Raw genomic sequence first — 288,358 nt, forward strand, 5'->3', positions numbered from 1 at the left:
TACATATATTTTCAAGATGGAATTAACAAGACTTGCTGGTATTTGCAAGACGTGGGATGAAAGAGAAGTAGAAGAGGCAAGGATGACTTGGGAGCAATTGAGTGAATGGGGCATGCTCTACTGCAATGGGGAAGAGTTGGGGAAGATCAAGTAGAGGTGGAACAAGGAATTCATTTTTGGCCATCTTAAGTTTGAGGTGATTATGGAAGATTCATATATTGACATATTGTGCCTCTCAATAAATACTTATTTTATTTGTTTATTGTTTTATTTTACTTATCTACAAAAAGAATATTTGGTAGCTTACATTGAGAATACTGGTAAAACCATTAACACAACAGGATCCGGAGGGAAAATTATTTTGAGAAATTCTAGCAGAGGAAAACTGCAATTCAGTATAATTAGTTTTGAGCTTCTTGGTAACTAAAATGAAGAGGAAAAAGCAGTGAGTTATAAAGCTTTCATTTTCCAGGGCAGTGGTTCTCAATTTCGGCAGCAGAGTATTTTCGTGGAGTTTGGCCAAGCGCATTGTGCATGGTGACCCCTCGAACTGCAACTCAACAGCTCCGCCCAGTGCCCATCCTAGAAATTAGAATTTTACTGGTCTGCAATGGAGCTGTGATGCAAATATGTTCACTATTAGGTGATTTTAATATGCAGCCAGAATTAAGAATTAGTAGTTTTGTAGGAAAAAGTGTACCCATTGACATGGAAAGATAAACTTGTTTTGAGCTCTAATTAAATTTGTCTTAGGCAAATTTTTATGTAAGGGGTATTGAGGTGTGTAATGAATAATGCTATAGACAGCAGTTTCACATGAGATACAGAAGTTCTTCCTTTGCAGATTATTATATGCACAGTGAGAACTGTTGTGATGTTAACATTATGGTTGTGTAAAATGAGTTCTCTAGGAGAACACAGAGTGACAGGGTCCAGTTATATAGCTTTCTGGCAATTTGGCTTAGCACAGTATTAAGCTTAGGGAATCATGAAGAAGAAAGAGTTAATGGAATCCTCATGAACACCAGAAGTTTTGTCAAGACTTTGCTCAGTTTGGCCATCAAGCCATTCCAGAGGATTCCTTAGAGGGCCAAGCCTTCTCGCTGGCTCTTTCCCCCTCTACTGAGGCCTGCCTGTGGTCGAGCAGGAAGTGGTTTGTGCTCTCCTTTCCTTTTAGTTTTGTCACTATTATGCTTTCCCATGCCAAGCAGGTTTTTCCTTTGAGGGAAGACACTTAGGCAGAGAATGAAATTAAGAAATAATGTAATGATGATGGCAGCAATTCTTTGCACAGCCTAAGAGCAGTTGGCTGCTAATTGTGGAGTGGTAATAAGGGGGGCCCTGGGCCATAAGGTTTGCATTTGGAACACCTGTAGTTTTCATTTAACACCATGGATCATTAAACAGCTGCTCAGAATGGCCTTATTAAAACAAACACAGTTGCACTGTTTTATGCATGTTATATTGTAGTGAGCACATCAGATGCAAACAGAGGGATCTTGTTAAAAAAAAGACACCCTAAGCATATTCTAAAGGTGCTTTCTCATGAAGACAAATGTAGTTGAGTGTTTTTCTGCCTTAGTGAAACTGAAAATGATTTAACTTGTTGCATTTTGCTTTAAGACCTCTTGCTGTGGTTGAGGGTCATGGAAAGCATGGTGATGAGAGTCTTCTATGGGGAACACCCTCATGGAAGTCACTGGCATGCTCTAAAACTCACCTGTCATGTATGTTCTTCACAACTGAAAACAGCAATATGTGTTGTCCTCTGTAATGTGAAGATGACATTCTAGGACAAAAGGGAGATTTCCAGAGGTATTCCATTACTGGGGATGTGTTTTTTCTATGTTACCCACACTCTCACACTGATATCCCCTTACAAGTTTCATCAGACATTTGTGAGATGGCTAATTAAAATTAGGTACTGAGTTTGGGCCCAGAGTCAGGGTGCAAACTAAAGTTGGGATGTAGAGTTTTTCTTGATTTAAAATTATTTGGCCTTTGGTGGAGATATTTTTAAATTATTTGTCAAAGGATGTTTTGGATGTTTCTGGATGAAAGATGTAGTTTGGATAGGGAAATTGTGTTTTTTTAGGCATATTTTTTATAAGAATGACAGTGTAAAATATATGAGAAAGGAGTGTGTGTATATATATGTGTGTGTGTATATATATATATATATGGAGAGAGATAGAGATCCATCAATAACATACTCCAAATATGGATTAATCCTAGAAAGCATTTGATATATCGACATCCAAATATGAATTAATCTCTTCTATAATGACACAAATTTATGACCATAAGTGACACTTTATGTCTTACACTAATCTGTGCAGGAAGTCCTTTATAGACATTATTTGTGGCCTTGATTTCATTAAAGGGCAAGCGTTATACTCCATGTGCCCTCCTGTTTTAATAATCACATTCCCAACTGGTCTTCAGACTAGAAAAGAGATCTTGGCAAGGGCAGTTTCTTGGTTGTCCGAATGACAGTTGCCATAAAGAAAAGTAGGAGCAACCATGTGAATTTTGAGCAGATGAACTTGGCTGTCAGTATCTTCCATGTACTCATTTGTCTCCTTTCCCGTATAGGTACCCCTGGCTCAGGTGTTCTGCTGCCCCAACCCATTTCCTGGCTCTGGCCTCTATTGCTAAGTCAACCCTTGCAAAATTGCTAAAACTAGCAGTTTTTTCTTGGTGTTTTTCGTCATCAACTGCTGCCTTCATTCCTTTTTTCCCTTGGTGGGCCAACTTGTCCTCCTTTTCCCACTCCTTTATACTCCCAGATAGGTTTCCAAATCCCATCAACTTTCTTCTATTCCACCCTTATCAAATCCTGCTCTCAGAGAGGATGGGGAACTACTGCAACATGAGGAGGAAATGGCTGATGCAGCTCAGAGGGCCACTGCAGCAGGGAACCTGACCTTTAGCTAATGAGTACTAAAATTGGATGTTTAGGCATCTGCTAGCTGGAGGTGAGGTCAGGAACAGGGGTGTGATAGGACAGTTTAGTTTCTTCCTATTATATTTTGAGATCAAATCAGAACAAACAAGTGGTCCTTTTTGTGTGTTCTTCTCTCACTAAGCTCAGCTTTGTATCTCCCAGGCAAGAGCCTGGACCAATGGTAGGGTGTCAATACATATTTTTGAATGAATGAATGAGAAGGAGGACCTTTTCCAGACCTCTGCCAGATCTCTGCTACATTTCCCAGTAGCTCTGCCTACTTCATAAGCTAGACCCCATACATAAAGAGCAGTGCCTCCAAGTAGAGGAGTAGTATGCTGAAAAATGCATTGTCTAGGACTCCAGCCCATAGTCAGGGTTCAATGAAAGACACTTCTTTGCTGAGCCTTATAGCCCAAAAGATGCATCTGATTCCTCTTCCACTGTAGTTGAAAAAGAATTGGCAGAAGCAAGCTTTCCCTACCTCTAAGGAGAAGCAACTTTTTCTTAATCCCACTTTCAGATTGCCTTAATCTAGCCTTGTCAATAAAGAATCTAATTGACCTAGTCTATTTTATTTTTCAACAGACTTGCTAGAATTTCAGATATAATGGAAGGAAGAAATCATGTTAGTTTCAGTTCTGATTTTTACTTGCATGGAGACTTATTACTTTTAGGTTTATCCTGTTTTTTTTCAAGTTCTGAGTCTTTGGTTTCAAGCTAACTTGCATCGTTGAAAATCCAAAGTTTACACATACACATATACCCCTCTCCCAGGCAGGCCAGGCTCAGCTCCATGACTTTGCTCTGGGCTTCTAATCTTCAAGGATTGATTTGGCTGCAGGGATAGCTGTAAAAAGACTCAATCCATTTGATATCCCCTTCCCCATATGCTCCTAATCACTTCTGCTTGAAAAGTTCTAGGCCATTTGGGAAATGCTAGGTTGACCACTGAAAAAATCCTGCTCCGGGACTTACTGAAGAACTTTCAGGGAGACATGTAAATAAGGTGTGTATGTCCCTAAGGAGTTTCTTTGATCCTTAAAGTATCATAAGCAGGGTTGTTTTTAAACAATGCTCTATAAAGAAAATTAGTTATTAGCTTATTTATTTTCTTTCACTCATTTACTCACTCCTGCCAGACCCAAAGTTGAGCACCTAGGTTATAATGGAGAACCAAGCAAACATGGGTTATGCCCTCAGGCCCCTGGGGTTGTCTGTTCATTCTCTTCTGCTTTGGCAGAAAAGTTTGAAAAGCATTTCCACCAAATGCATGAATTCCCTCTAAACATGCATACTGGCTTCAAGTTATTCCTTAAAGAAAACAAATGGCTGGAGAGAGAGAAAAATTCAGATGTAATAGCCCATCTTCATTTGGAATAATTAAAATGGAAGCAAGTTGTTATTGGTGACAAGGCTGATTTAGGGTATAATTTTTAGAGAGCTACATTTTATTTCTTTAAGGTGTATGTAATGGATTGACTGTTAAAATAATATGGGCAGGTAGATGTCCTGCCATATCTGTGATGGATAGGTGATTAATAATATTGTGATATTTTATAAAAAAATATGTACTGTATAGAAAATAATATAAATAAAAATAATATATGTACTGTATAGAAAATAATATATGTACTGTATAGAAAGTATACAACAAAGTTTGACATATACCTACATGATGGGTGCAACGCGCACTACCTGGGGAACCGACACGCCTGGAGCTCTGACTTGGGGGGAAAGGCGGTACATGGGCAACGTATGTAACCTGCAATTCTGTATCCCCCATAACAATAAGATGAAATAAAAAAAAAGAAATAAAATGTATGATTCCAGCACTCAGAGACAACTGCTTTTAATACAGATATGATGCATTATCTTATCCTTGGGGCCAATTGTGTTTTGGAATTCAGAGATTTTCAGATTTTAGTAAGGTAATCCAATGCTTATATTATAGATTTTATGATATCCTCAGTGGAGTGTGAGGCAGTGCTTCATAATCAAATGCAGTAATATTTTTGCAACAAAATGTGTAAGTATTCACTCTAAGCAAGATAAAGACTATAAATAACCTCACAATTGTTCACGTCATATTTTGATACCAAATGAGTTATAAAATATTTCTATTTCAGAGTCCTTTGTATTTTAGAATTGCATATAAAGGATTGTGGATTTGTATTTTAGCACAACATTTAGACGATTTCTAAGTACTGATGTGGGGTTGGGGCAACAGGGCACTTGAGCAAGTGGTACCTACAGGGGAGAGGAGACAGATAAGTACATGGAGGATACTTGCATGCCAAGTTCATCTGCTCAAAATGTATGTGGTTGTTCCTACTTTTCTTTATGGTAACTGTGATTCAGACCACCAAGAAACTGCCCGTGCTAGGCATCATGGGAGGAGTTTAATGTATACAGAGATTTGTGCTCTTCATACTGATACAGGTATATTTAAAAGATTGGGGTCTTGGCCCTTCAAAAGCTACCTGATAACAAGGAAATGCTGCCCATAGGGATTTTTCTGTATCCACCCTTGTTGTCAGGCCTTTGATAGCTTTGGCCTCAGTTTTGCTCGTGGACGTTGACTCTCATATTCATCCACTTGGATCTGTCATCCCCTGCTGGGGGTGACCCTACATTTGATCCTAGCTCTGTTCCCAATTCTCTTTAGCTCAAAGGCCAGATTGTGGCAGCCTGCCCATGCTCTCCAAGCAAACAAATCCCATCCTATCTCTGGTTTCACTTTAGCAAATCTGTTTTGGCACTGACATTTCACAGTGACCCTTTCCTGCTCTACTTGGTCAAGTTAAGACAAGCATGACCTGAAAAACGGTTGAGAAAAAAATAAAGATGAAGGTTAAGTGCATGCAGCATCTGTTCAAATTGAAGAGATAGCTTGAGAGGCAAGTGTTAGAATTAAGCAAGTAAATAACAGAGCGCTGTGAGTCATTGGTTTGTAACTTGACGGCTGCCTGTCTGTGCCTCTTACTGTGTCTGTGCTCTAGATTTCAGCATTCTACCAGATAATGAGTATTTTGCAGAAGCGAATGTCAGAACTCTTTCTTCTATGCAAACGAAGAGAGGGAATTTGGTGAAATGATAACTAACGGATGAGAAAATATTGAAAACCTATAATTACCTGTGATAAACAATATGTTATGCTTTCTTTTCTCTGTTCTGAATCTGCCACTGCATTTTTTTCTTGTCTAATGCAGTATTTCAGGCAGGCATTGCTTTTCAATTATATATCTCAAGCTGAAGTTCCTGCTGTCAGGTAGAATGAAAGAACATTTAGGTTATTATGTTTTCCCTCCCTTCCTCATGGACTCCAAGTGCCTATATGCTAATATAAGCCCCAATGACAGGAAGTCCAAATGGAAATGTTATTAGAAAGCTATGGATATGTAGTTAATGAAATATGTATGGTTACAATATTGCAGGACATGTGTAATATTGATGGGAACTCAACTGATCTCAATATTTAATAAAGGTTTAATTGAAAATGTGGATATTTGGGGGAGTGAGTTGTTTTATTCTTTTTGTGAATGTGGCATATGTTAATTTCTTGCTGAGAATTTGTCTGGTGGATTCAATTTCCTTCTGTAATTTCTCATTTTGAATTTCCCTTTTTTGGAAGTGTATTTCTGTATGCTGGTCTGGACTCTGGCATTCCTGAATGTCCTAGGGTGAGAGAAAGAGTAGTAATATGTTTTGAGGCACTCTGGAGCAGTTAAATGGGCCACTAATGATTCCCTATGGTCTATTTTAATTGGCACTTGAACCTACTCTTTGAAAATTTGGGCCAATAACTTAGCCTTAGACACTGTTCTTAAAGAAGACTGAATGTCTAGTTTAGGCATTGGTTAAAATGGTGGATTCTAGGAAGTGGACTTATGCAGACTGTAATTGCCTGTGTAATTACTAGAGATTGTGCTTGTAGTTTGGTTGAGCTCTGGCCTTTTATTGAATGCCAAGAAAATCACAGGCCATATATAATAGATCATTCATATTGAGCAGTGGAGAGTCATATATAGACAACTGGAAAGTGTAATCTATCAAAGATACTGTCTCCTTGGATTTACAAGATTATTTTATTATCATATCTTATTTCAACTATTTGTCATTCTGAGAATTTATACAATTTAAAACAAAATGATATATTATTTTGCATCTTTTTTGCCAAATGTTTTATTTTATTTTATTTTTTTATTATTATTTCAGCATATTGTTGGGGTACAAAAGTTTAGGTTACATATATTGCCCGTGCCCTCCCCCCGCCCCGAGTCAGAGCTTCAAACATGTCCATTGTATGCTCATTTTTTTCATGAAATCTCTTGTGAAGAGAGATATGTGTTCCCATTTTAGAACTGAGAAAACTGAGTCATAGAAAGGTGAAGTAATTTTCCCAAGTTCACCCATGGAGCTAGGAAATGGCAGAGCTGGGATTCTAAGTTAGATCTATCTGTACAAAACAGAAAACGAAAAATGGTTGGATCCTCAGGTATACAATATAAAATGATATAAAACAAGATAAATAGAAGAAACATTTTTTTTTGTTGAGACAGGGTTTCACTCTGTCACCTGGGCTAGAGTGCAGTGGTGTCATCATAGTTTACTGCAACCTCAAACTCCTGGGCTCAAGCGATTCTCCTGCCTCATCCTCCTGAGTAGCTGGAACTACAGGTGTGCATCACCACGCCCAGCTAATTTTTCTATTTTGTGTAGAGTCAGGGTCTTGCTCTTGCTCAGGTGGGTCTCGAACTCCTGACCTCAAGCGATCCTCCCACCTAGGCCTCCCAGAGTGCTAGGATTACAGGCATGAGCCACCATGCCTGGCCTAGAAGAAACAATTTAAGAATTGGTTAAAATTTATCTTCGAGATTTATTTACCCTTTATGGCCTATTTCATTGTGAGACTGACTAAGTTTTGGATTAGAGTAGAGAATATGGATGACTTGGCATGAGAAATCTTTATGTTGGAGAACCAACTTATAACACCCAGTCACAGGGATCATATCTAGTTGTGGGGCATAGCACTTTTGTCCTATGAGCCAGACTAAGTACTTTAAACCGGTGCTGAAAGAATTATTATGCTGCCCATTCATTTACTTAGAGTGAAAGAACATATATTTCCAATCAAACAACCTACTTATTTGCCCATTGGGGAGTGGGATGGAGAGACAAGTTCACTAACAGGTACATTTTATTTAGCCTACTTTCCATGTTGTATGAAGATTGCCTGGAAGGGTGTAGGCTGTGGTGCAGTACCACTCTTGGGGACTCTGGGAAGCCAGAGGTGGGATGCCAGAATTAGGATGTGTATAGAAAGCACTCAAAGTTAGGAGCTTTAGCTCTGACATCAGATTTCCTGGGTTGGAATCCTGCCTTTGCCACTCACTATGTAAACTTTCTGAACCTTAATTTGCTCAATTGCAAAACAGGGATAAGAAGTGCTTTCCTAATAGGGATTTTGGGAGGACTGGATGTTTTGTTACGTATAAATACTTAGAATGATATCTGGCTCATAATAATCCCTCAATAAATGTTAAATGTTGGCCATTATTCCTTTTAGCTCCTATGTGCTGGTTTGGACTCCGGTATTCCTGAAGTATGGCCCAAAGTGGAATATAGTTGTCCCTTGGTATTCATGGGTAATTGGTTCCAGGACCTCCTGTGAATACCAAAATCTGTAGATGCTCAAGTTCTTGATATAAAGTGGAGCAGTCTTTGCATATAAACTATGCACATCCTCCTATATGCTTTAAATCATCTCTAGATTACTTATAATACCTAATATAATGCAAATTCTACATACATAGTTGTTATACTGTATTGTTTAGGAAATAATGATAACAAAGAAAAGTCTTCACATAGTCAATACAGATGCAATTTTTTTCTCAAATATTTTCTATCAGCAATTGGTTGAATCCACAAATGCAGAAACCCATGGATACAGAGGGCTGATCGTATATGGTCCTTTAGAAAAATGACTATGATCTAATTATATTGAAAGCATTTTGGGGAGTGTTTTCCTATCTCTGGGAAGCTAGCCAAAGAGATGACTGATATCTCCCGTGACATCCAGCTGGGTTCTATATTTATCCCATTTTTGATGTTTCCTTTCCTTGGGTTTGTATGTGGTTGTAGCACTCCTACTGCAATGTGTCATTTCTGTCCTGGAACTGATGATGAACATGTTCACTAAATATGCCCAAGTGGAAGCAGGTTTTCTAGAAGTGCAGTAACATGCATTGAGAAGGAAATTGATTAGCCAAAGAAGACTTTAATTGACTTGTCCATGTGAGTTTGTCATTTTAATTATTAGGTTTTTAATACTAGCAAGTCAGTTAATGGCATCAAGAAAACAACTGCTATTGTCAGAGAATAAATAATGGTAGTATAGTCACTCTAGTGTGAAGGTTATTTTTGTATCACATTTCATTGTGCTAGCCTGTCTGATTTATGGCTGTAACTAACTGACCCTGGCTCTGGCCCTATCTGCTCACACAGTAATTTTAAGCACGTCTCTCTCAAAAATACCCTGCCAAAGTATTTATGGGAGTTCCCAGGGGTTATCTTATATGAGCTCTGAATTAGCCAGACCACCATCACTGCTGCTGATACTGTGCCCCAGATGCTCTGTGCTGCTGCCTTGCCAGCCTGCTGGGTCCTGATGATTGTCCTGGCTATTGATGTTGTCAATCCTCGTGGAACAATGAGACCTTGGCAGTCAACTGCAAAGTCAGAAGGGACATAGGTTTCTCCTTCCTGCATTATGCTCCCTTAGGGGAGTCTCATAGCATGGTCATTTGGGCCCTGAAGTGTTACGAAGTTTAGTCAGCACATTTTTGGCCATTACTCACAGTCCTTGCATACCAGAGCACACATTTGCCCAGTCAGAGGAGTTGGATTGAGATGTCTGAGAGTGTTTTGAAGGATACTTCTGTTGAATACAGGATTCTAGGTGTTTTGTTTTTCTTTTAATACTTTCAATATTTCACTCCACTGTCTTCTTGCTTGCCTGGCTTCTGATGATAAGTCGATGTAATTCGTATCCTCATTCCTCTTGGTTTCTTTCAAAATTTTCCCCTTGTTTTTGGTTTTCCTCAGTTTGAATATAATATGCTGAGTTGTAGATTTTATGGTGTTTATCCTGCTTGGTGTCTTCTGAACGTCTTGAGTCTGTGGCTTGGTGTTTGTCATTAATTTTGGAGAATCTCAGCTATTATTATTTCAACTATTTCTTCTGTTTCTTTCTATCCAAATATTTATAATTTTTTAGCTTTTTATTCTTGAGGTTCCACATTTCCTCTTGGTGTTATTTCCCTTCTTTTTTTTTTTTTCAAAATTATCTTATTTATTTATTTATTTTATTGCAGCATATTATGGGGGCACAAATGTTTAGGTTATGTATATTGCCCTTGCCCCCCGCCCCGTGTCAGAGCCTAAAGTGTGTCCATCCCCCAGATGGTGAGCATCGCACCCATTATGTGTACATATACCCATCCCCTCCTCCTCACTCCCATCTGCCTGACACCTGATGAATGTTATTCCTATGTGTGCACTTAGGTGTTGATCAGTTAAAACCAATTTGATGGTGCAAAGTAGTGCAACCTCTGTGGAAAGCAATATAGAGATACCGCAAAGAGATACAAGTAGATCTACCGTTATTTCCCTTCTTTCTGAAGAAATTTCTTTAGCAATTAAGAGCAGGCCCCCTACTTATGACTTTCTTTTTCATTGAGAATTTAAAAAATGTTTACCTTCATTCCTAAAGGATATTTTCACTAGATACAGCATTTGAGATGACAATTCCTTTCTTTCAGCACTTTAAAAATGTCATGTCACCTCCTTCTGGTCTTTGTCATTTCTAATAAGAAATCTACAGTCCTTCATAACATTATCCCCTATAGCCAATGCATCATTTTTCTCTGCTTGTTTTCAGGATTTTTTCTTTGTTGTTAGTTTTCAAAACTTTGAATATGGTGTATTATATCTTGGCATGAATTTAACTGGATTTATCTGAACTTGGTTCTCTTAGCTTCTTGAATATGTTGGTTTATGTCCTTTTTTCTTTCTTTCTTTCTTTGTTTTTTTTTTTTTTTTTTTTGAGACAGTCTTGCTCCATCACCCTGAGTAGAGTACAGTGGCATCATTACAGCTTAATGCAACCTCAAACTCCTGGGCTCAAGTGGTCCTCCTGCCTCAGCCTCCCAAGTAGCTGGGACTACAGGCATGCATCACCACACCTGGATAATTTTTCTATTTTTAGTAGAGATGGGGTCTTGGTCTTGCTCAGGCTGCTCTGGAACTCCTGAGTTCAAGCGCTTCCCCACCTCGGCCTCTCATAGTGTTGGGATTACAGGCATGAGCCACCACGCCCGGCCTGTAGGTTTATGTCTTTTGCCAAACTTGAGAAATTTTCAGCCATTATTTCTTCAAATATTTTTGCACTCTACTATTTTTCTTGGTAAACCTTTTGTTGCTGTTCCACAGGTCTCTGAAGCTCTGTTCATTTTATTAAGAATTTTTTTCTCTGCATTGCAGAGTGGCTAATTTCTTTAGACCAATCTTCAGGTTCACAGAATCTTCTTTCCTCTCCATTCTGCTTTTGAGTCATCTAATGAGTTTTTTAAAATTTCAGTTATTGTATATTTTAGTTCTAAAGTTTCCACTTGGTTCTTTTTTATACCTTTTATTTCTTTGAAGATATCTTTGTATTCTTCTGTTTGTTTCAAGTATTCATAATGGTTCATTTGAGCATTCTTATAACAGCTTCTTTAAAGTCTTTATCAAATAATTCCTAGGCCTTATATTTAGGATTTAGGATTATATCGTGGACATTTTGAATATTACATTATGAGATTGTGGGTCTTGTTTAAATCCAATGAAGCAAGTCGATTTTTTATTTTTATCAGGCAATTGATGTGGTTCAGTTCAAACCACAAGTTCTAACACATCTGTGTGCTGAGGTTTCTATATCAGTTTTGTTTCAAAACTTTTGCAGGGCTATTTGAATGTTTCCTGCATGTGTGCTACCCAGAGGCCAGACTGGGACCTGGGTAGTGGTCTATCTGTTTTCTAATACCTGCCATGCCATTGCTACAGGTAAATGATTGCCTAGGGGCTGGGGCACAACAGAAATGAGAAAGAAGGAAAAGAAACCAGGGGTTTTCCTCCATTTTATGAGTGTTAGGAGTTTCCTTTCCTGTTCCTTGAGCCACAGTTAGAGAGCTGCTTCTGGGGCTTTCTCTATGTGCCACAGTACTTACTTTTGGGTTCCTGGCTGGCTTGATTTCTAGCCAGGGGATACAGGAGGGGAAAAAATGGTAAACTCACTGCAGGGTTGGTGATACCCCAAATTCTGATGTTCTTACTATCCCTGCTGTTATTTACTTTTCAGAGTCCTTGAATAGATGCTTCATGCATTCTGTCCAGGTTCTATGGTAAATTTCAGTGAGAGAAAAAGTCTAGCATGTGCTTATTCCAATTTATCTGGAGCCAAAACTCAATTCTGCTCTTTAGAGTAATTTTGGTTTGTCACAGGAAATGATTCATTTTCTTTTTGGGAAAAAGTTTAAAAAGTTAAGACAATTAACTGGAACTCTTTGGTACATAAAAATGTTGTTTCTTCTTGGCTACAGCAATTTTAAGTTTTTTTAAGGGGAGATGCCTTAAGTTCAGCAACTGTTCTCCCTAATTTTGACTATAAGCTCTCTCACCATTCCCAAGATTGGAACATAAAAGATGGTGGTTGGGCATATAAAGCCAGTATATTAGCTGGAAAAGACAAGATTTGAACTCAGGTATGCCTAATATCATAGCCTAAGATTTTTACCACCATACTCTGCTGCCTTCTTAAGTTAAATACATGCTACCCTATACCCACATTTTTTACTGACTGATACATAATTGTTGTTTGGTCCCTTAACCCTTCCCCTCAACCTCTATGGGAGGAATATACTTCTCTACCCCATTGATGATGGGTTTGGCCACGTGATTTTCTTTGGCCTAGAGGTGGTGGATTGTGGTTCCCTACCTTTTGACTTTGGGCTTGGCCATATGACTAAATAGACCTGGAAAAAGCAGAGACTTGGATTGTGATTTTTGTGGTGGCTTTGCCTTCTTGCCTCTCTGCCATCATCATGAGAAGAACATGCCCAAGGGATCCTGCCACTTCAAAGAGGATAAGCGACATGTGTGACATACCTGGACCCAACCCACAGCTTGGAGCCAAACCCATCTGCATCTGACCTAGGTGAGTGACATATGAGTAAATAAAATAATGATTGTTGTTTCAAACTTCTGAGTTTGGAGATGGTTTGCTTGGTTTGCTATGCAGAATTATTGTGGCAACTGATAGACTGATTATGACCATGTACATATTTAGTTGAGAATTTCTTCTGTTTTCACATGAAATTTAAATGAACATATGATTTTGCTTTAAATCCAAATACGTAGGAATAGATGTCTTTCTAATCTCTTCTGTCTTCATTGCTTATTCTATTTTCACCTAGAAGACAGCTCTTACTAAGGAAGGAGTTTTTCTTTAACTCCAGCTCTGCTGGTTCTTCCAAATTCTGCCAGGTCTATTTGGGGCTTCAAAACATGGTGGGGACTTGCTGTGTGAGGAATCAAAGTTTCTACTTCCCCAGCCTGGACTTATTACTCTCGGTCCCCTTTATAAATGCAGCGCCAGCATTTCTGTAGGTCTCTCTGCGTGGCTCTTGCTGACAAGGAGCCACAGATCATAGGGCTGTGTTCTGGTGCACTCCTCATGACTTTGTCTTTTCCCATGTGATGTAGTGAACTCTAAGATTTAGACAGACTTAGGCTCGAATACTATTTCTATCCTTTAATGTCTGTGGGACTGAGGGTAAGCTACATACCATCTCTGAGCCTCAGATTTCTCAAATGTGAAATGGGTGATAATCTCTGCCCAACCTCCCTCACAGCATCATTATGAGCTTCAGGAGCTCTGTAAAGGTTAAGAAGATCTTATGATTTTTGTTATTTACCTTGGGAATGTTTAGCAAGCTAGTAGCTTGTAGCACTCACCCCTAGTATTCTCTTCTTTATCTTCCTTAGGAGAGGAAGTTTTCAGAGAGCTGGAACTTGGCAGTTCCATTTTACCATCTCTGGCTTCTGACACAGCCTGGGCTCAGCAGTCTCACTCTCCCTCTGCACCCTTCTTCCACCATCTGAATAGGAGGATCCTAGCCACTCTCACCATATGCCTAGGACCCAGAGAATCCTGTTTCCTTGACGACAGGAATGAGGGTGTCAAAGTGAGTCAGCTTTGGGGAGCTGAAGCAGTGGCAGGGATGCTGCCCTTGGCTTACGTTGATTTTGGCTTCTTGGGTTTGTTCCCACTAATTTTTCAAATGCAGAATGAGTATGTGACATAAGGACTAAAGAAAAAAACATGTAGCCTACCTGCTTTCTTCCAGCTGCACAGGCCCTAATGCTGTTTTGCAAAAATAGGAAGCTTTTCTATCACATTCTTGGTGGTCTTTTTAGAACCACACAACCTGTGGAGCCTGAATATAATTATTATAATTGTGATCGCATTTACCCTTTGGTTCACAAGCTTAATTGATAGGGCTTTACAGTGGAAGGGAGCTCTCTTGTTGTTATTTACCAAGTGTCAGGTGGTTTACATCTTTATATCATTTGCTCTGATTTAGTCCTGACATCAGTTCTTTCATTCCCATTTTACAAATCAGGAAAGTTAGGGTTAGAGTTAATAATTACCAGAGTCAGAAGTTATACCACATCTGTCTAAATCCAATGTTTTTACTTTTCATGACACCACACAGCCAGTGCTTACATTTTGCTTAGTTTTGGTCATTCAGGGAGGATGGTAATATGTGCTCTACCATCATTTTGATAAGCAGAGGTTAGAGCCAGGATATGGAATCAGACAGCCCTGGGTTTGAATTTTGGCCCTATCATTTATCTGCTGTATGATCTTAGAAAATTTTATTTAACCTTTCTAAGTCTCAGTTTCTTTTGTTTATGATTGCCATTTTTTAAATTATTTGTGCTTTAATTAGTGCTCACTGGGTGCCAGATGCCCTCTGGGAGCTTACAGTTATCACTTACTGTGTAATTTATTATGTTCAACATGCCCGACACTTTCATTTCATGGTAAGGATTGAAAGCTTTCAAAAAGTGGATAGGATTTAAGGTAAGCATGCAGAGTGAGGGGAGATTTGCCATGGAAAAAGGTAGAAGGAACATCTGGCAAGACTACATGATTGGCAGAAAGAACAGCATGTGCAAAGGGTAAGAGACATGAGTGAACTTTGCAGGGTTTGTGAGCAGTTCAATTTTGCTAGTGCAAAAAGTGTGATATGGGAGTGGTTGGGAATGAGGTGAATACCTAGGGAAGGCAAGCTTAGGGAAGACTTGTTAATACTATAGAAATGAGCAGATCTTATCCTGTAGGATAAGAGGGATTTGGTGCTATCACTGAACCATCCAAACAACTCTGGTGCCTATTGGTTCAGCCACCTTTCCTTAGGTCAGCTATTATTTGCAGCTGAAAGCATTCTACCTGAGAAATATCCCATGGCCTACAGGACAACCTTTCCAAGTCTCAGTTTCTTTATGGGAACAATAATAGTGTTTCTCTCATAGGGTTTTTGGGTGATTACATGAGATGATGCATGTGAAGGGACTTGTGTAGTGCCTGGCATAGTGTCTGGAGCATAGCAAACACTTAATAAATATTGGCTTACAAACTATCTGTCTCAAAGTAGAAGTATCATTAGAGCCAAAATCTATTCTGTTTGCTTTTACAGGATATCAGCAGGTTCTTGAGAACTTAGTTATAGGAGGTTAGAATTAGAGGGGGTCTTAGGATTGGTTAGTCCAAGCTCCTCATTTTGCATATGGTGAACTGAGCTTCAGAATAGGGGAGTGACATGTATTTCTGTTATCCTCCACTGCTTCGGATTGCAACTCACGAGGTTTCCCGATAAAGTCAATGACCTTGGACAAAGGATTTCATCTATCTTGGCCTTTCTTTATCCATTTGAAAATTGGCAGTGATCTATCTCTGTCTTTCTACTTAACAGGCCTTGGATTTATTTACTAGGAGAAAATGAGATTTTAGGTACTTGTGATTAGAAAAGCATGCACTTCCTTGAGTATACTCCTGTTTCCCACACTCCATGTACACTCATGCTTCCCAGGCCAGGCCTTCAATTCAAGAAGTGTCTTCTGTCTCTGGATATCTCTTTACCTGCTTTGCAACAATTATTGCCCAAACTTCCTTGTCCTGTGTTTCATTCCTCTTGGGACCTGTTGTTGTCTATCAAACTCATGTGATAAAGTAAAATATAGAATAAGGTGTTAATGGTTAATGTATTACCTTTCCCATATATTGTATGTATATTACCAGAAGCCTTCCATCATAAGAATGTTTTTCAGATGGATTTCATGCATGAAATTGTAGACTTATAAAAGAGAGCAATTTGAGTAAGTGGCTTCTCTTCTCACACCACCTGGATAGCCACTTGGAAAATATTCATCCTTTTGAGCATCCTTAGAGAAAAATGGAGAATCTTCTTAGGGCTACAGTGAGGTGTGGCCTTGCCTTGGTATCCTTTCACAGCAGTGGATGGGTAGAAGTAAAACTTACCTCAGCTCTTACTGATGGGGCCTGACCTGCTTGGGTTCTGAGGTTGGAAGTTGGTATTTGAGATCTTTTAAACAGTATTTAACAGGATGAGGATTGAGATATGTCTTAATCTGGATAAAATCAGCAAGAGGAATCCTGTGGGGATCTCCTGCCATTCCTTTGAAGACAATCAAATCTAGACATCACAAAATAACTGGTGCTCATTTTCATCATCCTCATTAGTAGAGACACCAGCATACGGACTGATCATAAAAGCTGGCCCAGCCCTGGTAATTGGAATGGGAACAAATTATTTTCAACCAGTATGTACAGTGAGGTGCTGGGACAAAAGCTCTTCCTGCCTTGCCATTAGTGCTATGTCTTTTCCTATTATTAGTCTCAGCGTATAAGAGGAAGGGTTTGTAAGCATCATCTAGTTCACCACTGGTAGGGGTGACTTGCCCAAGGTTGCAGAGTGAGTTCATGGCTTAGTGAAGAGTATAGTGCAGGGCTCCTGATGCCCTACTTTGTGCTCTTTCTAGTGTACCACAATGTCTCTCTTGTATAGGTTAAGACAGCACAGATAGGCACCATGGTCTCCAGGAGACCCCTGTCTAATATATATGTATGTATGTGGGTATACATGTATACACATGACATGTGCATGTAGTTATTAGAATAATAGCTGGTGCATAGTTATCCCTGAAACATTTTAACTATTGTTATTATTACTGATGACATTACATACATATGCACAGCATATGTGAGAGCCTTGAGACTCTGTAGCCCACTCTTCTTAGTTCATTGATGAAAGTTTTAAAAATTCTTTCACGTATTTTAAATCTTCATAACAATCACATGGGGTTAGCATTCTTCTTATTGTTGTTGTGGTTTTTGTTATCCCCAAGCCACAGATGAAATAATAGGCTCAGAAAAGTTGAGTAGCTTGACCAAGACACACAGCAAATCAGTGATGGAGCTGAGTTGACCAAGGCCAGTGGTTATACTCCTACACCAGAGCCTCCTTTCCAACAACTATAGAGTAAACCTGGATAGCTCAGCCAGTAGAGCCTTTGACATGTAATCTGAGGGCCAAGAGCTATAGAAGAGGTATCAGAGCAGGCTCAAAGTCCTGAACACAGAGAAGGTCAGTAATGTATCTGCAATAGCAGGTCCAGGGACAAAGAGGAGCTGTTGTGTACGTAGCAGATGCCTGAGAGTAGGAGTTGAGGGGCAGTGGCACCTAAGATAGACCTTTGCTTTTCATCCAATTCTGTAGGATCAGCCATGCTCGTGAGAGTATCTCTCCTCATCTCAACTCTCTCTCCATTGTGCTCAAGAAGTGCCATCTAACATTTAGTAATAACATTCATCGGGTGTCAGGCAAGTGGGAGGGTGGAGGAGGGTATAGGTACATTCACACCTAATGGGTGCAGTGCGCACCATCTGGGGGATGGACACACTTGAAACTCTGACTCGGGTGTGGCAAAGGCAATATATGCAACCTAAACATTTATACCCCCATAATATGCTGAAATAAAAACAACAATAAAAATAACAAAAAGAAGTGCCATCTAATTGGAATGCAACTGACAAAAATAATGAACTCAGATCAATTTAAGAGGCCCAGATCCACCATGAGAATAGAATACAGCAATATATTTGAGAAACAGAAGGTAGAGGAAAAGAAAGAGAGAGAACATGAGAGAGGGAGGGAAAGAGACATGAAAGCATTTTACAGGCAGGATCTAAATGTATAAAATATGGAGGTAAAAAGCAAGCAGCTGTGTGAGAACAAAAGAATATTCTGCTGCTCCTTATTCTGCTTGCTGCCCAGACTCTTCAATTGCAGCTCCTACTAAATAATAATGTGGGCTCTCTCTTTTCTCCTAGCTCAAAGAGAATGGTAAAACAGCAAAATACTCAAAGTTACAGTACGGCCACAGATAAAAGTTGATGACAGATTCCCCCCACCCCTTACTCCCACTTTGGCAGCCCCTAGTAGAGACACACAATGATAGTGACTATATTGGACAAAGAAGGAAAAGAATATTGAGCCAAGCTGGGGAAGGGAGCATTTCTTTGGTTCCCCAATGGGGTATTTTTATGATTGCTAATGTCTGTAGTATTCAATTTTTTGGCAGAAAGTGAGGGTGGAAGGAAAGGCTAGTTACTCTGGTTACTCTCAGTTCTCAATAGGACACATTATCTTAGATGTGAAAGTCACACGTCAGATAGGATCATATACATTAATTTCTAGATTCTTCTGCAGATTAGGAAAGTTAAAGAAGAAGTTGGACTCTGAATTCTACCCATGTACAGGAAGACATGAAATGGTGAAATGATATTCCATGTTTTAGAAAGGAAGTAATGCTGGATTGCATGAACCATAAACTGACAAGCTTGATGTCAATCTTAGACAATGATTCTAGAAATTGCTATTAAAAGATGATGCAAGGGGGGGGTGGGGAAGGGAGGGATATATACCTACATGATGGGTGCAATGCGCACGACCTGGGGAACAGACACGTCTGGAGCTCTGGCTTGGGGGGAAAGGCGGAACAGGAGCAACGTATGTAACCTGAAATTCTGTATCCCCCATAACAAGATGAAATAAAAAAAAAAAAAAAAAAAGATGATGCATAAATCCAAAGAAGAGTTAGCAGTGATTAGTGGGAGTTGAAATGGATTTACTGAGAAGTCTTATAATGTTAACATCATGCACTTATTTGATAGGGTTGGTTGAGTGAGGGCTCTGGGGAAATGTAACATATACTATGTATGTAACTGTCATTCTGGCATTTATCAAGACTTTTTATGACATCTTTGTGGAACATATGAAGATCTGTGGACTCACTTATACAATCACATCAATTAGTTTATTGAGGTAACACACCCAAAAGGTATGGGTACAGATCTGAATATTGTTAATGACAGTTTCTACTAACAAGTCACAGTGTACTGTCTTTAACCCTGTCCTATAAAACATTTTTATTAATATAATAACTTGGCTGAAGTTATAAAAAACCCAGGCTCATTAGATTTATAAAGGGATAGTAAACACAATGGATACCAGAATTAGGAGTCTACAGATTTTGACAGGTTTGGTGAATGGGCTGAATCTGCAAGATGACATTTAATAGACATATGAATAAAATACTATTGGGGTGGGAATAATTAAGAAACTGATTGCCAAAATACAGAGTGTGGCTTAGCAGACACCATGTAAGAAAAGTTTAGGGATTTTAATGTACAATGAGGTGAAATGTAAGTTAGTTGTGAGATGTGGCTGTGCATTTTGAAGCCACATTATTATAGTGATTCACACACCTGGTTTCCCAGGCTTTAACCCAGATCAATTGCATCAGAAACTCTGGGAATAGATCCTTTTGTAGTTCCTAAGCATGATGGTTGGGTTTTCCTATGTCTGTGTGAGATGTGTCTCCCTCAAACCCTGTTATGACGTCAGCATGCTACCCATCTGATGTGGAAAAAAAAAAAAGAAACTCTGGGGGGTAGGGCCTAGGAATTAGTATTTTAAAGCTCCCTAAGTATGTCCAATGGGAAACCAAGGTTGGGAACCACTTGATAGTAGAATCTGAGGGAATTGATCATCCCGTGGTAATGGATATTGGTCAAACTATCCCTGGAATATTTCAGTTAGATAATACCTTTTACAAACTGGAACCCATTCATAGCAGAGTGACCAGCATGGTAAGGGGACTTGAAGTCATGCAAACTGTGCCATGTGAGGAATGTTACATGCTCAATCTCATGGAAGACACAAAAGTTGTCCTCAGGTGAGTGTTTCAGAGATGAGAACTAGAACAAAGAAAATGAAGTAACATGGACATAAGGTTTAACTCAATAAAAAGAATAACATTTTATCAGGACTGTCTAATGATTTAACGGTCTACCTCAGAAATAAATGATTGCCATATACTTTGGGGACTCCAAGGCATTTGACTGGTTAGCCACTTGGTGAGGAGGGTGTGGAGGTTTATGTTATTCATGACTCTTTTGGTGGCACATGAAAGAAACCTAATTCATACAGCTTAAAAATAGAGTTTATTGTTTCATGTAACAGGAAAGTGACTTCAGAAAGGGATGATTCAAGAGATTAATATCATTAGGCTTTGCCTCTACATTTTTTTTGACTCTGTTTGCCCTTTCTTTGCTTTATTCTGCATGCAAGACCTCTCTATGTGATGCCACCCATGGAGAGAGGATATTTTTTCTGATACTTCTCAAAAAAAATTCTTGGAGAAACATTGATTAGCACAATCTTAAATGGATCAATGTGGCCAGAAAGAGTGTGTATGTGTGTGTGTGTGTGTGTGTGTCTTTTGGGAGCAGCGTGGGGGAACTAGATAGGCAAAAATAATAGGGGCCTCAGGCATTGGATATGGTTAAATGAGGATCCCTCCCAGCCCTGGAATTTTAATAATATTTGATAGTATGGCCAGAATGCAGCAATAAATATAGAGCATGACACTTTCTATGGCTCATCAAATGTACTCTTTTCTCTAATCAGGCCCATCTGTCCTTTGTGTCCTTCCCTGTCTTCACACCTTTGTTTGTGCTGCTTAATCTTTTTGAAAAGACCTCCAATTACTACATCATAACCCATAGTTCAAGACTTGTCTCAAGTCTTGCCTCGTCCTCTGCTAGCCTACACTGATCTGTGCCTCCTTTGAACTGCTACAGCAGTCTGCACAGTTAAACATTTCCTTATATCATGTCTTGAATTTTTTTCTATTTCTCAGTATGAGTTAGTCTTGTAATTGTAACTAACTTTATTGCAACTGTGAGTTCCTTGAAAACAGGGGCAATGCCTTATTCTCCCTGTGCCTGGCATAGAGTTGAGGACACTGTATGGGCTTGTTACCTTTATTACTATGTATAAAATCTCTGAACTAACAATGGATTAGGTGGCAAAGACAGGGGTATTGCCATCAATAGGTCTCTGTGGAAAAAAAGTGACACTACGAAAGTGAGCATTGGAACCCTTTCCCACTGGTATAAGTTCTGTCCCACACTCATGCTGCCAAACGTGTTTCCTTGAATTTTGGGCTCTAGGAATGGGTAGATTTTCCTTGTTACTCCTTTACTCATTCATTTATTACAGAATAATTTACTAATTGCTAATGTTATGCCAAGCTCTGTTCTAGGTGTGGGGGATACACAAAACCCCTGTTCTCAAGGAGCTCCCAGGAGGAAATAAAAAAGCAAAATTAGATACTTAAAGTGCAGCATCAATCATGGGGTTACAGTTCTGGATTAGATGGAGTAAGCACATTCTGCCCTGTCTCCTCCACTGTATACAGCTATAAAACCCAATTAGAATGAATGGCACAATGAGGAGTCTGAGAAATAAATAGTAACATACTGAGCAAGAACCAGAATTCAAAAGTGCCACTGAACTGGTGGTAAGTATACCATTATTTTTCCTCTTGTATACCCTGGCCTGAACTCAGCACACCAGAAACCTGGAAGTGGGCATCAGGGACCAGACAGAGAGAGTTTTAGGAGAAGCAATCTAATCTGGCTCAGAGAATGGAAAAGGGAACTCCTAACACTTAATGTGGAAATTTCTCATTTTTCACCTCTTCCTTTTCTCTGAAGAAATCTTGTGGCAATAGTGACAGTCACTGATAACTGGAGCCTGCAGGAGCTAAAACTCTGAGGGTGGAGAATCTTCTTCTCTTTCTGGTGGATCTGTGGTTCAAAGAGAGTTGGGCTAGTGCCCATTGCTTTTTTCCCCCCTGTTCCCCACCACTTGGCCCTAAAACAAGGGCACAATTGCAAAACTGCATAGCAGAGCAGGGTAACTAAAGCCCCGCTTAGGCCAGAGGACTGAAGGGAGGATCTTAGGGAAGTAGAAAATACCGAGAGATCACAGAAAGAGAGAAGCTTGGGAAAGTGGCCCTATAAAGTTGTTTATGAGCTCCTGAGCTTACCCTGAGTGAATATGTGTGGAGTAGACTCTATTTGGCAGAATAAAGACTTTGAGAACTAAACAAACAGATGGACCACCACCCAGGTCCTGCACCATCCAATGATAGGCAGGCATGTGGGGTATACCTGGAGAGTGCTGGAAAGGCTTTGAAAATGGAATGGACTTTGGAACCACAACCCATAGAAGGTGGTATGGAATTTGTGCCTGCTAAAACACAGACATCAACATCAACATTCTGTCTAGGATTTAAACAAGTTCCAGGGCCTTATAAGGTAAATTCAAAGCATCCAGGATATAATCCAACATTATTACGCATTTGAAAAATCAGGAAAATCTTAACTTGCATGAGAAAAGACAATCAACAGATGTCACTCTGAGGTGATGAGTGTTGGACTTACCTGAAAAGATTTTAAAGCAGCTATTATAAAAATATGACAAGTAAGGGCAAAACCCTGGAAAGAAATGGAAAAATAGAAAGCCTCAGTAAATACATTTTCAAAAAGTATAACAAGAACCAAATGGAAGTTTAAGAACTGAAAATATACAATAACCCAAACAAACAAAAAAATCACTGGATGGGCTCATTAGAACAGCGTCAGGATGATTTCATGGACTGGGTTACACTTTAGGTGCTTGTTAGAGAACAAATATTAGGTTGTTAAGTATGAAATGTCCAATTTCCTTAAGTACTAAGCTTGACAGTTGATATCTCTGACATTTCACTTTGACACTTCTTGTTTTATTTTTATTTTGAGGGTACATCCTCAGTCTTTCAAACACACATTATGGCTTGTGATTATCTTTCAAATTTTTTAGAGCAATTTTTGTGAAACCATGGATAAGTCAAAAATTCATGTTATTTTTGAATATGAGTTTCATCCTGGAACCAATGCAGCGCAGACAGCTTGAAATATCAACGAAGTGTTTGGGAAGCATGTGGCTAATGAACACACAGTACATCAATGGTTTGAAAAGTTCCATTCTGGTGATTTTAATTTTGAAAATGAGCCATGTGGGCGACCTGAGACCAAGGTGTATAATGATGAGCCAAAAGCTGTACTGGAAGCGAATCCATCTCAACCTATACGTGAATTAGCAGCAAGATTTGAGGTTACTATTCCAATGATATTGGACCATTTGAAACAAACCAGCAAGGTAGAGAAGCCGGATAGATGAATTTTGCATGAATTAAACAAGTGTTAGAAGAGAAACTGTCTCGAAGCTTGCCTTTCTTTGCTGTCACAACATAAAGGCGAACCATTTCTACACCGTATCGTTATGTGTCATGAAAAATGGATTCTTTTTGACAGTCGCAAATGTTTGGCACAATGGTTGTACAAGGAAGCGCTAAAAAAGTCCAAAACGGAATATTCATCAAAAAAAGATGATGGTGTCTGATTGGTGGTTCAGGGCTGGTATTATCCACTACAGCTTCATGAAACCTGGTCAGTCAATTACAGTGGATGTCTACTGCAACCAGTTGGATGAAATGATGAGGATGCTTGTGATTAAGCAGCCGAGATTGGTCAACAGAGACAGGCCAATCCTCCTGCAAGACAACACTTGACCACGTGTTGCACAAACAAAGCTGCTCAAACTACAGAGGCTGGACTTAGAAACTCTCTGTCATCCACCATATTCACCAGACCTTGTACCAACAGACTACCACTTCTTCCAGGCTTTGAACCACTTCTTGCAAGGAAAAATATTCAATTCTCAACAAGCTGTGGAAAACGCCTTTCCTGATTTCATCGCCACTTGCTTTCCAGGCTTCTCTATTGGCATAAACAAGCTACCATTAAGATGGCCAAACTGCGTCAATAGTTTAGGCAAATACTTTGATTAATTTTACTGCTTCTTGTTTGAGATATAATAAACTACACTTTTGATTTGAAATTGGACATTTCATACTTAATGACCTAGAAGTGACCCTAGTGGAGAAGAATTGTATTATCTATTGCTGTGTAACACATGACCCAAACATGTAGCAGGGTAAAACAACAAACATTTATTATTTCATAGAGTATCTGAGGGTCAACAATCTGGGAGTGGATTAAATGAGTGGATCTGGGGGGTCTCTCATGAGGTTGCAGTCAAACTGTCAGTGAGGGCGTAGTCCTCTGCAGACCCAGCTGGGATTGGAGAGTCTTCTTCCAAGCTCACTCACATGGTTGTTGGCAAGTCTCAGTTTCTTGCCAGATATTGGATGGAAGGCCCCAGTTCCTTGCCATGTGGGCTTCTCCCTAGGGCACTTCACAGCATGGCAGCTGGCTTCCCTCAGAGCAAGTGATCCAACTGGGAGAGAGAGAGAGAAAATGAAAACGGAAGCCACAGCCCTTTTTCATGACCTAATCTTGGAAATGATTACTCAGTGAGTCACCAAGTCCAGGCCATGCTCAAGGGAAGGGGAATTAAACTCCACCTCTTGAAGTGTGGGAGTATCAGAGAATTTGTAGATATATTTTTGAAACCACCACAGGAGGGAGATTGTCCTAGGTGGAGGGAATCAGATTCAAAAGTACAACATCAAGAAAAAGAATTAAAAATGGACATTTGGGACTGTTTCTATCTCTATCCAGTTCAGCTGGGCTGCTCATTAAGTGTCAAGTGGTCCTTGGAAGCCTCTTCCTTTATCTGTTCTTTCTCTCTGGGGAAGGCAGCAGGTCCAGGGCAGTGCTCTCACGCTAGGGGATGATGAGGACCTGTAGCCCCCACAGTATTTTGTTTCAGGATCTTGGAACAAAGGGAAAAATATAAAAAAAAATAATTTCCTTTAGTTGTAGGTGTATGCCTATAGATGTCATTAGAGGCTGATTGTCTTTGATAAGCCTCCATTCTGCCATTGCCTTCCATCTTCTTACTAGCTAAATCACTGTAAGTCAGTTCTGCTGTAATGTCTGTTTTGAAAATGTGAATTTGTTCCAATGCGATTGATATATTAGGGAACAATTTGAGCATGACATGAATTTCGTGTTTGTTTGAGCATGATTCCATCAGCAAGAAACGCTAGGTGAATGCAGAAAATTACAGCCAGCTCAACCGAGCTGTGTGGTAATACATAAAATGCACACCTCAAACATCTACCAGCCATATCCATCCACATTTAGTGTTACAACTTTCCATCTGATTTGAGATAAGCCTCTTTCCAACACTTCACAATAACTCACAGGCTGCAACGCCCACATCCACAAACAAACTTTAGGTCTTTTCAAGGTAAAGTGTTATATTTATTGTATTGTTTATGTATTTCTTAACCATTAACACATGTAAAACTGTGCTGCCATTTCTAGCTGGTTTTTAACGTGTCACTGATATTTTTATTGTAGTTCCTCTAACCCCACTTTCCTCATAAGCCCTGCAGTTTTTATTGTGCAATTTTGCATAGTGCAGTAGTTTTTAAAGAATGCATATGTTATGTTGTAGCAAAACTGATTGTATTTTATTTTTTACTTACCTAGCATAGTGAATTTGGGTGGACTTGGAAAGGGATGAAAATCAAGTCATTGAAGATTCTATATTGCTGAGACAAAAAGAACAAGGAAGAGAAACATTCAAATATTCCACATTCAGTGGAGTTGCTTACCTTTGGTGGAGGATCATTCTGAGCTGCTATCTAAAGACTGACCTTTGGTGGATTTTCTCACTAATAGTTGTTTGTTATTCCTGCTTCTGAGATTCCTGCTTTTCTGACCTTGAGCATCCTCTTCCACAGCAAGCAGTTCTGTTATTTTGGAGCATAGGACAGTGAATGGGTAGTGAGATATCGTTAAAGAATTTGGATTTTTATTCTCCTGCTTCTCTGACCTTGAGCAAGGCTACTTAGTTCCTAATTGATTTCATATCCCCTCTGAGAATATGCCTTTATGACCTGCTAGTGGTACTTGACTTTGGGTCTGTGGCACCTGGTGCTGAGGTGGTCACAATCAAGTTCCAAGGTGTTCTGGGGCATTTACAATAGGGAACATCTTTCTATTGCCTTTGGGACCACATTTGACTCCATGAAAGGAGGCAGAGTAAGATTAATTATTTATTTCTCTTTCTCTTCCTCTTCCTCATCATTCTTTCAGTTCTTTATCTTCATGAAAGCAGTGCTGTGTAGTAGTTGAGGATTTGGGCTTTGGGTCCACCACTAAATGGTGCATGACCTTGGGCCACTTAACTTCTCTGCACTTCAGTTCCCTCGTCTTTAAAATTGAGATTATGATAGCATTTACTTCACATGCTTGTTGTAATGAATGAATGAGATAATGAAAAGCACTCAGAACTGGGCTAGTTGCTTTACACACATGATCTTAATCAATATCTAAAGTATGAGGAGTCAGTATCTATTTAGACTCAGGTGTAGATAATAAAATGATTCTGTGCTATTAAATTCTGTCAGTGGGGAAATGTAGTTGCATTTATCCACAATTCTTTAGCACTTAGCTATGGCATTAAAAAGGTGCAATTGTAATTCAGTTTTTATTTATGAAGCTTATAAGCATTGACCTATTTTTTTCATTGCCTACATCTCTTACTCTTAGGGTCAAGGTTATCAAGGCAGAGATGCTTCTATATAACTTAGGGTGAAGATTGAATATTTAGGTTATACAACTCTAACAACAGAAACATATATTAGGCTGCCAAACCAGTACATTAAAAGAAATGTTAAATGAGACTATAATCTCACCAAGGGCAGAGATGTTGTCATTTTTTTTCTTGTATCTCCTCAACATCTAACAGAGTGGTTCTCAACCAAGAGGAATCTTGTCCCACCAGGGGACATTTAGTAATGTTCGCAATCAATTTGATCATCATGATGTCATGACTTGAGGGCAGGGGCGCTATTGGTATCTAGTGGATAGAGGCCAGGGATGCTGCTAAACATCCTACAATGTGCAGGATAGCCCCTCCCCTCCAGAGAATTATCCTGCCCCAAATGTCAATAGTGCTGAGGTTGAGAGAAACCTTGCTCTAATACAATACCTGAATATTAGGAACATTGAAGCCTCTTCATAAATGTATATTGAATGAATGAATAAAGTTTTGTGGACAAAAGGTGATATGATAGCAGAGACAGGGTGTGGCAGACAATCTCATGGAGAAGGAATTGCAAGAAAGACTGACATTTAGCCAATTGGTGTTAGCATAATACAAAGACCAGTGTTTTCCCTGTTCAGACATCAAGTCATATCTGTCTGGGCCTGGGCAATATGGTTGTTAAATGTTTTGAGTAATAACCCCAAGAGGTGGCATATTTTCTAGAGGCTGTAGTTGATCACTTCTAAGTTGTCTTAGAAACCACAGGAAAAGGAAATAAACTGGCTTTGGGGAGTAAACATGGAGTTATACAGGGATTGGCTGTGGATGAATCACACTATTGTGGTTAACCATAGAAAAATGGAGAAAGAGAGAAAATCAGAACCATCAGTTCCAAAGTTCCTTAGTCCTAGTCAAGGCAACTGTCTCTGAAATAGCACATTAGTAGGGGAAAACTGGAAAGTAGAGAAAAGCAAGTTCACAACCCATAGGAAACACAAAATCTATTTGAAAGTATATTACTGGAATCTAATTTAAAATGTATGCTATCAAGAATAAGAGATGTTTTAGGAAAATAAACCAACACTTGACTGGTTACCTGACAAAAGATGTTATTGTGTATAATAGAGCATCTGTCAGAAATTGCAAGAGTAGCCCAAGTGAAGAGAACATAGGAGCCCACAAAATATGATACATTAGGTGTAGAATTTGAGTGTACTAGAAAAAATTTGAGAAGCATGTTACAAGGGACTCTGGATCAAATACTGATGTTTTATTTTCAGCTTTATAAAAGAAAGAAAACAGAGGACCTGATGATCACAGAGTCACTCTTTTATGTATTTCTCAGACAGAAGTTTTTTCTCAGGAACATTCACCTATGCACTCCCCCTAACACTTGTACTTTGGTGAAATCTGATTAAAATAAATTCAAAGAATAGATAGTTCAAAGTTCATTAAGCTTTTGAAAATGTATTAGACTTCAGTAGTAATCAGGAAATTGCAAATTGAAAAAGTGAGATATTATTTCACCCATCAGATTGGCAAAATGGAAAAAGTTGTTTAATACCTAACATTAGAGAGAGTGAAGAGAAATGGATACTCCAGTTTACTATTGGGGAGTATAAATTGGCACAGTCTTTTGAATGTATTTTGGCTATATATAATACAGGTCAAGCATCCCTAACTTGAAAATTTGAAATCTGAAATACACCAAAATTGGAAACCTGTTTGAGTGCAAATATGATGCTCAAAGGAAATGCTCATTGGAGCATTTCAGATTTTCTTTTTTAGATATTTCCACTTTGGGACATTTTGGATTTTCAAATTAGAGATGCTGAACCAGTGATAATGCAAATATTCCAAAATCTGAAAAAAGAAAAAAATCAGAAATACTCTGGTTCTGAGCATTTTTGGATAAGGGCTACTCAACCTGTATGCATGAGGAGGTATAAGGATGCTCTTTGCAGCATCAAATTGACCTAATTCCCTCCCCTACCAAAGGTAACTGATTAAATAAACAAGGATGTGGCCCTGTTATAAAATATTATATATCAGTTAAAAAGGATAAGATAGTTCTGTATATACTGATATGGAAAATCTCAAATACATCTTAAGAAGAAAAAGTAAGTGGAAAATACACTATATGTAGCTTGACACTATTTCTATAAAAGAAAAATCTCATGAAACTTCATAAATTTAGATATATATACACACAATAACAAAGATGAATAAGAAAAGGCACTGAGGGATATAGAGCAAACTGATCTTAGCGCTTCTCTCTGGGGAGGGGAATAGAATGAGGAGGCAGTAGTCAAGGGGGCCTTTTACTTTATGTGTACCAATTGAATTTTTATAGGAATACATCCAGGTTGTACTTGTATAATTAAAAAAATGCACAATGGAGAAATAGAAAATTTGTGGATATGGTGTGAATGTGTAGAAGAATATTTTTTGCTTCAAAGAAGGATTTACTACCAGATTCCTGTAAACAGCAAGCTTGATTCACAACCTGCTGCCTGTTGCATTAGGGTGGGGGTATGACCTAGTAGCCAGTGAGGCCCAGTGCTAAATAAGGATGGAGAAAGTGGTGGGGTTTCTTTGTGCTGAACTGGCTGTCTAACCCCTTCTTTTAGCCCTGGAGCCCTCCTGCAGCCTGTATCCTATAGCACTGCAGTCCCTAACCCCTGGGCCTGCTGGCCAGTACTGGTCTGTGGCCCATTAGGAACCAGGGCACACAGCAGGAGGTGAGTGGCAGGTGAGTAAGCGAAGCTTCATCTGTATTTACAGCCACTCCCCATCACTTGCATCATCGCATAAACTCTGCCTCCTGTCAGATCAGCGGTGGCATTAGATTCTCACAGGAGCACGAACCCTACTGTAAACTGCGATGGCGAGGGATCTAGGTTGTGCACTCGTTATGAGAATCTGATGTCTGATGATCTGAGGTGGAGCTGAGGCAGTGATGCTAGCGTTGGGAAGAGGCTGCAAATACAGGTTATCATTAGCAGAGAGATTTGACTGCGCAATAAATGTAATGTGCTTGCATCATCGCCAAACCATCCCGTGCCCTGGTCTGTGGAAAAATTGTCTTCCATGAAACCGGTCTCTGGTGCCAAAAGGGTTGGGGACTGCCGCTATACGATTTGCAGGCCTGGAAGACCTAGGGTCTTGAGAAGGTGTCCTCACTTTGCCTTATCTCTCTGCTCCTTGGCCAAGCACTGTCACAAAGCAACCTCTGAATGTGAGGGCCGTGGAGTGTCCAGGAGGGACCATCTTGGGGCCTAGGCCAAAAGTACCCTGGACTCCTGTTGGACTGGCTCAGTGATCAATGTTCTTGGTCACCTTATAGAAAATGAAGTCTTGAAACTCAGGAGTTAATTTAGTAATGAGCTGAAAAAAGGTGGAATTTTCCTTCTTAGTCTACATTAATTTTAAAAAATCCATTATGTATTTCTCAATAAATTTAGTCAATATTTTAAAATAATCTCCTAAATAGTCCTGCAGTGACTTATTGGCTCATGTTGTACTTATTGAGTTAAAAAGATATGTGATATTCTCGCACTGTAGAGTGGAAGATCTTCAATGTTTCAGTTGGGAACATGAGTGTAATTAATTTTCTGTTTATGGGCCTTGCCCAGGGAGGATCGGACTGGCTGGTTTGGCAGACTAGTGCAGCTCTGGACTGAGAGACATCAACGTAGGTAATTGGCCCTGAGGTCTTGGGGCTTTTTGATAAACCACCAAATTTACAGAAACCTGATACTCATGAGGGAAACTAGACCTTCCACTTGCCTCTCAGTCTTTTCTCTTGCCTCTGCTTGGCTCCACATTCTCCCAGGTCAACTTTTACTTATCTTTGATTTATTTAGGATTCAAGAAACAAAGGTGGGAGGGAGAAGGGCATATATGTGTTCATAAAGGGAATAGATTTTCATTTGTTTTTTATTGATGTATTGATATTTTAAGAACCAAGAGAAGTTCATGTTACATAGTAGGTGCTCAACAAATACTTGTTGAATGAACAAATGAAATTACCAACTATATGTATTATAATATCTGGTGTGTTCTAGTAACAGGAAGGAGGCCAATGTAAATAGAATGAATTGAGCAAGGTAAGAATGATGGGAAGTGAAATCAGGGAGGTATGTAGAGGCCAATTCATGTAGGATGTTACAGGTCATAGTACAGACTTTGGATTTTATTCTAAGCATGATGGACATCCTTTGAAGGGTTTAGAGCAGGTAAGTGACATGATAACAATAGCTAATATTTATGTTTCTGGGTACTGTTCTAGGTGTTTTGAGTGTATCAGATCAGTAATTCTCAAACTTATCTATAATGTAGCTACTAATATTATCTTCATTGTAAAGATGAGGGAAATTATCCAGAGAGATTAAGTTCCTTGGCCAAGGTCACACAGATAGTAAGTGGTGGAGCTAGAATGTGAACCATGGCAGTCCAGCTCCAAAGCTGCACTCTTAGCAGTTGCATTATACTGCCTTTTTTGTACATATTGTAAGTGACCTGATTTACATTATAAATGGCTCCCTCTGGTTGCTTTGTCTAAAGCAGATAGGAGGCAGTGAAACCAGTTAGGCGGCTGCTGTAGTCCACTTGGCAAAAGATAATGGCAGCTTGTACTAGGGTGGTGGAAAAAGAGATGGGAAGCAGAGAGATTCTGGGTGTATTTTGAAGGCAGAGTCTAAAGGTTTGCTGAAGGACTGGATGTAGGACATGAGAGAAAAAGAGAGGTCAAGGATGACCCTGAGATTTGCATATAACATATAAATGACTTTTAAACATGTTTAGCAGTTTTTGACCTAGAAATCTCCAGGTATGCCTGGAAACACTCACTTTTTTCAAAGTGGACACCAGTAGGAGTGAGAACTAACTAGTTCTTGATGATGATGAAAACCCCTCTGGTGACTCAGCTTAGAATTGTGGTTCACTCTTCATCAGCCACATGTGAGTTGATTGTTTGGGGAATGACACCTCCTCCTATTCTTTAGTGGTCTTCTGGGCCCCAAACATTTCTTTCTAACACTGGGGGCTTATTGGTAAGGAATGCTCAATAGTTTCTCCTGCCACTGTTTCATTTTACCTGGTTCAGAATTTTGGGGACAGATTGGGTAAGATTCACCAGTGGCACAGTATTAAGAGTGATAACCATGTCCTGATATTCAGTGATAGGACTACTGTTACTCCCACCCAAACTTTATCACACTATGATTACGCCTACATCTCAATCCTTCTCTGCTCTCTGTGTTGACTACCTTCTTTGTGTTCTCCAGCCTCTGAACCTTTTCAGTCCAGGCTCCAAATTTGGCATCTGTGTTTAAGTATATTTAACTGAATCCACTGTACTCCCTAGTTTTCAACTTTTCTTCTCCCCAGCTTGCTCTTAGAAGTTTATCTATCAATGTGTGCTTATAGTAAACTGTTAAGGAAGCTACTGGCAACATAAGTCAACCATTTTGACTCCAATGGATGAAGCTAGGTACCAGCCAGCCCTCAAAGCTGTAAGCTTTTCTCTATACTCACATTTATGTATTCTGTCCCATTTTTTGAGTTCTCCCTTAAGATGGATTTGATTCTTGAATATGAGCTAAGGTCTTAATGTGTTTGTGCATGGTTGATTGCCAAGCAAAGTGTTTACATTTAGAAAATAGAAAATCCATAAATTCCTGATTCTAAAGGGCATGTTGGAACCATTTGATGAAGGGTAGGCTGCCTCATACATTGCAAAAGACTTCTCATTATCAACAAAGCTGTAATGTCTCATAGAACATCAATGGCAAGGCCCATAGTTTCAGAACATTTGAGCCATTTTTAAGTATACAATTCAGTGGCATTAAGCACATTCACACTGTTGTGCAACCATCACCACCATCCATCCATATCCATCACTTTTTCATCTTCCCAGACCAAAACTTTTTACACATTAAACAATAACTCCCCATTCCTCCCTCTCCCCCTGACAACCCCCATTCTACTTTCTGTTTCTATGAATTTGATTACTCTAGATATCTCATATAAGTGGAATCATACAGTGTTTATCTTTTTGTGACTGGCTTATTGCACTTAGTATAATGTCCTCAAGGTTCATTCATGTAGTAACATGTGGCAGAATTTCCTTCCTTTTTAAGGCTGAATAATATTTCATTGTATGTATGTATCGCATTTTATTTATCCATTAATCTCTGGCTATTGTAAATGATGTTGCCATGAATATGAGTGTATGAATATCAGTTCGAGTCCCTGCTTTCAATTCTTTTGTGTATGTATCTGGAAGTGGAATTGTTGGATCATATGGTAATTTTATTTTTAATTTTCGAGGAACCACAATACTGTTTTATACAACAGCTATACCACTGTACATTTTCACCAGCAATGTATAGATTTCTGATATTCTCACCAATACTTGTTATTCTCTGGGATTTTTTTTTTGTATGTGTTATTTTTGTTTATTTGGGTTTTTTTTGGTTTTCTTTTTTTTTAGTGATAACCATCTTAATGGATGTGTAGAGGTATCCCATTGTGGTTTTGATTTGCATTTCTCTAATGATTAATGATGTAGAGCATCTTTTCACGTGCTTATTGACCATTTGTATATCTTCTTTGGAGAAATGTCCATTCAAGTCATTTGCCCATTTTTAAATTGGGTTGTTTGTCTTTTTGTTGTTTACTTTGCAAATGTTTTAAAATTGTGGGACCTGTTGTTCAAAAAGCTTCTGCACAGGAAAGAAAGTAATCAACAGAGTTAATAGACAACCTACAGAATGGGAGAAAATATTCACAAACTATACATCTGATAAAGGACTAATACCCAGAATCTACAAAGAACTCAAACAAAATAGCAATAAAAAAACCAGACAACCCCATTAAAAAGTGGGCAAAAGACATGAATAGAAGTTTTTCAAAAGAAGATAGACAAACGGTCAACAAATATATGAAAAAATGCTCAACTTCACTAATCATCAGGGAACTGCAAATTTAAACCACAATGAGATACCACCTTACCCCTGTCAGAATTGCCATTAAAAAAGTCAAAAAACAATAGATGCTGGTATGTATGCAGAGAGATAGGAATGCTTATATACTGTTGGTGGGACTGCAAATTAGTAAAACCCCTATGGAAAACAGTATGGAGTTTCCTCAAAGAAATAAATATAGACTTCTGGTTCAATCCAGCAATCTCACTCCTGGGTATCTACCCAAAGGAAAAGAAGTCATTTTACCAAAAAGACAACAGTATTTGAATGTTTATCACAGCACAATTCACAATTGCAAAGATGTAGAATCAACCTAAGTGCCCATCAATTCATGAGAGGATTAAGAAAATGTGGTATATATACACCATGGAGTACTATTCAGCCATAAAAAGGAATGAAATAATGCCTTTTGCAGCAACTAGAGACCATGATCCTAAGTGAAGTATCTCAGGATTGGCAAAACAAACAGCATATGTACTCTCTAACAATTAGGAGCTAAATGATGGGTACACATGGGCACAAAGAGATGTAAAGGATATTGGAAACCAAGAAGGGGGGAGGGGGATGAGAGGTAAAAACTTACCTATCATGTACAATGAATATTATTCTGGTGATGGACACACTAAAAACCCCGACTTAAGCCTTGTACAAGGTATTCATGTAATAAAAACATTTTTAACCCCTTAATATTTTGAAATAAAAAAATTTAAAATCCTAATATATAAAACAGATTAAAACAGAGATGCTTCAGGTATAGTAGGGGAGGAGATGGAGCCCATATCTTCACTCTTTACTTCCATGGTAGCCTCTGACAGGGCTCCTTACAGCCCCTAATGCCGTTTCTTAGCTCTTCGGAAAAACTACTGCCCTCCTTGGCAGTTAGAAAGGGATCCATGTTTCAGAATATCTGGGGAGACATAGATATGCACAAAGAAAGACTCACCTCTATATATCACCAGCCTCAAATATTGACCATGACAAGAGAAATGTGGTGCTTCTCACTGGAGCATGTTACTGTTGTTTTGTCACTTAGTTCCCAAAGACACGCTCAGCTATTGATCCTTCCACGTATCAACGGAAGCTCATAAATTATTGGGGAAATGTCAACAAGAATGAAGAAAATGACAGAAATTCTTCTAGACCCAGAGAAAGATACTATTTGCAAATTCATGTCCCCAGTATCAGGCAAATACCCATAGGCAATAAGGAATTTGTGAGAGCAAATGAGCCACTGATCATATCGTTATTTATCACAGTCACTCAATTCTGCTTCAGCCTTCAGGCCTTGTTGAATCAGGAGAATTTTTAAAAGTGGGTGTTTGTAGGGTTTAAAGGGTTTTTTTAGTTTGAAAGTAATGTTCTGAGAATAGTTCTATTATTTTGGGGGCTAAGAGCTGGCCCTCAGCCAAGTGGTTAGGACTCATCTCCCTTTTGGGAGTCCTACTCCCTGTTTTGGGTACCCCCTAAGATTTTCATGTTGTCTTTGGCCTGATCGTGGCCTCCCCAACCCATTCTTAATTGGAATTGTCCATTCCCTATCATCTTGAGAAGCAATTTCTTCATATCTAGACCACTTCTGTTTGTGAGCAAGTGGAAAGGCACCCAATAGCACAGCACTTTTATTTGCCTGAGTTCTGAACAATTGAAAATTTCAAGGGAATTTGAAGATAGAGTCTAAAATATCATTTTGAATATGGATAAAGGCTATGGTGGAGGAGATGGTTTACATATGTGAGAAAGTGGGTTTTCCAGCACTGTGGCCCTGTGTTAGAGAGACTTACCTCCTTGGTCATAGGCTGTGCTGTACCACCACAGGACATTCTTATAGGGCCAGGCCCTCATTGTTGGCAGAAATCAGAACAGAACACAGCTCCTCTGTAGTCAGCCATATCCCAAGAAGCAGCATTATGGATAGAGCTATGCATGTCCCAGTTCCTTGTTCGAAGCTCATCAGCCAGGTAAATCACCCCCAATCCTTCTCTTCTCCATAGGAATATCATGCTATCACCATGCAAAGAAACATGTGGAGTGGGGAAGAAGAGTCTCCTCTAATACTCCTTGGTTTATTTTTCTCTTAACCTGCTAAGTTTAACCATTGAGCCATCTCCATGGAGGGAGAAGGTCAGAAGTTTATGATGACAGTCATGCTCCCATTTTGATGAGGTTATTCCTGCAGTAGCAATCACTGGGACTGCTGATGGGCAACGTATATGGTGGTGTACCCAGAGGCTGTGAAATGTGCCTGAAGACTTTATTAACTAAATTAATATCAAGACCACACATTGCCCAAGGATGAAAATTTGTTACCTACTCTATTTCCCTTCTCAAGTGATGTCCAGCTACATTGTCATAAGTAGCCTACCAGAGGATATACAATGAGATCAAAAGACAACATAAAAACCCTATAATAATAATGTGCAGCAATAAGATGTCACTCATTTGAATGTAATCTTTTTATCACATTTCTAAGGAGACATTAAAGTTCAAATTCCTTTGTACTTTTCAGTTAAAGTCCAGAGAAATGAAAGTCCAAATTTCTTTAAGTCCAAAGAAATTAAAGTTCAAAATAAAGTTTCCGTTCTCTTGTGAGTGAAAGTTCAAAGAAATTAAAGACCAAAATGTATCCTCCCTAGCTTCTTATTCTACTCAATCTTAATGAGAAAACTTCTAAAGGCCAGTGCAGAGTTTGGGTTCTTGAGCAGTTTTTGCCTGTGCTGTCTCTTACTGGAATGGATGCAATTCCTTCAGGGCCTCAGAATTTGTATTAGTTCAATGCCAAGTCTCTGATGTTTCATTGCTTATGCTGATGAAGCCACCTGCTGCTGCCCTATGGAGAGGCCAATGTGACAGGGAATTTGCCAGAAAGAGATGAGTCCCTTAGTCCAACAGTCTTTCAGGAGCTGAATTCTGCTAACAGCCATATGAGTGAGCTTGGAAGCAGATCCTCCCCTAGTTGAGCCTTGAGGTGACTACAGTCCTGGCCTACAGCTTGACTGCTGCCTGTGAAAGACCGTGAGACAGAGAGTCCAGCTAAGCCTCAACTGGATTCCTGACTCACAGAAACTGTGAGATAATAAATGTTTTCATTTTAAGCCACTCTGTTTTGGGATAATTTGTTATGTAGCAACAATCAATACGTAGGCCAATCCATAGTCCCTAGGGAAGTTAACCCACATAAAATTTGATTATCCATGTTCAGTACTCAGAATTGCTAAAAACTCAATATTATCTGAAGGAAAACTGACAGATGAAAGAAATCTTGATTTTAGCCTTGCCAGGCATGCCAGTCTACCCAAATATCTGTCGTCTATGATCTGTGAACTTTAATTCAGTTTGGAGAAATTTCTCATGAAGAGGTGAATTTTGGCCTTGTACATTTAAAAGCCATTTGTATAATTACATACACCAGAGTCTTGGCCCAGTGAAAGCCTCTATAGACTGCTAAGTTCAAAATACCCTGTTTGTGTGCTGAAGTCCAAGGCCTATAGCCATGTGTCCTAGCCCCACCCAGAGATCCTCCTCTTGTTATTTTAGCCTGCTAATTCTAGTTCTTGCTTATTTCTTTGTATTCTTGGTTCACTGCATCAGGTGTTTGGACTGGAGGAGGTCCAATAAATAACATCTCAAAATTCAAAACTAACAGATATTTACAAAAGAAAAGCTAGCCAGATGGGAAATGAAATAGCCCATTTATTCCTAATTAAGCTAATAAAAATGTGACTTGTATCTGTGGATAACTGAACTTCCTGAAACTGCATCCCAGACTTAATCCACTCAGTCAGAGACAGCTCTAGACCATCATATTGTCCTTCCCCTCCTCATGGATATTTATGTTCCTGTAAAAACTCTCTGCATGAAGGAACAGAGCAGGCCATGCACTCTCTGTGGAGAGCCTCACTCCCAAGAATAAGAGGAGATAAGGATCTGGGACAACTGGGGTAGGTTTTCTTGACCAGATTCATTACTCAGGTAACTCTCACCTCTCTGGGAAGAAGTAAGTGAGGAAGTAGAGTCATAGAAAGCAATGTCAAGAGTGAGGGAAAAATATTCTCTATCCCCACATCTTTCATAAATTCCCATCTCCTCCTCTTGTGTCTCTAGCTTTCTCAGCTTTTCACAGTTACCATTAAGATGGATTAAAACCCCACTAAGGTAATAATGCCTGGTTATCATTCAGGGAATTTCATGGGCTAGTGTAAAATAAGAAGGCATTGTGTGATGCTTAAAGATGGGGAAAGCCCAGAGGCCTGGCTCTTGGCAATACTGTTTAGTGTTGTTGATGTGCCTGCTCCTCCTCCCATTGCACCCCCAGCTCTAGAAACCAGGGCCTGCTTCACACCTACTCTCCACTGGTACAGTTAACACCCAAATTCTCTGGCTCTATTAAAGTACTCAAACAGGCCTCCTTCCCAAGTAAACTAATACATGCATGCTCCTGTTTTGGAGGGAGACACCTTTTAACCAGCACCTTCTGTGTCTTACTGCAAAGGAATGAATTTTGATACTGCATGGTAAACTGATGAGAAATTATAAACATAGCCAATTCCTGGTGAGGATGGCCCTGGTTTGTACTTAAAAATTTCTGAATTGTCTTATTGTCTGACTTAGTACTTTTAACTTCTAAGGCAGATCTCAGCCTGGATCCATGGAAAATTCTACATTCTTAGGTAAAATCATTTCTTGTTGGGAAGGCTTGCACTGTCTCAGCCAAGAGCACTCAGATTTGGGTCTTTTGGGAAGTTACCAAGAATGACAAACACTCCTGGAAGAGATTACAAATTGAAGAATAGGGTGGCATTCTGTGTTGTCAATTTCATTTGGAAGAACATATGACACAACCCTTTGTCTTATACAAAACAGCTTTTCCAGTGTCTGATTGAAATGTAAAAATCTACAGCAGCCAGATAGCCTAGCCAGGGTCTTCTGCTCTTCTGGAAAAGATCAACTCACATCTAAAAGATTTTATTACTTCTTATGGGCCATCAGGGTGTTCAAAAATAGCCATAGCAAATCCAATATTCTCAGGAAGAGAAGGTTCTGACTCGTTTTGTTCTGTGTTCAGCCTTTTAATGTTTATCAATTCTGAGAGGCACAGAGGTGTTTTTTCACATTTCTGACAAGACCTGCGCTCCACTTTTCATGTGTTATTTCTTATCAAATGCATTTGACTACAACAAAGCACAATGTTTACCCTTGGCCCCATTGTGACAGAATGTTATGATCTTTCATACAGCTTACCTGGTGTCCGGAGATATTTGTTTTATGTGTGTGTTTGTGTTGTGGGGTGGAGAGCTAGGATGCAGGGAAGCAGGGGAATAGGGAGGTTGGCATTACAAAGATTTGTTTGCCTCAGTTCTCTTGTTTTTTTTTTTTTTTCAAAATAATATGTTCAAATAGCGTGGCTAAAAAGTCAATTTCTGAAATACCTGGCAACACTCATCTCTCTCTCTCTCTCTCTCTCTCTCTCTCTTTACATTTGGAGCCAAATACAACCAGTCAGGCTTGGCTCTGTACCAGATAGAATAAGGGTCTGCTTACAGAATGTGGAGTAGGCAAAATAACTATCCCCCAAATCTCTTTCTTTAGGGTACATCCCTTTCATTTTTATTATTCTTTGAGATAAGTATTTCAAGTATATTGTCAGAATGCATGTAAGATATTATCTGGTGGGGGTGGTTAATGCATTAAACTATCATCAACAGGTTAGGAGGTGGTTCAACAAATTAAGCAAGCAGATACGGCCTTGAGGAGAAATGGAATAAATGTTTTGATGGGAAGTGGCAAAGGAATGGTCTGGAAATTCTAATTATAATGAGTACTACCACTCCAATCACCATTATCCCCATTACATCATCATCATTTATTGGATGATTAATATATGCTTGGTGTTCTTTCATTTCCCACAATAGCCCTGAAAAGTGGATACCACCATTATCTCAATTTTACAGTTGGGAAAACTGAGGCCCAGAAAAAGCCAAAGTAATTTGCACATATTTCACAGATAGATAGAAGATGTGAATTCAGGGTTCTAACCCAAGTCAAGCAGGAGGTAAATACTACCATGGAAGATCAATCTGTTCAGTAGGTATAGAAAAAATATTCCCTTCTGGAATATTTTGCTCATGTATGGCTCAGCTTTTAGTCTTGAATGGAAACAGCACAAACAAACTGAAGAATGCAAATGCTATGTCTCACCAATTTGGGAGGTAGGCTCAGGATTCACAGAGTCCTGTTATACTATAACAGTATAACAGATGGGTCATAATAGAAACCCCATTTCCTGATCAGAGATATACTTTGTTGCTTGAATTCAATGGGTAACGCTGAGGACAGAGGAGGAAAAGGAGACTAGTGGCTCTCATAGGTCTTTCTGCTTTGTTTGGTTTGTGTAAGTCTCTTTATTCTGTCAAGTGCAGGCATTCATGTAAACTGGCTTGAGTTTAGTCTCTGATGGAAGCTTTATTCTTCCAGAACATGTGAGCATTACGAGTAGCTAATAAAACTGCAGCAACCTTACAGTTTGAATTGTTGGGGCTCAGAAAATGATACCCTAAAATATGGTGCTTTGACATGCTGAACTAATGAAGCAGCCTCAAAGACTCTCTTTGACCTTCCCTGGCCTTTCTGTCTGTCTATCCTACTCTCTCTGGAATTTCTTTACCTGATTATGAAAACTTCTTTTTAAATGGAATGCAATTGTTCTAAGACCCCTTCCCTAGGAGTTTTATCAAATAACCAGGAAAGATTAACTACCAGAGAACAGAAGAGACTGGGACTTGTCACCACACACAGACTTTTCATCTATTTTTTTTTTTAAATGAAAAAAACCCTTTAATATAGGGTTAACTTTATTTATTTATTTATTTTTTAATATTTTATTTTATTTTATTTTATTTTTATTTTTTGTTTGTTTTTCAGCTCATTAAGGGGGTACAAAAGATCAGGCTATATACATTGCCCATGCCTCCTCATCCCCCCGAGTCTGAGCTTTAGTTGTGTCCATTTCCTAGACAGTGCACATCACTCTCATCATGTAGGTGTGCACTCCTCCCCTCCCCCCACCCCATCCCCCCCAGAGAGAACTTCAAACGTGTCCATTCCCCAGGCAGTGCGCATCGCACTCATCAAGTAGGTATACACCCATCCCTTCCACCCAGCCCCGACCTCTGTCCAATACCCAATTGGTGTGAATCCCAAATGTGCACTCAGGGAAACCAGTTTGCTGGTGAGTACATGTGGTGCTTGTTTTTCCATTCTTGGGATACTTCACTTAATAGAATGGGTTCCAGCTCACTCCAGGAGAACCAAAGAGATGCCATATCGCCATCATTTCTAATAGCTGAGTAATATTCCATGGTATACCTATACCACATTTTGCTAATCCATTCATGAATCGATGGGCATTTGGGTTGTTTCCACATTTTTGCGATTGTGAATTGTGCTGCTATAAACATTCGGGTGCAGGTGTCTTTTTTATAGAATGACTTTTGTTCTTCTGGGTAGATGCCCAGTAATGGGATTGCTGGATCGAATGGTAGGTCTACTTGAATCTGTTTAAGGTATCTCCACATTGCTTTCCACAGGGGCTGCACTAGTTTACAGTCCCACCAGCAGTGTATGAGAGTACCTGTCTCTCCACACCCACGCCAACATGTATAGTTTTGGGACTTTTTGATAAAGGCCGTTCTCACTGGAGTTAAGTGATATCTCATTGTGGTTTTGATTTGCATTTCCCTGATGATTAGAGATGTTGAACACTTTTTCATATGTTTGTTAGCCATTTTTATATCCTCTTTTGAAAAATTTCTATTCATGTCCTTTGCCCACTTTTTGATAGGGTTGTTCGATTTTTTCTTACTGATTTTCCTGAGTTCTAAATAGATTCTTGTTATCAGTCCTTTATCTGATGTGTAGTATGCGAAAATTTTTTCCCATTCTGTAGGTTGTCTATTTACTCTTGTGACTGTTTCTTTGGCTGTGCAGAAGCTTTTTAATTTGATCAGGTCCCATTTATTTATTTTTGTTGCTGCTGTGATTGCCTTAGGGGTCTTCCTCATAAATTCTTTGCCTAGGCCAATGTCTGTAAGAGTCTTACCTACGTTTTCTTCTAGAATTCTAATAGTTTCTGACCTAAGGTTTAAGTCTGTTAACCACCGTGATTTGATTTTTGTGAGGGGTGAGAGCTGTGTGTCCTGTTTTAGTCTTCTACATGTGGATATCCAGTTTTCCCAGCACCATTTATTAAATAAGGAATCTTTTCCCCAGAGTATGTTTTTTTCTGCTTTGTCAAAGATTAGATGGCTATATGAGGATGGTTTTATATTTGGATTTTCTGTTCTGTTCCACTGGTCTGTGTCTCGGCACTTGTGCCAGTACCAGGCTGTTTTTAGAACCACAGCCTTGTAGTAAAGTTTGAAGTCTGGCAAATTAATACCTCCCATTTTGTTTTTGTTGTTTAATATTGCTTTTGCTAAACGGGGTCTTCTCTGGTTCCATACAAAGCGTAAAATTATTTTTTCTATGTCTGTGAAAAAAGATGTTGGTAATTTAATAGGGATTGCATTGAATCTGTAGATAACTTTGGGCAGTATAGACATTTTAACAATGTTGATTCTACCGATCCATGAGCATGGTATGGTTTTCCACCTATTTACATGTTCTGCAATTTCCTTCCTCAGAGTTTCATAGTTCTCCCTATAGAGGTCCTTTACTTCCTTAGTTAGATATATTCCTAGATATTTTATTTTCTTTGTTGCTATTTTGAAGGGTATTGAGTCCTTAATTTGGTTCTCCGTTTGACTGTTATTGGCGTATATGAATGCCTCTGATTTGTGTGTATTGATTTTGTATCCTGAGACTTTGCTGAATTCATTAATCAATTCCAGGAGTCTCTTGGTTGAAATCTTGGGGTTTTCTAGATATAACATCATATCATCAGCAAAGAGTGAGAGTTTGATCTCTTCTGTCCCTATTTGGACTCCCTTGATTCTGCTCTCTTGCCTGATAGCTCTTGCAAGGACTTCCAATACTATGTTGAAAAGTAATGGGGACAGTGGGCAGCCTTGTCTGGTTCCAGTTCTAAGTGGGAATGCTTTCAGTTTTTCCCCATTCAGTATGATGTTGGCTGTGGGTTTGTCATATATGGCTTGTATCATTTTTAGATAGGCCCCGTCTATGCCTATTTTTTTGAGTGTTCTTATCACAAAAGGGTGTTGAATTTTGTCGAATGCTTTTTCTGCATCTATTGAGAGTATCATATGATCTTTATTTTTGCTTCTATTTATGTGATGAATTACATTTATAGATTTGTGTATGTTAAACCATCCCTGCATCTCTGGGATGAAGCCCACTTGGTCGTGATGGATTATTTTTTTGATAAGCACTTGGATTCGATTTGCTAGAATTTTATTGAGAATTTTTGCATCTATATTCATAAGAGAAATTGGTCTATAGTTCTCTGTTTTAGTTGCATCCTTTCCTGGTTTTGGTATCAGGGTTATGTTGGCTTGGTAAAAAGTGTTGGGGAGAATCCCATCCTTCTCGATATTGGAGAATAGTTTATGTAGGATGGGCACCAGTTCTTCTTTGTAGGTATGGTAGAATTCAGGTGTGAACCCATCTGGTCCAGGACTTTTCTTTTTGGGAAGGTTTTTTATTGCTGTTTCGATTTCAGATCTAGATATCGGTCTATTTAGGAATTCTACTTCTTCCAGGTTGAGCCTGGGAAGGCTGTGTGTTTCTAGGAATTTGTCCATTTCCTCCAGGTTTTCTAATTTGTGTGCATAAAGATTTTTGTAGAATTCATATATGGTATCATGTATCTCTGTGGCATCAGTCGTGATTACTCCTTTCGTGTTCCTGATGGAGGTTATAAGAGATTTTTCTTTTCTGTTCTTGGTTAGTCTAGCCAGAGGTGTGTCAATTTTGTTTATTTTTTCAAAGAACCAACTTTTGGTTTTATTAATCTCCCTTATGGTTTGATTGTTGTCCTTTTCATTTAGTTCTGATTTAATCTTAATAATTTCTCTCCTTCTGCTGGGTTTGGGATCGGTCTGTTCTTCCTTCTCCAGCACTTTGAGTCTATTCATTAGATTGTCTAATTGTAAGTTTTCTGTCTTTTTGGTATAAGCATTTATGGAAATAAATTTTCCTCTCAGGACTGCTTTAGCTGTGTCCCACAGATTTTGATAGGTTGTATCTCCTTTGTCATTTAATTCAAAAAATCTTTTGATTTCCGACTTGATTTCTTCATTTATAAAATGATTGTTCAGGAGAAGGTTATTTAGCTTCCATGACTTTGAGTAGAAGTGAGGATTTCTGTTAGGGTTCATTGTTACTTTTATTCCACTGTGATCTGAGAAGATGCATGGTATAATTTCTATATTTTTAAATTTTTTAAGGCATGCTTTATGACCTAAGATATGGTCAATCTTGGAGAATGTCCCATGAGCTGATGAGAAGAAAGTATATTCAGTGGTTTTTGGGTAGAATGTCCTGTAGATATCAGTCAGGCCCATTTGATCGAGCGTTGTATTTAAGTCCACTATTTCTTTGTTTATTTTTTGTTTGGAAGATCTGTCCTGAACTGTCAGTGGTGTGTTAAAATCTCCGGCTACTAACGTGTTGTTATCTATCATTTGGTTGAGATCAAGTAGGGTTTGCTTTATGAATCTGGGTGCACCTAGGTTGGGTGCATATATATTAAGTATAGTTATGTCTTCTTGTTGAATTGTACCCTTCACCAGTATATAGTAACCATCTTTGTCTTTCTTTACTTTTGTTGATTTAAAAACTACGTTATTGGAGATTAGAACCGCCACGCCAGCTTTCTTTTGGGTTCCATTTGCTTGGAATATTGATTTCCATCCTTTTATCTTCAGCCTAAATGCATCCTTGCAGGTTAGATGAGTTTCCTGAAGACAGCAGATACTTGGCTTATATTTTTTTATCCATTGGGCCAGTCTATGTCTCTTGAGTGGGGAATTCAATCCATTCACATTTAATGAGAGAACTGATAGGTGAGACAGATTGCTTTTCCTCAAGTTGGGTTGAATTTCATTGATCTGTTTTCTCTCTTGAGCCATTATGATAACTGGGTTTTTATATTTATCTCTTGATTAGTGTTACATTCGAGGGTCCTTCTTGTGCTGGACCATGTGTAACTCTGTTTTGAGTACTTCTTGGAGAGCTGGTCTTGTCTTGGTGAATTCCCTAAGTTTTTGTTTATCTGAGAATGTCTTAATTTCACCTTCATATATAAAACTGAGCTTAGCTGGATACAGGATTCTAGGCTGGGCATTATTCTGTTTCAGAAGAGTGAGAATGGGGCCCCAATCTCTTCTTGCTTGTAAGGTTTCAGTTGAGAAATCTGGCATGATTCGGATGGACTTTCCTTTGTATGTTACTTGATTCTTTCTCCTTACAGCTCGAAGAAGGGCCTCTTTAGTGGATATTTTGGTCAATCTAATGACTACATGACGTGGTGTCTTCCTATTTGGTATGAATCTCCCAGGGGTACTTTGAGCTTCTTGAACCTGTATATCTAGAGATTTGGCTAGGCCTGGGAAATTTTCCTCAATTATATCTTCAAATAGTTTATTCAACCCTTGCTTATTGTCTTCTTCACCCTCAGGAATGCCGATAACTCTGACGTTAGGCTTCTTCACATAATCCCACATTTCTTGTAGACTGTGGTTAATTCTCATGTTTCTTTGTTTTAACTCTGTAACTGACTTATTTAATTGGAAAGTGTTATCTTCGATCTCTGAGATTCTTTCTTCTGTTTGATCTACCCTGCTCTTGAGACTTTCCACTGTGTTTTGTAGCTCCTTGAATAAATTCTTCATTTCCAGGAGTTCAGTTTGATTTTTCTTCAGTATTTCAATTTCTTTGGTGAATTTTTCTTCCAAGTCCTGGATCTTTTTTGTGGTTTCTTTATGTTGATTATCCATTTTTACTTGCATGCTGTTCAGCGTGTTTATGATCCATGTTTGAAATTCTTCCTGTGACATGTTGCTATTTGGAATCTGGTTTGTGTTAATTGGTGGTGAACTAGTAATCCTCTTTGAGGGTGAAGTTTCAGCTTGATTCTTTATACTTCCAGAGTTCTTTCGCTGAGCCCTTCCCATCTGGATGAATCCTTAAGATTCCTTCTTTCAGCTTTAGTCTGGAAAGGGGCAGGCCGTGAGCGCCAGGTAAGCTGCCTCCTCTGTCGCTAGGGGGAGCCCTTCGCGTGTTGTTCAGGGTTTTGCTACCTCCACTGGGGGGGCTGCTCCTCTTCCTCTCCCGAGGTGGTTTCCGTCTCTCTCTGCGAGAAAGACAGTGGATAGGGGGAGGGGAGCGGCGCCCTCGTTCGCCCAGCGCCCCAGCTGCTGCAGTTCCCGTGGGCGATGGTCCTCCCCGCTCCAATGTCCGCAAGGTCCACGCTCGACTCTCTCGTGACTGGGGAACCACTCAGTGTTCACACAAAGGCTTAGCTCCTAGTCGGTCCGTGGACTAGGGAAGGGAGCCGCCCGGTACCCAATCACTTCACCGGGTTTAGGGTGCAAAACCCAACAATGGCGACCGCCCGTCTGCAGCACTGTCACTGGGGTTGAACGCTCAGCGACCGGCAGAGGCCAGAGGAGCCGAGACCGGGAGAACCCAGCCGCCCGCCTAAACGAGACAGATCGGCGTCTGCTCGAGCCGGGAGGGAGGCAGCCCCGCAGCCCGCATACAGGAGACAGTTGCTAGGCGTCTCAGCCGCGCACAGCGCACAGCGTTCTAGGGTCCAAAATGCCTCCCGCCAATGTCTCCTCTGCAGAGCTCACATCTCCCGCGGCAATTCTGCGCCGACTTTGGGCAAATCCCCAATTGAGTGGGTGTGGAGGTCAGAGGGGGAACAAGATGCTTTCCTGTGGGGCTGAACCCACCCCACTCTCTGGTGAGGTGGGTACAACCGTCCCGGGCTCCCTTCTCTGATGACCCTCCGCACTCTCTAGTTTTTCGCGATGTATTTCCCGATCACCTCAGTCCTTTCTCGCTGTCTCTCTGTCCCACGCTGATTCTCCGTGGGTTCACACCGCCGTTCTTGTGGGGGAGTGAACCTCTAGCGTTGTGGCAGTCCGAGACCCATGCCTTCCACTCCGGGAGCACGAATCCAGGAGGTCACCACCATTCCGCCATCTTCCTCCTCCCCTAGTAGATTTTCTTTAATCCATCTATTTTTTTTTGAGGGCAGCTCTGAGAGATTAATCTGAGGTTCTTTGAAAAAAAATCCAGCAAAGCCAACCTTAAAAAAAACCTATATGATCAATCACTATTGTTCTTGCACTTTATGCAACTAATCAGGCCAAGTTAATGAAACTAATCATATTTTACAAACAAATTGGTCTTACTGTGGTTATATTTGTCAGAAATGAGGGGACTAGAGAAAGGAAATTATGTTTTGGAAGAAAACTATAGTATACTTGTTATTAGATTCTAGCCCTGTCCATTTTTTTTTTTTTGAGTTTTTATTATCTGGACTGAATCCTGAATTCTTAGTTTTTTTTAATATCTGATCACAAGTCTCCAAACTAACATTTTCATTTTTTCTCCCACCCTTCTGATTTAGAATCACTAGAAATTAAAACTACCTTTTTTTTTTAAACCCCTGAGACCCACAAGCCAAAGCTGGTCAACTTGGCTTTAAAGAAAAACCGCAACAGCTTATATTTGCACAAACTTTGTGACATGCAAACTACAGACCAGGAAAATCTGTTAATTGCCACTACCTGCTTCTGCTCCACACATAGATGCTTCCAACCCAAATCTAAAAATCTTCTCAACAGACTGCCCTCCAGACTCTAAAGAAACTAGCTTATATTTAGGTTCGTGCAAAAGTGATTGTGGTTTCAGACTGTGAATTTTAAATCATTATCACTAGGCTCAAACACATCTTTATTAATCAAAATGGAACCATTACAATCAACACATTTTTGACAATGAGAAATAAGTTTTTTATTCCCATAGCATAAAAATCTGTGTTTCAGGATTCGACGAACTCTTGGAAAGTATTTTTTGTATCCTGCTGGTTGTAGAAGTGTTTTCCCTGCAAAAAGTTGCTGAGATGCTTGAAGAAATGGTAGTCGGTTGGCGAGAGTTCAGGTGAATATGGCGGATGAGGCAAAACTTTGTAGCCCCATTCATTCAACTTTTGAAGCATTGATTGTGCAACTTGCGGTCAGGCATTGTCATGGATAAGACTTGGACCCTTTCTGTTGACCAATGCTGGCTGTAGGCGTTGCAGTTTTTGGTGCATCTCATGGATTTGCTGAGCATACTTCTCAGATGTAATGGTTTCACCAGGATTCAGAAAGCTGTAGTGGATCAGACTGGCAGCAGACCACCAGTGACCATGACCTTTTTTTGGTACAGGTTTGGCTTTGGGAAGTGCTTTGGAGCTTCTTGGTCCAACCATTGAGCTCGTTGTCTGGTTGTCATATACAATCCACTTTTCATTGCATGTCACAATCCGATTGAGAGATGATTTGTTCTTGTGTACAAGAAGAGAAGACAACACTTCAAAACAATGATTTTTTTTTGATTTTCGCTCAGCTCATGAGGCAACTGCTTATTGAGCTTTTTCACCTTTCCAATTTGCTTCAAATGCTGAATGACCATAGAATGGTTGACATTGGGTTCTTTGGCAACTTCTCATGTAGTTGTAAGAGGATCAGCTTCGATGATTGCTCTCAGTTGGTCATTGTCAACTTCCAATGGCTGGTCACTGTGCCTCTCATCTTCAAGACTCTCATCTCCCTTCAAAACTTCTTGAACCACCACTGTACTATATGTTCATTAGGAGTTCCTTGGCTAAATGAGTTTTTGATGTTGTGAGTTGTCTCCACTGCTTTAGGACCCATTTTGAACTCGAATAAGAAAATAGCTTGGGCCGGGCGCGGTGGCTCACGCCTGTAATCCTAGCACTCTGGGAGGCCGAGGCGGGTGGATCGCTCAAGGTCAGGAGTTTGAGGCCAGCCTGAGCAAGAGCGAGACCCCGTCTCTACTAAAAATAGAAACAAATTATATGGACAACTAAAAATATATATAGAAAAAATTAGCCGGGCATGGTGGCGCGTGCCTATAGTCCCAGCTACTCGGGAGGCTGAGGCAGTAGGATCGCTTGAGCCCAGGAGTTTGAGGTTGCTGTGAGCTAGGCTGACGCCATGGCACTCACTCTAGCCCGGGCAACAAAGTGAGACTCTGTCTCAAAAAAAAAAAAAAAAAAAAAAAAAAAAAGAAAATAGCTTGAATTTGCTTTTTGTCTAACATAATTTCCATAGTCTAAAATAAATATAAAATAAACAGCAAGTAGTAAGTCATTAGCAAAAAAACATAAAGTGAGAAATGAGCATTAAAATTATGTATAATATAACCACATTTATTTAAGAATGTATTCCAATATCAAATGGCAAATTTCGGCAATGCTAAAACAGCAATTACTTTTGCACCAACCTAAATAGATTGCTCTAGACATTAACTTTTGTTTTTCTTCTGTTTCCATAGAAATGCCTCTTTCTAGAAACCTGTTTGCCTGTGCCATATAGAGATTAAACTTTGATGAGAGCCCCGCAGATACCACCTGCTGAATTGAGACACAACTGTTTAATTGGACTGACCTATTCCCAGAAATGGGAGATTGGTTTAATGGAACCCTTTGCCCCTCAGCTACTAATTTGATTTTTCTCTCCTTAGCCATCAACTCAGTTTTTAACATATGAAACTTTTAGGGAAGTTTCAGACAGGGGAATGTTGGTGCTTAGAAAGTGATATCCCAAAATATTGTGCTTTGACATGCTGAACTAAAGAAGCAGCCTCAAGGACTCTCTCTGATGTTTCTCTGCCTCCCTGTCTCTCTGATATCCTTTTCTTATTCCTCTGAGGCAATTCTGAGAGGTTAACTGGGGGACTTTGTCTGCATAATAAGATAATTTTTATTTATAGTCAAGTTTTGCCCCTCACCTTCCCACTACCTCTCCTAGAGCTGAGAGGAATTTTTTCCTAGGCCATTGTTCCTTGGGCTCATTCATTTCCCATGAAAACAATTTACTCCTACACTCCCAACTCCCCTACCTCTATAAAGAAGGGTCTATAAGCATATGGACCTCATTAAGTTATTGGGTAATAATTCTCCTGTGATTCCTCTGTGCTATGCATGTTAAATAAATTTTGTATGCTTTTATCTCCTATCAGTCTGCTTTTTGTCACTTCATTTTCAATGAACTTTCAGTGGGTGAAGAGGGAGCTTTCCCTCCACCCCTACAGAATGAAGATCATTTATATTCCTCTCTGACACTAGTAGATGGAGGATGTCAGAGTCCTGTACACCAGAGATAAGGAGAAACTATGACTGACACTTATAAGCCAAGAGTCTAAGAGAAATATTTGTAACAGTCTACAACTTTATAGACCACATTCATTTAGTTTCTGCATTATGGTAAGATGACATACTCTTCTCAGCACTGTTTCTGAAATAATTTGGGAAGTCACTAAATTTGTCTTTGGCAACTCTAGGCTCCCCTGTTTAATAATAAGTACAATTTATTGAGCATTTTGCATGTGCCAAGAATTGTGTTATATGCTTTACAAAGGTATATATAATCACATGTAATCTTTATCACAAGGCTGATGGGCTGTTTTTATTGAGTGCTTCCTATTTGTCCTGCACTATGTTATGTACTTTGTGTACATTACCTTATTTAATCTTCACAGTAACTTTATGAGGTTGACACCAATATTGTCTCTATTTTATAGACAAGGAAACTAAGAACCAGTAGAATGAAATGATTTGCTTACGATCACACACTTAGAAAGTAGTAGAACTGAAACTTGAACTCTGGATTTCAAGGAAAAAGTTGAGTCTTATTCACACTAAGATGTAGCATTGGGTTTAGGAAGATGGGGAAAAGAGTGCAATGTCTGGCTCAGGTGGAATATTTTTCATACAATCATTCATTCAACTCCTTTCTTCAAGTCATTCAGACCGAAGTTCTTGGAATTATCTTTGACCCTTTCACATCCATATCCAGTCTATCAGAAAATCTTCAAAATATAGCATATACAGAAACCAACCACTCCTCCTTATGTCCACTGCCACCACCTTGGTCCGTGCCACCATCACCTTTCATTTGAATGACTGCAACATCTACCTTCATTTGCTCTAGCTGTCTATGGAAGACATTGCTAGTTGTCCATCAAAACCCATTTGACCTTCTTCTATAGTCAAAGAAATATAACTGAATGCATAACTGTCTGTCTGGACTACATACCCTATCCTTGCTTTCAGTTAGATATGGCCATGTGACTAAGTTCTCATCAATAGAATGTGAGCAGAAGTGACATGTGTTATTTCTGAGTCAGGGACTTAAGACATTTGGGCTTGCTTCCTCTATACCCTTGTTTTCTTTTTCTGTCTGTGAGGGTTAGATGTCTTGACAATATGACTTTGAGCTTACAGTCCATGACAAGGCCCTAAGCAATGGTAAGGCAACAACTTGGAAAGAATCTGGGTCCATGAATTATCATGAGCAATAGACCTAACCTACGGATCTGAACCATTCACATCAGGGCTGTTAAGTAAGAGAGAAACAAACTCCTTTCTCTTAAACTACCATAAGGTTGGTTCATTTTGTTATAGCACCTTAGATTTACCCTAACTAATATACTCGCTACAGTCTGTTCTCTACACAGCAGTCAGAGCAAAACATTTAAAAACATAAGTCGTATCATTTTGATCCTCTGCTTAAAACCCTCTAGTGACTCCGTGTTTCTCACAGTGTAAAATCCAAAGTCCTTACAATGACCTGTTCATGCTCCTACACCTATATTACCTCTCTGACTCTTCTCCAATCACTTTCCTGTTGGCCCACCTATTGTTCTTTTTTCTATCTTTGAACCAGGGAGACACACTCCCGCCAAAGGGACTTTGCCCATATTGTTCCTTCTGCCTGGGAAAATCTTTCCCAGATATCTGTATGGCTCATTCCCTCATTTCATTTGGGTCTTGACTCAATTATCACCTTTATAGAGAGGACTTTCTGGACCATTCTATATGAAATAGCACCCACATCACTGATTAACTGTTTACCAGGCCTTAGTTTTCTTCATAGCACTTTTTGCTTGTTGACATATGTATTTATTTATAATCTGCCTCCTCTATTTAGAATGTACACTTCATGAGAAATGGGAATTTGGTTCATTGCTATATCCCTAGTGCTTAAAAGATTGCCTAGCACATAGTAGGGCTCAATAAATATTTGTTGAATGAATGACTTTATTCATTAATCTTCCATAACCCAGAAGTCAGTGATTCTCAAACTTCAGTCTGCATAACAATCACCTGACTGCTGACTCCTAGAACTATATCCATTTAGATTCTGATTTAGCCGATCTGGGGTGGGTCCCAGGAATTTGCACCCACCCCTTGTAATTTTGATGCAGATGGTAAAGTGACACCTTTTTTTTTTTTTTATAAACACTGCACTAGACTGTAAGCTCCATGAGGGCTTTCTCAACAATGCCTTGCACAGTGCTTCACATACAGTAGATGCTTAACAAAAAATTTAAATGGATCAATGAACAAATGATTATTGTAGTTTCTTAGTTTCCAGGCACTTTGCTAGATGGTGAGACTACCCCAGTGGAAGCATCTTAATCTTTAAACCCAGTTGCCCAATAGTCCAAGTCCCTTAGGCCTGGGAGTCTACTCAGTGCCGCTATAATGTGGACTAAACTGTTCTTTGACACAGTGTTTCTCAAACTTTAGTAGGCACAAAAGTCATCTGGGTATCTTATTAAAATGCAAATGCTGATTTAGTGGGCCTGGGATGAGCTTGGGACTCTGCATTTTTTACAAAGTCCCAGGTGATTTTGATGCTGATGCTGCTGGCCCATCAACCACACTTTGAGGAGGAAGGCTTTAAGCTAAAAAGGGATAGTGAATTTAGCCTGATGATCACTGTTTCCCTGGGAGTACTTACTCCTGTGCTGCAAGGAAAATTCCTTGCCTGAGGCCCAATGGTAGCTGCCTAATTTTCAAGCTCTATAAGAACTATATGTGTTTTAACTAAGAAATGCAAATCAAAACCACAATGAGATATCACTTAACCCCAGTGAGAATGGCCTTTATCAAAAAAACCCAAAACAACACATGTTGGTGTGGACATGGAGAGACAGGAACACTCATACACTGCTGGTGGGACTGCAAACTAGTGCAACCCCTGTGGAAAGCATTATAGAGGTATCTTAAACAGATTCAAGTAGACCTGCCATTCGATCCAGCAATCCCATTATTGGGCATATACCCAAAGGAAAAAAGGTCATTCTGTAACAAAGACACATGTACCCGAATGTTTATAGCAGCACAATTCACAATAGCAAAGATGTGGAAACAACCCAAATGCCCATCAATACATGATTGGATTAGTAAGCTGTGGTATATGCATGCCATGGAATCTTACTCAGCTATAAGAAATAATGAAGATATGACATCTCTATGGTTCTCCTGGAGAGAGTTGGAACCCATTATATTAAGTGAAGTATCCCAAGAATGGAAAAACAAGCATCACATGTACTCACCAGAAAATTGGTTTCCCTGATCATCACCTAAATACACATCTGGGAACGACACCAATCGGATATCAGACTGAGGTGGGGGGTGGGGGAGGGGATGGGGGTATGCCTACACAATGAGTGCATTGCGCACCGTTTGGGGAACGGTAACGCTTGAAGGTGCTGACTCGGGAAGGGGAGGTGGGGAAGGGAGGGATATATACCTACATGATGGGTGCAACGCACACTATCTGGGGAACAGACACGCCTGGAGCCCTAACGGGGGGAAAGGCGGTACATGGGCAACGTATGTAACCTGCAATTCTGCATCCCCCATAACAATAAGATGAAATTTAAAAAAAGAGAAAAAAAAAAAAGAGAAAAAAAAGAAAAAAAAGAGGAAAAAAAAAAGAGAGAGAGAGAGAAAAAAAAAGACCCCAAAACAATTAAGAAAGAGCATCTAGAACGACTGTAAAACTCATGGATGTAAATTGTGGTGTTGTTGTTTTTCTAAGGGGGAAGGAATGATGTTCCTGTCTTTGTTTAATTAAAAAATGAAACAAGAGAGGTTTTGTAGGTGACAGACAGATGCCTGAAAGTGCTACAGAGAACTTGGATGGAATAATTTTTGTTTGGTGAACAAGACTTAGACATAGTATATCTCTTCACTTAGGCCACCTGTGTGGGATAATTTGGAGGATAATTCCTTCCTCACCATTTCTGGCCTTAGAAGAATCCTAAAATTCCTGACTGTCACTTAATTCTTTTGCCTTAATGCATTTAGATACCAGAAGTTTCCCCAGGACAATGTAAATGCCCCTGAATTAGGAAAACATTAACTACTTAACAGTCATTAACACCTTAGGGCAGGGGCTTTTAACTCTAGGCCTTCTTGTTTATGTTAGGAGAACTTTGAACTCCTAAAAATTTTATGAAAAATTTATGTATGTACACATATATATGTTTTCTTTGTATTTTTCCTAGGGAGGCAGTCCATAGGTTATATAGAATTCTCAGGTGGGTTTTATGATTTCCCACAGGCAAAGAATATTTTTAGATACAAGGAGAACAGAGATTAGGACAGGGCATTTTAAATGGTGGGGGGAAAATGTACAGCAATTTACTGCAGTTTGTTTTCTTTTGCTTTATGTGTTTCTTTCCCCCCGTTAGATTATGTCTTCCTTGAGAGAAAGTCATACTCATTTGTTTTATCCCTGATGCCCAGCACAATGTCTAGCACATAAAAAGTATTCAATACATGGTTTTGAAATAAGGAATGAAACCAGGCCAGGAAGGACAGGGTAAGGAGGGAGCTCAAGAAGGAGGGATCACTGAAGCACTGGGCTCTGGGTGGGTAGGTGGAGGTGAGATGACCGTGAACGGAAAAGACAAGCCTGGAGGGGTTTCCTGAGAAAGCTTCAGTGGGTTTGATGCTTTTTGTAGGGCTCAACTGCATATATACATATTCTTTTTTGGGATCATTCTCAATGGGAGATAAAATCCAAGTCTAACATCTCAGATTTTTCCTCCTTGTTTCCTAGTTAAGACGTGCTGTTCAATCAATAAAAATGAATAATTTAAATTCAATATCCCTCTGTCACTATCAATAATACTTTTGTGAGTGATGTAGTACTATGGTAATTCAATTTGTTAGTTGCTGCTACACTTTCACGTGACAGTCTGCTGAAGTTGTAAACTTAATTTACTCCAGGCACTTGACACAAGTAACATTGATGGGTTTTATCTTTAAAAGTATTGATTTTTCCCCCTGAAAATATCTCCTCTGTATTTATGTTTATTGAATAAACAGGTACCTGTCTGGTTAAAGAAAACTTTTTTAAGCTAAGGAAGCTTTCCCCTTGGTTTTAAGCAGGTCTTTGTTGAACAACTTAAAACTCAGAACCTCAGGGCTGGAAGAGACCTGGGATTTTATGTTGTCCTGTCTGTTTGCCCACTTCCAGGGGCAGCTTTTTATCATCTAGGGCAGCAGAGTCCACTGTTGGACAGCTCTCATGGTTAGAAAGTTCGCCACAGTGGGGACAAAACCTACTATTCTGCAACTTTGACCCATTATTGGCTTTCCTGAGTGACATTGTAAATCTATCCACCAACTGCTTGTCAGGCAGCCTTTTCATATATTTCAAGGCTGTTTGTGTGTACATGCAAGATTTTTCCTGTCCAGGTTAAACATTCCTAGTACTTTCAACTCCTTTTCATTTGACAGGGTTTCTGGATCACCTCACAGTTGTGGTCATTCTCCTCTGGCTGTACCACAGTAGTTGATATCTCTTTTAAAATGTGGCATCCAAGAACAAACACAGTGCTCCTGATGAGATCTAAAGGGATTGAACTTCACATAGAATTCTTTTTAAAATGATGCTATCAAACCATTGTCCAACTCCCTAAAAGTAAAATCAACAAACTATATATTTTCCATGTCTCTCTTTGTTGTTTGTATCCCTTTATTAAGTTAAATTTATCCACTTGGCTCATTTTTCCATAATGAGTAACTTACATGCAAATAAAATGAGCAACTCAAAAGAAACAAATAAAAAGTGTGGATCCACTAACAATTATGTTATAAATAAGTGCAGATCCCCCTTGATATAAGCTCTCATTACACCCTGTTCCTTTCTTTCATAGGAAGGACTTACTATGACTGTAATTAATTATATCTTTAAGTATCTGAGCATGCTGAGGTTTATAAATTAATTGGGGAGAACTGGAAATTTTAATCAGCTTTATTTTCCTTGTATCATTCTTTAAAATGTTTTTTTTTTTTATTTTGGAAAACTTCAAACATTTACCAAAGTAGAAAACATGAACTCCCATGAACTCATCACCCAAGTTCAAGAAGTATCAGTTCATGTCCAATTTTGTTTCATTTATGTAACCCTACTCCTCTATCCAGAATTATTTTGAAGCAAGTCCAAGGCATCATTTCATCTGAAATATTTCAGTATGTATTTCTAAAAGATGTAAGCTCTTTATAAAAATTGTATTCTCAGTACAATTATCACATCTAAAAATTTAACAGTTACCATTCAATAATATAGCCAGTAGACAAATTTCCTTCATTTTCTCATAAATTTTCTTTTAAAAGTTTGTTTAAATAAAGATACAAATAAGTTACACATACAGCAACTGGTTGATATGTCTCTTAAGTATCATTTAATCTTTAAGTTCTTCTCTCTTTCTCTCCTCCTCCTCCCTCCTTCCCTCCCTCTCTTATCATTTATTTTGTAGAGCTTCTCAGTATGAATTTTGCTGATTACATCCCAGTACAGTTTCTCTGCCCTCTATTTGCTGTTAAGTGGTAGAGTTAGACACTTGATCAAATTCAAGTTTGATCTTTCACAAGAATACCTCATAGGCAGGGTTATGTACTTTCATCAGGAAACAAGTAATGTCTGTTTCTCTTTTGTGATGTCAGCAGCCACTGATGCTCATTGCTTAGATCCATAGGGGTTGTGAAATGGTGGTATCCTAGTACTATCATAACTTCTTCATTTATTAGTTGGAATACTTTCATAAAGACAAATTTCTTCTCATCAATTGTTTGATTTCAGCAAAAAAGGCAAGATGAATTCTTCATTCTTTTTATGTATCAGTTTTCAAAATAATGAGTTGGTTCACTAGTGTCCCCCAATTGTGACCAATGAGTTTTGTTTTACTATCATCAAGACCTTATCTTTGATAAACCTTATCGAAGGTTTCAATATTGCAGTTATTTTTATTGATAATGAAATTGTTCCAACTTTGGTCAGTTGCAGCCTCTTCAAGTTGACTCTTGAGTCCTTTGACATGCCTCCGTTTTGATAGCTTCCTTGCTGTCTGGTATGACAAGAGGACCTAGTCTCAACTTGAACATTTCCTGTCCCAGCCTTGTAATTTCTCCTGGCTCCTTTCAGTGGGAAACAGTATTTAGAGATGACACTCTTGGTGCTAGGGTTGCTCATTGCCATTGGATTGGTTAGTGTTTCTAGGCTTTCTCAGTAGACAAAGCTAGAAGGTATTTTTAATGTAAAACACATCATGAGTTTATAGGATATTTCTAACTCAAATTCAGGACTACAGGGTTTTTACTTGATGTCGTTGATCCTATGTCTGCCTATCCTTTTTTTCTATGCCAAAAATCCTGCTTACACTAAAAAGTACTTATTTCCTTTATCACAATGATACCAAACTATCACCAATAAGACTAATGAAAACAATTTAAAATTTTAAAAATTAATTCTATACTTAAGATATATCCCACTAGAAATGGAAAGTCAAGTTACTACATTTAAAAGTCATTAGAAGGCCAGACGCAGTGGCTCACTCCTGTAATCCTAGCACTCTGGGAGGCCAAGGTGGGAGGATCGCTCGAAGTCAGGAGTTCAAGACCAGCCTGAGCAAGAGCGAGACCCCCATCTCTACTAAAAATAGAAGGAAATTATATGAACAACTAAAAATATATATAGAAAAAAATTAGCTGGGCATTGTGGCACATGCCTGTAGTCCCAGCTACTTGGGAGGCTGAGGCAGTAGGATTGCTTAAGCCCAGGAGTTTGAGGTTGCTGTGAGCTAGGCTGACGCCACGGCACTCACTCTAGCCTGGGAAATAGAGTGAGACTCTGTCTCAAAAAAAAAAAAAAAAAGTCATTAGAAATTGTTCCTCTCTGGGTTATCATGGCACCAATTCTATGAGCAAGTCCATTTCTTTTAATTTTATGTTGTCTTTTATAATTATGTAAAATATTAAAAAGAACCAGACTCACAATTCTAAAAAATGAGGTATATTTAGAGAAATTTCATTTCTATCCCTGTCCCCACTACTGTGTTCCCTCTCTTCCTCATAGATAACCATTTCAAAAGTAATTTAAAAAATTAACATTATAGTCTAATATGCATACATAAAAGATAACAAGTCATAGGCATATAGTGCAAGGAGTGAAAACAACAAAATATCCACCAACCACTTGTTAAAGGACTAGAATATCTCCAGGACACCCAGACGTTCCCTGCATGTATTCCTCTCGATCACTATTCCCTCCTTCCTCCCCAAAGTAAATACTGTCCTGACTTCTAAAATTATTGATTAATTTGCCTTGCTATTTGACCTTCAAATAAGTGAATTCAGACGTATTTCTTGGCGTCTAGTTTCTTTCATTCAATATTATGCTTGTGAGATTCAACTATGGTGTTCCATGGAACAGTCATTTGTTCATTTTCATTATTGTGGTGTCCACAATTTATCCATACTAATGTATGGATTTGCTTTAAGTTTTTGCCTATTAAAATTCATGTTTCTGTGATCATTGTTATAAATGTATTTTATTTCTGTTGGGTATACACCTAGGAGTGGAATTGCTGATTGATAAGAATATGTCTATGTTTAAATTTAGAACATACTGTCAGTTTTCTAAATAAATTATACCAATTTAGATTCACGCCAGTAGGTATGAGAGTTCTCTTGTTTCACATCCCATTCAGGAACAAAGTATATCTCTCAAATTATTTAGGCATTCTTTTGTGTGCTTTGGTAAAATTTCAAAGTTTCTGCATATGGATCTTGCATAATTATAGTTATCCCTCTGTATTTAAAATGTATATGTGTTATATCTTTTTCCATAACATTTTCCCATTTTTTGTATTACATATTCTTATTTGAAATAAGAATCTTTTGAATTTTGAATATTTGATTTGTATCTGACCACCACAATGAAGTTCCTAGTCATTTTGATCCTTGTGTTTTCTAGTTACACGTGTTCATAATCTGCAAATCATTGTAATTTAAGTTTCATTTTAAACATTTCAACCTTATCTTTTTCCTTGTCCCTAGTGTTAGCTAGGACTTCCAGAACAATTTGAACAATAAGGGTGTTAATGGGCATCTTTGCCTTTGCTGAGAATTCATTTAGTGTTTTAATATTTAGCATTATGTTTACTGTTGGGTTTTGATAAATAATCTTCAAGTTAAGGAAGTTCTCTTCTATTTCTAGATTGCATAGAGGGTTGTTTGGTCATGAATTGATGCAAGCTTTTATGGAATGCTTTTTTTGGAAACTCTTGATACTACTATATCAGTTTTTAAAATAACAGCCTTATGACATACCACACCAAACCATGAAATACTTCGTATACCATAAAATTCACCCTTTTAAAGTGTAAAATTCAGTAATTTTTAGTATATTCTCAGAGTTGCACAACCATCATCACTATCTAAACCCAGAACACTTTAGTCACCAAAAAGAAATCCTATGTCCATCAGCAGTCACACCCATTGTCCCCTCTCTCCAACCCTGGGCAACCACTAATCTGCTTTCTGTCTTTATGAATTTGTATATTATGAAAACTTTATATAAATGGAATCATACAATATGTTTCTTTTTGTGAATAGCTTTATTCTTTTTCTTTTTTTTTTGGTGAATGTATCACTGTTTATTTTACTATTATTATTTTTTTTAATTCAGGATATTATGGGGGTACAAACATTTTGCTTATACGTAATGCATTTGCCTCACCCAAGCCAGGGCTACAAGCGTGTCCTTCCCCCACACAGTGTGCTCCACTTCTATTAGTTGTGGGTTTACTCCCCCTACCCCCCCACCCCCCAGCTGAGCGGCATCCAATGGGTATTACTACCATGTGAACACCTTAGTGTTGATCAGTTGGTACCAATTTGATGGCCAGTACATATGGTGCATGTTTTTCCAATCCTTGTGATACCTCACTTCAAAGGATGGGCTCAATCTCTATCCAGGATAATATAAGAGATGCTAGCTCACCATTGTTTTTTGTAGTTGAGTAGTATTCCATGGTATACATATAGCACATTTTATTGATTCACTCATGTATTGATGGGCATTTGGGTTGTTTCCACATCTTTGCAATTGTAAATTGTGCTGCTATAAACATTCGAGTGCAGATGTCTTTTCTATAGAGTGTCTTTTTTTCCTTTGGATAGATGCCTAGTAGTGGGATTACTGGATCAAATGGTATTTCTATTTTTAGCTCTTTCACACGTCTCCATAGTACTTTCCATAGGGGTTGTACTAATTTGCAGACCCACCAGCAGTGTAAGAGTGTTCCCGTCTCTCCATATCCTCACCAGCATTTGTTATTTTGGGACTTTTTGATAGAGGCCATTCTCACTGGAGTTAGGTGATATCTCATTGTAGTTTTGATTTGGATTTCCCTACTGATTAGAGATGTTGAGCACTTTTTTATGTGTTTGCTGGCCATTCGTCTGTATTTTTGATGCTATTGTAAATAGAACTGTTTTCTTCATTTTATTTTGTATTTTTTGTTGCTAGTGTATAGCAACACAATTGATTTCTATAGATTGATTCCTATATTGATTTTGTATCCTGCAACCTTGATGAAATTGTTTATCACCTCTAATACTCTGTTTAGTGGATACCTTAAATGTTATAACCAGAAGGTACATTTATGCTACATTTTATATTTACCTATATAGTTACATTTAGTGATGTTCTTTATTTCTTCCTGTGGATTTGAGTTACTATTTAGTGCCTTTCCATTTTAGCCTGAAGGACCGCCCCCCCCACCTTTAGAATTTATTTTAGGACAGATCAACTAATGGCAAAGTATCTGTTTTTATTTATCTCGAATGTCTTAGTTTCTCCTTCATTTTGAAGGACAGTATTTCTGGATGTAGAATTTTGGTTGATAGTCATTTTCTTTCAGAACTTAGAATCTGCTATTCCACTGTTTTTTGGCCACTGTGGTTTCTGATGAGAAGTCAGCACTTAAGCTTATTGAGAATCCCTTATATGCAATAACTTACTTCTCACTTGCTGTTTTCAAGATATTCTCTTTGTCTTTGTCTGGGTTAATCATATTTGGGGTTTTTGAACTTCTTGGATGTATAGCTTAATGTTTTCATCAAATTTGGGAAGTTTTCAGTCATTGTTTGTTCAAATATTCTTTCTGCCCTTTTCTTTCTCTCAAAGCTCCCCGTGGATGTATTAGTCCTCATTTTTCCCTTTAAGTTTTTTGGTCATCTTGTTTACCCTAACTCTTCTTGCCATGTTAGGCAGCTGTGATATTAAATAATTGTTTTTGATTATTGATGACAAATGCCTGGGGGAAAAGCTGTTCACAACAAATAATCTCTGAGTTAGTACAAATAATGACAAGCCCTGCAAGTGAGTGTTTCCTGGGTTCTGAGACAGCTCAGATAGTGACAATTCTCAGGGAATAGGGCTTTGGGCAATCCCCAACCCCTTTTGTCACTCTAAGCTGCTAGTTTTCAAGGCTACCATGATTTCAAGGCTGTGGGTTGTCAAGGCTACTGAAGAGTTAAGGAAAAGAAGGTAGGAATAGGACATATTAAAAATGCCACAAAGCCCATTGTTGTTACTGAGGTTCATTTTTTGAATAAGAGTTTCTTATGCTGTTACAAACCTTTAATTTTCAGAGTTCTGAAAAAGTTGATTTTGAGAATTTTTTTTGCCAAGATTGTTTTTTTGCTTTTAAGGAGAGGATTTTCAGAGATTCTTAATCCAATGTTCCTATTGTATTCTCCAATTATATGAGGTTTATATGCTTCTAATATTCCTAGAGTCAGGCTCATCCCTAACATTTGTAAGGCCCGGGGTAGAAGAAATATGAATGGAGGCCAACATACTCTTTATCTAAATATTTTAAAGTTACAAGCCAAGCTAAAAGACTATTAGATACAAATTGTTCTCTTCTCCTACCTTGACAATTATATCTTTTATGCTGTTCTGGAAGGTCAGGTTTGAATTTAGAATTCTAAAACTCCTCAGATTTCTATGCCAGAATATGAAGATTTGAGTAGAGCTGATTTCCAACTACAGAATGCTCACTTTATTTCCAACTCCTATTACAGAACTACACATAAAGGGCCTCTTACCTGGGTATGTGGGCTCTCAATCCACACATTCAAGCTATATCTACATCCTTTGAAAATATTTTTCCCTGGGTAACCTCTTGGGCCTAGGAGTATATATATCAGTATATGGATTATTCTTAGAAGGAAAGACACATGAAATAAGACCGTGCATGCCTTGGAAACAGAATAGACCTAGGGAAGAAGCCCACTATCATTGAATCTGTTTGGACAGGGAGTTCTGTAGTCCTGAGTAGCTAGGTAATTGTGGAGGCCTCCAAGTGAGCATATTTACTTGTCCCTGTGGATTCTCTGCTTTGTAGGAGGGATATGGTTGGAGGACGGTCAGAGTAGGGCCCTCTAAAGCTCATGCCCAGGACAAAGGCTCCTCTTGCTTGAGTTTAAAGGACGAAATTGTCTGAGATAAAATCTACTTGTTAGATTTGATTTGTTGATATTTTATTGAGAATTTTTACAATGGTATCTGGTAAAATCATGGAATATGTCTTTATACATAATTGAAATTTCCTCATAATGTTTGCTCTTACTTTTGTTTGTGATTCTTGTTTGAACCCATTTTGATGGAAATATTTTTATAATGAATTATACATTTCTTTCTTTCATAAAACAATTCTATTAAATATAATTTAATATTTTATTTTAATTTTTAAAAATTCTGTGTCATCATTATGCAAATTCATTCTTGTAATGGGTTGTGACATAGTGATGTTCTCACAGGACATGAAGGTGTATAGCATAACATAATAAAATATTTTCTATTTTGAAAATTACACAAATATCACTTTCATGTTAACATTTATTATTAAGATATTCATTTGTAACATTAATGACATGCAGTGCCATGGAATGCTACTACTGTACGTAGTCAGGTAATGTGTTTGTGTATTGTGATGTGTATGTATTGTGATGTATTATATAGTTTCCTATTGACAGGAGGTAAAGAAAGCCTAGCCTTCTGTTGCTTTGTGTGCATCAGTTTTTTCTTAAATTGAGTCAAGACTGAGTTGGACTATGCCAAATATTGAAAGCAGTCAAATATTATGCATGATGTGGTTTTGCTTTCATTTTTGAACATGATGGGTCATAAATAAGAAGAGTATATGAACAAGGAGAATATTGTCATTTGGTAATTCATTGAATTTATTCAAGAATAAATTAATTATGAAGAAAATTTTTTATTTCAAACTATTAAGGGGATACAAATGTTTTAGGTTACATGGGATCTCTTTTGTAATGCTTGAGTCCAGTCTATATGTGTGGCTGTCACCCAAATAGTGTTCATAGTACCCATTAGGTAGGTTTTCTCCCTCCTCTCCTCCCTACCTCATTGATCTCCACTGAGTTTTATTTCCCTCTGTGCACATGTGTGCTCATTGGTTAGTTCCAATTCCTAAGGGAAGTTATCTCAAGAATGGAAAAAGAAAATATATATATTTTTTAATTTTGAATCTTTTATTCATTCATTTTTAGATTTCAGAATATTATGGGAGTACAAACATTTTGGTTACATATAATGCCTTTGCCTTGCCCAAGCCAGTGCTACAAGCGTGCCCATCCCCTATACAGTGCGTTCCACACCCATTGGTTGTGAGTTTACCCATCCCCACCACCCCCTCCCTCCCACCCAGCACCTGATGAATATTACTTCCATGTGAGCATCTAAGTGTTGATCAATTGGTATCAATTTGATGGCGAGTACATGTGGTGCTTGTTTTTCCACTCTTGTGGTACTTCACTTTGAAGGATGGGCTGAAGCTCTATCTAGGATAATATAAGAGGTGCTAGCTCACCATTGTTTTTTGTGGTTGAAAATATTTTTGATTGAAGATGTATTTATGGAGAATATGTTCTTGAATACATTTTAAGTACATTCAGTACATTTTGACTATATCCTTGAATATACCTTTGCATATATTGTTGAATATACTCTTGAATATATTCTTAAATATCTTCTTGAATATAGTGAATATACTTAAAATATGTTCTTAAGTATGTCCTTGAATTCATTCTTGGCTATACTTGACTATACTTGAATATGAAGAATTCTTATGAATGTGACCATATTAAGATAATATTCTTGAAAAAAATCTTCTTAGTACTTGTTTATATGCAATAGCATATCACTAGGAATTCAGTCTCCTTATGCCCTAAGTCTCCATCTCTTTTTCTGCCTTTCATTCTCCAGCTGTAGCAGTAGAGAGCTGAGACATAAATAAATTGAACATTCTTCAAAATGCTATTATGAAGACAAAAGGAAAAATTAACTAAAATTAGTTAGGATTTTTTAAAAAAACAAGGAGTTTAAGTCATTTGGTTAGTCAGCAAGTTGACTGTGAGGCTGATTGGCAGATTTTGGTGATTTGACTTAAATTTGTATGGTGAAGAACTGTACGTGTGGCTGGAGACATGACATGTCCTCATGCTGGCACTGGGCAGTTTATCTCCTCTTTCCTGGCCTCCTCTGTCCCCCAGGGATGAATTTCTTAATGCTGTCAATGGGTAAACCCCAAACAATTTCACTGCCCTTTCTTAGCTGTGGGCTGAGAAAACTACTAAATCCTAATTGTTAAAATTATGTCTAGGCCGGGCGCGGTGGCTCACGCCTGTAATCCTAGCACTCTGGGAGGCCGAGGTGGGCGGATCGTTTGAGCTCAGGAGTTCGAGACCAGCCTGAGCAAGAGCGAGACCCCATCTCTACTAAAAATAGAAAGAAATTATATGGACAGCTAAAAATATATATAGAAAAAATTAGCCGGGCATGGTGGCGCATGCCTGTAGTCCCAACTACTAGGGAGGCTGAGACAGGAGGATCCCTTGAGCTCAGGAGTTTGAGGTTGCTGTGAGCTGACGCCACGGCACTCACTCTAGCCTGGGCAACAAAGTGAGACTCTGTCTCAAAAAAAAAAAATTATGTCTAGAATAAAAATGATATCTAACTATTAGGTCATTAAATATGAAATGTCCGATTTCAAATCAAAGGTTTAGTTTATTATATCTCAAACAAGAAGCAGTACAATTAATCAAAGTATGCACCTAAACTAGTGACACAGTTTTGCCATCTTAACGGTAGTGTGTTTATGCCAGCAGCAAAGATGCCTGGAGAGTGAGTGGTGATGAAATCACAAAAGGCGTTTTCCACAGCTTGTTGAGAATTGCATATTTTTTCTTGTAAGAAGTGTTTCAAAGTCTGGAAGAAGTGATAGTCAGTTGTTGTATGGTCTGGTGAATACGGTGGGTGACAGAGAGTTTCCAAGTCCAGCCTCCGTAGTTTGAGCAGTGTTGTTTGTGTGACATGTGGTTGAGCATTGTCTTGTAAGAGCATTGGCCTGTCTCTATTAACCAGTCTTGGCTGTTTGATCACAAGCATCATCATCATTTTGTCCAATTGATTGTAGTAGATATCCTCTGTAATCGACTGACTAGGTTTCATGAAGCTGTAGTGGATTAACAACAGCACTGGACCACCAGACAGACATCATTAGATTTTTTTGATGAATATTTGGTTTTGAACTGTGTTTCAGCACTTTATCTTTATCCAGTCATTGTGCCGAATGCCTCTGATTATCAAAAAGAATCTATTTTTATCACATGTAACAATATGGTATAGAAATGGTTTGCCTTTATGTCGTGACAGCAAAGAAAGGCAAGCTTCGAGACGATTTTTCTTTTGATGTTTGCTTAATTTATGTAGTACCCATCTATCCAGCTTCTTGACCTTGTTGATTTGTTTTAAATTGCCTAATATTGTTGGAATAGTAACGTCAAACCTTGTTGTTAATTTATGTATAGGTTGAGATGAATTCACTTCCACTGTAGTTTTTATTTTATCATTATCCACCTTGGTCTCAGGTCGTCAACGTGGCTCATTTTTAAGATTAAAATTACTAGAATGGAACTTTTTAAACCATTGATATACTGTGTGGTCATTAGCTACATCCCTTACAAATACTTTGTTGATATTTTGAGCTGTCTTTGTTGTATTGGTTTTATGATGGAACTCATATTTGAAAATAATACGAATTTTTGACTTATCTATGGTTGTACAAAAATTGTTCTAAAAAATTTGAAAGATAATCACAAGTTAAAATGTGCGTTTCAAAGAATGAGGATGTACCTTTACAATAAAAATAAAACAAGAAGTGTCAAAGTGAAATGTCACAGATATTAACTGTCAAACTTAGTACTTAAGGGAATCTGACATTTCATACTTAATAACCTAATAACAGCTTAAGAAATTACCCTATGAGTAAATTAAATCATATTAGAGGATAGACATTTTGACATTCAGTTTTGCTTCTTGGAAACTTGTTATTTTGTTTGTTATTTTATTTAGCTTTGTTTTTGTTCATTTTCCTTTTTTCCCTGTTTTTTCAGTTAGATGAAGTTTATGGAAAAATGATCTCTGGTTGAATGAAACATGAGATATTATTATATTTCTGTGGTCTTCATTTATACAATAATTTGTTGGGCAGTTATTTCAAAGGCTACAGAAATTCTGAAAATTTGTTATGCTACTGCTAGAATCATTTACACTGTTTGATCCCCAGCTATACTTTTTTTTTTTTTTTTTTTTTTTTTTTTTTAGACAGAGTCTCACTCTGTTGCCCAGGCTAGAGTGAGTGCCGTGGCGTCAGCCTAGCTCACAGCAACCTCAAACTCCTGAGCTCAAGCGATCCTCCTGTCTCAGCCTCCCGAGTAGCTGGGACTACAGGCATGCGCCACCATGCCCGGCTAATTTTTTCTATATATATTTTTAGCTGTCCATATAATTTCTTTCTATTTTTAGTAGAGGTGGGGTCTCGCTCTTGCTCAGGCTGGTCTCGAACTCCTGAGCTCAAACGATCCGCCCACCTCGGCCTCCCAGAGTGCTAGGATTACAGGTGTGAGCCACCGCGCCCGGCCCCCAGCTATACTTTTATCTTCAAAACATCAGTTTACTTTTGAAATTGGATTTATTATCCCAGGTAATTCTGAAGGCTTGATATGTGCAAAGCATGGAGTTGGCTTTGGGAAATTGGTTTTAGAATATGGCTGTCTCTTTTTGTCCTTTGCTCTAGGAAGCCTTCTGGGGGAGGAGTAGGGATTAAAAGGCCAAACATGTCTGAAAACCTAGGCAATCTGGGTTTCCCGCTGGAGAGAAAGAGGTCGAGACCTACATCCCAGGAAGGGGTGGGATATAAAGATTAGGGATGGATATTACTAAGCCAGTGGTCCTCAAACATTAGGGTATGTCAGCATTGCCAGAGAGCTTGTTAAAACATGGATTACTAGGCCTTAGCCCCAGAGTTTCTGGTTGAATAGGTCTGGAGTGGGCTCCAAAATTTTTCATGTCTAACAAAGTTCCCAGGTGATGCAGATGCTGCTCGTTGGGGACCGCACTTTGCAGGCCACTGCTCTAGATTACTATCCCTGATGTCTCTGGCTGCCTGTAGCCAAAAATAAGCAGTAAGAAATTTTTTTCTTTGGAGCCCTTCCTTTATGAACTCCTTTCAAGCACACTGAATCATATCTATATCTACACATACATATGTATGCACACACACATTTATACCCCACTAAATTTACTGTTTGTTCCTCAAAGTCAGTGACTGAGTCTTAAATTGTTTTTGAATTCCAGGCTGCTGGCTGAGTAAAGATTTGATAAATTATGCTGTCCATTTTTTTCTATAAAAGGATTCACCAAATAATTCTTAGAATTCAGTGCTAGGACAAAGTTAGTTTATCTGATTCTCCTTGTTATTAGATAATGAGTGTTGCATAGTTCACTCCATACTATTAAATATTCTTGCATTTGGCTGCCAGGAAGCTCAGAACTGTTTTGTGCACAACTACTGTACTTATTATTGATCTATATTTTTTCTGCAAATATCTCTATCATCTCTTCCTTTACTGTAAAGTATTGGCTCCATTATTCTGGTTTTAATGATTCATTTCCTATCATTTTAATTATAATAGGTGTCAATATTTTACCAAATATAAAAATAAATCAGTGGGAAAAAAATCTGCTACTGCATATAATGTGGAAAAGAGCAATGGATATGAACATTTTGGCTAAGTGGTCTTTTGCACACTTGTATGCAGGTACCAATTCAAGAACTCACCTTCCACATTCATTTGGGAAGAATAAATGTCATCTTGGCATTGTCTGTCTGCTAGAGTGAGTTCAATGTGTCTGCTTGTACAGTAAATGGTACTTATTATATATGACTCCTCCAGCCTAGGGAGGAAAGAGGGCATGAAATAGCTTTCCTGATTGTGAATATTTTAAAATAGTTAGATCATACCTGGGCCTGATTATTCCAAATATATGTTATTTTTTTTCTTTTTATGGACCTTAAGTTTAGGAGGTAAGGTTGAGGGAGACTAAGAGGAACAAATCGTCAGAAAATTTAATGTCCTATTTTCTATGGAAGAGCTGTACATAATCAGAGACAATGAAAAAAAAACTGCATTACTCAAAGAGGGCTTTCCATAATACCCTGTAAAGCATCAGATGCTCTTTAAAATTGACTTATTGATGTCAAGGGAGTGAGCATAATGAACACAGTACAGACGTGATCAAGAAATGTGGCCTATGTAAAAAAAATCTAATTGCTACTTGCTTAACCCATCAAACAAGATATGTTGTCCCAGTAGGCAGGCTTATAGAAAGAGCATTGCAATAAGCCACCTGATGCCACTTATAACAGAAGCTGAAATGAGACTCTCAGCATCCAACACAAGACATACAATCTCTATAAGTTCACCCAAATCTCTTACACCTTCATCATCGTTATCTATGTCTGGACACTGAGAATTGATGCTCAGATAATGGTCATTGAAGATTTTCCATAAACAAAGGTTCATGAGGTTAGTTAGACTTGGCAAAGTAGCCTGGTTTGTACCACACTCTTAAAATGCAATGAATATTCATTAATCACGTATTGTGTTTAAAGTACCATGCTAGGCACTTCTGGGGATACAATGTCTGATGAGAAGAATAGATCTAGTACAAACATAACTACAGCTGATGTCATAATATGATAAGAGAATTAAGATGAATATACAATGTTATGGGATTTCAGAGGAAAACGAGTTCAGAACTGATTGAAGGAATCAGGGAAGACTTTAAGAGGGAAGAATAGGCATGGCTTTAAATGAGCAGAAAATAGGGTTTAGTGGGGTGGGGTGGTGGTAGTGGATTTCTTAATAAAAGAGTAACAAATTAAGTAGGATTCCAGATCTTTCCCCAAAGGAAAATTTTGAAATTTTGATTTTGTAGATTACATACTTTCTTCCTCCTTTATTTTCTCAAGAAACCCACTTTGTTTAATATATGTTATTTAATGCAGAATTTCAAAAAAATGTGGTATGTGCAGTATTACCCAAAGTATATAGATGATATTTATATGTTGTACAAAGCTGATATTTTATATATTTTTTGCAGGTTTATTTTTATTCAAAAAGTTACTGTCTCAAGACATAAATACAAATCAGAAAACAGTACGATTAGGACAATAGGATGTGGAGGACAACAGGCTAGAGTAATATATAAAACATTTTTAGCTGATTGAAAACAAAGCTGTAAGAACTGCTTTCACAAAGAAGTACTCCTTTCAAGAGTGAGAAAAAAAATCAACTTAGGTTTAAAATCATATATACAGTCCTCTCAGCAGTTCTAGTAAATGCAGTGGTGTGTAAAACAACATAGGCAATACTTTTTCACATAAAAATATTTGTTGATGGAAAATCTGTTAGACAAGTCTGGTTTCATTTGTTATTAACCACGATTTAATAAAATAATTGTTCTTTATCATGATCTTTTAGCTAACCTATGGTTTTTGGCTACCACAGCCTAATGCTTGTTGATTCTGAATCTAAAAACTGAAAGCCTTTTGGTATTCTCCCATCTGAAGATATTCTTGTATTGCAAGCATATCAAGGCATGGAATGATTAAAATAATATACCTCGGCCGGGCGCGGTGGCTCACGCCTGTAATCCTAGCACTCTGGGAGGCCGAGGTGGGCGGATCGTTTGAGCTCAGGAGTTCGAGACCAGCCTGAGCAAGAGCGAGACCCCATCTCTACTAAAAATAGAAAGAAATTATATGGACAGCTAAAAATATATATATAGAAAAAAATTAGCCGGGCATGGTGGTGCATGCCTGTAGTCCCAGCTACTCGGGAGGCTGAGACAGGAGGATCGCTTGAGCTCAGGAGTGTGAGGTTGCTGTGAGCTAGGCTGACGCCACGGCACTCACTCTAGCCTGGGCAACAGAGTGAGACTCTGTCTCAAAAAAAAAAAAAAAATATACCTCAAGAACTGAGAGACGACTGACAAAAGATAGATACACATGTAATATAAGTTAATATTTTGTTTTAAACGATGTCTAGCTGCCTAAGCCTCGCAAAATGAGTTGATGTCAAAATGGCAAGTAGCCACTTTCTGTTTTAAACTAATTTATTTGTGAAAGGACATAAAATGAAGTTTAAAGCTTAGCTTTCAAAGAATATTATGGGTTATGTAGAGTCATGTGATTAGTTTGATACACAGTTGAAGAGCATTGCAACCCATATATCAACCTATGATTTAATGAGTATTATGGCTTAGGAGGTGTAAAAAGTAAACAAGTGACTTTTTAAAGAAAATATTGACCAAATAATAATACAGTTCTGAGGAACTCCTTTTCTAATCACAAGCATATGTTCACATATTTAAAAATATTGGGGAATCCTATAAAGTCTATGATGATGAAAATTAAGACAAACTTAAGCTCTAAATAAAAGGTACTATATCTACCCATTAAAATGATCATAAGATTTTGTTTTAAATAAGTGTATGATATGGGAAATATATGATGAAGAAAAATACAATTTTCAGTCACATTGCCCTAAACTCCCCAAGTGCCAGACTCATTATTTGGAAAGAACAATGTTACCCGATAATGAACTATTTTCTATTCAAGGCAGCAAGTCAAATATTCGTTTCTCATTAATAATTCAATGTGACAAATTTATTACCTTGAAGGTGCTGCAAGTCAATTAGACAATGGGAAATTGTGTCTTCCTTTCAACCCACTTAATTGGCTTCCAAGTGTGACATTCATCAAAACCTTGACTTTTATTATAAACTTTATTATATGAGTTGATGTTTGGAGTTGACCCTGGGTGCACTTAACCAACCCTCAGAGTTTGGGGGCTCTAGAGACTTCAGAGAAGCCTAGGCAATCATTGCCAACATTGCCATAGAATATCAGGGCCTGGTTATGCAGTGTCACTATTGCTGATGCTGGGCATGGAGAAATTATCCTTAAGATCTTTTTCAACTGTATACATTTTTTGGTATTTGCATATTTCTTAATTTTCATGAATCTCATGATCTTCAAAATCATGGGGCTGAACTAGTGTTTCCAAAAGTGTAATATATGTGCCACTAGTAGTACATTAATTCTTTTAGGTAATACACAGATGAACATTTTTATTTCTATATTTATGGATTTTAATGTATATTATAAATATATAGCTAGCACCAGTACCATGATTTTATAGATATTATGGCATAGAATTAAGCTAAAATAGATATTTAAATAACAGCTAATTTGAAGAAAATACTGAATAAATAATACTGCTGATATGTGATACAGGTTGAGTATCTGTAATCCAAAAATCTGAAATCTGAAATTCTCCAAAATCTGAAACTTTTTGAGTGCTGACATGATGCCACAAGTGGAAAATTCCACCCCTAACCTCATGAACACAAACTTGGTTTCATATACAAAATTATTACAAATATTGCATAAAATTATCATCAGCCTATGTATATAAAGAATGCATGAAACATAAATGAATTTCACGTTTAGACTTGAGTTGGATTGCCAAGATATCTCATTATGTATATGTAAATATTCCAAGACTCCCCCAAAATCCCAAATCTGAAACCCTTCTGGTCCCAAGCATTTTGGATAAGAAATACTCAACCTGAACATGAAAACTCATAGTACTGGCGATTCATGAATATGGAAAGAATTGTGGAGGTGGGCATGGATGGCTAAATTTGGGGGGACACTGCAGTCTGTGAGCAGGATTTGCTTTACACATTAGGTAGAACTGACGGATAATGTGAAGAGCATCAAAAGACCTCCTCAATCTGAAGGTCTCTCCCTCATCAACCCGTCTAAAATTGCCATTATTAGTATCTCACCCTAAGACCCAAGGAAATATGCATTTAAACTGGGTGAATGCATGGTATATAATAATATACCAATACATCATTAAGAGTTAGTTTAATCTGATTGTCAAATCCATTGTTTCCTTTTTACTGCTACAGAGAGTTGGAGCCTGAGTTACAGGGACATAGGATCAGCAAGATCTTGATGTTGGGACGGGGAAGGAAAAGTCTGGTACATGAATTTCTACCTCTCTGTTTGGGTAGGGTGCCTCAAATAGAGACTCTTTGCTTTTAGAATCCTCATGCTATTGCTTTAGTTATTACACTCATTCATATAGGTATTCCTTTAAGAAACTATATACTGTAGTAATCTAACCTGAGGGAACATATAAATTAGGGAAAGATTATTCCCATGATAAAATGATGATCTGGTTTACCAAAGGATTCAATGCTGGGTTGTTTTAAGTGTAGAGCTATGTTAGCACATTAAATGTTTGTTGTCAGATCATAAATACTTAAGAAAAAGACCAAAGAGGACAGCAAAACTTTAGAGCAAAAGTGTTAGAATCAAATATCCATAGATGTTCCATCCAAAATGAAGAGAAAATGTCTTGGAGAGTTAAGTGAAGAAAGTAGAATTTGGTTTTCATTTCAGCTTACTTTAACATATTAAAAAATCCATTTCATTATATGCAACTCATGCCATAGGTATTTGATTTTCTTACACCGCATTTTCCACCTTTGTTTTTTCAATGCTTCCTAGGCGATAAAATGACCTTTAGAGGATTTCTTCAAGTCCTCTGCATGTCAGAAGATGCTTTACTTCAGTCATTCCATTTGCACCTTTGCAGAGTGTGTTTGGACATGGAGATTCATACTAGTCTCTGTTGCAGTAGGTGCTGGGTCTATTCTGGATCTGCTGATAGTCTTAATCTTTTAAAAATATACTTTTTTTTTTCTTTGAGACAGTGTTTCGCTCTGTTGCCCAGGCTAGAGTGCCATGGCGTCAGCCTAGCTCACAGAAACCTCAAACTCCTAGGCTCAAGCAATCCTTCTGCCTCAGTCTCCCGAGTAGCTGGGACTGCAGGCATGTGCCACCATGCCCGGCTAATTTTTTTCTATATATATTTTTGGTTGTCCAGATAATTTCTTTCTATTTTTAGTAGAGACGGGGTCTCGCTCTTGCTCAGGCTGGTCTCGAACCCCTGATCTCGAGCGATCCTCCCGCCTCGGCCTCCCGGAGTGCTAGGATTACAGGCCTGAGCCACCATGCCCGGCCTAAAAATATTCTCACACATTGATTCTTCAACCCCAGAGGTCTTTCTCAAACTTCTGAGAGGAATGTGACTACCCTGTCAATACAGCACATGTTTAAGTAGTAAGAGTTCCATTAAGGTGAAGCCCACTGATCAACAGCAACACAAAAGGCCCCTTGGCTCTCTGTTGCTGCAATGCCTTACCTTACTGAATAGTGCTTGACTTGGCAGCAAGGCTCAAACTCTTTTCCTCCCAATCTGACAGCTGTTGGGTATGTGAATGTGAGGTGGGTAGTGGAGTAGAATGTACAGTATTCAGGTTGTGAATTGGGAGTGGGAGATAGAAAATTTACATAATAAGGTAAAGAGGAATATTTGGATATCTGGAAACATTTATTTAAAGTCACAGAGCCAGCAAACACTATTTTCTCAATGACATGTTCTTTGAAATAGGTAAAGATTATTAGACACTTGTCTCTGTCTCTCCCACATCTCCCTTGTTTGACCTATGGGTTTATCAGGACTGCCACAGTTCTGAGAAAATTCTATCAGAGTCAGGTAGATAGAAGTATTTATTAATGTACATATATTTAGGTATTTATTAATGTGTATATATATTTATTTATATTTATTAATAAGGTATTATTATTCATTAATACCTGGCACCTCCTGAACACTTCTAAAAAGTTTTGTGAAGCTTAGACTTAGGTCAATCCTCATCCCCAAAGTTCTGGTTACACTGTCCGATACTAGTCTAGTTCTCACTTTTTCTAGGATAAGAATCACAACTTGAATCCTGGCTTAAGAGAAGTTTCCATTGAATGTCTAGGACCATTATCCTTTGGAAACTTTACTGTCTGTCTTACAGGTATGCTCTCTGAACCCAGAATCTAAAGTTAGGCTCTATGCTGGGTCAAAATCTTGAGGACTATGTCTGCTTGGTATCAGTTTACTCTTGTTCCCTACCTGCCAAAGGACCTGGTGTAGTTTCTATTTAGTATTGTCTACCTAAGCTGTGACAAAAATAAGTGCAGGCAGAGGCTCTAAAATTGTTCTGTTTCAGAAAGAAAAAGCTTATTGGAATCAAGTTTATTTTATCTTTGCTTATTTGATTGTGTGTATGTCTGTTTATCTATCTATCTAGCTATCTGTCTATGTAGACCTCGGTTAACAGTTTGCTGTATTCAATTAAAATACTGAAAATTTGTATCTCAATCTGTGCTTAAACAAAGCAGAAGATAGGAACAGGAAAAAGTGAGAGGTCAGTGCGTATTAGCAGAAAGCACATTCAACTCAGAGTCAAGAGACCTGATCTCTGCTGTAGTTTCAATATACTTTCTGCCAAACTTAGAAGTAGAAGGGAACTTTCTCGACCTGATAAAGGCCATCTATTAAAAATCTACAACTAACATTTAACATTACGTTTAATGGTGAAATCCAGGATGCTTTAACACTAAGATCAGGAACTTCTGATTCACAACTTCTATTCAACACTGTACTGGTGGCTTTCACCAGGGCAATTAGGCAAGAAAAAGAAATAAATGGCATCCAGATTGGAAAGGAAGGAGTAAAAATATCTCTATATGCAGATGATATAATCTTGTGTATAGAAAATCCTGAGGAATACACACACACACACATGCATATACACACAAAAACTATTAGAACATTTAAACAAGTTCAGCAAGATTGCAGGATACAAGATCAATACACAAAAATTAAATGTATTTATAAGCACCAACAATGAACAATACAAAAATGAAATTAAGAAAACTGTTCCATTTATAATAGCATAAAAGAGAATAAAATACTTAGAAATGAATCTAACCAAAGAAGTAAAAAATTTGTACACTGAAAACTACAAAGCATCATTGAAAGAAATGAAAGAAAACCCAAGTAAATGAAAAAATATCTCATGTTCATGGATCAGAAGACTTAATATTTTTAAGATGGCCATACTCCACAAACTGATCAATAGTATAATATGATCCTTAAAAAATCCAAGCTAGCTTCTTCACAGTAATTGACAAACTAATCATAAAATTCACATGAAACTGTAAAAGGCTCATAGTAGCAAAAACAATTTTGAAAAAGAAGAACAGTTAAAAAATTCATATTTTTCTGACATGAAAACTAACCTCAAGTCTACAGTAATCAAGATAGTATGATATTGACAAAAGAAAGACATATAGATTAGTGGAATAGAATTGAGAATCCAGAAATAAACCAACACATTTATGGTCAATCGGTTTTCAGTAAAGTTGCCAAAATAATTTAATGGGGAGAAGAATATTATTTGCAACAAATGGTGTTGACACAACTGGATATCCTCATGCAAAAGAATGAAGTTGTTTCTGCACAGCCAAGGAAACTATCATGAGAGCGAACAGACAACCTACAGAATGGGAGAAAATATTTGCATGTTACACATCTGACAAAAGGCTGATAACTAGAATCTATGCAGAACTCAGGAAAATCATCAAGAAAAAAATCAAACAACCCTATCAAAAAGTGGGCAAAGGGCATGAACAGAAACTTTTCAAAAGAAGATAGACTAATGGCTAACAAACATATGAAAAAATGCTCAACATCTCTAATCATCAGGGAAATGAAAATCAAAACCACAATGGGATATCACTTATCTCCAGTGAGAATGGCTTTTTTCAAAAAGTCCCCAAACAATAAATGTTGGCATGGATGCGGAGAGATAGGAACACTTATACACTGCTGGTGGGACTGTAAACTAGTACAACCTCTGCAGAAAGCAATATGGAGATACCTCAAAGAGATACAAGTAGAACTACCATTTGATCCAGCAATCCCATTATTGGGCACCTACCCAAAAGAACAAAAGACATTCTATAAAAAAGACATCTGGACTTGAATGTTTATAGCAGCACAATTCACAATTGCAAAGATGTGGAAACAACCCAAGTGCCCATCAATACATGAGTGGATTAATAAAATGTGGTATATGTATACCATGGAGTTCTAATCAGCCACAAAAAACAATGGTGATCTAGCACCTCTTGTATTATCCTGGATAGAGCTGGAACCCATTATACTAAGTGAAGTATCCCAAGAATGGAAAAACAAGCACCACATGTACTCACCATCAAATTGGTATTAACTGATCAACACTTAAGTATACATATAATATACTTATATGTATACATATAATATACATTATACATATAATATACAGTAATAACATTCATCAGGTGTTGGCAGATGGGAGGGGGGAGGAGGGGATGGGTATATACAAACCTAATGGGTGTGGTGTGCACCATCTGGGGGATGGACACACTTGAAGCTCTGACTTGGGTGGGGCAAGGGCAATATATGTAACCTAAACATTTGTATCCCCATAATATGCTGAAGTAAAAAATTTTAAAAAAAGAATTAAGTTGTTCCCCTACAAAATACCATATATAAATATTAACTCAAAATAGATTAAATACCTAAATTCAATACCTAAAACTGTAAAACTCTTATAAGAAAACATGAGTAAATCTTCATAACCTTGGATTATGCAATGATTTCTTAGATATTAGAGCAAAAGCACAAGCAACCAAAGAAAAAACAGATAAATTGGACTTCATTGAAATTAAAAGAACTTTTGTGTTTCAAGAGAACCATCAAGAAAGCAAAAAGACAACCTGCAGAATGGGAGAAGATATTTGCAAATCACATGTCTGATAAGGGACTTATACATAGAATATATAAAGGACTTTTATAACTCAATAATAAAAATATGAATAATCCAATTAAAATTGGCAAAGAATTTGAATAGACATTTCTCCAAAGAATTTATACAGATGGCCAATAAGCACATGAAAAGATGCTCAATGTCATTAGCTATTGCAATTCAAGACCACAATGAGAAACCATTCCATGTCCACTAGGATGGCTATAAAAAAAAAAAAACAAAAAAAAAACAAAAAAAAAACAGAGCCAAATAATAACAAGTGTTGACAAGGTTGTGGAGGAATTAGAGTTCTTAATCATTCCATGGTGGAAATGTAAAGTGATGCAGCCACTTTGGGAAACAGTTTGGCCATTCCTCACAAAGTTAAACATAGAATTACCACATGACCTAGAAATTCCACTTCCAGGTATATATCCAAGAGAAATGAAAACCCAGGTCTACACAAAAATGTGTATACAAATGTTTATAACAGCACTAGTTTTAATAGCCACAAAGCTGGAAACAATCCAAATGTCCAACAAGAAATGAATGGATAAAAAATGTGCTATATATATACAGTGAAATATTATTTGGGCATAGACAAACATGATGCATGTTACAGCATATATGAACCTTAAAAGCATTATGCTAAGTGAAAGGAGCCAAACGCAAAGGGCACATATTGTATGATTCCATTTATATAAATTTCCAGGACATGTAAATCTATAGAAATGAAAGAAGTTAATGTTTTCCAGGGTCTGGGAGGAGCAAAGAGGTGAGGAGTGACTGCTAATGGGTATGGGATTGTTTTTTGGAGGAGGTAATGAAAATATTCTGGAATTAGATAGCAGCGACACTTGTACAACCTTGTGAATATACTAAAAAACACAGAAGTATACACTCTAAGATGGCGAATTTTATGGTAGTGAATTATATCTCAATAAAGCTGTTTTAAAAGTATGTGGCTTATCTGTGAGATCTTAGGCAAGTCACTCAAATTTTCTTCATTTCGGTTTTTTCCTTTGTCAAATAAAGAAGAAAACAGTCCCTGCCCTTTCTACCATGCACGGGTAGGATGAGGATCAAATGTGATAAAAGATATAAAGCATAAAATGCTTTATAAATTCAAAGGCTTTGAACAACCCTATTAAAAAGTGGGCAAAGGACATGAATAGAAAATTTTCAAAAGAAGATGTAAGAATGGCTAACAAACATATGAAAAAATGCTCAAAATCTCTAATCATCAGGGAAATGCAAATCAAAACCACAATGAGATATCACTTAACTCCAGTGAGAATGGCCTTTATCAAAAAGTCCCAAAACAATACATGTTGGTGTGGATGCACAGAGACAGGAACACTCATACACTGCTGGTGGGACTACAAACTAGTGCAACCCCTGTGGAAAGCTTTATGGAGATACCTTAAACAGATTCAAGTAGACCTACCGTTCGATCCAGCAATCCCATTATTGGGCATCTACCCCAAAGAACAAAAGTCATTCTACAAAAAAGACACCTGTACCAGAATGTTTATAGCAGCACAATTCACAATTGCAAAGATGTGGAAACAACCCAAATGCCCATCAATTCATGAGTGGATTAGTAAAATGTGGTATATGTATACCATGGAGTATTATTACTCAGCTATAAGAAATAAAGGTGATATAGAATCCCTTTTGTTCTCCTGGAGAGAGTTGGAACCCATTCTATTAAGTGAAGTATCCCAAGAATGGAAAAACAAGCACCACATGTACTCACCAGCAAATTGGTTTCCCTGATCATCACCTAAGTGCACATTTGGGAATAATGCCAATTGGGTGTCGGACTGAGGTGGGGGGTGGGGGGAGGGGATGGGTGTATACCTACATAATGAGTGCGATGAGCACTGTCTGGGGAATGGACATGCTTGAATGTTCTGACTTGGGGGGATGGGGGTGGGGGGAGGGGATGGGGGTATAACTACATGATGAGTGCGATGCGCACTGTCTGGGGAATGGTCACGCTTGAAGCTCTGACTCAGGGGGATGGGCGGGACATGGGCAATATATATAATCTGAATTTTTGTACCCCCATAATAAGCTGAAATAAATAATATAAAAAAAATCAAAGGCTTATTTATTGTATGTTTCTAATTTCTCTCCCACACTTATGGGCAAGTGCCTCTGCCACCTGCCACTGCAGAATTTGGGGAAATCTGTCTGTATTTAGAGTTGGGATTATGAGGTTTAAAAAGCCAACCGTTCTCACTGGAGATAAGTGATATCTCGCTGCACTTTTGATTTGCATTTCCCTGATGATTAGAGATGTTGAGCATTATGTTTCTTGTAACCTAAACATTTGTACCCCTGTAATATTCTAAAATAAAAAAAAGGAACATTCAGAGAAGAAAAAGATTTTGGAAATTAAATAAAAAGCCAACCATTTCATTCTCTTATTATGTCCTGATCCCATCACCTCCTGCCCCCCACATACACTCACATATTTCCAGCTCAGCAACATTTTCTCTGTTACCATGTAAGGAAAGTCCTGTTTTCTTCCTTCCCAAAGGGAAAATGAAAGCAATTGCATTAAAATGTATAGCAAGCTTTTAAGAAACTTGATTTTAGGATGAAAAAAATAAATGCAACCCATAGTTGAAAGCACAACACAGGGGGCAGCAAAGTGACTACATGACTAATCTCCCTTTTCTTGTTAGAGCCTCACTTTTTCATACTATTCAAGTTGTTTTAGATCACATAATGCACAATAAATCCCTCCAAATTGTTGTGTCGTTAATTCTGCCTTCCTGATTGAAGCCAGGAAGACTGAGATGTGGGTGGAACCGGGAACTCCTAACAGAAGCACAGTCAAATGTAGCTGAAGGATGTGTCTATAAACACGTATAGACACATGCAAACTTGTGCACATGTGTCTTCCTTTTTTATTTGATTGTGCCATTCGTGTATAACCCCTCAGGGTATAAATCAGTTTAACATTAATTAAAATGTATGAAGCCTCATAAAGTGGTATTAAAATGCCGGGCTTCAGTGGCCACCCCTTTAGAAAAGTTCTATAAAAAAGGTAAATCTTGCCCTGCTCATCTTTTTTCACCCTGTCTCTTTTACATTCACTCATGCACACACACAGATTTCACAAACCCCTTTTCTGCTGGACTTTGCTTGAATGGCTACAATAGCTCTCTGTTGCCATTTGGATCAACTCTGAAAGCTTCAGACTGGTTTTTATAGCCTGCCATATACTGATTCTACCTTACCTACCCAATACATGCCTCCTTTTGCTCCCCAACAAAGATCTCCTGCTTTGGGTCTGTGTCCTCACTGCTTCCTGCCCACTCCGTATTTATTCTCCTATCCCCACTCCTCATGGCTTACATGTGGTTTTCCTACCTATTTTCTAAATCTTCCTTTGCATCCATGAAGGCCCAGGGTACTACTTCAGCCCATAGTAATCCCTGTTTTCTTTGAGCTCCAATGGCACCTGTAGTCTTTGAAAAGCATTTTCAACCACGGTGTTGCAATAGCAGTTATAAAATGTGTTTTAATTTGGTACAAATAATAATATATATTTAAGTGGATTATATTCAAGTGGATATTGAATGTATCTATATTCAAGTTTATTAGCCCTATAACAGACATCCCTTTTAATTACCTGTGTTCAGACAGATTTGATTTCTTGGGTGGGAGAGAAGGGCTGGAATTATTAGAATCTTGGATACTCTTGTATTATTATCTTAAGCATGTGAAAATTCATTTATACATTCATTCAATAAATATTTATTGAGCACCCACTCTATTTCATGGGTGGGGAACATTATTCATTATATGTGCTGTAGAGGGGAACAAGGTGGAAAACTGCTGGCTTATACTACACAGTTTAGCACCTATCTATTGTCTGATATTTGTCCCTAATTATTTCTTGGGGTTAAGTTTTGTTTCCCCAGCCCCAATTGAAGATTTTTGAAGTCAGTGAAGTCTATTTTAATCCTCTGTAGCAACTAGTACAAGAATGGGCACACTGGATGCTTGATAAGTACCAGCGATGGATTAAAATATTATTAATGAGAGACAAATATATTGGGAGAATTGAAGTGCACATGAGAAGGCAGCAAAGTTCATATTCATGTCTGTCTATTTAAAATTATAAGCTATTAAGTTGTCATCACCCCAGGTTTTGTTTATTTCATTTTTTAGTCTCTACCTGAAATTACATTAATTAATGAAAGGATTGTTAGTCTGAATACTCTAGGGTGTTTAATTACTTCTCTTTTTATGTATCTAAAATTTGATAGTTTAAGAAGTTGAAAGATATATTTAGAAAATAGAATGGGTGTAGGTGGGGAGGGGATTTTAAAGTACAGTGTATAATTTTCTAGTAATGTGAATTAGAATACAAAATAGAATCAGAATTTTAGAGCTAGAAGAAACTTTAACAAAAATCTCATCCCAAACACTTATATGACAGATAAGGAAATTGAGGTCCAGTCAAGGACTTGCTCAAGGTCACACAGTCTGGGGAAACAAATGAATGTTCTCAGTCATCTGGATGCACATGCACTGCTCCAATACCCTGGTTTTATTTGTTAAGAATGGCAGCAGCATAGAAAGGTAGAATGAATGTATATGTATTACCTGGGAAATAACCTGAAAAATGACAAAGCTGACACACTCATTGACATGGTAAATTATAAGTGGCTTAAAGAAATTGTTAACAATTTTTCTGGCCAAATGGTGCAAAATGAGGAAAGATAATAAATAATCCCGAAATGATTGATGTGGTGATGGTCTCCTGAACAGGACAAAGGGCTAGCTAATCCCATGCTTCTCACTTAATCACACTTAATCATGATTGTTTCTTAAACTTCTGGCATGATTTCAGAATATATGGACAAGGAAATATTTTAAATAAGAAAGTATGCCATTCTTACGGTTTTCAGCATAGGTTTGTCTCAATCCTTTTTATTTTTGTACATCATCCCTCCCATGCTTTAGCAGAAAAGTATTCTTGTCTTCATTATCTAGTCCATAATCATTTGCATTTTTAATTATAGCCTACATTCCACATATGTATGGTACTGTACAATTTTGCTATAACACTATTCACTAAAGAGTAGCTGTTAATGTAGAGTGGACTAGGATTGTACCTTATTTTAATTCTGCTTTGGTTAATCGAGGTATGATTACATACATGGATCATATCCTTTGATAGAAAATCTGGTACCAACAAACTCTCCCTCTGTGGCACTTGTGCTCATCACAGAACCTTTCAGAGCTGAATGGACCTTAGAGAGCCTCCAGTGCATCATTTCTCTGAGTGTCAAAGTGTACTCTTTGGAATACTATCTCTAGAATATGACCAATCACAAGGGATTCCTTGATCAATTAATTCTTGGAAACACATAGCATAGTCTATTTCCTTCAGAGAGGTTCCCAATCTATGTGAGTAATATTTTAGGGCTCTGAATTCTTTCTCATGATACCTTTCTTTAAAGCAGTTACAGTAACATCCATCATATAATGCCTTTTGGGTCTTTAACTTTCCTCATCAATGTTGTAGGCAATAAACTCAGATCTATGTCTCCTGGTTATGTGATTTCACCAGGTGTTCATGTGCCTAGATCTTTCCCACCCTTCAGATCTCAGACTGAAGGCTATCTGTTCACTGAGACTTCCGCTGACCACTCTAAGTTGTCGTCTGCCCTCCCACACCATTATTCCCTGTTGCAGCACTAGGTGTCTTTCCTTTGGGTTCTTCATAGTTGTAAGTATCTCAGCTGTTTTACTCACCATGTGCCCTCAGCACAGTGCCTTACCCATAGTAGGATCTCAACTACCTCCCCTCACTTTCCTTGACTTCTTGGATTCTTTATAACTATTGGTTAGTTAGAGGATCCACTGGTTAATTTGTGGGATTCCTAACCCATCAATATGACACAATTTGCCTGCATATTTCCTTCATTACATGAAAGATGTGATTCAATATCCCCTAAGAGAGCCTTTTAGGATCCCTAGAAGTTTAGTGGGGATATTTAGTGGAAACATTTGCCAGGAATGTAACAGACAAAAGATAGGTTTCCAGCACAAAATTAACAAACACTTTGATGTGGTAGATTAGGCTAGTGTTCAAAAACATTGTCCTCCTCCCAATTCTATGGGATGAGTACACCTTTCCACCTCTTGACTTTGAACTCAACCATGTGGCTTGCCTTGGCCAATGGGATGCTAACAGATGTAATGTAAGCAGAGACATGAAATATGCTTGTTTGGTTGAGCTTGACCACTTGTGCCTCTGCCATCACCATAAGAAAAGCTGCATCTTAAGCCTGAGTCCCAGAATAAGTATGCAGACTCAAGCCTGTCCTATAGTGAGGAGCAGGCTAAGCTGGACCTGCAGCCTGAAGTAGAACTGCCAGTCTGGCCAAACCCAGTGTAAATCAGCCAACCCCCTGGAAATATGCAGACTCATGAAAGACAATAAATGATGTTCTTTAGAGCTGTGCTTCCCAAACCCCAGGCCATGGACCAGTACCAGTTCATGGCCTGTTTGTTAGGAACTGGGCAACACAGCAGGAGGTGAACATGAGGTGAGTGAGTGAAGTTTCATCTGTATTTACAGCCACTCCCCATTGCTTGTATCATTGCCTGAGCTCTGCTTCCTGTCAGATCAGTGGCGGCATTAGATTCTCATAGGAGCATGAAACCTACTGTAAACTATGCATATGAGGGATCTAGATTGTGCACTCCTTATGAGAATTTAATGCCTGAAGATCTGAGGTGGATCTAAGGCAGTGATGCTAGCACCGGGGAGCAGCTGCAAATACAAATTATCATTAGCAGAGAGGTTTGACTACACAGAGATCATAATAAATCAATTGCTTGCAGACTCATATCAAAACCCTATCAGTGAGTGGCAAGTGACAATTAAGCTACATCTGGTGGAAGGCTTTAGAGTGGCAAGTGAGCATCTTACTTCAAGTATAAAGCTGCATCTGGTGGCAGACTTTATAGTGGCAAGTGAGTTGATGTACTTCAATTGTACAGCTGCACCTGGTAGCAGGCTTTAAGTCAGAGTTCGACACTTATTTTAGTCTGTGCATGGCCCACTCATTATTTTATTTACCACTTGAGTCTGCACCTCTTTCCTGCACTGCACACTTGTCGCAGTCACAGTTTTGGTAAGCCCACAAGCTAATCCTAGCAAAAATGAGTAAAAAACAAACATTGCTGGAGAGCTTCTTTGAAAAGTGGGAAAGACCCAATGATGAGACAGCAGAGGACTCTAAGACTGCCGACAAAATGAAAGCTGCAGTTAAAAGAAAAAAACCAGGAGTCCTACTTAAATTACAGTTCATTGAACAGGTGATTCACATTCTCCAAGCCCACTTTGTATAATATGTGGTGACTAGCTATCCAAGGAAGCCATGAAACCATCAAAACTGCTTTGTCACATGGAGACCAAGCACCCTGCATTAAAACACAAGACTTTGGAGTTTTTCAAAAGAAAAAAAAAACCATGAACATGAAGAGCAGAAGCAATTATTGAAGGCCACCACTTCATCAAATGTGTCTGCACTGAGAGCATCATTCTTAGCGACTAACCGCATTGCTACAGCTAAGAAGCCCTTTACTATTGGTGAAGAGTTGATCCTGCCTGCTGCTAATGACATTTGCCATGAATTTTTAGGAGAGACTGCAGTTCAAAAGGTGGCACACGTTCCTCTTTTGGCTAGCACCATAACTAGACGAATTGATGACATAGCAGAGGATATTGAGGCACAGTTGTTAGAGAGGATTAATGAGTCTCTGTAGTATGCAATGCAATCCAGGCTGATGAGTCTACCGATGTTGACAACAAGGCAACAATGCTTGTTTTTGTGCCATATATTTTCCAGCAGAATGTGCATGAGGTTATGTTATGTGCACTTATTTTGCGAACCAATGCCACAGCTGCAGAGCTATTTAAGTCTTTCAATGATTACATATTAGGAAAACTGAACTGATAATTTTCTGTCAGTATGTGCATGGATGGAGTGGCTGCCATGACTGGACGGTTTTCTGGTTTCACTACTCTGGTCAAGGAGGTCACTTCTGAATGTGAGTCTACATCCTGTGTCATCCATAGAGAAATGCTGCCTAGCCAAAAATATCACCTGAACTAAACAACGTTTTGCAAGATGTGATTAACATTATTAACCACATTAAAATAGATGCCTTAACTCTCGTCTGTTCATGGAGCTCTGTGAAGAGATAGACGCAGAGCACATAGGTCTTCTCTTACACACAGAAGTGAGGTGGCTTTCTAAAGGTAGATCACTGGCCAGAGTTTTTGAGTTATGAGAGCCACTCCAGAGATTTCTTTTAGAAAAACAGTCACCACTGGCAGCACATTTCAGTGACACAGAATGGGTTGCAAAACTTGCACACTTATGTGACGTATTCAACCTGCCCAATGAACTCAATCTGTCACTTCAGGGGAGAACAACAACTGTGTTCAAGTCAGCAGATAAAGTGGCTGCATTCTAAGCCAAACTGGAATTATGTGGGTGATGAGTCAACACTGAGATTTTTGAGATGTTTAAAACATTAGCAGAGATTTTGAAAGAGACTGAGCCAGGGCTTTCTTTCTCCCAGCTGGTGCATGATCACCTATCTCAGCTTTCAGAAGAGTTTGAGCATTACTTCCCAACCACAGAAGACCCCTGAAATGGGAAGGTATGGCTCCATGACCCATTTGTGAATAAACCAGGTGAATCAACTTTTTCCATGCTAGAAGAGGATCAACTGCTTGAGATCACAAATGATGGTGGCCTTAAAAGTATGTTTGAGACAAATTCAAATCTCCATATGTTCTGTATTAAAGTCAAGGCAGAATATTCTGAGATTCCCACAAAAGCACGGAAAAGCCTGCTTCCATTCTCAACATCCTATCTTTGTGAAGCAGTGTTTTCTGCAGTGACAGCAACTAAAATGAGATTATAGAGTAGACTGGACATAAGCAATACACTTTGGCTGTCACTGTCTCCCATTACCCCAGATGGGACCATCTAGTTGCAGGACAACCAGTTCAGGGCTCCCACTGATTCTGCATTATGGTGAGTTGTATAATTATTTCATTATATATTACAATGTAATCATAATAGAAATAAAGTGCACAATAAATGTAATGCACTGAATCATCTCTAAACCATCCCCACACCACCCTGGTCTGTGGAAAAATTGTCTTCCATGAAATTGGTCCCTGGTGCCAAAAAGGTTGGGGACTGCTGCTTTAGAGCACTGAGTTTGAGGTAATTTATTTATTTATACCAGCAATAACTGCCTGATACAATTGATTTCTAGTCAATCTGTTAATTTTATAAGGGTGTTTCAAGTATCTTTGAGTACTTCATTATACTCTCTTTAGGATAATGCTTTCTAATGTCTTTCTAGTCTAGGGAGAGACCCAGTTTTGTTTTGATAAGACAGCTGGAAGCTTACCAATTTAGCTGCTTCCTGGTATTGACAGGTGGGATAGAGCTAAATTGATCTGGATAAGAAAGGGGAAGAAAGTTGAATGAGGACAGAAACAAGAAAGAAGAAATCAGCAAACTGGCAGCTGATTGTTGAAGAGAAACTTTGAGGGAAAAATGCCTATTGAGGATTTTGATTAGTTGTTTGCTCTTTGATGTAAACCTTTTCCTCCTCCTCACCATAACATCTTCAGTACAATCCACATCGTCCACTACTGCTTTATAGAGTATTTCTCTTTTGGTGTGGTATAGTTCTAAATCTTGCTTTGAGGATGACATGGGCAGTAACAGAGGCTACCCAAAAGCATAGGTTGTAACACCTAGGCTATAACTGCCAAACTATGGAAACATCGTGGTGTATCTAAACAATGCAGGAAGGGGAGCCACTCATGTGGAGAAAATGGTTCTAATAACAACTTTGGGCCGGGCGTGGTGGCTCACGCCTGTAATCCTAGCACTCTGGGAGGCCGAGGTGGGCGGATCGTTTGAGCTCAGGAGTTCGAGACCAGCCTGAGCAAGAGCGAGACCCCATCTCTACTAAAAATAGAAAGAAATTATATGGACAGCTAAAAATATATATAGAAAAAATTAGCCGGGCATGGTGGTGCATGCCTGTAGTCCCAGCTACTCGGGAGGCTGAGACAGGAGGATCGCTTGAGCTTAGGAGTTTGAGGTTGCTGTGAGCTAGGCTGACGCCACGGCACTCACTCTAGCCTGGGCAACAGAGTGAGACTCTGTCTCAAAAAAAAAAAAAAAAAAAAAAAAAAAAACAAAAAAACAACTTTGTAAGTGCTAGATGCTCCCAGGAATTCATTATTTTCTTTCATTGCCCACCCTCCCCACCTTGCTTTTTTCCTTTTGTTTCTCTCCTTTCCCTCTTCTGCCCAGATTTTGGTTAGTAATTGAGAGATACCAGGAAGTCTTCTCCTGCTGTTTCCTGAATCTTAACTACTAGTCTGTCCTGGTACCTGAAACACCAATATTAGAGATTTATTCATCTGGATTCAAGCACCATTTGTTTTAAAATGAAATTGACTGGTATATAGTGGCACTCAATGAAAATTTGCTGAATTTATAAACACATTAGTAGGAATTTGCTTATACGAGAAGTCCATTAGAGTGGACATTTTGATAGGGGTAGGATACAATAAAATTATTTTATTTATTTCTATATTATGATATATTTAAAATAGAAAAGTACAAAGAGCAATTTAGTGAGCACCCATGAACCATGACCCAAATTTATCTATTTATTTATTTTTTTGAGACAGAGTCTCACTCTGTTGCCTACGCTAGAGTGCCGTGGCATCAGCCTAGCTCACAGCAACCTCAAACTCCTGGGCTCAAGCAATCCTCCTGCCTCAGCCTCCCGAGTAGCTGGGACTACAGGCATGCACCACCATGCCCAGCTAATTTTTTCTAGATATATTTTTAGTTGTCCAGATAATTTCTTTCTATTTTTAGTAGAGACGGGATCTCGCTCTTGCTCAGGCTGATCTCGAACTCCTGAGCTCAAACGATCCACCTGTCTCGGCCTCCTAGAGTGCTAGGATTACAGGTGTGCCTGGCCCCAAATTTAATAAATGCTAATGTCTTGCCTTTATGTAAGAAATAGTATTATAGGGTTGTAGCCCTCTTTTCACCCTACCTCTCCCTGATTACATTGTTCTCCCGTCTCTCTTGAAAGGTAGCCTGTATCCTGTAGTTGGTCTGTGTACTTCCTTGCATGTTAGTGTATTTTTAATATATATTAACATGCATACAATATAATATTAAATATAATATATACATATATTCCCAGATAATATACAGCATTATTGTTGTTTTTAAACTTTATATATCCACGTTGATGCATGCATATTTAGATCACTCACTTTACCTGCTACAAGTCTTATACTGTATGGCTATAATATTATTTATTTCTCTTTTGATGAATAGATTGTTTCCTATTATAAGGCTGTGGCAATATCCTCAAACATGCTACTTATTCGTATGTGCAAAAGTTTTCTAAGATAGATGACTAAAAGTATAACTACTGGGCATTAGAGAATGTACATCTTCAAATGAGCTAGATATTGTCAAATTGCTCTCCCACGTAATATCCCAAAGTATATTCCCATGACCAGTGTGTAAAATTCTTTTCTCTATTTTCTTGACAATGTTTGGCATTGTCAGACTTGCATTTTGCCAGTAGTAGAAATGGCACCTTGCTGTTTAATTTGTATTATCTCAATAACTATTAACATTAAACATATTAATATATTTGTATGTGTACTGGGCATTTGTATTACCTCTTTTGTGAAGTGCCTGTTCAAGTCTTTTGCCCATTTTCCTATTGTTTTTCTTATAGATTTGTAGAAATTCATTATATATTCTAGATCTCCATCTTTTGTCAGGTATATACATTGTAAATCCGATGAGTAGTTTGTTTTTTAATATGTTTATGATATATTTTGTAATACAGAAGTCTTAAATTTTCATGTAGTGAAACCTATCCATTTTTTAATTCATAGTTTGTGTGTTTGTGTTTTAAGGAGGTCTAAGCATACAGTGTACCTGAAAGAAAAGAGGACGGAATGGGCAGATGATAGAGGATGCAAACAAACTTCCCCTTCATTCTCCTTTATCTCTTCTTTCTTCTCACACCATTTCTCCATTTTTAACACCCTGAAAATGATATCTTTAACAAACAAGTTAGGCTGCTTTTTGCTGTTATTTGTTCAATTTCACATCTAGATATCTTTGGCTCTGTTTTGTTGGCTGCTCTCTTTATAACCTTCCCATCTATGCCAGTGGAGATGATTGGTTTGTGCCTTTAGGAATAAAAGATGAATAAAAACACCTCAGAATTGTAATAATTGTGCCCAGTGAATTAGTTCACATAATAAAAAGCAAGAAGCAACAGATCTCATTTGGTGAATCTCTATTGTTTTTTGGTGAAGGAAGACGTTTTAAATAATCATTTTCTAAACAATTGTTGCTTTAAATCACTACCGCAGCAATACGATGCCACCTCCATCAACCCCCTCACCATCTAATCAAAATCTTAATCTGGGCAGGGGATCAGAGAAGGACTATGAAAACTGAAGGTCAATGTTGCATCAAGCTTTCTCAGACTCCCCCTAATCCTCTCTCATTCCACCCTCCACCACACATTGCAGTCTGAATTATTTAGTTACTCAAATCAATCCATTTTTCTCTGTTCAGTGGTTGGACAATAAAAGTAAGATTTACTACAGCAAGTAAATAATAAAAAACGAATTAGCTGAAAACAAACAAAAAGCTGCTTACTTGGCAATCTTCTGTGTTAATCAAAACCTTGAGGACAGGTTGGAGGATCAATATTTGACTACAAGATGAAAAGAAGCAAAGCTTCCACTGAGGGTGGGAGAACAGGGAGATCTGGGGGGAAAAAAGACCGAAGGTCAGGGTTCATTAAAAGTGGCCAATGGCAAAATTTCAGTAGGTCTTTTGGTGGGCCGGTTTAGGGAGGCAGCCTCTGTGTTTGAGAAATGACAGTGTTTTCTATGCACATATCAAAGTTCAGCTGGATTGTTTTATCTGGGGAAGAAGGCCATCTGTCAGTATTCTCCAAATAACCTACATAATTGTCTTTCAAACAAGCCTCAAAGAAATGGGCATTTATCACCCTAATTGTGGCAGGCAAGTGTGTGTTGCTGCCATTGTCTCAAGATAATGGTAAAAGGCACCAGGTTTCTTCTGTCTTGTCTGTGCCCAGATTTCTTTGAATTCGTATACGTAGTTATATTCTCCTTTAAGACCAAATTCAGAAAAAATGCCAGCTAGGTTTTCCTGGGGGAAACTTTGCCTTTCTTTTGACAAGCCCTGGAGTGAGCCATCAGGTACCAGCCACCCTCTAACCTGCTCTTAGTGACTCACTACAGGGGTAGTTAGTTGGAGAGGGTCACCAAGAATCTCTGAACCAATGCTGGACCCCTGAGAAATTTGATTGTGTGAGCCTGTGTCTCTTAAGTAGGCATAACATGACTTCAAGTTCCCTTTGGGTTTTAGTGGTAGGACGGGGAAGAGACACTCTCAGAACTAGCTTCTCTTTAGCTTCTAGCCCAAGTGAAATGGGCTAATTGACCTCTAGTACAAAGTGGAATATATTAAGGCATGGTGTCCTTGTTCCTGTAGACTCAGGGTGGGACTGAGGAGGTGCTGAGTTTATTATGAAGTTTTCTCTTCCACAACTGAATGCAATAACTCATATCTGTAGGAATTTGCTGCTCCACAAAATATATATTTAAAAAAAAATTCCAAGACAACTATGCTTTGAATAGACTTTTGTAATTTTCAAGGCAAACACTACTTTTTCCTTTACCTTTCCAGATTCTGTGAACTGTGCTTCTTAACCAGGCTAGCTTTAGACATCCTTATCTTTCCTGCATGTACATTGAGACAAAAGACCTAACACTGTCCAATATTTAGCAGGAAGGAACAGCGAGCAAATTGCTAAACTGGCATTAAGTTGAAACTTTTTTTAGAGAATTGTAACCACAGAGGAAATGGAAGTGTGTTTGGGTTTCCCAAGAATGTTTGAAAATGTGCATTTGCCTGTCAGTAGCCCCATTTCCCCACAGATAAATTAATCAGTAATCTGTTAAGAAGGTGGTAGAAATTGAGGCAGAAGGCTCTTGTTAACAAATAAGTCACTAATAACAAAAATATGAATGAAAATAGCAGTCTCATATCTGAGAATCATTCTCTTTTCTTGTAATATTGAACTAGTTTTTGGTCTCTAGCTATGGTGTACGTATTTGAGAATATACACATAATATCTGTGTACTTTTATACATATGCAGAATATCATAAAATTACAACTATTAATATTTCCCAGTTTTGGAAGAAGGAAAACATATAAGGCTTGAGTCGTGGGTATGGTAAGACATTCTTTTTTTTCTCTACCCAGTTAACTCCACTATTGAACTGTCTTTTCTGCTCTGTTTTCTCTCTGATGCACACAGCATTTGGCGTTCTGTATTTTGATTAAAGAGTGGAATGCAACAGCAGCATCTGGGCTGAATGGGGCACAGAAAGTCCAACTTATGATGGCTAGTGCAATTCAGTGACCTAGTAAGGAAACAAAGATATGACAAAAGCTAGTAGTATAGGGAGGCACATGCACTTGTTTCACTTGGCATGGATGTCTCTCTGCAGTGATTCTTACCCAGTGTGCCATGGTACAGTGGTGTCCTTGAAGTCTTCCCAGTTCTGTGGTAAAATTTTGATCATTATATAAATTGTATTTATGTCACAATTAAAGGATCATACTTTGAGAGTGACATGTGCTGCATGAAAGTAGAGCCATATACAACCTGCTTGAGGAAGACTTAACAATAGCATGTCAGGTTGGCATCAAGGAAAGATTGTGTGTGTGTTCTGGGACATAGGAGAATTTTCTTGTGGAGAAAACAGTTTGATTCAAATGACTTAGGGCTGAAAGGCAGCCAAAGGAATACATAACTATGTCTATTTTTATAAACACAATAAGATACTGAAACACTGTAGTGGGGATTGTATTGCTCGCTTGTTTAATGTAGTTATGAGTCATTTGATCCCTTCAAGTGTGCTGCCCCAATGCTAGTGTGTTGGCCCAGATTCAAAGGAGTAAATACTATATGATTTCTTACATATGAAGTTCAAGAATAGGTAAAACTAATCCATAGTGCAGAAAAATTCATAGCAGTGATTGTCTCTGAGTGTGTGTGCATGGAAAGGATTGAAATGAGGCAAGGGGAACTTTCTAGCGTGATGGGAATATTCTATATCCTGTTTTGAGTGGTGGTTACAGAGGTGTCTACAATTGTCAAAACTTACCAAACTGAAAACTTAAAATCTGTTCATTTTACTATATGTTAGTGATCTCTCAATAAAAACAGACAAATGAATAAAAAGGATTCCCAGATCTCAGAAATGCTGAGAGGCACTGCTGTTCTTGTGAATTCAAAGTTCAGCTACTTCAGTTTGCAGCTATTTGTCATGGGTTCCATGAAAAACTTCCTTTACATCTGTAACTCACTTCAAACAAAAGGCCAGCTCCCTATATATTTTGTAACATAACTTTTTGTTGTTAAGTGATATATTTCCCAAAGTCAGGGTTATTCTGTCTTAAATGTCACTCCATGTGGAACTCATTTCCTCTGCAAACCTTTGCTTCTAGTGCCTCTCAGCCACTCTCAGGGTCTTTCTTTTGAGTCTCTGCTTCATTGATTGTCCCTTCCACCAGAAGATCTACCTGTGGGCTGGGTCTGTGTCTGACTTATTGCTTTATCTCCAGCTGCCAGCACAGCCTGGCACACAGGGCGAGGAGCTCAGCCCATGTTTGTTAAGTGATAGATCATTAGAGGAGGAGAAAGGTATATGTTTAAATGACTAATACATTATGTCAGAGGGTGCTCTCTGCTTTCCAAGAGCTCACAAAAAAGACTTCTGGGTAGGTGGCTAGTTATACAGACTAATTTGATATAGCTTTTAAGAGGCTACATTTGACCCCATGTGTTGCTCCTAATTACCCTGTTGCCCGCCTCTCCAACCAGTCTTAGACCTCTCTACCATAGGTAAAAGACGACTACGCAATAAAGGTGGGGATGCTTTCTCCAGGAGGCTGCAGAAGAAGTATATTTATGTTAGTTTCCTACAGTCTCCTTTAGTCCTCTTCCATTATTATACCAGTATGGGTTACCATGAAAATTTAGTTAGCGTATGCATGGAGATCAGACAGTATTAATTACAGGAAATGAAAGCAATTCTGGACTTCATACATTTCCATTCAATGGTTTGCAGTAGTGTGATATTAAGGTGTTGGGCTAGCGACAGCCAGCCAAGGGAAGAATTGGTCCTTTTAGGGTGGTGTGGTAGAGGACATGCTTCAGTGATATTAAAGCTAAGGATCCCTTTTGAACGTTTGCAAAGGCAAATTTAGAACAAAGAAAAAAACCTCAAAAGGTGTGGTATAGACTGCTGAACCTACCATTTTTGGAAAGGTTCAAAGCCATGGCTAAGGACCCATAATGAGTTAATGAGGGTCATTTGAATGCTTGAAGAGCCTCAAACATCTCTAACCTGGGAGGTTGACATGTTTCAGGTTGAAGAAAACAACCAAATCCTTCTATATACCCCTCCAGTACAAAAGGCTCTGAATACAATAAATACATATAATCTAGCTGAATTGGTGAATGTAGATGTGTTTTATAATGGTGAGAAATGTTGGTTAAAAAGTAAGGCTACAGATCACTGGAGCAGCCTCTCTATGGAAACCCAGGACCTTGAAGGATAGTTTGCTCTTTAAGTCTATTATGAACTTTTCCTCCTCATGAGTGTCCTGGCTCTCAGCTCCATAAAACCTGCAATAACTGCTGTTTTATGACTTACACCTGGTCATAACACAAAAGATTGATTGGGGCTCCCATCCTATAAGGAGGAAAGACAGCACTTTCCGATATATGGCCTCCCAATAGATTTTTCATGAGAAGAGCCAAAAATGCTTCTTCGAGATTCATGCAAGCAAATGTGGTCAGTGCCCAAGTCGGTAAACAACATACTCAGTCTTTAAAGCTTACATCTTGACCCTTCTGAGTTTGTGGTATCCTTACTAGAGCCAATAATGTGTTAGAGGGATGAACTATGGTTTTAAAAAAATTAGACTGAAATCTTGCAGGGAAAAAAATACTGCACCCCTCTCCTATATTCTTCCATTTGTTTATCTCCTCTCCCCACTCTCCACCCAGTTCAGGAAAGTTTCTCTTAAATCACCCTGATATTTTCAATACTAGCATGAGCTGTTGACAGTTTTATGCAACTAATAAAGAAGATTAAAAAATAAACAAACTCTGTAACTAACTTTCTGTATTCTGAAGTCCAATGCAAAAAAAAAAAAAAAAAACAACAACAACAACAACAAAAAACCCTCTTGTGTGGGAAATGTTAAATGCTGCCTTGTCAGAGGGTGCTGGAAATATGATAGGAAAAAATGACTTCATATATCTAAATGACATTTGAAAGAACAAAAATCAGGGGCTGTTAATGTAGCTAGATGTTGGGATTCAGGTAATATGTTATGTTATTCATTCTGATTGACAGTTGTAAGGAGAAATCAGAGTAGGGGTGACCAAAATACCATCCCTTGAAAAAAAATCAGCAATGAGACTTCAAAACTAATTCCTCACATATCAAAACTGGTATCTCCGAGGGGACTCCTTTCCAGCTAAATGCTGAACTTAATTCTGTACATCACATTTCTTTGGAGAGATTTAGTACTTTAATTATATTTTTTATGTGTCACACAACTGTAAACATAAATTATCCTTTTGTTTTCTTTCTCTTTAAAGGAGAGCTTAGAAAAATAATAATTAAATGTGTATGTGATTCTTCTTGGAGTCTTTTCATTGCTTGTGTGGACGGGACAATAGTTCTCTGTATTTGTGGCTGAGGAACCCTCTGGCCATACCTACAGGACATCTCAGCAACCACTGGAAAGTCTACAAGTCATTCAGTCAGCTATTTGTTTGTCTACAGAGATGATGATTGTTTTGACATTTTTCTGTTTCTTCGTGAAATGCTTTGAACTGAGTCCTCATTTCTATATCATATAGATGTTGCTTAGCTATAGCATGGGCTAGAGGAAAATCATTGAAAATATTTTCTTAATTTCTAAATATTTTAATTGGAACATTGTGGCTTAGACCCCCTAAAATCCTTTTGATCCAAATGTTGAAGTCAGTAATATTGGATAATATAGGTAGAGTTAATAATCTAAAGAATTATCTGGGTATTTCTTTGCATTTTAATACCTCATGGAATGGGGTGAGATATTTTAAAATCAATTGGCCATTTAAAAAAAATCCTTCAATTATATCATGTCAACAGTTGTTTCTCCTACATATGTAAAAGCTATTTATAATGGTGAATCTTGCCAGAAAGCTGTGCTATGCAAAGACCAACCTCGTCCCAGCCTGCATCTGGCTTGTAGAACATGCCAACAATGCTTAATGTAATGGGTCACATCTGTCAAGAAGGATTACAAATTGTACCTGTGATGCCCTGTAATTAGTAACCCTCAAATGGCTCCAGATGCTATTTCTCTGAGCATTTGTCTTGGTAACATCTTCTAGGAAATATAACTGAGAATCAAGAGTAGGTCCAAAGGATATTATCTGTAGTGAAATAGGAGCATTTTCCTCTAATCTAAAAATCAGTCTTCTCTTGTCACTCTCACTAAGTTTCATAGAAGTTCTTTCACCTAGAGACCAGTGTGGAATGTGCTTCAGCTTGTTGAGGAAAGATTTAGCTGTTGACTTTGTTTCAGAGCAAAATTCTCCCATGAATCATATGAAAAGTAAACATGTCTGTTTTCTGTGTGTTAGGGTGATTTGAGAAAGAATGTAAGTCTGTGACTGGAGACTTCACACCGGGAAGTTGACCTTTTGCTTGCAAAGTAGATTTGCTGTTTGGTTGGCTCATGGGTACATCTGTAAATGCTGGCATGCTGGGTTGTGTTTGCAGATCAGAATCCATTACTTGCTGAGACATTAGATGCATTATGGAAAATACAGGTTTTTCAAAAAGTTATTTCACTAGTTTGAGTTCTAGTACACTCTTTCATAGATTAATTTGAGTGAGTTTCCAGTGAAAATTCACTATCTCATAAATGGCTATCTAATAAAATGAACTAAAACCAGACCCTTACCTTATATCATGCAATCAAAACTTGCTAGATGGTTTAAAATTAAAGTGTGAAAATGAAATTATGAAATAACAACAAGATAATGTAGGTATTTATTTTATTTATATACTCTTATAGTGGCAACATTTTTCTAAGCATAACAGGAAAGGTATAAATCAGGGAGGAAAAGATTGAGTTGATGTTACAAAGACAAATGTATTAAACCCCTTTTGCATGGTAAAAATCCATAATAAACAAAAATTAAAGGAAAACAGTAAATGGGAAAATGCACCAATTATACTTAATAATATTAAGTATAATTGGTCTACTTAAACAGTTTTTACAAGTTAATTAAAAAAGATGAAAACTCAAATAGGAAAATGGACAAAGGACATAAATAGGTAAGGTGCAAAGGAAGAAATAAAAATGTTCAATAAATAAATGAAGAAATATTTATCTTCATTCAAAAACAAATACAAACTAAATCCATGCATCACATTGGCAAATTTAATAAATATTGATAATAACGTGTGTTAATGAAGGTTTGAGGAAACTGAACTGTTATATACTGAAGTCAGAATGTAAATAAGTAAATCTCATTATGGGCTAATATAAAAATATGTGTCTAAATCCACCAAAATATGCAATTCCACTTGTAGGAAGTTACATTAAGGAAATAGTTAGAGATGTATGGAAAACTGGTCATAAAAACGTTCATTGCACCACTGTTTTTAATGGTGGAAAATTATAAGAAAAAGATAGTAGGAGATTTGTTAAATAAATTATATATACTCATAGGTTGAGAAATTATGTAGTCATATTAAATCATGTTGTAATAGAATATTTATTGACCTAGAAAAGCAACCACAATCTGTGCTGTGTTTATCAAAATAAAAACAATTTACAAAATAGTAAATAGAATAAGATACCATATTTTTATAAGTACACATACAGAGAGGGGGGGAGAGAGAGAGAGAGAGAGAGAGATTGAGACACCGACATGGACAGTTATAGACAAAGACAGAGAGAGGACCAGAAGTAATTATTCCAAAATAGCTGATAGTTGTCTTGGGATAAGTTTACAGGCATGTGTTTTTTCTTTTCCTTTGAGATGTATTACTTTTGAAATTAGGAAATATAAATAATAAAAATTACCTGTGAAAAGAGATAAATGCTATTAAAAAGACACATCAGTCCAGTCATGGGGAAGTATTGGCAATGATCACCTTGCCTTTGGAGCCCCACTGCCAATTTTGTACATTTTACTTTGTTTAAGTCATCATGTCCTACAGATTTCCAGAGTCCTTAGTGTTTTAATTGACTTATCCATTCCTCCATTTAACAAACATTTTCCAGGCTCAGTACTTGTCCCTGGCTCCATTCTGTAAACATTTCCTAGTTATTTCTTATCTACACTTATTTATCAGTCTGGGGGCCTTTCCCTCAGACCCTGTTAGGTGACTGACTAGGACATCTTTCTAACAAGTTCTCTCTCTGTTAAATACATAATACTAGTATGGTACATGAACTTTAAGGCAGACCTTAAATGTCTTAACCTAAAAGAGTATATGAAAATTATGGACAACATTATATGAATATGCCTGCCAGATGATGCTATTCTGTCCTGCCCACAGATATTCTAACTGGACAGCATGCTCCCAACTATGATCCACCTTGCAGGGTCTGGGCTTCCCAAGTTAGGATTAGTCCCCTAGCCTGATGTTCCATTATCAAGGATGCTTCTTGATATTATTAATGCATATCAGTTCTTCTACATTCTTTGTTCTGACCTTCCTTCTCCTGTGGCTTTCCTAGTTCTTGCCATCTGCCCTGATCTGCCTTCTGGCATTTACATCCTTTTAGTGTATGACCTGCCCTCTTGACCCTGGCTTGCACAATAGTCCTGATCCAAACATCTGCTCCATTTTCCTGAGTACCTGTATAGGTTTTCTACCAGTGTTGTAACAAGTACCCACAAACTTAGTGGCTTAAAACAACACAAATTTATTATCTTATAGTTCTGGAGGTTAGAATTTCAGAATGTATTCTACTGGGACAAAATCAAGGTGTGGGAAGGGATGCATTTTTTTTTTTTTCTGGAGGCTCTAAAAGAGAATCCATTTCCAATGACAAGTGCCTTTATAAAAGAAAGGCAGATAGAGATTTGAGATAGGCCGGAGAGGAGAAGACACAGAGAAGAGGAGACAATGTTATCATAGAGGCAGAGATTGGAGTAATGAATCTACAAATAAAGGGACACCTGGTGCCACCAGGAGCTGGAAAAGGCAAGGAAGAAGTCTCCCCAGAGCCTTCAGAGGGAGTTCAGCCCTGTTGACACCTTGATTACAGATTTGTAGCCTCCAAAACTGTGAGAGAATACATTCCTATTTCTTTAAGCCACTCAGTTTGTAGTAATTTGTTACAAAAGCCATGGAAAGATAATATGGGATTCATGTGAGTACACAGGATCCTTCCTGATAATCTAGGATAATCTCCCTCCTCACCTCAAACTCCTTAACCTTAATCACATCTGCAAAACCCCTTTTTACCATGTAAGGTAACATATTCACATGTTCCAGGAATTAGGACACGGACACTTTTAGGGGGGCATTATTCTGCCTACCACAGCACCTGAATAGCCTGACTGTTCACCTCTAAAATCATTTTTTTGCTCATACCTTCCATAAGCATAGTCAACTCCCAGGCTATCTTTGATATTTCACTTCCAGTCCTTACTTAATTGTCTAGGATCTGTCTCCTGGGTGTCAATGTGGAATAATAGAAAGTACACAAATGTGGCATCAGGCAGACTTGTGTTTAAACTTTGGCTCTTTATTTATTCTCTGTGTATCCTTGGGCAATTTGTTCAACTTCTATGAGCTTGTTTTCTGATTTGTAAGATCTGGGTAATCACACGTACCCAACAGAATGATTGTGAGGATTAAAGGAAATAGCATACATAACATGCCTGATACATACTAGGCATTCAATGAATGTTGCTTTCCTTTTCCTATCATCCTATAATCTGTGAACCAGTGGTGATCTATAGACTTGAAGTAGATGGTCTAGTAGAGAAGATATTTTTGTACAGGCACTTTCTAATTTTCCTTCAAATTCTTCTGTGTAAATGGATTTATTTTATTTTTTAAAATTTCCCCTGGCTTTATTATGGTATGATTGACTAATAAAAATTATATATACCACTGTGTAGATAGCTTCATAATCTGATTATGCATAAGGTTTCCTATGATGTCATGGCATTTTATTTTGTATTACTATTATACCTATATAAGGCTAAAGTTCTCAGTTGAAAAGGGAAAAGTCTTACCAAATAGGCTTCTGGGAATAACACAGCTATAATAACAAATAAACAAATATTTGTTATGTACATACTATGTGTTAAGTGTCATAGGCATTAGGGAATGAGATTGACACAGTATCTATGCTTATGAAGTGGGGAAGATTGACCAGTAACTAGGTGATTGTAGTACAGTCATCCCTTGGTATCCCCAAGGATTGGCTCCAGGATCCCGAAGGATACCCGAAGCCACAGATGCTCAAGTCCCTGATATATAATGGCATGGCATTTGCATATAACTACACACATTCTCTCATATACTTTAAATGATCTTTGGATTACTTATAAGCTCTTATACAATGTAAATGCTATGTACATGGTTGTTACACTGTATTGTTCAGGGAATAATGACAAGAAATAAAAGTCTGTACATATTCAATACAGATGCAACCATTGTAGGCCTAACTATGTTTTTGATTTGCAGTTGGGTGAATCCACAGATGCAGAAGCCATGGATACAGAGGCCCGACTATATAGTGCTATTGGTGCTATGATGAGCGCAACCACAAGTGGGCCTTGGCAGGAAATAAAGGCTCCCTGGAGTAAGTGGTGTCAAAGTTGAGATCTAAAAGATGAATACCAGTTGATTATGTAGAGTCTCTCTTACCCTCTACGAAAAGGGAAGGGAGAAAAATAAAAATGAAGTCTTGTTTTATTAAATTCAATTCACTGAAACATTAATTTTAGTCTAAAAATCCTGGATATATAAACATAGCCATTCTTGTTTTTGTTTACATTTTTTTTAAAAGTTGGATATAGTTGCACTACTGAGATGGGAAGGAATGGTCCATTAATAGACATCTTTCAGGTCACTTGGAGAAAAAAAGGGCTTTTATTACGTTTTGTACACATGTTCCTGATGGGCAGGCAGGCAGTTAGTCAAGATGTAGACACTATATCACAAATATCCCTGAATACAAAGCTCTGATTAAGGGAAGAGGGTGGATATGGATCTGGTTGTGGTTATGGTAGGATGTTGGGTAGGGGGTAGTATCAAATATTTAAAGGACATAGTTCCTGGTCTCTAGGAATAGTAATAGTAACAAAAATATGTTGTGCATTTATTTGTTTGGCAAATACTATTCTAAGCACTTTCTGTGTATTGACTCATCTAATCTTTCCAGTGATTTACCAATGAGTCTGTGAGGTAGGCAATACTACTATCCCTACTTTACAGATAGGAAAACTAAAGTACTGAGGTTAAATAACATTGTCTAAAGTTAGACAGTCAGCAAGTGACAGAGCTGGGATCCAAGTCAAGTTGACTTGAAAGCCTATGCTCTTAACCCCTATAGTAAGTACTTCCTCCTTGGGAAAGAGGGCCTTTGTGAGAACGTAGACACAGAAATGACATATGAGCCTAAATGATATTTTGAGATATCTGTAACACCTATAATGTGATAAGAAAATTTTTATAATTTTTGTTGGCAACACAGTCACAGGAGCTGCTAATATTAACTATGATTTATGCATTCATAGTTGAAGAAAATGCTAAATTATAGAGGTCTGTAAAATGAAGATACAATTTTTTTCCCAACCAAACTCACAGATACACTGAATTCTATCCATGGACCCAGCATAAGAACTCCTGAGCTAGGAGTCTTGAAAAACAGTTGAAAATACACATATTAACAATCAAATAAACATTTAATTCAGAATGAATGAAAACCCCTTCTGAGTAAGTTTGGAATAAGCACAGATCCTGATAACACATAGCTTTGTGGTGGTTGTGTAGGGTGATGGCAAGAATTGATCACCACAATATCCTATAGCCCATAGTAAAGGATGTCAGAAACAGCAACTAAATAGAAACAAGTCTAGACAGAAGCAAAGAGGGTTGAATATGATTGTTGGGGGCACAGAGAAGGCATGAGCAGGCAGGGACCTTCCGACAATCTTAAGATTCCAAGGAAGTTGCACAAACTTATTGCACTGGCAAGACTTGAAGGCTTTGATGAAACTGGCTCTGTTGTACCCATGCCTACAATGAGAAGAAACATTATTAAAGAAAGCAGTGGAAAGCCCATGACCTTGGCCAGAAAATGGCAGATCCCTTCCCTATGATTCACACGTTACCCAGAAACCTCCAACTTCTTAAAATTTCTAGTAAAAAACTCTAAATATCTTAGCAATATCTTTCAAACACCACAATTTTCACTAACACTGCTTCATATCTGATTCTGCTTCATAGTGCTGTTCCAGTGTAATTGTAGCTACTGCATTGATTGGGTCAGAGAATCTATGTGGATTTCTAACCAGAGCCAAGCAAGAGTTTTTTTAGGACCCAGAAACTTATTGTCCCTTTAAAGTGGTAGTAAAAGAAAAAGAAAAAACCTAGTATTTTGAATTTATGGCAATAATAGAAAAATTGCTAGGTACTTTTGATGAAGGAGTTTAAAGTGAATGTAACACTGCATATATTGACTTCATATTTCAGTGCACATGCAGATTTATTGATTAGACGAGGACTGACTCAAACCAAGATTGATTTGATAGAAATCACAGTTTGCTTATTTATCATGTGGAGAAAATTTACACATCTACCTAGTCATAGGGGTATTACTTTATTGACTCGAATTAAGTCTTGGCTGAGTGTCAAATTTTCACCTGCAGCACGTAGACCCCTTTTAGGAAAATTCTTGTTTGCATTTGAGCAAGAAATGTTTTGGCAGTTTAGATGCCCTGAAGTACTTTGAAATATCAAGATACAGCAAAATATTGTTAACTGGTATTTGTGGTGGTACTAAGATTGTTGGCCAAATGAAGTTTTCTCATTCTGTTTTAATGAAATCAAATGAAGAATGATGTTAACAAGACAGCATTTCAAGCACTTTAGATATACTCATTTATAAGTAAATATTAAAATACCAATTAGAAGTCGGTATCTATCTACTAAGGCAAGATGTTAAAGTAAGTAGTGTAGGAACAACTATTCAAAGGCTGTCTCCTAAGTGATTCTACTTAGAAACACTTGGTTAGGTAACTTAGCTAATATTTATGAAGCACTTAGAGTATGTCAGAATTGTGCTATGTACTTTTCATAGGTGTTTTTTTTTAAAGCCTTTACAAAAATCCTATTGAGTATGTATTGGTATTGTTCTCATTTTACATTTGAGAAAACTGAGGTTCAGAGAGGCTAAAAGTGACTTGCCAGAAGTCTCACAGCTAATACGTAGAGATGGAACTAAAACTGGCTCCAATGGGTTCTCTTATTTGGAAGTTCTTCACTGAATTATTCCTCCCACACAGTGAGAAGAGGGTAGGGGAGCAGGGGAAAGAAAGAGTAGATCAAAAGTATTTAACTGAAAATCTAAATTTTCTATCTTTCAGGAATTATTGTTCAGGGCACGGGTTCCTAACTACAAACCAAGTGCCATTAGATTTTGGAAGACAAGGAGTTAACCCCAGTTTGCTACTGGTTATTTCCCTTCAGTGCAACAACTGCATTGCAAGGGAAATGGGTGCTGATAAGTGTTAAGGGCCTTATTACTGTTCAAATGCCCTTTTAATACTCTTTATGCTGGCAAAGGTACATTACAAATGAAATACAGGGGAGGAATAATTCAAACTCCTCAGATGGTGGCATTTTGTAAACCTCAAAGCCATAGTACAAATCTCTCTCAAACCTCTGGAAATCCATCTTCATAGCATAGAGTAGGTGGGAAGGGGCTTGCAAATCCTTTTCAACCTGACAGCTCAAAAACTTAACTTGTTTTCTGATTTCTCAGCCGTGACAGGTTGTTGGTAGTATATTTTTCACTTCAGAAGCTAAGGACTCTTGCTGGTATGTGGGGGTCTGAGCAGCTGGGCTTTAATGCTAAATTCTGGGCAGGGAAGACAAAGGAAAGAGAATGCAGTATACGCCATGCCTCTTCTGGTGTTTTTGTATGAAAAGCATTTGGTAATAAACATTATATTTTGTGAGGTCCTATACCTTTAGACACAGTATCTTCTTGGCAAATTCTCAACATCTTGTCTGTCGTCTGTAGAAATCCATTTGCTCCCCTCAGTCAACCCTTTCCTTAACCCTTCCTCTTCAAGGACATCTATCTCCACAAATTGAGGTGGCAGATAACCTGTCTGCCCTCAAATATTACTCTACCACCTGTCCACTGAGTCTGAAATTTCTACCATAATGTTTCACTTATTTGATTATTTTTTCTATTTATTGCATATGTCCATCCATCCATCCATCCACTCACTGATCTATCAAAAAATATTTATTGTCTGCTCTGTGCCAAGCACTCTGCTGAGTTCTGGAAATTCATTGGTGATTAATGCAGATATGGCCTTTACCTTTGAGTTTATGACCTATTTGAAGAGAGACAATAAACAGGTAAGGGAACATAGAAGTAACTGAAATTGTGCTAAGTGCTTTGATGACTAAACATGCAACACGACAGGAGATACCAGGAAAGGATCTATTTAGTGTATTCAGGTGTCAGTTTAGTTGAAACTTAAGACATTCCACTAGAGGGAGCTCCATTTAAAATACAAATACATCAGGCAGCAGGGATAATTCACTAACTGACTAAAATTGTCACTTTCACAGAAGATAGGAGTTTGAAGGCATAGGTCTCTGAATAGATCTCTTTTTGGTGGCGTGTGTGTCAGGAAGAAGAGAAGTAGACTAACTCAATCTCTTCTGTGTCCTAGGCTCTCTCTTAGGTGCTATTGTTTAAAAGGTTATCTCTTTTTATTATAACCTCATCACTAAGAGGTAGGTATCAATTCCATTATAGGGATGGAAAAACAGGTTCTGAGAGGTCAATAAACTTGACCAAGGTCAAAAAGTTAGTCTGTGGCAAAGCCTAGGAATAGGAAGGCTAAGATGTTGGCGTTAGGGTGGGGCTGGATGAAATCTAAGGCCTACCAAAGGGGAAACATGGACAAAAACAAAAAGGATAAAAAGAGTATGTGTCATTGGCCAAAAATGAACTAAAAGACCTGGTTCTGTCTTTAAGTTGCTTACAATTCACCGGGAGAAAGATGGCGAACTATTGAGAAAGGACAGGCAAATATAATAAGCAGCATTAATAGTCCAGTCCAAACTGTGTGTTATTCCCGAGGAAGATAAACAAGAACATGAATGGGAGGAGTCAGGATACTTTCAAAAGGCTACTGGGAGGAGGTTGTCAAAGCTATCTAAAATGGAGACTTCCTTTAAATATAGTGCTTGCTTTCCTTTGCTTGGGTGAAGTGGTTTTAGATTTCAAGCAAGTTAGGTACAAAACAGTGATTACTGAACTGTCTACAAGGTCAACAGACACATTACAATCATTAAGTTATGAATCACTGAAGGCTATATGGGTCCAGGCAACATCCCATCTGTGGATACTATTTCAGGTCGAAATACATAATACCAATCGTTGTCCCCAGCTCCACTTCCCATCACTAAAATGTGACAGTGATTAAATGCAAAATGCAAATATTACAGTATGTAAGTACAAATTTAAAACAATAATGGCCTCTTGTCAGACAATATGGAAAGGCAAAGTTGCATGGAATTTGTTATTATACTTGCAAATGCAGCAATATTTACAATGGGTTGACATAGTGCTACATAACCCAATACAAGGCAAGGGAAGAATTATGGAAAGCAGGACTGGAACACTGTGAGCACAGAAGAACACTGCCTTTAAGGTATCATGCAGGAAGGGACAAAGAGGGAGGAAAACAATTTCAAGGTCAGTGTTCCTTAGACATTTCAGAAGAGCTCTCATGTTCCTAATTTCTTTTATGAATCAAGGCAAGACAAAAATTATCAGGTTACTGAAGTTTGCTTCTGGCTTTATGTCCCCAATCTCAACTTTAATTTCTTAATTCTTTTATATTTCTTTAATCTGTCTTCTATGAGCTATAACCTCCATGAGGCCAGAAGCCATGTCTGTCTTGTCCACCATTGCATTTCTATCATCTAACAGTACCTGGCACATAGTGTATGCTCAAGAAATATTTGGTATTTGAATGAATAATTGTTCTCTTGGCTGCCTTGAAAGCTCTTGGAGCCTTCCTCCCCTACCAAAGAATTTCCTCTAGCCTCTGTATCTCTTCTTACCCAATTATTTTTCCCTAAAATCAGGTTATTTTATGTTTTATTTCCTTAGAGATTCTCTAAAGAGAGATTTTAACAATAAGATTAATAGTTTCAGGCACTGCATTAATCCAGGTCCAACCAGAAAAAGAGAGAACCACTGAAAGTGTTTAAAACAGAGGAAATTTAATGTAAGGAACTGGTTATACAGATCATGGGGATATATATAAGGGCAGTCTTACCTTTCAGATCAAGAGCTCTCTTGATGCATAATTCTGTTATGAGCTCACACAATCTAAGGGTTGGAAAGAATCTTAAACTTCATTGAATTTCAACTCATCAGATGGCTGTTGTGTCACAGATAGCTATTGCCTATTCTAACATCTCTTCTTTTTTTTCTCTTTAGGCATAGAATGCCTACATTCAGATGGACACATTTCTACCCAGAATAAAAGATTCTATTTTCCTACTTTCCTTGCAACTAGCCAAGGCTATGAGACTAACTTTTAGGCAGTGATATCTAAGCAAAGGTGTCACGTGGGACTTCCAGGGAGGCTTCTAAAACGGAGTGAACACATTTAACACATTAACTGCCATGTGAGTTGTATTTAACTAATGCTAGTTTTGAGCCTGGGGTCTCATGAAGCATACGTAACTCACATATCTCTTCACCTTGGGAGGCATATGAAGTATTTTTCAAGTTGCATATAACTCACACACAGAAAACAATAAAAAATAACAAAATTTTCATTAAATTAGAAAGAACTGTTTTGTTTTCAAAAATTTTTCTATTTTTGTAATAAAAAACCATGGCCCCAAGGAAAAAAGAATGTTTTCCTAGCATGGCAGTCAAAGTGTTAAGAGGTGCCCTTTTGTGTTTTTCTGCCTTTCTTCCCTCTTCAGGCCTAGAGGGGAGGACATGATGGTTGGAACTCCAAGAGACCATGAGGTGTCCTTGAGGATAAAAGACGTGTGATAGGAGATACAACAGGAAGATAAAAACCTGTGTCTGTGGTGGCACTGTAGATTTACCTGGCAGATTTGGACTACCCACCTCCAAACCTCTTTCTCATGAAAGAAAAAAGAACTATATTATTTAGCTATTGTTGTTTTGTTTTCTGATTTCTTTCTTTCTTTCTACAACTTTCTACAACTGAATCTGATCCTAACTGATCCAGCTATATTGTTTTTATTGCATCTGAGATAAATGGCCATTTAAGTCTGGCTTGGATACTTCTAGTGGTGGGGAACTTTACTAGCCCTTGAGGTGGCCCATTTATCTTTGGACAGCTATTACTAATGGGAACTTTTCTTTACTGAGTGCTAATTTATCTTTATTTAGGTTCCACCTATGGGTCCTAGAATGGTTTTTTGGGTCATGAAGAACTTTCTAATCCTTTTTTCACGTGTCACGTGTTTGAAGATGTGCTCATGTTCCTCAGAGTCAGCTCATCTGTGGTCGAAATATCTCCAGTTCTTTCAACTACTTCTTGCAAGACATGATTTCTTCATTTCAACAAGCTTAACCTAGCTTCATGTATAAGTTCATGCAATAAGCCCTTATGGAAAAGAGCTCCAGGCTATAAGATTCAGCTGTGTTGCCTGTGGCCCTATTTATTTAATAGATTCAATTGAATTAAGGAAAAGATACTTTCTACTTGTTGTATGCTTAATTAGTAGCTTGAAGTTTTCATAATGGAACTCCCTATTTTGGGTGGGCTAAAATCGAGGTTAAAACAAACATGATCATTTAATCCTATACTATATTATAATCAGTGTACGCCAAGAAAGATTTTAAGTTTTCCCCTGCTAGAGTGTAGTGTCGTCATGATAGCTCATTGCAACCTCAAACTCTTGGGCTCAAGTAATTCTCCTGCCTCAGCCTCCTGAGTAGCTGGGACTGCAGGCACATGCCACCATACCCAGCTAATTTTTTCTATTTTTGGTAGAGACAGGGTCTTGCTCTTGCTCAAGCTGGTCTTGAACTCCGGACCTCAAGCAATCCTCCCACCTCCGCCTCCCAGAGTGCTAGGATTACAGGTGTGAGCCACTGAGCCTGGCCAAAAGATTTAAAGTTTTAAAATTCATTATTAACCACACTGTACACAAACTAGCTTCTCCTTTTATGTAGTAGGAGACAACATTCCCAGAATCATTAGCTGTTGCTTAATCTGTTTAAACAAAGCTCCCTTCCTAAATGTTTTCTGTGGAGGTAAATTCACACTGTCAGGCTCTCATCTCTAGGACTATCTGCTTAGCACCTGTCAATCACTTATAATGGAAAGATACCCAAGGAATCTACTGAGAGAAACCACTTTCTATATGCAATAAAATAAATGTATAACCTTTAAAAATGCATGTCTAAGACTTATGCTTCTCCCCCCATCACCCCACTAGAACAATGGCAAAAGTCATTGACTCATGCCTGTCAAATTCAATAAACTAATATTGTTTGTCATCTCAGCTGACACTTCTATTGTATTTGACACTATTGACTACCCTATTTCAAAATTCTCTCCTCCCTTGGTTACTGACATGACACTGCTACTGGTTCTTCTTCATGGCCATTCTTCACTTTCCTCTGCTGGATCCTTTTCTTCTGATAATTCCTTAATTGTTGCTATTCTTCAGAGTCCTGAACATGGCCCTCTGCTCTTCTCACTTTGTATCTTTCCCTTGGACAATCCAGTCCACTTCTGTGGAATCAGCGTAGGTGGATGAGTTTTTGGTTTGCAACTCCAGCTCTTACCTCTCTCTTTTGAGCTCTAAACCAATATTTTCAATGGACACAGGGACAGTGCTATCTTGATGACTCACAGGCACCACAAACCATGTATCTTTAAAACTCATCATCTTCCCCTCTAACCCAGATACCCAAGCCAAAACCTGAGAATCAGGCATTTTCTTATCTTGCTATAGTTATTCCTCCCAACAAATGTGTCATGTAAGTATCATTATCTCCATTTAGGAATGTGAAAACCAAGGCTCAGAGTGGTTTAATAGCTTGCCCACAAACCTTTCAGCTAGTACAAAGCAAATTCTAATATATCTAACAGTCTGACTCTGGAGCTGGAACTCTTAACTACTGTGTTAAATTTCCCTTACTAGGTAATTCAGTTATAGGATATTTTGTCTTCATCTTAAAAATCAGAGAGCAAGACCCTGAGGGAAGGGAACACTAAAGAAAAAAGTGTTGTTGAGATATTAGGTTAGGAGGGAAGGTGGGATCCCTCAGCAGCTGGGAGAAGCATAGGCTCAAAAAGTGCAGGGAGGAACAGGCAGTTGAGGGAAACAGTGGGTAGAGCCAAGGCAGGGCAGGAAGGGCCTCAGGCCAAAATTGTCTCTCTTAGGTTCTTGTTGAGAGACAGTTACTTTGGTGAGATTAATTCAGCTTGTAGGTAAGTGGTTTTCAGGCAGGAAAGGGAAAAATCTTTTTTGGTAATTCCAAACCTTGCTTTCCACATAATTTGTACTGAAATCAAAAGGGCCTATTAACTGATACACATGACTGGTAAACATGATGAATAGCTGTAGAAGATAATAACTGGCATTACGTTGGAACAAAATCAAAGGTATAATTTTCAGAGCACATTCAGCCATGAAAATTATAAGCAAATTGACAGTAAAATAATTATTCCCAAAATAATTTTTTCCAACTCAGTTTGGTTAAGCATTTTTCTACTGCAGTAGTTTTTATTTTCTCCTTTTCAAATTTTGTCAACTATTTTTTTTTCTTGCTTTAAACTAAGCATCCCATGCATGAAAGGACAGAAAATTTCTTTAATCTCAACATTCTATCAGTATCCATCGCTTTGCCAATTGATATATTCCAACAATGTTGACTGTAAAACAAATTGTATTTTTGCTCTTGTCTTGCATTAGAACACTGGGGATGTGTTGCAGTGTGTTCCCCGCTCTTTGTACCCTGCCAAGTGGAATATGTTAAAAATGCTGACAGAGGTAGGTATTGCGAAAACATTTCTTAGATGGCATTGATGCCATGATTTTTTGGGAAGAGAGGTGTTTTGTTTGGGGTCTGTCTTCTGCCATAGGTCCACTGGTTCCTCTTACCCTTTTTCAGGAAAAGAATTTATCCTAAGTCAGCTGACTTCCTGAGCATATATCTTCATTCTTCTTATGGATCTAAATGGTACCTAGAAAGTATAGGTGTGATGCTGCATCTCACCACTAAGTGCTATGTTTTAACACAAGGTAATCCAGTATCAAAATTCCTTATGTTACATTCTTAGATATTTTAAAAAGTAAAGTAAATGGCCTTCTTTATCAATATCTAGATTAGAGCTCAGGTAAAGTGAATTAATTTAAAACAAGTGAACATTTTACTTAAAGCTCAGGTTTCTATTACCTCCTTCTTAATGATATTGTCATTCATGTGGCTTATGGTTTCATTTATAAATTAGTTGGAAAAAAGCCAACTACTTAACCCTAAATAGCTACTGATTTATTTTTGAGGCAACCAAGGCCATATAGTCTTTATAAATTTATTAAAAGGCAGGACTGAGAATTTCTTTCATGTGTCTCAGCTTCTAAATGCCATGTTTGTTATCCTTAGACAAGGTACATAACCTCTGAGTTGTTATATCTGAAATAAGTTATTGCTATCTGATTTCCTTATAGTATTTGAATTTATGGATTAATAATCAGAAATGCTTTCTTGGATGAATCTGGTTTATGTTTCAAGGTGCCTAATAGGCACACAATAACTAGTTTATGAATTCTGAATTTTCATATCCTTTCTCTGAATTATTTTGTCCCTTTCTGATATTTTTATAAGAGTTTAAGATATGCTAGATTGGATCATGCCAGTATTCCCTCCATGATTCCACCTTCAACTGTGGCAATAAGAAAAGTTTTGTGGTAAGATGGATATGTTTGCTTTTCATGACATCAACTTTAAAAGCTAGGAACAATCCCCAATAATCTTTTCTAACCCATATTTTAAAATTATTCTTTTTATTATTATTTTAAAATTGACAAATAAAATTTATACCTATATGTTATACAATATGATGTTTTAAAATATGTATACATTGTGGAATGGCTAAATAAAGATAATTACCATATGAATTACCTCACATATCATTTTTTTGTGCTAAGAACACTTAAAATCTACTCAGTAATTTTCAAGTATACAACAAATTGTTATTAACTATAGTTACCATGTTGTATGATCGATCCCTTGAAATTATTCTTCCTGTCTAACTATAGTTTTGTATCCTTTGAATCCTAATAATCTTAACTACTCTCCAACTTGTTAAAGATCTGTCATACATAAATTTATCATTGTAACCTTCTTGTATTTTACACTTGGGTTATTCAGTTTTTCTACATGTTTATAAAACAACTGAATTGACTAGTCTTTACCCACTGAATTGTCTGGTTTATTGACAGAATAAGCTGGATGTTTTGGCATTTTATAAATGTAGCCAAAGGCACACACCAAAGAAGCAAACTGAATAGGGAAAATGCTTGTGACAGTTTGGCCTGAGGGCACTGTCAAGCTCCCCTGGCATTCAACAAGTTCTCTCTTCAGGGAAACCAAATGGCATGACAAGACCAATTATCAGATCAGGTCAGCATCAAATATCAATAACCATGAAAAAATGTAGGGACTGGTGGCAAACCTGAGTCAGGAGCTAAGGACCACGTGGTATCAGACATACAAAGGGCTGTCCAGAAAGTATCCAGCCATAATTTTCATAATTTTTCACATTACATGGCTGGATACTTTCCAGACAGCCCTTTTATATGTTGGCATAAGTGACCTCTCTGACATTCTTATCACATCTTAACTGGATGGTCAATTGATTTCATGATAAGAGTTACAATAGGAAACGCCTGTGGCCTGGGTCACTTGTTCCCAGATAATTTCGTTACTGACAAAAATCACTAATGGGGGGAGGATATTTATAGAAATGTAGAATCCCACACTAACAAGGAATGGGCCTGCTTTAATCATTACTGACCAGATTTCACTCAGAGTTTTAGATTCCTTTTTGAAACCCATACTTTAAAGAGATGGTTTCACATTCCAGTCTGAAAGACTAGAGTCCTTTCAGAAGACGATTACTAGTGCAATGAAAGACTCTAAGCCATGACATAAGGAAGCCAGGATATTTAATTGGGAGTGAAAAAATGTTTAGGGAGGGCTGGTTTTTTGAAGAGGGACTAAATTTGTTCTGTGTGTCTATTTCTGACAAATCTAGCAGCAGATTTCAGCTTGATATAAGAAAGAATTTTCTATCAATTGGAGCAGTCCTAACAAGAATGGGCAGCCTTGATCGTGTTTTTTGTTATCATAGATCTTCGGACACATAGATGTAAACAATGAGCAGAAAGAGGGTAGAGGAAGTCCATGAATGTTTGGGCCGAGTCAGTTAGTTGTTGGTAGAGTACTAGATTTATATGACTAAATAGTGAAGATTCCACAAAACAAATTGGAAGTACTGATACTGGTTTCCAGCTTTTAATTTTTTTAATCAAGAGAGACCTGATAAGGTTTTAGGGAGGCAATGGATAACACTTATATTCTCTTTCTGAGTCTGAAACTCATTGGAATTTGGAGCCAGGATGCCTGGGTTCAGATATTCTAGACTCTGCCACTTCCTAGCTGAGTGATCTCAGGAAAATTCCTTGAACTTTCTGTGCTTCAGTTTCCTGATTTGTAAAATGGGGATAATAATTCCTACCTCAAGTGTAAAGCATGTGAACAGTGTAACAGTGTGTTGTTCATCATAAATGCCCTACGTTAGCTAGTAGCTCTTAATTGAGATACAGATATAGGAGTCAGCTGGGAGATAACATACCATTAGCACTGATAAAGTTGAAATGGAAATTGTGGCTTTAGATCTGCAGCCAAGTGCATATGCTAATACTTCATCAGTGATCAAGTTACCCATCCAGTCATTGGCCCAGCTGGATAACTATAGGTCTTCTCTGTAGGAGCTGTTCTCTTTCCTGTTTAGGATATAAAGAAATTAAAAAAGAAACAAACTATCATTTCAAACACCATCATTTCACACCCTAAAAGTAGAAGAGACATAATCTCGGAATGAAGCAAAGTCCTTTAATAAATTTAGCTTCCTACCACATTGCCCTTATTTTTTACAGACCTGCAAAATTTCATTAGGATTTGGCACTAGTCCCTGGAAGTGGCCTTTGGGAGCCACTGAACTAGATGACTTTTAAGATCCCTCTAACCATGAGATGCTATAATTCTATGATAGAATTTCATTTGTACATGGTCCACAGAAGAGAACCAAGGGATTGAACCTGGGTCAAGAGACAGGCAGATCCTGAAAATGTGTTTGTGAAAGGGTTGGCAGTCAGGCCCAGAGCAGAGTATTTTTTTCTCCTTGGAAATCTTAATCATATTTCCCAACTGGCAATATGGAGAAAAATTTATCTTAAAAGGCGAGAGGGTTGTTGTGAGAAGAACTTGATGTTGAACCTCTGTGCCCAACTTCGAGCTTTGGGCTTTCCATTGCCAGCCTGTGAACCATGATAGTGGGAAGAAAAGACAGAAATGTCAGTTTCAGCATCTCTCTCAGTAATAACATTTCAAATATGTTTCTTTGTCTTAATATTTTATTACCGGCTTGTAGTTCTCCTCATCCCACGTGTGATACCATGTCCCCCCTTGTGAACTGATGAAGCTATATTGCAGAAATTGAAATAGAAAACCACATATCCAGGGTGATTTATCATTAATGTGAAATTCTATCCTAACCTGAAAGTCAAGAAGCAGGAATCCCAAGCTATTTCAAAATTCATATTACAAGACAGACAATCAGATGCCCCCAAACCACAACATCTTGTACTCTATTAATCGTACACTGGCAAAGCCCTTTGGTTGCATTTGTATTTCCAAATAAATACAAACATATGTCACCATTTTTTATTGATTTTGGACTTTCCTAGGAAGGAAATGCTGTTAAATTATAATAAATGGTGTCAACTAAAACAAACAGCGCAAAAACCATTAAGAAGGCATTTGTTGCAGAACTTGGTTTGATTTGTTGGCGTCAGATGAAATCATGTCAAAATAATGTCTTTGGAAACCAAATAAAAATTTGTTTGCAAATTTGTCTGCAGCAAGCATTTCTAGAGCATAAAAATCCTTAAGAATCAATATGGTTTTATTCAGTATGCAAATGTACTGAGAAGCATTACAGCAAAAATTCCATTGCTGAATTATATGATAGTGTTAGGGAATTAATAAATAATAATAGCTGATAAATAATATAGGCGCTGAATTAGATAATATATTTATGAAGAAGTAGAGGGAGTAAAAGATTAAGGGGGATAGTCTTGGGAGAAGATCAATTTTCAGATAAGCTAAAATAACATTTTATATTCAGAAAATTAATGGAGTTTAGTCCTGTAACTCAGAAAGTCCTGTTAAACTAAATTTCACTGCAGCCTTTAAAACAGGAGAGGAAATGCAAATTACCTAGTTCTGAAGTGATAACCGCTGGAGTTCTTTCTAATATGAGTCAGCCTGCATCTATGATTTGCACAACTGTGTTTGCCTTCCAGGTAATTGGGAATTTAATTGCTATCAGGATAAAATTTGAGTCTTATTTGCAAATGATGTCAGTGCGTCACAATGTATCCCAATGTGCACTTTTGGGAGTCACTGTAATTAGGCAAATGGAAGGGCTGCAGTTGGAGCTGGACTTCAGTATAGAATTAAAAAAAAGAGCTTATTTTCAGTACATCCCAGGTCCTCTTCTGCTGCTACTTCCCTCTTGCTCCTTGCTTCACTGTGGTAGTCCAGCGGAGTCTGACCTTCTTGACCCTCTGTCAATTTCCTCTTCACACCGAAACAGATCCATCCTACTTCCCTCTCCCCACCCCTAATCTCATTCCTGGTATGTTTAAAGGAGTCGGTTAATGCCTTTAACCCTTACCTTTCCCAGGTAGTTTCTTTTTTATTTTTGCAAGGCAAAAAAAAAAAACAAAAACAAAAACAAAAACAAAACCAAAAAAACCAAAACCAAAACCAAACCAAACCTATCTGAACCCCAGTCACCATCTACTGTCACCATAGTTTCATAAAAGGAAGGGTGCTTTAATGCCCGCTCCTTCTCCTGCCAAATACAAGCAAGATGGACATAATCTCAGAATAATGGAAAGCCTTTTAATTGAATACATTTAGCTTTCTGACAAACTCTCATTACATTGACCTTATTTTTCTAATTTTGTAAAAAAAAAAAAAGCCAAACTTCATCACAGCCAGTACTATTTTGTAAAGTGATGTCTGAAAACTGTTATTCTAAACCAATAGCATTGTTGTGATGTTCAGAAGGGAGGGTGATGTTTCCTGTTGCTGATTTTCTGTGGTGGGGTGAAATATAGTTATGGAGCAAAGCAGATGAGGCTATGAGGTTTATCTTAGGGGTCAGACAGTATCAGCAGGCTCTGGAGTAAAGTAGAAAGAATGCATGGAATAAAGGAAAGACGAGTAAGGCCAGATCAGTGGTGAAGGGTGTCAGGGAAGGCCACAGGGGCTTTACAAACATGACTGCTCAAGGGAAAATGCCCGTAGGTTTTTCCCCTGGATTTCATAACTTCTTTGACATAAATGGTTAGAATTGTAGGGCTTTGTATGGTGTACGGACAGCCTTTTGCTGTCCATATCACATTATGCAACTAGCTTCCTTGTTGCAATGATTGGTATTGCAATTCCCCTTCCTCTGTAAGGCACCACTGATATAACCCCATTTTGAGTTGGCAAGACGGCATTTTTTTATTGATTTGAATTTTGCAGTGTTCTGTAAGCAGTCTTCTAGAATCAGGGCAAAGATACTGAATTATGCATATGTACATAGTATATTCGTACGTGTGTATGTATTCCAACTTCCAAAACATCACACCAGTTTCTTTTTTTTTCCTTTGCGAAAAAAGGACCAAAAGAGCTAAATCAAAGCTTGAACTAAATGTTGTCAGGGTTCCGGCTTTGGAGGTTGTTAGAAACATCATGAGGAAAAAAAAACAATGCCCTGTTGTTAGTTGTGAGTGAAACCTAGAGACCATCAGAGGGAGTACTTTAGCTGCTGTGAAAGGACTCAGAGGGAGACAGATAACAAATGTACAACAAACCATCCAATGTCAGAAATGATTACTATTGCAAAATGAGACCGAAAGCCTCTTTTTTTTAGCAATTTCTACAGATGAAGTCCCAACTCTGGCCATGGCCAAATTACCTGGAAAATTCTGTGAATCTGGCTAATGTGGAATCTTGCAAGGACAAAGAAGATTTGCTCACTAACCGGTAAGAGAGGTAATGGTCACGCATGCTTAAATGTGCTAATAGTTCTGGTTTTTAATGGTACCAACTTAATGAAGATTATGTTATGCATTTTAATTGTTCGCCTATCATTTGACATTAGCCATGCCTTTCTGACTAATATGAAGATTTGTTGGCCAGTACTGACATTAGCTGAAAATGAATCTTTAAATTGTTAGTTCCCCCCACATTTCCCTTGCCTTTGCTTTCCCTAGTGCCTTTCAACTCTGTCGATGAGCCCCACTTGCAGGCCCAGGTCACTCTTACCCCATTCCTAAATAAAAGTTTAAAATGGCACAAAATATATCAGCAACCTCAGACCTTTTTAATGGGGCTTGAAGCATTGATCCATGAGTGAGCTTTATGCATTCATTCCACCACTGAATTGCAATGCTCTCCACCCCTCTTTCTAGGTGACTCTTGCTCTGATCTCCCACTCCCAGTTGTACAGTAATTTGGTCTTGTCTCCCTCTAGGGCTGAGTCCCCACCCTGAACCTGGCCTATTTTCTGCCAAACTTTTCTCGCTAGAGTCTGTCCCCATTCACTCCTTGATACCCTATCAGCTGGCAAGATATGGACACATCATGATGATGCACTATGCTTGACTTCTGGGTTGGGACCTTCCTAGAATTTCTTGTTACTGAATTGGATCTCCTTCCTCTGACTATTGTTTGAGGCTATGGACACTGCTCTGGATATCACAACTGTCCTGGCTGAGGTCCTGCCTCTGCATTCTGGTCGAGTTCTCTCAGCACCTAACATAGTTAATAGGTCTTTGCTTGGCCTAGCTTTCTCTCCTTTCATGCTCTGCTGCTGAAACCATCTATGATTTGTCCTTGTAGATGATGTGAGGGGTACTGCAAAAAGCTCTGTTTTCAAAATCTCCATCAATGATACCTGAAATTTCTTGCTATGAGATTCAGCCCTTTGAGATAGGGGATTTTCTATAGGCAACATCTGTAAAAATGCATGTATTCTAGATATCTTAGAGTGTACTAGGCCAAACTGTGGTAATAAGTAAACCCAAATATATAATGTCTCAACACAATATTTTATTTCCTGCCCACATAGCAATCCTGTGTGGGTTTTCACATCAGCAAGGTGGTTCTCCTCCTCCCAGTCATTTAGAGATTCAGACTTTCCCCATCTTGTGGCCCCTCAATTCCCTAGGGCCTCATTGGCATCTACACTCCGCTGGCAGAAGACAGGGGAGCCTGGAGAATCTGGCCCTTGTCTTAAAAACTTTGACCTGTAGGTGGCACCTCACACTTATTCTCACATGTCGTTGGTCAGAATTTAATCACATGGTCACATCTCATTGCAAGAGAGGCTGGGGAATGTAGTTTAGTCATTTTAATAGGAAAAAAATGGGAGCATGGATTTTGGAGGACAGCTAACAGTCTCTGCCATACCAAATAAGGATAAAATGCTAACTTGTTTTCAGTCTTTGATACCTAACACAGTTTTGTTCATTAAATTGCTAATACCTTGGGAAGCAGACTATAAAATAATAGGATATGGACTAGGTCAGGGGAGTGAAATAGAAAGGGATAGGGGAATATGTTGTGAACATATGGGCCATTGAAGGGAAAGGTCAGGTTTCTTTGAGGTGACAAATTTGCAGGGACAGGACTCTTAGAAAGTGAGGGGTTGATATGAGGGTACTGGGAATAAGAGGGACAAGGGGATAGAAACAAAGTAAAGATGAAAAGGATGTCTCAGTTTTTTTTCTTTCAGGCTAGCCTTGGTTCTATAGCCAAAATGCTTGCCAAGTGAGGATCTTCAAAACGTAAATAATCTAGTGTTGTACTTGTTTCTGTCAGACATCTGTCTTTATGAAGAAAAGGGAGCAAAATGCTCCCAAAGCCCAGCTTCTTAGTGTGTTCCACCAGGTTTCTGCTTCTTATAAGATTTTTCAGCTTAATACTAAACCAGAAGAATTAAAATCCCATCAATTTCATCATTCTTTGTTCTTTGCTCAGGTCACAATGAAATGATAGTTTTCTTACAGCTATTCATTTAGTGTCAGGCTGCCTACTGGGAGCCTTATTATATACGAGGCATAATCTTTTAATATAGGAATGGATTCTGTTTCCTGTTGGACTGGCCACTTTCCAAGAACAAGGACTGACTTCTAGTTCATTTACATCTTCCCTTCCCCCACAGCCCTATAAATGGTGAGAGATTGACTCATGCTGGTGGCTGACCAACACATCCTTAGCCAGCTGGGCTGGAGCATGCGTTGATTCAGCAGGGAGCAGGGAGGTGAGTGGGAAGGTGGAGGTTGCCAAGCAATGGACCTCAGATGTTTTCTGCAGAGCTGTTAATGGGGCTGAATCTGATTTGTGTGTGGCCTGCAAGAACTTTGCAAAGGTAGACCGAGGCAAAGGTCCGGAGATGCAGAGGCATAGAAACTATAGATTTTGCTTTTTAGCTTGTGTCCTGGATATTTTCACTGGATGGCAAAAGAATCATTGAAGGTGAAGAGTCATGGGCAGTCAATCTCTTCTGGATGAATAGATTTATAAGAGTCTTAGGGCCTCATTAATGTAGACAGTTATCCATACAATATGATGTGAGAAGTGTTCCAAAATATCCTTTTCTTTCAGGATCACCCCTTAAAAACTTTCTAAAGCAATTTTAATAAACTAAGTTTATTTAATAAACAATTATGTAGCATTTACTGTATGCTAGGCACTGTTCTAAGGACCTTATAGATATTAACACACTTATTGTTAATAACACACTTATTATCAACCCTATGAGGTAGGTACTATTTTTAGTATCCCTATTTTGCAGATGAGGAAACAGAATGAGAGGGAGAGAGGGAGAGAGAGAGAATGAGAGAGAAAGAGAGAGGCCCAAGAACACACAGCTAATGAATGGCAGAGCCAGGATTACAAACTCAGCCATTCTGGCTCACGTCTATGCTCTTAACTATTATTCTACTCTGCCTGTCATGGCATAGTATGTTACATTTATTTGGGTGAAGTGTAACTCATTATAGCATAAATTCCTTTACCTTATTATACTATCATCCCTTCCACCTGGCAGAGAGCAGCAGAACTCTGAATGTGTTGAAGGGAAGGAGCTTAAGAGGTCCTGATGAGACTATTGGGGGAATGAGGGTGTCAGGATGAAGGTGTACTAAAAGGCTAGATCCTCCCCTCACCTATTCTCCCTAAATATGCATCATTCAAGGAATAGTGCTTTCACTTCTTTCTTCTAGTTTGTATGAATTTGATTCTAGTAATTTGCATTTTCTGTCTCATCTCTTTTTCAAAGCACTGTATTTAGTAGACTCAGAGGTGGTATGGGCTGAACATGAAACTAGGTGGCCTCCTATTCACTCAGGGAACAAAGAACGGTTTGGGAAGGCTGGGAAGCCATGGGCAACCACCTGAAAACCATTTTCTGGTTCTGTATTCAGAGTCGGTGCACCGTGCTGTCCTAGGACAGCTCTGCGGAGGCTGCTCTGACAGGATTACTTCCTTTTGCCTGACTTCCCCGTGGGTAATTTGGTGCTGGACGCTGCTCTCTGATCAGTCAGAGCTCCTGTGAGCTTTCCCCATCCTGCTTCTTTTTCACACCATTGGCAAAGGGCCACTGCTGTCTGTCCAGAATGTTTTCACCTGGTGTCACATAGCCCGTGGCTTTCAGTCTACAGCTGGCTCTTTTATATACCTTGCCTGTGGCTCTTCAAATCTTCAATTCTTGTATTAAACTTACCTGTCTTACTATTCAATCTTAATAGATATTCTGGAGTAATATCTGATGGAAAAGGGCAGGTGAATGATGATTTTGGTGGGTATTACCCCACCAGTCCTTGTCCCTGGAACAATTTTCCTGGCCAGTTACTATAACTAAGTTTGTCAGTCAGCAGAAATCCAAATACCTACTGTGCACAGGATGCTAGATAAACCACTGCCTGCCCCAGGCAATCTGAGCTGACCTCACTAAGCTGTTGCATTCTCTCCTAGAAAAAGAAAAAATACTGTATCTTGACTGACAAATCGACTTTGTTCCCTGTGCATAACTGAGGATCCAGCTTCTATGCTTTGGCGCTGAGCTCGTTGTCTTCATAATTAATGCTAAAAAGAGCAGATTTGGAAAGAACACAGGAACAAGAGGCTAAGTCTCCAGAGGGAGCCTTAGAAGTGGACTCTGTGCTTTCCCCCCCACACCATTAATCCCCCATGGTCACACGCAGGGAATACAAATGCCCTTCTCAGGCCCTCTGGTTCAATTTCACCATAAGACAATTGACCTATCGCCACTGTGAGGAGCAAAGCCTCGAACAAAGCAGCTGCCGAAAGGACTTTGTCAAGCTGGAAATGAATTATTAATATGGCTCTGAAAGGGAACGGCATTGGAAACCAGGCTCTTTATTATTTACATTAATGAGCTGGAAGACGATGCGATGAGCAAAATCCCAAGTTTGGAGAATGCTACATTTTGAAGTGCAACAATGAGGGAAGAAACAATGAAATCCAACAAATGTAAATTCAGACTAATGTCTTTGAACAAAGAGTGCAAAGAGGGAATATTTTCAGAGCAGGAAAGGGCTAACACAGGGTGGCAAGTCATTACTGAAATTCCCTACTGTCAATTTGTTTGGGAATGAAGCTCAGACTTAGGAAGGCAAGCAAAAATGCCTAAGATTGCTTGCTGGACAGACACAATACAATGCACCTATCAAAGGAGACGGCATTATCTTTATTAGAGATGTGTGCACAGTACAATATGCCATTCGTTTCTTATCTAGGTTGAAGGGGAAAGTCAATTATTCTAATACAATATCATATTCTGTTTCTAGGAGCGATTCTGAGTTTTCACAGCTTGATTGGCAGAGGAATGTGTGTGTGTGTGTGTGTGTGTGTGTGTGTGCAGGCTTTCTGTATACTTCCTCTAATGCTAATTGCTTTCCTTTTGCTACATGCAGAGCCCTGCTTCCCACCTATACCCCACTCTTCTCCCTGTAATCAGAAATGATTTTTTGCTTAACCCTCTCTTTCTTTACTCCAGCCACGTTGTCTAAATATTTCTCCCTGTTAGCCCCAGTCTGGCGATGCTAGAATAGATGCCTGTCATCACAAGAAGCATAATAATCTCCTAAAGTGAGAGATGTGACATTTAGCCCCATTTAATTAGATCTTCCTCCAGACTGGTATTTCTATTTTGTCGGAATTGTACTTTGTCCTATTATATCTATTCGTTGCTGGAAATTTGCTCACTTACCTTCCCCTGCATTCCACCTCTTACAGAGGTCCCAATTTCTGCCTTTTTCTGTATTCAAACATTTGTGGCCTCTTGGTTGCTGGTTGTTTATCAGGCTTGGGCCCCACTAGTTGCCCTCACTTTCCCTGCTCTCCTTTGCTCTGACTTTAGCTTGTCTACTTGGACTAAACCCATTGCTTGCTCTGATTTCCTGAACCTGCATAATCTCTACCAAATTTCCTTACTTCTGTGGCCTGCCTTCTCTCCTATGTAGTACTTTGACTTGCTATAATTAACACTTTGGAGTGATGCCATTGTACAACTCTGTACTATTATTTTTCACGAAGGCTTTGGGTCAACTTGGGGAGAGAGAGGAGGATAGCTAAGGTGTGTGTGTGTGTGTGCATAGCCACTTGGATATTACTTTTAATATCTTCTGTTAAATTCTATTGAAGCAAGGCAGGACATTTTAAAATGATCTTGGACAATGTCAATAATATTGGTTCAGAATGATAGACTTGGGCTGCATCTATCCTAATTCTGAATCCTAAGATAGGAAGGCCTTTGACAACATTTGGGAAAAAGGTTGGATCTGATGTATAATAGCTGCTCCTCTTGGTGGAGCATACTATAATACATATGCATATGGGTTTTTTTGGAAGTATAGCAACAATTATTCTGATCATAAATGATTTTTGGCATTTTATAGTTTAAAATTGTTTTAAACAATTAATATATAGTTTAAGTATATTATCTTTTTTAATCCTTTTATTAGGTTGAACCATATGAAATGGCTGATATTTGACCATTTTGACGTACAACAATGAAATGTCAATTTCATACAGCTCACTCTAATAGATTATAGATGAGCAAATTGAGGCTTAGCAGGATGAAGTAGCTTCTCCAAGGTCATTCATTTCTACATCAAACGATAGAGCTGGGACTCAAATTCCCCTCTCACTCAATTTTCTTTCTTGCTCTGTATGTTTGTTTCAAGTTCAAGATTCTCTAGAAAGCACTGGCCACAAGTTCCGGAGCTCAAGTATAAGTTTCTATTTACAGTGGCCCACTGGAATAAGTGATTTTGAAATGCCCCCAAACAACTTAAGAATGGTTTCAAAAATCTCAAATTGACGAAGAAAAAACTTAATAAAACTTCATACAGGCCGGGCGCGGTGGCTCACGCCTGTAATCCTAGCACTCTGGGAGGCCGAGGTGGGCGGATCGTTTGAGCTCAGGAGTTCGAGACCAGCCTGAGCAAGAGCGAGACCCCATCTCTACTAAAAATAGAAAGAAACTATATGGACAGCTAAAAATATATATAGAAAAAATTAGCCGGGCATGGTGGTGCATGCCTGTAGTCCCAGCTACTCGGGAGGCTGAGGCAGTAGGATCGCTTAAGCTCAGGAGTTTGAGGTTGCTGTGAGCTAGGCTGACGCCACGGCACTCACTCTAGCCTGGGCAACAGAGTGAGACTCTGTCTCAAAAAAAAAAAAAAAAAAAAAAAACTTCATACAAATAGTGATGTCCCAGGTATGTGTCCTATGCCTTGTAATATGACAGTATCTGGATATCTGTCTCACTCTTGTTTCCTCCTTGCTCTCTACTTTTAAAAAAATTTATTTGTTGCCTCTTTTTTGCCTCATCTTCTCTTCTTAACCTCCCCCACAATCTATTTGTCTTGAGCTTAAGCTCTTAAGCATCCTTCTTTCTTTAGTGATCTCTTTCTTGTCCAAGATCTGATTGTATCACTGACTCAATCTGATTCAATTAATTTCACCAAATAATATTGTGAAACAGGAAAACTGAAGTGTGGAATTAGACATCCCAGCAGGGGCCACAGCCACTTGCTCTCTAAGAGCTTCCTGTTTTCTCACCTGCCTGGAAGCTTCTGGAAGAGGCTGACAGGTGCCCAGCCCTACAGTGCTGCTAATACTGTCCCGAGGGAACACCCTTCAGACTTGAACAGCTTCCTCTCTCTGCTGGGCCACAATACTATCATGAAGTGGTGCTTCACTTAAGTCAAACTGGCGAGCACCGTGCATATTAATGAGCACCCTAATGAGCATTAATTTTTGATGTTCTTCATTAACAAGCATTATAAACTATGACAAATTTTGGTTTGACTTTGTGCCAAAATGAGGATGAATGCTTGTTTAAAGCTGTAAATCCAAATGCTTCCCCTGGGACTTGGAGGGCTGCTCATTAATACTTCTGGAGCTTGCAAAGTCAAATAAGACAAATATATGGCTGGATCTGGTTCCCACTGCCCCTTCTCCTGCCTACTTTCATTGTGCCTTTCTTTTCCAAGTGGACTTCCTCCCTAACACACACACACACACATACACACACACACACACTCAGCCAAAACCACTTTTCACTTTAGACTGTTGGAAAAAATGCTCACATCTTGGGAGTTACTAGACCTAGTAATTGCCTGCAAATTTCAGATAATGAAACTTCCAGCTTGGAAATGCAAATGCTTGGCAGGGATAAATAGATGGATGGAGAGATGTTTCTTTTAATTGAGAATTGGAAACTTCATTAGAATTTTTTTTTAAAGAAGCCACATTTTATTCTACTGCTGGTTGTTAAGTAAGAAAAGTGCAAGCAATGATGTGTTTAAGGCACACATCAAACCCAGAAGGAAGAAGAGGCATGATAGGAGGGGCATGAAAAGGTCTTTTGGCTCCAAACCTGCTTCCCTTTGGGCCTGCCAAGGTGTCTAAATTCCTGTCATTAGATTTCCTCTTTAGGGGTTTTCTGTTTTAATAGAACTAATGCTTTATATTACCTGGGAGGGGCAGCCTATTAGTTACCTGGTAACAGGATTTGATTAGTTCATTACATTCATTGCCACCCTGTAGGCTGTGGAATTAAGGGCCTGAAATATAGAATGAGTATACTTTGTTGGAAGAATAAGACTGGGATTTCTTCCCCACCTGATGAGTTGCCCTGGGTAGCCATAGGGTGTTCATGGAGCAGGAGGTTATGAGGTATCTGATTGTGGATGGATATTGGCTAGTAACATTTTTCTTCTTCCTAAATTTCCATGAATCTGTCATAGATCTTCCCATGCATGGTCTACCAAAATGAGGGTGAGGGCTAAACTTAGAGTGTAGAGGTTAAGAATACAAGCTTTGACTTCAGACAATACTTTGTTCTAGTCCCAGCTCAACCAACTCCTAGCTGTGCAGCCTTGGAGAAGTCACTTAACCTTTCTGAACCTCAGTGTCCTCATCTAGGAAATGGGAGTACTCATAGCATCTATCTTATAGGATTGTTATATGGATTAACACGAGTTGATTTGTGCTAAGTGATTAGCATAATGTCTGACAGATAGTAAACACTCAAAAATAGTGGATGTTTTTATTTTTAAAAATGGTCTTTATGGTATAATGTGTGGAATATGCAAAGCCTCAGGGTCGTGTCTCTCTTTGTCTGTCTCCATCTCTGTTACTTGTTTTGTTCATTGCCTTTGATATGAGTTATCTATGGAGTATTTATATTTCTCAGGTAGTCTTCCTTCATCAGCCACTGTGTTCTCAGGTCTGTCTCTCCTGGCTGCCTTCTCAATGTGTTCTTGTGGATGATTCATACTGCTCAGGGAAACCCTAATGAGTTCACAGCACATCTGCCTTCTTGATCAAAGAAGGGATTTCAAATCCAAAATGAAATGGCTTTTGGATTAGCTGTGACATTATTTCCCCTTCCATTGCTGCCCATAATAAAAGCTGTCCTCTCAATATGTTACCTTCTTACCTGCCAGTGATGTGGAAAGAATAAATGAGACAGTAACTTGGTATAGAGGAAGGTGACAGGGAAGACGGGGGTAGATTTTGTGAGGATTCTCTCTGTCCCTGTAAAACCTGGGAGTCAATTTTGGCAGTGCTGGTAGGCATGCAGCCACATTTAATGTGACAGGCAGATTCAGCCAATTGACACCTGCTTACTCTTTATGTGTCCCGCCCTGTGCCAGGTGACCTGCAGCTATTAAGACTTTATGAGATACTATTCCTGACCTCAAGTTGCTTAAAATTGAGCTTGGAGGTTGAGATTGTGACTCATAAAACTATTAGGTAAAAATGAAGTAGGGAAAGCTTTGTGGGGGAAATGGGACCTGAGCTAGGCCTTGAAGGTTAGGTTTGGATAGCAGAGGAGGTGGGGGTGGGGGAAGATATGCTATTTCTATTCATATTGGTGGTGGTGGAAAATAAGTGAACATAGTGCTAATAGAAACCCTAGGAACATGAATAAATGTGATGTGCACAGAAGATGGTGGGGTGATCAGGTTAACAGGAGCAGAAAGTACCTGGTGGAGAGCAGTAAGAAATACAACTGAAAGCATAAATATAGTCAGCTTCCAAGGGATCTTGACAGACAGGCTGAGGATTTTGAGTTTACACAATAGGTAACAGGGAACCATTGTATATTGGAAAACAGGAATGCAATAGGAATTGGAGTAGAGAGATAATTGAAGTAGGGATTGAATGGGAGGCTATTGCAATGGTATAGGGCCTGCTACTCAAGCAAGGTCTAATAGCATTAACATCAGTATCCCCTGGGAGCTTGTTAGAAATACAGAATTTTTCAGGCCCCCACTGTCTAAGTTATCTATTGCTGCATAACAAACTACCTCAAAACTTGATAGTTTAAAACCACAAACATTTATTATTTCATATTTTCTGTGGTCAGGAATCCAGGAATGGCTTAGCTGAGTGGTTCAGGCTCAGAGGTGATTCGCTCATGAGGTTTTAGTCCAGATTTTGGCCAGAGCTATAGTCATCTGAGGGCTTGACTGGGAGTGGAGGACTTGCTTCCAAGCTCATTCATGTGACAGTTGGCAGCAGGCTTCACTTTTCATTTGCTGTTGGCTGGAGGCCTCAAGTTGTCACTATGTTGGTCTCTCCATAGGCTGCCTGAATGATTTCTCAACATGGTAGCTATCTTCTCCCAGAGTGAAGAGAGAGACAAGAAAGAGAGAAAGAGAGAGAACGAGAGCAACCAAGACAAAAGCCACATTGTCTTCTACAATCTCATCTCAGAAATGATATACTATCACTTCTGCCCTTATTTTCTTGATTATGCAGGCCAACCCCTATATAATGTGAGAGGAGACTACACAAGAAAAGAATACCAGGAGATGGGAGTCATTGGAGGCCATTTTGTAGGCTGGCTACTGTATCTACTGATTCAGAATCTGTATTTTAACAAGCTCTCCAGGGGATACATATGCACATTATGTACATTAAATTTTGAGAAGATCTGGTCTAGGCCACAACACCTGCAATAGCATATAGTGAGAAAAAGACATGTGAAAGGATAAATTGATGGATATATAAGATGAAATAGAAGGAAGAGTCAAAGTTAAGAATGAAGTTTCTAGGTTGGGAGATAAAAAATAGGGAGGTTGAGATGAGAGGGAGATGACATGCTCACTTTGATATGCTAAGTTTGAGGTGATGAGATATCTAGACTTGAAACTTTGAGGATGGGGTGCTGGCATTTGGGTGAAAGGTGGCTTGGGGAGTGAGCAGCAGAAAGAAGGTAGTAAAGTCATAAATGAGTGTAGAAAGTTTGAGACAAATGTGGGGGCTGATGTGTCAGGGAAGGGATACTATAATTAATAAGAAACAATAGTGGAAGGCATGGAAAATGGAAATGATGGGCCAAAACAGAGGATGTGTAGGGAGGAAATGAGGCCAGGTAAGTTTCAGGTACTGGGGAGCAGAAATCATTTATACTTTAAAAATCATTTAACTTTAAAACATAGACATTATATAAGCATTTGGTACAATAGTCAAAAGATATAAAAGTAAACCTTCTTTCATTTTTGTCCTTTAGCCAGATGCAACTTCTTATGTAACCTCCCAGGTATATTCTCTACTTATTTATTTATTTATTTCAAAATATTTAAGGGAGTACAAATGTTTTTGATACATGGCTTGAGTCAAGGCTGTGAATGTGCCCATCACCCAAATTGTGTTCATTGTACCCATCAGGTGTGTTTATTTATTTATTTATTTAACAAATGCTTAAATACTACTTTCTGTATGTTTAAGGTGCTAAGACTTTGACAAATGTTAACTTATTTAATCCTTAACGTGATCCAACAAGGAAGGTAGTATTATTACTTCCACTTTATAGAGGAGAGTGAGGCACAAGTAAGTCACACAGTTATTAAGTGGTAGAGCCAAGATTCAAATCCAGGCTGGTTGGCTTCAGAGTCCATGTTGTTTTTCATCATGGTCTTCTGCCTTTCACATACACATACATAGAGATATATTCTCTTCCCCCAGTTTTTAGCCAAATGGTAGCCTACTGTATACTATAAACATTGTTGTGGTCTTTGATTTTCCACTGAAGTATATATTTTGGAGAGCATTTTCTTCCAGAAACATATAGATGTCAAATATTTCGATCTATCATAATTTCTAAACAAGTTTCCTATTGATAAACATTTAAGTTATTTCTAATCTGTTGCTATTACAAAAATACTCCAATTAATATCTTTATACATTTTTCATTTATAATGCATGAGCATATCTATAGAATAAGTTCCTAAAAATGTAATTGCTAGGTCCAAAGGTAGGTGCATCTCAAATTTTGATAGTTATGGTGAACTTACTCTCCATACAGGTTGTACCAATTTATGCTCCCTTCAACAACTTTTGAGAGAGTATTTCCCCACATACTCACCAGCATAACGTGTTAGAAACTTTTTAAAAAAAAAAACATCACCAGTCTGACACGAGGCACATCATCTCAGTGAGCTTTTAATTTGTATTTCTTTTATTATAAATGAAGTTGAGCAACCGTAATATGTTTAATTTGGTATTACATTTCCTAGAAATAAACTGTCTATTATCCTTTGACCATTTTCTATTTGCTTGTTGATCTTTTAAAATTGATTTTCTGGAGATCTTTTTTTCTATTAAGAAAGTTAGCCCTTATTTTATGATATAAATTGCAAATGTTTTCTCAGTTTGCCATTTTTTTAACCTCATGGAATTTTTGCCATTAAAGAACTTTTATGAATGTCTTTATGTTTTCAGCTTATTTGACTTTTCTTTTTTGGCTTCTGGGTTTTGTGTCATACTTAGGACTTCTTTCTACTCCAAGACTGTTTTAAAAATGACCTAACTCTTTCTTCTAATCTTTTTCATGGTTTTATTTTTTATGCTAAAACTTTGTTTTACCTGGAATTTATTTTGGGTCAGGTATGAGTGATGGATTCAACCTTAATCTTTTTCTAGATTTCTGCCCAATTGTCTCAATACCATTTAATCAACTATCTCTTCCTCATGGATGTAAATACCACTTTTAGCATATACTAAATTTCTATATGTGTTTAGGTTTACTTCTGGACTTTCTAGTCTCTTCTTTTGAGGAATCACTCACATTTTGAAAGGACTCTTCCTCTTATAAAGAATTCCTAAAGGAGCCTTCTATATATATATTGGGGTTGTCTTTTGTATTTTCAAGTATTTGTTTATACATCATTAAGTACTTGGCAGGAAAGATTGAGGGAAAAGGGAGAGAAGGCAGTGAAGCTTAAGACCAATTTGTTAGGAACAAGTACATATTGACAGTTCATCTGAAATTTTCATGTAAATCAGCGAGAAAATAGGAGTTGATTTACAGGAAGAGTAAGAAATCTCTTGTTTATCTAAAATGTGATATGCCTCTACCAAGCTACTCACAAAGTGCTATTTCAGAATATGCACAGTAGATGAGAGCACTGGCTCTGGAGTCAGTCTACCAGAGTTCAAATCCTAGCTATAAATAATATCAATAGTAATACCTTAAGAAAATGCTGTGGCTATTCTCCAAGGGCCTCAATGTACCGTTTTGCCTATACATTCTTTCACAGCTCTTTTGGAACATAGCTTGATAGATTTACTTGTTCTAAGTCCAGTTAACTTTGGCTACATCAACACCTGGTAGATGTGAGTTCACACTACCACTACTGCTTGGTTGCTTAGAATTTATCTCCAGCAGTAGTAGCCCAACTACTGCCAAAAGGTCAAATCCACCCTATGGCCTGTTTTTGTACTCACATTTTTAAAATATTGTAAAAAACAAACAAAAGAAGAATATGTGGCAGAGGCAGTATGTGACCTGCAAAGCCTAAAATATTTACTATCTGTTTTTTTGTGGAAAATCTTTGCCAACCCCTCTTCTGATTCTGGATTTGTTCTTTATCTTATAAGATAATACTCAGCTTGCTATAACAAAGTAGGCTGTCTGTTGTATTCTAAGTGTAATTGTAAGGCATTTATTTGGTATAGGAAAAGGGTTCTGTTGGTTTATTCCCCACCATGTGGCTGGTCTCACCCTTATTTTCGTGTATCAGCTGATGGAGATTTAAAGACTCACAAGAGAATTTCCTTTGCATGACTTTGAGACAGGATTTGTGGTTGAAAATCTGAGGGAGCTTTCAAAACAGACTTTTCAGGCTGCGACCTATCCCTGTTGGATGGCTTATTTAGAGTAAATCAAAATAACTAGACATCAATTTATTTTTAAACCATCTATTTTCTTCTTATTGGTTTTCTTGTGTGCTCATAATGAATCATTTCTTTCCTTTGCCTTTCCCCTCCTCCCTCATCTGTGCATACACACACGTACTTACTCTCCTTAACTGAATCTCTGGGGACTGCAAATTCTTTCTTGAGCAGATGGAATCATTGAATCATAGAATATTAAAGCTTTTATGACATTATGTATTTTTAAATAATATTTAGGGACTTTGGAAACACTTCTACACAATTGCATTGTGTACACAATTACACGATTAAATCCTGGTTCTGGGTTTTACACACCAATTAACTGGAGTCATGAGAGGTTTAATGATGTGCCCAACGTCACACAGCCAAGAAGGGACAAAGCTGGACTAAACAATAGGTCTCCTGACTCTCAGCCTATAGCTTTGCCTATTAGATTATGCTGTTTCATTATCAAAATACTAGAGCACTTTTCCTGCTGTATATGTCTCCTCTCTTGTCTGAGGTGCTAAAAGCTGGCTGGGGTTGGAAAGGAAATATAAAGTCAGAGACTGTCCTTCTAGCTTCATCTCTCTTCCTTGGAGTTCAGATTGGGCCTGTCCATGTTACCACTTCCTATCTCCACACTCCAGGGTAAGGAGAAAATATTCTACTGAGTTTTATTCTTTTATTCTTACTCGCCTATTGTACCAGGATGGCTGGGACTGCTCATTTTACAGTTTGTTTGGGGAGCTAAAGCTATTGTTAGTTCTTTAGAGATGGACTCTGTTCGGTTTTTCTTCCCAAATATTTCATTATTTCCAATATTATCTGAGATCTAATAAGTTGGATTATGTCTGTTAAGATAGAGAACCCCCTGGTTCTCCTAATCTCAGCCTAGTTACACTTTAGCAAGTAGCGGCTGCTATTTCTAGCCTTCATATTTGGATCTTAACTCGCAGTTCCTCCTTGAGCTCAAACTCAATCTCTCTCTCGCTCTCTTGCTCTCTTGCTCTCTTTCTCTCTCTCTCTTCCTAGAAATATGTCTTAAAGACTTTTGAGCAAGTTCTTAGGAAAGGCTTTTATGTCTGTAAATGGGAAGATAAACAGTTTAAACACTTCACTTTAGAAGCTACTTGCTTAATTCTTTCACATCTCTAGAGACCTAAAGTAAATTTTTTGGTTTTGCCCAAGGTAGAGCAGACCCTAGTGATACTTAACAACCAGAGATTGTCTGTAGAGTGATAGATGTAACTGAAGTGCATAAAGATTCTCCTTTTTTCAAACTCATGAGAACATCCTTGATTGAATTCTGAGAACCCTCCACATTTTGAGCAGCTTCTTAGAGCTTTCAGTCTCTCAGTTCAAACCCCAAGCTTTTCAGGGAGCACTTAGCATTAGCTATACCTTTATAGCCAGATCATTCTCCATATTTCTTAAACTAAGGTATATAGCATTGATGATTTGAAATAACTGATTGAGATGTTGACAAGAGACCAGTTTGAATTAAGGAAGCATTTTAATGTTGTGTTGCCTGGGACACTTAAAACATTTAATAAGAATTATTCTTGTGTGGTTAGTTGGATATTTTTTTGAATAGATGAAGCATCCCCCTAATTATCTTGTTTACAATATCCACTGGTTAAGTCATCACCAATTCCATATGTGTAGGGTCCAAATTAGTGGGTCTCTCATGTAAACAGGCTCATTCTTTGGATTACAAGTAGCCATGCTATAGTCATTTGTAGGTACACCCACACACTCAGATCCCATGGAAAGGGATGCATCTCTTAAGTACTTATAAAGGCACAAAAAGGAGACAGTTTTATGCATTTAGAAGAAAAAGTAGATGCTACAAAATGTGGAGGGGAGGCAAATTTTTTTCTCAATAAAGCAAATGTCTACCTCTGGTCACTGAACACCTCTACTTGAACTTATGCTACTTTGCTGACTTTTTCATTCAACATATAGCAATCCAGTGCCCACTCTGCCCAGGCACTGCCTTTTGTCCTGTGCCTCACAGAGCCCTTTTCTTTACTGGCCCTTTAGTTAAAGTGAGAGGCGTGAAGGTTGGTTGAAGGCTTCTTTGTAGCTCCTGCTGCTGATGATCATTGCCATCACTTTTCTTCACTTTCTCCGTTCATTACTTTGACACTTGGTGAGTTGAGATCCACCTTCCTCCACCCCCCTCACTGCTCTGAAAGGCGGCGGTGTCTTTAACCAAGTAGCAGGAATTCACTGAGTAAAGTGACATGTATTCAGCAGATGCTAAACATGAGCTGAGCTTGGGGCCCCTCTGTGGTGATTCAGTCGGTATTATATTTTGAGAGTGGAGAGCCCTGAAGGAGGAAATCTTTGAGATGTATGCAGAGGATGGTGAGGTGTCCCAGGCTGGGAAGCTCTGTTGTGATACTGACATTTTTAAGTTTCAGAGCTTTGGTTTACTGCAGATATAATTTAATTAAGCCAGTGATTCTTACCCTTTGAACTTTTTACACTCCAGCAATTTGATGACAGAAAAATCTTTGAAGCAGGTCTCCTGCTAAGATTGGCTTTTGGTAGCCCATTCTCCCATTCATTCATACCTGTGAACAACTGACTTAGGCTCACCCACACCTGTCAGGTGGAGCTCTACCTGGGCCTGTTTCCTGTTGCAGACCTTCCTTAATATCCCCACCACCCATCCTCACTTAACTATATCATGAGACCTATTCTTTGAGGGTCCCATTCTACTCAATGAAAAAGGGTAATTGAGGTGCCAGATACATGAGCCGATGCTAATCTCTTATTTCTCTCAAGCAAGTGTTATCAATATAATTGCAATGCACAGGATTCCAGAAGGGCCTAAATATTGAATCTTTGTGAACTATCTCATTGAATAGTAAAACTTTCAGGTGTTGGACAAGCCAGTATAAGAATTTTGGATAGTAGTGGTGGTGGCCATATTTCTTCTGTTTTTTTCTTGAAAATAAGCACCTTTTTAGCCATGTGCAAAAATTCTAGTGAGCATTTTTCCTACACTTGTATGCCATGACCTAAGTGGTTGAGATTCCTATGATACTGCATACAAACACAGAGGTTCAAATAGGGAGAATCACTGTAGAGTAGAGGATGGAGAGTGGATGGCCATGTTCTAGCAAAGGCAATGGAAAAGACCCCATTATACAAAAGGAAGTCCCCATTCTGTATGGGAACTGCTGCCAATATTCAATTTTTGTTGCTATTAGAGGCTAGAGATATGCTAGTCCAAGCATAAGAGAAATTAGGACCTTTCCCACTACCCCATTAAGTCACCAAGCCTCTTAATTCTGTCTCCTAAATACATTTTCTATCTTTCATTTACCATTTTCACAGCCTTAGTTATTTATTGTCTTAAACCTGGACAAGTGTAACAGATAACTCATTATCTCCCCTACTCCCCACCACAGTCTTTAGTTTCTCCCTACTATAATCCTTTCTATGCAACATGTAAGAGGCACTGCAAAATGTTTATTCCATCAAATGAAATGCCACAAATTTAATTTTCCTATAGGTGGATGCAATTGGGCCTATTCTTACTTAAACCCATTATATACTTCTTCATTGCCTGCTGAAATAGGTACAAGCTCCATAAACCTCTCTCCCCAGTCTTTTCAGCATCATCTCCCACTGTGCTCCAAGATGGACTTGAGGCTCCTACCATACTTAGTCCTTGTTCATTCTTACTCAGCAATACTTTCTGTGTGTTCACCCCCACCCTATTTGAGGTTCCTCCACTTATTTCCTTCGGGCTAAATCTTAATCATTCTTCAAGACCTATCTCAAATCCTTTGCTTACCTTACATAAAATAGTCACCTCCTTCCAGCACTTCCTATTCCCCCTCTTCTTTGTATTATTTTGCCCAATGGTACTTATCACCATCTGAAATGCACTTTACTAGTTTATTTATTGTGTCCCCTTTCCCCATTAGAATTTAGGTTCTGTGATGGCAGGGGCCTTTGTAGTTTTGTTTATTGTTATATCTATACTACCTAATAGGTTGTTCATAAATATTTTTGAATGAATGAATGAATATCATGAAATCATACTGAACATCTCAGCTGGAAGTTCTATTTCCCTCTTCTGTGATGTTTTTGCACTTTATTTACATGTACTTTTCACATTTCTTCATTCATTTATTCACCAAAGATCTATTGAGCTCTTACTATATGTCTACACTGTGCAAGGTGCCGGGGTTAGAGAGTTGAGTAAGATGCAGTACTTATGTTAAACCAATATAAGTTCTCAAAGAGCCCACAGTTTGGTGGGCAAAACACATAGGCAAGCAAACAATGACAACAGAGAGTGATAAGAACTTTCAGAGTGGGAAGCACAGGTGGCAGAGGGACTCCAGCAGACCATTAAACAGTACTTGGTGCCCTGAAGAGTTGCTGTGCTGCCCCTCATACATAGAGGTGACACTTGGAGACATGTCTTAATTTTCACTGAGCCAACTGCACACTCTCTTGGTGACCCGAGTGACCAGTGGCACAGATCTGTGAGATGACTGGCCAGAGTTCAGGGGTCAGTCAATGGCTATGGAAGAAAGCAGAGCTAATTGGCCCACATGGGCTTCAAATTGGCAAGCATGGCCTCGTTAGCACTGTGCTCCTCCCTTCTGCGTGCTCTGGCTACCAACTTGGCTTACCAAAGGGACCTTTAGAAACTAGGTATCTTTGGTCAGCTTTTTGCTCTCCCGGTCTTATAAGCATGCCCAAGAATATTCTTCACCCTTGATTTTCAGAAAAGGAAATAAAGGCACTAAGAAAATCAGAGTGCTGGATCAACAAGCACCACATGTACTCACCATCAAATTGGTTTTAACTGATCATTACCTAAGTGCACATATAGGGATAACATTCATCGGGCGTCAGGCAGATGGGGGGGGGAGCAGGGGATGGGTATATACACACATAATGAGTGTGATGCACACTGTCTGGGGGATGGACATGCTTGAAGCTCTGACTCGGGTGGGGCAAAGGCAATATATGTAACCTAAACATTTGTATCTCCATAATATGCTGAAGTAAAAAAGAAGAAACAAAAATCAGATTGAAGTGAAATTGGTGACAATTTCACAAGGAGTTTTCCAGCTTCTTTGGTCAGTTTACATCCTCATGTGATCTGTGCACTCCTAAGGTGGATAATACTCAGACTTTGCTTCTCCTACCAACACTTGACCTTCTAAGCTGTGGAGGGTTGCTTATTGCAAATTGCAAGGTTAGCTCTGAAAATAAGTCTTTCAAATAGATGGGGGAAAAGTCTTCTCTTCATCCCTTTTTCTGTTTCATCTTTGTGTCTTCTCCAAGTTCAAACCACTCAGTTCCTCCAAAATCTCAAATTTTCTCCCCTGCACTCCCAGTTTTTAACAAGCTGTTGATGTTTCAGGAAATGTCTTTTCCTATGAAAGACACATCGCGGCAGCTAAACAGCTGGAGTCCTCTGACAGCCAATCAGCCAGGCCTTGGGGTATCAGTGTGATGAGCAACTCAGCTAGAAAGTGTCTATTCTCTAGCTGAGCAAATGTCATCTCCACCAGCAAGCCGCAAAAGGATGGCGAGAGACTGCACTGAAGTGTCTGTGAGGCTGAGTTCCAAGGGGAAAAAAAATCTATAAATACAAATATGCTGCAATATAGGAGTGCCTGATTGAAGGGTAAATATATGAATTCATCTCTCTTTAGACTGTTCAGGAGCACTATTTACACACTCTATACATTAAATGGCATGATTATAAATGGTGTGTCTTAATAGACTTCATACCTTAATATTAATTCATAGATTTTCCTAAGGTTGACTCTTGCAAGAAATTCAAGAAAAGGATAAGACTGCTGAATTTGGCTGTTAATTGGAATTGGTTTGCTGTAATTCTTGCATATGCTCATTAAGGTTATCAACATCTTTCTGAGCAGGGGTTCCCAGGATAGTTAAAAAAAAAAAAAGAAAAAAGTGTGTGTGTGTGTGTGTGTGTGTGTGTGTGTGTGTACATAGATACAGATATATACTAGGAGAACTAATTAATATTAGATGCCAGCATTTTATTTTGCAATGTAAGAAACACACACACACACCCCTACAAACTACTATTAGTGTTATTTCATAAAAGAAAAGGCAATTTAAAACAAGTAAGCAAGAAGCCCAGAATATTTTATTTTTTTACCAGCCTGACAGTGATTCCAGAATATTAAAATAAAAACAACCCTTTTAGTTGACTACATTAAATTATATGACTAACCTAGTCTTTGTAAAAAGAAGAAAAAAGATAAATGAGAATTAAGAAAAATAGACAAACCAAAAAAATAACAAAAACATAATTAAATCCCCCTTCATCATAGACTGGTACTGATCCATGAGCTGGCATGTGGGAACCACTGATTGAGAGTTTGGGTTGAACCCAGTTATAGGAACTGGGTTAGGGACCAGAACTCTGAATCAGATCCCTTCACAAAGCATTATTCCAAATGTGGACCTTCCCTACTGATTAGACCACACTCTCTTATTACAGGATTTCAACAAGGTTTCTAAGCATTTTTTTGAAGATCTAGGTAAAGCTTGGATTCTCTAGTCTGCTAACTACCTAGTAAGGGCTCCTCCAAAAGAGCAACAAGATAATGCAATGTGAAAATCTGTTTGATCAGAAAAATTGTTAATACATTACCAAATTAAGCTATTCTTCTGTCTTGGAAGAGAGACTCAATATTGTTATGTCTCCCCAAATTATATACATACTTCTCACAAATGTCTACTGAAATAATTTGACATTAATCCAGCTGAGCACTTATTATACTGTATTAGGTAGTTAAACTTTCTGTGTGGATTTGACTATTCTCTTTCCATTAGTCAGCTTTTCTTGACTTTTCTGTTCTGCCATTTACCAATCTCAATTATTTTATCCTGTTGACTATCATGATGGATTTCCATTGTTCTTTTGATCCTTTGATAGGGATGTTAGCAATTATATGACCTTGTGGTTTTCATCCAGGCACATTCTCATGCCATATGATTCACACCCTTTGCTGTGCAGATTTTTGGTGCTTGTACATATTTTCTTCTTATTTATGTCTTATGCTCTTACAATTCTTACCTCTCTTCCACTTTGCATTTTTTTCATCATCTTTCACTGTTCATAGTAATGTGTACGCATAGATCTTAACTGAAAATTCAATAAACATATATTCCCATCAACTATTTGCAAGGCACTGTAGTAGGCTCTGCAGAAAATTCAGAGATGAATGTGTTTCAATGTCTGCCTCTAAGGAACTTAGGGTTGAGTAAAAGGTGAGGATAAAATAATTACCCCAATATGTACTGTCAAACTAAAGCAAAAAATGAGGCAAGCTTAATATAAGTAGAGAGTATATTTGAGCTGAGTTTAAGGACCATAACCCCAGAACAGAGATTCAAATTGCCCTGAATATATGCTCCAATTAGGAGCAGTTACAAGTGGTTTTTAAAGGAAAGGAAGAGGTAGTCTAAGTTGTTTATCAAAAGCTATCGATTGGCTATACATTGTTCTTTGTGTCACAAATTCCAGGAACATGAAGATAATGATGACGATAATGGGTGAGGCAGCTAGTAAGAAGCAAAATGCCTTTAATCAATTGCCCCTGGGCATAGGTGGTGGGGGGAGAGTGTGGCAGGAGTGCCATACTCATGTCTCTCTGGGCCTGATAAATTTTGCAGACCTCACATAGCTCAGACTGCTCTGAGCTATTTTTCTTTTCTCACTACTAGCAGCTAGATCACAACAGTTACCCAAAAAAGAAATATGAGGAAGAAGAGATTGTATTTAGCTAGGTGACTAGGAAAAGTTCAGGGAGGGGAGAGTATTTGAGATGGACCTTGAAGGTGTGTAGGATTTTGACAGGTATAGGTGAAGTTGAGAAAAGAGCATGAGCAGAGATTTAGAAGGATTATTGATGATGGGCCACGCCCAGGGAATTTGGAGCAGAGATATCAGCATTTGTCTGACTAAAGCAAACTGTAAGTGCTATGGCAAACATACAAGAATAAAAATGATAGTAATTAAAAAGCTCTTTTGATTTAAAATCAACAAATTATAATAATTCATGTAACATAGGTATTTTTAATTGTGTTAAGAGTGCTGAGTTAATGAATAAATTAATTTTGAAAAGCCACATAGAATTGAGTTCACATCTGTTAGCTGTGCAATCTTGTGTGGTTACTTAGCATATCTGTGCCTTAGATCTCTTAAATGTGAAAAACGAGATGATGGTTTTACAACAATGCCTGGCATATAGTAAGCATAAAATAAATTGCTGCCATTATTACTTGGAAAGCAGAGTCTGGCAATTGGTTAAGTTTCAGTTTGTCTCCTGAGGTTTCTCTGCATTTAGGGCTAAGTTTCAGACTGTCCGTTGTAATCTATGTATGGGATCTCTGCACAAAGCCATGATCTGAAAGTCCAGTACCAGGCAGAGTTTAGACTGGAAATATTACCAGGAAGAAGGAACAAATATGTGCATTCCCAATCATATGTATAGCTAGTAGAGAAGTTTGAAGCTTACCCGAAACACTGAAAGTCACTTTGCTTGAAGTAGACAATTTTCCGGATTTAGTCACAGGCTTCTTGGTGCTCTTGCCACCTTTGCAAGCACAGGTGTGAGGCAGTTAGGCTTAGACGTGTGATTGCCTTGTTTTTCAGCTGATACAAAAAAGCCTGATTGTTTGAATTGGTGCCTAACAATAGGCAGCAGCTGTGGGTTCACTCAACAATTGCTGGGAGGGAACTTTTTTTTCCCTCTGGTGTTACATTTAAATCAGGGAGCTTGCTTTATGGAATAGGGGCTGGAAGAAATTGTTCCTGCAGGTGTTCCTGCTTAAGAAGCCCAGGCATATCAAACTCACCTAAAAGATCAACTACATTATTTGGGTGTTTATATTTTAAAGTACAAAGTGTTTCCTTAAAGTTGAAGGTGTTTCCCTAGTGCTTTTATGCCTTGTTAACATACCATAGGTCATTGATTGAGAGGACTCAAAATTAAAGTGTTTACAGCTATCTGTCATTGAAGATCCATTAGGAAATACACTAGTCTCTGCAGTTAGTGAAAAAGTATGATTCACTTTATTCATAATCCTGCTTGATTGTCATCTGTATTGAATGTCTACAATGAACCAGCTATTGTAATAAGTGCTGGAGATACAAGGATGCTTCCCTTTTGATTTGGGAGGAAGGGGTGAGTCCAATAATTGAGATATGTATGAGGTAGAGTATGGGCACCAAGGTGGGGTTATCAGGAATTGTGTTTTCTTCACCTCTGTGGTCACATATCTCTCCCAGTGCCTGCTTGGAAAATAGTAAAAGGCCAAAATTTTTTAAAAAAAATTTACAACAGTAAGAGGGAAATTTTACATAATTCTCCTAGAGTCCATAGAATGTATAAGATCTAGCCACTGAGGCAAGTCATAACAGCCGTAGTCTTTTCTGCATCATTGCATCAAGGGCTCTACTCTCTCTGTGATGAATGAGATTAGTTTTTGGATGCTTCTCTCTCTCTCTCTCCCCTCCCCCTTCTTTCTCCCCTCTCCTTTCTCTATGTGCATGCACACACACACACACACACACACACACATTACTCTTCTGATCATTTCTCTACCCTGTGGGGAATCTGTGATCAGTTGAGTCTTTAAGAGTCATCTCACACACTGTTAAGAGTCTGGCTGCACTGGACAGGCGAGGCAGCTCTAGAACCCTTTTATCCCCCTGGCTGCCACTTTTACTTAGGACCAGAAGTGATCACTGTCTTCCTCAAGAAAGATACAAAATAAGGAGACAACCTACAGTTGGTCCTAATCTGTTCAGAAGTCTCTGAAGGTGGTATATGTGAGCTAGGAATGAGGTCTAGGGGAAGAAATGACAAGAGAGAAGATGGAAAAGACAATCTGAGGCAACAATTTTGAGAAATCCATCTTCTTGGCCAGTTGAGCTAATTTTTGTTGATATTAAAATAGGATCTTTGAAAGAATTATTTTGCATGTGTTGTAATATTGAGGAACATTCATTCTCTTTTTATTACAAGTGTCAGAAAGAACATTGCTCTGCTTGTTTCCTTCCTGATGCGTCCCAAATTTGAGTCTCGATGAGCAAGTAGTTTCTGTCTGCTTAGCACTGTGGAAAAGAACATAGGCTTTAAAATAAGGCAGACCTGGTCTCGTCACTTAACAGTTGTATGATCTTAAACAAGTTCTATAACACTTTTGTGTCTCAGTTTCCTCATCTGTAGAATGTGGATGAAAATACCTAGCTCATGTGGTTGCTGTAAGGATTAAGTGAAATACTGTCAAGTTCTTGGCTTGGGTGTTAGCACACAGAGTGATCATTTAAGTATTTAGTATTACAAACCAAACACAACCTTATTTGTCACTCCTTTGCTCAGATAACTTCCATGATTCCCTATTGTCCTAGAGAATCAAGTTCCAAACTCTTATCTTGGCATTTACAAATCTGTAAGATTGGACCTTAAGTTAAAATACTCTCAGAATGCTTCCAATGTTCTCTTTCCATTCATTCTTCAAACTGTAGAGTCAGATTCAATGAAGGAAAGGAGAGGGCCTCTCCTGGAGAGCAGTGAGCTGTGTATAAATGTAAGTAAAGCCAGTCCTTATGTGTAGAAAAACATACAGAATCTGTTTAAGGTATCTCCACATTGCTTTCCACAGGGGTTTCACTAGTTTGCAGTCCCACCAGCAGTGTATGAGTGTACCTGTCTCTCCACATCCACGCCAACATGTATTGTTATGGGACTTTTTGATAAAGGCCATTCTCACTGAAGTTAAGTGATATCTCATTGTGGTTTTGATTTGCATTTCCCTGATGATTAGAGATGTTGAACATTTTTTCATATGTTTGTTAGCCATTTTTATATCTTTTGAAAAATTCCAAAATAAGTCCTCTTCACTTTGGAGTAGGCAGGGATAGGTCATAGGGGCATGCAGGGGAGTACTGGTAATCCAAGAATGGGTAACAGGTTCTGGTTACAATTAAGAAACTGATGCTTAAAGAAAATAAATCACACAGCCCAGCTGTAGAGACCTTGAATCAGGATTCTGTTGTCCTTACTGGTGGAATTTTAGGCCAGCTTTTATTTGCTGTACCATGCTGCCTCCTGTTATCTAGAGTAAGATAGGTATGGGGCTGAATAACAAAACTCATTTACAGCCATTAACAAATTAGTAGTAATTAATTTCTCAGAGTCACTTGCAATCCCATGTGATATCCTAAGGAAAGGGGTCACTTAAATAGATAAGTGTAGGTGAGAGACATGAGGTACTGCAGCGAGGGCAACACCAGATGGTACACAGCAACGGGAGGCAGCGTGAGGACACTGGGCATCTGGAGAGCAGAGAGCCAGAAGGGGAATGAAGGCATGCCCCAGGCAAGATTCTCTTATTTCTTGGCCTTATACATGTACTTCATTTGCCTTTGGGGAAAGTAGGGGTGGGAGTGGGGAATGTATTGATGGCTGAGATTCAGGGTTGACTTGAAATCTGCTAAAGAGAAGTCACCTAATCCTGACCTTCATTCATTGACTGATACTGAATTCTGCATTCAAACAAATTACTCTTTGCAGTTAAAAGCTCCACAGATGAGTCCTTTTGTAAGCTGTGCTTAGTATATTAATGAATCATACTTGTCAATGGATTTACTATTGAAGGGCTTATGAGGCATAGTCTATGAAAAATGGCTTAGATCTTCAACCTGCTTCTAAGATTGTCAACTGGCAAATGCATTTGGATGCTCAGAGTCCCCATCCTGGCACCTCACTAGAGCCTGGCCTATGCCCTAATCTTTACCTATGGTTGTCTTGTGCTCTGACACCTCAGGAGCCATGCTATTCCTAAATTCTATAGAACACAATCAGATTAAAAAATATATACATACACACACATATTTTCCCCCCCAGAGAATAGAATTCTCATGTCAGCTGACCTAGGAAACATTTCTAGATCTCTGTGTACTCAGGAAACCAAACTGGTAAAGCAGCTTCAGTGTATTGAAAAGTACAATTAACTTACTAGCTGTTTGGCCTTAGTTAAGTCACTCACCCTGAGTCTGGTTTTTCCTCCATGCAACTGGGGATGATTTTCTTACCTCATGGGATTGTGGTGTTGATTAAATAACAGAGTATATGAAAGTACACTGTAACCTATAAAGTGTAGATATTAACATGTCAGATATCAATGTCAGGAGTCAGTAGAGTATGGTGGTTTAGAACATGGGCTCTAAAATCAAACTGCTTGGCTTCACATTCTGGCTCTGCCATTTACTAGCTCTGTCATCTTGAGCATGTTAGACTCTCTGAGACTCAGTTTGTTTACCTGTATAAAGGGATAATAACAGAACCCATTTCCACAGGGTAGTTGTGAAGAGTAAGTCATTAATGAAGATTAAGTGCTTAGCACAGTGCCTGGCACATACTAAGCTACTATTATGAACAAAGAAGTGAAATAGTAAAAATTACTTACACCATGCAGGAATGATCAACTTTCACACATATAGTCACGTTTGATTATTAAACAACTTCGTGAGGTTGGTAGGACAAGTATTATCATCACCATTTTATAGAGAGGTTGATGGTTCCCTCGAGAACCCTCAGCAAGTAGGTAATAGGCCTTTATTAGAACCCCAGATTCACTTCTTAAGGACTTAAGTGAATTCTGAGACTGTCTGGAATATGGCATTCCTGCAGAAGAAAGCTTTCTGGCTAGGGGTCTCACAGGCACCCACCTTCCTCCTCTGCTTATGTTTAAGCCCTGACTTATCATATGGAATATTATTGTTATGGTATGAATGTTTCTGTCCCCCAAGAATTCATATGTTGAAATCCTAACCTCCAATGTGATGGTATTAGAAGGTGGGACCTTTGGGAGGTATTTAGGTCATGAGGGTGGAGCCCTCATGAATAGGATTAGTACCTGAATAAAATAGACCCCAGAGAGCTGCCTTGCCCCTTCTACCATGTGAGGCCATAGTAAGAAGTCACCATCTATAAGCCAGAAAGTAGGCCCTTACCAGACACAAAATCTGCCTTCATCTTGGACATCTCAGCCTCTAGAACTGTGAGAAATATAAGCCACTCAGCCTATGGTATTTTTCTATAGCAGCCCAAATGGACTAAGACAATTATCATGTTATCAATGCACTTGAATTAAGGCCTCTCATTCTGCTGCTATTACTAATAAATACATTTCATCATGAATTAGATTGAAGCTTCTTTCTAATGTAAGAATGTTACTATCTATTGTGCCCTGTAAGCCTTTCCCATGCTTATTTCTTCTATGAGGCTATCTTTTTTTTTTTTTTAAAACTTCTTAGTTAATCACAGCAGATATCTCTGTCATTTGGGGACCAACTCTGTATTAATGAATATGGATTGGATGCTTCTTAATTGTTCTCTGAACACCTCCCAATTTTCAGGAGGGTAATTGATTTCAATCAACTTCTTTAGTGCACTCTCTACACTCTTGAAGCCTGTAATTTTCAAGTTCAATATTTGTGTGCTCACACCCTCAGGAGTGCTTCAGTTGGATCCCATTATAATCCTGGAATTCTAACCAGTCACCAGCTTGGAGTATATTTATCATGAAACTTATTTATTTTCTAGTATGGCCGAGGCCATACTTTAGAGCATACTGCATGTATAAATATCTAAATTTTCTGAAAAGCAAAATTACAAAAGTATTTTTAAATTTAAAATGTAAACAAACAACTTGGCTTTTGTGAAGAGTATATTGAAATGTGACTCATGCCTTTAGGGGTATAATAGAGTCTAGGGCAAAGAAAGTAAGGTCAGATGTTAGCTGTTTATTGTAGACAATTAGTCAAAGAGAAACTAGCTCAGAAGTGAGAGGAGCTCATTTGGAAGATAACGTTTCATTTATAAAAATTTGCTTTTATTTTAACTTCTAGAAATGCAAATAAAGAAAAATATGTTTGGATACATTTCCACATAATAACTTTTTCTGGTTATGAAACCTTTCTCATATTCGTATTTTTTTCTTTTTTCCCCAAGGCCACATTCAAAGTCTGTGGTGGTTTACTGTATTTGTGTGGAATTTGGGTGACTAATTGTACTCTATGTTAGATACTCTACCATTAGTTCTGCCACTGAGAGTTCAAAGCTCCTTATTAGATTTTATGAGAGAAGTAGCTAAATTGAAAGTATGGACACTTTCATCACTATATTTCTACTAGAATTACTTTCATTGAGGTTCTTATTGCCACTCTTCAGCTGGACTATTGCAAAACCTAACTGGACTTCCTACTTCTCTTCTTTGCCCACTCAACCCATTACACACACTGTTGCCAGAATATTTTCCTCCACACATTGTATTATTCCTTTGTTAGATCTTCAATGGCTCCCTGTCACCACTTGCCTGGAATGCCAATTCACTCATAATTGAATTTTTGAACTCATCTTTCCAATTGCGTTTGCTGTTCCAACTTCATATACCATATGCTCCATTCGAACTATTGTGATTCTTCAAACACTCCACGTGCATCGACACATACCTCTCTGTCTACTTATGCTGCTTCCTCAACCAGCAACACCCTTCTCACCATCTCTCTTTATTTACATTTTACATATGTGCATTTGTAAGGGTAACCACAAGCCCTTATAAAAGAGAGACCACAGAGTAGAGTGGCTTAACATTTCAGAAGTTCATTTTTTTTTCCTCATGTAACTGTTATGTTGTGTTTCAGAATGACAGTGGCTCTCCTTAGTCTGGTCATTCAAAACCTTAGGCTCCTTATAAGTTTTCAAATCAAAAAGTTATTGCTCTACCATCCCCTAGGGTGTGGTCATCATCTGAGTAGTCAAAGGTGGTCCACTTAATGCACAATCCAGCTAAAGGAAGAGGGAAGGGTGAATAAGACATGTTCATTCTCTTAGGCTCTGGGTTTGGAAGTGGCACATGGTTCTTCTGCTCACATTCTATTGGAAATAAATTAGTCACACACTCACACATAGCTGTAAGAGGAGGCTAGGAAATGTAGTGTAGCCATGTATGGAAGAAGCAGAGAACAAATTTTGGTGGCTGACTAGAAGTGTACACCACACTGTTGAATTCTGCCTCATCTTCCTTCTTTAGGCCTTTTCTGAACCCCTCAGCTGGAAGCAATTTCTCCTTCCCCTGAAATACTCTAGTTCAGGGTTTCTCAAACTGTGATGTGTTTTAGAGTCACCTGTCAATCTGGGTAAACTACAGACTCTGAATCAGTTGGTCAAGGCTGGGGGCCTGAGATTCTGCATTTGTAGCTCACCCATGCAGTCATCTACAGAACATACTTTGCTCTAGCACATCGTCTGTTCTTTTCTTGTGGGATGTAACTTTTCCTACTTCATATTAGCTATTCATGTGCATAACTTAACCTCCTTACTAGACAGTTAACTCCCATAGCAGAATCCAGATCTCTTTGGCATCTGTCACTTTCACCCTGCCTCCCTCCAGCAACAAGAATAGAGCCTTGCACACTTAAAAGTACTTAGTAAATATTTGAATAATTGATGAATGGCTCCAACTAATTCAGAATGTTGAGCATAAACTTTTGAAGGGCAACACTACTCATGCTAGGTTCTGGAATATGCTTAGTGCAATTACTTGTTTGAAAACGGTCTGTTGAAAACTCCACTTTTACATAGCCCGGCCAAACTAAGGGAGAGCCTGCCAGAGAGCTGAGCTGAGTTAAATGGAATTCAGCAAATGGAAACCACATTTTATTGAGGACTTTCCCCATCCATGTGCTATGACCGTTTCAAAGGAAATGCTAATCCCTATGTTTGGAATTCATTTCCAGAGAGTTTCTCTGTTTAACAAGCATTATTTGGTGCCCAGAAAGCTTCATGAGCCAATTTGATCAATTGTGTTGAAGAAGTAGCTTCTTTTTCCACCTGGAAGCACTCAATGATCTTCCATTTGGAGAGTCTCAAGTTCAGCACCAATTAAAGCTGGATGAGAATGACTCCTCTCAACTTGGCACCATTTTAGCCTGTTCTTTTCTCAGTCCTGACATAAGTAGTCATGTTCTGGGCCTTGGGGCTTGGAGTGGAAGAAGGGAGAGGAGACTAAGTGGGCTAGGGTTTAAAACTTTGTACTCTATCCTGAGTAACATGGAGCAAAGTAAGAAGACCTGAGGTCTCCTGCTTCATACCTGCCTGCATGATGAAACTCCTAATTGGAACTGTTTAATAGTTGCAATTTATCATAAAGAAAGAGGGCTGAGGTTTCTCTTTTGGACTCTGTTTGGAAAAAGCTTTCACAGGCAGATAAATCATTTTATCAAGATTTCAGAGATTCTTCACCTATTTGAAGAAATTAATTTTAATTTCTATTAGCCTCACTGGTACAATCATCTAATGTACCAATCACAAGCCATGGAATTTTGCAGTGGAATCCTTTACTTTTTACCTGTAGGCTCTCTGCATGGCAATATCTTGTTAGCTCTTAGTTCCATTACTAGACTTTGGAATTGAGAAAATGATATTCAGATATGCCACAATTTATACCAACTCCCCTCTTTCCTTATTGTGACTGTATGTAAGGGTTTGTGGTATTATCTTTTTTTTTTTTTTTGAGACAGAGTCTCACTCTGTTGCCCGGGCTAGAGTGCTGTGGCATCAGCCTAGCTCACAGCAACCTCAAACTCCTGGGCTTAAGCAATCCTTCTGTCTCAGCCTCCCGAGTAGCTGGCACTACAGGCATGTGCCACCATGCCTGGCTAATTTTTTTTCTATATATATTTTTAGCCGTCCAAATCATTTCTTTCTATTTTTAGTAGAGACAGGGTCTCGCTCTTGCTCAGGCTGGCCTCGAACTCCTGACCTTGAGGGATCCTCTGGCCTCGGCCTCCCAGAGTGCTAGGATTACAGGCGTGAGCCACTGCTCCTGGCCTGTGGTATTATCTTCACAGTGTGCCCTAATAAGTGGTTATTGAACAAGTCTGCATTTGATTTTGTATGTATTTCACATTTTTGGTCTTCCCACTCTCCTAGTTGAGACCTCGTAGCATCACAATTCAAGAACAAAAATATTCCCAATGGGGCTGGGATTAGAGTGAGGTAAGCCAGGCCCTTAGGGAGCAAAATTTAGGGGGACACTAACCTGCACATGCTGACCCTGCACTTGCAGGACTGAGAGTGAGTGTCTCCTTAACTTTTGTGCCCTGGGTGCCTGGCTTACCTTATCCTAAACCAGGTCCTGATTTCCAAAGCAAAGCCCAATGTACCAGTTTCTGAAATAATTTAGATAATGGAGTCAGCCCCAGTAATTCACCCGACCATTTTTTTTTTTTTTTGGTGTGTATATAACTGGAGATAACCTACAAATGCAGACAGGAGACAATAAAAATGGAATTCAGCAATCATAATTTTATTAATCACATGGAGGTGAGACTGGTATTCTGTACCTTTGCCCTCTATGCTGCAGCTAAACAAAGCCTGCACATAGATTTTTTAATGAACATGCATTAATTATTGGCTTTGAAGATCTCCTTGAATTTAACTCTTGACATTATTCCTTGGTCTCAAAGGCCCCTGATTTTTCAGATCATCAATGGCATGTCTAAATGTAGACAAACGCATCATTCCTATCCAACTGTCTAGCTAGACCCACTTGCAAGGCATATGTGAATATCACCTAATTAGGTGTGAAGTGCATTTTGGCATATGTCGGAAGTTAAAGCCACTTCCTTAGAGGAACTCAAACTCTGAATTTATCTTTATTAAGGCCTTGTCCAAATGATAAATATACACTGCCGCCTTGCTATCTACTGCTTGGAAATAAATCACTTTAGGATTGATTTGCTAACGGCTTCCTTCACTCTGAGGGTCCTCCTGCCTGAGAGGTCACACTGTCCTTTTTCACAAACAAACACTGATAACCAAACAGAAGATACCACATACTGACCATATAGTGAACAAAGAAGGAGACCTGGGGCAAAAGGAAGCATGTCCCTGTGCACAGCCTAGAAAAAAACAGCCTTAGCAATGCACAATATTATATTCTGAAAAAAAGCCTGCCAAACTACATTTTGAGTATATGAGTGAACAGATGGGATGTATTCATCTTTTTTTTTTTTTTTCAGCAAAGCACCATGAACTTTGGTACTTCAGTCAGGAATTACAAACTCCTCCAGGAGTCTGCCAGGCAATATAAATAAGTGAAACTGGCTGAGTATGACACATTCAGGAGTGGTGGGGACTCCAGGGAAACAGTGAATACATTTCCCATCCACTCCAGCCCCTTTTTGCCGCATGGGAACATGGGCTAAATCTTGTTAGATCTTCTGATTCTTCAAAAGAAGCAGGTAATCTGATTTTTTAAAAACATGATGGTTCTCAGCTTTTAAATGTTAGAAAGTTAGTTTAAGAAATTATTAAAGTCACTGTGTGGGACAAATGAAATATCCCTGAAGGGCAGATTTGCCTCGCTAAGTCTTGAAGTCTAAATCCTTTCCATTTGTGATTCCTTGCTCAGGACCATAACTCTTGATTCACTTGGTGACTTTTAATGGCTCAGCCAGTCATGCTGTATGTTCTTAAGATGCCAAGATGTTAAGATTTTATTTTAGATAGTCAAGTTTACAATGATCTTTGTCTCACTTGCCTGCCTGCCTATAGCCTTAGCTCCCTCTCCACATTCCCAGCATAGCACAATGGTGGACACTTGATTTCCATTAGCCAGATGTGACTGATGGACTTACCGTCACCTTTAGAATGAGGCCACAAGATCCCCACGGAACCACCTGCTTCCTGAGGAAGAAGTGCATGGACATAGTGCTGTCTTAACCAGGTTAGCTTTCTTAAATATTTAATATCTTGTTTATCTCAATTGCTTATTTCTTGGTCATTGTAACTTCTCCTTGCCTGTTTCTGAATTTGGCAGTTGTTGACCAATAGAGGTGGAGCTTTAATTGAGGTGTCTATTTCTTGATGGAATGTGTTCTCTAAATTTATTACTTGTAGGTTCAAGTGAGACTTCTTTGATTTGCCGTGTGCCCTAGATGTTTTAAGTCAGCTTGGAGTTTTCTTGACCTTGTGATTTAGGGTGTGAAATCACTTCAAGGCCTATTGAAGTTCAAACACGTCCCCCAAATTTTGATTAACTTCTAGGGAAGCCTCACATACTTCCTGGGCACTCATGCTGTCCTATCCCACACTATATTTACTTGATGTGAAACATAGCCTCTGCCTCTCCTTCCGTTCTTTTGCTCTCCCTTTATTACCTTCAATCCATCCATGAGCTCAGTAGACTTTTCCCAGTATGCTGGCCAGGGTCACATTACCACCCCCAACGAGGCTTCGTGCATCGCACTCTGACTGTACCCGTCCCATCTCAGCTCCTCACCCCTGCCTCTCATCTTGCCCTGAGAATGCTAATTTCTTTTCCATCTTTTTGTTTATTTGTAAACTCTTTGATGGCAAGGTCCATGTCTTATTTACTCATGTAGCACTATAGATAAATACATCAATATATCACTGGCACATAATAGGTACTCTAAATATCTGTAGTTGGAAGGTCTGCCTGAAAAGGAAGATGGCAGTAAGTGTGCAGAATTAGGCCTGATTAGTGAATGCAATGCCTGTATTGCGTGCTAGCTGATTATAACAGAGCTTTAACAGCTTCTTTTCTGAGTAGTTATAGAATCTAACAACTAAAGAGGAGGGGCAGGGACAATGAAAGAGCTTTTCTGAGTGTTGTGTGCCCCTGCTGAATAGGCATTTGAATGACCCAGGGAAAATGAGAGGGGCCTAGAAAGTGGGTGCAGATCAACTTGGTCATTTAATTCCTCTATTTCTTGGGGATTGCCCCTTGAGTCTAGCCTAGCAATTTGGAGCAGTGGGTGAATTATGCATAGCTAACATGTAACCAGAGATTATTGTGCTGAACTGTACTGGGGTTTTGCTCTCTTGATGACCAGGTGGGGACCTGTGACCTCTTTGTCTTTTAGTACCTCTGGGGAACTTTAGGCAGAGAATGCTGTACTTTCACTATTGGGCAGGCTTGGTTCTATAAGTGGCTCTCCGCTTGTAGGAGTATTTATGGCAACAGCTCTCTTGTCTCTCTTTCTTTCTCTCTCTCATATTCTCTCTCTCTCTCTCTCTCTCTCTTTCTCACACACACACACAGACACACACATACACACACTCATACACACGCACACACTCTATTGCAGGACCCAGAAATAAGAACAAGATTCAAGACCTAGGACAGGGTAAAAGGGCAAGGTTTATTCAACATTCCTTTTCCTCACAAATTCACATCTTTTGGCTTATCTTCCTTTTTCCAGCATCCCAACACCACCTGCCCTCATTAGTATTCCCCAGTGGGTTACATTTGATGATAATTAAGGTCCCCTTGGGCCTGTGGTGTGCTAATAAACTGGTTCTCTAAGAGAAAAAAGCCTTGATTTGTAGTGTTTCCTGATTTCCTTCCTCCTTCCCTTCCTTTCTGTCTCTTCTTAGTTCCAGGTAGAATTAGTCCCACTTCTAATCATTCTGCCTAGTTTTTCTTGTTCTTACCTTAGTACACGACTTGAGTTTCTCAGCTGTGTGTGGCAAAAGTATATACCTTGTGATTAAAAAAAATTCTGGAGTTGTAGAGACAATTTAAATGATTTATTGGTAGCAGTTTTCATCTAATCATTGCTGTAAACCACATGAATGACATCCACAATCCAAGAAGGATTTTTTGTGATTTTCTTAGAAATCCTAGTCAGAGCAATCAGGCAAGAGAAACAAATAAAGGGCATACAAATTGGAAAGGAATAAGTCAAATTATCCTTGTTCACAAATGACATGATCTTATATTTAGAAAACCCTAAAGACTTCATCAAAAACCTGTTAAAATTGATAAACAAATTCAGTAAAGCTGCAGAACACAAAATCAACATACAAAAATCAGTAGCATTTATATACTCTAACAGTGATAATCTGAAAAAGAAATTAAGAAAGCAATCTCATTTGCAATAGCTACAATAAGTATAAAATACCTAGGAATAAATTCAACCAAAGAAGTGAAAAATTTCTACAAGGAAAATATAAAACACTGAGGAAACAAATTGAAGAGGACACACACACACAAAAGGAAAGATATCCCATGCTCATGGATTGGAAGAATATTGTTAAAAATGTCCACACAACTCTCAAAGCGACCTACAGATTCAATGCAATCCCTATCAAAATACCAATGACATTCTTCACAGAAGTAGGAAAAAAAATCTGAAAATTTATATGAAACCATAAAAGACCTGGAATAGCCAAAGCAATCCTGAGCAAAAAGACAAAAGCTGGAGGCAGGCAGGGCACGGTGGCTCATGCCTGTAATCCTAGCACTCTGGGAGGCCGAGGTGGGAGGATCACTTGAGGTCAGGAGTTTGAGACCAGCCTGAGCGAGAGTGAGACATCGGTCTCTACTAAAAATAGGAAAAATTAGCTAGGTGTGGTGGTGCGCACCTGTAGCCCCAGTTACTCGGGAGGCTGAGGTAGGAGGATCACTTGAGCCCAGGAATTTGAGGTTGCCATGAGCTAGGCTGATGCCACAGCACTCTACCCTGGGCTACAGAGTGAGATTCTATCTAAAAAGAAAAAATGCTGTATTCAGGAAAATACAAGAGGTGCTATATCACCACTGTTTCTTATAGCTGAGTAAGTTGGGTGTCAGGCAGATGGGGGGAGGGGATGGGTGTATACGTACATAATGAGTGTGATGCAAACCATCTACAGGATGGACACGCTTGAAGCTCTGATGGGGGGGCAAGAGCAATATACATAACCTAAATTTTGTACCCCCATAATATGCTGAAATAAAAAAAAAGAATATTGTACCTACACTGATAGCTGGAAAAAAAAAAAAGCTGGAGGCAGCACACTATCTGACATTAGTACACTTTATTTTTTAGAGCAGTTTTAGGTTTACAACAAAATTGAGAGAAGGTACAGAGATATTTCATTGTTAACAAAAGACTACAAGATCTGGGGAGGAAAAAGGGAGAGCTTTATTTTCTATCAAAAAAAGAAATCTGCTGATTGGCCAGACACAGCCTTTGATGTAAAAAAACAAAAGTGTGCTCCAAGTACAAAGAGGGAGCCTGTTTTAAATAGGGGAAGTTCCTGACTCAGCCCTCAATCAGGTCTGTATATGCAAACGAAGGATTTAATCTCAGTCCTAATTGGTTGAAAATAACTGAGTTCTGATTGAGTGGTTTTAAAGCCCCAAACCAGAGGTCTCTGTTGGATGTTCCTTTCAGGCAGTTGGTGGGAGGAATTTTCCAGCCATGTTGCCTTAGCTCCAGTTCCAGAAACTGTTTTAGCTCAGAGGCCCAAACAGATGTTTGTCTGGAGCTACCCTCTCCAGGAACAAAGGGTGAGTGACTGCTCTTCTCTCACCTTGCCATACCCAGTTGGTTCCTTTCATCTTAATTTGGGCATCTCTATCAGCCACAGAGGGTCCATCTCGTTTAGAGAGCTTGGGGTTTCATTTTACGCCACATCCGCTTGCCCCCACATATGTACAGGCTCCCTGTTATCAACATCCCCCACCAGAGTGGTACATTTGTTACAATTGATGAACCTGCATTGACACATCATTATCACCAAAAGTCCATAGTTTACATTAGGGTTTATTTTTGGCATTGTACATTCTATGGGTTTTGATAAATATGTAATGACATGTATCCACCATTATAGTATCACATACAGTAATTTCACTACCCCTAAAAATCCTCTGTGCCCCACCCATCACCCTGCCCCCAGCTCCCTGGCAACCATTGATCTTTTTACTGTCTCCATAGTTTTGCCTTTTGCAGAATGTCATATAGTTGGAATCATACAATATGTAGCCTTATAGTTGGAATCATACAATATGTAGCCTTTTCAGATTGACTTTTTTCACTTAGTAACATGCATTTAAGTTCCCTCCATGTCTTTTCATGGCTTGATAGCTTCTTTTTTTTTTTTTTTTTTTTTTTTTTGAGACAGAGTCTCACTTTGTTGCCCAGGCTAGAGTGAGTGCCGTGGCATCAGCCTAGCTCACAGCAACCTCAAACTCCTGAGCTCAAGGGATCCTCCTGTCTCAGCCTCCCGAGTAGTTGGGACTACAGGCATGCACCACCATGCCCGGCTAATTTTTTTCTATATATATTTTTAGCTGTCCATATAATTTCTTTCTATTTTTAGTAGAGATGGGGTCTCGCTCTTGCTCAGGCTGGTCTCAAACTCCTGAGCTCAAACGATCCGCCCACCTCGGCCTCCCAGAGTGCTAGGATTACAGGCGTGAGCCACCGCGCCCGGCCTAGCTTCTTTATTTTTAGTATTGAATAACATTCCAGTTTATTTATCCATTCACCTACTGAAGGACACCTTGGTTGCTTCCCAGTTTGGGTAATTACAAATAAGGCTGCTACAAATATCCATGTGTAGGTTTTTATGTGGTCATAAGTTTTTAGCTCTGTTGGGTAAATACCAAGGACTGTGATTGCTGGATCCTATGGTAAGAGTATATTTAGTTTTGTAATAAACTACCAAACCATCTTCCAAAGTGGCTGTACTATTTTACTTTCTCACCAGCAGTGAATGAATGTTCCTCTTGCTCCACATCCTCACCAGCATTTGGTATTATGTTCTGGATTTTGTCTATTCTAATAGATGTATAGTGGTATCTCATTTTTGTTTTAATTTGCATTTCCCTGATGACATGTGACATGGAGCAACTTTTCATATGCTTGTTTGCCACCTATGTATCTTCTTTGGTGAGGTGTCTGTTAAGGTCTTTGGCCCATATTTTAATTGAGCTGTTTGTTTTCTTATTGTTGAGTGTTAAGAGTTATTTGTATATTTTATATAACAGTCCTTTATCTGATTTGTCCTTTGAAAAGGATTTTTTACATGTCTTTTTAAAAATACAAAGTGGGTCTTCAGGTCTTCAGGTTCCTTTTTTTTTTCCATTTTTGATGAAAGAAAGATCTTTCAATGATATGGGACTTACCTTGTATTTCTCATTTTCCTTTTATCCTCTCCTTCCCCCATCTTGTTAAGCAGCACAATCCTTTTCTGAGCTTATACATTTCTTGACTTATCCTGACAAATGACAGTGAAGAACAGGCAAGTCCAGCTACTGATAATCTGTTTCCCTTACTTCAAAGCATAAAGGAGTATGCCCTATTTTCTGCTTTTCAGGTTTTGTCAGCTGACATAGCTTTACCATACTTTGTAGTTGCATAAGGTGACTTGTGCTCTCTGTCCAGGATTCAATGCAGTTTGGCATTAACCATGGCTTGACCCTGGAGAAGAATTTGCCTATATAATTTTTCCTATCATCTCATTGCCCTAAGATAAATTATTTAATGATAAAATAAAATGTGTTCCAGGAGAAGCACAATGTGCACAAAAGAAGCAAGGCTTTCTGCATTTTCAGTAATATGATCACTCATAATAATGAGGAAACAAGAGTACTTGAACATAACAGAGACCAAAATGTTTTGATCTGTAAAACCTAAAGAGCCTAGAATCAATGTCATATTTGGAAAAGTATTATGATAGACGCAAAACTACCTGGTAGCATCTGTACTTCCACCTAATATTCAACTTCTGCTTGCTTCATCTGATTCTTTCAAGGTCTTAGATGTGAAATAAAGGGCTAAAATAGGAAGGTATTTAAGAAATTGGCAAGCCTCCTGGGTCTTGATAAGTCTAATGCTTCTGGGAGCTTCCCAGTTGGACACCAGTCTCTGTGGAATCCATGTCACTCTTCCCAATATGGATTTGAGCAGCATTTCAGTGCAAAGTTCCCATCAGCCCCTAGAAACCACCATTTTACTCTCCTTTCTTGTAAGTTTGATTATTTTAGATGCCTCCTATAAGTGTAATCACACAGTATTTGTCTTACTGTGACTGGCTTATCTCAGTGTAATGTTCTTCAGGTTCCATGTTGTCTGAAATGGCAGGATTTCCTTCTTTTTTAAGGCTGAATAATATCCCATTTTATGCATATACCACATTTTCTTTTTCCATTCAGCCATACATGGATACTTAGGTTGTTTCCAGATCTTGGATATTGTGAATAATTCTGCAATGAACATGGGAATGCAGATACCTCTTTGAGATCCTGATTTCAATTCCTTTGAATATATATCCAGAAGTGGAATTGCTAAATCATATGGTAGTTCTATTTTCAGTTTTGTGAGGAACCTCTATACTGTTCTCCGTAGTGGTTGCACCAATTTACATTCCCACTAATAGTGTACAAGGGTTCCAACTTCTCTACATCCTTGCCAATACTTATCTTTTTTTTGTTGTTGTTGATAATAGCTATCCTAACAGTTGTGATATAATGTCTCATTGTTGTTTTGATTTGCATTTCCCTAATGATTGTGATGTTGAGCATCTTTTCATATTGGCCATTTGTATGTCTTCTTTGTAAAAATGTCTATTCAACTTTTTGCCCATTTTTAAATTGGGTTATTTGGGTTTTGTTTTGTTTTTGCTATTGAGTTATAGGAGTTCCTTATATATTTTGGATATTATTTCTGCGTTGTAAATACTCCCATCAAGGCCAATTTCAAACTACCAGCTCAAGGCCACTGAATGTTGTGTTTAGAAGAGATGTGCATGATTGGCTCTTATAAAGCAGTTTGTACTGGCCCCAGCATCATATTGACTTGAGCTCTGACATTTCGACTTTTGGTCTTGATCATGTTTCTTTCCATTTCACATTACAACACACATGCAATAGCTAAAATACCAAAGTTAAACTATACAACTTCTTCTCAATACTCAAACAGATGGCAAAAAAGGCAGAAGTGTTTCTTGCAGACTTAGTATATACACTATGAAATCAAAGTTGTGTCAAGTATGGGTGCTAGCTGCTAATTTTCAGTACAGTATATTCTCACATAACATCATTGATAGGTTCTTAAAAATTGCATCTTTGAGTGAAATGATGTACAACAAAAACAATTTTTGTCTCATCAACATTATAATGAAATGACATTGAGCAAAACATTATTCAAGGACCTAATGTATGTCATTTTGCTCAAAGTTACACTTTCTAAGAACATATTGAGGATGTTAGGTGAGGACTTACTGTAGTAATTAGGGCAGGAACAACAAGAAAGACTATGGTTTTGTGGTTCTGTAATACTTTCTGAATTGACAAGAGCCTCTTTGAAAGTTAAGCTTCAGCTCTGATGATAGTACATCCCCTGAGACACCTCTTCTCACAGACAGAGTCCTCTCTCCATTAGTTATGGCAAAGACAACAGGGAGCAGTATTATCAAAATATAAGCAAGTATTACATTATTCACTTTTGCATTTCACCTTTTTTCCATGTCCTCACATGCGCTAAAAAGTGCTTCCCCCTCAATTTAATAAATCAATTTCTGCTGCCAGTAGAAACTTCTGCAAACTGAATATATTTATTCTAGCTTGGGAGACAAGGATGAATGAAAAGAACTGTGCTTCCTTGCAATTGTTCCAGGTGGGGGAAGCAGAGAGACAGCTAGAGCTGAGTTTAGCCAAAACTGCTTAAAATATGTGAGGTTTGATACTAATTCCTTCAGTTTTCCTAGGTATCTCACACTCATTCCTCAACCTCTGCCCAGCTGCCTCACACAGTCCCTCCTTTCTTATCTTTGTTTCTCAGGCTGAAGCCCAACAAATATCACTTGGAGAGGCTTGGAAAAATCTAAGCAATAAGCTAGGAGTCTAGTGACTGGTGATATGTATTTATATATACTGTATAGTCTTCCTCAGGCCAGAGGGACAAGGAACCTGTAGTGTGCTGGTAAAAGTTGAACAAATGACTCTCTACAACAAAAGAGTGTGTGTGCGTGTGTGTGTGCGTGTGTGTGTGTGTATTCCTACATTTTATTGATACAATGAGTAGCACACAATTTTTTAAAAAGAAAAACAATACTCATTTTAAATTCAATAAGGCCAGTTCATTCTTAGAATGTTTTTGTTCATTTTTGCGAGTTCTTGTATCCATAGCCAACCTATAGTTGTGATTGATGAATGAATGTAGTACCAACATAAATGTGGCTATTTTCATTTATGTTAATGAGTAATAAATAAAATAATAAAGATGTATGTCAGAACTTCACTTATCATTAGTGATGTGAAAAAGTCTTTTGTTGAATCACATAACAGTTTTTTAAAATTTTATTTCAAAGTATTATGAGGGTACAAATGTTTTTGGTTACAGGATTGCTTTTGTAATGCTCAAGTCAGGGTCATAAGTGTACCTGTCACCCAGATAGTGTTCATTGTACCTGTTAGGTAGGTTTTTGCCCATCCCCTCCTCCCCCGTCCCCACTAATTGATTTCCACTGAGTTTTACTTCCCTCTATGCACATGTGTGCTCATCGATTAGTTCCAACTTAATAGTGAGTACACAAGGTGTTTGTTTTTCTATTTTTTAGATACATCACTCCACAAAGAACTTAAAGCAGATGATAGTTTTTAAATGTTAAAATAACATGTTATTCATTTTTTTTTGTTAGTCACGATGTAATGGCTACAGATATAACAGTCTTATTTGAATTATTAACACTTTATCCATCATTTGACTATCAACAAAACAATAAACCAAGCCATGATTTTAAGCATTTTTCAATTCCTATGTTGTAAATACCCCCCATCATGGCTGATGTCAACTATAATTGTGATGTCACTGAAGGAAGTGTCTGAAGAGATGCACAACAGCATACCATTATAGGATATTTACACCACACAGATGCAAATAACATCAAGGGCATAGATAAGAGTAAAGTATAGGACAAGAATTAGAAAGTGATATGTTTTGAGGACTACCTTTAGTTTTAATCTATTTTAATTGTAGGTATACATATTTAATTTTAAAAAATGGCTATTGTTTAACAACCAGCTCATAAAATTTTTGAAGATTTAACTACTGGCTCTTGTGAGCTGGGAGACATCAAATTCCAGCACATTGGCAAGCAACCAAACTTTTGAAAGGCCTATTTTAGGCTAGACACTGCATGTTGTAACCTCCAAGATTTCTTATCTCTCAACAGTCTTAATAATAACAGTACATAATCCAATACCACTGGCTCTTGCTCCACCTGTTTCTTGCAGGATCCCAGTACCCTGCTGTGTCTTTCAAATTCTTCTGGAAGTCCCTAGTGGATATCTCTTCTGTGATCTTGAACAAGTTTGCCTGCCATGTGCTGTTGCTGCTTTGTTGGACATTAATTATATATTTATCCGGGACTACAGTCTCCCATCGAGGCACTGTTATTTCTTGGGTGCTGCTACTACTCTGCTGGCCTCCGAAGTCTACTACTGACTGTGTGGCCCTTCTGCTGAGTACTGAAAACAAAGCACTGGTGCATTCATGGTGCCAGCGTACTTAGGTAATTTGTCTCAAAGTAGGAGAGAATGAGGAGTTCTTCATTTGTATTATATTTTATTGGAAGGGTTCTCAAAGCAGGACTGCTGATAACCTTACAAGCTTTTTTTGAATAATCTTTTTATTTCAGAATAGTGATCTTTTTAGATTTACAGAAAATAAGATTTACTTCAGGGAGTTGTCACATATCTCATACCCAGTTTCCCCTATTGTTAATATCTTAGATTATTATGATACATTTGTCATAATTAATGAATCAATATTGATACAGTATTATTAACTGAAGTCTGTGTTATATTAAGATTTCCTGTTTTCCCTAATGTCCTTTATCTGTTCAAGGATCTCATCCAGGATACCATGTTACATTTAATTGTCATGTCTCCTTGGGTTTCTCTTCACTGTGACAGTTTCTAAGACTTTACCTGTTTTTGATGACCTTGACAGTTTTGAAGAGTACTGGTCAGGTGCTTTGTAGAATGTCCCTCACTTGAGATTTGTCTAATGTTTCTCTCACAGTTAGACTTGGGTTTAGGGGAGGAAAACTACAGAGGTGGCATTCTCATCACATCATATCAAGGGTACATACTATCAATATGACTTATCACAGTTGATGTTGAACTTGATAACTTGATTGGGGTTATCAACTTTTGCTACTATAATAACTGAAACCTGACTTGTCTACTGTAAAGTTACGTTTTAAAAATGTCCTTTTATATTGTACTCTTTGGAAGGAAGTCACTATGCACAGCTAATGTCAGACACGCCTGGAGCTCTGACTTGGGGGGAAAGGCGGTACATGGGCAACGTATGTAACCTGCAATTCTGTATCCCCCATAACAATAAGATGAAATAAAAAAAAAAAGGAATGAGAAGTATCATGAGGGTGGAGTATTTACATAAATTATTTGGAATCTTCTGCACATGAGATTTGTCTCTTCTCTCCCATCTGTTTGTTTATTTTAAATCATTTATTTCACTATAGACTCATGAATATTTACTTTAAACTTTGAGTTATACTCTAATGTAGTTGATCCTCATTTATGGATTTCATATTTGTGAATTCACCTACTTTTGAAAATTTATTAGTAACTTGCAAATCAGTACTTATGGTGCTTTCATGCTTATTTGCAGACATGTGCAGAATGACAAAAACTTTGAGTAGTCGGATGTACACCTTCCCAGCTGAGGTGGAACGAAGCAATGTTCTGCTTTCTAGTTTCAACTCTTATACTGTAAACAAGTATCCTTTATGTGCTCTATTTATTATCATGTTTTTCCTAATTTTGTGCTTTTTGTTGGTGAATCTATATTATGGTAAACAGTTCAAACTGATGTCTCCAACTCTGTTACCACCTGGATCATTCTAGCCTCTCCCCTTGATTATCTGTAACCTTCCTCTCAAAACAGCAAGAAACCTGGCTCCCACCATCTGCAATCCATTTACATAATTGTTCAATTCTAGGATACTGTACATGTATAGCAGTATTAGAAATGTTAACCCATACCCCCTGGAAAACAAGTTTCTCAGTAGAGTACTGTGTTTCTGTGCAGTCCTTTTGCCTGTAGTCTTATAATCTCCACTCACCTCCAAAGTTACTTAGCTCAGCACTTTTTCCCCCCTTACAGCTTTTAGTAATATTCTTCAATGTCCTTGACTGTTCAATTCCTCCCTATTCAGATATAAGCCTTGTGGGATTGGGCTAGGAAACAGATCAAAGTAGCAGATACCCCATGGTGCTTAGGATCCCTGAGGACTAAACTGTTTCACCTCTCCCGTTCCATCCCTTGATCAAGGTCAATGTGCCTTATTACTTCCTTTTCCATGATTCTCCTCCAGGAGCCTTCTCAGCTTACATATAAATAGGCTCTTTAGGACTGTTTAAAGACTGTACCAGATGTACCCAAACATGTTTGAGTCCCAATTAGAAACAAGCTGTGACCCCTGCTCTACATGCTCCATCTCATTTAGTCCTCATAGAAATAAATCCTAAACTTTATTAAGTGCTTACTATTATTGGGCATTTTTCTAAGCATAAGTGTTAACTTTATTAGACCTCAAAATTTTATGAGGTAGGGTCTATTAGTATTCTGCTGCTTTACAGATGGAAAACAGAGGCACAGAGAGGCTTCTCTCCCATCCTTAGCCATTTTTGAGATGCAAACATATTTCAATTCAATAAACACGTATTGGACACTTATTTTCTTGAGGCATTGTGCTAGGCACTAGTGAGAAATGGCGAAATGAGTAAGGGATGTCTCCATAATTCAGGGAGCTTTCAGCTTGGTGGGGAAGAACAATATATTGTGTATTTACAATATAATTTCAAATACCATGAAAAAGGAGTGAAATTATCTGAATTATTACAAGTGAAACTTGTTCATTTTGGGGGGCCTTATCTTCTGTGCTATGCTTAATTGATCTTAACATTAGAACAACTCTCTCGTGAGTACCAATGACCTGAGTCTCTCGGGAACATTCTGATACTCAAAAGGAGGGCCAGCCTGGGGTTCCAAAGTAGTTGTGGATAACCCACATTATAGAGCAACACAAGTTGGCTCTGGATCTCTATAGAGGGTTGGTGGGTGCTCCCACTCTAGCAGAGGGTCAAATAGGTGCTTTGTGCTTACCTGCTTCCTGTTTAACATCCACTGAGGGAATCCATCCGCTTCACCTTATTTCCTTTTGGCTTTTAGACCTCCCAGCCCTCTCCGGTTGGCATTTCCTGACTTCCTCACCATCCGGTCTTATTCCCCCCAGTCTAATTAGTAGATTGGTGGGAGGTAGCTTCAGAAAGTGAAGGCTTTTCCCTGTGTACCCATTCTTTGCAGCAATCCAGCCATTTGGGCTTTAATTGGCTTCATAGGGCCCCTCAGTGCTCTGTCCTTTGTGCATCAGGAAGTTAATTACTTAATAAACCAAATGGGAGTCTTTCAAAAGTGCAATGTTGGCTCTTTTCTTTCTTAGAGTAAAACTTGGGCTAGGCTGGGGTACTCTAGTCATTGTGAGAACCAGCCAAAGACAAATCTGTGAAGCTGGAGAAATCTATGTCGAGTACTCCAAATTGAGGAGTCCTTTTTCATAGCATGGCTTCTCACAGACCCCTAGGGCCCCTCCCTATGGCTCTTCCGCTGACCTTCCTCTTACCATGCCTCTCCCTGTACTTTGACCATTTCTTAGTGATTCCTTCTATCAAAATAGTGGATATGCTTTGTGTTCTATTTTTCAGAGGCCCTATTTAGTTAATCTGATAAAGCAATTTATAATAATATTGCCAGCCAACACGTACAACGTAAGCCACCACTTACAGGCATTGTGCAAAATACTTGATACATATTTATTAAATCCTTTCAATAACCCTATGAGATTGACAGTTATTCTTACATCCATTATACAGATGAAGAATTCAAGGCCCAGAGAGGTTATGTGACTTGTCTAAGACCACACAGCTAAAAAGCAGTTGAGCTGGGATTTGAATCCAGATTGCCTGACACAGGAACCCATGGTCTACAGACTGATAATGGCCTAGTTGTTGAGGCATGTTTGTATAGTTTCCTCATCTTCATCCAGAGTAACAACTTTGTAATTTAACTTGCCATGGATTTATTGAGCACCTATTATGAACTGCATATTTTCATCTTAACAGTAACATTTAATGTCCTAATTCTTAAAAGTGAATAATGTAGGTAGCATGAAAGGATTAGAGAATAATTAAGTGTTAAATTTCATAGTATTGATAAGTACACTGGGTATTTGGAGAGATGGACTTGTGCTAGGTTTAGATAGGTAGAGATGAAAGAGGGAGAGGGCATTTCAGGTAGGAGGGAATAACATTGCCAGGGATGGTATTGAGGAGAAGATAAGGAGCGGGTAATGAGGAGATGTACCTGGCTAGCATGGTGAGTTTCAACTCTCTATGTAACTAAGATTAGACCCTCTGAAATCTTGTGGCCACAATCCTGCCTGCTGTATCTGCCAAACAGTATCTCTAGCAGGCACATTGTTTTGTAATAACAGCTAACATTTTATTGAATGCATGTATCTCATATCATCTATGAGAATTTCTTAATTTAAACTTCAAAACAGCCTTGTGAGACTTGAATTGTTAGTCCCCTCATTTTATAGAGGAGAAAACAGAGGCTCAGAGATGGGAATAAACTTGTCCAATGTCACAACAGCTAATAAGCAGCAGAGTTGGAAGGTGAACCCAGAGTGTGATCTTAACCAGAAGGCTACAGTTCCTCTATTTGGGAAGTACTACTACTGCCTAGGACCTTGTAACCTCTCTGTGAGCTCCTTCCCTGATTTTTTAAAGCCAGACCACATGTTTGAAAGGGCTACTTTTGTTCTTGCCTATGGCTTAGACCAGAAGCAGAACAAATAGTTTCTTTGATTCTCTAGGACTCCATCCTGGTTTTTGGCCCTGAATGTCTTCACTACTCTTGAAAAATGCAGCACAGAAAGACAAAACCAAGGAAAAGAGAGACCTTGAGGAATAGTCACAGTTTAGGGTCAGTAGAATAAGCAGACAGAAGAGGCTGGGAAGAGAGATGGGAGAAGTGGGAGAACAAGGAAGAAGCAGTGTCAGAGTAAGTGGCCATCACTCACTACCTATGATGTTAGGCCCCTTGGCAAACATATCAAAAAAGGACCACTTACTCTTTGTTAATTACAAAATAAGAAACCCTTTTCCTCTTGAATCGGTGATTTGAGAGGAGGGGGGAAAAGAGACTCCAGGGAGCTCATGGACCTTCCAAATGGACCCCAGTTTCGTCCCTCTAAGTCTTCCCTGGCCATGCATGCTGTTTCAGTCAAGATCGAGGGGGGGAGGGAGGGAGCAGAATTTCAAGCAGCTGCTATAATGCTGCCTAACACTAATAATTAAAAAAACCTGAATTTCACACTATTGGTCTTTAACTCACAAGGAATCTAGCTGCTGTTGTGGTTTAAAGCCTTAAACTGCAGTCCTAGCTGAGAAATGTAACAGGGGGAATTCCCCCTAAACAAGAAAAAGGCAGAGGCTATTACATAATCTGATATACTAGAGATCAGCTAATGCTTACATTAGCTTCAGTGGCCTGCCTGTTTTGAGGTGAGCCATACCTGACTCAAGTAAGGACTTTGCCATCTTCCCATGGGATTCTGAAGCTCATGAAAATTCTGTTGCTTTTGTAGTCTAAGGGCCCCAGAGTGTTTCTCCTGACTCTGGAGCTCACTTTGATTTCTGCCCAAGACTAAATCCCTGTAAGGCCCCTGACATCCCAAATAAAGCTCTTTACTTGTTAGTCTTGTTAAGACTTTGGTCTCTTAACATGGTGATTTGGTCCCCAAATGCCACTCCCTGTGTTTATTTCCTAAGTTTTCTGGGACCTGTTGGAGATTCTTGTGGCCACTCTGTCTACCTGTCTATCTTGCTTGGCTCTAACCGATTAAGAACAAACACAAGGAATTAGATGTAGATCAATGTCTCCACTTTAGTACTTCTTATAAATAATGATAACTAAAATTTATTGATGGTTTGCTAGATATTTTATTGTATCCTATTACCTAATACTTACTCTATGAAGTAAATCGATTAATATTCCCATTTTATAGAGGAGTAAGTTAAGGGACAGAAATGTTGAACAACTTATCCATAGTCACACAGTAGGTGGCAGAGCCAGGATAAAAACCTCAGTGGTCTAAGTCTATTCTACCATCTCTCTGCTCATATCTAAACAACAAGATTCTCTGTTAAAGATGGACCACAGGAAATGGTTGAGGTATGAGGTAGAATGGGCCTTCTGACTATCCCAAATTAGAATTAGCTGTAGTCTTAAAAGCTAGAGAATGGAGGACCTCTTCTGCAATTTAGACTGCAGCAAGATGGGCTCACAGAATAGAGACCAGGAGCCAAGAAAATTCTAGAAATAAAAGAGACAGGTCCGCATTATCCTTTCAATGAAGCAACCCTACCTTCTGGTTAATATGGCCCAATTAATGTTTGCTCTTCATATGGTAGAGAGGAGCAAATGTGAGATTCTAGTATTGCTCCCTCCTAGGCATTGAAGCAGTAGTCCTTCCCCTCCATGGATATAGGAACTAGGGAATGAGTATTTCTTGAAGCCATCAGCATGGTGTTCAATCTCTTGCAAACCCGTGATAACAACATAGAAAAGTGACTGGTACATAGTAGGTATTCAATGCGTGTAGGTACTCAATGCATGTTACTTCCTGTTGACCCCTGCCCATTTAAATAGACCCAGTCTGCTCATACACATGCACAAGTCAAGGCATTCCTACCCTGTCTTTCAGCATCTGTCCCTCCCTACAGCCTATTCACTGCTCTGACTTGCAGTTCCTCAATCTCACCTACTGTGGTGCTCTGCCCTGTCTCTGGTGGAGGGAGAATCAGACAATAAACAAAATAGTGCTATAATGTCAGGTAAGTGCCATGAAGAAGAGAAAACATGGCAACAGGACAGAGAGTGGCTGATGGAGTGAACAACATTAGTAGAAAGAAAGGTCATCAGGGAAGGCCTCACTGAGGAGATAACATTTGAGCTGAAACCTGAGTGATGGGAAGAACTCCGCCAGGCAACGATATGGGAGAAGAGGGTCCCAGACAGATGGAACAATGGCAGGTGCAAAGGCTCCAAGCTTGGCATGAGTGGGCAGGTCTATGGAACAGAAAGAAAGCCAGTGTGCATGGCGTGTGTTGAGGTAGGGCAGGGATGAGTGTATGGTTTGAAGTTGGAGAAGCAGGTGAAGTTCAGATTACTCAGGGCCTCGTGGGTCACGATAGGAAGCTTGGATTTGATTCCAAGGACAGAGGGAAGTCCTTGTTGGGTTTACCACTCCAGCTTCTGAAATTCGTCTGGAGAACCCCTTGTTTCCTGGCGTCCTGCTTCTTCTCATAGGGAATGATGCCTGGGTTTCACTGGCTCAGAGAACTTATTAGCTCTCCAGTGGTTTAGAACTGCAGTGTCCAACCTGTCCCCCCCGCCACTGACCGCTACTGGTCCACGGCCTGTTAGGAACAGGCACGCCGACCTCCGCCTTCCCACTCCCCCAACCCCCACCCCACCGCCTCCCGCCACCCTGTTTGTAGAAAAATTGTCTTCTTTGAAACTTAGGAACTGGACTGCACCACCAATACGCAGAGCTATGCCTCCCTTACCCTAGCTCTGCTTCCTCCCCTCCCCCCTACCCCGTCGGCAAAAATATTGTCTTCCATGAGACGGGTCCCTGGTGCCAAAAAGGTTGGGGACCCCTGATTTAGAACCATCCTTTCTCTGCTGTCGCTGATCCTCCCCAGTTTCACCTCTCCCTTCCCTGGCTCTGAGTGGGAATTCCTCATTGTTCTCAGCAGAGGGGCATGTCCACAATTTGGGGGGCAGGTCAGAAAAGGACTCCCCCTGAAATGAAGGGCCATATGAATCTTCCTGGTGTAGGTAAGTGCAATTTCTTGGAGCAGCACTTCTCAGATAGATGCATCAAGGTGTAGCTTCCAGGGTGGGGAAATGTCCCCAGGAAGGCATCCATCTCAGAGGTAATTCATTGGAGACACCTGCAGTATAATTGATTTCAACATGTGCTTCATGAGAAGATGTTAGGGTGATGGAAGTATTTGGTGTCTTATAAAGAATTTTGAAAAAGATGAGATAGATAGAGATCTGGGATTTCTGCACACCTCCAGCTTGGTCTAAGGGAGAGAGACTGTGTGTGGTGGCTTTGAATGCTTAGAAAGTCAGTCTGTGTCATTTGGAATTTCACTAGAGTTGGGTAAAATTGCCTATAGAACTCTCTAGTTCCCCTTTCTTAGATTCTATGTGCACTAACTGCCTTCTGACTGCCAAAAATGACCACTCACATTTGTACCATGCTCTCTGATTTATGAAATGTTTTCAAGTATCATAAAAAAAACTAAGTGGTAATATTATTCTCTTTTATACAGATCAGAAAACCAAGGTCCGAAGAATTAAGTTACATGAAATCTTGAACCCATTTACATGGATTCAGTTTGTCTTCATTTTCTTTTCTTTATAATTGTTTTATGAGTTCAGTTTCTTTCCTGGAGACCTAAACAGTGGGCCCAGGTATTCTGGTTGTTAGATAGATCCATACCACCATCATGTATTAATACCTTGGCGGTCTAGATAATCAGTCTGTTTATTGTGAGTTTGGCTATTGTGAATCAGTCCCCAGAGGCTAGGGAAATTGACAGAACCAGGGTCCTGTATGGTAGAGTGCCAGACCTTGGATCGTGGTGGCTATACTGAAGTGCAGACACCCTCAAAAGACTTGGCTGAAAAACAGTCTGCTGACCTTTTCCAAGCTGTCTTAACTGCAAGATCACTCAACTGTTTCCACTTTGTTTTCAAGCTGCCTAAAAAGGAGCAAACAACTCTAATCCCTTTCAGCCAGTTTGCCAGCTGGAGACACAGAATGGCACGGGGAGCTGATTAAAAGGAGGTGGTGCTTTAAAAACCAGCAGCCAATTGACCTTAACTGTGTCTCTTCCTGCTTTGTTGAAGCTGCAGGTAAGTGATTTGCTGGCTTCAGCTCTAGAGAGGTTTTTATATATTGTTCGTGTGGTCATAATTCTCACCCATTTTCCTTTCATGCTTCTCAGGTAAGGGAATAATTACTGCTTTGGGCTCCTGCTTTTGGGGTATTGTTACATGAGTCACCGAAAAGCCGGTCTGTCTGTCCTTTTTTCTTCCTTCCTTCCTTTCTCCTTTTAATGTCTCTTTGTTTAGAAGAAAGAAATCAATTTTTGAATTGATTTCAAATTGCATTTGAATTTGGAAAATTAAAACAGATGAACAGCAAAATACCATTATTTTTAGAGCTCATAAGACAAAGCCTGGCTGACTTGGGGTTTTGACTATTGGTTCTTATAACAAATGGCTCCTTTAAGATGGCACCAAAGTCAATACTAATGGTTATTATGATTAAGTACAGTTCCCTTGGCGTCCGTTTCCTGCTCTTTGGCTTCCCTTTCCTCTTGCCAGTGCACACACATGGTTTCTGTAAAGTCACGTGTCCCTGAAATACCCATAGGCCAAGGAGAGAAAGTTTGTAGCTGGCCCCTCCACCTCCCTTTCTATATCTTCCCTCTGCTTAAAAACTCGGTGTCCTGGCTCCACCAGGGCCCCGCACTGCAGTTGCCTCCTCTTCTGGTCTGCACAAACTCTCTAAAAGTCTTTCAAACTTAAGTCATTTTAACATTCTCTTCCTATCACCCCTCTTCCTAAACTGCCTAGCCTGGGCCCTGCTTTCTGCCAGGTCAATGATAAGGTCAACTAATTTCATTAAAGGTCCAAAATGGTTTTCAATGTAGTATGTCTCCGAGATAGCATTAATCCAAGAGTGTGACCAATGGTGGGGTTTTTAGGTGCCTGTGGTGGGCATCCTAGAGAGAAAGCAGTACTGTTTTGGGTGTCTTCATAATATTAAAATAATTCATATTTGTGCAGGACTCTACATTGTTATCAAGCACTTTCTTATTCATTATCTTATTTTTTCCCTTAAAACAGCCTTGTGAGTTACATGGTGTTAATTCATATAAAAATGAGGAAACAGGTTCAGAGAGGTTAAGCAATTTGTCTGATGTCACACAGCTAGTAAATGACCATACTGAAACTGGCACCCAACTCATCTGTCTTGAAATTTCTTGAAGAAAATTCTGTTTTCTTCTGTCACGCTGTCTTATCATTTATTCTAAGATTTTTTTTTGGAGTACCTGTGCTAGGTCCTGTGGGGGGGATACAGTAGGTGAATGAAACAGACATGGCTGTTTCTTCACTGGAGTTTATTATATTCTAAGTGTTGATATCTAGACAAAATATGAGTGAATAATATATTTTAAAAATTATAAATCAAAGGAAATGCTATGAAAGCAAGCTGAAGTAAGGAATATTGGTGGGGGAGCTTCTCTGATAAGTCTCTTGGAGGTGGTGACATTTAGGCTGAGGCCTAAAGACTGGAAGAAGCTATTAATAAAGGGTGTGGGGGAGAGACCAGACCAGGTGTAAGATGGGCAAAAGGCCTTTAGGCATATTCATAGTACACATATAGTTGCCTTTCCCACCGACTTTGTGTTCTCGGGAGCCAGGTTCTTTACACACAGAGGCACTTAGTGCTTGATGAAGTCTCATCAGGAATTGTTACACTATCATTCCAGCCATACACACAAGCTCCCTTACACACTGTGCTCATTTCCTTGCTTACTATTAATATAAGAAGCCCCTTAGAAATCAGGTGAATTTTTTGAGAGAACTTCACGTGATTTTCTGTTGAAGGTGGGCATTTCTCCCCATGCTATGCCTCTAACCTCACTGGTCATTTTCGCAAACATCGTGTCTCAAGTATGGGATTGTTATATGGCTCAGGCAAACCCATCTGCCCTGCTGGAGACACAGCTCACAGGGACCACATTGACAAGGGGCCAACAGGATGTGACCAGGTGGACTTTTGTCTGTGAAGAACAGATTGTGTGTTCCAGGTTTGCAAGAAAAAGTAGGTGCTCAATGTCTTGATAAATGCAGGAATCTTAGGTTAAGCTGTCTACCTGACTCATTCACTGCTAGTCTTCCCTTCTAGATGTTTCTAAACCAAATACCTATTTAATTAAACCTGGGCTGTGTACTCCTTCCTGTGCTAGGTCTCGTAGTAAATGCAGAAGTATCACCATCACAGTCCCTGCCTTTGAGGAGGCTGCATGAGGAGACAAAACATAAACATGCTTAACAATTAGAAAAGAAAGAAAATCTAATATTCCTTCACATGCTGGGTGTTGGCATAGATATGTATAATAAGAGTTCAGGAAAGGAGGGAACACTTCCTGGAAGCTGTCAGATTGGACAAGGAGCTTGAAGGGTGGTAGGAGTAGGATTTGTGGAGAGTAAACACAAAAGGACATTCCAGGAGGGCAGCATTGCTATACCCTGGATATAGTCAATTGGCCTTTCAGGGGTGGGGTCCACATTGCTGTGTGTGCACTCACAGATATATTAATAAATGGTTCAGGGAGAGAGATGCATGGCTGCTGGCATGCTGATAATGCCCTAAGGCAAAAAGAGTGCCGTGTTTTCACTTTTTTTCACTCATCCTTCTCAGGCTCTATATTTGTGTTTACCCCTTCAAGTATACCCTCAAAATTCATTTGTGCTCACATTCACCTAGATACAAAGACTGGTAGGGGAGAGAGAGAGAGAGAGAGAGAGAGAGAGAACATGTTATGTATGTACATGTGTGTTGAAGGAATGATGGAATGATGTGGCTGGAGTTCAAGCAGATCACTTTCATCACTGTGGGCATTGCTCAAGGATGGCCATGAACTTTACATTATCCCTCAATGGTAGCCCTGGTATAAGCAGAGGGGTAGAGTTGGAATGAATGTAATTCAGGCTTGAACGGGGGGATTAAGAGGGGATGGTGGCCACAAGTGAAAAGACTCAGAGCACAACCAAGAACACTAGCCAGCAGCTTTGAAGTTGGCCACCAACACTGTGGCAATGCATAAGAAGCAGGAGACGTGATCCATGCTCTCAGAAACCAGCTGGTATAATTGCTAAGACACAGTACACAAATGGAAATGACATCAGGTAGCAAAATCAGCAGACATATTCCATGTAGCTCCACAGGAAATATCGGGAGGCAGATGGGGATAGAGTAAAAGGATGGGCTTTTGATTATTACAGCTGTTCCGCAGTAGAAGGGGCTGCCTCATGGGGTGCTGAGCTTCCACACAGTAGAGGTGTTCCAAGGTAGGATGCTTCTTCATCTGGGATGCTGCAGTCCAAACAGAGTTTAGACTGCTCCCTCTTGGAGTCTGGGAGTTTGCAGCTTCATGCCTTTTAACTGACCTCAGACTTTGAGAGGTATGTCAGCCACCTATGGTGACAGCAAAAGCTTGACCAGCAGGTTGGAAGAGCTTACTAGATTAAGAATTCATCCCCGGGCTCTGCATTGGGATCTGTGCCTGACTAGGAAGAAAGGCTGCTAAAGACTTCACTGACTAGACTGCTTCAGGGCTGCTCTGGAAAAGTGGTTTCAGACATCTCTCTTCATAGGCAGGTGTCAGCCAAATGTGTGGCAAGTCACCTCATCCTGGGAGGCACTTTTATGCCTAAAGCCTGGGGAAGCACTAGAACTAAAACATTGCCTGAGGGAATCTGCTGCAGGTTTGGCTCTGCAAACCTTCCTATCCAGCTAATGAGGAAGGCCTGATTGAAAATGGCAGAGTGAAATTAAACAGAAGAAGCAGCTTTAACCATAGCAACCTCCCACCCACTACACTAAGGCTAAGGCCTGGGCCCTAACTCCTGTGAGGATAATGAAGCTCAGAACTTCAGGGACACCTGCCCAAGGTCTTCTGATTTGAATTCTGGGATCCTTCCCTGGTACCAGAGTTATGTCCTCTAGGCTTGGAAGGATTCTTTTTAATGGTCTCAGGGGACCAGGGCTGCATCTAGAGCAAAAATCACTTTCCATTCCTTCAGTAATCCAGAGTTAAATTCATGGAGCTAGACTGAGCTCCATTAGAAGATGATAAGCTAGTACTTAAATTTCATAGACATCTCAGAAACCATGATAAAGAGGTAGGGAAGCCAAAGACGTCTGCTGCTTGCTGATGCAGTTCTTGGCCAAGGTCTGGTTCTCCACCAGATATGAAGGAAATATCACAATGATTCATATTCACAGCTGGTATAATTTAGCTTTCTGTTGTCAAGTTGCCAAGAGGATCCCCAAGGGACTTACATGGGGGTGAAATGGGGAACTGGACCCTGAATTCAAGCTCAAAGCAAGGGATCTGACATTCATAGAGAGCCTACCTTAAAGTTTATATATAACCTGGTTTATCTTAGCAGCAGTGAATACCATTATGGCTCTGCCACGAGTCATACATTTGCTTTCCTTCATGTCCCAGCTCTTAGGGAGAATGTGTTTAGTATGTGGGTGTCTATATGACCTAGGACAGCCTTTTATTTGCCTCCAATAGTAAATTGCCTTAGAACTTTGTTTCTCTTAGCCATGTGCTTTATGTCCTCAACTCTAGCTTGAAATGGCAGTGGAATCTGCTTTGCCTCAGTTTCCCTCGCAGGGGATCTTATAGACTGCCAAGGTGCCCAAGATCATCCTGGGGTTGTTCTGGATCAGTGAGGTCTTCCTATACTCCCATTGACTTGGGGTGAAGTTTTTGTTTACTCTGAAATAAAGGAACTTGACACATTAACTGCTCAGGAGCAGGTGTGGCTTGGATAGCTCTGGCAGCAAGATTACTTAGGTTTCCTCTGCCTGGGAGATACAGCAGAGTGCAACTGCAATTTTGTTAAACTTTTAATAGGATTTCAAAATCTGAGGCTCCCAAGGTTCTGATACATACCCCCACCCTCAGCATCTTCATCATTCTGGGCTCTCCCTTCTCTCTACTCTTTTCTCCTTGTTGAAATATGTTTCTAATCTTCCAGGCCTCTCAAACGCATCGGTGTTTCCTGCTTCAGTGGTCCCGGTGGAGTCACTCATTCTGTATTTAATGTATTCCGCACTTTAAATGGGCCTGTTAATTACTCCCTCCTCACTCTGAATTTACTAATTTATTGATCAAATTTCTTTTTGTGCATGTGAGTTTTATTTTGTATGTGCAAAGAATTTATTTGGATCAATTTTATTGACCCCCTCCCATCCTTGCCTTGTGGGATACTTTCCCAAACTTTAATTAAGTCTCCGGGAAGTCTCTTTGCATAAAAGGGAGGCTTTTGCTTCCTCCTTTTGTGAGCATTGATAACATTTGAGTACTCCGGGCTAAGGTGGGTCTAACCACATTCTCAAGCAGGTGGGTATTTTAAAAGATAATTAAGGTGGGTCTAACCACATTCTCAAGCAGATGGGTATTTTAAAGGGTAATTAGAGGGAAAGAACTAGGGCAGGTGCCCTCCAAAGTGTGCTCCCCAGACCAGCAGCCTCAGCATCACCTGGGAACTTGTTAAAATGCAAATTCTCGGACTCCTGCCCCAGACCTACTGAATTGGAAACTGGTGTGGGACCTAGAACTCTGTGTTTTAACAAAGCGTCCAGGGCAGGAGTAGCCAACCTATGGTGAGTTGTATAATTATTTCATTATATATTACAATGTAATAATAATAGAAATAAAGTGCACAACAAATGTAATGTGCTTGAGTCATCCCAAAACCATCCCCCGCCCCATCCCATGGAAAAATCATCTTCCATGAAAATGATCCCTGGTGCCAAAAAGGTTATGGACCACTGCTCTAGGGGATTCTGATGCCTCCTCAAGTGTAAGAACCACTGATCTAGTGCAGAGTTAGTCAACCTCGACATTATGGACATTTTTTACTAAATAATTCTTTGGCGGGGGGCTGGGGGTGGGCTGTCCTGTGCATTGTAGGATGCTTAGCAGCCCACTGGCTTCTGTTCACTGGATGCCAGTGGAACCCCATCTTCCCCACCCCCCCGCAGTTGTGACCATAAACATTGTCTCTAGACATTGCCAAATGTTCTAATGGGGACAAAAATCATCCCCGGTTGAGAACCACTGCACTAGGGGTTCATACCACCCTCGCTTCCCTCTTTAGAATCACCTTCTCTTTATTTCCCTTGGGGACTGCATACATCAGACAAAACCATCCAAGGATAAGTATCTCACAGTCTGTAGCATATGGCCTTGTTTTATGTTTCACATGTATGTATTTCCTATCCCCAAGTATTCTGTGTTGGGCTAGGCAGATGATAAGACCAAGAGACTGATTTGTTCTAACAGGTCATTTTACCACCTAGGATTAATGCCCCATTCCCTGACCTTTATACAAAACTCCTTAACCTCTCCAGAGGGTGATCTGATTTTCATTTCCTTCAGAGGCTTGAGATCATTTCCAGGCTCTGAAAAAAAAGTGAGTGTGTGTGGGAAGGGATTCAGATAATGTCATCTCTAAGGAGGTAAGTGGCTGTAGGGACTAGGCAGCAGCTTCTGTTCATGCCCCTCTCCCTTCTGAGAATACCCAAGTGCCACTGTGAAGAAGACAAGTACAAGTTACACTCAGTGCCCAGATTAAATGGATAAGGGAGAAAGAACTTGCCTTTGGACATTAGTCTTCCTATCCACTATAACGTGCTTCCTCTAGGCATATCTACTGCCTTCTGTCTTGCCTCTTTTCCTAGACCATGGCAAGCCTGCCCTTAGCTCCCATACCTGAGCGACTCCATCTCCACCTCTCATGAAGCATCACTGCATGTACAGGGGCCCCAATGCAGATTTAGGGAGGTGCTTGGCATATAATAATGCCATCATCAACTCCAGTATACCTAGTCCACTGAGAGAGGCACCAGTCAAGAGGAGCAGTTATAGAAACTTAACTCCCACTACAGAAATGTGCCAAAAAAATTAGGTTTTTTTTTCATTAGGCCAATCTGGGAGATAAGTGTATGCTCCTGAGCAGATACTTGTCTCCCACAGGGCATTCTCCCCTCACCCAGGCCAGTCGGCCAATTAAGAGGCAGCCAGCTAGAAGGCTTTCCACAGTGCCAGTCTAGACAGGCATCACTGGAATAAGCCAGCAATACAGTGCTAATTTATTCAGTTTTCCATACATGACTTCACAGAACTAGTGACATGTAAATTGGATTTGCTGTTTCCAAAGTTGACAACATCCTCGAGCGAAAATTAGAAAGAAAAATCAAACAACACTGCCACAAACAAACTCACTTTATGGTCACAGCTGAAATTCTGACACCTAATAATGTATGGCATAGTGTTGATAATGGCAACAAAAGATTTATTAATTAAACTTCAAAACCCCTTCATATGACTCTCAAGAAACTGCCTCAGAAATTTGCAAAAGAGAAATAGAGAGAAAGAGTGAAGAAAAGTAGGAAATGTGCTGCTAAAATAGCTTCAACCAGTGGAAATAAATTAATAAATGACTCTGTTGTTATTAAAAGAAAGTCAGTTTTTCCATACCCCTGGTAAATTAACGGTAAATATTTGAAAATCATGCCCAAAGCAACCCCAAGTCTCGGGTCTTCCCTGCTCAGGTCTGCAGAAAGCAACTAAAGATGTACTGTGGCTCAGGGAATTAAATATTTTAGGCCCCTCCTACCTTTTCACCGCCTGCATCGTGCCTTGCTATGTGTGATCTGTATTTTCAGACATCCTTGGGTTCCTGTCCTGGCTCTCCTTTCTCACCTTGCTTTCTTTAAACTTGGTAGCCTGGTTCCCGTAGAATCTGCCAGTAGAAATTGGCCCACACTTTCATCTTTAGAAATGCTGTTCACGTGCACCTGCAGCAGCAATGAATCTCAGTCCCAAACTCCGGTGTGCATACAATGTAGCTTTCTTAATTTTCTTTAAGTTGTTGTGGTAAAAAAAGAGTGCAGACTCAGAATTTTTAATTAAATCTTTGCTGTTTATAAGAAGTACATTATAGGAAGGACGTAGAGAAGTACTCAGTAGCTAGAGGCTGGGGCCCACCCCACCCCCAGATCCTTATGTCAGAATCACAGGCTCTATTTTACACATGAGTACAACCTCAGATCCCTTTGTAAGAATTGTCTTACGATAGCAGGGAATGAGTATTCTTGTGATCCTCAGCTAGAAAAGGAGAAACTTTGACACTCAGCAGAGTGCAAGAAGTAGACATAAGTTAGCAAATGTCCAAAAGGCTATTTTAAAGAGGTGCTAGTAACATCCATTTGAAAAGGGGGGGGGGTTTAACTGTGTTTCTCTAGTGAAACAGTAATGATTTATCATTTTGCTGACACTTTTTCCTTCTAATTGTTGACATATGATAATGTCTTTTAATGTAGGAGCTACTTTCCTCCTTGTAGTGTATCTTCTGTGGGTTTGTGAATCCACACATTTTTACTTTACATGAACTTGGCTATGAATAAGCCTTTCCAAGGATGACGCTTGTTCACTATCACCATAAGAGACATTCTGGGGAGAATGGGCATAGTGGGAGGCAGGAAAGGAAGATCTTCCTGGTGGATGATGGCAAACTACAAAAGTAAGCACGGTGAGGATGGTTAGGAAGATTTGGTTGGTATTAGCTCAGTTATTTCCCAGCTCATAAATCTAGTCCAAAGTTACCTGCCCATGCATTTTTTGAGACTGCATTGTAATCTTCACATCAGTAAGTCATGGGTGCGAAAAATGACCCCCTTATCTCTTCTAGACTAAAGATGATAGGGCTTTAGCAACCTAAGGGTTCCCATATAGCCTTTAATATCTTAAATTTTTTCTTTATTTTGCAGAAGAGTTAGGTTTGTCTTGTTTTCATGGGGTTGTGACTTGAATGCTTGGCTCTCTAGTTCATGGGGGGGTGGGGAGCAGGCTTGCAATTAGATGTATGTTTCTGTTGGGTTGTCTGGACTCCACATAGTTGTGTAGGTGTGTCTAGGAACTTCAGAGGATCCAGCACCTTTTTAGTTTGAGGTAATTTGTTCTCTGGAATTCATTTGCATAGACCTAATCCCCCAGCTGGTATGGATATTTTGGTGTGGAGTCCAGTATTGGTCTATAGCCTGGATATATACTGAGAAGAACTGTAGACATTAGCCCTGGACTGTAAAAGACTGCAATGTTTCCTTCAACATTTGAGGGTAACAGTTGCATTACTAGCTGGTGTGCAGCTTTTTAGGTACATGTTGAAAATTTTGTCCCATAAAATAAAAACCTTGGTCTGATTTTATGTTAAGAGGAATTTCTCAGGGAAGAATGTATTTATGGAACATTAAAAAAAAACAAAACAAAACAGTAAAGCATTGTCCTTATTGCAGAGGAAAGCCTTGGGCCATCTAGAAAAAAAAAAAGGCACTTTACAACTAAGATGTGGGAGTATCCCACTGTCTAGAAATAGTCAATAAAATCAATTTGCAGTAGGTGAAGGGCCTTCAACTCCAGTCATGTCCTATATCACATTGGTTGCAGTTTCCCTGCATTATAAGCAGCACAAAGAGAGTAGCTGACACACGCTGAGAAGATGCTATTTTGGAAAATCCCAGTTTAAATTTGACATTTTTTATTTATTCCATCATCCCTCCCCTTCACTTATGTGTACCTTAATGTGAGAAGCTTGGGCTGGGACTGGAAGGAAGGACTTAGAGGCCACAGCAGTCAGAGTATGGTAAGCAGGATTGAGGAGGCAGGCTGCTGATGTCCGAGCAGCCTTCCTCTCAGTGAGGCCCCACTGTGTGGGCGGGGAAGGTAGAGAGCTGTGTAGGAAGCAGTGACAGTAGCTGCCTTTACCTCGAGCATGTCTCTTTGAAGTATTTTAGCTGTTTAATAAACAAATCTGCTTGGGAACTCAACATTTTTTTAAAAAAATTAAATAGATATATAAAAATGACAAGCCTAAAGATCTTGGATGTTTCAATACTGAAAATAACTTAAGATTTCACTTTGAAATCATAACTCTAAATTAATTACCCATTTCAAATTATAATTATAAGGCTGTAACTAACAAGGTTAATTCTCTCATGTATCACACATATACAAATTATCAAATAGATACAGCTTCCTTCTTAACACAAATATGAATACAATGGTTTGCTTCTTTTAAACATCTCTATACCTAACTCTAAGTCATCCCAGCTAATGAAGAATTATCATACCAAATCAGTGAGGATACTGCCAGAGATTTAGGCCTAAAGGCCGAATGGATTCTCATTCATGACCCTGATAGGACATCCCAAACCCTATTTATGGTGGTTTTAAGAGTGATTTCATAACCTCAAGAGGTGAGGGGTCAGTGACTTAGCCCATTTAGCCCACCTTAACCCTGTGTTAAGGTTATTCTGTTATGTAATAAGTTTGCAGCTTCCATCCTAGTTGATAAAACCTTATGATATGTTAATGCATTTCTCCTCATTCTAAAGAACTTGGAAACTGATGGGATCCTGAGATATGTTAATACCTTTCCCATTCATTCATAAGACCATACATATCTTAAGGATATTTAAATTTCTACCCAATTGAATTCCAGATATTTCATTTGACTTTGTGTGATTTGAGACCAGTTTGTGGGCCATTATGATATTCCTCTGGAGTCAGAAATTGCCCTTCAATGTATTTACCATTATACTTTTTATATTCTCCACTGATACAATAAATTAATCAGTAATGCCTCATGAATGAGAAATAAAACTGCATAGAAATGCATTCTATTCTATTCATCTACTTTTGCAATAATTTGTTCCTGTTTCTCTTTGTGTGTCATTATGAAATCACGGTTTCTCATAGATTTCCTGTATTTTAGGCAACTATAGTCATTATTCTTTTCTTGATACTCAAATTGTTACTATTTTGGCCAGTGGGATCCTTTTTAAAATTTGCTTTATTGACCTTATAACACGACCCAGTAATCATTGAAAATTTTTTGCTTTCGGGTACAACAAGATTTTCCAGGCTCACCTTGTACCTTTCTGCCTCAGACATTGAATCATTCATTTTCCCAAGGAGTTGTGGTTCCTTTGAGTGGAAAAATAGCATCAGAGACCAGAATCAGAGTGCTAGGGGGCAGTGTGGAGATATCATTGTTCTTGGGTCACTTCAATGAACAGAGCTAGGAAAGACTTGTGCTTTTTCTTATTTCATATTGTTTTTTTTTCAATTCATTTCTAACGATACAGAATTCCTTTCTAATTTTTTCATTTCTAACACAGTAAATATAGTTATTTGCTTAATATGGTTAAAAAAGTTCCAAAATAACAATATAATATTAAAACAAACAATAAAGCTACAGAATAAAGTTCAAGATTTTCTGCACAGTTCCTTTTGTTGTTAGCTGCATCCCACTAAGAACGTGCCATCAGGTTTCTTTATTCTAAAATCATTCATAACTTCTCATTTTGTGTGGTTAAGTAAGTATTTGGCTGATAGTTTCATTGAATTATTTGTTTGCTTTCAACTTGAAGGCCTTGTCTTTTAGCAGTTGATATTTCTTAGATTTCTTAAAGGCTCTCTACTACCCCTCTTATCCTGGTGGAGATAGGAATTAAAAAAGCTAGGATGGTACCCTTACCTATTTGCCTAGAGATACTGGAAAGATTCAGATGCTCTGTCTCCAAGGTTCTGTTCCATATATAATGGTATAAGATTCATGTATATGATTTCTGGCTGAATAAAATAATTCTGACTCCTATTATTTAATTTCTAATATTAGAACTTCAAATTTTCAATTACTTTTAACTCTACTGAATTCTGTATTTATCTTAAAACTTAACTTCTTGCTCTCTTTTCTGAGCTACATGCTCTTCTCTTTGTTACAGCATTGTAACATTCCCTTAACAACTATGTATATCATGCTATGTACCATTAAACAAAGTTTGCAGTTTATAAAATTATTTTTTTCAATTAGTGTTATTTTAATGCAGTTATATTCATAGTCTTTAATTTTCTGCTGCAGATCAAGGATACCTAGAATATTAGAATTCCACATGTTTAACAAAAACAGTACCTGTAAATATAAGTTCTGAAGGTTTTGCCCCAAATCCTCTTTGACTTATGGGTCACAACTCAGGTTTTGATTTGTTATATTTATCAATATCTTTGTTTTAATTGCATATATTCCTGTAGTATAATTTCAGCTTCTTGGAGGGTTCTGAATTAATACCTTAATATTATATTAATTCAAATATCTAAAAGCCAATTTAAAATACTGGAAAATATAACCAGAATATATTAAAATAAGATACAGTAATTATTGGAAAAATTTATCTTTAAAATTTACCCAGAAGCTTAAATTTTATTTTTCCCCATAGATTTGAAACATTTCCAGAGTATCTGTTTCTTCTAGAATTTATAAAAGAGAATGTTTTTAGAATTATGACAATTTCCACCAAGATCCCATGATTTGTTTCATTTACATAAAACTCTAGGTATTTTCATTTCAGTGCAGACATCCTAATCCTTGCATCGGATCAATATGCCATGCCCTCAGTCTCAATTTTGCTTTCTGTAGGTACTGCACAAAATTGCATTCTTTAATATTAAGGTAGACCAAAAACATTTCCTACTTGCTTATATAATGTGGTTTTCAATCACCTTTTAGAATTTAAAAGTTATTCAATACTAAATAGGCAGAGCACAGAGGAATTTTAGGGCAGTGAAACTACTCTATGATACTAAAATTGTGGATACATGTCATTATACACTTGTTCAAATCCATAGAATGAACAACACCAAGAATGAATCCTAACGTAAACTAGGACTCTGGGTGATAATGATGTGCCAATGTAGGTTCATCAGTTGTCACAAATTGTACCACTCTGGTGGGGGATGTTGCTAGTGAAAGCTGTTGTATGGGGCGGGGGGTAGGTAGAGGTAGGGGGTATATAGGAATTCTGTGTTTACACTCGATTTTGCTGTAAACTTAATAAAGTCCATTAATTTTTTTAATTCCAACATAAATTATACATGTTTTAAAAAAACAAGATTCAAAAATGAATATTTTATACCAAATAAGAGATTTAAAATGAACTGACTCATTAAGATGAAAAAGTGTCTTACAATGTATAGATTTTGTCCATGTCCTGTAGTCTATCTCTGCCTTTTGGGGTACTTCCTGTTGGAAAAGTGGGCTATTTATCTCTTCCTGTTCCTTAGATTGAGAAATCACCCACAGGCAGTCCATCTAGTCGAGAGAAGAGTACATTCAAATTTTTGAGGTCCTAATGGGGAGTATTCATAACGAAATTACACTGGCAGCCCAGATTCCTATCTGAAACTACAAAGCCTTTCTGAGCTGAAAAGGGCTCAGGTACAGGATTCCTGGGCAGCAGAGTGGAGGTGAGGAGGAAGAATAAGGCCTTAGTAGGTGTACACTTATCCCACATTCACTCCTCCATGATTGCCTTTCACTTGGGATCCAAGTTGCCTTTCTTCTATGGGGACTTGCTGTTTCCTCACCTGCGACCAGAAAGTTGGGAGTTCTGGATTCCTCTCTTCTGAAGACCCACAGGCCTTACTATCTGGCACCTTGCTGCTGCCCTTCAGGCAGGGTCAAGAACTGGAATAGAGAACACCCCTCTCTCCTATCTTCCCCCAATTTGGGGAAAAGCTGTTTCTCTTCATAATTCGGGCTAAGATATTTGTCTTTACAAGAGAATCCCCTTCTCCTAAGGACTGCAGCTTTGGGAACTTAAAAGCCAGAATGATTTTCCAGCTAGTTCTGTTTTCCACTCTGCTGCATGCCTTTCCTGAGATGATGAGCAAAGAGCTATTTGCTTGAATGAAGGTAAGGGAAAGAGGAGAAATGCCAGGAAGAATCTATCCCCGCACCCTAGATTAATAATAAAGGCTATCACAGCCACATATCAAAGCCCAGGCCCTTAGGAAATGAAGGCTGTAGGGAACATGTCTTCTTCTCAGGATAGCCCAAAACTAAATAACGTGCTTATTGGCTCCAGAGATCCTGTAGGAACAGTGTTAGAAGGAGCCCTTTAGATATAAGAAAGGAGGAAGCAAATTAGCTAGTCAGTTTAGGAAGAATTCAGGAAGACTCTTGCTTCTAAATTTAGAAATTGTATTTAGCAACTTACTATTCCAAAAGACCATTTATCTAATTACTCTAAAAGACCATTATCTGGTTACTCCAAAAGACCATTTATCTCCTCTGCTGTTTTTTTTTTTCTCTTCTGGAGGAGGTGGTGGGAAAAGAGAGGATTCCCCAGCTATTGGTGAATTTTTGGAAGAAAATCAAGTTTTCAAATCTCATTCCACCCATCCAGTGATCTTGGGGCAGAGGGGAGGATGAGCTTTTGCGATATTCCCAACTTATAGGAATCTCTACCCTCCCCTACTGTCTCCCTCAAAGCCCGAGGCCAAACCATGAGCCTAAAGAGAAGACAGACAGATATCGGTCTAGGAGATGACAAAAGGTAGATAGGAAGAAAGAAGAGATGGTTTTCTTTCCACCTCAAATCTTTTTCTTCATTTTTGTGATCAGGGATGAGGAGGTTGGTGGAATAGAGAACCATGGTGAGAGTGGAGTAAGCACATATAACCAAATCCTGTGGCCCCAGAGAGGTGCATGTAGTGCAGAGTAATATTATAAAAGGGAAGAGCAAGCCATGGCTAGCCTGGTGAAGCTGTGGGCACCTGCTTCACAATGGAGCTGAGCAGTGCACGGTACATTGCATGTCTCTCAAAAAAAAAAAAAAAATCCCTGGATGCCCAGGTGCAGCCACATCCTAGAACAACAATGAAAAACTAAAATTTAATGGCATGAAAACAGCAAAAAAGCAAAATCCACCTTCAATCTTATGGATTTGTAACTGCAGCATCCAAAAAAAATTGGGTGAGAAGGATTTAAGGACATTTAGGCAAGTAAATTTGCCAACTGGCTAGATTGTCTCTTATGATAATTTTTAAGAAAGATTTCAGAAGACTGATTCTATCAGTAAATGCATATTTTATAATTCATTCCAAAAGATGAAACTAGACTCTCAGACTAGATAATTAAAAAAAGGAACAAAACTGGTTAAAAGAGCTTCTTGGAGGTCTGATAGTGACCTGTGTGAACCTATTACCTGTTCCAAAAAAAAAAAAAAAAGGAAAAAAGTAAAACCAGTATCACTGGCCTGGTGTACAAAACAAAATTGGAGAAAACTCCTTTAGAAGCTCTTGAGCCACCATGTGGGGAGTGGCATTCAGACAGGCTTAATAGTCCAAAAGTCTATTAAAGTCACAAGCACGTACCCTGTGCTTAGTAATTATGGAGTACACTTATGCTAATGAGCCCAGATTTACAGATTAGCAATGCATTTTAACGATTTAATTATAATCCCAAAGTGATATATAAGGGATGAAATTGAACATTGCAGTGCTGTTACCGATCAGAGCTGCTTTGTTTTCTTGTTATTTTTAAAGGTGTGCAGACATGGGTTGGAGGAGAGGGAGGAGATTTATAGGAGTTCTAGGAATGCTTGTGTAATAGATCCCTGGTTTATAATAAAATAACTAGAGCAGAAAAACTGAAGCATTGTACATTCAACAGAAGGAATTTCCAAGAAGTGTTCAGTGTCTGAAAGGATAAACTGAATAAGGGACCATCTACCTCCAAATGTCACCCCCTAGTAAGAACCGATCAATGAAGGCTTTTGTTGAAATTAGTATTTAACCAATGTTAAGACATAGTAAGCCACTCGGAGTCAAAGAAAATGTATTACAATAGTAAATAGCATTTAAGAAATCCACTTATCCAAATTGCTTATTTAGCACCCACTGTCATTTAATTGAGAGCAGGGTCTCCAGGGGAGACCAAAAGCTTGATAGGAGTTTAGCACAGAGGAAAGGAGAAAGGTTTGGCAGTACTAAACCCTGGTTATGCCTTACCTGGCTTGGGAATCACAGCATGAGGGCATCAGGGCCAGAAGAGAGAAGATAAAAGACAAACTTTATCCACTTCCAAATTTGACTCTACTTAGTCTTATTATTCACTTCACCAGGAAACTGGGAACTAGAGAAATAAGCCTTTACATTTTTATAACACTTTCTACCTTGTAATGAGCTCTGTTCGTTATCACTTTTGATCTTCACAGAACCCTGTGAAGTTAGCAGTCAGGTTTTATTATATCCATTTGGCAAATAGCCACCTGCATTTTCATCCTCTTCATTTTTGTGGTGGATCATTCTTGAGCAGGGTAAAGGCTCAAGAAAGTGGGTAGGCACTTAAAGAAATAAAGTGCCAACATGAAGCAAAGAGAACATTTAACTATTCTATCACTAAATGTTCAAAAACAGTGTTTTAAAAATTGCTTCATTGACGTAATACGAATGCACATATTGTACATGTACTCTTTGATAAGTTTTGAGACATGTATATACCTGTGAAACCATCACCACAATCAAAATGATGAGCATATCCAATATCCCCCAAAGCATCTTCATGCCTCTTTGTATTCCTGTCCTCCTTGCTCTGATATTTTTTTCTTTCTTCTCTTTAGTTTGAGTTTCATATATATTTTCTTCTAGTTTCCTAAGGTAGAAGCTGAGGTCATTGATTTGAGATCTTTCATCTTTTCTAACATAGGCATTCAGTGCTATAAATTTCCTTCTAAGTACTGCCTTGGTGGTAACCCTAAACTTTGATAAGTTGTATTTTGGACTGAATAAAAATAAAAACACTTTCTAATTTGCCCTTTGAATTCTTCTTTAACTCATAAGTTATTTAGATTCTAGATAATAGGGGATTTTCCAGATATTTTTTCATTACTGATTTATAATTTAATTCCATTGTGAACAATGAATATATTTTTTATGACTTGAATCATTTGAAATGTATTTAGACTTGTTTTATGGCACAGAATATCATCTGTCTTGGTAAATGTTCTATATGTGCCTAAAAATAATTTGTATTCTGCTGTTGGGTGGAGTGCTCTGTAAATATCAATTAAGTCAAGTTGGTTGGCAAATTGTTGCAATATTTTATATCCTGCTTTTCTGCCTACTTGCTCTATCACTTGTTGAGAGAGGGGTGTTGAGATCTCTAACTATAATTGTGGATTTGTCTATTTCTCCTTGCCGTCATTGCTTTATGTATATTGAAGCTCTATTAAGTGCATAAATGTTTAGGGTTCTTACATCATATTGATGAACTGACCCCTTTATCATTAAGAAATGACTTTTATTCCTGATCATATTCTGAAATTGAATTTTTCTGATATTAATATTACTAGTGTTAACATGAAATATATTTTCCCATCCTTTTATTTTTAACCTATTCATATGTTTAGATATGAAATGCATTTCTTCTATGCAGTATATAGTTGAATCTTGCTTCTTTATCCAATAAGATACTCTCTGCCTTTTAATTCAGGCATTTAGATAATTTACACATTATAATACAAAAATCATCACCCCAGTTTAAAGGGCTATTATGAAAAACAAAACAAAACAAAACAAAAAAACACAAAACCAAGAACAAAACCAAATGCCGGCAAGGATGTGGAGAAAGGGGAACACTCATACACTGTTGATGGGAATTTAAAGTAGTAGAGCCACTATGGAAAACAATGTGGAAGTTCCTCAAAAAAACTACAAATAGAACATATGATTAAGTAATCCCACTGCTAGATATATATCCTAAAGAAAGGAAATCAGTATGTTGAAGAGAGATCTGCGTTTTCCTATTTATTGCAGCACTTTTCACAATAGCGAAGATATGGAACCTAAATATCTACCAACAGATGAGTAGATAAAGAAAATATGGTACATGTACATAATGGAATATTATTCACCTATAAAAAGAATGAAATCCTGTCATTTGCAATATCATGGATGAAACTGGAGGACATTATGTTAAGTGAAATAAGCCTGGCACAGAAAGACAAATGTCACATGTTCTCACTTATATATGGGAGCTAAAAAAAAATTTGATCTCATGGAGGTAGTGAATAGAATGGTAGTTATCAGAGGCTGGAGAGGGTAATGGGGAGGTAGGTAGAAAGAGCAGTTGGTTAATGGGTACAAAAATACAGTTAGATAAAAGGAATAAGATCTAGTATTCAGCACGCTAGAGCAACTATAGTAATTTATTTTATATTTTAAAATAACTAGAAGAGTAGATATGGAATGCTCCCAATGCAAAGTAATGGTAAATGTTTGAGGTGATGGATATCCCAATTACTAAGATTTGGTCATTACATATTATATGCTTGTAACAAAATATCACATGTACCCATAAATATTTACAACTGTTCTGTATCCATAAAAATAAAAAATAAAAATATTAAAAAAATTAAAAAGTTGATCTCACAGAGTAGAAATATTATCAGAGGCTGGATAGTGAGGAAAGGGGAAAGGGAAGATGTTGCTCAAAGGATACAAAGTTTCACTTAGGAAGAATAAGTTTTAGTGATTTATTGCACTACATGGTGACCACAGTTAATAATATTTCAAATTGCTACAATAAATTTTTAACATTCTCACCACAACAAAATGATAAATTGGTGAGATGATAGTGCAGGAGTACATATATCTCTTCTTAGTTTGATCGAGTCTTCCTATAGTGTATATATAGATCAAACATCACATTGTACACTGTAAATATACACAATTATTATTTGTCAATTACATGATGAGTGCGATGTGCACTGTCTGGGGAATGGACACACTTGAAGCTCTGACTTGGGGGGATGGAGGGGCATGGGCAATATATATAACCTGAACTTTTGTACCCCAATAATAAGCTGAAATAAAAAAAATTACAAAAAAAATCTAAAAATAAAAATAGAAAAAAATTTAAAAATGCAAATATAAAAAAAACGAGTCTATACTAGTAGAAGTCAGCATGGTTGTTACCCTTGAGTGACAGAGACAGAATGAGAGCTGGAGAGGTTTTGCAGTGCTGGTAATGTTTTATTTTTTGATCTGGGAATCGGCTACATAGACATGTTTAGTTTGTAAAAATTTACTGTGGTGGACATTTATGATTTATGCATTCTCCTCTATATTATACTGCAGTTAAAAGCTTTTAAGTCCAACAGAAAAAGAAAAAAGAAAAAGGTCAAGGTTTTTAATGGTGGGATCCAATGAGATATATGATAATGGCCTAAAGGCAGCAAAGATTGTGGTAGGGTGGCTCAGCTGGACAATCTGTTCAGGGAAGGGACATGAAATTCCAGCCAGAGAGTTGCCTGGAGTTGGCACTTTGCTCCTTGTCAGGAGATACACAATATTCCCCAAGCCCTGCATTCAGTACCCAGTAGAAGTGACCTTGAGAGTGCTGCTGTTTATGGCTTATCCCCTGTTACCAAGGACACTTTTTAAAGCAAACTGTCTGTGGACAGGCAAAATGGACCCTCCCTCCCAGGCACCTGATAAACTAGTAGCGTGTCCTCAAGGAACCTTCTGTGCCTATGAGAAAACCCATCTTGGCTGGGTTCCTGAGGGGCCTGTCTTTTTGTGAGCTCACCATAATCTGTCAGCTGATGCTAGGGGGAAGCAGCAGTGCCTAAAATGGGAACAAAAACTCACAAACCCTTTCTGAGGCCATTAGTCGCCCCAATGGTGCATTCTGGTTTGTGGCTTCAAGTCGCAGGCTTCATTTGGCCTTCGTGGACCTTTTATTTACTTTTTAGGGCTCTACTTCCCACTGGAGTCCAGAGGAAGTAGCAAGAAGATGGCACAAAGCCAGAGTCCTCCACTAGTGAGCTCTTTATCTTCCTTCTACAGGAGCTCCGTGCAGAAAGAGCAACTCGGGCTGTCCCTTAAGCAGCTTCATTGTCAAAGGCTCAATAGAATTCTCCTTCTGAACAAAGGGAGATACATTTCTTTATCTCTCTAATTAATGCTTAGACTTAAAAAAAAAATTGTGTTCAGTCTGCAGGCTAGAGCATGAGCTAACTAAAAAGAGTATTTTCCTTTGGAAGAAAAATAAAACGTTGATGCTGTCTTTGCTATATGGATTTTCACATCAGTTAGGAGGCTTGATAAATAAAGATTTAGAAAAAAAATATTCCAGGGGGTCTATTTTACCCTAGCCTAGACATTCAGGCTCCAATTCCTATTATCTAGCAGTCCAGTGGGTTGAAATGGAGCAAATGCAGATCACTGTGAGCTGTACTAAATGTGTGTTGCACCAACCACTGTTTAATATGTGCAATGCTTTTTGCCTTCACAGTTATACATTTTCTAGTCTTATGCCAAAAGACCAATCATCAAACTATACTATGCTGGTAAGGAGCAGAAACAAGTACAGAATGCATTCAAACTTTCTATCTTCCAGATCAATTCTAAACTGACCCTGCTGGCTTAGGGAGATAAAGCTAAAGCTTATCTCCCTGAATAAATCTCTTCTCTCCGGTCCCCCTTTCACACCTCTCACCACATTCTCTCTCTGCTGTTTCTGCTGCTTTTTGTCTTTCTGCCTGTCTCTTTCCCACTACTTTCTGGGTGATTGGGCCCTGGCATTTTCTTTGCCACATCTCAACAGGTGATCATCTGAGCATCTCACAAGAGCCAAAAAACAAGTAGAAATCATGTTACAGTACAACTAAATGTTTAGTACTTTGTCTTGATGAAACAGTATCTCAAAATAGTTTAGCAAAAAGACACAGAATCTTTGTAACATGCACTGACAGAGAATAATCTAGAAATTAAAATAGCTGTGGCCTTGTATTCTATATGTATTCTAAAGCTTAGCTTTCAACTATGAGAAACACTATGAACATGAAATGATAAGCACAGAAAAAAGAGAAGCCAGGTAGCAGAGCAAACTTTTCTATTCTGCTCCCTTGGAAAATAGATGTTTCTATAATTGAAATGAGGCCTGTATTCACTAGACTCTCTCCTTCTGAGACCAAAGATCCTCTCCAGAGCCAGCAGATTCAGGTTTCATCTATAGATATTATCCCTATCAGAATTCCAGAAATATGCCTGTCAGAAATTCCAGTCCTGCCTCTTTCCTTTAGATTGGAATCCCCTTTCTCCAAAGCCCCTGGTGCAGCATGACCCTTCTGCCCCATTCTTGGTTAGCTGCTAGAGGAGTTACCCCTATGCACAGCTTTGGCTTAGGCTTTCCTGTCGGTGTCTACCATAAAAAGTTATCTGGCTGGGAGATTTAAGGCATGAAATTTTATGATCTAACACAGCAGCATTGACTACCCAAGATGCATAATTCCAATGAGGAAAGAGAGAGGAAGTTGATAAAGGAGTGAGAGACTTGGTAGCAGAGAAGTTGCAGCCCATCATCCGTGGAATCACCCCCAGAATCTATACACTCGGGCTCTACCCTAGAGGTGCTATTCTAATTTTCCTAACTGTTCCAGATACACTCACTTTCTGTACTCACTCATATGAAGGTTTGTTTGTTTGCTTTAAAAACTCTTGTTTTAGTTTGTTGAGCCTGCTATAACAAAATAAAAAATGTTGGCTTGTAAACAACAGAAATTTATGTCTCACAGTTTTGGAGGCTAGGAAGTCCAAGATCAAAGTGCTGACAAACTCAGTGTCTGGTGAAGGGCCACTTGCTGGTTCATAGATGACCATCTTTTCACTGTGTCTTCGCATGGCAGAAGGGGGTGATGGAGCTCTCTGGAGCCTCTCTTTTTTTTGAGACAGAGTCTCACTCTGTTGCCCAGACTAGAGTACCGTGGCATCAGTCTAGCTCACAGCAACCTCAAACTCCTGGGCTCAAGCGATCCTCCTGCTTCAGCCTCCCGAGTAGGTGGGACTACAGACATGCGCCACCATGCCCAGCTAACTTTTTTTTTTCCTATATATTTTTAGTTGTCCAGCTAATTTCCTTCTATTTTTAGTAGAGACAGGGTCTTGCTCTTGCTCAGGCTGGTCTCAAACTCCTGAGCTCAAATGATCCTCCCGCCTCGGCCTCCCAGGGTGCTAGGATTACAGGTGTGAGCCACTGCGCCCAGCCTGGGGCCTCTCTTTTAAGGGCACTAATCTCATTCCCAAGGGCTTCACTCTCATGACCTAATCATCTCCCAAATACCCCACAGCCTAATGACATCCCCTTGGGGGATAGAAATTCAACATGTGGATTTGGGGCAGGTGAAGGGACACAAACATTCAGACCATAGCAATTCTCTATTGTCTGAAGCTTCTAGTTGAATTTTTGCATCTTTTTAATTTAAAGGTGACTATCACACAGAGTTTACCACCCAAGTCATCTCATGTGGGAATTCAAAGGCATGAATAGTGAAACCTCTATATAAAGACATTAATACTGTGATCCTGAATAACCAAGAGATAGCATTACAAAAAAGAAAAAAGAGCCTTTCCAACTTTTCCATCTGGCTGTAAGTCTTGAAATGATTGCTAGAGCCTGTAATCACATGCTCTAGCCTCACAACCTCAGAGCCTTTCATTCATATATATATATATATATATATATATATATAAAATACACACACACACACACACACACACACACAGACACACACAACAATCTACCTTTGATTCCTTTTCCTTATAAGACTCCCATTCCTGAAAGTTCTATCCTCAGTCCCCTGCCCCTTACATTCAGGGGAGGTGGGTGTGCCACCCTGGCCCCTCACTCAGTCAGCTCTGACCACTCCCAGGAGGCTGCTTCCTCTCAGGCACTGCAACCACTCCTGTTCAAGCTTCTCTCTGCCCTACAGGCCCAATCTCCTATAAGAATTCTCCTTTGGAAGTTTTATTTTTAAAATCTACCTCTGTACTCTGATAGATAATTTTGTATTTTCCCCCTTTACACCCCTCCCCACTATCATGGAGTCCCAACTAGGTGCACAGTGATAAATATTTTTTCTTCGTTAATGTATTATATGTCCTCACTGTTTGGACCAGCTGTAAACCGAATTGTGAAGTATTTATTGAGCATTCATGGTCTCTAAACAGTATAAAACATTATCTCATTTAAGCCCTGAGACATCCCTATAAAGTAGGCATCAGTATCCCTGCTGCACAGGTGAGGAAATTGATGTCCAGAAAGGTAATGTAAATTATCTAAGATTAAATGACAGAATCAGAAGTCAAAGCTAAGGCTGCCTGACTCCAGAACCCTCCTCTTAACCAGTTCTCTGCCTAGGCCGTTTGTCAGAGTCTGGCCCTAGTGGTGCTATCCATCTTTTCCCATTCCCCTGTACCTCCCTCTCAGCTCCCCCCAGGTACCTGGCACACTCAGGATTCTCCAAGGCCTTTCTGGAATTGGGGACAGTGATTTTCATCTATTTCACCTCTTCTGGATGAAAATGGGAGCTGGGAAAAGGCACCAAAAAAGAGAAATTTCTAGATGGACTCCTTCAATTTATATAGTTTTCTGGTCAGGAATGGACTTTGAGTCAAGGAGGTATCCTTTGCTCCTCAAATGATAGGACAGAGACAAATGACAAATCCATTCATATGTCAGGATAGGCTGGAAAGAACATTTTTAAAACCTTGGAGTTTGAAGGAGCAGCTCAAGAAGTGATGTAGGAGGATGGCATTGGTGCTTCCGCTCATGCTTCTCAGTACTCTGCCACTTAGCAATGCTCTGATATCCTAGGGGAGAGCCCCTGGGATCTCTCATAAGATGACTATTCTTTCATATCTTTTATTTCCTGTGCTTTTACCAGAGTACCCATTGCATTCCCTTGTGTTCCCCAGTAAATTTTGTCTCTTTCTCATTTTCCTTCTATACCAAATCTTCTTAAAGCCTGGGGACCATATCACCCATGTAATCTAGCATGGCACCTTACTTTAAGTAGATGTCCTGTACATTTTTGCTGAATTGAAATAAAAGTCAAAAGGATGAATGCTGTTTGAAATTTCTGATTTTGGTGCAGACCAGAGGGAGCTCCCTATTTGACATAAAGCAGGCTTTAGTTACAAAAACATTGATTCTTCTTTCTTTCACCATTATTCCTCCTCTCTGACTTCTTGCTTTTCCCCCTCCATACCAGACCATCTGATGTGAGGCACAGAGCAGGCTGGAAAAGATAAAGAAATCCCAAAGTGAAATCTTGGCATGGAAGCAGTGTGCTTTGAATTGGCTCTATACATTAATAAAGGGGACTGGTGAAGGGGCATTCTTCAGGTTGAAAGGAAAGTCCTGAGATTAATAGCACCTAGGTTCCTGATGGATACCACTGTCTCTTTTTGGGCCTTGGCAAGAAAACAGTCCCTGGATTCATCTGTGATCATAGGCCCACAGAGATCACATCACAGGGAAAGCCTCTGAGAGGAGCTGCCTTAGTGTGCTGTCCTTTCCTGGGTAGCTGAGCCTCTGAGTAATTGTGGGTCATGGTAATTGGGAGCACACAGAGGGTTGCCAAAGCTAGAGATTAAACCTCTGCCAACTGTGTGTTAGCGTCCAATTGTTGGAGGACAGTGGGTGGTATAGCTGTAGTTGGGTCTTGCTTTTGTTAAAATCTACATGCTGAAAGCCTGACAGGGAAAACCTTGCTGGGAGAATTGTAGCAAATGGAACAACCCTCAGCCAGCTCACAACATGAACTGAGCATCCATGTGTTTATAGAAACTTAGAGTGTCTAAAATGTACAGTCAGTGAGATACGCAATATGGACCTGTCTACCGACATTGTGTGCTCTTGAATTGGACAGAAAAACATTGGCTCAGTCACTCTGAGAAAGCATGATGAGATTTTCAGTTGGTGTTTGCTTTTGAGGCTGAGTAGCATGATATGGCCAGTAAAATGCCTGATGAGATGCACAGAATTCAGGGCACCACTTTGTTTTGGTCAGCTATCATACTGGGGCCTATTTGATAAGAGAAAACCTGCACCAGTATCCTTTTTTCCTTTTCCTAGAATACCCAACATTCCTGTTACCGATAAATTAGAAAGCAAACGGCTAGGTGTGGTGTGATCTCTCCAAAATTCACCACTACATTATCGTCCTAATAATTAATATTAATATAAATGTTATGAATTATAATTGCAATATTAATGATAGAATACTCTAATATTAAGACAGAATTAACTAGAAAGAGAGTACAGGAGACTTTTAAACTTTGCTTCCACCCGCATTCTCAGCTTAGGATCCTGATTATCAGAAAGTCAGAAAGGCTTTGAATGAACATCCATTTATAGATTCTCTTTATTCCCTTCTTCCCTATCTAATTGAGCTAAAATACCTGTGTCACACACTCATGGCTTGGATCCTGTTATATCCCCCCATAAGCAAGAATAAAGGTTAGAGAAGAGGAGAATTTGTTTTTCCAATCCAGTACATAAAAATCTAAAATTTAAGATTTTTAAATTTGGCATGGGTGCCAAGGAGTCCTGTCATGTCCTAGTTTGAAAATCAATAGATTTGGAAAAGATACTATCAGAGGCCACCATGGGCATGAGTTGAAGGATGTAACCCCAACCTAACTTATACTGTCTCTCATGATATTTCCACCAACACCATGCCTTGGTCATATGCCTATCATGTTGGGAGTGGGGTAGATTTAGTGGAAGGGGACTAGAAAAGTTGGGCTTATAAAAGCGTTGTGAAAGCCTCTTTCCCTAAAATAGTCTTGAAGTGTGGATGTTGACATTTATGAAGAGGAGTTTGCAGTGTGTCCATAATATTTTTAAAGATTCTGCTGAGTCAGTTTCTGTTCTCTGATACCATTTGCACTTTTTTTTTTTAGTTTCAGAATATTACAGGGGTACAAATGTTTTGGTTACATGGATTGCTTTTGTACTGCTTCAGACAAAATTATAAGTGTGCCCATTAACCAGATAGTGTACATCGTACCCGTTAAGTATGATTTCACTTATTCCCTCCTTTGCCCTCACACCTGCTTGACTTCTGTTAAGGTTTTACTTCCTACTGTGCTCATGAGTGTTGTTTGGTTAGTTCCAAATTAATAGTGAGTACATGTGGTGTTTGTTTTTCCATTCTTGTGATCATTCACTTAGGAGAATGGTCTGCAGTTCCATCCAGGTTAATATAAGAGGTATTAGTTCACTATTTTTTATGGCTGAGTAGTACTCCATGGTATACATATATCACATTTTATTAATCCACTCATGTATTGATGGGCACTTGGGTTGTTTCCATATCTTTGCAATTGTGAATTATGCTTCTGTAAACATCCAGATTGTTACAAAAGGTATTAATTCATTTTTATGGCTGAATAGTACTCCATGGTATACACATACCACATTTTATTAATCCACTCATGAATTGATGGGCACTTGGGTTGATTCCACATCTTTGTGATTATGAATTGTGCTACAGTAAACATTCTAGTTGCAAGTGTCTTTTTGATAAAATGACATTTTTTCCTTTGAGTAAATACCCAGTAGTGGGATTGCTGGATCAAATGGTAGGTCTACATTTAGTTCTTTGAGGAATCACCGTACTAATTTTCATAGAGGTTGTACTAGTTTGCAATTCCACCAGCACAGTGTGAGTGTTCCTTTCCCTCTGCATCCACTCCAGCATCTATTGTTTTGGGACTTTTTGAATAAAAGCCATTGTCACTAGAGTTAGGTGATAGCTCATTGTGGTTTTGATTTGCATTTCCCTGATGGTTAGTGACGCTGAGCAATTTTTCATGTTTATTGGCCATTTGTCTATCTTCTTTTGAAAAGCTTCTGTTCATGTCTTGTGCCCACTTTAAATGGGGTTGTTTATTTTTTTTTCTTGCTAATTTGTTTGAGTTCTTTGTAGATTCTGGTTATTAGCCATTTATATGACTTATAGCATGTGAATATTTTCTCCCATTCAGTAGGTTGTCTATTTGGTCTGTTGATTGTTTTCTTGGCTCTGCAGAAGCTTTTAATCTAATCAAGTCACATTTATTTATTTATTTTTGTTGTTGCTGTGATTGCCATTGGGGTCTTCCTCATAAATTCTTTGGCTAGGCCAATATCTAGAAGAGTTTTCCAACAATTTCTTCTAGAATTCTTATGGTTTCATATCTTAGGTTAAAGTCTGTTTTATCCACCACTCACTAATAGTGAGTGGTGGGAGATATGTGACTATACAATTTTCCTGGCACCATTTATTGAATAGAGCTTCCTTTCCCCAGTGTATATTGTTGTCTGCTTTGTCAAAGATAAGATTGGCAGTATGTGGATGGTTTACATCTGGATTCTATGTTCTGTTCCATTGGTCTGTGTCGCTATTTTTGTGCCAGAACCATGCTGTTTTGGTTACAATAGCCTTGTAGTACAGCTTAAGGTCTGGTAAAGTGATGCCTCCAGATTTGTTCCTTTTGCTTAAAGTTGCTTTGGCTATTTGGGCTCTTTTTCTGGTTCCAAACGAAGCACAGAATTATTTTTTCTAGATCTATGAAAAATGATGTGGGTATTTTGAAGGGGATTGCATTGAATCTGTAAATCACTTTGTGTAGTATGAACATTTTAACAATGTTGTGTCTGCTGATCTATGAGCATGATGCATTTTTCCATTTGTTACATCATCTGCAATTTCCTTCCTCAGTGATTCATAGTTCTCTTTGTAGAGATCTTTCACCTCCTTGGTTAAAGATATTCCAAGGTATTTTATCGTATTATCTTTGTAGCTATTGTGGAAGGTATTGAGTCTTTGATTTGATCCTCATCTTGACTGTTGTTACATAGGAATGCTATTGATTTGTATAGATTGATTTTGTAACCTGAGATTTTGCTGAATTTATTTATCAATTCCAGGAGTCTCTTGGCAGAATCTTGGGGGTTTTCTAGACATAAGATCATATCATCGGATCATCAGCAAGGAGTGATACCTCCTCTTTCCCCATTTGGATACCCGTAACTTCCTTCTCTTGCCTGATTGCTCTGGCTAGAACTTCTAGCACTATGTTGAATAGAAGCGGTGACAGTGGACATCCTTGTCTTTTTTCCAGTTCTAAATGGGAATGCTTTCAACTTTTCCCCATTCAGTATGATGTTGGCTGTGGGTTTGTCATATATGGCTTTTATAATTTTGAGAAATGTTCCATCTGTGCCTATTTTGTTAAGAGTTTTTATCATAAATTGTGCTGAATTTTGTCAAATGCTTTTTATGCATCTATTTAGATGATCATATGATCTTTGTTTTTGATTCTGTTTATGTTGTGAATCACATTTATGGATTTATGTATGTTGAATCATCCTCACATCCTGGGATGAAGCCAACTTGATCTTGGTGGATATTTTTTTTTTTTGATGTGCTAGCATCAGTTCTGTTTGCTAGAATTTTATTGAGAATTGTATCAGTCGATAGTTTTTTTTTCTTTTTTATTTCAGCATATTATGGGGGTACAAATGTTTAGGTTACGTACATTACCCTTGCCCCACCCAAGTCAGAGTTTCAAGTGTGTTCATCCCCCAGATGGTGTGCACTGTACCCATTACATGTGTATATACCCATCCTCTCCTCCCCCCCACCTGCCTGACACCCGATGAATGTTACTACTATATGTGTACTTAAGTGTTGATCAATTAAAACCAATTTGATGGTGAGTACATGTGATGCTTATTTTTCCACTCTTGGGATACTTCACTTAGTAGAATGGGTTCCAGCTCTATCCAGGAAAATATAACAGGTGCTATATCACCATTGTTTCTTATGGCTGAATAGTACTCCATGGTATACATATACCACATTTTATTAATCCACTCATATATTGATGGACACTTGGGTTGTTTCCACATTTTTGCAATTGTGAATGATGCTGCTGTAAATATTCTAGTGCAGATGTCTTTGAATACAGGAAAATAACTATTATATTTAGAAAAAATTACACTGGAGGTAGTATGGAAGACAAGAATGACACTTGGTATGGCCATTGCAAAGAGTGTAGTCAAAGACCAAAGCCAGGAATTCTTTATCTGTCATTTTGATATTTTTGTTTTGATTGGTATCCATTGGTAAAAAGTTGTTGTTTCCTTTTGGGGGTGCCCTTTTGCTCTGATTTTTCATATTTCCAGAGTTTTTTCACTGATTCCTTCTCATCTGGCCTCTCAGTCAAATCCTGGGGTTACTGGATCTGGCTTGCGGGCCTGTCCCTAGGACCCCAAAGATCAATCCCTGACCATTCTAGGGAGAACAGTGCTAGTCCCAACTTGTCTATGGGGTGTTCAAGTGGGTTTGATGATCCTCTCAGTTTGCCTCTGTCCTGCTGTTTCACCTCTTCCTAGCAGTGTGAATTGTGTTGGTTGGGTCCCCTAGTTTAATCTCTGATATGGGGAGTGGTACTTGTGAGTTCAAATCAGCCACACCCTGTTTGCTTGAGTTAGAAGATGCCATGATGAGCCATATAGTTGTTCTCCCTGTCATTGTTTGATGTTTGTGTGAAAGAGCCAGCTGCCGAGATGTTCTTTTGTGCCCATGGTAGACTCTGGTTCTCTAGGTGGATTACTTGTGTGCCTCAGTCTTTAGGAGGCACCCTGTAGCTCCTAGTGGGTTTCTTGATCTCCACCACCACTGAGGTGGGAGGAGGAGCAAGGCAGTTCATGGCTGGGTGGCAGGAGCCTGAAAGTCTTTGCAAAGCCTCAGCGGGGCTCACAAGTTGCTTTTCTGGCCAGTAAGGGGAGCTGCTGGTAGGAGGGTCAGGACAAGCTCTCTAATCTGGGAGGGGCTGTTCACGGGGAAGAGGCCTAAAACCTTGAGTGCTAAGGCCCCAGGCTGGGATCTTTCCGCCCTTATCCAGTAGTGCAGTTTTTCTGTGGGGAGGGGTGCCCCCCCCAATTTCCACTCCTTGGACCCCCATAGCACACTCCATCAGTTTAGTCTATGTGTGTTCCCTCACCACCTGAGTCCAGCTCTCAAATCTCTCCCCAGTCTGTGTGTCTCTCTCACTAGCGTGAGTCTCCACCAAACACTGGCAGGCAGAAAGTTCCAAGATTGTGCATCCTGGTTCCACTATAAGTCCCCAAAGGAAGAGGTATGGGTCCACTCTCTGTGAGAACCTTAGCCTGGAGCATGTGCCCACCAGAGAGAAATGGCTGCTCATGAACATCTCAGCTCAAACTGGTCTCTGTTGTAATGAATGTGTGCCGGGGAGGGGCTGCAGGCCCATGTGCCTGAGTTGAGGCATTTGGTTGCCATGGAACCAGGGGTAGACTATTCCTCTCCAAATGCTACACCCTTATCCAATATGGTAGTTCTGCAGTGGAGGGATGGGCACTCTTCTAGATCCCTGTTCTTCAGCTCCCACCACACTCTCTTGTCAGATATGTTTGCACAGGCTTCCTTGCCACTTGAGTCCAGCTCCCAGACTTCTCCCCTGAGTCTCCCTGCACCCCTCTCATGTCTGGGGACCACTGGGACCAGCTTGCTTATCTGGGCCACCAGCATGTGACCCTGAGAGATGACAGTGGGCAGGAAGCTCCCAAATTGTACACCCCTGTTCCACAAGTCCTCAAGGGAAGAGGGGTGAGCTCCACTCTTTCTGGAGACCTCAGCCTGGGATGTGGGCTGCTGGAGAGAAGCAGCCGGCCTTTTGTGAGCTTCTCAGCTCAAATTATGCTCACAGTTGTAATGGGTGGGGGAGGGGCTGCAGCTTCCTGTCAGCCTGAACTCAAACTGCTTTCTCATTTGCAGAGGATAGGGGAGGTGTAGGGGAGGAAGTGTCTGGATGGGAGAAAGCCGGCACTCCAGCCTCTCATGGCACTCTCTAGCGGGGGGATCCCCTCATGGACTGCACAAACTCCTGGGACTTGCTAGTTGACCACACTATTCCTTATTTGCCGCTGTGCCTGGGCCTGTGGAGAGTGGAACAGCCTTCAGTAAACTCAGTGTCCCACTGCTCACCCAAGGCATGTAGAAGGGGGAGGAGAATCCCCCCCTTACCCTTTCACTGGGCTCGGAGCCTCTCTGGGTTTGATCCTCACTGATATCTTCTCCTCTTTATCTTCTTCCTTCTTGGCTTCATAATTTTTCTCTGTGTGGTGTCCAGCTGTCTGTCATCTCTCCCTGGATCCACACCTGAGCTGCAACTCTGCTCCCCTCTCCTCTGTCCAATATCCTTCCTTCCAGCCAGATGGTCCGGCAATCAATGTCTCTAGTTGGCCATCTTACAAGTCTCCTCTCCATTTGCATTTATTACTTCAGGATCCTAGATGCCATGTCTATAGGGGCAATGAGTCCTGGCTAGGGTAAAACTAAATGTTTCTGGATCTTTTCTCATTAGTATTACTTAATTGACCAGATTAATTTAATTATGATCGACTTAACCCAAGATTAGAATGGGGAGGTAGGATAAATGGAAGCTTCGGGGAGTACCCCCACTAAAGAATTGTTAATATACTGCTTAGAACTTCTGTGCCCTACCTTCTGACATCTAGGTTTTTTTAAACAAAAAAATTTATTACATATATTTAAGGTATATAACATGATGTTTTGATATACATATAAGTCACACACCACATAACTATGTTTTGATAAAAGACCAAATATACAACAGTGGTCCCATAAGATTATAATACTGTATTTTTACTGTACCCTTTCTATGTTTAGATATGTTTAGATACACAAATACCAGCATGCTGTACAGTTTTGTAGCCTCAGAGCAATAGGCTATGCCATCTAGCCTAGGTGTGTAGTATGCTATACCATCTAGGTTTGTATAAGTACACTCTGATGTTCACACAGCAATGAAAGCCCTGTCATTAAGTGATGCATGCCTGTACATAGTGAAATTATTACTGTAGTCAAGCAAATTAACACGTTCTTCATCTCACATAGTTACTTTTGTGTGTGATGGTAAAAGTACCTAAAATCTCTTAGGAAATTTTTGCTGTACAACTATAGTCCTCATGCTGTACATCAGATCCCTAGACTTACTCATCTCATATAACTGTAACTTTATACCTTTTGACCTATATTTCTCCATTTCTTCGCAACTCCCTGCCCCTGGTAACCACCCTTCTACTCTCTGTCAATTATTCAACTTTTTTAATTTTGGTTGAAAGAGCCATTGGTCACTTCACTTTTTTTTTTTTTTTTTTGAGACAGGGTCTCACTTTGTTTTGTAGGCTGGATTGTAGTGGCGTAATTATAGCTCACTGCAGCCTTGAACTACTAGGCTTAAGAGATCTTCCTGCCTCAGCCTCCTGAGTAGCTGGGACTATAAGCATATGCCACAACGCCCAGCTAATTTTTGTATTTTTTGTAGAAAGGGGGTCTCACTATGTCATCCAAACTGATGTCAAACTTCTGGCCTCAATCCTCATGTCTCAGCCTCGCAAAGTTCTGGGATTACAGGCGTGTACCACCATGCTTGGCCTAATCACTTCACCTAAGGCTGCTGTGTCCTCACTCTAGAAGAGAGAGCCCTTCTGAATCCCTCTTTAATTTTGGTCCTTGTGTATTTACAGTTTTCTTGTTCATTCATGTTGCCCATGTGATATCTTGTATTGCAGTAGTATTTCCCAGTTTATTACATTGATAGGTGGATGAGGTTTAAGGCATTTTCTGACTGCCCAGAGAAGTTTAATTAGACTCCTAATCAGATGCTATACATGTATTTTTATATGTTAAAAATATATATACTGTATCACTAGTATAAGGGTTATCTATATATAAATATTGCTTTGAACCTTTCAACTTTCTGATTTATATGTAAAAAAAAATTTATAAGGTACCAGTTTATCCCCAACAGATGGTTTATTAAGTAAAAATCAGCTTTAAAACAAACATGTCACAATTATTTTATTCTCTGCAGCAGAATTCCTACTGTTGATGAACTCCTAATTGGAATTTGGTTCTGGCAAGGAATTAAAAACAGAGACATACTGTGAGGACACAGTGCCAAAAATAGCATACTGAGTAATACAAAGGACCAGAGCAATTCCACCTTGTGTTTTCTTTAGGCTCTTTTTCTTTCCATTGATATGGAGGAGACCATTTGGCCTTAATACAATCCCATCTTGTGGACCAGGAGATGGAAACACTAAGAGGCATAGTCCATGCCACCAGTAAGGAAAGATTCAGGATTTTTGACGAGTTCTGCCCTGGTTGTACTAGAATCAATAAGGTACCAAGCTCAACTGCCCCTACCACCCTTTCATAATAACCAGAATGACCAGTGCTAACGTGTCCCTAGAACTTCCCTGCTGAAATGGGAATAGTCCTAGAGAGGAGTTGTGTCAGCAGCAATATCAAAATGGCTAAAAACTATTGGACATTTGTTGTAAGATGGGCTCTGTGATAAATGCTAGGCATACATTATCTGATTGAATATAGTAAAAACCCCCCTATAAACCCTGGAAAAACATCTGGCTTACAAATGAAAAAATGGAGGCACACAGTGGTTAAATGACTTGCTCAAGGTCAGGCAGCTAATAGGTGATAGAGCTGGCATCAGAACCCAGCTCAGGATGACTCCTAATCACCTATACCTTACCTGACATATTTGTGTCTGATCATTACTATATTAGTGCCTATTAATACATTAGAATGGACTTGATTATAAAATTAGCAATCACTCACCTCTGTGCCTGACTTAATGGCACACAGGACAGGGGAGTTTTAGAATGGGGGCCAAGTGTATGTCTGCATGTGCATGCACATGAGAATAGAAGAATAAGTCCATAGCAAGGTTCTATACCTCATCTATTGAAGTATAGTACTAGAAAATCTAATTAGGAGCAATTAAGGATATCAGCCAGGGCATCATGAAAATCCCTGAAATTAGGTTTTATTAATGTTGACTTCTAACAAAGTAGCTTTACTGGCCCAAGTACTGAAGTCAGTGCAGACTCGTCCTTTAAGCACACAGACTGCCTCATTGTTGGCTGCACTGAAACATGTTGTTTGAAAAATCCACCTATGTTTGACACATGCTGACACATCTACCAGCTCTTGCTGGGGGAACAATGCAGTGTCAGGTCCCTGGGGATGCCACAGTGAAAGAACCCCAGGTGGTCTGCAATATTATCAGCTTCTGAAAGGTAGCCTTTTCCCTGAGCTGAGGGCGCCAGGCACACTTGGCTTCTAACTCGCCATATGGCATGCGTTATTGGGCCGGGCTGCTTTGCTCAGTGTCTGGTGTGATGTGGCACTTAATGCTGTGGAATTATTTCCTTACTCAATTAAAAAATATCCTGTTCTAAATTCTCATCTGTTTCTCCCTACAACCCCCGGCCCCCACCAATCCCCTAGACACTGAATATATTTTCTGCTTTGCTCCTTGCTTGTCCTTTCTTTTTACTTTTCTATTTTAAACCTTTTTCCCCTCTGACTTAAAAGTGCAGCAAGAGAATGGAACATGGTTATACACATTGGGCCTGGATTTTCACAAAACAGCTAATCCCTGAGATCCGTCCATTCCTTTTCGAAGGAAGGCTTTTCGTTTTTTCTCTCTTGCCATATTTTTCAGGATGTCACTCTCAGTAAAGTTCTTGAAGGCATTAAAGAAAGAAAGAAATATACAAAGAAACAAAACTGAGGTACTTTATTAGGAGGCCCACTGATTTTATTTATATAGCTCCTCACCTTTGGCTTAATTCTTTTGAGTCTCTAAAACAGTCTTCTCTGGTTTTATTCATATGCAGTTGCTCAAATAACAAATGATCACTTTCAGTGTTTTATCACACTGCTCCCTGGCCAGGAACCTCCAAGCCTGTGGGATTTCATGAACTCGGGAAGATTCTCAGGCCCCAAACACGCCCCTATGCATCCACTGCAGAGCTTGAAAGTCCTAAGAATTGAATGGTGTCTCCTGAAGGCCCCAGTGAGCAATGCAAATGGTTTCTGGGATGGATCCTACAGGAATTTATGAGCATTGGTCTGTTCAGGTTTTAAATCGGAATTACCTGGGTATCTTGTTACAATGCATATACATGGGCCCTACCATAAATTTACAGAACTAAAATATTAAAATTATGTGTGATGGAGTGGGGGAAGATGTCAGGATCAAAAATCTGCATTTAAAAATAGGCTTCCTAGATAGTGTTCACAGAAATTTGAGAACTATTATCAAAAGATTCTTAAGCAGGGAAGAAGCATGATCAGACTTTTTTTTCTTTTTAGAATGATCTGGTGGCAATGTGGAGAATTTCTGGACTGGAGGAAAGTAAAGACTCAGATGGAAAAAGGAATTTAAAAAGCTGATACAAAGAGAACAAAATAACAGGTCACCTGTAGGAAACCAATAGCAGGTTATGCTTTTAGATGTTAAGAAAGAAGTTGGAAGTCTGAAATGAATGGCTACAGTCTCTGAAATTCCAACCTCGGGCCTGTCCCCTAGCAGTTTCCATCCTTTATTTTAAAAATATTTTAGAGGGCTGTTTATTCTCATTTCTCCCTTTTAAACTAGAACTTAGAGGTAAAATGCCACATCTGTGTAAAGGAGGATGGTGCTACTGAAGAAGTGGATCCAAGTAGCAGTTTTGAAAGTGTGGTCCTTTGATCACCTGTGTCTGAATGAGCAGAGATGTTGGTTAAAAAGCAGATTCCTGGCCCTTACCTCAGTCAGAATTCCAGATTCCTGGACCTCACCTAATGAATCAAAATGGCTCCCCCCAAATCTTCATTATCACTAGATTTCCAAGTGACACTGATACATAAAATTTGAAAATCAGTATTCTACAGTATTTGTGTCTTTGTTCTTGCCAGGAAGTCCTCTTCCCTCTATCTCTGCTTGTGGAAATCTTGCTTATCCCTAAAGTCCCCGCCTTCCCTGATCCACTTGCTCCAGCCCCAACAGATATGACCTCTTCTGCTGCTATGGGGATGGGAAATATGAGGAGATATCACAGCTGGGGTGCAGGAGAGAGTTGGGGAGTACTGAGATGCAGCTGCTTGACTGGAAGTGATGGGAAGGATCCAGGGTTTTTACTCGGAATTTGCACATTTGAATTGAGGTTGCAAAAAGGTAGGAAACCCAGGGCAGACCAACAACAAAATTACCCAGGCTGGTCTCAGCTGTGACTTCAACCCCTACAGCAATCATGCTTAGGGATGAGGACTGGAGGTCATGTTAGGGCAGGAGTCTGGAGTGGAAAGTGAGACAAAATGCCCACCCACCCATGACTGCATATGGGGGAAGGGAAGTGGGCTAGCCTGGAGTCTCCTTCCCCTCCTTCTCTGCCTGTGAGAACCCTGTCTCAACTTCAGTATCACAGTGACCAGCCCAGGCTGCTTGGGCCACCCCACTCTGAGACTAACAACTGAACCCTGATGCTTTCCTGCCCCTTTCATTTGAAGAGCATGTTGGTGTACTTTCCTGGGCTCTTTCACTGAAATCTTCAGAGGCCCTGAGATAGAAAATACTGAGAACAGTCCACATTCCTTGGGAGGCTTGGGCTATAGGGTGATCTATCCAGGGCAAAGTAAAGTTTGAAGACCACTTGCATCAGTGTCTTAGTGAGACTGAGTTGCTATAACAAAATACCATAGACTAGGTGGTTTAAACCACAGGAATTTATTTTCTCACAGTTCTAGAGGTTTGGAAGTCTAAGAGCAGGGTGCGGGTTCTCTTCCTGGCTTCCAAATGGCTGCTTTGTCCTCACATGTCCTTTCTTCTGAGTGCTCATAGAGCATGGAGTGGATGGGGGAAAAGGAAGTGAGAGGGAGAAAGCACTCTTCTTCTCATAAGACCACCTATCCTATTGAATTAGGGCCCCACTTTTATGACTTCATTTAACATTAATTACTTCCTAAAGGCCCTATCTCCAAATACAGTCACATTGGAGATTAGAGCTTCAACATAAGAATTTGGGGTGGGGGGGACACAATTCAATCCATAGCAATCAGCATTACCTATGTGTGCTTGTTTACGAGTCCCCACCCCACATCTCTTCAATTAGAATCTCAGAGTGGAACCATCTGCAAGCACTTCAGGTAATTCTGATGGACACTGGTGTTCAAGAACCACTGCTATAAAGAATATACTTTGTATTTAACACATTAACTGCCATGAGTTTATTTAACTCACAGCAGTTTTGAGCCAGGGGCCTTGTGAAGCATATGTAACTCACACATCTCTTCACTTTGGGAGCCTTGTGAAGTGTTTTTCAAGTTGCATATAACTCATACAGAGAAAACAATAAAAAATAGCAAAATTTTCATTAAATGAGAAAGGATTGTTTTGTTTTCGAAGTTTTTATTCTATTTTTGTAATAAAACACTGTGGCCCCAGGGAAAAAAAAGTTTTTTTCTAGTGTGGCGGTCAATGTGTTAATATTTAGTTCACCTTTCACTTGATCTCAACTTTTTTGAAGATTTTATTTTTATCCTGTGCTATCATTTGGTGGGTAGCACAGTCCCTATTTTTAATTACTCTTGGCAGAAGTAGGACTTTTTTTCATGCATCCTAATCAATGGTTCTCAAACTTTAGTGTGCATAAGTATCAACTAAAATCTTGTTAAAATTAAGATTCTAATTTAGTAGGTCTGTGGTGATGCCTGCGAGGCTACATTTTAAACAAACTCCCTGATGATACAGATGTTGATCCATGGACTGTACTTGGAGTAGCAAGGTCCTAAATCATTTTTCCAAGTTTTAAAGAGGTTAATGTAACTTAGGGAGAGCAAATTTAAATGGCTTCACTGGCCAGGCCAGTAAGTAACTGTAAATGTGTAAAACTATCACGGGTGATATGAATAGGGCATAATAGAACTTACAGTTGTTCAACTACACATTTCAAAACACACTGGGCTAGCCAAATAGTCTACAAACTGTCTCCATCTGAGGCAACTGGTTTGTAACTCCTTTGCTAATACAACTATTTGAAGATTTGTCAATAAGTATTTATTTTTCCCTCCACCCATGTTATGGGTGTTTTATATTTCCACCACAATCTTTCACTCTTCCTTTCCCCACTGTTAATTGGCATGGCTTGATGTTGCTTTGTAAACATTTTTAAGAATTATTATTATTTTAAAATGTGTGTGCTGCCTAAGCAACCAGGTTGGTACTCTTCAAGGGCAGTGACTGGGCCTTGTTTCTTTTGTTTCCACTCAATAATGTTTAGTTCTGTGTTCAGTTCGCAGTGGGCAATCAGTCACCGATGACTAATTGACTCACTGTCAGGACCATGACAGTACTTGAGAAGAGAAGTGAGTTCACTAGGATAGCTGAGATTTGGAGATAAGGCCCACATCCTATGTGATCAGCATACAGTTTCTCCTAGTTTGAAGAAGGCAAGCCATGAGGGTTGTTTTGTTTTGTTTGAAGGGAACGTTTTATTTTTCCAATATTAAAATACAGGCCAGGCTTGCTCAACTGCTATTGTTTTGAATTTTGTAGGATGTGTTGTGTTTGCAGCTTCTGGACTTACCAATCTGCTATTTTTGGTGTTCTTCATTAAATGGATTGTTGATATGTAAATACACAAGTTGCTATGCAAAATTGCCCTAATTTTCTTGGGAACTTTCTTCCTGCAGCTTGTGCAAAGGCATTATGTTACTTCTCCACATTCAAGAATATTTTAAGTACTTTGTAGCAAAATTGTGCTATAAACCAATTGTCAAAACTTGGGAGTGTACCGTAAAAGAGAATTGATACAGATAAAATCAACCCATTTGCATGGTCTCCCATTTATTTATATGTATGCAAATATATCTGTATGTGGCATAGATATATGCACACATTGTGTTACAGCTAAAGATTCAACTGCAGTTAATGGCCATATAAAGGGAAGAACTATTAGCAAATTAATTAAGAACCTGTCTGTCATTCTATTGTAAAAGGAAGTCATTTGCTCGCTTAAAGAGGAACTCTTTTCCATCACTGAAAATTGTGATTCTATAAAATGTTTGCTGACCTCTGCTAGAGAAGACTTTTGTTCAAATAAACAAAAGGCTGTAGATAACTAGTCAACCAGAGAAATGTAATCATGAACTGAATTGAATACTTTTTTGACTATGATTCCCTACTTACTCATTTGTTCAACAAATATTGAAGGATCAGAAATCCTTCTATGTGCCAGACACAGTACTGGGCACAGGGTGAACGAGGGGTCATAGTAGTAAACCAGACACCCATGGTCCTTGCCTTCTTGAAACTAAATTAATTACAAATGCTATCATCAGCGTGTGTGTGTATTTGCATATTATAATAATTAGAACAATTTTAAATGTTTTCTCTTTGTAATCAAAGAATTATAGAGTAGAGAAAGTTAAATGGAATGCCATTTAACTTATTCCTTCATCCTTCAGGTATCTGGAAGAATTTGTGGGTTACAGCAGACGCTGTTGGAGTCCCACTCATTATCTCCCGGGCCCTCATTGTTTCTGTGCACACCCACCTGACAAGCACCTGTGACTCATGGCCTGAATGCTTTCTCTGATCTCTGGAGCCCACAGGACCTGTGCTGGGAGTTAACATAACCCCCCATGCCCCTGCAATGAAGCAGCCTTCAACTAAGTACTGAGGGGAATTAGTAGATAAATACCCCAGCTCCCTGCCCCTCTGTTGGGATAACTCTGAGGTGTTCTACATTCTCTCGCAGAATTCCCTGGTGGGATTGAGCCCCAGTCACCTACAATGGTGATCTCTTCAGTATTGCATCCTACATGGGCTTCCTTCTCTAACCTGCCACACTTCCCTATTTTCCTACCGGTGTTTCCTGGGATAACCTTCCAAATACACCACTTGCACTCACATTCTTTACTCAAGGTCAGCTTCTAGGGGAAACCAACCTATGTCATGTGTCAATCTAGGCTATTCAAAGATATATGATGGAATTGTATATTCAAGGGCAAGACAAAGGCAAATTTATTTTGAAAATCATATCTAATGTAAAATACATGGTTCTCATTCCCAGACAAAATATAAGTAGATCATTTATTTTTCTCAAGCATTTTGATGCAAATGATTAGTTAATTAAGTATATTTGGGGAAGTCCTTGTCTTTGTGAATAAGTAAAGTCTTCTGCAATTTTAATAATAGAACCCCACTTTTGGTCAGGTAATTTCACATTTTTATCTATTAGAGTTTTAAGAAAGGCAGCTGGTACCTTTTAATATTGTGAGCCTTGTTTTAGGATCTGGTGACCTCTTTTAATCTCTTCCCACCCCTTCTCCCTCCATACCCAGGTCTTCCTGGGATAGTGATAGAGTGTTAGGCTGGGTGGTCACAACATAACCCAAAGCTCATCTTCCCTTTTGTTTGTTTTGTTTTCTGTTTTCTTTTTGTTGCTGTTTTCTCTCATCCACAGCCTGTGTCTGTTTTCCTCCGACTTGAATGGAATCTTACCCCTAGTTTTATAGAGACCGTGTCCAGAATTTCCCTTTGCAGCATCATAAACCCAGTGCATATATTTCTCTCTTCCCTTTATTGGTGGTGAGGAAGTCATTTGGTTTTTATCATACTTGGAGTATTCCAGCCTATGAATAATGTAATATTGGAAATGAAAACAGACAAGCAACAAAACTGTTGGGCTTATGGCAGGATGGAAGAAGACTTATAACATGAACTTTTTATACTTGTACATTTTATGTATGTGTGCCAGAATTTATCTTTCTCATTTTAACTTTATTCTTCCATCCAATCATCTGCACCTGTTAAGATTCTTTCATTTGTGAGCTTGAGGGTGGCCATTTCTGGAGAGTGGAGCTTGCCTTGAACAGAAGCATAGAAGAGGCTCCCTGATTCGAAAGGAGGACTTGGATTCAATTACCAAGGCTTTTTGTTGTTAGGACTCCATGTCTCTGCATCAATTGCTTGTCTGGATACTTCAACTCTTGCCTTTTCCTACAAAGGTCTTGGTTCAGGATGTTTATGTAGGCTTTGGATTTTGGATCTCTGTCTTGTCTTTATTTTTCTCTGTCCAATGTACCTACCTAACTCACTGCCTGTTATGAATTCTTATACATAGCAGACATTGAATAGATATTTCTTAAACATTGGATATATTCCCTGACTTCCGCTTGCATGATCTCTTTATGGCTTCTAACACCTGAGCCCTTGATTCCTGACTCCAAACTTTGTCCTGAACTCAGGCTCCTGGGTTATTTCACAGGGCTGGTAAGTTCCTCTGCCTGGATCCTTCCCTTTACCCCCAGCCCTGCCTCAGTTTTTTGCAGTTCTAGATCCTTACTTTGTACTGCAACTTGCTGTCTTTCTCTAATGCTGACAGTTTAATGTAGATAATGTAGCTAGAATGTTCACAATAAGGAAGCAAGTTAACAAATCTGAGATCCACAATACTGTTTACACTTTTATTTTGAAGGATAATTATGTATTTGCTTAAGTAAGGCCCTATGTATTGAGTGCAGATGTCAGAGCAAGAAAGTGTTGACTAAGACTGGGTTCCTGCTGTGAAGTGCAAGATGCGTGAAATTCTAGCATATGTGCAGAAATTTAAACCCATCATTTACTGACAGGCAATAATTACTTTAATGAAGTCAGGAGACTATTTCAAACAAGCAGTTAGAGTTAACAATAAAATTGTAAACAGGACCCTAATTAATGAATTTCCAAACTGTACTTCCCACCTCTGTGGATGCTGTGAGCTATAAAAAATGAGAAAAATAATTAATATTTATTGGGTACTTATGTCATGCTGAGCACTGTGCCAGCCATTTTATATTGTCTCATTTAACCCCACAACAACTCTGTGGTAAATACTATTATTATCCCCATTACGCAGATGAGGAAACTGAGACTTAGAGGTGGAAAACATTGTCCAAAGCCACATATGTTAGTAAATGGTAGATCTGTAATACAAACACAGGCTAGTTTCACTATAGAACCCAAGCTGTTTACCATGATAATATATTAACCTAGATTACATAGTAAATATATAAAACTCACTTCCCAAGTGTGTCAATCAGGACATGCCAATAGGAAACATATAATATAGTCAGATTAGGATAATTTGAAGAGGGTCTAGTCATAAAGAGACTAGAGTGTGGGTATAAGGGATCTACTAGGAGTAGCATAGTAATAGCAAAGGTAGCTCTTACTATTTCTAAGCTAAAGGAATAAAAGGTTGGAGAAGTTACTGGCACCCAGAAAAAGAGAGTCATATATTAATAGAAGAGTCTGACTTGAGAGGAGTAGTGACCTTTGGGCACAGCCAGGCCAGAGCAGCTTCAGGATTATATACCCTGAACTTAGTTTCCCCTCCCTATGATCTCCTATTGGGGTCACCATTGGCCAAATCCATCCAAAATCCAGAAGGAAAGGAGTCAATCAATAAACTCCATGCAGGTCAGCTTCCCAAGGCAGAGAGCAAGGTGAGGGCTGGAGAGGGGCTCTAGAGGGGCAAATGGAGGCTATCCATCATACCATGAATTAATAGAACATTCTCATTTACCAGTGTGCTCTGTTGAAGTTCAAGTAGCTTTTCACAGTTTCAGCTGAGTGGAAAATATAAATCCTTCACCAAATGAGGCTTTTTTGCCTTTCTAAGTGGTTATGGCAAAGTTATCATTTAATGTCTCATGAGCACCTAATAATGCAGTCAGTATTTTCTTTATTCTGTTGAATTTAAGTCAGAGTTAACTTGACATTTACATTACTGTAAGTCTTCTCAGGTTGATAGTCAAGTTATTTATACACGTTCCTAAAGTTTTCCCATAACTTTTTATTTTTATCTCCCACTCCTCAAGACTTTCCAATTTCTATCAAAAAGACCCCAAACCAGAAACTGGGGTCATCTTTGTCATATCCATCTTGTCATTTAAAATCAAGCCACTCACTGATTACAGTTAATTTTTCTACTATTTTATAGCTCCAATTTCTTTCCTATTGTAACAACCTTAATACAAATGTTTATCACTTCATATCTGGGTTTTAGTGATGGCTGCTTAATTGCCACATTAATCTTCTTAGATGGCAATTTTGAACATAAAACTCCACTCTCAAAAAACTTCAATGGATTCTCCAATATCATCAGTAGGAGCAGGGCCATACTCCTTAATACAGCATTCATAATCCTTCCACAGCTCAGTTGCTACCTTTCTTTCCAAACTTTTTTCACAATAGTTTCACCAGGCAACTCCAGTGAAATCACTCAACTTCCTGGGCCCTGAAATTGCTATATGCATTTCCTTCAATTTGTTGACTCAAGTTGTTCCTTATTGAAATGGCCTCTTTCTTCTTCAATTGTCTAAATCCCATCTTTCATTTGCGGCTCAGCTCAACTCCTGTTTCCTTCAATGCTGCCTGTACTCAGTCCTCAGTGAGTTCTGCATGCCAGTAGCACTATCAACAAATAGACATAGCAGTACTAGTACATATTTTCTAGGGTTGGTAATAATAGTGCTTTTCTCATGGGTTTGTTTTGAGGCTTACATAACTTGATATATATGAAATTTTTAGAACAATGCCTGGTATGTGGTAAGCTCTCAATAAACTTTATCAAAATTATTTATTATTTCTATTACAATTCATTTGGCACTTAGCATAGTACTTTGTGTTGCTACTTTGCTTTGCATGTATTTGGAGTATTTCCCTAGTTAAATTACCATTACCATGAGGGAAGAGTGTGGCTTTTTTTTTTTTATCAATTGCTGTATTCTCAACATTTAACACAGAGGTTGGAAGATAATGGATTTGAATAAATGCTTATTGTGTGATAGATGATGGTGATGGTGATGATGCTTGCTACTCTGTTCTCTGCTTGTGGACAATGGCTACAATATATATCAATTTATAAAATCATTAATTACATTATAAGGCTGGTAAGTACCTTACAGATAATTTAGTTCCACATCATTGTCTTCTAGATGATACAACTGAGGCTCAAGGGATAGGAAAGGTCTTGCCCCAGACCACAAAGTTATTAGTTAATGACAGGGTCAGTACTAGAACTCAGAATGTATTCCAGGTCAGTGAATTGAACAAATATTTATTGAGCACTTATGTATTATGTATCAAGTACTGTGCTGGGTGTTGGGGAGATATCCATGACTGGGACAAAGTCCTTGCCTTCATGCCATTCACTTTCTTTTATTGATATATAATATTTGTACATGTACATATAATATTTTGTTACATGCATAGAATGTATAATTATCAAGTCAGGGTATTTAGGGTATCCTTCATCTCTATCATTTCTATGTTTTGGGAACATTTCAATTCTCTTATAGCAAATTTGAAATATATAATATTAATAGATTTTTCATCACTATAGTCACTCTACTATTAAAAATTAGAACTTATTCCTTCTATCTAACTGTATGTTTATACCCATTAACCAGCCTCTGTTCATCCCCCCACCACATACACCCTTCCCAGTCTCTGGTATCTATCATTCTACTCTCTACCTCCATGAGGTCCACTTTTTTATTTCTCACATATGAGTGAGAACATGCAATATTTGTCTTTCTGTGCCTGGCTTATTTCACTTAACATAATGACCTCTAGTTCCATCCATGTTGCTGCAAATGTCATGATTTTGTTTTTATTTTGGCTACATATTCCATCACCACATTTTCTTTATCTATATATCCATTGATGGTGACACTTAAGTCGACTCAATGCTGTTGTGAATAGTGCTGTAATAAATGTAGGGGTACAGGTATCACTTTGATATACTGATTTACTTTTCTTTGGATAAATACCTAGTAGTGGGATTGCCGCATTGTATGGCAATTCTACTTTTAGTTTTTTGGGAAATCTCTATACCGCTATACTGTTTTCCATAGTGATTGTACTAATTTATATTTCCACCAGCAGCATATGAATTCCCTTTTATCCACATCATAACTAGCATCTGTTATTTTTTTGTCTTTTTAATAATCATTTTAACTGGGGTGAGATTATATCTCATTGTGGTTTTGATTTGCATTTCCCTGTTGATTAGTGATGTTGAACATTTTTCACATATCTGCTGACCATTTGTATGTCTTCTTCTGAGAAACGTATATTCACAGTTTTTGCCCACTTCTTAACAGGATTATATGTTTCTTTATTATTGAGTTGCTTGAGTTCCTCATATATTCTGAATATTGGTCTTTTGTAGGATGAATAGTTTGTAAATATTTTCTCCCATTCAACAGGTTCACTCTGTTGATTGTTTTCTTTGTGTGCAGGAGCTTTTTAGTTCAATATAGTCCCACTTGTCTATTTTTGTTTTTGTTGCCTGTGTTTTGAGGTCTTAGTCATAAAATCTTTACCTAGATCAATGTCCTGAAGTGATTTCCCTATGTTTTCTTCTAGAAGTTTATAGTTTTGGGTCTTAAATTTAAGTCTTTAATGTACCTTCAGTTGATTTTTGTATATGGTCCAGTTTCATTCTTCTGCATATGGATATCCAATTTTCCCAGCATCATTTATTGAAGAGGATGTCCTTTACCCAATGTACATTGTTTGTGCCTTTGTTGAAAATAAGTTGGTTGTAAATATGTGAATTTTTTCCGGGTTTTCCATTCTGTTCCATTGATTTATGAGTATGTTTTTATACCAATACCATGCTGTTTTGGTTACTGTAGCCTTGTACTATATTATAGAATCAGGTAGTGTGATGCCACCAGCTTTGCTCTTTTTCTCAGAATTGCTTTTGGCTATTTGGGCTCTTTAATGGTTACATAAAAAATTTTAGGATTGTTTTTTCTATTTCTGTAAAAATGACATTGGTATTTTGATAGGAATTGTACTGAATCTGTAGATTGTTTTGGGTAGTATGGTCGTTTTAATAATATTAATTATTCCAATTCATGAGTATTGAGATGTTTTTTCGTTTGTTTGTGTCCTCTTCAATTTCTTTCATCAGAGTTTTGTAGTTTTCCTTGTAGAAGTCTTTTACCTCCTTGGTTAAATTTATTCCTACATATTTTTGGTAGCTATTGTAAATGGGATTGCCTTCTGGTTTTTTTCTCAGCTAGTTCATTATTGATGTATAGAAACACTACTGATTTTTGTATGTTAATTTTATATCTTATATTTTTAGTGAATTTATTTTTCAGATCTAAGAGTTTTTTGGTGGTGTCTTTAGGTTTTTCTAGATATAAGATCACATTGTCTGCAAAGAGGGAAAATTTGACTTTCTTTTTTCCAATTTGAATGCCTTTTTATTTCTTTCTCTTGCTTAATTGCTCTGGATAGGATTTCCAGTACTATGTTGAATAGGAGTGGTGAAAGTGGGCATCCTTGTCTTGTTCTAGTTCTTAGAGGAAAGGATGACAGCTTTTCCCAATTCATTAGTGATGTTAGCTGTGGGTTACCGTATATGGTCTTTATTATGTGGGGGCATATTGCTTCTATGCCTTGTTTGTTGAGTTTTTATCTGAAAGGATAATGAATTTTATCAAATGCTTTTTCTGCATGTATGAAGAGGATCATATAATTTTTCCTTCATTCTGATGATGTGAGATATCATGGTTACTGATTTACATATGTTGAATCATCCTTGCATCCCTGAGATAAATCCAACCTGATCATGGTTTGGTACCTTTTTGATTGGATTCAGTATGGTAGTATTTTCTTAATAGGGGAAAGCACAAATGCAATCCCCAGTACCACAAATTATGCAGTGGAGTCCCCATATTTGGAGAAGTTGTAGGGGTCAGTACACTCGGAGTGCCATGGATGAGCCTCACTGTGAGAAAACCACCTTGATGATCATAGTATCTCCCCTGTCAGATAAGTATTTTTTAAAATACAAGCATACAAATTTTATTGAACATTTTTAGGTGTACATGGGAGCCTTCATAGGAAAAATGAAGACCAGAAGTGTTTAGGACCAAGAGCTTATTGTTTATATATCTTTGTAACAAAACAACATAAATTTGTAGTGATAAGACAAAGGAAAGGGAATTTAAACATCTAGGGGCAGTAAATTGTGGGAAAGTGACTAGGAAATACATGGGGAATTTAGAGGTACATAAATGTTACTTTAGTACATTGCTTTGTATAGATCCACTTAGGTGTTGACTCCCAGCCTCTGGCAATAGGAATGTTCTTGTGTTCCTGGCACAGGGAGGGCACCTTTCTCATGGGAAATTTTATGACCTGATTTCAGGTAGAAAGGGTGATGTCAGAGAGCCCTTCCTGCATCTGCCATTTCTCAAGTACCTTCAAGTATGCTCGTATTTTGTTGAGGATTTTTGTCTCTATGTTCATTAGGGATGTTGGTCTATAGTTTTTATTTTTTTGTTGCATCCTTCTCTGGTTTTGGTATCAGGGTAATGCTGGCCTCATAGAATGAATTAAGGAGAATTCCCTCCTCTTCACTTTTTTGAAATAGCTTGAGAATTGGTGTTAGTTCTTATTGTCAGTTTGGTAGAATTTAGCAGTGAAGCCGTTTAGTCCTGGACTTTTCTTTTTATTATTGATTTAATCTCATTACTCATTACTGGTCTGTTGAGGTTTTCTATTTCTAGTCTCTGATGATTGTTTGTATTTCAGTAGTATTAGTTGTAATGTCTTCTTTTTCATTTCTGATTTTATTTATTTGAGTCCTCTCTCTCCTCATCTTGGTTACTCTAGCTAGCAATAAATCAATTTTGTTTATCTTTTCAAAAAGCCAACTTTTGGGGGTTTTTTTTTGGTTTGTTTTTATAATCTCTTATTTAGCTCTACTCTGAGCTTTATTATTATTTTTTCTTTTTATTCTTATTTTAGCATATTGTGGGGGTATAAAAGATTAGGTTATGTATCTTGCCCTTCCCCCCCCCCCCATTCTACTAATTTTGGCTTTGGTTTGTTTTTGCTTTTCTAGTTCCTTAAGATAGATTGTTAGATTGATTATTTGAAATCTTTCTACTTTTATAATATAGACATTTCTTCCAATAAACTTCCCCTTAGTAGTGCTTTTACTGCATTCTTGGTATTTTGTGTTTCAATTTTCATTTGATTAAAGTTTTTTAAACAATTTCCTCCTTAATTTCTTCCTTGACCCATTGGTCATTCAGGAGCATATTGTTTAATTATTATGTATTTGTACAGTTTCAAAAGTTTCACTTGGTATTGATTTCTAGTTTTATTCCATTTTGGTCTGAGGAGATATTTGATATGATTTAGATTTTTAAAATATTTCTTGAGACTTGTTTTGTGTCCGAACATACGATCCATCCCAGAGAATGTTCCATGTGCTGATGAAAAGAATATACATTCTGTAGCTGTTGGATGAAATGTTCTGTAAATATCTGATTAGGTCCATTTGGTCTAATGCACAGTTTAAATCCTATGTTTCTTTGTTAATTTTCTGTTTAGATGATTTATCTAATGCTGAGAGTGGGGTGTTAAAGTCCCCAACTGTTATTGTATTGAAGTCTATTTCTCCCTTTATATATAATAATATTTGCTTATATATCTGGGTGCTCCAGTGTTGAGTGCATATTTGTTTAGAATTATTTTATCCTTTTGCTGAATTGATTCGTTTATCATTATATAATGACCTTCTTTTTCTCATTTTACTGTTTTTGAACTAAAGTCTCTTTCATCTTACTATTCTTGCTTATTTTTGGTTTCTGTTTGCATGGAATATCTTTTTTCATCTCTTTATTTTAGTCTATATTTGACTTTATAGGTAAGATGAGTTTCTTGTAGGCAGCATTTAATTGGGTCATGTTTTTTTAAATCCATTCAGCTAGTCTACATCTTTTAAGTGGAAACTTCAATCTGTTTACATTCAAGGTTATCGATATGTGAGGGCTTATTGTCATTTTATTAATTGATATCTGGTTGTTTTGTATATTCATTATTCCTTTCTTTCTCTCTTATTGTTTGTCATTGTGGTTTGGTGCTTTTCTATAGTGGTAACATTTGAGTCCTTTCTATTCCTCATTTGTGTGTTTCTTCTACCAGTGGGTTTTACGCTTTCATGTGTTTTCATGATGGTAGATATTGTTCTTTCACTTTCATGTGTAGGAATGCCTTAAATATTTCTTGTAGGACTCATCTCATGGTGATGACTTCCCTCAGCTTTTGCTTATCTGGGAAAGACTTTATTTCTCCTTCATTTATGATGGGTAACTTTAGTTGGTATGATATCCTTGGGTGACAGTTTCTTTTTTCTTTCAGCACTTTTAATATATCATTCCATTCTCTACTGGCCTATAAAGTTTCTGCTGAGAAATCTGCTGTTAGTCTGATGGGGGTTCCCTTATAAGTGACTAAATGCTTTTCTCTTACTGTTGTTAGAATTATCTTTGTCTTTGAATTTTGGCAGTTTGACTATAATGTGCTATGGAGAAAACCTTTTTGAATTATATCTGTTTGGGGATCTCTGAGCTTCCTGTATGTGGATGTCTAAATTTCTTGCTAGACTTGTGAAGTTTTCAGCTATTATTTTATTAAACAAATTTTCTATTCTTTTCATTTTCCCTTTGACTTATGGGACAACAAAAATTTAAATATTTGGTCACTTTATGGTATTTCATATGCCACATAGGCTTTGTTTTAATTCTTTTTCCTTTATTTTTGTCTGACTGGGTTATTTCAAAAGACCTATCTTCAAGTTTTTTAGTTCTTTCTTCTGCTTGATCTAGTCTATTATTTAAGCCTTTGAATGTATTTTATGTTTAATGAATTCTTGAGTTCTAGAATTTTTTTTATGATTCTCTCTCTTTGGTAAACTTCTAATTTATAACCTGAATTGTTTTTCTGATTTCTTTGTAATTTTTTTTAGTTCTCTTGTATCTCACTGAACTTCTTTAATATCATTATTTTTAATTATTTTTCTAGGATTTCATAAATTTCTTTTTCATTTGAATCTGTTGCTGAAGAATTATTATGTTCCTTTGCAGGTGTCATATTTCCTTGGTTTTTAAATGTTTCTTGTGGCCTTATGTTGATATTTACACATCTAGTATAATAGTCACTTCTTCCAATTTTATGAATATGCTTTCATAGGGCAGGATTTTTTTCAGAACATGTATTTATAATGTTGGCGGGGTGTAGGGCGCTTTGGCTTTGATTCTGGGTGCATGCAGTAGTATAGTCTCCATACGATTTCTTCAGCTGTAAACAGTGTCAGCGGTATCTATGATTTCCTTAGTAGCTTATGGTGCAGTTGTTAGTGGAGGCTGCAGTGAAGTTTTGCTGGGGAAAAGGATGTCAGGTAGGCCTGTTCTTAGACCCCAGTGGTGGTAGCAATAGGCTGAGCATGACTGTCCTTGGGCCTAAGGATGGCATATGCTGGCACCAGGGCTAGTGGGTCCAGAGGGGGATAATTTTTGGGCCTCCAGGTGGCTTGCTCAGGTCCTGGCAGTGACAGTGGTGGGCCAGGAAGGTTGGGGGGGATTCTTGGGTTCCTGAACAGTGGGCTTGGCATGGGTGCTGGCAATAATTGTGGTAGGACAATCCTCTGGGTCCCTAGTAGTCCACACTGGTGTTAGTATTGGCTGTGATGGGCTAAGTGGGTTAGTTCTCAGGCCGATAGGTGGTATATGCTGGTGGATACCAGCTATGGTGATAGTGGCAGGGTTGGGTCAGCCCATCTTCAGGCCCCCCATTGGAGTGCTCAGGTGCCAATGTTAGTATATGAGGCAGGGCTACTTCTAGGCCCCCAGACAGCATGCTTGGGCACAGGGAGGTTGGTTGGTGGAGCTGGGCCAGGTGGGCATATCCTCAGGCCCTCTGGTGGTGCATGTGGGCACTGGCTGTGGTAGGCAGGGGTAGGGTGATCCCTAGTCCCCAGCAGAATGTTTGGGTGGGGGTAGCAGCCCTGGTGCTGAGGAAGGCGGGTTTGCTTTCAGTGACAGCAGCCATAAACAGGTGGCTGGGGAGCACATGCTTCAGCTCAGGTGGCAGCCATGAGTGGGATAGCCTTTCCTCAGGGTGATTTTAAATATGGGAGGCCTGCTACTAGGAGTGGCAGGGTTGCTGCCATGGCTCATGCTTTAGCCCTTGGCAACAGCTAACAGTGGCCCCTGGCTGCAGGTAAGGGATGTCAGTGGGACTCCATAAATATGGAGAGCAGGGATCTGTTGGCCCTAGGGCAGGATTGGGACCCAGTGTGAGTTCCCTCTTTGAAGCAACGCTCAGTCTCCATGTAGCTTCCAATATTGGTGTCAGAGCCCATGTGGGTGGAGGGGCTCTCCCATAGCTAGGATTGCAAGAGGCTGCAGTGGGAATGTGGACCACTAGGGGTTGCTCATTTACCCTTTCCTTACATTAGGGAGCTTCTCTAGGCTGTCAGCCAATCCTCACCATTCAGGCTGCCTCACTTCTCTCTCCTTCCTTGCCTTTAATGTTTTCTGTCATCTCTGTGTTGAATTCCAGCATTTTCTCTTAGGTGATCTATTAAAAATGTGATTATCTACTTATTGTTTTGGTTCTTGTTTGTGGAGGAGGCAAGTACCAGATGCCTCTAATCAGCCATCTTGAAACCTATTGCAAAGAAAACTCTTAAACAATTTTGGTTTCCTTTTCTCCACATCTTCCCCAGCATATGTTATTTTTTTATCTTTTTACTAGTAGCCATTTTAACTGGGATAAGATAACACTTCATTGTGGTTTTGATTTGCATTTCTCTAATGATTAGTGATATCAAGCATTTCTTCGTAAATTTCTTGGCCATTTGTAAGTCTTCTTTTAGAAATATCTATTCATGTCCTTTGCCCACTTTTTAATGGGATTATGTTTCTTTTACCGGTGAGTTGTATGAGTTTGTTGTATATTCTGGACTTTTTAATGGTGGGTGGGAGACATAAATAAGCATATAGGCAAACAGAAATAAACAGTGTCAATTGCTATGAAGGAAATAAAAGATGGTGATGAAAAAGACTAACAGAGTGAAGAGGTAGGTAACTTGGGTCTTCTAAAGTGATAGTTAACCTGAGTCCTGAATGATGAGAAGGAGACAACCAAGAGAAGATCTCAGGAAAGATTGTTGCAGGCACAAAAAAGAGTACTTGCAAAAACCCTGAGATGGAAATGAGCTTTGTGTGTTTTAGGAACTAACTATGGCCAGTGTAGCCAAAACATAGTACAAAAGTGAGAAAGTGGTATAATTTGAGATAAGGAGGCTAGGCAGGGTCCATGTCATATAGAGCTCTGTAGGCCATACTAAGGAATTTGTATTTTAGTTTTCTGACCCTGCTTACGCTTTAAAATGATCATTCAGAGGGCTATGTGGAATACTTTTCTGTATAGGGAAGGATAAGTGTTTGTAAGAAAAATTAACCAACACTTGGAACTAGGCAAAATAGGTTACTGACCCTTTTTCAGTACAGTGCTGGGCTCGACTTTCTATTGTATGCACTATCTTATAACCTTGTTGAGGCAGAGGTTAACTTGTAGATTTTTGTCCGGTAGAGAGGCAAATATTTTTTTTTTTTTTGGCATTTCCTTTGTAACAGATCACCCCCGTGGTTATAGTTACAGCCTTTTTGGATATTATCTAGTTTTGCATTTAGCCCAGAAATCATATTCTAACATTACCTGTAAATATTTAGCTTCTCAAACGGTCTTTGGGCCAGAACTAAAATTCTGTTGTTTCCTGCGTTAGTGAGTTGACTAAAATCGTTGACATGTGTTTGTCTATGAGAGTCATATATTTACCTTTTTGAATAATAGACATTAACAAGTGGAAGCAGGCAGAATAGTTAGAGGACAATTGCAGTAGTCCAGGTGAGCCATGAGAATGTTTTGGACTAGGGTGGTAACAGACGACATGGTTGGAAGTGATTGCATTCCTTATAGTTTGGAGGCAGAGTGAACAGGACTTCTGATTGATAGAACATGGAAAATAAGGAAAAGAGTAACTAAGAAAGATTCCTACATTTTTGACCTAAGAAATGGGTGGTGCTATTAAGTGAGATGGGGATGATAGGTGGTTAAAAAGTTTGGCAGAGCATGTGAGGTGGAAAATCAAAAGTTCAGTTTTAGATATGGTAAGTAAAAGGTGTCAATCATCCATGTAGAAAAGTGAAATAGGATCTGCGGCACATGAGTCTGGAACTTAAGTGGGAATTCTAGCTAGAGATTAATATTTGGGTGTCAATAGAATTTAGGTAGTGATTAAAGCTTGGGCCTGGACGGAGCTGGAGTTCCTTGAGGGCATTTAGAAAAATGAAGATTAATAGGCCCCCATTATATATTTGGTACATATGGAGCAGGGCTTGGAAATCTCTATTTCTACCCCATGATCCAGGTGATTTTGACCCTGAGAAACAGTGACCTAGAGCAGGGGTTGGCAAACTTTTTTTCTGTAAAGGGCCAGATAGTAAATATTTTAGGTTTTCTGGGCCATACAATCTATTTCAGTTCTGCCACTGTACCAGGAAAGCAGCTACCAACATATGTGGCTGAGCATGACTATATTCCAATAAAATTTTATTTATGAACCTAAAATTAGAATTTCATGTGATTTTCATATTTTATAAAATATTTTTCTTATGATTTTTTCCAACTATTTTAAATGTAAAAATCATTCTTAGCTCATGGGCTGTACAAAAATAGGCAGTGGGCTGGATTTGGCCCATGGGCTCTAGTTTGCTTAAACAGGATCTAGATCAGTGATCTCTCAAGAGACATATGGCAATATAATATTAAAGTTGCCTTTTATATTTATTTTACAGACATATATATCATATATATTTATATTTGACAAATGAATATCCAAATATTAGGAGTACATACTAAAGAAAATTTATCTGTGGGGATGGGATCACAAAAATTTGGAGGCCACTTAGCTAAAACAGGAACTATATTAGGGTTCTTTAGAAAAACAGAACCAATAGGACACACACACACACACACACACACACACATGTATATGTATGTAATAAGGAGTTGACTCATTTCATGTGATTATGGAGGCCAGTCACATGATCTGCAGTTGGCAAGCTGGAAACCTAGGAGATGTGATAATGTAAATTCTAGTCTGAAAGGTGGGAGGCTAGAGACCCAGGAAGAGCTGATGTTTCATGTTGATTCTGAAGGCAGGAAAAAACTGTTGTCCCAGCTTGAAGGCAGTCAAGCAGGAGGAATCCCCTCTTACTCAAAGGAGAGTCAGCCTTTTTGTTCTATTTAGGCCTTCCACTGATTGGATGGGGCCACCCACATTGGGGAGGGCAATGTGCTTTACCTAGTATACAGATTCAAATGTTAATCTCATCCAGAAATACTTTCATAGACACATTCAGAATAATGTCTGGCCAAATATCTGGGTACACTATTAGTCAAATTGACATTTTCAAAATTGACCATCACAGGAACTATCTTTATTAGTTAAGCCTGTGTTTATTGCTCTATGCTGTTGTGAAATCATATCTTCACCTTCAAAGTGAAGCATAATTGGGTCACTGAGGTGGTGGTAGACTTCCAATGATTGGAACTTTCTAGATCTTCACGTAGTATGCCCCAAGCCACACTCTATGTCCTGGGATACCTCACCTATAGTCTGTACTCCCAAGTGCTTTTAGATCTTTAGCTTTATGAAAATTATTTTATATCAACCAACTTTGCTAGTTAAAACAATCCTGGTCTTAAAAAACAGAAGCATTTCTGACAAGTATTAATATAAGTACATTGAAATATTTTTGAAATGAAATAGAGCAACCAGCGTTAAAAGGAAAGCATTTTAGAAATCTTCATTTCCTCATATATTTGCTTAAAGGGTGGCAGACCTCAAGCTGCTCACTCACCTTGATCAATGAGGATTTCTGCTTGTTAAGTAAGCAAAATGTCTAATTGTATTTATTTTCTTGTGTGATGCTTTGTCGAAGCAGGGTGAGTCTGAAGGCTAAACTATTCGGGACCATGTGTCTTTTTAAATTTTTCCTCCTAAATCCTTTTATTAACTCTTGTTCTGAACCTGTTGTGTTTTCTAAAAGATGTGCAGGCAGGAGAAATGCAAGGGATACGAGGCAAAGTTCAGCGTGGGTGGAGGCTTAGGGGCGCTTGTTCACAAATGCTTTGCTTCATGTCCTCTGGAGTATGGCAGATGGGAAGGGGCACCATTGTTTTCAGGGTGCAGTCAGAGCCCCGGAGCTATACAGCCAGCAGGAGGAGGTAGGGTTAACACCAGAGAAGATAATTAGTCACAGACTGTGATCTTCCACCTTCACAATCCCCTGTAGCCTGCTTCCTGTGTGTTAAATGGGTATCTGGGGTTTGTGGGTGGCTGGGGATAGAGAAAAAGAGACTTTATACAATGCAATGTGTTTGGCCCTAGCTGGTCCAGAGGGGAGGTCTGTGGAGGTTTTGCTAAAAATCTGGGAAGGGGAAGAAGATGTTTACAGAATGGCAAGTAGTTATAGCGAGCCCTGTCAAGGAAGCCAAAGTCAGAACAAAGGGGAGACCTTGAAATCTATGAAATGCTCTGGGTGCATCTCATTTGACACAACTAACCCACCCCAAAGGGTTGTGCCCATCTCATGCTCATGTACCCTCAATTTAAAGGCATTTGGGTTGGGCTATCATACACTGGAAGCTCACGGGGTAAGGGAAGACAAAGATAAAGCTGGGAGGGTCAGCACAGCAGATCTTACAAAGTGGAGTTGTTTGAATAATGAAAAGCAAAGAAAACAATATAAGACCAATCACCAGGAATGGGGCACAGCAGAAAAGCTCTGTAACATGGGAAGAGAGATGCAGGAAAGGGCTTACAAAGCAACGGTGGTTTTTCTAAAAGGGGAATTTTGCTTTATTTTTCATCTCCCAAAAGGTGTCAGCTTAAGAAAACCTCAGAGCTCCTGTGGGCTGCTTGCTCTCAAAGGAAAATGAATTATTTAGAAGTGTAATGAATAGTTCATCAAACCTCCCTCCAAGAGGATTGCTGCTTAGGTTCAGAGTAATTGGCCAGGAGCAGAAGGGGTGCGGGCCCTTTCCTCAATGGTTCTTTCTTCCCCCTCTGGAGGGGTCCCTGAGTGAGAGGGTGAGGATGACTGCCTGGGGTGGATCTTTCATCCCAGATGGGAAGAACCGAGGCAGATGAAAACACAGGTCATTCCCAGGACAGGCCTGCAGGGGGAGCCAGTGCCCTTCAGTGGAATAAGCTCTCTCAGGAAGGGAGGGCTCTTACCAGGGAGGGCTCCAAGGAGCCTCAGATTTAGACCTGAATCCCAATCTCCAATCGGTGGAGCAGGCAGCAGGTGCTCCCAAGTCATTTCAGCCTCCGCTTTCCCTGTTGCAGGCCCTGGGGGCTTTTGGGGTCTGCACAAAAGAAGGTTATCTAACAGAAAGAGAAGTGTGGTGCAGCATCCAGCCACAAGGCTATGCTTTGATGCTAGCCTCTGAATAGCCTTGTTTTCCCCGCCAGTGTTCCCACCCTCCTTCACCTTCTCCTTGCACACACACACCACCTACCTACCCACACCCACACATTTAATGGAAATGGTCAAAGGGATAAGCCCAGCCTTACAAAAACAGATTCCAGAGTGAAGAGGCTGTATCTTTTTAAAGGCAAAAAAAGAACAGACATGATCAGAGTTTATAAAATCACTGTCAGGATTGGAAGAAGGCAGACAAGAACTATTCCTGACCTCAGCCTGATTGGTGCATGAGGTGAGAGGCAATATAATGTAGTGCTTCTATTTAGTCTGTCAAATATGGGTTCAAATCAGGGCTCTGCTACTAAGCTGTTTGACCCCAAACCCTTCACATAACCTGCCTGAGCCTCAGTTTCCCTGTTTGTAAATTAGGGATGGTAGTATATATCTCACAAGGATATTGTAAGGATTAAATGAGCTAACTTTTGTAAAGTGTTAACCTATAGTAAGCATTTGATAAATGCTCGCTGTTGTTATTTATGTCATCACCATACTTTTACATTTGTCATAGATCACATGGGGAATTAGGCAGAAGAATTTGAATGGCTCTGGAAAAATCTACTCCTTACTGTTTGCAGAAAACATTCATGTATCTAGGTCATACATCCTATTTCTTCTAGCAATGGATGGCTTTTCTCATCAAAGTGCTGTTGTTGTGCTAGTGATTTATCTCCAATCTCTCTCTGCCTCTCCTCCCCACTTCCCCCCCTTCACTCTCCCCTCCTTTTTCATCTCTTCTTCCCTTCTGCCTCTTCTATTCTGGGGATATTTTTTTCTGAAATGCTGTTTTATTATTGCAAAAAGTTTTATTATTAAATGATTTGTATTATATTTTTATACTAAGCTGAGTTGGCTACAACTTCATTACCTACCATTCCAAACCTAACTACTTCACACAAGGAAGAGTAATTTAACTATACACATGCACAAATAATAAGTGTCCCAGTTGATTCCTGTTCTTCCAAAAGATTTAGAAAATCATTTAGTACAATTATTTCTAGTATGCTGCCCATCAGCTCTGAGACAGTTCTGTGAAAAACAGCTGCAGTAATTTCACTCAAAGTAATGGATTAAGATGATAAATCTGACAAGGCCTACCTAGCAAAGTTAGCTTTGAACTAACATAGTCCTTTTCCATCGTTTGGAAATGTCTTTTGACAGAGGAAATGTTCTGAGTAGGAGAGTGTTATGTCTCCAGATAAGTAAGAAAAGTTTCAAATTTGGGGTCACCATGTGTAGAAAGCTCAAAAGCTCAGTATCAAAAGGCTCCTGGCAACTGTGGCTCAGTGTTTTCTTCTCTGTGCCACAGTGTTCTCTGTGGTTGAGGGGGAGCAAGTTTGTTGTCATCTAAACAGCTCAGGATAAGTGCAGATCATCCTCAGGCTCCTGTACGTGAAGCAGCAAGGTCTCTGTGGCTAGGGGGTTTCCAAATGACCACTAATAGGTTATGGCTGTGTGTTTGTTCATGTATTCACTCAATACATGCATCCACGGTATTCTAGGCAATGGAACTACAGAAAGGACTAAAATATGGTCTTTACCCTCAGGGAGCTTACAATGTAGTCATGGAAACAGGCACATTTAATGGTTCTAAATTAAGAGGCGAATACTGGATATGTAGGGCAAACAGCTGTGGTGGGTCCCCCATGCCATCTGTCTTTAATTATCTGGCCAGCATCATGTGGAAGGATTTGATTTGCTCTCCATAGCTGTTCAGGTCAGAACAAAGAACTAAGAATAAAAATAATTCTACTTTTTGAAAGCTGCCTTTGTGCCAGGCACTTCACACATGTTGCCTCATTTAATCCTTACAGCTACTGTAATAGTCTGCTTGGACTGCCATGATAAAAATACCATAGACTGGGTGGCTTAAACAACAGAAGTTTATTTTTGCACAGTTCTAGAGGCTGGGAAGTCCAAGATAAAAGTGTAAGTGAGATGGGGCCAAGATGGTGGACTAGAGAGAGCCTGCACACACTGCTGTCAAGGAAAGGATTGAAAGTTGACTATAGATGTTCACCTACAGATGGATTGGAAGGTACCTGGGGAAGGAGCCCACACATGGGGAAGGGTTAGAGGAGAGAGCCCTGGGGTTCCACACTCCCCCTACAGACACTGCAACCTGAGCTATGAGAGGCTCCCCACGACAGCAGGCCTCTGGACTGATCGGGGTGCTGCTTGGAGACTGTGCAGCAGCACTGCACCAGAGAGCAAGTAGGTCCCGCTGACTTCTGATCTTGGGTTGCTGCAACTGATGCCATTCTGAGCTCTCAGCTCCAGAGTGCCAGGTGTACATAGGGATGGCTCCACTGTAGCCACCTCCCTATCACCTTTGTTGGCCTGAGGAGGGAGCAGGGAGAGCAAGCACTGTCCCACACCCAGTGACTGGTGTCATGTGCCACCCCTCTCACCAGGGGATCCAGGCAAAGCAGGTGCCCCACCCCCAGGCTCTACCATCCACTGCCACCATCTGGCTAGCACTGCTGCCGCCACCACCTCAGTAGCACTGCAGCAGATACTAGCACCAGTCCTGGGTGGAGAGAAAGGCCCAGCTACCACGACTTGCCCACAGCATAATACATACCTCAGTAGCCCTACCAACTTCAAGCAGGACAGCTGCCACAGCTCCACCCACAATGAGCTGCCATGGCAGATGGGTCCCCATCATGCACAGTGTGAAGCAGTGTACAGATGCTGTAGAGGGGTCTCTTGGATGGGGTAGAAAGTTGTACTGGAGCAATGGTGCCACATGAAGGAGTTGGCTTTGGGATGCCCATCCTCACCCCTCTTTCAATAAGAGCCACTCAGAGTTCATCTACTAACACAGTAAACCAACATTTATTGAGAATTTACTAGGCACTGTTTTACAAGCTTCCCATGTATTTATTCATTTAACTATCACAACAGCACCATGAGGTAGGCACTATTATTATCGCTACTTTATAGATGGCAAAAACTGAGGCATGGAGAAGTAAAGAAACTTGTCCAAGGTCACACAGGTGGGGTAAATGGCAGAGCTGGTATTTGAACCCAGAGCTTTTTGGCATAAATGTCTGTATTTAATGAGTAGTATGTCAACCATCTTCTTAATTTTATTAGAAATACTGAGATTCATTGAAAGAATTCATATAAATGAAGAGTGATATGGGTCAAAATTTTTGAAAATTATTATCTCTTCTGGAATTTTCCATTTTCACTGGTTCAGTAATCATTTTCCAGGTTGGGCTGGTCAAGAACCTCCTGTGACTGTTTCTACCTATCTAAGACCTTGGCTTCAGCCTGTGACTGTAGACTTGAATCTTTCCCTTGCCTTTGCTAAGCCAGGACTTGCTGGGTTTGGCCAGGGTTGTGCCTATGGATTGGCAAGTTGACACAGCCTGACCTGGTCTCCTGGTTATGGATTTTGCTGCCTGCTCACAGTGCTTGGCTTGAGTCCATGACATTTCTATACAATGAGACAAGCTGATCCATTGGTCCTGCCCAGTTTGAGCATAAACTAGGATTAAGGTTCATTGGACACAGCTGGTGAACTGATGGAGCATGTGATCCTGAGGAGCCTCCTGGGGAAAGACTTCCCTGGAAAAGAAGGAGCCTTCCAGGAGTGATGAGCTTGATTCAGTAAAAAATCCCTTGTCATCAGAATAGAGGGGAACAATCACTGTACAGCATGATTATCTATCTTTTAGATGTGTCTCCCAGCCAAGATCACAATGGACTAACGCTTCAGTGCTATGGGAAGTAGGAAACATACATATAAACAACCAAGAGCCCTGGTTCATGCAAAACTCCTTAAGACACCTAGGCACCAGAAGTGCTGCTTAAGTATGGCTCTAACAGAGTCAAACCTCAATAACAAAGTCAGTTATTTAGTTACTATATAGATTGAATACCTATGGTGTTCTGAGTCCAGTGCTTAGCTTTCCTCTGAGTAAAGAACATGAGTTTTTATTAGAAAGGAAATACAGAATAGAGGAGAACATGGTCTTTATCTGGCAGTGTCAGAGGAGGAAGAGGACAAAAGTACAACATTTTACAGAAGTATGTGTGGCCAGAAGGTACCTAAATATATATGGACTGCATATAACCCTGTTTATCAGAGACTTGGTTTCCATATCTTCCAAATGTGACTATTAATACCTACCTTGCAGGGTAGTTGGGTAGATTAAAGAAGAAACTGTATAAATGAATATAAAATGCCTAGCTAGGTGCCTATCACATAGGGGTACTGATAAATGGGAGACCCTATTTATTACTATTAGTAGTAGTAGTTATAGTAGTAGTAATAGTAGTGGTGGAGGTAGTAGTATTGTTATTATTATTAGCACCCACAAAATATATTGTTCTAAATAGCAAAGAATATGAATCTAGTGACAGTCTGAATAATGGTTATGTTTTGTTTGTCAATACCAGCATCAGGAGCTTAATCTATGTGATCTTCCTATTGGATATGCTCTGGGTGTTATTTCTGTCTTACTGGTTGTATAGGAAGTTCCCTGAGAGTAGGAATTTCTCTTTCATCAAATTAGAAACTTGCTATAGAAGAGCATCACATCTTCCCAGCTCTATTGGAGAGTCTATCATCATATATGAGGCTACCTTAAAACTACATGCAAGCTTCCACCACTGGATTTTAGTTTTTCCCACAGACATACATACCATTTTTTTTTATCTAGAGTGCACAAGTGGTCACTTGGTACACAGTATTCCTCAGTGGAATAAAATAATAGCATTTTCCTTTTTTATTACTGGTTGGTGTGTTGGTATTATAGTTGGACTGAGCTTGATTGACAAGGCAGGAAAGGAATGGGAGCAGGTAGGGTCCAGAAGCCTCATCATGGTTGAGGTCCTGTGGAATATCAAAAAAAATTTTACTCTCCAATATTTTGTAGCTGCCAAATGTCCCTGGATACTTCACTGAGATGTTTTCCTTTGTTTTTAAGCCTGGGCACATTTCGGGACCTATTGAATCCACGTGCATACAATTAATTTACATTTAACACATAAAAATGTTGTTTTGTAAGAGCTTTGATGTCCAAGAGGCCTGCTGAGCTGCTTTTGTGAACATTTTAAAGCTGCTTCCTTTGAAGGGATTGGAACCTGGGTGGGGTGGTCTCTGTTGTTTCTAGCCTCAGAAGGCCAGAGGGTGCCAGAATAGTAGAGGGTGCCCTGGGATGGCCTGTCTCACGTGGAGTGACTGGTGATCTGGGGGAGGTGAGAGACTGAAGAGAGTTGTGGATAAAGTGTGAATGGGGCACATTCTTTGTGCATCATGGCCAGATAGACATCTGAAGCCCCATATAGCACCTGGTAAAACCTAATTCAACTCCTATTTCTTTCAATGAGCTTTTCTCCCTGCTTGTTCAGACTTTATCTTCCTCAGTTTATTAACCTTTATTGTCCACACCATAGTCCCAGGCACAGAGAATTTCTTGAGTAAAATGTTACTATGGCCAGGGATTGTGGACTAGGAGGTGTCTGTTGGAAGAGTCAAAGAATGTAAAAGACGTAAAATGTCACTAGAGTTGAATGAGTATTATGTAGAAAGCACCTAATCCAGCAGATCTAAATGAAAATGCCCATAAATTAAGCTGGTAAGTGGAAAACATTAGGGAATGGTAGGACTTTGGGGAAGTAGAGTATGTATTCTCCATCTAAAATCATTTTTAAAAATTTAAACACTGTGCATGCCAAACAAAACATATCAGTGGGCCGTGTTAACCAGAGAGTCTCCAGTTTGCAGAATCTTGGTCTAATTCAAGCCTTAAATTTGCCAATGAGGAAACTAAGGCTTGAGAACTGCAAAAGACTTGTCAAAATGCTCCCAGCTAGTAAATGGGAGAAAGAGGCTTGGACTTAAGCTTTTGGAGTGTAAGCACTTTAAGTCCAGTGCTTTTTGTCATTGCCTTTACACTATGCTATCTCCTTATATTGAACCTTATGAATTAGAAAAAATGAGAGAAATACATATGAAACCAAGGAAAGGAACTTAGGAACCACCACACTGCCTGGTGCTGGTAGTTTAGTGGGGAGAAGACTGACAAATTGAGAAGAGAAAATATGACAAAGTGGCCTGGGCATCAGAATTGAGGAAATTCAAACTAGGGGCATGCTCGTCAGAAATTGAGGATGGTTCAGAGAAGGTGGGCCTTGAACAACTTCTGGACTGGAAGTGACGAAAAAAAAACAAACCTCAAGAGCATAGAGGCGGGTGTGAGGAGGGAGGTAGTGGCAATAGGCAGTCTCTCTAAAGAGATGAGGAAGTCTGAAGCAAACATTTAATCTAAAGTCACCTATGGTTGATATTTCAGTTAGCAGTTTAAAATCATATCTGGAGCTGCCTAAGCTCAGACATGGAAGAAAGACTATTTGTATTCACCTAGTGGCTTTGATTTTGAGCAATATGATGTGGCCCTGCACACATGTGGGGGGTGTGTGTGTGCGTGCTTCAGTGTGTCTACAACTGTAAGTTAAATACTACCGTATGTCTAAGATCAGATGTTTGACTGACAAGAAAATGAGTTATACTGTACAAGTATCTGATGTCACTCCATATATATAGCTAAATTTTGACAGATAGCTTCTCCTGGGGAAAATTGTACCATCCACAGGCATCATGATCCTCATTTAATTGCTGTCTAACTTTTACCTGCAGTTAGAAATTGATGATATATGCACCTGTGAGGTGCCATTTAGGGTCCTCTGTTTTTTCTAACCAACTGTGTGATACCATTTGGGGGGGATTGACACCATTTAATAACACCCCCAAAGAAGCAACTTTCAAGTAAATTTAAGGAACCCATAAAGTGAATTACTTCAAGGACATCATCTTCTTCTTTATATTGGGATGGTTGGTTTAAGTCTCAGTCCTCAAATTTAGGTTTCTATAGCTCAACTTCTATGTGGGTTCCCAAACCCCTAGGATGGCTGAACTCAATATCATTCAAGGATGTCTCCTTCCTTCTGTAGGATTGTGTGCACTGGGGAGCCATTTTGTCCTCAGTGTCATCTACTAGTCAGGTCACACCTTTGACATCTGTCCCCTTTAGCTCTAATGGTTCTCTGATATTTCCTTCCTTCATTTGAGGACTTGGAAGTCATTCTGCTCCTTCCTGGTCATGATCAGGCACAGAAATTTCTTTTCCTCTTCATTTCTCAAGCCTTTGACCAGGAGGCAAGCTGCAGAGACCCTCTTTCTGGGTTTTAGTCACATCTATAATCTCAAAATTTCTCTCTCTTTCCTTCTAGCAGTGAAGGGTCTTTTCTAGTCTGAGGAAATACAAAATACTTTCCTTCTCAATAAACATGTTCACTTTATGGTCTGTCCTCTCTAGTGCCCTCAGAACCTAAGCTTTTGGGCACCAAAATGGAACAATTCTTATTTCTGCTTTTCTTCAGTCATATCCCTTCCTGAAGCAATGAACACAGAAATGCTGAACTGATGGAATTTGGAAGGGGGTGGTGGTCATTTGGGTACAAACTGGGGGCACCAGGAGAAAATAATTTCAAATAATATTATCCTGATCTAAAATCTAAATGATTTAAAATAATCACCATCATCATCAACTATCATTATTTATCCTTTGTTACCTCAATATTCCTCTTCATCTATTACTGTGCTTTGAGTTACTTCTTAAAGACCAAGATTAAGCTTTTCTGGAGCTAGTCATACCATCATTATTCCCAGGAGCTTTTGTGATTCTGAGATTTAGCAACAGGGGCAGTCTGTGGCCTGGGAACTAGGCAAAACAGCCAATAGAACAATTGGATGAAGCCAAATCTTCCTTTGTACCCTTCCCCCTTCAGTACCTAGTGCAATTATTGCTCTGCATAAAAATGTTTAATGAATTCATTTTTGAAGGAGTGCTAAGATTTGAATGTCTATTCAAAACTCATGTTGAAACTTAATTAGCATTGTGACAGTATGGGGGGGTGGGAAGTTTATGAAGTATTTAACTCATGAGGGTTCCTCCTTCATTAGTGAACTAAAGCTGTTATCACAGGATTGGGTTCATTATCATTATTGCAGGAATGAGTTCACCCCCTCTGGTGTGTTGTTGTGTTTTTTTTTTTGCACTTGCACCATGAGATGCCTTCCACCATGTTATGACACAGCAAGAAGGCCCTTGCTAGATGTTCACACCTTGATATTGGACTTCCCAGCCTCTAAAATTGCGAGCCAATAAAGTTCTGTTTATTATAAATTACCTAGTCTGTCGTATCCTGTTATAGCAGCACAAAATGGACTAAGACAAGAAACTTAAACTACCCTTTAACCATCCTGAAGAAGCAGTGTATATACTGCTTGCTTGAAATTTCTAGTTGGAAGTCCAGATATCATTGTAAATATTTTCAAATCTTAACACTTCTGATTTCAAAATGTTTGCGTGCATAGTCTTGTGTTCATATAGGGAGGTGAGTCAAGAGGAAACACAAACAACAGACAAAAATCAATTAGAGCAGTCAAGTAAAGGAGTCAATAGAAATATATTTGATTTCAAAAAACCAATAAGTACTCAAATTAAGGGTAGGAGCAACAGAAAGGAACTGATGCCTGGAGGGTTAATATAGAAAACCTTGGCTTGGTATTCAGTAAGAGACAGAAGTTTGCAGGACAGGGGAGAAAACAAGCTTCTAATGTTAATTCAAGCTCATTGCCCCTTCCTTGTTTTCCTCCCACCCTACTTCCTCATCCCATTGTCAGAAATAGTAATCATGTTCCTCAGTTGGAAGACTGGGTAATGGGAAGCATGGTGAGAGAAAATGACTTTCTCTGCTAATTGTCAGCAGAGGTTGAAGGACCTACAAGTAATGGCTCCCAGGGTACTCTTATATACTCTTCCAAAGCAAACTCTGGCTGGTTAACTCAGCTGGTCAGAGCCCTGTGGAAATGGGACCAAGGTAGTGGGTTTCTTTTAATTTAGGCTCGGTAACTTTACTCTGTTCCCCAGTTACAGACTGAACAGAGGGCATAAGCTTTCATTCTATGGATAGTCTTAGCCTGAGCCTTAACCTTAGTCCTGGAAAAACTCAAACTTTAATCACAAGTAAAACCCTAATATTGGTCACAGGCTGAGGCCCTAACCCTGGTTATAGGTTGAACTCTAAACTCTTGTTATGGGTTGAAGCCCTAGCCCCATCTGTAGATTGAGGCTCTGATCCTGACTAGCTACCTAGCCAAAATTTATCAAAGAATAAGGTGAGCTCACCATCTCCACTTCCTCACCTACATTTGGGTTTTAATTTAAACTTTATTGAGGTATAATTAACATACAACAAAATGCATACTTTTTTTTTTAATAGGATAACGGGTCCCAAGAGAGGGGCCCTGGGCAAGGTTCATGGGTCCTGAGAAGCCACCTAAAATGCATACTTTTAAGTGTACATTTAAGAGGTTTTGACAAATTTATAAATGTGTGTCACCATCACCACAGTCATGCTATGGAACACTTCCATCACTCCAAAAGTCAATTGCTTGTTCCCAGTTAATCCTTCACCTCCCAGCTCTAGACAACCACCTATTTGCTTTTTGTCACTATAGATTTTATTTATTTCATCTTATTATGGGGGATACAGAATTTCAGGTTACATACGTTGCCCATGTACCGCCTTTCCCCTCAAGTCAAAGCTCCAGGCGTGTCCGTTCCCCAGACAGTGCGCGTTGCACCCATCATGTAGGTTGTCACTATAGAGTTTTGTTCTGGAGTTTCATATCAATGGAGTCAGTGGAGTATAATGTTTACTTTTGAATTTTTATTTATTTTCAGACAATTTGTTTTTCTTCCTCTTTATTGAGATATAATTGAAAAGCAAAAATTGTATAAATTTAATGTGTACAACACAATGACTTGATATACATTGCAAAATAATCACCACAATCAAGTTCATTAGCACCTTAATCATCTTATATAGTTACCATCTTTTTTTTTGTGGTTGGAGTACTTAAGATCAACTGTTTTAGCAAATTTAACTATACTCACCATGCATTATATTAGATCTCCAGAACTTACTCATCTTATAACTGAATGTTTATAACCCTTGACCAACATCTCCCCATTTTCTCCCTGCACCATGTACTCTCTAGCCTCTGGCAACCATTCTATTCTCTGCTTCTGGGAGTTCAATTTTTTTTAGATTCTACATGTAAGTGATATCATATAGTATTTGTCTTTCTGTATATAGCTTAATTCGCTTAGCATAATGTCTTACAGGTTCATCCAAATTGTCACAAATGGCAGGATTTCCTTTATTTTTATGGCTGAATAATATTCCATTATATATATATATATATATATATATGTATATATATATATAAAATGGAATAAAATATTTGGGTTATTTGTGTTTTTCTTTTGTTTGGTCTATTGAGTTGTATGAGTTAGTATGTACTTTTTTATATCTGACTTTCTATCAAGTTGAAGAAGTGCCCTTCTGTGCCAACTCTGCTAGGAGTTTTTCACTGGAGCCTGAACTCACTCTCAGCAGCCCCATTCCCATCCAGTGAGTCCTCAAGTCCTGTTAAGTTCTACCTCATTAACATTTCTTGAAATTGTCCATTTTCTATTATTAATGTCTCTATAGAAACTTTATTTCAGCACTAATAGGCAAAGCTACCCCTTTATTTAATTAATTTTTTTTTATTTCAGCTTATCATGGGGGTACAAAAGTTCAGGTTATATATATTGCCCATGTCCCGCCCATCCCCCCGAGTCAGAGCTTCAAGCGTGTCGATTCCCCAGACAGTGCACAATGCACTCATCATGTAGGTATACACCCATCCCCTCCCCCCACCCCCCACCTCAGTCCGAAACCCAATTGGTGTTATATGTATACCATGGAATATTACTCAGCTATAAGAAATAATGGTGATATAGAATCCCTTTTGTTCTCCTGGAGAGAGTTGGAACCCATTCTATTAAGTGAAGTATCCCAAGAATGGAAAAACAAGCACCACATGTACTCACCAGCAAATTGGTTTCCCTGATCATCACCTAAGTGCACATTTGGGAAAGCTACCACTTTAAGCTACCCTTCTCTCCTACCTCAACTACTACAAGAGCCTCCTAAGTGATCTCCCTATTTTCACTCTTATCCCACCTTTCTTCCAATCCATTCTCAACTCAGCAGCCAAAATTATCTTTGAAAAATGTAAATCAAATCATACCATTACCTGTTTTAAAGCCTTCTTATGACTCTTCTTTGCTTTTCAAATAAAATCAACATTCCTATAAGGCTCAGTAAGGCCCTACATGATCTTGGCACTGCCTGTCTTTCCAGTTTTGTCTCGTGCCATGCACCCATCCTTATCATTTTGTCTAGATAATTTCTACTCATCCTTAAGATTCCAACATAAGCGTCACTTTTCTGAGACTTCTTTCTCTCTAGAGTTGGTTTTGATGACTCTCCTCTTTGGTTCCATAGCATCCTGGACTTACCCCTATGACAACACTCATCATACTTTGATTATAATTGCCTGTTTAGTTGTTTGCCTCTCTGGCTTGACTCTGAACTTCTTGAAAGCAGGGACTCTTTCTTGCTCATCATCGTATTCTCAGTGGTGAGTATGATTTCTAGCATATAACATATTTTAGGGACAGATGAATGAATGGCAAATTTGAACTACATTTTAAGAAGACATAAAAATTTAAAGGTGTTCCAGAACTACACCGAGGTTGTGCTCAGATTCTCTTGTCTATTCCTGAGGAAGGTACAGAGGAGAAAGAGAGAGAGAGAGAGAGAGAGAAAACTTCCTTGTGGAGTGATCAGGGATGGCTTCATTTGAGCTAGATTTGAAAAACAGATAGGAATTTTGACAGATAGGAATTATAAAGATAGGAATTTTCAAACTCAAGGAACAGTATGAGCAAAGGCATAGAGGGAAGCCTGATTATGCATTGAATGTTTGGGGAAGAGCTTATAGCTTAGTGTCATTAGGAGAAAGGATTGACATAGGAGTGCAATGGGAGATGAATCTAGAAAGCTAGGTTAGGACTCTGAAATTGGAAACTTTAGATGGCATGCTTTGGGGTTTGGACTTTATTCCATAGGCTCCAAGGAGTATTTTTCTGATGTTTATCATGTATTAAGGATTTCTTAATGATTTAAAAGAATTGGACTACCTTGAAAACACAATGTTTTTTATCTTTTTCATGGGAATATATCTTAGAAATTGTGTTGTAAGTCAGGGGGGAGAATGATTTACTTTACAAACATCTATTTTTGCAGATAACCTTTTGAGAGTATATAATTTCCTTTCAATGAATTTTAAATATATATTAAACTCAAAACAAATGATTTTTAAATGTACCTATTGTTTGAGCTACCCTTACCATAGTTTCCTTTTTATTAATAGCAGGGGTAATTGACAGTTAACTACATATTAAAGAGACAAACTTCCAGCATGGTACATGCACTGACCCCTCTAAACATTTTAAATTATGGTTGTAATTCTTTTAAGATCAAATACAGTAATCAACCATGTCAATTGTTAGCTGTGGCAAGAGACGGCACTGTAACTTAGTGGGGTGAGGGTAGAGGAAGAAGATAAATCACTGGACTATAAAATGGAAGAACTGAGTTCTAGTCTTGCTCTGATTCTGCCTAACTATGTGATTTTGGAGGAGTCACTTCACTTCTTTGGACTCGCATTTCCTCAACTGCAAAATAAACATTTAACTCAAAACATTATATACAGCTTTATTTTTATCAACATTACTCAATCCAAACTTCTTTATTTGTTGAGAGAATATACTCTTTCTCACAGCAGTTTGTTTCTAGTGAGTTATTCCCATGATCACTTGGCCAAATTATTTGGTTCTTATTAATAGAAACACAAACAAAATAATTTTGCTTCACATGGTATTTTATTGAAAATGGCTCTTCAGTTCCTAAGACAACTGTTTGTCATTTGGAAGCTTTGTCCCAGTCTCCCCATTAGTTCTTCCCCTCATTCACTCAGGAAGGGAGGTGTTATCTAATCCACTCTTGCAAAAGACTGCTTAAATCTGTATCTCTTACTTTTGGCTTCTCTCCTGAAATTGGGATCGAACTTCCAACTTCTTATAGTATATTTTCATTTAGATATTCCACAGGCATCTCTAACACAAACTGTCCCAAAGTGAACTCTTCACCTCCAAACAACAATAACAATGACAAAACAAATAAACCCAAATACAGTTCTCTTCTAGTTCCCTGAGTGACTGGTACAAGACGTGCAACTTAACATCACCTGTACCTCCTTTGGATCCCTAATCCTGAACCCCTAAAACTAATCACTTACAGATGCTTTACAGCATGTCTCATTTCTTTCTTCTCCTTTCATCTCCTACTGCCACTGCCCTCAATTAGGCCTTGGTCATTTCTACTCTAGTCTCTTTCAGGAGCCCTCTAAATGGCTTGACTCTTTTCATTTCTATCTGCACTCCTAATTCCCATCAGAGTCATCTTTCTAAAGCAAAGCTGTCATCATGTCACTCTCCTTCTCATAAACCTCCACTGTCTCCATTCTCATTGCTTACAGGATAAAACCCAAATGGTTTCACTTGGCATCTGAAACCCTCCACAGTCTGGCCCTAGCCCTCCAGGCTTATCTCCTCTTACAGGCTATGCTCTGTATTTGAAACATATCCTATTCTTTCTCTTCCCTATGCCTTTGTTAACGTACATTATTTCCTTCTGCCTGCAATGTATTTTTTTCTATCACTGCCTGGTAAAATGCTTCCCATCCTTCAGTTTGTGGTGTATGGTGCTACTCAAATATTTTGTGATTCTTAGTTTTGAAATGATCTCTATTGAGATTCCATGCTAGATTTTTGCTGCCTCTGTATACGCAGTTCCCTGGGAGGTGCCTGTGGGGTTTGTACTCCGTTTTCAGTGAGAGGAGAAGATGGATAGAGATGCCTTTAATGTGTCAATGGGCAGGATATTTTAACAGTTGGCAATTAGGGCATGACCACTCTCCTTTCCTCCCAGGAATTGCTAGCCTCTAGGGAAACTATGCTGTCTTTCTGACTCAAGCATTGCCCCTACCTGAAGATAGACACCCCCATTGCTATTGCCTGACTCATGGTGGGGATACAGCAGAGGAATACACACAGGTTGACAAGCTTGGCTGCTACAATCACTTCAGTGACCCTTTTAATCCCCTTGTCAGTTTCCCCTATGCCACACCCTTCTCAGATTTCATGGCCTCTAAATGTGACATACCCTTTGTGTAGTTTTTACCTTTTGTGAAAACAGCTCCTGGCACCTAATCTGCGTGTGCCCTAGGCTGTCATTTCCCTCTTTAGTTTGATTTGTCAGCTTTTAGTTTTGCAGGGATTCCTCAGATTTGTATCTTCTTGGTTATGAGCCCAGCTATATATTACTTCACACACAAACATACACACTCCTCTTAGCTTTGGTGGATAAAGGGAGGTGGAGGGAATGAAGTAAGGAAGTAGGAAAACTACTATGTGCATTTAGTTTGCCATTTTGAAACCAGAAATTTTAATTATCCTTCAGATCTCAGCTCAACTGTGACTTTGTCCATGAAGTCATTCCAAATTGTTATTACTCTCTCCCCTTGCCTGTTCTCCTACCATATTCATAGAAAAAGGAGAAAAATTCATGTATTCATGAGAAATGCTAAAAAGTAATGATATTCAACATCTATTCCTAACTAAAAAAAAAATAACTCTCAATAAAATTGGAATAGTTGGATAGTTCTTAAAATGACTTAAAATCACTATATGTACTTATATATATATATATATATACACACACAAACACATAACCAACAGCAAATATCATGGTAAATGGTAAAACACTAGAAAGCTTTCCATTAAAGCCAGGAAGAAGGTAAAAATTAAGTTTGTTCTGGAGATTTTAGTCAATGTAATAAGATAAGACAAAGAAATAGGAAGTGTGAAACCTGGAAAGGAGAAGGCAAAATTATCAATTTTGTATGGTATGATTGAATACCTAGAAAACACAAGAAAATAAACTTAAAAATCATGGACAATAAGGTAACTCAGACTTTTCAGAACAAAATTAATATATAAAATTGACAAGCTTCCCTTATATATAAATAATCATATATAATGGAAAATCCTTTTTACAATTGTAAGAAAAATGATAATGGATCTAGAAATAAATTTATTAGGAATGTGCAAGATCTTTTTGAAAACAACTTGGAACACTAAAAGGGAGGATCTAATTGGAGACTTGAACAAATGGAAAATCTATACCATATTCTTGGGTTTGAACATTGAACATCATAAAGATGTGGATTTGACAACTTCAATGTTATCTAAATACAAATACCTCTAGGAAGCTGAAGTTCATACAGAAAAATAAACAAGCAAGAATGGTATGGGAAAACCTGGAAAAAAGTATTAGTGGAGAACTATCCTTATCAATATTAAAATCTATTATAAAGCTATATTAATAATTTAAATGTAAGATACTGGCACATAAATAGATACCTAAATCAATGTAACAGTATAGATAATACAGAAATAAACCCAAATACATGGAAGAAATTAATATATAATAAGGATGATATTTCAAATAAGAGGAGAAAAAGCTGTTTTATTCAACAAGGTTGTTGGGTAGACTGGGTAGCCATCTGGGAAAAATAAGGTTGGATTCCTCCTTTTATCTATGCCAACTGAACACAGTTACCAGTGTAGGTTATCATTGCTGATGCCCACTGCCATCAGAGGTATCCACCACTAGATCCATGATACACCTATCACACCTGACAGTAACTGCCAGACCGACCAGTAGCCACAACCACTGTGCAGCTCTAATCCCGCACTTCATGCCTGTCACCACCAACTATATTTATTGGCAATTCCAATCACCAACAGCCATACCTACTGTAAGCAGCCTTGTAAATATCTATCAGCAGTAGCCATACCGCTGGTTCCACTCAACACCAACCAAATTCAGTACCTTTCCTTGCTATCACCTCTCTCTTATCATGTCCCCTTAAGCTTCTGGGATGCTTTTGTTCATATGAATTTTCTGCTGCTACCCTCTTATCTCCCCCAGCCACATTCTTCACCTAGATATGACTTCTCTGTTTAATCATTGACTCTTCAGTGATTGGTTGGGACCTGGTTTTATTTGTCCATTTCATTTGCTTGTTACATGTTTTAATCATTTAATTGTAGCTATGTAAGTTCTGTTGGAGTACATTTATATTTTGTCACCACTGTATGCCTTAGAGCCTAGCACAGTTCCTGGCACATCATCAGTGTTCAAAAAATATTTGCCGACTGATTCACTGACTAGCTCGGTGACTGTTTATTCTTGGGCTAGTTCTTCAGAGTGCTCTGGTGTTACAGATTAGATTGCATATTAAGGTATTTCTTTTCCCAATATCTCCCTAGCCGTCTGCCAGGGACTTGAAATTCCTACCATTCCTTACTCCTCTGTGTTGAAGCTTTGAGGATACTGTGAGAATGCAAATATAGTGGCCGTTGTTTATTTCCAGCAAAGAAGCCTTAGCCTAGATCACAGAGCCCTTTGGGATGGGTATTTGGCCAACTGGTTAGGGGATGAGGGGGCTTGGTAGAGAGATCCTATAGTGTAAATCTGGGGAGGGAGTGTGAGGGCGTTGAGGAGCCAGGGTAGGGGTGGGATGAGGAGAAACAGTGATGTGACAAACCAGGCTCTGTTTATAGCCCAGCTACCATTAAGACCTGTGCACATTGTTTTGGTTTCTAGATATGAATTTGTTGGCAAAAATAGGAACTTTTTTTTGTAGGGAAGACAAATTCTAACCTCTTATCAAATGACACTGTGAGATTTATAATTAGATAATAGTAGCTGTCTCCTGAGGGGACTGTCAGTTTGCAAATGATTCTCACCAGATTATGGTAGGATCAATAGGTGCTGAATAATTAAAATTCGATACTACTATGTCTCTCTCAATAACACTGTAGAGAATGATGTATGACAGATTTAATTGAATTTGTCAGACACCATGGCTACATGCATAGATCACGGGGGATATTTTTAGAATTATATATCTGATTTTCTGATGAGACTTGCAATGGGCCTTTTAACATTCGAGGTTCCTCCGGAGCCCTGAGCTTCTGTGCTCTGGGAGTGCTGACAAGGCCAGAGAACACTGACCTGACTTTGTGCTGAACGTCAAAAACTCTAAACATAAAATGGCATGGTGAAGGTGGCTGCTAACTGAATGCGTGGAGAAAAAGTTGATTTAGGGGGAGGGGAAGGTCATAAAAGAGAAAAAGCACCTATTAACTAATAATTTTCTTTCTCATGGCATTTGTTTAGCCATTGAAGACACAATTCTGGAATAACTCAGGTGATTTTAGTTCTATTCCTGATGGGGTAATGTCATCTGTTTGCCTTCTCTACTTGCTAATATTATCAGGGACAAATAACATAAAATGTTTAAGTATTTTCAAACTGTGATGTATTACGACACACTATGATTAAATATGTAAAGTGTTATAAAGTATTTTTGCTACTATTTCCTCTATTTGTTCATATGTTCATTCATTAATCCATTTGCTTATCCATTTAATCACTCATCTGTTCATTAATGCAGGAGACTTTTAAGTAAGAGTGAACTCTGCTAAGGTCCTTGTCCTTGAGGGGTACAACATCTAGCAGGGGAAAGAAACATGCTGTCTTAGTTTGTGTCGCCATAAAGGAATACTTGAGGCTCGGTGAATTATAAAGAAAAGAAGTTTATTTAGCTCACAGTTCTACAGGCTGTACAAGAAGTATGGCATCAGCATGTGCTTCTGGTGAGGGGCTCAGACTGTTTCCACTCATGTCAGAGGTGAAGGAGAATCGAGTGTGCAGAGATCACATGACAAGAGAGGAAGCAAGAGAAGGGAAGGGGAGGTGCCAGGCTCTTTTAACAAGCATCTCTCACGGGAACTAATAGAGAGAGAACCCACTCACTATTTTGAGAATGGCACCATTCATGAGGGCTCTGCTCCCATGACCCAAACACCTCCCATTTCAGCCCCACCTCCAATATTGGGGATCAAATTTCAACATGAGACTTGATGGGGCCAAACAAACCATATCCAAACCATAGCACACATATACAATTAAGTGCTATAGGTACTATGGTGGAATCATGTCCTAGTTGTGGGGGAACAAATTTGGTCATGGATTGGATGTCAGGAAAGGCTTCAGAGAGATGGTAAACATAACTTGAGTTGTGAATGTTAGGTACGTATTCACTAGGCAAATGGTGGTGCAGGAGAAAGCATTTTAGGTGGAGGAAGCAGCATAAACAAAGGCACAGCCTAGTGTGCTCTAGAAACTCCAGGTAATTTTGGTGTGTTTGGAGAGAGAAATACGGAAAAGTCATTGGGGATGACTCACAAAGTGCTTTGTATGTCATTTGAGGGTGCTGGATCTTTATGCTAAGGGCAATGGGGAGTCACTGGGGTGGCTTTCAGCAAAGGAGTTGTACAGAGAGATCTGTCTTTGAGTTATAACCCTCTGGCATCAGTGTGGAGGGTGAATTGGAAGGGGCAGGGCTAGAGATGGGGAGACCAGTTAGAAGGTTATTATAATGGTTCTGGGTAGAGATGATGTGGACCCAAATTACAGGTTTAAACACTAAGTGAGTGACAGCTTAGCAGTCATTTCAGTGAAGATACTCAAGATACGGGAGGTTTTCAGATAAACTCCCCTTCTGTGACAACTTATGAATTTCACTCCAACTATGGCTCTGCATCCAGTATTCACAATTGCAGGGACTAGCTTTACCATCCTTCCATCCATTTACACAAGTCAGAAACCTGCCCCTTCCTAATCCTTGACATCCAATCATACTGATTGTATCTCCAAAATCTCTATCCCTGCTGCCACTGTCCAAGTTCAGGCCACTGAAATTATCTTGTTATCCCTCTTCAATCGGATATCTACAGTATAGCCCAGAAGCCTTAGAGAGCAAGGGGTGAGAGCAGCATAAGATCAGTTATAACCCATATGAGTCCAAGAGTCTTTATAATACAGGGAAAACGAAGTTAGTTTTAGAAGTGTTTGGCAATTTTGTTTCAGTTGGTAGGAAAAGATCACACCCATTTTTGGTTTATTAAGCTTTCTGGAGACAGACCAGTTCCTTCCTTCTATTGAAGGTGGTGTGGGGTAATGATTTACAGAGTCTTAGCTTCCATATAGCTATTTCCTTTTCTCTCATAGAGCATGTCTCACCTATTTTTAAATTTAGCCAACACATTCCTTTATCTTTTATAGACCAATGAAGGCCTCCTTTTTTTGGTTTACTCACAGTTACATTCAGGCACCAAATAGCCTTTGCTCAGTATCTCTCATTTATGCTACCCAATGTTCTTTTCACAAATGTTTATGAAACTGGCACCTTAAATAGGTAGAGTAGACAGCTGTGTACATGGTAGGATTTCACAGACTTATAAAGTATTAAAGCTGGAAGAGGCCTTAGAGATCATCTGTACCAAGCATCTGGAAGCAATGCAGTCAGACACAGAGACCTAGATGAAAATCCCTCTTCTACCACTCATAAGCTTCATAGATTTGAGCAAGTCACTGTAATCTCTCTGAATCTGACATTCCTTATCTGTAGAGTAAGCATTGTAGTAACTGCTTGGGAAGATTAAGGGAATAATTGATGTAAATAGCCCTGAGCACAGTGTCTAGCACATGGTAAGCACTCTATATGTTTAAGTTCTCTCGATATCTTTCATTTTATTAAAATGATACATTTAGGAGACTGAGTCTCAGCATACTGAGACTAAGAAAGAAGTGACTTCCCAAGGTCATGCAGCTATATAGAGTCCAGATTGGCATACAAATCTCCTGTTTCCATGCCCATGTTTGTGGCTATGCTTAGAAGCCCCTCTGCTTTGGTGCAGGAATAGGTAGGGGAGAGGGTTGAGAAGACCTTGTGCTGCTGGCCCAGGAAAATAGGGGCAGAGAAAAGCAAGAGGAAGACAGTGAAGCCAGGGAAGACAGACTTTGCCTCCTTCTTAAATTTTGCTGAGGGCTACAATTGCTGTGCTCATCCTAGAACATAATGTCATCTCATTTATCATGAATGAGTTCTACTTACGATGAGTTTACATGCTGTCAGCATATAGGGCTGCTGGAAACAGGGATACGCCTGATTTCGGGGTTAGGGGACTACCTAGAAGCATGTAGGATGGTAGGAGGAGTCAGCTGGGAGGAGTGATCAGCATCTATGGAACAACTGAGAAATGGCTAGATTCAGAAATTGTTAGAAAAAAGGTACATGATTGAATTTCCAACAATTAATGGCAGGCAGAACTTAGTTGTTTCAGAGTGAACCACCTTGAGGTCATTCAGATATTTTTTCTGTATTTTAAATATGTTGTCATTAGGAGACTGAAATTTATTTTAAGAATTGTTATTTACAACTCAAAACTACAACAAATGCCAATGATGTTGGATGTTTCACATTTGGATACTCCTAAGGCTATTGCTCTCAGACATTTATTATCTGTTCTGCTTATAAATATTTACTTTCATGAATATTCTGGCACCATGGCTCAGTTCCTCTTTTTTCAATATTAGCAGAGTCAGGGTTATGTCAGCAAAGACAGTAAAAATCACATTGATAATGTTGACCACGAGGCTCTGAGTCTAGGTGGAGTAGGCTCTGTTTACTTCAATTTATTTGTTCACTTACATAAGAGACTCTATTGTTGTCCCTCCCTGCTTCCCATCCTCCATCTCTTACTGGTAGATTATAAATTACAGTTGGCAACTCTTGGTATTTTTCCTACAGCAAGGTAACATTGTTGATTTATAGTCAATTAGACAGGATGTGTCCTTTGAATTGTGTCTCTATTGGTTGGGATTTCTGTGAGTCAGTCATTATTCTTTCTTTTTTTTCTTTTTAGTGTCCACTCACAAATAGCTATCACATGATAGCTAGAGTTAGAGCTCAGTCTGTGGCCAGTGTTATAAGTTCAGTCTGGGATCAGAATTAGCTAGGCGCCAGGGACACAGTGAATAGTTAGTTCAGGTTGACCTCCTTTGAACTTTTCCTGCAGCTCACAAGGACATTTATTTATATGATCTAGCACCTACCACATTCGAGAGAGAGAGAGAGAGAGAGAGAGAGAGAGAGCGCGCGCGCGCGCGCGCGCGAGCGCGAGCGCGCGCACAGCAGGGGGAAGAGAACTCAGAGTTGGAAGGTGGAGGGCAAAGGAAGAAGGTGGGGGAAGTCAGCAGTGAGTGCAGGCTGGGGCAACATATGGAGCAGCTGTCACTGTGGGAAGCGCAAGGGCATCAGGCCTTGCCAGATCAACTGTGCAGGAAGAGAACATGGAGGATGAAGGCCTGGGAGATAAACCTCACATACTTCACAACTTTGTCTTTGACAACTTCTATAGAATCTGGCACTTCTATCTGGAGGGATTTTAAAAGGAAGGCATTTTGGAATATCATATGTGGAATGACAGCTATGATGGTTGTTCTTGCCACCCATGGGCTACCTTTGAAGTGTTATCCACCTTGAACAATCTCTCGGCCCCATTGGTAGTCAGGACCTCTGTATGCAGGGACTTCCAGTCTGGTCACGTAGGATGTTGTTTAACCTGAAGGTCTGAGCCTGCTGCCAGGCCTTTCGCTTGGGAGAGGACAAGTCTTTCACTGGATGCTGGATGTGCTAATCAGAGAAGGTAAAAGGTCTCAGAGGAAAACCCTTTTAAAGGCATTCAACTTTAGTGTCATCAGAGATGCCTAGTGTAGCTTTGTAAAGAAGACAGGAAATGCCCTTGGTGTCTGCCAGGGGACATATGCTAGAATGCAGTTGCAATGGCAGCCAGGTTAACAAGGCACTGGTGAAGAATCAGGCAGTCTGAGAGGACTGTGGCTTAGAAATGCATTAAAACAGTGATTCCTGAACCAACTGGAGAGTCAATGGGCCCTAAATATGGAGATTTTGATTCATTCCATCTAGGGTGAGACAAGGGAATCTGTGCATTTAATAAGTGCCTCAGGTAATTCTGATGCCACTGGTGCTCATTACTCCAAATTCTTTGAATTGGACCTGTGGACATTCCGATGTGAGTTGAGCTGAAACTTCTGACAAGAGGTTTGTGACAAGATGGTTGCTTTAGCAGTGGAACACTGCAAACAAGTTCAAAATAGGGAGAATGGTTTAGCTGCATAGGAGAATACTCTAATTCTATGAGAATCAGATGTTTGCAGGAACCATTAGACTATTGTTTTGTGTAGTAAACATTAGTACTTTATGTACATTTCTTCTAAGTCTTTCTTTCTTTGTGATAAGTTCCATAAAGACCTCTTAATATACAGTGCTTGCTTTTCCAAATTTAAGTTAATGTTGAGTGGAAGAATAAAAATCTATTTCTGGTATATATACCCACACATGTAAAGTCTATAATTCAGATTGACTTCCTCACAACTTATCTACATGACTAATTTTTGACTGTAGTAGAATCACAGATCATGAAGTGAGGGGTGCAAAGGGGATAATGGTAGTTGAATTGTAAAGAAAGATGGATTTCAAATAAAGGATTTTTGTGCTGCTTAATGGAGAGATTGCTACCAGTTTCTCCCCCAGGAAAATCCTTTTGTCATCAAGCTCAAAGCATTAAAAGCCAGAAAAGAGAGAAGGAGAGTGAAGGCGTGGCGAGTGAGAAAGTAAGAAAGGGCAAAAGAGAGCCTGAACAAGCCTCTGAGGTCTTTGGATTTTTTTTTGCTTTGGTGAAGTCTAGGGGATTTTGTTAACTTTCTACAACAGTGACTTCCTCTTAAAGTCTAGACATAGGGTGGGGTACATAGGAATATTTGGAAACAGAGAAACAGACAGCAGGCAGCCAAAGCCCAGTGAATCCTCCACAGCCCATTCTCCATCAGCATCCCAACTCTGTCCCTGCACCACCCCCAGGGGTGGCTGCACTTTTCATATATAGTACCTTAAGCCCACCTGCTCACTACCTCCCTGTCCCTCAGTCGAGGCCCACAGGCCCAATCAGCTACTTGCTCTGCCCTTGGGGGAGGGGTGTCAATGTAGACAATTATGTCTGTAATTAGCTGACAGAAAAATTAATTATATGAAATTGTGATTCTGAAACAGGAGAGCCTAATTAAATCAGAACTGGGGAATTTGGGGCATCAAGTGACATAAAAGTGGTGGAAGGGACAGGTTGTAGATAAAGATGGTTGGGAAGGTAAAAATTTCCCAATTCCCTTGTTCCCCCACAAGCTAGAAGGAGTACATAGAATAAGATGGGAAATAGAGGGATTTGAGGAAAAAGTCAAGGAGAGTTTCTATGTCTGTGATAATTGGCAGTCATGAGTATCTTATTTTCAGAGTACAAATCATAGGATGTTTATCATAGGATCATTATGACAGGGCTTCTCAAACTGTAATGTATATGGGAATCACCTGGGGATATTGTTAAACTACAGATTCTGATTCTGTAGGTCTGGGAAGGGGTCTGATAGTTAGCATTCCATGGTATGGGTTGGAGCAATTGGATAAGGCTTTAAGGAAGAGGTGGGTCTTGAACAGGGAATTGAATGGTAAGGTGAGGTTTGGCTAGACAGAGAAGAGAGGTAAGGGACATCCTGTGGCACAGGGAGTAAGAGAGGCAATCTGAAATAAAAGCACTGAGAATGGAGTAAGCATGACAAATACCTGGGACAAGGAAAAACTGATCTTTTCAGGACAAAAGGCTCATTTGAGTAAGTAGGTAAAGATAGGGTTGGGTAGGTAGGGTGGGGCCACTGCATGGAGAGCTATGAACGCTAGCCTGAGGAGTTTGTTAATACACAGTCAGTGAAAGGTTTCGAGTAGAGGAATAACATGCTGAAAGCTGTACCTTCAAAGGAACTAATCTTACAGCAGGATGTAGGATGGATCAAGGGGAAGAGAACCTTGGAGGAAGGTAAATGTCAATTGCAGTTAAGGCAGATGTGAGGATGAAGCCCTGCATTAGGCTGGAAATACAAGGTTTGGAAAGAAAGTCATCAGACTGGGAAACAGCAAAACTCTGTGACTGATTGAAGGTCCCCCTCCTTCAAATTACCTCATCTGGAAAGGCTAAGAGGTTTGGGGCCAAGGTTTATCTCACTAGTGCATTTCTGAAGCTCTTGTTAAACTCCTGAAAATCAGACTGTGAAGTGAGAGATGGCTGCTGTGTGTGACCTTGTGGGAGAACCAACCCTCTCTAATATTGCTGGAGGGGCTGAAAGGTGATGTTCTAAATGGTATATAAAATTCTGAAAGGATGGGACAAATGGATGCCAATAAGCCTGGTTGAGACAGTAACTACTGCTGAAACACAAGGCCGTAGACAGACCTTGGAGAAGCTAGAAGTGAAGTGAACAATTTAGGGTGAATTTTGTTTACAAGGTACATGTAATTGGAGACCACACTGACAGGAGTTCAGCTATAAACATATATTTCAGCTAGAGGCTATTTGAGGACAATGCCTACTATGCTGCAGGAATGAAAGGTTAAGAGGAAGCAGTAATTGTGGGCTTTTGTCCTTTCAGGATTTGTGAGGCCCAAGCCTGACTGGCCAGATGTTCCTCTGCCCTTTCCAATATCTTCATTGTATCCTCACAGCATGACAATCATCCTGTGTTCATTTCATTGTTCAAAAAGGCAACTGACATATGCCCCTATTCCTGGGCTATGAATTGAACGCAGCACCAAAAAGCCCCTTCCTCTGTAAGTTTCTCTAATCATCGGTCTGCCATGTGGCCTGAAATGCCCACTGTGCAAATCACCTTGCTAAGGCACAGGGCCCTGTGAAAAGGTGAGTATGTTAAGCCAGTATAGATTACTTTTGCCTATGCTGCCTCCTTAGTATAGAGAAAGCTTCAAGTGAATGGGGGATATAGGATAGGGAGGGAAGTTGTGGTGAGGGGAAGCAGGAAAGTTCTGTATGATGAGGAAGCACTGGGAGAAGTCTCCTCAGTATGCACGTGGGTGGCACTAGATAACAAGAGCCACTGCTGGGTGCAGAAAGATGAGAGACTGTGCTGTGTCAACTTAACAAGTTTTCCTGGATCAGCCCACAGCAGCCTTGCACCCGAGGAGCAGCAATCTTCAGAAAGTCTTAAATTGGAAGGTCTGGTGAATGGTAGTTTTCTATTTAGCAGATGTTGGTGGCCTGTGCTGTTTGAGAGGCATCTTGCCAGGCATTAGGCTTTTGGAAAAAAGAGCAGTGATTCATATTATAACTATATGTTTCTGCTGGGATTAAAAAAATAACCTGGTAGGCCTTAATAGGAAAAATTCACAGACCCCAGTATTAATATATGCGGAGGACCACACCTCCCCTGGATCATTTTGTAGCTTCAAGAGTTGGCACTGAAGTGTAATTCTAGACTGTGAGCAACTTAAGAGCCTCTTTTGCCTGGCACAGAGTCAGCACTTGATCTATGTTAGTTGAATGCACTAATAAATGACTAAATGAATAAAATATAAATATTGTAAAGAAAGCACTAAATTTTTTTTATGGTCCATGAGGGCTTTTTATTTTTTATTTTTATTTCAGCTTATTATGGGGGTACAAAAGTTCAGGTTATATATATTTCCCATGCCCCCACCATCCCCCCGAGTCTGAGCTTCAAGCATGTCCATTCCCCAGACAGTGCACATCACACTCATCATGTAGGTATACACCCATCCCCTCCCCCCACCCCTCACCTCTGTCCGATACCCAATTGGTGTTATTCCCAAATGTGCACTTAGGTGATGATCAGGGAAACCAATTTGCTGCTGAGTACATGTGGTGCTTGTTTTTCCATTCTTGGTATACTTCACTTAATAGAATGGGTTCCAACTCTCTCCAGGAGAACAAAAGAGATGCCATATCACCGTTATTTCTTATAGTTGAGTAATACTCCAAGGTATATGTAGGAAAGACTCTTACAGACATTGACCTAGGGAAAGAATTTATGAAGAAGACCCCTAAGGCAATCACAGCAACAACAAAAATAAATAAATGGGACCTGATTAAATTAACAAGCTTCTGCACAGCCAAAGAAACAGTCACGAGAGTAAACAGACAACCTACAGAATGGGAAATAATTTTCGCATACTACACATCAGATAAAGGACTGATAACAAGAATCTATTTAGAACTCAGGAAAATCAGTAAGAAAAAATTGAACAACCCTATCAAAAAGTGGGCAAAGGACATGAATAGCACTAAATTTAAAGTTACAAGGCCTGAGTTTGAATTTCTGGACTGCCGTTTAAAAGCTATTGAACTTTTGGTAAATTTTTACCTCTCTCTGGGCCTTATTTTCTTAATATATAATAAAACAAGAATAACAATACTTGCCCTGCATCCCTTGCACAGTTGTAGGAGAAACAATATATAAAAAAGAAATATCTTCTGGAAACCACAATCTGTAGAGATGTCCTGGGCTGAACAAGGACAGCATTTTGGTGTTTGCTAAGTTAAAGGTATCCCTGGAGCTCATAATGGAGGGTCACTATTGCCAATCTCTGGTCCCAGGTACATCCTCCTACAAAGAAACCTCTGTGTTACTTGTGACCCAATCCCAGACTTCTGTGCAACTGGTGTAAGAATCAGATTCCTGTTCCACTTTACCCATTCCTCTCTCCTGAGTGACAGAGAGCATTGGCATCATTGTGGGCTTTGTATACAACATCTTTGGAAGCCATTGACCAGATGCCTGCATTATCTCCTTGACTGGTTACAGCCTTCCCTCCAGAGATGAGAGTTATCTCACTATTTTTTCTCTGTATCCTCAATTGTCTCCATTATGGCACTGTCCCAAGGGGGGGAGAAGGTGGGGGATGGGGCATGAGAGAGAGGACGAGTGGGACACTCTATCCCTTCTCCCCCACCTTGTGATTCACAAGGAGCAGTTGATTTGACTTTCAATCAGTCTCTTCTTTGTGTCTTTTTCCTTTCATCTGAGGGCTTACTCCTCACCTTGGGCTCTGCTCAGTTGATCTCAAATGAAGCTCCCTCATATTCCCTTTCTTGGATATATTGTACAGAGTCCCTATTTAAATGGATGCTTTGTTCTCAGGGTTAGGGGAGAGAAGGTGGGATGATTTTAAAATCCTGCCGGGAGTCCTTAAGGAAGCAGGCTAGAGTACTGTTTGCAGAAGTCAATAGGCTTGTTGTAAGCAGGCATTGTGTGTTCTAGCACAGGCGGCTGAAACAAATCAATTTCAATTTACTTGTCCGGCAAAAGGATCCATTATTTAGAACTGAATAGCCAGAGCTGCCATAATATATTGTGAAAACTTATTGTAGTTTTTACTGAGAACTAGCTTATGATGAAATTATTTGTTTAGAAGCAAAGTGTGGATGTTTACAGAATATAAATTCTGGAGGTATTGATTACAGGCAGTTGAAGAATGAGCCACACTTCTTTTCTAAATGTGGTGGTCAGGTGATATCCATAGGACATTGATATCAAAGTATATTGCTGGCTGGAAACCTGGCAGGATCCTTATTTTGACAATAAGCACAATTAACACCAGGGGAGGGTGTTTGCTAGTTAGGGAGATAACATAGTTAAGTCTGAAGTTCATTCACCTTTAAAGAGCAAGTTGGCTCATAAATTTGCCTCCCTTACGAGAATGTCTGTTGCTGGCTCTGTATTTTACGTTAGCTATATGGCTTGGTATATTACCAGTAAATTGTTGAAACTCCCTGTAGGAGTAACATTTCAGGCCTGATGCACTGAAGTTTTACATTTCCCTTTTTGAATAGTTTACGTTTAAAAAAATCCACTGAGACATCTGGGTTTGAGACATGATTTTATGTCTCTCCCCAAAATTGGCTGATTTTGTGTATGTATATATATACATATATATATATATATATATATATATATATCAGGCTTCTCTGTACATCTTGTGTAACTTCCTATTACTACTCTTTGGAAAATGGCTACAGTTTACTGTATATATATTGTGATTTTCCATTGAAAGACATATCCTGCATCTCCTATAAGTTCTCCTGTTATCCACAAAGTTCAGATTCATTTACCTATAGAAAAGCATACCGTTACCATCAACATACTCTCAGTTCAGTGCAACAGTGTTTTTGTTTATTGAGTACCAACTCTGTGCCAGGTAGTAGGCCAGGTCCTATGCCTTTACCATTACTGTGGTCTAGCAGAACTTTGGATCCTGTTCAGTTGACTTAGTTGGATAGAACACTGAGTTAAAGAATGATAACTGCAGACAACTTACCACAGTAACCTCAGCTCCTGATAACCTAGAGATTATTCTTGCCTCTTCAAGGTATCCTGCTTGGACTTGTCTTTTTAAAGCAATGGTCTCCACCTCAGCTCCCTCCCCTCTCTACCCTGAGTGCTTTATCAATGGTGCCCTACATATTGCTTGAATTTAGTGAGTGTTCATTAAATATTTATTAACTGAATGAATGGAAGGATGTCTCAAGGGTAAAGAGGGAGATAATTTGATATACTAGATCAAACTAATGTAATAATGGATGGCCATGACTTGTTATGCTTCCTTGCTCAGCTATAATACAGATATAATATCTATATTTAACAGAGACTTTCTATACCTTTCATGGTAGGAGCTTTAGACACCGTAGCTGTCCCCAAGATGGGCCATGTGTGGCAACTAATTCACATCCTATATGTAAATTAAATGTGTACTATTTGGACTTGTCCTGTTTTCAAGCTTTACATTTATTTACATGTGAGCCTTGTTTGGGGAGGAGAAACCAAGTTTAGATCAAATGCAATCAGTGTTGGCCGGGCGCGGTGGCTCACGCCTGTAATCCTAGCACTCTGGGAGGCCGAGACGGGTGGATCGATGGAGGTCAGGAGTTCGAGACCAGCCTGAGCAAGAGCGAGACCCCGTCTCTACTAAAAATAGAAAGAAATTATATGGACAACTAAAATATATATATACAAAAAATGAGCCGGGCATGGTGGCGCATGCCTGTAGTCCCAGCTACTCGGGAGGCTGAGGCAGTAGGATCACTTAAGCCCAGGAGTTTGAGGTTGCTGTGAGCTAGGCTGACGCCACGGCACTCACTCTAGCCGGGGCAACAGAGTGAGACTCTGTCTCAAAAAAAAAAAAAAAAAAAAAAACAAATGCAATCAGTGTTCAGTCAATACTGAGCAATGCCTTCAGGCTCTGAAGCCAGGTATTGATTGGTAACCTATGGAAGATTGGCCACTTTAACCTGGTGCTGCTGAATGATCCAGAAAAAGACATGGTTCACATCAATTTGAATTTTCAGACTATAAAAAGGAAAGATCCAATGGCGCTATTTTAATATAGTGCCAACACAAGTGGCTAATTAGAACGGCTCAGTGAGCAGACACTGGTGGCAATCCAGTCAAACTTGTTTGCATGACATATAGAAAAAACCACTAGTTGATCGATCTTTATTCACTTTAGTTGTCTATAGCGCTGTCGCATAACCACCACAGAAGATGTTCTTGTGGAGCCTGAGAAAAATCAACATAATGAGAAATTCAGTTCCTCTTCCTTAAAGTTATGGTTTGAAAGTCACAACTGGTGAAACAGACCAGATAAACCCTGAACCTTTACTCAGACCCATTTTTGCTTCTTAAATAGCTAGTCAGCAGACTGATTGTGTTAGTCTGGTTTTAATTTGGTTTTGGATTATTTAATGTAAATAGAAATACTCCCATATTTGTTAGAGCCTCTTTTGTAGTTACATCATTTTTGGTTTTGCAGAAGCATCTACTGCCTCCATTTAAACACAACTCTCTCCTTATCTGCCTAACTTACCCAATTTCTCTTGACGTATTATCTGAACCATTGATTTGCCACGTAGTTACCTTTTGACCTCTCCTATATTCCCTTCTTTTGTGATTATATAACATTGTTTTTGGTAGGTTTTGTTTCCCTCAACTCTAGTAAATGTTCCTCAAGGGATGAAGCTGTGTTAAATTCCTTGTTATCCCCCATAGGTACTAACATCTATTGAATTAATGACTGCATTGGATTACAAAAACATAGTAATATTTTGCATTAGTGTTGCAAGGAATAAAGTAGCCATGAAAATAGATTCTATAGGCATAAAATAATAGTAGTTGGCATCAATTGAGTCTTTACTGTATAGCATTCTAGAAACTTTGCATGTATTATCTCATTTAATCCTTGCAGTGATCCCATGATATAATGCTATTAGTATCAACATTTTATAGATGAAGAAACTGAGGCTCAGAGATGTTAAGTCAGTTTTATAACATTACCCAGCTAATAAGTGGCAGACCTAGGAATTCAGGTTTGTGTGATGTGAAAGTTCATGCTAAACTATCCCTCATACCAGATTTTTGTGAATTTCTCCATAAAATATTTGAAGACAACTGCCCTATCTGCCTACTCTGTCACCTTCTCCCCTCACTCTACATAGAAAGGAATCTCTCAACTTACACCATGGTGAGAACACATTTTTCAGGATTTATGATCTATTCTATGATAATTGTTACAATGATGCAATATGTTAAAGGATGAAGACAGGCTCCAAATAAATATGGACATATGGACTATGTAGGTCTGTTTATTTCCTTCCATGGAACCATAAAGCTCCAAAAAGTTAACATACTATATTATTAGGTATTGAGAGTGGCAGTTTAGAGGTTATCACAAATCTTCTATAGATAATAAGTAAATTGGTTAACAGATTTGAATTTTCCAAACCGTAAACCTAACTTCATGCATCTGCAATGGTGAAAGGAATAAGGGATAGGTGATAGGTGGCGTGGCAGAAAAGTTCCTGTCAAGAAGTCTGCATAATCTGCTTAATTTGCTCTGGAAACAATCACTTCTTGAATTGTATTCAACAGTGTGTGTTTTTAACAGCTTTATTGAGATGTAATTGACATACCATATAATTCCTCCATTTAATGAATATCAATAAATGTTTTTCAGTATATTCCCAGGGTTGTGCAACTACCAATAAAATCTCATTTTATAACATCATCCTCTCAAAAAGAAACTCTGCACTCAATAGGAGCCACTCTCTAGTCTTCTATAGACCCTGCCTCCAAATCCTAGACAGTCACTAATCTAAATTCTGTCTCTAGATTTGTCTATTCTGGACATTTCCTATAAAAAGAATCATGCAATATGTGGTCATTTGTCATTAGCTTCCTATACTTACCATGTTTTCAGGTTCCTCTGTGTTATAGGATGTATCATATTTCATTCTTTTTCATTGCCGAATATTCCATTGTATTATACCATATTTATATAATTATTCAGTTGATGGACATTTTAGTACATATTTTTGGCTATTATGAAAAATACTGCTATGAATTCTCATGTATAAGCTTTTGTATTGATGTATGTTTTCATTTGTCTTGTATATATACCAAGAGTGAAATTGGTGGGTCATTAGGTAACTTTGTCCTTAAAATTTTGAGCAACTACAAAGCTATTTTCCAAAGTGGCGACAACTTGATTTTATATTCCAAAAAGTGTTTGAGCATTCCAATTTCTCCACATAATCATCAAAACTTATCATCCATCTTTTCAATTTTAGCTATTCTAATGGATGTGAAGTAGTATCTCATTGTAGTTTTGATTTGTATTTCCCTAAATAAATGATGTTGAGCATCTTTTCATGTGCATTTTTAATGTTTTATGTGTCTTCTTTGGAGAAATTTTCATTCAAATACTCTGTCCATTTTTAAATTGTTTTTTTTTTTTTTTTACTGTTGTGTTGTAATTATAATTTATGTATTCTGTATATCAATTCCTTATCAGATACATGATTTTCAAATATTTTCTCCCATTCTGGGATGTCTTTTAACTTTCTGGATGGTGTTCTATGGAGCACAGACGATGTTATTTTTATTAAGTCAAATTTATCCATTTTCTCTTTTGTTGCTTATGATTTTTGTGTCTTAGCTAAAATTTTATTGCCAAATCCAAGGTAATGAATGTTTATCCCTATATTTTCTCTGAGAATTTCACAGGGTATGCTTTTATATTTAGGTCTTGGATCCAGTTTGATTTAATTTTTCTATACTATATAAAGTAGGGGTCAAATTGCATTATTTTGCACATGGATATCCAGCTGTTCCAGCACTATTGTTGAAGAGACTATCTTTTCCCCATTGTATTGTCTTGGTACCCTTGGGTAAACTCAACCATAAATGCAAAGGTTTATTTATTTCTGGACTTCCAATTCTATTCCATTGATCCTTATTGCCAGCACCATACTATTTTGATTACTATAGATTTCTAGTAAAATTTGAAATTAGTAACTCTGAATCCTGCAACTTTTTTTCTCTTTTTACAGATTGCTTTTACTATTCTGAGCTCCTTGCATTTCATTATGAGTGTTAGAATCAGCATTCCAATTTTTGCAAAAAGAGAAAGCTGGGATTTTGATATGCATTGCATTGAATCTCTAGAAGCTCATGTTCACACAGTAGAGAATGATAGAGGATCGTTATGAAGCCAAACATGTTCAACTTCAATTGCTCTGTGGTATTGTATTTTTCTATAGTTTAGTTACAATTCAGTAACTAAATATTTGGTGAGATTATTTCTGTTTGCGATGATTAGAGAAGATTTTATAAAGGAAGTAGGATTTGAGCTGGGCCTTGAAGAAAGAGTGGAGCTTAAGTTAGAAGAATTTAGAGGTGTAGAGAATTCCAAGGCGAAGAAGACTTATGAGCCAGAATTTGGAAGTGAAGGTATGTCGAGGAGATAATGGGTGAGGTGAAGAAATTTTACAAGGGAAAAGTAGAAGATGAGCCTGGAAAGATTGCGAAGATTTGAATGTTAGACTAAGGAGTATGGACTTGATCTTATAGACAGTGGGGATGAATGAAGTACTTGGAGTAGGTAAGGGTCAATATCATGTTAGTTTTACATATAGGTAAAAGTCCTGGAGTAATTTGAGGGATGTTGGAAAGCCCACCTACCTTATTTTCTCACCATTTATAACTTTTTTACCTAAGCACCATATTACTGAAATTCCACTTCTCGTGATTTATTCCTTAGGGTTATATTCTCTTCTCTTTTTTGAAATGCAAACATCCCTGGAAAGAGTAACACAATGTCACTAAGCTTTCAATATGAAGGTCTTTATTAGTTCGATTCTTCCCTTAGAGCAGAGGTTCTCCCAAGAGTACAGAGTGCCTGAGCGGGAAGGGAGAAGGGTACTCTGGAAGAAGAAAGAAGAGGGGAACTCTTGCCAAGGAGACTCTGCCTGCTTCTGGCTCTGAATCTGAGCCAGTCCCCAGCTCCAAACATTTGAATTACTAACCAATTAGATGCCTGTACCTTCTCTTGAAAAGGGTGTAGACTAAGAGGTGTATTTTTATTTCTGCACAAAAGATTCTCTTGAGACTAAATCACTATCCACTGTGAGAATCCAAATCCCTGCATTGTCTTAGTATCATTCTCTCTCTAAATCAGGTCTTAATTTATTTGCTATGAGATAGTCATAGAAATAATCATGTGTTCATGTGAATGTATACATGCACATACACATAATCATTTCTATGGTCAAATGTATATAATATATATTTTGTGGGGGAGTATTATAATATGAATGTCTAATTATTTAGCTTTCAGTTTTGGTGCTAAGTTAGCAGAGGGTTTCTCTCAATTGTCCTTTGAGAGGAAAATGCCCCTCTGCTGAGAGAGATCCATTTTAGCTTGGGGAACTTATGGCAGCAGGCAGAAAGGAGAAGAGTGATGTGGCATGGGATTGTGAGAATTAATGTGAGATGTGTGGAAGGAAGATCCTCAGATGCCTCAATCACCATTGGTAGACTACACTGGGAGAGAAGGGGAGGTAGGGTAAAAAAGGACAATCAGGCAGGGGATTGAACTCTGATGTGTGTCCTCAGAACTTTGTTGGTTAGGAAATGGGGATTTTACAGAACACAGACAGCACCAGCCCTAAAACCACTGTGTGGTTCCACAAAAAAGCCACTTTCTGTGACAGCACCTTTCAGGGTGTCTCTTGAGTAGTAAACTTCATAGCAGTCTGAGTTGATCATTTTGACAAACAATATGTTGTTCTATTGAGAGAGAGGGAAGGAAGGAGAGAGAGAGGGAAGGAGGAGAGAGAGAAAGGGATAGATAGAGATAGATAGAGAAAGAGACATCTCGAAATCTTTATAGTCAGGGAGAGCTGGAGGGCCAGGTTTACTTTGCTAAAACAACTTCCCAAGTTGTAACTGTCACTGAATGTGTTAGCTCAGCAGTCCCCAACGTTTTGGCACCAGGGACTGGTTTCATGAAAGAAAACTTTTCCATGGATGGGGGGTCAGGGGATGGTTTCGTGATGATTCAAGTGCATTACGTTTATTACATTTGCAGCCACTCTCCAGCACTAGCATTATTGCCTTAGGTTCACCTCAGATGGTCAGGCATTAGATTGTCATAAGGAGTGTGAAACCTAGATCCCTCACATGTGCAGTTTACAACAGCGTTCACGTTCCCATGAGAATCTAATGCTGCCTGCTGATCTGATAGGAGGCGGTGCTCAGGCAGTGGTATGAGTGATGGGGAGTGTTATAAATACGGATGAAGCTTCTCTTGTGCTCGCCCACTGCTCACCTCCTGCTGTGCAGCCCAGTTCCTAACAGGCCATGGACTGGTACCGATCCCTGGCCCGAGAGTCAGGGACCACAGTGTTAGCTGACAGGATTGAGAGAATGATAGAAAAGTGATATGTACTCAAAACCTGTTCCACAGGTGTGGTCAGGGCAAATGTTACCTCAGTCTATAACAACTTCAGTTGTATTGATACCCCCTTCTTCTTGTCACCTACTGATAAATCAGATTACCAATCCTAAAGGAAGGGTAGGGCTTTTTGCAGGCTTGATGGGGTAGACAAAGTGACTGGTAGTGTGGGAAGAAGAGATAGAAAGAGGGCTGAGAATGTACCTATAAAATGCTAAGAGAAGGGGGAAGCTTAGGAACCATATGGCTTTTCTTTACCTAATCCTACCAGGTGACCTGAAAAGTTTTTTTTTTTTTTTGCCCCAGGTTAACTAGTCTCATTTTGAGTTCATATTGCCCCAGGCTTGGGATAAGCCTTATGTCACTGATTTCTAATTATGACTTCATCATACCCCATAGAGATCTCCAGAATAGCCTGGGATCTAAAACAAGTGACACAGTCATTGGAAAACATAAACCCACGTAGAACTTGGGAGGTAGGGGAGGGAGTGGAAGTGATGAAATAAATGATGATCTTTGGGGGAATTGTTGGCCAGAAATAGGATATCATGAATTTCATTCTTTCAGTCAGCTTTTCTTTTAGTGTGCCCTAATGTGTGCCTCATGCTGGGTTGGTGGGGAGTGTTCTTCATCTTCTAATCCATTCTCCACACAGCTGTCAGAGTGATGTAAAACTTAAATCAAATTACACAACATCCTATATAGAATCAGTCTTCCTAATATGGCATTTAAGGTATTTCATGGTCTTGCCCTTGCCTATCTGTCCAGCCTCTTTTTAATCATGTTATGTCTCTTATGCTGCTTGTAGATCCTCACACATACCATTTTGTTTCGTATGTCCATGGCTGTCTTTTTTCATGATTTTCTCTCTGCGTGATATGCCTTTCCCACCTGTTAACTCTCTTTTTTCAAGTTTTAGCTCAGGTTCTATCTCCTGCAATAATATTCTCCCCCACGCCCCTCCTCTCTGCTTTGATAGTACCATAAGTTTACCTGTTTTTTAAAAAACATATAACCATACAATATTCAAATGATCTCATTATGTTTCTGTCTCTTCACCTAGTTTCTCAGCCAGAGTTGACAGGCTTAGGAGTGATCATCTGAATTAACCTGAGCCAGAGTCTATGCTCCAGAAATTTGAATTGAGACTTTGAGGAAGATCCTGCCTTTCTCCTAATAGCTGGATCAATAATGTATGTTCAGAGATTACCGGCAGATATACTTCTTACCATTCTGGTCCACAAAGTAGAGGAAACTGGCTTGCAAAGAAAGTGAGAATGCTTACAACAGTCCATCCCTCAGACCCAGCTGTATTTCTCTCATTGGGTCACATGGGATACTTCTATATCCTTATAATTAAGTCACTATTTATGCTTATGCTATACATTGGGTTTCTGTGGTTTACAACCAAATGTGTCCTATTAAACATAATTGAGCATAGTAAGTACTAGATGATATTTACTGTACTGGACTCAAATGGAAAATCTTGACTTCTATGCTAAGGGAGCTTCCTACTGGTCCAGTGTGGAAAGCAAAAAAAAAAAAAAAAAAAACACGAAAAAACAGTGACCAGCAAACAAAAAAACTACACAAAACAGGTGCATAACAATACACAACAACATATCATCAAGCCTTCAGTAATGAGATGCAGACTGTTAGCACCATAGAAGTATACAGAAAGGTTTGGTCAAGTAGGAGTGGGATTAACCAGGAAAGGATTCATGAAAGTTATAGAATTTAGGCATGGCCTTTGCTATGGTCTGAATGTGTGTGTCTCTCCCCTCACCTGCTCCAAATTTATGTTGAAATCCTAACCCCCAAGGTAGAGCCTTTAGAAGGCGATTAGGTCATGGTGGCAGAGCCCTCATGAATGATATTAGTGCCCATATAAAATAAGCCTGAGAGAGATCCCTTACCCCTTCTACCATGTGAGCACACAGTAAGAAGGCACCATCTATGAGCCAGAAAGCGGGCCTTCACCAGACACCAAGTCTGCCTTGATCTTGGGCTTTCTATCCTTCAGAACTGTGAGAAATTAATTTCTGTTTTTTATAAGCTACCCACTTTATAGTATTTTGTTTTATCAGCCCAAATAGACTAAGACAGTCTCGAGAGATGGGTAGATTTTGCTTTTAACCTCTGATATTTTAAAAGAAAGCTTCCAGAGATACTCCTTGCATACCTCAGAAATGCCCTGGACAGGCCTAGATGATGATAATCCAGGCAATGATGCAAATAGCTTCAAAGTCACTTTGATGAAGATGGGGATGCCCAAATAAGCTAGATATGGACTGTGCTGTAAGGACCTTTGAGCAGAAGTTAGCAAATGATTACTGGACATGACAGTGATGAATGACTTGGTATACCTTGGAGGGGCCCTAGGAAGCTAAAAATCCGAGTTATTATTTTCTTAACTACATTCCACTGTGTACCTGGATGATGACCCTAATGATTCTTAATCTAAATTCTGGGACTAAGTGGTATTTGCTAAATCAGAATCAGTATCTGTGAATTTGAAAGTCCCTGTGCAGAGGATAGGGAGAAAAAGATGCTTCTGTTTTTCTCTTTCTCTGTTATTAGATATGCTAGGCCTGATTCCTTCATGTGACCTGAGAAGATGGCTTGGGTTGTTTGCATGAGTATCAGATGGCTGATTCGTTCACTGTTGTCAAAATGCATGGTTTGTAAAGGCCTTTTATTTGCTTTGTCTTTCTTGCCACATAGATTTGTAACCTTAGATCTGAGAAAAAAAAGGTCTGTTTGCCTTAGATTTGGCTGTGTACCAGGGAGGCAAAGTTTTATTCAGCCTTTTAACCAGCAGCATGAAGGTTTATTAGATGTAAAAAATGCATTTGCTATACTTTCAGGGCAGTTAATGGATTTAGTACATATAAAATCTTGATAATATTTTCCATTTCCCAGAGAAAATTATACATAAGTATACAAGCATTATAGATATACTATTAATAGTTTATACCCACACACATAATCCATGTTCAATTCACTTCAGACATTTAGTGTTTCCTGTATTCTAGTTATGTATTAGGCATTTGGGAAAAAAGATATGTAAGACAAAGTCCTTACCAGAAAATATTCATAGTATAATGAGTACAATAAAAAGAGAAAATATATAAGCTACAAAGTCAGCACAGAGGAAGCATGGGTGAACTTTATTTAGGAGGTCAGGACAGACTTCTCTGAAGAGGTAACTTCTGGCTGTTCTTTATGAACAAATGAGTATTCACCAGATAGACATAAAGGTGAAGGAGGGAGAGGTAATCTATGTGGCAAGACCTGCATATACAAATTTAAGGAGAAGCAGCAAAGTTTGATTGAGGAACTCTGCATAATTCAGAATTGCTAGAGCATGAAATACAAAGGCTTGGGTTGGGGATGATGGGCCTGGAGAGGCAGGCAGAAGCCCAATCATAATGTACCTCATACACTTTATTTTGTACAGGGTAAGGAGCCAGTGATGGGATTTAAGTAAGAGAGTTATATAAACCAATTTGCATTCATTTGTTCATTCAGGCTGTCAGCCAGTTGATGAGAATTTATTGATCTACTACTATGCACCAAGCTCTCCATCAGGCACCATGGGTATAGTCTTCCTCTTGTTGGAGTTTAAGGTCAAGTGGGGAAGACAGATATGAGAAAAACAAATAGAAATGTGATAAGTGCTCTGAAAGAAAAGGACAGAATGAAAAAGATACTAATCTATTCTAGAAGGGTGGGGACGGGGAAGAAGTAATAAAATATGAGTAGACGTTAACTAAGCAAATGAGGAAGGGGAAAACATCAAAGACCGAGGGAGGGAGCTACACAAAATCCCTGAGGGAGAAACTGAAAATCTGTTTCAGGGTACATGAAAGAACACTATGGTGGCTGAACTGTGAAGGGCCATGGGGGAAGAGTAGCAAATGAGGCTGGGTTGGTTTGTTAGTCTTTGTTTGTTTTGGTTTAATTAGTTTGGAGAATGTTTTTAGAAGAAGAATAAGGGGGTAGGTTGCAGGAGTGAAACCTGGAGGTGGGAAGAAAAGAGTATTGCAGCAGTCCAAGGGAGATGTTATGAGGGTCCTGATGTAGAGCAATGTGAATGGTGAGGAAAAAAATGGAATGGAAAGCCGTTTAGGTAGTAGCATCAAGAGGACTTAATAACTGACTAGCTCTGAGGGCTAAGAAAAAGGGAGGAGTTGAGGATGACTTGGATCTCTGGCTTGGTTACTGGGAAAAGGGGGGCTACCAACCAAGCTAGGGAATGTAGTAGGTTGTTTCAACTCCAGTGTGGCTTCCAGTCATTGACTGTTTACATGGACCTTGAACTTCTGGCCTCACTCTGCTGGTCATCCCTTGTGCTTTCTATCAAAAAGCAATGTATATTTATTAAATTAAAAATGGCATATGAATTTAGTAAAACACTTCAAACAGTACAAAAATGTATAAAAGGAAATTAAAAATTCTTCTCTGTATAACCTCTCGTCAATCTCCCCATAGGCAACCTCTGTTAACAATTTCTTCTAGAAAATACTGTATGCATCTACCAGCATATATATGTAATCTTTATAAATTTACACAGAATATTACAGACTATTTTGCACCTTTTTCCACTTTAATGTCTCATGGAAATCATTCTATATCAAGATATACCTCATTCATTTTAATGTCTGCTTAATACAATCTTCCATTATATGAATGTAGCCTGATTTAATTGACCATTCCCTTACTGAGAAACATTCAGGTAATTTCCAGTTTTTCACTGTCATTCATGTATTAGATAGATATTTGTTGAGGGGCTACTCTGTGCCAGCCATAATCCTTGCTTCTGTGGATTAAATAGTTAAGTGGAAAAGATGGTGCCTAATTAAATTACATAAATGTAGAATTGCAACCATGACACATGCTCCAAAGGTTCCTGGAGAACCTATAATAAGGCATTTCACCTAGTCAAGGAGACCCTGAAAGGCTCCCCCTGAGGAATTCACACTTGAACTGACTACTGAAAGATGAGTGGAAGATAACAAACAGGGTAAAAGAGCATTTTAGTCAGCATGCAAAAAGTAGATGCATTTTAAATTTTGATATAAAACAGGAAATCCTAATGATCCAAACATTCATTATCTGAGTGCTTAGAGTTACAAGATTTTGTGAAGAAGCAAAAGTCATATGTTTGTTAGCCATTAGTCTATCTTCTTTTGAAAAGTTTCTGTTCATGTCCTTTGCCCACCTTTTGATAGGGTTCTTTGATTTTTTTCTTGATTTTCCTTAGTGCTATATAGATTCTAGTTATCAGCCCTTTATTGGATGTGTAGCATGCAAATACTTTCTCCCATTCTGTAGGTTGTCTGTTTGTTCTTGTGATAGTTTCCTTGGCTATGCAGAAGCTTTTTTAATTTGATCAGGTCCCAATTATTTACTTTTGTTTTTGCTGTGATTGCCTTTGAGAGCTTCTTCAGTAATTCTTTGCCTAGGCCAATGTCTATAAGAATTTTTCCAACATTTTCTTCTAGAATTCTTATAGTTTCATGCCTTAGGTTTAAGTCTGTTATCCACTGTGAGTTGATTTTTGTGAGAGGTGAAAGGTGTGGATCCTGTTTCAGTCTTCTACATGTGGCTATCCAATTTTCCCAGCACCATTTATTGAATAAGAATTCTTTTCCCCAGTGTTTGTCTGCTTAGTCAAAGATTAGATGGCTATATGATGATGGTTTTATATCTGGGTTCTAAGTTCTCTTCCATTGGTCTATGTCTTTGTTCTTGTGACATTACCATGCTGTTTTAGTTAGTATAGCCTTGTAGTATAGCTTTGAAGTCTTGTAAATTGATGCCTCCCTAGTTGTTCTTTTTGCTTAAGATTGCTTTTGCTATACGGGGTCTTCTCTGGTTCCATATGAAGCGTAGAATTATTTTTTCTAGATCTGCAAAATATGATGTTGGTATCTTAATAAGGATCACACTGAATCTGTAGATCAATTTGGGTAGTATAGACATTTTAACAATGTTGATTCTGCCGACCCATGAGCATGGTATGGTTTTTCCACCTGTTTACATGCTCTGCTATTTCTTTCCTTGGTGTTTCATAGTTCTCCCTGTAAATATCTTTTACTTCTGTAGTTAAATGTATTCCTAAGTATTTTATTTTCCTTGTTGCTACTGTGAAGGGTATTGACTCTTTGATTTGGTTCTCAGTCTGACTGTTGCTGGCGTATAGGAATGCTACTGATTTCTGTACACTGACTTTGCTGAATGTGTTTATCAATTCTAGTAGTCTCATGGCAGAATCTTTGGGGTTTTCTAGATATAAGATCATATCATCAACAAAGAATGATAGTTTGACCTCTTTTGCCCCCATTTGGATGATGCTCAACATCTCTAATCATCAGGGAAATGAAAATCAAAACCAAAATGAGATATCACTTATCTCCAGTAAGAATGGCCTTTATCAAAAAATCCCAAAACAGTAAATGTTGACATAGATGAGGAGAGATAGGAACACTCATACACTGCTGGTGGGACTGCAAACTAACACAACATCTGTGGAAAGTAATATGGAGATACCTCAAAGAGCTACAAGTAGAACTACCAGTTGATCCAGCAATCCAAATAATGGGCATCTACTCAAAGGAAAAAAAGACATTCTATAAAAAGACATCTGCACTGGAATGTTTATAGCAGCACAATTCACAATTGCAAAGATGTGGAAACAACCCAAGTGCCCATCAATACATGAGTGGATTCATAAAATGTGGTGTATGTATACCATGGAGTTCTACTCAGCCACAAAAAAAATGGTGATCTAGCACCTCTTGTATTATCCTGGATAGAGCTGGAGCCCATTCTACTAAATGAAGTATCCCAAGAATGGAAAAACAAGCACCACATGTACTCACCATCAAATTGGTATTAACTGTTCAACACTTAAGTGCACATATAGTAATAACATTCATCGGGTGTTGCGCATGTAGGAGGGGGGTGGGGGATGGGTATGTACACACCTAATTGGTGAGGTGCACACCGTCTGGGGGATGGACACATTTGAAGCTGTGACTCCTGTGGGACAAAGGCAATATATGTAACTTAAACATTTGTACCCCCATAATATGCTGAAAGAACAAAAATAAAAATGAAAAAAGTCATTAGAGCACGTTAGTCTTTAGCGAATTGGCCACTTAGAAAATTGCTTCCTACTTACCCTTCCCTACTTAGCAGTGGAGCTTTGCCTTTCCCATCCTCTGGTTACAATGGAAAGAGAGTGCAAATCAGTTGCAAAATGAAATTTCTGATATTGTAAAAGACATGAGACTTAATGAAGTTGATGAAAATGATAAATATTTGCTTGAATCCCACAAAGCCATTGGCAGATGAGGACGTGGCAACATTAACTTTTGAAGAAAAGAACAAATTCACACACATAGTGACACAATGGTTAGGAAGAAAGAGAATAATTGGAATATCAGGAATCATGAGAGGTCCCTGGGAAAACTGATGAAACCCTTTAATATTCTGGAAAACTTACTGTTTATAATCTTGCTGTGAAATAATGAGAAGGGTATCTTATTGTACTGTCATGCCATTTTGTCAGAAAAGTCACACCAAAAAACCCCACAATCAACATTTGATTTATTGTTCAAAGAATGTGTTTATAGTTGCATTAAAACTTTCTTTTTTAAAAATATAAGACAAAATATGCCTTTGCAGTTTAAAAATTTTAAATATAAAATTCCAATTAAATATTTAAGAAATCAATAATGATATTCTGGTTCCTGTTTTAAGTAGGTTTTCTTTAAGTGGTCCCCTTTCCAGTAGTGGTTTTTCTTGGATACATGCACTGCCTCTATTGCCCAATTATCCTCCCCAGAGGTGGTACCAATTTGCATTTCTACCAACAGTGTATCAGAGTGCTTATTACGCCTCATCTTGGTGAGTTTTGGAATTATTGACAGTTTTGTGGGCGAAAAAGACATCTTCATTGCTGTTTTTATTTGCATTTCATTAATCATGAATAAGGTCGAACATCTTTTCATGTGTTTAATGGCCATTTGTATTTCTTTTTCTGAGACCTGCCTGTTATTATTCTTTGCCTGTTTTTCTTTGGAGTTGTTGATCCTTTTGTCATTAATTTGTACAAGCTTATTGAAAACAAACAAACAAAACCCCAGTCATTTGTCTGTTGTATGTGCTGCAAACACTTCCAGTCTGTCTTTTGTCTTTGTTTCTGACATTTACAGTATTTGTTGCTGTAACAGCACTAGGCAAGGTTTACATTTATATATTGTCAATTTTATATCTTTTTTTCTTTTTGGGTTCTGAGGTTTGTATCATGCTTAGGAATTTCTTCCAATTTCAAGTTTATAAATGAATCTCCCTACGTTTTCATCTAGTAATTTTGTGACTTTTTTTATTACTGTTGAAAGTTTTGATCCATTGAGGATTTATTCTGGTATAATAAATGAGGAATGAATTCAGCCTTTTGGGGAAACAATTACAAGTCCCAACGTCATCACTTGAATTATCCACATTTTCTTTGCTGATGTTGAAATGCTACCTTTGTCATATATTAAATTTCCATATGTATAGCAGTCTAATTCTGGACTCTATTGTGATCCAGCTATTTCTTCTCCATTATCAAACTCTTTCAGTCCTTGCAGGTTCATAATGTTCTTGATTCTACTTTCTTATGCTTCTCTTTCAGAATTTTTCTGGCTATTCTTGCTTATTTTTTTGCCATCTCGTCTGTCATAGGTGACAGAAATGTGTTAAGATCAACTCCTACTGTGTTTTTGAAGACTTCTTGCATTTTATGTAGTTTATGTTCTATGTATTCTTATTCTGTTATTTGGTGCATGAATATTTATGGCAGTTATAGCATCATTGTGAATGGTGTCCTTTATCAAAATACCTTTTTTCCCCTTGAATTCAATCTTCCCTGATATTAATATCACAACCTGTGCTTTCTTCTGTCATCATTTTCATGGTATATAATATATTTTATAGTTCAGGATTGCTGTTTTGGTTCTTAAGTTGTTTTTTTTATTTTTTACTTCTGTCATCTCCCTTTTCATCTTATTCTTCTCATTCCATTGTCTTGTCATTTATCTTTGATGTCTTGTTTCAATGACTCCTTATATTTTCTCCTTATATTTTTTATCAGGGAATGTTTTCTTCAAATATGGATTTATTATCTGTATTCCCTTCTCTCCTCCCTACTCTCCCTTGCTTTCTCCCTCTCTCCATTTCTCTCCTGTAGTATTTTTGTGGCGTTTTCATTCTGTATCTTTTCATTGTACTCATGTTTAAATTAAAGACTTCTCTGAGAAATTCTAGATACAGTGGGATAAAATATTTCTTTACTCCCATCTCATTTTGTATCTTCTTCAGAGCTTTAGTTTGAGTGCTAGGCATTGGGTGTTCGAGCCACATTCTGCTGCTCAAGGTAGTCACACTTAGTGGATCCCTACTTTCTTGTCTGTAATTTCCTTAAATGCCTGTAACAAGATTTATTCTACTTGGTTTATTGATTATCTATCCTTACTAGGCATCATGATCAGCTGGAGGGAACTTTTAAAAAGTGCCAATGCCTGGGCCTTACCTCCAAATATTCTGATTCATTTGGCCTGAGGCTCAGGAAATGGCATGTTTCAGCACTTCCTAAGGTGGTGACTCTAATACACAGTTAGGACTCACTGGCCCCAAGTGGTAACACAACCAATTGCACACAGAGTACCTTCGGCTTCAGGTTGTCCTCTAAGTCAAGATGATGTCCTAGAACCTTTCCTTGCCACAAATACAATCAATGTCAGAGGTCAACTTTTCCCACTTTCTCCTCTCCTCTTAGATAATAGAGAAAAGACAATTTAAAACCTTTGGGGTTTTTGCCACAGTGCTATTATCCTGTACATCTGGGGCAGGGGAGAATTCATCAGGGTATAATCTCTAGCCTCTTCTTTCTAAGCCCTTCATTGCTTCAAACAATTTTGTATGATTTGATTTCTTGTTTGCTTTCTATTTTTGCCTACTCTCAGTTATTGCTAGGGAAAATGAGATGTGGGTGATAATTATTGTTACGTCCATGCTAACTTCTGTCCTAAACTGTAAAAAACAAAATGAAGCCTCGCTGACTTTCTGGTCTTTGGCGAGATACTGAGGTTGGCAAGGAGTGACTTCCCTTCTTGAGAGATTTTCCGAATGTTTTTCTTTCAATCTACTTTCAGAATTTTTTGGATGCAGTCACATTATTTCCCCTGTATTAATTCATGGGAAAGAGGGGCTTGATGAGAGCTATATCTGTGAGAACTCTCTGTTTCTCATTTCCCTTAACTGCAACTTTTCAAAGGTTGTGGCCTAAGTATTATCCTTTCTTTTTTTGATTGCTGCTTATTTTTTCCATATTTTATATGAATTTATATGTATTAATTTCATTAAACTTTATGTGAACTAGCTTCACTCTACCATCTTACTCTTAGAATTTTTCTGTTGTCTTCATTTGTTTATCTACTTTATTTATATTTATGAAGTACTATATTTCTTGATTCTATACCTTCCTCCATACCCATGGTCTAGGGTGGCCCAAAGCCTACATTTTCTAATCTGTTGATGTAGTTTAGAGTATTTACTCCTATACTAGAATGGTCTTGGTTTGTGATAATTAGCCATTAGAAATTAACAGTATAAGTAGTCAATTTGTTATTCTGTGTACCAAATGTAGAAGTATACTATTGTTATATTTTCTAAAGATATAGTACCAGGGTATAAGATACAGAAATAGTTCAGGGAACATTTCAGGATAGAATAAATCTCAAAGGTTTGACTTGGGGAAATGTGATAATTCAGCTGACATTTTAGAGCAGTGTAGTTCAGATCTACTCACAAAGGAGTTAGGAAAGGTTACCTCTATCCCTTAAAAGAATTTGCAGATACATTTTCTGCTCTGGATGATATTGGGCAGTAATACTAGTTTGGCCATTTGGTCTCAAGGTTAATGTTTCTTGGTATCAGGTGACCAAAAGAGTTATATCAGATGTTTAATCTGCTTATTCCTTCAACAAATTTTGATTAGGTGCCTACTATATGCTAGTCTGTTTTAGACACTAGAAATAAAGCATTTGTATCAAAGAGACACAACCACTGCTCTTTTGGAGCTTATGTTCTAGTAGGGGAAATAGACAAAAACAGATAGATAAAAAGATCAGATTTTTATCAGGTAGTGATAAGTGTGAGGGGAGAAATAAAGGTGACAGAAAGGACAGAATTCTGGAGTGGGATTGGGAGCTAGCTATCTTAGATAAAATGGTCTGGATAGTCTCTCTGATTTAGGTAACATTTAAGCACAACTTGTTTGAGTGTCTGCGGTGATATGTGAGTGGGACTTAGGAAACTACTCATGTAAGATGCTCTATGAAAAAAAGAATCTACAGTTATATAAGTTTGTGAGCTGCCACATGCTATATTTTTCTCCTGGAGATTCTAAATGAAGATTAGTATAGTAAAGGCTCTTGGAAGTTCTGCAGGAAATAAACCAGTTAACTTTGTATATTCTTGAACTTATTCAATCACATTTGTGTAGAATTTATATCTCAGGGAGGAAAGTATAAGTTTGGGGAAACACTGAAGAAGTGTGATAGGGTAGACACATTAAGTGTCAAATACAGAGAAGACCCTCTTTAACTGAAGCCCAATTATTTAGGACCCATAATTATGGGAATTGTCTGTGCTGAATCTTCTTCCCACTTTCATGGCCATAACCCACTTTGAGGAAAAAGAGTAAAATGATAATTAAACAGACTGAGATGGAGATATAAAAACATCAGAATTCTTAAAATTAAAATAAAACCAATAAATATGTTTTCATGGAATTCATTGGGCTAGAAAACATTCAGTCCAGCCTTTTATAACTGGTGCAGGTTTAGTGTTATGCTATTAATATATGTTCAGAATACCTGAGGCCCAGCAGAATGGTGGGCACTAAAAGAGGAATTCATCTATGTTCATTAGTCTAGCCTTTTTTCAGATACGATAAAGGAGCCACATTTTAGGATGATTTTCCATATCGGGGGGGTTGAATCCAAATTCTGCTAATTCTGTAGTTAACCAGAAATTATAAATGACCCTAAGCCCACCCAATACCTATTCCATCAAGCTTTCAGAGATGACAACTAAGTGAATGAGTGAGGCCAGGGCCATGGTGGTGGCTACTGTAAGTCCCAAGCTTCTCTGCTGAAATGGGCAGGAGCATTTGAAAATAAATTGGGCAGTATCTAGGCTCTGTTGATGGGGAGAAGAAAACTTGTGGTGCTAAAGTTTCTTCCCAAACTCTTGTGCATCTACACAAATGTGTTTCTATAGTCTTGGCTGCCATTTTCAGGGTTTGCTTTATGAGAGAATAAAGTCCTTTTTGAAATGCAAAGAGTCCTTGGAAGATCTATATCTTGGGGTGTTAGTCTGCTTTCAAAAACATTAATTTTGTAGTTCCAAAACTTTATTGTACATAATAATCACCTGGAGTTGGGGGAGGGGGAACTGCTGAAAATGCAGTTTCCAAGGTATCTCCTTGATAGAGATTCTGGTTCAGCAGGTTTGGAGTGTGACTCAGTTATCTGCTTTTGTAACAACTCCCCAGTTGATTCTGATGCAGTGGTCCAAGGATTGCAGTAAGATAAACATTAGATTGGTTCAAAGCTTTCCCATCCCCATCCCAGAGGCCTACATTTTTTCTTACCTCCATTTTGACTTTAGGTCTATGCTCTGGACTGCAGCCATTGAGAATCATCTGGTTCACCAACACTGGCACTGACACTCCAGCATTTTCTCTTCCATGGTGAAGTTGCTTCTTCCATTGAACTATGCAATAGAAAAGGTATGTCAAAGCTTCTTACTGGGTCTCTAATTTTTGGAGCCAAGAGGTCCCTCTTCCTGACTCTCCATATAATGAATCTTCAAATGGAGACATAGTCACAGCATGCTTCAGTAATTTTTTTGAGAGTCTATGAGGTTCAAGGTCATGAGGAAGATGTTTTATGCTTTCAAAGCAGAGTTATTAATGGAGCCTTTAAGACCTTTATAACTGGAAAAATTTCTAAAAAGGTCCTACCCTCAGGAGTTTAGAATCCAACTTCAGAATAAAGATTAAAAAGGTTTTTTGCCCTCAAAACTCTAACACTATGCTTGGTAATTTCTATGATGTTGCAAAAAGCAAATTGAATGTGCTTGTACATAAAACATCATTTAATATTCTGGGCAATTTATTTTTAAAGAGGAACTGTCAGTCTTTTGACAAGCTTCAAACTTAACTTACTCTTACAAATGTCAAGGTCGAGCATCAAGTTTATCTCATCAATCTCTGTAGTTTTACAGCTAGGAAAGGAACTAGCTAACATTATCTTAGGGTCATGAAAACATTAGTTTATTAAGTCATCAGACATGAAAATCTCTGTCTCTTGTTTGATATTTTAGTACTTGAACGTAGGCTACAATGTCTGAATATTGTTGTATCATCTTGAAATTCTAATAAACATTGTAGAAAATCCAATCATTGGGGGCACATACATGAATATCATTTCTACTGTATGAAAAATGCTGAATATCGGAAAATGACTCTTCTTAAACAAGATTTCAGTGATATCTCATAGGTTGAACAGTGGGGTGGCTGCACCTCCCCTTTCTCTGTATTTTTTATTCTTCCCCCAAGTCACTTAGAGTTTTTGTGTAGATTTTCTCCTTCTATTAGGCAACTACTGGCTGCTGCTTGCACTGCGTAATCTGAGTATTCTTTTACGAGATTATGGGGAACTGACTATAGATATAAGATTTACATTAAGATCTTTATTTTCCTTGTTTAAGATGCAAAACAGTATTTACTACATTCTGAATCCTAATTGGTGGTAATCCTACCTCTTTTGTTCATTAGGGGGTGTGTCTATACACTTTTGTCCTCAGTCACTAATTATTCTTAATTTGGTTATTCCATTGTCTGCAATTTAAATTAGATAGTGAGCAAATAGATTACTTGTGCTTGTGTGGCAAGCCCCCTGGTTTTATGGATTAGTCTGGGAATATTTTTTAAATTTTTTGTTTCAAAATATTAAGGGGTACCAATGCTTTTGTTAGTTACATGGATAGCTTTAATAATGTTTGAGTCAGGACTAAAAGTGTGCCCATCACCATAATATCGTTCATTGTGCCCATTAGGTAGGTTTTTGCCCCTCCCCTATCTCCCTTTTTTGATTTCCAATGACTTTTACTTCCCTTGGTGCACATGTGTGCCCCTCGGTTAGTTCTAGTTTATTAGAGAGTACATGTTGTGTTTGTTTTGGAGAAAATATTCATCCTCTCAGAAATCAAATTTGAGGTTCGTATCACATCTTCTCTTCTAAGTATTGTGTATATTTTTAATATATTTTGTGCTAAAAAGTAAAATTTGTAAATGACACGTATTGTGTGTCAGGCCCTGTGTTAAGTATCTTCACATATATTGTCTCACTTTTAGTTATCAATGACTCCATTTATGCTTCATTTTACAGTAGAGCTCAATACACATCCATTCATTCATTCTTTCAATAAGTAAGCTATTCATATTGAGAGCCAACTATATACAGATTATTCTACCATGCCTTGGGATGGGGATTGTATTGAAACTAAAGAGATATTATATAAAAGAAACGATAAGCCTTAGCTGAAGGTTACAAGTCAACCTATCAAAAAGTGTGGGTGTACTTATACGTGCCAGGTATGAATATTGTGGAGTAATGATGCACAAGAGGACCATTATGCAATCCTTTATTTAAAGCAAATAGAGGAATTTATATTTCCTGTGTTTCTATACTTTTACCTATCTTCATCAAAATCATCTACCTTCAGTGCTTTATAAATTTGGATTTTCTTATAGTGGATTTCCTTAATTTAAAATGTGGGCCATGTAAAACCCAGATGGGGAACTTTGTGATATAGAAACAGGATTTAGTATTTGGACCATTTTAATGTAAGAAAAAAATGGTCCTAGTGTGGTGTTTTAGTGCTGCATGGATGTTTTCCCCACCACAAAACTGGAGTTTGTGATTAGGAGTTAGCAGTCTGCAAACTGAAACCCAACTGGGTTGCCGAGAGGCAGGCAGCTGCAAAGGAAAGCTCAGGCAATTATGGGTTTGAAAGAAGAATAAAAGCTTTCCCTAGCCGTTCAGGATTGTATAATCAAATCTGTATCTGTCAATTGCTAGAGTCAGATCATGGAGTTTGCCTATGATTACATAATCTGAAACTCAGGATGTGCAAAACCCATTAAAAGGGATACTTGGGAAAATGAGCCTGGTACTGTACAGACTTTGAAATTGCTTTTCATATGTTATCTCCAAATAATCAAATCTAAGGAGGAGAGGAGCAAAGCAGGAAGTGACAGGTATTTTGCTAAAGAAGAAAATAGGCATTTCTGTCTTATTGTTTCCTCCCTGAAATGGTGGTTATAATAATAATAATTTTAAAAAAAATCTAGCAAGAGCTTTCGCCTCTACCACTTGCAAGTGAGAAATCAATAGGTAATGTTTCCTAAAACCTCCATCCTTGTCCATACTCCCAAATGCAACCCGTCTTCCCCTTCTGTTTTTCCCTTTGCTCAAATAGGTTTTATTTAACTAATTCTTCTATTTGGGTTGATACTGATTTTTTTCCCTTTCTCTGGGTTTTGCTACCTATGCAACATAGGTGTGAAAAAGGCACTGTAGAAAAGACAGTACCTGGCCTGTTTTGTATCTAATCAGAAGATGAACACATTTATGCTAATAAAAGCATGCACAAGACAGCCAACCAGGTACTCTGTCCTGTTGACTGTCCTGTGAAGGAAATCATTATCCACGACATATAGAGTTCACTCTCTCGGTCTAAACAAAACTTTTATGGTAGCCATATTGGCAAAACATTGCTGACATAAATTTTATGTGGGGATAAAAATATGCTTGGAGGGGGTGTAAATTTTATATGGATATATAGATTTCAAAATTCAAACTTGACAAATTGATGAGATGGCCTGGGAGAGCTGAATTTTCTTTTTTAAAAGGTGATAAAAATAACCCAAGGGCTGTAGACTGAGATAAAAATAAATGCGCTACATAATGTATTTGATTTAATTTATGATGTCTTTCCTATGGCTGTTCTTAACAGACTGGAAGGAAATGGGGCTGTAATGCCACTGGGCCCTGATTTCAGCCAACAGAGTTAGTTAGTGTTGATTCCTTACCACTGAAGGCTCTTCCTCCAGGGTGAGCCTAACAGGTACAGGGAATGCTATGAAGCACTGCCCAGGTCCTTCTTCAAGGGAGGACTTGCTGCTCAGCTACCAAGAGTCAGGTCAGCAGACAGTCTCCAGCTATCAATCCCTTCAAGGTTTGCTTTAGTTACAAAGGGTCACCTCACTCTAGCATCACACTTTTTCTCAAAGCACCCACATCCAGTGTGGGGATAAAAAGCACTGATCATCTCAGTCCACTTGGGAACAACTCTGAAGAGCCATTCTAGCACCATAGCTCTCTGTGGGATAGGCCAAGTCTATGCTTATGCTTGCACTGCAACTCTGACTTTTCCCTCTATTCTTTTTGGCTTCCTTTCCTTGTCTTCTACAAACGTTGCTACTATAGGCACTTCTTAATAAATATGCTGGATGCTAACCTCTTTCTCAGTATCTGCTTCCCTGGAAACACAACCTGGGACCAGGACCATATTATGACTTTTATGAGCCCTAGGCACTTTTGCCTCCATGGATCTATTCCTTCATAAAAATATTAAAAATGATATTTTATGGCTGTATTGGTATAAAGATAAATATATTAATATTACATGTTAAAATACTTTTTTTCTACCTGAAAGTTCATTTTTTTCTTTTCTTTTTTTTTAATTCAGCTAATTATGGGGGTACAAAAGTTCAGGTTCTATATATTGCCCGTGTCCCCCCACACCCCCCCGAGTCAGAGCTTCAAGTGTGTCCATTCCCCAGACAGTGCGCATCACACTCATTATGTAGGCATATACCCATCCCCTCCCCCCACCCCCCACATCCACCCGACACCCAATTGGTGTTATTCCCAAATGTGTACTTAGATGATGATCAGGGAAACCAATTTGCTGGTGAGTACATGTGGTGCTTATTTTTCCATTCTTGGGATACTTCACTTAGTAGAATGGGTTCCAACTCTTTCCAGGAGAACATAAGAGATTCTATATCACCGTTATTTCTTATAGCTGATTAATACTCCATGGTATACATATACTACATTTTACTAATCCACTCATGTATTGATGGGCATTTGGGTTGTTTCCACATCTTTGCGATTGTGAATTGTGCTGCTATAAACATTCGGGTGCAGGTGTCTTTTTTATACAATGACTTTTGTTCTTTTGGGTAGATGCCCAATAATGGGATTGCTGAATCAAATGGTAGGTCTACTTGTATCTGTTTAAGGTATCTCCATAATGCTTTCCACAGGGGTTGCACTAGTTTGAAGTCCCACCAGTAGTGTATGAGTGTTCCTGTCTCTCCTCATCCACGCTAACATTTGTTGTTATAGGACTTTTTGATAAAGGCCATTTTCACTGGAGTTAAGTGATATCTCATTGTGGTTTTGATTTGCATTTCCCTTATGTTTAGAGGTGTTGAGCATTTTTTCATATGTTTGTTGGCCATTCTTCTGTCTTCTTTTGAAAAGTTTCTGTTCATGTCCTTTGCCCACTTTTTGATAGGGTTGTTTTTTCTGATTTTAAAGAAAGCAAAACAATTTTGTGGACCCCTGGCACTGTGCTTATTATGCCTAATGGATAAGTCACTCCTACCTGTGACAGGAGGCAGTTGTGTACCAAGCACAAGACAAAATTATAAAGCACGAGGAGATTTTTTTTCTTGCTCTTTCTCTTCCAACCCTGAGTTGTCAGGTCCCCCAACTATTGCCCACTTTTCCGGGAAACCAACTTGTAGCTAGCCCTTTTAGAAAGGATCATTTATACTAAGATATAGATGGTTAGAAAAGCTGAGATTTAATTATTTTAACTCTACAAGAGGGAGGTGGTGGAGGCTTGCTTTGTATGACAGAAGAGTTCTTATTACTGATTGGGTCATTTCCTTCCCACTCCCCACCTTCTTTCCACGTGCACATTTTCTGTTGCCCTTTTAGATCTTCTTAAGGGGGCATAGATAGAGCCTAAGACCTAGGAGACGCTCAAATGGCCCTTATCCATGGCCCCATCTGTGTGCGGATGGTGTAGGGAGGAGTTGAAAGAGGAGTAAGAGGTTGCCCTTTTTCTCCTACCTCCCTGATGCCATCATTCCAGAAGGATCAGCTATCTTCTCTTTTGTCTTGCCTTGGACAATAGTTGGTTCTTTTTGTTTACTTTTGACAATCTAGAAAATGAATATTTTTGAGTGCCTACTATGTACCAAACACTGCACTGGGGTGGTTTATATTCTCAATTAGATATTGCAGGATATCCTAGCTCAGCCTGATCTTGGATTCATGATCTGACTGTGTGCTAAATCGGTGGCTCACATGGTATCAAACTGCATTAACTGAAGAGCTTAACAGGAAGGAGACCTAAGAGAAGTAAACCATTGTGCTTAGGTGACTAGGGGTCAGAGACAGAGAAGGGCTAACACAGAGGACATTTTCCCAGAGAGGCAATAGATCATCATGGCTAGAAGTGTAGATTCTGGAGTCAATCTGCCTGGATTCAAATGCTGGCTCCACCACTTATTTGCCGAATAACCTTGGGCAAGTTACCTAACCTTTCTGTGCCTCTGTTGCCTTACGTGTAAAATGGGGATGATAAGTACTAACTTCATTGGGTTGTAGAAAGGATTAAATCCATCAATTACAGGGTGCCCCCAAAATTGCCATACATAGGGAAAATGGGAATTTGTGGCTAAATGTACCTTTATTTAGAAAATATTCATTACAAAATATTTCCTTCAAGGTATATGTAGCTACAGTTTCACGTTTTCCCTGCCTATGGTGACTTTTGGGGCACCCTATATATAAAGCATTTAAAACAATGCCTTATAATTGCCTGAAAACATGCTAGCTGGCTGGGCATGGGGGCTCATGCCTGTAATCCTAGCACTCTGGGAGGCCAAGGTGGGAGGATTGCTTGAGCTCAGGAGTTGGAGACCAGCCTGAGCAAGAGCGGGACCCCATCTCTACTAAGAATAGAAAAAATTAGCCAGGTGTGGTGGCAGGCACCTGTAGTTCCAGGTACTTGGGAGGCTGAGGCAGGAAGGTCGCTTGAGCTCAGGAGTTTGAGGTTGCTGTGAGCTATGATGCCACTGCATTCTAGCCCCGGGCAACAGAGTGAGACTCTACAAAAAAAAAAAAATGCTAGTTAATGCTATTATATTATCTATTGCCCTTACCCCATGGACTGGTTTTCTCAGCCTGGAGGGACATAAAGACTATAGACAGAAGCTGAAGAAGTTGTTTTTAGAAGGGTTGTTTTGTGAGACTGAGTATTAGTACCACTGCTCTGGGCCCAAGTGACAAAATACAATACACAGCTGGGCAAAGGATCACCTTCCCCTTTTCTGCATGGAAGCAGAAGGTGCCTTGGTATCTTGAGGGTTTGTGAACATTAGGAAATAGTCCCCTGAGCAGGTAAACTGTACTGTTATCTGGAACCTGCCCCATGAGGTCAGGAGATAAAGGCAGAGGTGACTGCTAACTTGTGGCAACAAATGATCAGGATTGAATCAGGTTGTTATGGCTTGCCACGCTCCCTCCAACACTGCCTGCCCCATTTATATGACTCATACATATGTGAGTAGGCCCAGAATGTGGGGTGGAGTTAGGAAGAGTAATAGTAACTATCATTTGCATGCTGTTGGATTAGATGCTTGACTGAATGGCCCTTTGCTCACTGGGTACAAGACCCAGTGTGACCAGTACTGTAGCTCCCCTCTATTTAGCCTCTATCTGGAGACATGTTTTCTGGAAGGCCTTGACTTTATGACCTTGTCATAAACAGATTTATTAGGCAGACAATGGGAGATGAAGTGAACTCAGAAGGGGGAAAATGTAGGGGTTATTAAGTGTTAATTTCTAACAAGCATCTTTACCATAATGAAATAATTACTATATCTAGATAAAGCAGACTAACTTGGAACAAGCACATGTTCTTGGCAGGAAGTCGATCACGTGCTGCACAATTCAATTTATGGGCAGCTACAAACAGCTTTAAAATATTTTTTTGTTTAATGTGATGTTGAATTATTGAACCCCTTTTTGTTAAACATTTAGTAACAATCCAAAAATACCAATAAGTGGTTCACCAATTTATTTGTCTTATTCTTAAATAATTCCTGTCCCTCTCTGTTAACTTCATCTTTCAGAATCATTGTTACTAAATTTCTCAGAACGTTGGGCAACTGGACTTCTTTCATAGGATCCACTACTAGGGATCTGACTGGTTCATTGCTAATAAGGCTGCCATCTCAATGGTGACCTTGAAAGAGATTGCAAGCAGTATTTAACATAAATCTCTCCTATTCTAAAAACAAAATCTCTTCCTTGATTCCTACAATCTCATTCTTTCCTTCTTTTTTTTTCTCATCCTAACTTCTTAAGTAGATCACACTCACTGTCTTCATTTTCGCACCTCTATTCCCTATTCATTCTGCTGTAAATTGGCCTTTGCTGCCGTTATCTACAGAAACTCTACTTGCCAAGGTCAACACTCTCACCGGGCAATGTCGTCCACTCATTATCTATGTGCTTATGATTCCCAGATCTATATTTTTAGCCCCAACATCTCCCTGAAATGTCAGCCTTAGATATTTGATGGCCTGCCAGCATCTTCAGCTGGATGTCTCATAGGCAATTCAAACTCTATATGTCTAAAATGGAGCTCATAATCTCCCCCCTTAAATCCATTTCTTCTTCTGATGTCTTATTTTTTCACCCAATTGAAAAGTCATATTTTATTCCTTTCTTTATTTCACCTCCTAAATCTAATAAATCACTATGTCTAGTTGACTGTCTCTCCTAAATATTCCCTGCATCTATCCTTTCTACTCTATTCCTACTAACACTCTCTCAGTTTAACTTCTAGGCTATAATAATATTTCCTTAATAGATCTCTCATCTTCTCCCCTTCAGCCCATTCCCCATGCTGCCACCAGGGATATCTTTCTATAATGAAATCTGACCTTGTCACTTCTCTGGTTAAAACTCTGCAAAGCTCCCCCATTACCCACTGAAATAAAGCTCAACCTACCTCATATGGCATATAAGCCCCTCCAGGACCTTATTCTGCCTATTTTTCCAATCTTGCCTTAGGAATGTTTTTCATTCCTTCCTTATGCTATGCCATATACTTTGCATATACTACCCACTTTATCTAGAATGCTTTTCTCTCTCTACACCTTTCTGGCCTATATAATTCAACATATATTTAAGATTCACCTTAGTTCTATCTTTTTTAGGAAATAGCTTCTGTCTGCCATATCTATTCCCAGGGTAGGTTAATACTTATTTTTTTATGGTTCTATAATACCATAATAATTGTGCATACGTCTCTCATTTTGACTCCCCCATCTTATTGTAATTATTTGTTTACATATCTGCTGTTCCTCTAGATTGTGCACTCCTTAAGGTTAGAGGCCATGTCTTTCTTGCTCACAGCTCTATCCTCTGCATCCAGCACCAACTCTAGTATCTAAACAGGAACTCAATAAATGATCAATAAACAAATTAATAATCACAATAACCATTTATATTCCTATAGCATTGTACTGTTATGAAGTTATTTCCCACATATTGTCTTATTTGAATCAACACAATCAGATTCAGCACAAAATGAAAGATAACTTAAAGGGAGGCAATGTTGCAGAGCAGGCAGGAGTTTAGGTTTTGGAGTCATATAGGTTTACCTTTCAGCCTTGATTCTACTACACACAAGCTCTTGACCAAGTTACTTAATCTCTCAAAGAGTTGCTCCCCTCCTACGTAAAATGGGAATAATAATAGTTCCTACCTCATAGGGTTGTTGTCAGGATCAAATGAGAGAAATAATTCCTGCAAAACACTTAGAACAGTGCTTTGCACATAGTAAATGCCCAATAAGTATTATTTTTACAGTATAATAATTATTGCTATCGCTCATCTTTTTCCAGGTCCAGATTTTCTTCTTCAGGCTTGGGCTAGATCATCAAATACCATATATAAAGCACTTAGAAGAGTTCCTAGCATGTAGTAAAAATTCAGAAAGTGATGCCTATTATAATTATAATAAGTGATGCTATCCTCTATATCTGCTGGTTTACACATGTGGCAGTAAAAATTGCTTTGGATTTGAAAATTATTTATTTTTTGCCTCAAGCTGGGAAGAAGTAATAAATTATCCTGTTCATGTCAACAAAATACAAACTGTGCCTTATTCTGAGTCAGTGGCAAGTACTGAGAAATATTTTTCTCAAAGAATTAAGAAATGCTTGCATCCCAAAAATTCAATGAAGAATTGTCTTTGTTTCCTAGATAATATTAAAAACTCTATTTATTTATTTGTTTACCAAATAGTTATTGAATAGTTACTGTGGATAAGGCATTGTGCTGAGAACTGTCCTCAGAGAGCTTAGTGTTTACAGCACAGACCTACTAAGTTAGAGTCTTCAGGTATGGGTACCAGATTTGAGATCTACTGCTCTAGAGTAAATATAGAAATGCATAGTCACAGGAAATGAAGGTTAAATAGATAGTTTTAAACCATAGGTCTAACCTGCAATGCACATTTAATGTGGCCTTGAAAAAGTCCTATGTAAATTGATTTTCTTTTTCCCACTGCCATTCCAGAGCTACTTTATCTTCATTTCTAATTGATCTTTAGTGGACAGAGTTTTTATTTAATTTTTCTTTTTTTCTTTATTTAAAGCATTAACTATAAGTTTTACTCTATCAAGAGTGTCATCTGGCAAAAGAATATGCCAGGGAAAAGGAGTAGATGAAGTCCTGTTTTACATTAGGGCAACCATATGGCCATCCCACTGTTCCTTCACAGTCTACCCCTTACTAGTTTTCTTTCTTCTTTTCACTTGAGTTATCAGCTACATGGTATAATCAATGTTTACCAAATTATATAGTAGATAATACACTCACTTCTAAGCTGATTCTGCTGCTGTTCCAGCAAAAATTTCAAGGAAAAATAAAACCTTTTTGATCCTTGGCCTCTTGAGGATGGAAAGCTCAAGCCTGATTCTCTAGAATACAAGCTTCTCTCCCAACCCTTGCCACTATAGCTAGTGACCTGGCTTCTTGAAGAAGTTGTATTACTGTGTACTGGTTCTGAGCTGCAAGCATCAGAAATGCACTCAGGCTACATGCAGTTAAAGAAGAGATTTGTTAAGGACATTGAGGACTCGTAATTGAAGAGAGGCTGGAAAACCAGGTTTGAAAAGAACAGAAAGTAGGAAGCTCACAGGAACAGCCTACTTAGGATATTGCTACACTGCTGCCACTACTTTCACCACAAATAATTGACTTCCACTTTTTTGCTTCTTTTACTAAAAATTCAAACTCCTCATAGAGCATCTGATTGGCTGTGTTTGTCACATGACTGCTCCTTGGCTGTATGGGGGGCTAGTGGAAGAAAGATCTGGAGTCCTTCATATTCACAGTGAGAAGTGGGAGTGAGAAGTGAAGCTTAAGAACTACTCTCCTGTTAAGCCTATCTACAATGGGGGAGAAATGTTTTGTTTCAAATTGGGACACCATTAAGACAGTAGATGAATTATGGGGAGTTTCTCTCCTGAAATCATTTTCATTAGGCTTTTAAGCTCACCTTTCCACTAAAATGTTTCATCAGTGTCACTAATAATCAATAAATTGCCAAACCCAATGGTTAATTCTCAGTCTTCATCTCATTTGCCTTTTTAACATCATTTGTCACTATTGTTATGTCTTTTATGGACCACTTTGTTTACCTGACTGTCAAGATGTTATTCTGTCCTATTTTCTCTTTAGCCCCTCATTAGCAATTTTCTTTGCTGGTTTTTCTTTATCTCTGTGACTTCTAATTGTTGTAATGTGCTAAGGCTCACTCTTTGGACTTCTCTGTCCTTACTCTTTGACGATGTCATCCAGTCTCATGTCTTTAACTGCTATCTATATGTTGACCGCCCATAAATTTATGTCTTTAGCTCAGACACTTCCCTGAAGCCCAGACTCAAATAGCTAACTACTTAATGTTCATTTTCACTTGGATTTCTTAAAAGCATCTCAAATTTAACATATGAAAGATCCAACTCCTGATCCTGCTCCAAACCTATTCTTCTTTCCCATTTTAGTAATTGATGATTTCATTCTTTCAGTTTCCCATGCCTAAAACATTGATACCACCTATAGCTCCTCTTTCTCTCATACCCCAAGCTGTCATGAAATTTTGTTCTTAAATTCAAAACATATCTAGAACTTGACCACTCCTCAGCACCTCTACTGCTACCATTTTGCTCCAAGGCCTAATCTAGTCAGACCTCCATTATTGAAAAAGTCTATTAATTGATCTTCCTGTTTCTACCCACGTATATAGTCTACTCTGCTATAGCAGCCAATGTAATCTTGTTAGAGCATAAGTAAAATCACAGTACTCCTAGGGTCAAAATATTTCAGTGGCTGAGCTATTTGAATGAGTATTCTCATGTAACATGGACTGGGAAGTCTCTAGCCACATTGTTATACAAAATACTTGCTACTTAACAAATTTACTGCTTAGAAATGGATAAAAGTTTCTAACAAATGGACTAGGCTCCACAAGGGCTGATCTAATTTTGTATGACATTGATCAGAGAAGGGAAAGAATATACAAAGAAATAAAAAATAGTCTGCTCTGATATGACTTGGGGAAGTGAAATGTGTTATGTGTCAGAGGCCAAGAGGTTAAAGATAAAGGGATCTGAGAAGAAATAGAGGTTATGGAAATTGTATAAACAGGATAATTACCAACTAATTACACAATTCTGAGAATGCAGAATTTATGTCTTTGTATACTCTGGGCTCATTTCAATCTTGAAATAGAATATATTGTGGAAAGAGTCATGGAAGTCATGAACATCCAGATGAATAGCTAGAAGACACCTGCCTGAAAATTTGCTAAATTTAGTGCACTGACAAAAACCAATTGGGGACTGTATGCTCTGAGTTTACATGTGCATGAGAAAGTAACAGAGTTAGAGACAAGTTATTCAGGCCATCAGAATGGCCACCATTCTTGGGTTGTGCAGAAAGGAAAATGAAGAGTTTCCAATGGAGATGTTTAATGAGATGCCCAATTTGAGAACTGAGTTTGGATTTAGAAGATGTGCCCATTATTGGGTGGCAAGCACATAGGCAGAAATGAAGATAATGGTCCATGTGTCCAGTATCCTGGGGCAAAAGAACATGTGAGAGCATAAGTGAAGAAACAGGAAATATAGAAGCAGTTATTAGAACAAATAATTTCAGCAGATTAGCAAATTAAGTATATGGTTGAAAAAGAAAAATTGAATAGATCATTTGTGACACAATGCTGAGATTTTAATTAGGGTGTTACCTGACTGCTGTGTTCACATTAGCAGAAGAGAAAGCTAGGGATTGCTTTTTTCTTCTTTTTGATTTATAATGCAAGCTGAATTGATTTCATAATAAACTTCCCAAAGAGACAAGCCTGATAAGATTAATATTGAGGTCATTTACTGACATCAGAAAAAATATTGCTAGTTGTTTCCTCATATGGTATCAGTGGTAAAGAAAAACCTTACAGATGATTAGCTTTCAATAAAGGGAAGGCCATTGGATTTAAAGTGACAGTTTCATTCTTTGTCTTTAGCAACAAGGCAAAGACCAAGTGGAAGGAGAGGGCTGCAGATGTCTGTACTGAGTAAAATGGGAAACAGGAGAATAATTTAATGCTGATAATGGTACTGACTAGTACAGCTCAATCCAATACATTTTTACTGGGCATCTACTGTGTGATAGGCATCATGTTAGAGGCACCAGGGGATACATAAATGACACAGTTTTTGCCTCAAGCTGCTTGCAATTATATTAATGGTAGGGATAATTGCAAAAACAGTCATATCTGTAGAGTTTATTTATGACCCTAGGAGCACAAGTTATTACTGCTATGTGAACTAAAAGCAGGTTGTAACTGGTGAATAAAAGGGGTTTCTCCCCATTGATTTCAGCTTGGGGCTTACTGGGATTGACAGGGAAGATGATAAGGAGGAAGCATTTTGCAGTGGTCTGCACATTAGCTGGGCAGCGGTGGTGGCACAGAGGCTCTATGGGAATACCGAGAAAGATTGCTGGTTGTCAGTTGCCCAGGGGCATCACTATTCTTCTTGACTCTAAATTTGAGAAACAGGGAGTGATCTCTGGAAGAGCTGAAATTTCAGTAGGTCTTGGGATTGTTGTATTTGTAACTTGGCCATCCTTTTGTTTGTCATCATGTTCAAGGGCTGCCTGACTAATTGCTGGCTTGTTTCCCAAGGGGTCTTTGGCTTTGCTTTCTTTCACTTTCCTTCCTTCCTTCCTTCCTCCCTCCCTCCCTCCCTCCCTCCCTTCCTTCCTTCATCCCTCCTTTCCTTCCTTCCCTCCCTCCCTCCCTCCCTTCATTCCTTCCTCTCTCTCTCTTTATTTCCTTCTTTGTTTCTTTCAACACAATTATGTCCCCAGGCTGGTGGCCCTATAAACAATTGGTACATCGTGTTTACCCTGAATAATAGAAATGCAAAAAGTGTGAATGCTTCAGAAGCCCAGCCTCTGCAAACTGCTGCATAATCATTTAAAATCATTCCTATCTATGCATTAAAGCAGAATTCCTAATAGGTGGCTGCTATAGTTTGAATATGTCCCCCAAAAGTTCATGTGTTGGAAAATTAATTGCCAGTGTAACAGTATTAAGAGGTGGAGCCTTTAAGTGGGCTCTGCCCTCTTGAGTGTATTAATGTCATTATTGTGGGAGTGAGTGAGTTTTCCAAGGAATGAATTAGTTTTTGCTGGAGTGAGTTCTCTTGAGAGCAGGTTGTTACAAAAGTGAGTTGGGCTTGCTCTTGTGGCCTCTTTCACACATGCTCCCTTGCCCTTTCACCTTTCCACCACGGGATCACCCTTGCCAGAGGCTGGAGCCATGTTCTTGGACTTCACAGCCTCTAGAACTATGAGCTGAATAAACTTTTCTTCATAAATTGCCCAGTCTGTAGTATTCTTTTATAGCAACAGAAAATGGGCTAAGACAGTGACTGAATGGACCAACTAGGTGTTGTGCCTAACCAATGGGTACATTCACATGTATTATGCTATAGCCACTGTTTCTAGGACAGACCAAGTGAGCTTTTTGGTAAGGGGGAAGTAGGGGGTGATAAGCTAGAGAAAATAATTTGAATAAAAACTAAAGGAAGAAATAGTAGGATAGGATAAGCTAGCCCAGAAGGAATAAGGAATGGAAGCTAGTATCAAAGATAGGAGTGAGTGACAAAAGGAGAAGAGATGATAGGTTGGTAGGGGTGGTAGTGTTGATAGATAAGTAAGCCTTTTAAGTAGATAGCAAAGTATGGTTTTAAAAAATAGAAAGAGAAAAGAGGAGAGAAGAGAAAGAGCAGAAGCTACTAAAGGAATAAAGAAAAGGTGCAGAATGCTTGATTATCTTGGAGTCCACAGACCGAGGCCCTAAGGCTGATATAACATTACTAAGCTGCCTTTGGTACCAAGGGAAGGATTGTAGGACTCACACACAAACCCTGGGAGCAGCTCCAGTGACATTCTGATTCAACTTACCCCTCATATGATTCTTAGATGACAGCTTTTATTCATTTGAGACATTATTTAAGTTCTCAAAAATCCTTAAAAAATAGACAATGTTCCTTGGTTGCAGCAAGAAATGTGTGTCTGGTATCCCAGGCTGAAGAGTCACTCTGTGTTGCCTGGTAGGTGACAGGAGTTGAGAGAGAAGATTGTAAATTGCACTTTTGAACCTGGCCTCGAAGTGCCCATCCAGGCAGCTGTGCCAGGCTGAAGTGAACACGAGTTCTGTGCAGGCGAATCATGACAAAAAATGTCGTTTGTGAGTCTTCTCTGTCAATAACAAAGCTCATCTTTTTGTGCCAGCAAGACATTGCAGGCATCCCACATTTCAAATTCAGTTAATCTCAAAATAATTCAAAAATCAAAGAGCTTATTCAACCATCAAGATACACCAGATTGACTCACTGTGTATTCATAGAAGAGACTTTGTTTGGGGGAGGGGAAGGGAAGAATCCAATATCAGAATCAGTCAAAGAAGTACTAGTTTTTGTTCAGTTTAAATTGTTTTCAGACCACACAACTGCACTCTGAATATTAATAAACATTTCCAAAGAATAGTTGATGATGTCATCATTTGCATTTTCAACTGGAGTAAAAATAGCACCTTGATCTCTACAATTAAGTGGTCCTTGCTTCTCTCCACACTTGGGTGTTTCCATCTCACTGGTTTCCTTTTTAGTTGTTAATTTCACACCCTGTCCTTGCTACAGACTGCTGTCATATAAAAAGCTAGTGGGTGAGTGGGCAGAGGCATCAGGTTTGTAATTTGTTACAATATTATCACCTTTATAATATTTTGCCTGTGTATTGGTTAGCAGTTTGGCCTGTTCCTAGATTTTTCCCACACTATTTTCTCAACTGAGATCACCTAACTCTTTGAGCCTCAGTTCCCTCATCTGTGAAATATGGACAAAAATCATACCCTAGCAGGTTCTTGGTAAGTATTAGCTATTCACTCCCTAAATTTACCATTCCTCATTTATCAAGAGGAGATTGCAACTAAGAGAAATAAAGAGTTTTGCCTAAGGTTGCAGCCCTATGAATGGCAGAGTTGCCAGCTCTGCAAATGGACCCACTATCTTTTCTCTGTGCACTATTTGAAGCTTAAGTGAATGAGGAGAGGTAGGAGACCTGTCTTCCTTAGAAGGTATATTGAATAGGGAGCATCTATTACTATAAAGTGTACATTGTTCAATTTTTATCTAAAACACAAAAGGCAAATTTGCTGAAGAAGTTAGAGGGGGGACAGTTAGCAACATTTCTACTTTGAAAGGGGTGCTGAGGCTGAAGACTATCCTTCACTAATTTATTTATTCAATACAGGTCCACAATGTCTTATCCACAATTCCAAAATACAATGTCTGAAAACCGGACTATTTTTTTTTTCTAAGTTTGGTGCCCCAACTCATTTGACAGCAAAATCTATCCTTATCTGATATATGAGGCCTTTACATTCTTTATTAATCCAACTTAGAGTATTTGTTTCACTACAGACAGATTAATGTGTTTGATTATAGTATGATACCCCAGATCTTGCTGAGGGTACAATTTACAGTATATGTCCCACATTACCTTTCTCAAATATGAAAATTATTCCAAATTCTGAAGCACTTATGGACCCAAGGGTTTTAGATACATGATTGTGGCCATATAAATACATATTTAGTGCCTTTAATATGCCAAGCATTGTGATAGGTGCTGGAAATATGACTAGGAATGACAATTATGATGATGCAGCTACCATCTATAGAGCACTTACTCCATGCTGGAGCTGCAGAGTGCTTATGTGAAGTCTTTGATTTACTAGTAAGGCTTACCATGACCTTTTGTAGTGGATACTGTTGTAAGTCATCGTTCTTGCCCTCAAGGAGCTCATAGGCCTAGGACGGAAAGTAGCAGGTCTATCTGATAGAAGCTAAAATAACTCTATGAGGGAAATTTATGCACTTTAGCTGCTACTGGTGCATGGGCCCAGATCTTTTACTGTCCATTGTCACACACTGGTGAATAATGAAGTAGGAAAAAAGGTCCAGTACCAAGGGGAGAGGAGGTGGCAAAGATGGAAAAGAAAAGATAAGGCTAAGAAAGGGGTAGTAAGGTGGCTCAATGGACCAAAGAGGTATCAAGGTATAGCTTATAATGGGACATAATGTCAGCCAACATAGAGAATTGAAATCTAAGAGTGTGTTGCTTGCTGTGGGGTTCTGGTCATGAGTCTTTAATGCTGCAGTGTGGGTAACTGTGACAGATAAGAGTTTATTGGGCAGCCTGGCTTATTAGCTTTGGAGGAATGAGTGAGGGAACATTTTAAGATGTAGCACCTGATATTCCTCAGCAACTCCTTCCAAAGTCATGACTTGAGGTGAAACCGTAGGGCTTCAGATTTTCTATGGAGTTAGGGGCCTTTCCACCTAAGGCCTGAGGCTGGCTGCTCAACCTCGCCTATGTGAGGGTGTTTTTGTCCATGAGTATATCAAATAATGCCTTGCCAGGCTGCAGGGCTAGGATCAAGTTCTGAAATGTGTGAGAGAGTCTAACCTGATGGAGCATCTGCCCATTTCTAGTGAAACTTTCTTTTTAATTGCTCATACTTAATGCAAGACCTGATCTGTGCTGTTCAGGTGACTATCAATTATAGGTCTCCCTTGGCAACAGGCCATGCTTTCTCCCCTCTCTTGCAGGTAATTGATGGGCTGAAGTGATTAAGGGTGATATGCTACATAGCTACTATCATTCCTATACCCAAGAAGACATGAGCACACAAAGCATCCTCAGTCATTAATTGATAATTCTCATGAGTTGTCCAGACAGGGGCCGTTTA

The 288,358-nt window shown here is 38.8% G+C and overlaps 2 non-coding genes across 2 annotated transcripts; one reads left to right on the forward strand and one right to left on the reverse strand.

Moving 5' to 3' along the window:
* The first annotated feature begins 19,954 nt into the window (after positions 1-19,954).
* Positions 19,955-20,058, forward strand: LOC138379376 (small nucleolar RNA U13). Its single transcript, XR_011232138.1, has one exon. It is a non-coding gene; the product is annotated as a small nucleolar RNA U13 (small nucleolar RNA).
* Positions 20,059-213,336: 193,278 nt separating this feature from the next.
* Positions 213,337-213,498, reverse strand: LOC138379178 (U1 spliceosomal RNA). The gene has a single exon (XR_011231984.1). It is a non-coding gene; the product is annotated as a U1 spliceosomal RNA (small nuclear RNA).
* Positions 213,499-288,358: the final 74,860 nt, after the last annotated feature.

The sequence above is a fragment of the Eulemur rufifrons genome, chromosome 30 (assembly GCF_041146395.1).
Source record: "Eulemur rufifrons isolate Redbay chromosome 30, OSU_ERuf_1, whole genome shotgun sequence".
NCBI lineage: Eukaryota > Metazoa > Chordata > Mammalia > Primates > Lemuridae > Eulemur > Eulemur rufifrons.